Here is a 216,072-nt window from a genome sequence, read left to right on the forward strand (position 1 = left end):
AAAGTCATAAATGATGCAAGCTCTCTTATTTTGGGTTGCATTCTTATACAAGAAGGACATCTAGTAGCCTATGCTTCAAGAAAAGTAAAGATCCACGAAAGAAACTATGCCACTCATAATCTAGAATTACGTGCTGTAATTCATACATTTAAATTATGGATACATTACATAGTTGCTAATAGGTTTTCTTTGAGATCATAGAAGCCTAAAGTGGATTTTTACTCAACCAGATCTCAATATGAGACAACACCGATGGATTGAGACCTTGCAAGAATTTGACTTTGAAATCAAGTATAGACCACGCAAGGAGAATGTGATTGTGGATGCTATGCTAAGACTCCTAATACAGTCACAAGAAGCTTCTATTAGGAAAGACTCAAGTGTGATGTACTCAAGTATGTCACTGAATGCCTAATCTGCCAAAGAATTAAGGCCGAGCGTGTCAAGTCGCTACAAAAGCTCCAGCCACTTCACATCCCTAAAATGAAATGCAAGTATATTAGCATGGACTTCATAATTGGATTACCCCCGGTACAAGGAGGATATAACTCCATAATGATAGTCATTAATATGCTAACAAAAGTTACCCACCTAAATCGATATGGTCAAACAGAGTGGGTCAACCAAGTTATTGAAAACATACTAAGAGATTATTGTAATAGGGAACCCAAACAGTGGATCCAATACCTACCCTTGGTTGAATTCACCTACAATGCACCATACTATCAAAGTATTCAAATGACTCATTTTCAGGCACTATATAGGTAAGATTATCTTACACCATTAAATTTTTTTGATCCTACCCTACTATGGGTAGAAGCATCCAGGCAAATGTTGGAAGAAATGGAAGTGAAATCTATAAGGCAAGATATTTAAGCCACTAAGGATCGACAGAAGAAATATGCCAATCAACGAAGGCAAGAACACATTTTCAAAGAAGGTGACATGGTTTTCCTAGGAGTTCGTCCAAAGATAAGTTTCTTTTCTTTGGGGGAATTCAAGAAGCTAAGTCCCAGGTATTGCAGGCCATATAACGTGCTAAAATATCTAGGACCAAATGCCAACAAACTGCAACTCCTCTCATAACTTGAAAGTACATAATGTATTTTATGTCAGTCTATTGAAAGCTTATGTTCCTAACCTAGACCATATACTTAGCAACCAACAAATTGTAATGCCAAGTCAAGGAGTCCTCGAACTTTAGCCGAAAAAGATACTTGACATGTGGGAAAAGACTCTAAGCAAAACCCTTAGAGAGTGAGGATCTTGATTCCTCTAAGGGAAAGAGGATGTGATATCCCGACTTTATTTTCAATCTTCCCGACTTCTCGCAAATTGGACTTGAAGAATTCTAAACCATCAAATAGAGGAAGTCTCGAGTAAATAGTCCGGGGTTCGCTACCCGACACTTTTCCAAGTTGATAGGGACTATAGCCATCCTCTGTCTCTTACCACGCAAATGCGAGTCATGGGCCATAAGTCAAAATTGATCAAACACATTTAAAACTTAGAAAATAAAGACAAGTCACAAAGGTTTAAGCATAAAATCTTAAAAAGCTTATGGAGAAAAAGAAGAAGAAGAGGAAAATGATGATGACAGGCCCCCCTTCTTTATTTCCAAAAAAAAAAGGCACCTCATACTCCCAAATTCGGAGCTCCTGTTTACTAAAGAAAAAGCCCAAATTTTCCTTCTATATTGCAGTACTTAACTCCAGTAATCTCCGCCTCTTCTCAGCTCCATGAGAGGCTTGGATTGAAGTAAGATCATCCGAGAGCTAGGCAAATCAATCATGCCATCTCTGGCAGCCTCTTTGGACCTCAAAGGTCAAATCGCCAACATCAGATTGCATCTTGAAAGCTTCTAGATTGTTGATTTGCTAAGATACCTTCCATAAAGAGCTCTTCTTCTTGGCCACAACCCTTTGTCTTCAATTTAGCTATAAATACGAGGCATGAGGAGCCGTTGAAGGGCAATTTGAGCAAGAGAGGAGAGGCCATTCTCAGGAGTATAGAGCAAGAGCGAGTGGGGCAAGAGAAGCGCGAGGACAAGAATTCTTGTCATGAAGACAAGGATGATACTCTGCAAGCTCTTGGAATCGAATCCTCGATCCCTTCTACCCTATTTCCTGATGGAATCAAGACTCTTCTCAATTTTCCTAAAATCCTAGTGATTGCCAGCCCCCCATCAATCCAATTGCAATGGCCCCAAGATCTCTTGCCAAAAATCCCCTTTACGATCTTGTGATTAAAGACCATGGCCTCGAAGAAGAAAGTTATTGAAAGATGAGAAGTATGGCGGGAGAGCAAGAGCAAGAAAGAGAGAGACAAGAAATGGAAACTCCAACAGTCACAATGTGTGATCAGGCCTTCCTTTATTCAAGATATCACTAAAAGAATAAAGAATAAAGTGACGGTGATGGCGCTCGCCACCTGCAGTGTGCAGTGTTGGCGATGTGACTGTCAGTGTAGTAATACACGGGCGGCTAGGCAAAGGCGCCTTTACCCCCAACAACCTCCCACTTAAAGGCGAATCTACCCTAGTGAGGAGTGAAAAGAAAAAGAAAAAAAAAGATAGTACAACATGTACACATGTACAACAAGATGAGGAAAGATGTCATATCATCCCATGCCCATCAACCTCCTGAGGAAGGCAAAGCGCTCTGTAGAGAGGATTTTCATGAGCAGATCTGCAGGATTCTGGTCAGTCAAGATTGACAAGATCAACAGACTTGTCCTCAACAATCCCACGTATTAAGTGATACCTCACCTCAATGTGTTTCGTCTTCACATGGAAGACCGGATTCTTGGCTAACTGAATAGCACTCATAGAATCCAAATGTAGTATAGAGGTAGCATCAATACTAAGGTCAACAACCAAATGACCCAACCAAATGGCCTCCTTACAAGCCTCACTGGCTGCAACATATTCGACCTCTGTAATAGAAAGGGCCATGCATTTCTGCACCCTGGACATCCAAGAAACAGCACCTCCAGCGTAAGTGAATATGTAGTCGGAAGTAGACTTCCTACTATCTGCATGTTCTGCATAATCAAAGTCAGTGTACCCCACGACTCATGTATCCTGGTTGCCATAGCATATGCACATATATGCAATGCCCTTCAGGTGCCTCATGATACCCTTCATGGCATCCGAATGCTTCTTGCCAGGTGTAGCCATATAGCGTGCCACAACACCAACTACAAAAGCAATATCTGGACGAGTGGCGATCATGGCATACATAAGACTACTCACTGCAGATGCATAGGGAATCTTGGCCATCTCAGCCCTCTGCTCATCTGTCTGCGAAAAATCAGCATGTGATACCTTCACATAAGAAGGCAATGGACAACCAATAGGCTTTACGTCTTGCATGCGGAAGCGCTCAAAGACTTTATGAATGTACTCCCTCTGTGACAAGTAGAGGAGTCCGTGATGCCTGTCGCGTCTAATGCGCATACCAAGTATGTGAGCGGCCTGTCCCAGATCTTTCATCTCAAAGCTCTTCTTGAGTTGAGCCTTAAGAGCATCTAGCTCATCATGAGCTTTCCCTGTGATCACAATATCATCCACAAAGAGTACCAAAATCAATAAAGAACCATCATGGGCTTTCTTCTTGTAAAGACACAGATCCATAGCACTTCTGATGTAGCCCTGTGATTGCATAAAGGCATCAAAATTATGATACCACTCCCTAGGTGCCTGCTTCAAGCCATAAATATTTTTCTTCAATTTGCACACTAGGTGCTCCTTGCCAGGTTTTGCAAAGCCCTTAGGCTGCTCCATATAAATCTCATCATGCAAGTCCCCATGTAAGAAAGTTGTCTTGACATCCATCTGGTATAAATCCAAGTCAAGCTGAGCAACCAAAGCCAAGACTAAGTGCAGGGTGGTCATCTTAACCACAGGAGAAAAGACCTCATCAAATTCCACACCATGCTCCTGCTTAAAACCCTTTGCTACCAATCTAGCCTTGTATGCCGGCTTGGGGTGTCCAGGGGTACTTTTCAGCTTGTACACCCACTTGCATGGCAAAGCCTTCTTGCCCTCAAGCAAGGAAACCAAATCCCAAGTCTCATTCTTATGCAAGGAGTCTATCTCAGACTGCATAGCCCTCTCCTAGGAGTGACTATCACCCTTGTGCATAGCCTCATCATAGGTGAAAGGCTCTCCTGCATTTGTAACCAAGACGTAATGCATCGAGGGCTGAAATCTATCAGGTGGACATCTGTCTCTAGTAGACCGTCTCACGGCAGGCTCTACTATCTGCCCAGCTACCTGACCAAAACCATGACCATAAGCATCTCCTACAGTAGCTGTAGATTGTCCAACTGGCTGTGCGGGAGCTCTCGGCTCCTCCTGAAATATGACCCTATGGATCTCAACAACTCTCTCAGACTGCCTATGCATCTTGTCTTCATGGAAGACTACATTATGACTGTGGATGACTTTCCGCGCCTGCGGATCCCAAAGACGGTAACCCATCTCGCCTGCATCCCCATAACCAAGGAAAATGCATTTGACACTCTTAAGATCCAGCTTACTTCTCTTGTCCTTGGGCACATGGCAAAATGTGTCACATCCAAAGACACGGAGATGCACATAAGAGGGAGGTTTTCCAGTCCATACCTCCTCTCCAACCTGGAAATCCAAACCACTAGAAGGTGATTTGTTTATGATATGCACAGTTGTACTAACTACCTTAGCCCAAAAGCTCTGTGGTAGGCCTACATGGCTAAGCTTACTGCGTACACGCTCCTAGATGGTTCTATTCATCCGCTCAGCCAAACCATTCTGGGGGGGGTTGTAGGGGGTGGTCAACTGATGCTTAATACCCTTCTCATCACATAATTGCTCAAAAGCACATGAGACATACTCACCCCCATTAACTGTCCTTAGGCATTTGAGCCTATACCCAGACTGGTTCAACCAATGCAAGCCATCTCTGAAACTCAGCCAAGACATCGAATTTCAGCTTAATGGGATAAGCCCAAAATTTTCGTGAAAAATCATCTATGAAAATAACAATATTTTGCACCACCCATAGACTGACAAGGCATGGGCCCACAGACATCCGAATGTACCAATGCCAAGGGCTCACTCATGCGTGGCCTACCAGACTTCTTATGCATAGACCTAGTCTGCCTGCCATAAAGACAATGCTCACATGAATCAAAACATGCATAATCAAGGGGCGGTAAGTACTGCAAACCAGAAAGTATTTTCATTCCCTTCAAAGACATATGGTCCAAACGGGCATGCCAAAGAGATACATGTGGGATAGAACCCACAGACAAAACATGATCAAGGGAAGAAGCGGATACAATCAAGGGATAGTGGCACCTCTCGCAATCACAAGACTGCCACGAGTGATATTCCATGCAAAGTCTCCAAAAGATACATGATAACCTGCATCATCAGGCTATCCAGCTGACATGAGACTGCGTGTCAAAGTAGGTACATGACGTACATCCTGCATAACAAAATTGATGCCAGAAGGAAACTGTAGCCTAACATCACCAATGCCCACAATATCAAGAGAGCTGTCATTACTCAAGCGCAGAACCCGAAATAGTATGATATGAATGAAACCACTCTCGGCAAGGTGTCACATGAAAGGATGCACCTAAGTCCAAGAGCCAACACTGTGCATACATAGAGTGTATCTCTGTCATCTGCGAAGCACTAGAAGAAGCTGCAAGGATATAATCATCATCATCAATATCCTCAGGCCGTATAACATTGATCTCTTCAATTGTAACACTGGACTTTGCAGGCACTATGCTGTGATCAGAAGACTTATCCTGCACTTTGTCTTTCCCCTTATCTTTGCGCCTTTCATTGCGCAGTTCATGGCATTGTGGCCTAATATGGCCCTTTTTCCCACAATGGTGACAAGTAACATCTACATTCCTACTGCTACATATTTGCTACATGACTTCCCACAAGACTTGGACCAAGATTTTTGAGAATCCCGTCCACGGCCACTGCCACTGCCATACTTTTCATACCCATCATTCATGCCTCTAACTGTCATAGCATGCGACACACGAGAGGCATCCAAATTCTTACAATTAACCTCTTCCTGTAGAAGAGCACTCTCAACATCAGATAATTTCAAGGTAGCCGTAGAGGCACATAATGCAATGTGGAATACATCCCATGACTCAGTAAGAGTAGGAGTGACATCCTCTGCAAAAGTGATGTCCTGCGAAGTCAAGTTCTTGAGTATAGCATGGAACTGGCTCAAGTGAGCAGACATAGTCACATTCTCCTTCATGCGCAGATCCATAAGCTGCTTCAACCAATACATCTGACTCGCTGGACTTTTCTTGTCATAGAGATTCTTGATTTTATCCCACAACTGCCATGCACTCTGTTCTTCCTCAAATACATTGTAATGAACCTCTCCTGTGAGAGATAATACAATAGTGGACTTGCATAACTCATCAAGCTCAAGCCATTCCTCATCCGATATAGTTGCAGGCGGATGCCCGCTCAACCTCAAAGGTTTGATCTACGATTTATGCACCAATACCTACCAAATCTGGCTCTTCCACTAAGAGTAATTCATACCATCAAGCTTAGTGATGTTGAAAATAGCATGATTAGTGGACGAACTCACCATAATGCAAGCTAGAAGATTATAGATAGTTCAAAATTGCTTACTGTTTACTGCAGAAAATGACCAAAAATCACCAAAATCGAGAGAAAATGGCAAGAAAAGTGTAACCAAAGCTGTTGCCCACCAAGTACTAGTGAAAGTACATCATTTCAGAATATTTCAGCATAAAAAATCCATGCAAATCCGGAGTTATATGCTTGCTGTAATAAATGACAGCAGGGTATTGTGAGAGGCAATTGCTGACCAAATCACTGCACCAAGTCAATAAATGACAGCCAAGACATGACCATCCATAAATGGGCATAAATCAGCACCGAACAGTCATCAAGACCCTGAGCAAACACCCAAACATGTCACCAAAGCATCCGTCAGTGAGTAGGCATACACCCTAGACAGTAGGGCAAAGTATACATAACACTGGCAAGACTTGACACTAATAGGTGTACGCTCACTAGAGTGCAAAGCCCAAGCTCAGGTCAAAAGCAATTCAAGATATCAGTGCATGAACCATGCAACATGTAAGTGTTAGAGATCCCAAAGTCTTAAGTATCTGCAAAATGCTCAAATAGCATAAACCTCCTACTCAATGTCGGTCAAGCATACAAGATGCTCCCACTGGCTCAAAAGGCGGATAAACGAGCTCAGCAGCTCAAGGAAACCAAGTCAAAGCACCAAAGACATATAACCAAGACAATGCCTCAATAGCATCCAAGGTTGTAATGGAAAAAGCCAAGTCATAACGGAAAAATCCAAGTCAATGTCCAACTGCTCAAGGGAATACTAAAATGAATGTCAAGACGAGCTCAAACAACTGCCATCCACAGACAAAGCATAAAGCATTCACCAAGACATCATAACCCGAACTGGGTAGCCTAGGCATAAACCATGCCATAGATGAAATGCCACCTGCAAAGAAGTGACAGTCAAACCCAAATCGAGCTCTAATATCAGCTCAAATTCATTCCGGAGTATAAAAAAGACATGTGGCATAGTCCAAATACATTATGACATAATACCGAGTAGCCGACAGCACCCCGTGACCAATAGGCATAACCCAACTATAGCATAAATAGCTTCAGCCTTGAAGTTTCCAGCAGCATATAACATCTGTAAACTGAGAAAATCAGTGCTCAATCCAAGCTCAAATCCATAGGCATACATTCCCGTATGTATAGGTACCAACCAGGCATAATCGGGCATCAAATGCCAAGACCTGTAAGCATAAAATTGAAATAACAGGTGGCTGCCCTGTTTTGGACAGATCTAGGATTGTTCAAAACAGTCAATGGCTAAGCTAAATCAGCTCCAAATGCGTCTCACATAAGAGGCGTAACATCCACAAGTGATCCGCTATCAATAGACATCAGTAGAAGCATCACATAAGCCATAGGCATACAAATACATGTTGTCTCAAACCTGAAATTAGTTGCAAAATATTCTGTCATGAGAATTTGGCAAATCCAACATCACCATCGCGTCCAGAGCATACCAAAACCCCAACTTAGACTCTTACCTTGCCTGAATTGGGTTCCGAATGCCTGAGATATGACAAAAAGAGTGATTTTTTTGCCAGATTTTGAAACATGCGCAAAAAAAAAAACGTGAGCTGGCTGGGGGTTCTGCTATCCCACGTATCAACAATGGGGCCCAAAGGGAGCAAAATAGGGGTTAAAGAAGGCCTACACCAAGCCTTAGCAAGCCTTGATAGGCTGGAAGCAAGATCCAGGTGAAGGAAGCTCCAAGAGGTGTGAGCTATGGCTGCCCACAACCTGTGAAAACCCTGTTTATCTAGACCTGTGGACTGAGATAAATCTTTGAAATAATGAAGCAATACCTCAATGTCAATGCCCTGATGGTGCCTCAATAGGCTGGGAAGAAGCTCGGGAAGCCAGGGAGTGACGGGAGCTCAAGAGAATGAGCTATGGCTGCCGGGAAGGAGAGCCAATGCGAGTGGGTAGTCGATGGGAAGCTGTGAATGCCACGAGCCAAGCTCAAGAGTTAGGAAGCCGTGCTCTGATACCAATTGAAAGGTGAGAAGGATCGAAGCTTGCACTCAAGAGCTATGGCGGGAGAGCAAGAGCAAGAAAGAGAGAGACAAGAAATGGGAACTCCAACAGTCACAATGTGTGATCGGGCCTTCATTTATTCAAACTGTCACTAAAAGAATAAAGAATAAAGTAACGATGACGGGTGCCCACCACCTGCAGTGTGCAATGGCAGTGTGACTATCAGTGTAGTAAAACACGGGTGGCTAGGCGGAGGCGCCTTTACCCCCAACAGTTATGAAGATCGCGGAGGCAAGAGCTGCCAATAACACTACGGACACAATTGCTACAAATGGAATGACGAGTACCAAGATTACAAACAAGCTGCGAATACTATCAACCAAGCACTCGTCATGGATTCCCACGTACTATATTTTTATAATAAAGGTAGCTAGCAGGTCAACATACCATGAATTGGAAACAAAAGCTGCATTCGTAAAATATGATTTTATTCATTTCTTGCATATAATCCTCTAAAGAAATTCTTAACTACAAATTCCAAGGGGTAACTTGGGTTTGTACAAGATGAACCTGAGCAAGTACAAAGAAGGTATTGTGTCCATAAGAGATTCAATATTTTTTATTTGTATTGATCTAATGAACCTCCGATGGATTATCACGGACGCTAATTCTCGATATATAAAAGACCTTGAGATGGAATTGTTGAAGAATACTTTTCGTAATTAAACTAACCAAGATTTTATTTTATTGCGACAAGGACCCACAAAACTCCAAGGGAGTTATTCTCAAAAATAGAATTGTTATTTAGTCCAAACTAGATCTCAAGAGGAAGGGAAAATCTGAGAAGACTATTGGAAGGTATTGCCACTTACGCTAAGTTTTGCCTTGATGTTATTATTTTTGAAAAGAAAAGATTTGTCTTGAAAATAATTTTTTTAATGTATAATGCATTCAAATTAAGATGTTCGTGATTGTAAGTTAGGTACTAATATTTCCTAAAATCATCAGGCTAAAAGATGGATGATTGAGTAGAGATCACCGATTGAGGCAGTATTCCGATAAGCACAGAACACCGTTGCGACTGAGGTAGCGTTCTTGATGGCGCTAGACCTCTCCAAGGCGAGCATGAATAAAATCTACCCCAAGGGGTTTTCTCTTTTTGTTTCATGTTAGTGAGAGTATAGACCAATCATGATGCAAAATGTCTTGTCGTAGAAAACTATACGCGGTAGGAGGAGGTGAGGATACCAGGGGGCTCTAGTCGTAAACTCCTTAGGCTCTTATGAACTACCAACTACCCTTCAATTTCTAGATAGTATTCTAGAAGTTCCAATACTAGTTGAGGAACTGAACTTGGAAAGAATAATACCTTTGGATTGACATCACTCTAAACAGAAAACATTGTAAAAGGTTATTTTTCTTAAAGGAACCTATTGAGAAGGGATTGCTTTACTCTATTTTTGTGTCATGAATTAAAGGCGTGTAACAAATTTGTATCAAGAGAGATAATTCAAAGAAGTTGTTTTTATATGTTGGACCTAAAGTGGTGGGTAATTAGGTAATTAAAAATACTCTCTCAAGGAAAGCAAGAGGACAGATCTAGACCTATGATTGGGAGGTCTCGGTAAGCCAAGAACTTTCCTAAGAAGGAATAAAATTTGCATCTTTGATGGACCATTAGAGATTAGAAAGCTTGACTCACATCACTTTAGAACCATGGGCAAAAGGGATTAAAGTGTCATACTTCCAGTTCTTTCCCATTCTCTTTGAACCCGTGCAATGTAAGCCCATTTCAAACAGCAACTTCTATAAGGGATGTAATCTCAAACCACTAACTCTAGTCAATTGTTAGTAGTTGATTTGACCAAAAAGACTCAGATTGATCCTCATGGGAACGGCCAGAACTTCCACTGTGGGGTAGACTCAAGCAAGCCTAGTTAGCAAACTCCGAGGGTTTTCATCGAAATCCTGGATGGCACTTTCTAGGACATCTCTTGATGCTACTAAGAACGTACCACCAAGGAAAGCTCGGATGGGCATGTTACAACTTTCTTGAGCTGCTATAGCAAATACATACCATACATATAAGATGAATCTCACTCAATGGCATAAAAAGAGAGATGGAGGCCAAAACGTTTTCTTGCGGTTTTCTTCTTCTTCTTCCATACATAAGGTATAACATAAAGGAAAGTGGTCTACTAAGTCAAATAGTGCATAATTGACTATACTAATTGATTGGTGCTACAACTATGCTAGCTTTAGATAGGTGCAACAAGCTAAATATAATAAGTGATAAGTCAATAGTAGCCATGTGGGAATCATAATGACCATCAACGTGCTAAGTGTAGACATGCAAATCCATCTAGCCATGCAGTCCATCATCAATGTCTACACGTGTTGATGAGCTTGCCATCTCAACATAGTGGAGAATCCTCGCATTGGTTCTATGATGGACCAAGTAGTCCTTTGGGATCAGCTCAATTCTAGAGTGTGATATTTTATCTTTATGAGTTTAAGGGATTCTATCCTTGTGTATATACACAAGCTTTGGACAGCAACAATAGAGGTGTGGAGGAAGCTCTCCTCTCTCTACCATCAAAATATCTTTGTCCACCATATCACCATAGAGAAGAAACTTTAGATGCTTTTTATTGATGATTCCCTAGATGGAACACATGTAAGATGAGATTTCATCCCTTGGCAAGATGACCTCATCAAAGAACATGGCGATGATTTTCATTAGTATAAGTTGTTATCTCCTAAGTTATGATGTCTTCTACACCACCTTTCTTACCTCTAGGGTTTGGGAGACTTTTCTATGGGAAGAGCTAGCTTTGCTTGTTTTGAAGCACGAAGAGCAACTCAAGGAGATTGGTACTAGTGGATGCATCCTTACTAAGGCTTTTACCGCAAGTTTGTGAGGGGGAAACAACAAGGATAAGAATGTCGAAAACAAGAAAAAGATGTAGATTACACATTCAGAGTCTTCTCAAGCTTTGATATAGATTCAAAGAAGGCCAAATGCCCAAGCTATAAGAAGGGCTTTCACCTTGAGGAGAAGTGTTGGAAAAAAAACCTCACATTTGTTGGGAATGAAGGATGATTCTAAAACATATAAGCTCTCCTCTAGTTCTTCACCAACTATTACACATGATTTTGTGCTCCTTGACATCCATGAGTCAGAGGAGACTTCGTCATCAAATTTAGAGAGCCCTTGGCTCATCAACAATGATGCTTCATGTCACATGACTCCTTGAGGAGATTTGTTGAAGGATATTTGTCCATCAAAGGGTATAGTCACTATTGGTGACATTTGTTCAATGCCTATTAGTGGTATTGTCACTTTGTCACTCTTATCTACTATCCATTGAGCTTCATTAAGGAATTCTTATATGTTTTGGACTTGGGATTCCTTAGGGTACCATACTTCATAGCCAATCTCTCAAGCTCATGAACATTGTGGACCCAAAAATCCAACATGGTATTAGAGTAGGCAATATCCTTGCCTAGATTAAACTCTTCATTACCCACTTTTTACTTGTATGATTACTCTTCTATCTCTTTTTAAATCTATTTTTAAGGATGTCATTAGGCACTTAATCCTCTCCACCTATTGCTAGTTACTCTTATCCTCTCTTCAACTAGTTTCTATGAGAGTGCATAACAAAAGAGAATCATGAACAAAGAGAGAAAAGGGGAGAAGAAGAGAAAGCAAGAAGAGAAAAATGATCTACATTGAACAAAAAAGGAAGTTGAACACAATGAAGACTCATCAATCCTTGCATGTAGCCCAAGGTGTCAATGAGGGCACCAAGCCAAGCTCAATAATCATGGCAGGACCTTTGACAATACAGAGATAGAGAGTGTGCAGCTTACAGTCCAAGATCGAGATGGAGAAGACTACAACCACTTGATAGAGCACCTACCAGCTAGAGAATGAAGTGATTTTCCTGTGGCTGCAAAAGTTATTGGGTGATTTGGATGTGCAAGGAGATGGTCCAATTTTTATTCACTGTGACAATATGAGTAGCATACAGCTACCTACTAGGAACCCACTATTTTATGCTAGGACAAAACACATTGAGGTGCACTACCACTTTGTGAGAGAGAAGGTACTTGTAGGAGAGATTAACTTGGTATATGTTAACACACAAGATTAGATATCCAACATTTTCACAAAGGCATTGGGTACAAAGAAGCTTCAAAAGTTTTGAAGCTTACTTGGAGTTGCAGAGATACACTTGAGCTTGAGGGGGAGTGTTGAGATGGCAAGCTCAACACGTGTAGACATTGATGATGGACCATCTAGCTAGATGGATCTACACATCTATACTTAGTGTGTTGGTGGTCATTATGATCCTCACATGGCCACTAACTTATCACTTATTATATTTAATTTGTTGCACCTACCTAGAGCTAGCATAGTTATAGCACCAATCAACCAGACGAGGGATCAGGAACAAACTCCCACAAGTCGAAGGTGTCAATAAGGATGTGCTCCACTTTGTAGGACCAAAGAGAGTAGTTCATAGAATCAAGTTGATCTTCTTTGGGAAGAGAAGGAAGTGCACCTAAATAGAAGGAGCCATTACGGCTATACAAGGACCTATAGTATGGGCCATGTGATATATTGAGAAGTGGTAGGAAGATGGGGGATCCAAACTTCTCGATGTAACAAAGCAAGAATGAGGCTTTGAATGGAAATCTTCACATTTCTCTTCATGATGGTTAGCAGACTAGTGTGATAGCCTATTAGTAGAAGACTAAATAGTATCCACATTTGAGTCATCAAACCTGTCAAACTGATAGTTTATAATTCATCAAAAGGACTTGAGAGCACAATAGAAAATTTTCACTTTTCTATCAAGATACTTGAACAAAGGGTGAATCAGCTACATTTTGCAAAAGGAAGTTTTAATTTTCTCTACACTTTGTGGAAGGCTTGAACAAGGTAAAAAAGCTACACTCTTTACAACAAATCTACTCCAAATAGCAAGCTTAGTGTAGTATTCTCTTCATAGAACCTCTAAGTCCTCGTTGTGGTAATGATACCATGTGAGAGTGCACAAACAAAAGAGAAAACATGAACACAAGAGAGAAGGGAAGAGAAATACTATAAAGAAAGAAGAGAATGGAAGGAGAAAATATGTAATAAACTTCAAAAGAATGCTAAATAGAAAGAGGATTGCACATAGCCCAAGTTATTATCAATGTGGGCCTCAGACTAGGTTGATAAGACTACAAAAGATGGAGAAGAGTCCCTATATGTTAGAGTATGATGAAATATGCAAAGATTGATATGTGAATGATAACTACTACTACCAAATCACACTATGAGAAATATCATGAAATTTCCAAATCTAGTCAACCTGATCAAAATGGCTTGAAAATTGTTAATCAACCCGAATAAAATAATCAAGAAAACGTTGTCACCTATTGGATCAACTAGTTGCCGCATCCTGGCCAATGTTGTGAATGTAGTCCAAACCCACTGAAAAAGAAATGCACTGAGCTAGAAAACGCCCAGCTAATGTGAGCACTCCTAAATCTAATTGAAAAAGAAATGCATGATCTAGAAAAAGCTAAGTGGCAATGCTCCTGATGTCCCCCTATAATTCAGAATGAGGCTTACATGAGGAGATGGTTGTCCATGACACACATGATTGGCTAACAAGATCTAATGACTAGTCTCAAGCAGTGTCCACCTTTTGTTTGTGTCGTAAGTTTTTTCAATCTTTTTTATCCATTTTTCCATTAAAACATTAAATTAGTTATCAGTTCTTGAAGGCTTAAATACAAATCCCTTGAAATATCAACCACAAAACGAGGTAGTTACTTCCAATTCAAGCCACAAGACATTTTTTGAATGAATGAATTACTCCACTAAATGGTAGTACCGTAGTATGTCTTTAAGCTTTTTCAAACTAATTGAAGGGTCTTTTTTATAATCTTGAGAGTTTTGGGAGTAAAAAATTCAATTATTGTATGCCATCTTGATTTTGACAATATAAGTTGGGTTCGTAGGTCAAAAACTTGAAGAAAAAAAGCAACCAAGGTGATCTAAAATCCTCATCAAGGCAATCAAGAATTGACTCTTATAATTGTAGGGGGCTTGCTTTGGTCATTTGGTGATTTGAGATGATGCTAGATACAATTTAGTCCACTTAAGATTAGACAATACAACTCAAAATGGACAAAATGTTTAAAAACTAGAGACAATTCTATGAGGTGGATCAAATTTTGTCTAGTCACTCCTAGTGATCACAAAGACCAATTGAGGTGAGCTGGAAATTATTTATTGTAGCTAAGCTAGGTTTTGTCTATGGGTTCTTTGTTGTGGACTTATACTACCTTTAGTCTAGTTTGCTCAAGATTAGACAACACTCAAATTAGTCAGTCGTTGTGAAACCTAGAGACAATTTCGTGGATAGGGTCTTGAAACATCTTGCACTTCAAATTGTCATCACCAAAAACACTTGAGGTGATGAGGAAGCTATCTCCCACATTATCTATGGGTCCCAACTAAATGGACAAAGTATGCAAGAAATGCTAGATATAATGTACTTGGTTGTGGGACACATGACACTAGAACAAGACACTTCAATTGAAAATTAGTCTAGAGACATTAATAACAAATTGTCTATTAACCTAAGTATTCTAATCCTTATGACAATTTAGGTTAAGCACACAAGTCTATTAATTATATGCTCACATTTTATACTATCTTGGCTCAATGAATGTGGTATAGCCTTGTAGTAGAGGTGAACTAATTGTCAATACAAAATATTAGGATCACCTTCCAAGTCAATCAAGGTAGTCCAATCCACCTTTTGTGTCAAAAGAAGTGACATGGAATAGCAGTGTATAATGTGTTTAGAGTCTAGAAATTCTCAAATCATCAAAATAGGGTCTCTAGAAGCTAGTGCTTACACATTTGCATATTTGAAGATAGAATACTAGACTATTGGGCAATCTCAAAATATGTTAGTTAAGGTGAAAAAAGGCTCTCTAAGAGTTAATTAAGGTGAACCAACAATGCAAAACTAGAGTGTGTATGATGTGGATTATCAATATTACCTTTCAACAATGCTTGAATTGGTCAAGAATCAAGCAACATGCTATACAATGATTATTATATGATTAGCTACTACAAATCCAACCTTCCAAAAAAAAGCACAACATGAGCTATAACTGTGTGCACAACCAATTGTGGTGATCAATGGTATCCAAGGTGATGCAATATTCAGCTTAGTGATGAGAAATGAAAGATAGATACAAAGGATCAACCATTCATGGTGTTTGAAGAGGAGTTGAGGTGATTTGAATAAGGATTTAGCCACATTGGTAGAAGTTATGGTGATGGTGAACAAGCATAAAATGAAGGCTTTAATCAATCCCACACATACAAATGAAATCAAGCAAGCAATCAAATCATAGTTTTAACAAATTTCTCTTTTAATTTGAATTTCTCAATTCCAGAACAAGATAGGGAGTATACTTGGTGAAAGTGAGGTTATGAAGATGCTATAGTCAGGATGTCCATAGCTTTTGACTTGCAAGGCTATACTCCTCTACCAATGCAAATGGCCTAATCTCCTAAGTCCTAATGTGATTTTCACAAGCCTTCAAGGGTGGCAAAGATAGCCTTGGGTTGAGGGTATTCTCTCCATGTAGAGATCATGTGGTGGTTCTTGCTCAAGGTGTCGTGTTTTTTTTTCACTTTTTTACTGGTCACATTGATGGCCACCTTCTTGATGGTGATGACCACCTTCCATATCAATGGAGGTATGGATCTCTCTTTGAGGTAGTAGAGATGAATTTTTGTCTTGTCTATGCCACTTGTTTTTTCCAAATCTAATGCACTAGAGGTGATGTGTTACACTGTAGATGATGAGTCAAATCACCTTCTTCTATAGTAGAGGTGATGATCACCTTCTACTTGAGTAGAGGTGAAGTGGTAGAGGTGATGGGATGGAGCATAGGTAATGTAATGGAGATTATGTGTACTTTTCAACTAGGTGGATGTGGTCCCAATTAAGTGTTAGATATGCTCAATGCCCCACTCTCGTGGAGATTATGTGTACTTTTCAACTAGGTGGATGTGGTCCCAATCAAGTGTTAGATATGCTCAATGCCCCACTCTCGTAAGGTACCACCAATGATCCATGGTGCTCTAAGTTGTTAGGGCCCCATTATGACGAGAAGCCATGTGTGAGCACGTGGGTCTTAACTTGTATGCCAGATGAGGTTTATATGATTGGATGGAAAAAATGTGACCTTTGTGGATCTAGCCTTTGGATTAGATAGAATAGTTATGATAGTAGCAACTTGAGGCACAATGCATCAAGTTGCAGGGCATGGGAGCTATTAGGGACCCCTATTTTGGCTGAGGGGTTCACTGGCCCCCCTAATGAGGGTCTAAGGGTAGCACCCTTTGCCCAATGGTAAAGAGAATATTCCTTGGAATATTCTCTAGTCGACTAGAGAAGGTTCATAATATGGTCGGACATGCCAACTAGACTATCTTCCCATGCTATAAAAGGAAGACCCCTCCAAAGCCATCGTCAATCTATTTTTCACCTAGTTAGAGTTCTTCTAGCTACCGTTAGGCTCTTTGTCTATAATCTATTTGGATCACCATCTAAGCTTCATACTGGAAGTGTACAAGTGGACAAGGCTATCTTTTTATCAATTCATTTGAAATTAAAGCAGTTTCCATTCTTCTCATATTTGTTGTGTGTTCTCTGCTCCTTGCTTAGATTTTGTCTATTGTGTTGTGTAATTTCTACATGGTATTAGAGCCTAGGGGACTCTGAGGAGTAAAGAGTGTGTGAGAGGCAAGGGCTTCAACAACAAAGAGGAAAAATGATGTCTACTGCATCACGTAGCAATGTTGGTGCATAATGTGGTGGTGCTATTGTACCGACAATTTAAACACAGAGGATTCATCCACCGATCTTTAGCGTGAAGGCAAGTTAAATGGTACAAATTACACTTTGTGAAAGTTTAAAATCATAACTATCCTAGATTTTTATGAGTTTTTTAGATACCGTATTAGGGATAACCCAAAACCACAATCTGCCCTCAATCCATCAAATTCGAGTGTTATGATTTTTCCAAATGTAGATATTATATAACCTCTGAAAACAAAGGAATGCAAATGCATTGAGTGCCTTAGATACAAGATATTCTAACAATATTTTGACCTTGATTCAACATACAATCAAGGCATCAGAGGCTTGGAATGTACTGAGGAGGTTAGTACAAAACACGAAATCAAACAAGGATTCAAAACTTGGAGAATCGACGAGCAACAGATAAGTTTGCTGAAGGAGAGACAACTGAAGCCTTCATCACTCGAATCAAGAATCTGCATGACTAGATGGCTGGCAGCATTGAGATACAAAAGACTAGTGAGGAGCTAGCTTGGAGGTGTCTTTGGATTTTTCAATCAAAGTTTGATGGACTGGTAACTATCCTATGTACTTAGGTGAGACCCCAAGCTTTGATATTTTAGGAATTTTGTATACTACTAATGGAGAAGGAATTGTGGATTAAAGCCAAAGAAGGTAGTAGCAATGGAGATGTTGTATTCTCTACCAATGCAAAAGGAAAGGTGGTTTCTATACCAATGGTGACAAAAAGAAGGGTGGTAAGAAAAAGTTTCAAGAAGAGTACCTCTATTGCAAGAAGAAAGGACATGCAATTCCAGATTGTCATACCAAGAAGGTAGATAAAAAGAATGGTATCATGAAGACTAAAGGGAAGGAGATAGGCAATATGACTAAAGCAAAGTTGGAGTTATTCATGGCAATCATTGAGAAAATGTGTGTTCCTCGGAGCAAAAAATATCTACCACTGACTCATGGTATTTGGATAGTGGTGCCTCCTGTCACATGACCAAGAAGAAAGGTCTGTATAGTTTTATGAAGCCTCTACAAGAATCCATCACTATGATGGTTATGAACAATACAAAATGCCCTACTACTAAGGGCATATGTATTATTTCCTTTGTTGTTACAAATGGTAAACTCAAAAATCTTTCAAATGTGTTGTATGTTCTAAAGATTAAGAGAAATATGCTATCAGTTGCTTCTATAGCTGATCTTGGCCACGAGATGAGGTTCACTAAGACATGTGCAGAAATTATCAACCGTGTTGGAAAATTTGTCAGCAAAAGAGAAAGAAGGAACAACTTGTATGAGTTAAGTGCTCTTACACTCACTACTCATAACTGAAAGGAAGGAGCCACGTGAAGCTTGTATGATGCGAAGCAACAAAGAAATACATTTTTACAAGAAAGTAAGAATAGAGTGAAGGCTCCTCTAGAGTTGGTGCATGTTGACTTATGTAGCAAAATACCTATACAAGCCTTGGGAGGATCTTCTTATTTTATGTTGATCGTCGACGACTATAGTACGAAGATGTGGGTATACTTCCTTTGTGATAAGACTCAAGCTTTTGGTAAGTTTAAAGAATGGCTAAAACTTATTGAGAATGAAACAAAGAAAAGTGTGAAAATTTTAGAACAAATAGTGGTGGTGAGTTCAAATCAAAGGAGTTTGAAGTCTTTTACAAGAGCAAAGGGATTAAGTGTCAATTGATGATGCCTCATACACCTCAGTAGAATGGCATTGTGGAATACTCAAATCGCATCATTGTGGAAATGGCAAGGTGCATACTTAACGATAAAAAATTGCCTAACTAGTTTGGGCGAAGTTGTTAATATTGTAGTTTACATTCTCAATTATAGTTACACAAGGGCTCTTAAGGGCAAAACTCCTCATGAGGTCTATTCTAGTTAAAAAAACCATATGTTTTACATTTTAGAACTTTTGGATGTGAATGTTATGTACATGTTCCAAAGGATAAAAGAAAACAAGTTAAATCCAAAAAGCACATAATATATCTTATTGAGTTATAGTGATGAGCAAAAGGCTTACAAATTGTATGACCAAGAGACAAAGAAGATCATAGCAAGCCGTGATGTGGTGTTCAAGAAGTAGCCACATATAGTGGAGGAGGAGAATATAAGTTCTTCCACTTTATCATCTAGTGAAGTAGTCCACTATGAATCTATCCCAAGAGTTGTCCCTGCCCTCAAGGAGGCTTAAGCATCAAATTCAAACAAAGAGGAAAATTTTCACCAACTTGCAATAATGCCATCAAAAAAGCCATTGTCACGATGGGTTTTCAGCTCTATGATCACAGTAACTCTATACCTACCATAGTTAAGGAAAATGAAGATGGACCAAAGATGTCTCTAAGAATAGAGGAGCAAAGAAAGGCTTTTGCTCACATAGTCAATATAGCATTGATGGCTAAGATTATGAGAGAAGTAAAGGAGTCAACAGACTTAGAAGAAGCACTTGCTGATCTAGCATGAAGAGCAACTATGCAAGGTGAGTATGACTACATAATGAATAATGATACTTGGGAGCTAGTGGATCGGCCAAAAAAAAGGAAGATTATTGGCACCAAGTAGGTTTGGAAGGTAAAGTACAATACTAATGGAAACTTAGAAAAGTACAAAGCGAGATTAGTTGCATAGGGATTTTCATAGAATGAAGGATTTGATTTTCAAGAATCATTTGCATAGGGATTTTCATAGATTGAAGGATTTGATTTTCAAGAATCATTTGCTCCAACTGCTAGAATGATCACTATTGGCACAATACTTGTAGTAGCCACTTATAAGAGGTGGCCAGTTTACCAAATGGATGTTAAATCAACAATTTAGAATGGTAAGCTCAAGGAGGAGATGTACTTGGCTTAGCCACCAAGGTTTGAGGCCCCCCATTCTGACAACAAAGTTTATAAGTTGAAGAAGGCATCGTATGGGCTAAAACAAGCCCCTAGAGCATGGTACCAATGGATAGATAAATTCTTCTTAGGCTTGAATTTCAAAAGATATATCTCAAATACTAACTTGTATGTTTACAAGGATGGTGAAAAGTCTGTATTGATTGTCCTATATATGGGTGATCTTCTTATTACAAATGACTATGAAGATATGATCCATTAGACTCGAAAAGCTTTGAGCTCTGAGTTTGAAATGATAAACTTGGGCTTACTGCACTATTGTTTGGGGATTGAAGTCAACAAAATATTCATCTCTCAAAAGAAGAATGCATGGGAGATCTTCAAAGCATTTGGCATAACCGAGTGTAAGAAGATACCTATATCTATGGAGATCAATGTGAAGTTATCCATCTAAGATATATCATCACTACCAGACATTGGGAGATACATGAGGTTGGTTGGCAACCTCATCTACTTGTATAATACCAATCCAAATATCAGTTTTGATGTTGGTGTTTTAAGTACGTTTTCAAACAAACCATGAGAAAGTCATTGGAAAGCTGGGATGCAGATGCTTAGACATTTGAAGGAAACTTTGGACTATGGTATCACATATAGTTTTGGAAGTGCTCTTATCGAAAACTATGACTCAACTTAGGAAGGTGACAGTAATTCCCGAAAATTAGTTTTTGGATATTTTTTCTCTTTAGGTTCAGGAATATTCTCTTGGATTAGTAAGAAGTAATCAATTGTGGCATCAAAGCAAAGTATAAGGCAGCTTGTTTTGTCACACATGAAGCACTATGGTTAAGGAGGATCCTATGGCATATGGGAGTATAGAATGGAGATCCAGCAATGCTAAGATGTGATAATCAGAGTTGCATTGCCATTGCCAAAAATCGAGTTTTTCATACACACACTAAACACATTAAGATCTAGTATCACTATGTCCATGACTTGATCGAGGATGGGATAGTAGAGTTGACCTATGGAGGAGAATGGAGTAGATATCTTCACCAAAGCTCTCACAAATGATCTCCTTCGAATTCATCCTTGAGGCTCGGCGTTGAGCTGAGGCTATAGTTCACTTGCGGGTGGATATTGAGGGGGTGTTAAATATGCTCAATGCTCCACCCTCATAAGGTACCACCAATGATCCATGGTGATCTAAGTTGTAAGGACCCCATTATGAGGAGAAGCTATATGTGATCATGGACATTGGTTATTTGGGTCTTGACTTGTATGTCAAATGAGGTCTATGTGACAGGATGGCAAAACAGTGATCTTTATGGATCTAGGCTTTGGGTTACATAGAGTAGTTATGTTGGTAGCAACTCCATGCACAATGTATCGAGTTGTGGGATGTGAAAGTTATCAAGGATCCTTATTTTAGGATTCGAGGGCCTCAAAAGAGGCCCCTAGCTAGGGGGTCTTAGATGGGCTAGCGGCCCCCATAACAGAGGTCTAGGGGCAGTGTCCCCTGCTTAACAATAAAGAAAATGTTCCCTGGAAAATCCCTTGGCCTACTAGGGAAGGTTCATAATATGGTTGGACAAGCCAACTAGACTACCTTCCTAGGCTATAAAAGGAAGACCCCTCCAAAGCCATCATCAATCTATCTTTCACCTAGTCATAGTTCTTCCAGCCACCCTTAAGCTCTTTGCCTATCATCTATTTGGAATGCCATCTAAGCTTCACAATGAAAGCGCACGTGGATAGAGCCATCTTTGTATATTTTTGTTTGAAATTAAAGTAATTTCTGTTCTTCTCATATTTGCTGTGTGTTCTTTATTCCTTACTTAGATTATGCCTGATGTGCCATGTGATTTCTACATTAAGGTGATCATCACCTTCCAAATGGTGATGACCACCTTTTAGATGAATAGGGGTGATGTTCACCTTTAGGGTGAGTGGAGATGAAGCAATAGGGGAGGTGATGGAATGTGGTGGAGGTGATGGAATGCAATGGAGGTGATGAGATAGTGACAAAGATCACCTTCCACTTGAGTGGAGCTAGAGTAGAGGTGGTGGAATGTAGTGGAGGTGAAGCAATGGAGGTGATGATAACCTTTCAATTGTGTGGAGATGTGATAGATGTGATATGATGGACTAGTGGCAATGATAATCTTTTGATTGAGTAGAAGTGATTCAATAGAGGTGATATGATGGACTAGTGTGGAGATGTTGTGATAGAGGTGATATGATGGACTAGTGGTAATGATAACATTTTGATTGGGTGGAAGTGATTCAATAGAGGTGATAAAGTGGATTAGAGGTGATCATCGTGTTCCAAGTGAGTGGTGATACAATCAACATGATGCTAGACAATACTCAAGGTGAGAGTATGTTCTACCTAGTGACCCAATATGTAGGCCAAGTAGTGACTTGATGCTACATTATGTATACTCTAAGATTTAGCACTTCAATGCAAAGTGAATGTGACACTTCAAAGCTCTAGCAAACCACTTGAGGTGATGATGAACAACTAAGGTTAGAGGAGCTTGTTTGATGTCTAATATCCCAATTTGACTAGCAATGCACAGTTTATGTTATCTAAGTATGTCATTTCTTGTTTGTAACCACAAATACCAAGTTTGTTGAGAATTTTAAATTCAAAATCAATAAGCAAGGGTGACCTCGAATCCCAATGGGCATGATGGCTTATTTGAGCTCAAATAGTCAAGTAAAGCTTTTGATGAATATGTAATGATTAGTGCTTGCATCTAAGATACTCTCTAGCATGTGCCCACCCCTAAGAGAATGAAAATGTGATTTTTTAGGTGGAAAGTATAATAATCAAGGTGATGGATGGTGTCAATTGAGGTGATGAGTTGAGGTCTCTCATATGAGGATAAAACAATGTTTAATACCTTAGTAAATGCACACTACCTATATCTAGTCTTCAAAATTTCAAGCAATGTGGTTTTATTCCCAAGCAAATCTAAGAACTATGGCTCCAAGATGAGTAGGCAAGGTGATGCCATTATGTAGGTGATACCATTATGTAGTACTCGAGATAAAGACCTAGACTATGTATTTAATTTGAAGCCACCTTTTTGCCACATATAATGTTCAAAAGAAGCATAAACAATAGTATGGAATAAATGCCTTATTATGCTTCTACTTATGCTCTACAAGCAAGATATATCATGGAGTATATCCATTTATACAAGCATGCAAGGCAAGGAAACATTAAGTATATTTAGTTTAACATATTACTTTAGATGAATCTTTTTATGGTATTGAGTTTTTAGATGAAAAAGATGAAAAAAAGAGATCCTAAACTATCCTACCCTCTATTTGCTCATTCATTAAGCTAGTTCCGTTTAAATTTGACTTTCCTACATAAACCATGTGTTTTGGAGTAGAAGAGTCTCCTCTATTCAAAGGGAAAAGGCTCTCTCCTTTCGATGATCTCAACCTCCTATTTCTACACAAGTTGTCCTAAATTAGTTGTGTGAGTTTTAGATAAGTCATGCCTTCCATAATAAAAGAGCTTGATGATTTATAATGTGTTTGAAGCATGACTGATGGCTTTTCAATCATGTCCACTCAATCACTATGACCGAAAGAAAGCAAGAATGATTTGAAGGTTATAGTAGAGTCACCAATCTTACCTATATCGATGTAGTCATACTACCAAAAGGTAGCTTGATGGTCTCTCAATTCAAATGTAGTCTCCTCAAGATCTCAAGCTATCAGTCCCTTTACCTCCAATGCCACCTAGAATCCAAAGAAGCAATAGAAAAGAAGTTGCTTCTTCCCATTCCATCTCTCACTATCTTTCTCTCACGATTGTAATATCACAAACTCACTATGTGATATTGCAAGATGAGAAAAAATAGAAGAAGAAGAAGAAGAAAGAAGTAATGAGAGAGCACTTGATGGTCCCTCACTCTCCACCTACTAAGTTATGCAATATCTAGTTAGCCAACTCACTAGCATGTTAACGTAATAAACCACTTGTATATTATGTATGTTACATTTCTTCCTTATCTTTTGAAGATTCTTATTATAGACAAAGAAGAAGAAAAAGAATAGTGTTTTCAACTTCTTATCTTGCGTGCATTTTTTGTAGTGTGTCTTGCAAAAGCTTAAGTTCTCTCTCTCTCTCTCTCTCTCTCTCTCTCTCTCTCTTTCTGGGCTTTTGCAATCTTTTCATGGTATTAGAGCATCATCCAAGTGAGGAGCTATAAACTGCAAGCACAAAAGTCTACAGATCTCTATCAGACCATCTCCGATTGATGACTAGTCTTCATGAGCTTGGAGCAGCTGAGGAAGCATGAAAGGCTACCTATCTTACAATAGTGATCGGATTCACATTTGGGGCATGTTTCAAGCTCTGTTCAAGAGTTAGAGGCTGATCACATGCGAATCTAGAAGATTTGAAAACTGTACAAAGCTTGTCTATTTCACAGGTTACATGTGTTGGATGTGGCAAAAGTATTTGCAAGCTATCATGTATTACATGTGTTTGCCCAGTGTATGTATATGAACTAAGGCTAACGTAGATTACAGTTTTGTTGAATTAGCAAACTACCAACATTAGAAGACTTATGGATTCTGTTGCACAATGTCTAAGGGGTTCAATCAAATTGTCAACGACAACCTTGATGAGCACAACTTCCATGCTTGGAAATTCTAAATTTTACTAGATAAAATTTGGCAAGGAATCATCATCTCGGGGCATCCTATCATCCTATCAAAGATTGTCTAGACACACAAATAGTAAATCTGGTATCAGCAGGGACGAAGTTTGAAGTAGGAAAAAACAAAACCTCTTGGCATGTAGGCACACCTAATGAGTGCCTTGAACCAACAGGCAGTACGTACTGTACCTTGAATTACCCTTAAAGATTAGGGTATTTACATGGAAGATCTGTCAGAGTGCAACGGTGCGGAAGGTAGGACTGAGAGAGAGAGAACGCAGAGAGAGAAGGGAGAGAAAGAGACAGTGGACGATGAAGATCTACTGTATATAGAATGCTGAATACAAAGATATACACGGGCGCAGTGCGCTGGACTACGTGTCTCCACCTCGACGATGCGACCTGCTATCCACCTCGAAGTCTGCTGCAGTCTGCACTGTCTGCTGTCTGAAATCTGTGAACAGAGACAGAAAACTGCGCGGCACCGGTCTGTAATCTGCGACAGAGAAGAGTGGCCAGACTGCTGGAAACGTCGGGTATTTATAGCCGAAAACTGCCACGAACTGGGGCGCTAGAAATAGGGCGCAGCCTGGAATAAGTCGGCTACATTAAATGCAGCCGACTGGGCTGCAGGCAGTCGGACTGCCACGTGGCAGTCCGACTGCACAGTCCGACTAACTGTGCAGCTGCCCTCCAAGACAGGCTATGAACTCTAACACCCCCTCTCAGAGCCTGGACAGGGCAGAAGCCTGAGGGATCTGGAATGTTGCCGAAGTAGAGCCTGAGGAAGCGCCTTCGTAAACAAATCCGCAAGATTGCCCTCCGTCTTGCAATACTCCACAGTGATGGTCTCATCCAGAAGCTTTTCTCGGATGAAGTGATACTGAATCTCAATGTGCTTCGTCTAGGCATGAAAAACAGGATTCCTCGCCAAGGCAATGCAACTCTCATTGTCACATCGCAGCAATGTAGGACGAGTTTGGGGGCACCCAAGCTCCTCCAACAATCTCCGAAGCCACACAACCTCGCATGTGGTGGAAGACGCGGCCCGATACTCCGCCTCAGTAGACGAAAGGGCTACCGTGGGCTGCTTCTTGCTATTCCATGAAATAACACCTGCACCCAAAGTAAAGCGGTAACCTGTTGTAGACCGCCTGTGGTCCACGTCACCGGCCCAATCCGAGTCGCTCCAACCTGCAAGTACAAGATCTGACCCATCTGTCCATGCGGGGTAATGAATCCCCAAATCAGACGTCCCCCTTAGATACCGAAGTATCCTCTGAGCAGCCTGCCAATGCACCGTCTTAGGTTCACTCATGAACCATGCCAAGAGCCCAACAGCAAAACATAGATCAACCCTGGTGTTGAGAAGCCAAATCAAGGACCCTATCAACTGTCGATAGCGGGACGCATCCGCCAAAGGAGAAGCTGAATGGAAAGTGGCCTTCCAGTTCGGATCCATAGGAGTAGAGAGGGCCCGACAATCTTCCATCTCAAAAGACACCAAGAGCTCCTGTACATATCTCTGTTGGGAGAGAAAAATCCCCCTCTGAGACTGATAAATCTCATGGCCTAAAAAGAAATGGAGTAGCCCCAAAACCGTCATCTCGAACGTCCGATGTAAAGTTGACTTTGTCTCCTGGACCTGCTATGCATCATCACCTGTGACAATCAAATCATCAACATATAATACAAACAGCACACAACCATCCTCGGAAGTGTGAACATACAGCTGCGGATCGGCCTTGGACCGCCGATATCCCAACTGAGACTAGAGGAACGAATCAATCTTCTCGTTCCAAGCTCGCGGGGCCTGCTTGAGGCCATACAGGGCCTTCTTCAACCTATAGACTTTTCCATCTGAAGAACCAAAGCCAGGAGGCTGCTCAACGTAGATCTCCTCCTTCAAATCACCATTCAGGAAGGCCGACTTCACATCCAACTGATAAACAGGCCATCTCCTATGGCCAGCCAAAGCAAGAACAGCTCTAATGGTTGCCATACGAGCTGTGGGGGCAAAGGTGTCATGACAGTCAATCCCTGGGCGCTGGGCAAAACCCTTAGCAACAAGGCGAGCCTTGTGCTTATCCAAAGTACCATCACTGAGATATTTGGTCTTGAAGACCCACTTGACTCCAATCACCTTCTTCTTCGGGGGGTGTGGCATAATTGACCAAGTGCCATTCCTCTCAATAGCCTCCAACTCAGCTTCCATAGCTTTCTTCCATGGGGCGGACTGTAAAGCCTCCTTCACGGAGGTGGGCTCTCGATCCTGCATAACACGGGACATCAAACAATAATTGGAGCAAACAAGCTCCGAAGAATGCGCCTGGTGCCTCCGTGACCGCCGCGGACCATCCTACGGTCCCCACTCCTCAGGAACCCCTTCGATCCCTGAATCACGGAGTGTGTCACGGGCCCAGCGAGGAGGAGGCCGAACCTCCCCTCATCGTTCTCCATCAGCAGAAGACTCTGGAATATCCACCGGTGGTAACTCCTCAGAGATGCCCGGTGGAACAGTAGACTCTGTGTCAGAAACAGAATCATAATCAAAAGGCACGGGCTCCAGTGGAACTGTAGAAGGAGCCCAACTCTCCCCTGGATCTCCAAGAACGGGGTGCTCCTCACCCGTTGAAGTAGCCGAAACCTCTACAAACCGCACATCACGGCTAGTATATACATCCCGCTTGACGGGATCATACAGTCGGTAGCCTTGGGACTGGGAGCTGTAGCCAACAAATACCTGTTTTCGGGAAGCCGCTTCAAATTTATCACGGTGAGCCTTGGGAATGTGAACATAGGCATCACACCCAAAGACTCGAAAGTAAGAAACATCTAGCTTCATCCCAAAATAAGCCTCAAATGGAGTCATCCCTTCCACGGCCGAAGTAGGGGATCGATTAAAAATGTGGACTGCAGTAGCCACAGCCTCGGCCCACAAAACCTGAGGGGTCTGTCGGTGCTCCATCATGGTGCGCGCCATCTCGATCACACTGCGGTTCTTCCGTTCTAGAATACCATTTTCTTGAGGAGTATTGGTATTGGCAAACTCCTGGTGAATTCCTCTATCTGCATAAAACCGAGCAAATTCATTAGACACAAATTCACCTCCCTTGTCGGATCGCAAGGTCTTCAACTTCCGGCCTGATCGGTTCTCCTCAAAGAGAAGCCAATCCTTGAAGTGCGAGAAAGCTTCTGACTTTAGTGCAAAAAAATAGGCCCATGTCATCCTGCTGTAGTCATCCACGATCAACATGAAGTACGAGCTCCCACGCAGGGACTCATTCCTCATAGGGCCACATAGATCCGTAGATACTAGCTCCATCGGTGAAGTAGACCGCCGCGAAGCTGTGTGGGGAATGGCATCCCTATGCTGTTTCCCCCGTATGCAGGAGACACATGGTTGCTGGCTCACCACTATATCCGGCAACCCTCGAATAAGCTGTCCACGTGACGCCCTCCGAAGATAGTCATAGTTCAGGTGACCAAACCGAGCATGCCATAACTCAGACTGTGAATGTGAGGTAAGAAGAGTAGTGAGGGCAGTGGAAGACTTCAGTTTGTAAATGCCGTTCTCCTCATATCCAGATGATAGAACCTTCCTCGATTCACGATCAAGGACTCGCACAGTAGAACTGTCAAACTCCACCAAAAGACCAAGGGAGCAAATCTTATGAACTGAAAGGAGATGGTACCCTAATCCTGGTACATGCAAAACCTCTGAGGTATGGGTGCCACCTCGTCCATCCGGAATAAGCTGTATCTTACCCCGACCTGCAATAGAAACTGAAGAGCTGTCCCCAATGAGAACCAGCCCACGCGAAGGTCGCAGCTGGGCAACACCATTTGATGAAGGAGTCATGTGCCGTGAGGCACCACTATCAACAATCCACTCTCGAGCTTGGGGAGCCGTCATCGCAGCATCAGAAGCATTCGGTGAAGCGTCCTCAATGACAACTAGATGTAGAAATGCAGCTGATGAGGGTGCAGCCACCGCTCCAGAATCCTTGGTATCCTTCTTCTTGGTGTCCTTCGTGTCTTTGTCAGGGCAATCCTTCTTCCAATGGCCAGTCTTTCCACAAATATGACATGTGGAGTCTTTGTCCTTGTCCTTCTTGGACTTGTTATCCCCCTTCTTCTTCTTTTGGTCCTTCCCCTTCTTTTGAGAGCCTTGACCTGTCAACGCCTCCGTCTTGGAAGCATTCTGTCCCTTTAACTGTTCCTCTTGGTCCAAGACCATAGGAACCAACTCTTCCCAGCGAAGAGTAGACTCTCGCCCCGAAGCAATAAGGACAGAGTAAAATGTACCGAATCGTGGCGGCAACTGGGACAATAGTGTGATCGCCATGTCTTCGGAGGAAATCGGCTTCCCCGCATTCTGAACCTGCATTTGTAGCTGCCTTAGCTTGTTAACGTGTTCCCTTAGCGAAGAAGACTTATTTACGGACAAGGTCCGCATCTGTACCTCCAAAGAAACCCTCTTCATCAGGGTCATCCGATTGTACATTTGATCAAGCTCCAGCCATATCTCACGAGCCACCGTCAAGTGCTCGATGTGAGCGATCACGGCTGTAGTGCATGATAGAAAGAGAAAGGATCGAATCCTGGCATTCAGTTTGTCCCAATGAGACTGGGCCCTGGCCAACTCCGTACGAGCATCGAAAGAGAGTTTGGACTCATCTCTTACCGAAGGCCGGTCAATATCCTCCTGTACCAACTCTGCCAGATCATATGACTCCAGGATGGCCAACATCATAACGCGCCAAATGCGGTAGTTGTCGCCGTCGAGCTTCTGATCTGTAGGAAGAGCCGGTAAGACAGGCACCTTCCGGTCCATAATCGCCTGGAACTCCAAGTCCATCTCTGTAGACATCTTCACCTGCAATGCCTTCTCAAACGCAAAAGCAGCCCCCTCTGACTGGGTAAACTCAGCCTGCTAAGGCTCTTCCGCGTCCCAAAGCTTATTCACCCGCCGGAGGCGATGAAAAAGCAAAACCTGCACTTTTAGGTTAAAAAACTCAAACTTCCTCCGCGTCAAACAACAGTAAACAGCAGCAAATCCACCACCTGTACTCCTTTCCTGTGCGCCCACACTCGTTTCAGCCTTGTTCCAAGGCGCAGCCCTCCTGTCTGCCCTTAAACGCAAAAAACGCAAATTTGTGTCGCGATGGAAACTCCACTTCAGGTTGATTCTGCGCTCAGTCAGCCCTCAAACACTGCTCTGATACCATGTCAGAGTGCAGCAGTGCGGAAGCGTAGGACTGAGAGAGAGAGAACGCAGAGAGAGAAGGGAGAGAAAGAGACAATGGACGATGAAGATCTGCTGTATATAGAATGCTGAATACAAAGATATACACGGGCGCAGTGCGCTGGACTACGTGTCTCCACCTCGACGATGCGACCTGCTGTCCACCTCGAAGTCTGCTGCAGTCTGCACTGTCTGCTGTCTGAAATCTGTGAACAGAGTCAGAAAACTGCACGGCACCGGTCTGTAATCTGCGACAGAGAAGAGTGGCTAGACTGCTGGAAACGTCGGATATTTATAGCCGAAAACTGCCACGAACTGGGGCGCCAGAAATAGGGCGCAGCCTGGAATAAGTCGGCTGCATTAAATGCAGCCGACTGGGCTGCAGGCAGTCGGACTGCCACGTGGCAGTCCGACTGCACAGTCCGACTGACTGTGCAGCTGCCCTCCAAGACAGGCTATGAACTCTAACAAGATCATGATGGAGATTTTTTTTCAGAGCTGAGGAGCTTATGAAGCAGGGATTATCTGATAAGAAATACTATTGTGGCAGTGAATATCCCACTGCATATGGGGTTTCAGTGAGTGATGTCTGCTTGGGAGTCTCATTTTTTTGGGCTACTGCCATGGAAAGACAGAATGAGGGTGTTTGAACTGCATAACTTTTGCATCCTTACTCTTCAATCCATCTGGGAGGTCAGGACTACAAGGCTTTTCCTGTGGGAAAGTATAGAAGTCAACTGGAATTATGTAATCACATGTTTGGCAAAATTAAACACGTTTCAAATGCTTTGGCTAGCAGCTATGGTCATCCCATTGCTTAGTTAAGTATGGTAGATATAGGTTGAAAAAATGGTTAGAAACTACATCTAGAGCTTTCAAAGAAAATCCTCTTGCCATCCTATCTCTTTAACACTTGTATTGAGGAATTGCAAATAGCTGTTCACAATTGTGACCGATAGGTGAACATTATGAGGTATTAAATAGCTAATGCTCTTTATAAAAAGTCACTACCTGGATAGACACTAGCAAGGCCTTTAAATTGTAGGATAAAGCAGTTGTAAGTATCTCATGCTCTGGTTTAGACGTGAGAAGAAGTTCTATCAAAGCCTACAAGGAAAGGTCACAACCAAGCTCTACTTAAGGAAACTACAGAGGTATGGACGGCAAGACTATCCTAGAAATCCAATCTTTTGCAAGTCTCTACTTCACTATAAGTTCTCAAAAATAGACAGACATACCAAATGATTGCCCAAAAATCATTCTCTTTGCCTTCTTGTTATCAGCAGTTTAAACAAGTAGCCCACTAGAAGTCAAGAAACCATTCTATGTCCAACAAAGATCTGACACACCCTTTTCATCATCACCAAGAAAATTTTGTACTTGCCTGCTCTCAATTGCAGTGATGCAACACAGTGAAGAGTCTGGGTAAAACTAGTTTGCAATCACTTTGCAAGAAAAAGACCCTAAACTCAAATCCTTCCAAATTGCTATGGGGTTTTAAAATCTGCTTGACATTGGGCATACAAGCACACGTACTTCATACGGACATGCATAATTCCACCAAAACTTTTCAGACTTGTAACTCCATGACTTCCAGCATCCAGAGACAGACTTACCCCGATCACATGTGAACTTCAAAGGATTCATGAGATCAAACCTCGTGTAACTTTTACAACCTCCCTTTTTCTTTCAAAAAACTGCTTCAACCACTTTAACAATACTACTTGGGCTAAGATTTAGTGAGCATAATCTGCCCAAACCAGCCTGTACAAAATCAAAAAGATCTTGATCACAACACTGAAGAGATCAAAGTGTCCTCACCTTCCAGTAACCTTTTGTAGAGTTGTAACAACCAAATTTTCACTGCTTGACCATTAGGAGCTCTATTCATCTGCAGATGTTGACACTAAACCTAGTTGCTTCTCACAATCCATAATGTCACAAAATATTCAAAAATCCAGAGTCGGAGATGAATTGAAGTAACAGAGTTTCTTGACAAACACATGAGTTGTGACCTATGTCAGCCATCCTATTAAGTTCAAATAATTGCCCCAAGGACACCATTATAACCATAAGAATTCACATTTATTTGATTATTCAGAAAGAATCATACAAGTACTGTACAAAAACTCCAGCATAAGTTCGTTATGCATAATACAACACTAGAGCAGCATCCAATGACAAGGAGTTGATCCTCAGTTAGCTTAACCAACTCTGCTGCACGTTTTAGATAATCTAGCTCAGCATAATCTGATTTGCAGTTAGCATGCATACTGCTTGTGCTTTGTAGTTAGCATACATATTTCTAGTACTGCAGCTAGATTCAGTGGCTACGCTTGACCTGCAGACACCAATGCAGGAAAGTTTGAGAAAGGGTTTGAAGGCCCTTCTTCATCTTCCGCTTCTTCATCAGCCTCTAAATTCCACAGGAATGAAGCATAAGCTGCCATAACATAACTGCAAATACGAATACCAACACTTAGGTTCCTCGAAGATCCTGAAACTTTATTAAATTCAGGAACAAAAACATTCACATCAAAGAGCTTAATGGCGACTGCAAAAACAACTTCAAACTTATATACAGAGACATGCATAAGATCTCCATGCTGATGCCACCAGCAACCCACTGCCTCACATGGGATATTTGAGCATTAACAGAGTTGTGATCACACCCATGTTAACCAGAATATTCAGATTAAAACCCAACCCATAAAATACCAACAGAAATAGGAGGCAGCTATGTAAGCTGGAAGGACAAAAGAACTAGATCTGAGTTGCTGTATATGCCTATGCCATCGAAAGTGGGTTTCAAATTCATAACATGCATGCACACATCTTCAGAAATGGGAAACAGAAATTGAAACCTGTCATCTGGAGCAGCTTGAACAGCACGCTCAAAATAGCTAGCTGCCCTATCTTTGTCTTGATGAACATCCCAAAGGATTTTGGCAAACTGAGCTAACAGTTCCCCATCTCCCGGGTTTGCCAAGATGGCTCTTTGATAATATTCCTCAGCTTTGGCATAGTCACGCTTGGACTGCAGCAGCCACAAAAAATTTTACAAATCAAAGAAGAAGATAAAATGCCTGCACAAGGCTGAGATGCAACAGGTGAACATGTGATTGATGAGAAATTGAAATTTAAAAAAAGCTGAGTAATACCTCTGTCAGATACTGAGCATAGTTTCTGAGGAATAATGGGTGGCCTGGATTCTCCTTAAGCATAGTTTGGTAATACACCTCTGTGGAATCTGAGCCAGCACCTCCTCGCCCGCCATTTCCCAGCAAAGCTATGGACCTCCTTCCCCCTCCACCCCCTTGCCCGGCTCCATCTGCACCAATTCCACCTCCATATTCGAGAGCAGGCTTAGCACCTCCAAGCCCTTTGCCATCTTGAGTGGAATACTCCCTTTCCATTACTTGGGACATTATGCTCTCATGATTCATCCTCACATTGCTCAGATAGTGACCAATTTTCTCTTGGCCATAACTGCAGGAAACAGAGTTACCCCCTCCTACAGCTCCACTACCCCTCTCTATCACACCCACCTCACCATCTATCACCCCCAAAACCTTGAGTCCCTTTGAGCCTGAGACCTGCTGATTGCCAAAACTATACTCAGGACTGCCATTGTTCACACTGCCTCTACTTGACATGTCACTCCCTTCAATTTCTTCCGGAATGAAGTCCTGTCTGTCCAAACCACATGCTCCAAAACACATGGAAGAAACGGAGCTTAATGACCTCTGCTTACCACGCTTGGCCAACGGAAGAGCAGGCTTTGCTTTCCTGCCGTTGCACTCTTTCTCATCCTCGCGAGAGACGAGACACGTGGCCACAGATAGGGCAGCAGAGCTCAAACTGGAAAGCTTGTTAAGGTCGGTCTCAGACTGTGCTCGTCGGACCTGGCGAGGGACAGAATCTCCATCAGTGTTCCAAACTAATGCATCTTCCGGCGAGGAGAGCGTGGGCGAAGCGGAGTCGCTGCCAGTGGAGATGCTTGCAGAGAGCCCTGGGGAGGCCAAGTTGCAATGGGAGCTCGATCGGCGGAGGGATAGCGACCTCGTGGGGTCGGGAGTGGATGCGGAAGCGGGGAACGGGAGCTCGACGGGGTCGGAGAGGGTTTCAGGGGTGGCATGGAGGGGGATTGTGTGGGGGGAGGAGGGAGGAAGGAGGGAACCGAGGATGGGGGTGGAAGCGCTACGGAGGAGCATGACGGGCGGGATGCGATGGCGGGAGAGGCGGGAGGCGGGAGGGGGTGTGGTGGGCTGGTGGAGAGGGCTGGGAGATGGTGAACTTGCCTGCACCAATTGCAGGCACAGGCAGGGGTCCAAATAGGGTTTTGGGGGAGGGGGAGGGGGAGACTGGGAGGTCGTCAGAGGAAGGCTTCCTTGTTGACCGGGAGGAGCCTTGGCTGTCTTCGACGCAGAGTACCGTCTGCTCTTTTGTTCTGACCTTCTGGCAGCATGATGGCCGGAGAAGGAGAAGGTGTATGTGTTGAATCCTCTCTCTCTCTCTCTCTCTGCCTACATGCAGCCAAAACCCTACAGGCCCTTTTCAGAAAAGGCAAAAAATATTGAACGGTCCAGAGAACACCATAGCGACACATTTTATTTAATATAATTCCCAACTACGGCGGTATTTTAATATAACATCTTAAAAACTATCTTCATGGACAGCGATTGTTTAACAACATATTCTAAAACCCCCCCCCCCCCTCCCGACTCCCGACTCCCGAGATCCGTCTCATTTTAGCATTAAAATTTAAATAATTTTATTATCATGGCATTACTTACACCCCATTTTCTCTTATTTGATTCTCTCGGGCCTCTCTAGACTCTTTCCCCCCGCGTGTGGTCCCACCCCCCCCCCATGAAGATGATTGCCAAGATCTCGGCCCTCCACCACCCATTGTCCGCCACGTGTCCCAGATCAGGCCTTTTCCCATGACATGCTCGGCCCCGCCCCGAAAACGCAGCCAGTAAAAAATATCGCGCTTTAGAATCTTCTACTTGGCAGCTTCTCATTGGTCGGTTGTTGCTGCCGCCTCCCACGTGTCGCTCCCCTACGCGTTCATAAGATATTCACCCATTTGATACCCACGGTACCGCTTACATGGCCCCTCAATGCTCACACGGTCGGTCACACGAGACCACTCACTCGTGGATGAGAAAAATTTTATAGAAATCAAGGAGCTGTTCCCATGCGGGTGTTCCCCGAAAACTAGTTCTCGGCCTTGGTTTTCAATTTCATCTTAGGATCACATGAGCTGGTTTCCAAATGCATTTCTTTATTGCCAAAAAATCATGCCAGTCCCATCTACCTTTGGTTGACTATCAACAACGTTCATTTTTTAATAACCAAAATAGCCCTAATACACCCCAAGTTTGATGGTTTTGACAATAGCATTAACTCGTTATCACAACCCCCATCAGGTTTTCTTTGTCCCGCCACAAAACAACGGCACATAGGGGGTGTAGGATAGCATCGTTCCCATACATTTTGTGCTACCTTAAGTAACCTGATAAACTTCAACAAGAGTGGAAGCACTGTAAACTATATTGATTAGCATATCCCTATGCACAAATAGAGGCTTGTGCATTGGCCTTGAGCTTATGCTTATGAATATTCCCTTGCATACGCATAAGGTCTCGAGCTCATGCCTATGCACACTCATTCAATTTACTTTAGATCTCAAGCTTATGCATATGCATAGGTGCATAGGGGTCGATGCATAAGAATAAAGCCTTATACCTGTGCACATGCACATCACACTTTATTTATAAATATACACAACTGTAGACATGTGCAATGCATTTGGAATCATGCTTAGCGTATAAGCATATACATGGGTTTCATGTATAAGCTAATCATCAATCCAAGCGATTCACGTAGGTAGACCAAGCATATGCATAATGTGGATATTTACGCTTAGATGCATATATGTGTGTATGTGATATTACTATATGGGAATGTATGTACCCTTGCAACCTCTTCACAAGATGATGTTTCACTCGAACCTTTTAAATGAAAATTCTAATTGCCTTTTGAACTCTAGAATTAGGAACATCTAGTGAAGGTTCAGGAACATATTTATTTGGTAGTTGTCGATCATGTATTTTCTGTGAATCATGTGCAAGCTTTAAGAAAATTTATGAGGAGCATAGTGACTAAGCATTTGTGTGCACTTAAATTGTTTTTTGGTTACCACTATAGCATACTCTTATAAGATTTTGCACACATGCAATAAATCATACAAATACTATAAAGGTGGGAAATAAACAATAGGGATGTCAAATGTGTTGGATCCTCAAATTGTCAACCTCATTCTATTAAAGCCGCTCACCATAGATCAATAATAAATTGCCAAAATGGAGTGAACATGAGAGAGGAGAGAGGACAACACAAGATTCGTTACAATCTCCCCCCATGCATGAGTGAGCACCTCCCTCATGCATGACACATTCACCTGTTGATCTAGGCTAGTATTCTTATCTATTAAAATGAGAAAATATAGAGGTAGTGTTTTAATAACAAACTAGCCGCAATGCACCCGAAGGGTGATGGTTTGACAATGGGGTTAACTCGCTCCTCTCACAACCCCCTTTATGTTAGCTTCATCCCACTATAGGCCAATGGCATGCTGCGGGTGTGGGGTTGGATCAATCCCAAACACCTTGTACTACCTCTTCCAAAAGAAAACCTTCCATTTATGCGACTTTGTGAAGCTAGAAAATTAGATGTGATGCACTACCTTGCATCTCTCACCTTCCGCAATCATTACATATGGAAGAGTGTTTAACAACCCATGAATGTGTCTAGGGTGTTTATTTCATAAAGTCACTTTCTACAAGAGCAATTTTCCTAAGGAGCACCATGCTAACTAGAAACATGCTAACTACATTAATGGTTCTTTGAATAACTTGTAAACTTTTCTTTGATATGTGACCATGCTAGAGTTGAGCTAATTTAGAATGCATTTAGATAGCCCAATAGTAAGTTGAGAATCACCTTTCTTGACTGTATGGCATACCTTATATGCATTCATAACAATTTCTTAGAAGCAAAAAATCCAACTAGCTAGAATATCACATTTATATATATAAATTAATAAATGTCAATGAGAGATGGAACAAGGGTGCACTATCACACACAAGCATTGCACTTTTTTTAACACACACACACACACATAGAGCACCTTTTTTCTTTACTTTTCTCAAAATAAGCTCTTCTTTCTCGAAAAGCAAGATATCATCACATTTCAAGACTAAGTGGACCACTTAACTGAAGTTTAACGTAGGCAATTTTTTTGAGACATGCATCACCTTGTCACCACACCATTTTATAAGCATATATGCCCTGAAGGGCAATGCTAACCAATAAAGATAACTAGATGAGACAAAAACACCACTTACGATGCAATCCTTGGGTAATTGGGTAAATTGTGATTGAGGAAACCATAAACGAAAGAAATCATGATTAGACAAAGCAAGCATGATTAGAAGGAATGTAACTTGCTATTCGTGTTAATTGGTATAGATTTCTTTCAATATTTCACCCCAAAAAAAAAGATAGTGCACCAAGTTTATACATGACATTTATCTAGCTATGCCTTATTGTTAATAAAAGTTGTCCCATTTTTCGAATTCAACAAACTCTTAGCACTCCTTATGCTTTTATCATACAATGTACCTCAAAGTTTCTTTGATAAGTTGTCACCTTCAATTGTTTAGAAAAAGACTTCCTACAATAAGAACAACCTTTGCAACTAGACAGGTTTCATCATAATTTTGATGGTGACTTATTTTTTTTCATTTGAAGGACTTAGTTTCTTTCCTTGATATTACACAGTAGAAACATAATCCTATAAGCAATCTCACTTTTACCCAAAGGGTAGAATGCTTGAAGCATTCATATTTTAATTTTGTACAGTTGTGATGAGAAATCATTCACTTATTCACTTATCATCACGAGTAAGTGCTTGGTTAGTGCTTTGAGATCTATTGGGTGGCTTGGGTGGGAGGGGGGTGCGGTTTCTTTAGCATTGACATTCTAGGCTCCAAAGAAATGAATTAACCATCTAGTAAAGATGAATTCATATTGTCACTATCATTAAGTATATCTAGGACCACTTTGCAATTGTAGCTTTTAAGTTGAAATGTCATTTGAGCACCAAAATGTCATCTACCTGACTTTCAAGCGAATGTACGAAAAGAATGTCACCATCCATATGACACATGATCGCAGATGCCCCATAAAGACTAATATTATGTTGCAAAACATAGGTTTAAGCCTTGATGGATGAATCTTGATGACATCAACCAAGGTCTAATTTAGATTTCAATGCACCCTTTAAACTCATCGAATAAGCATAGGTGACTTTCCAATAAATTTTCAAATCAAAATACATGGACCTTGGCTAAAATAGCACTTCTATTGAACTCTCAAGGTAGGCTTCACAACAAGAAAGATAAACATCCACATCTATGCAACTCTTCTATGTTTGTCGCTCTATGTTTGTCGTAAACTAGAAAATAAATTTGACTTTGAACATTAACTTACAACACACAAACTTTAGGGAAGGCTTTTTCTCATTATTGGAGGGAGTATCCTAATTGTACCCTAAACTCCCCCTTTATTAAGATGGTATGTGCTTCTAAGAAGAGTCTCACTAACAAGTGACTATGTTGGTTGAGTGCGATGTTGCTAACCATGTAATAAACCCTCAAAGTAAACCTAAATAGAAGGTTAATGTGTAGGAGGGAAGCTCATGAGATTACATTTTAGGTCCAATGTAGAGAGGAGAGAGAGAAGAGGGGAGAGAGGAAAAGAGAGAAGGAAGAGGAGAGAGAGAGAGAAGAGAGGAAAAGAGAGAGAAGAGAAGGGAGGGGGAGAGAGGGGGAGAGAGGAGATAGATAGGAAAAGAGGAGAGAGAGAGAGAGAAGGGGGAGAGATTACATTCTAAATAGAGAGGAGAGAGAGAAGAGGGGAGAGAGGAAAAGAGAGAAGGAAGAGGAGAGAGAGAGAGAAGAGAAGAGAGGGGGAGAGAGGGGGAGAGAGGAGATAGATAGGAAAAGAGGAGAGAGAGAAGGGGGAGAGAGGGGAAAGACAAGGAGAGAGGAGAGGGAGGAGGGAGGGAGAAGAGAATGTAGAGAGAGAAAATGGAGAGGGAGAGGGATAATGATCAAAGAGAAAATGGAAAGAGAGAGGGAGGGAGGATGAAGAGAGAGAAGACGGAGGAAAGAGAGAAAAGAAGACTAAAGAGAGAGAAGAGAGAGGAGAGAGAGAGAGAGAGGAGGAGAAAGAAACAAGAGAGGAGAGAGAAGAGATATAAAGAGAGAGGAGAGAGAGGAGGGGGAGAGAGAGAGAGAGAAAGAGGAAAAGAGAGAGACAAAGAGAGAAGAGGAGAAAGAGAGAGAATACAAAGAAGAAGAGAGAGAGAATGTAGAGAGAAAATGAGGAGAGAGAGGGAGAGAAGAAAAGAAAGGAAAGACAATGAGGAGAGAGAGAAGAAGAGAGACAAGAGAGAGAGGAGAGAATGTAGAGAGTGGAGAGAGAGAGGGGGAGAATGAAGATAGATAAAATGGAAAGAGAGAGAGAAAAGAAGAAGACTAAAGAGAGAGAGGAGAGAGAGAGAGAGAGGAGAAAGAGAGGATAAAGATAATGTAGAGAGAAAATGGAGAGAGGAGAGAATGGAGAGAGAGGGGCGGCAGGAGGGAGGAAGAGGTAGGAGGAGAAGAAAAAGAAAGGGGGGAGAGAGAGAGAGAGGAGAAAGAAGAGAAAGGAAAGAAAAATTAGAGAGAGTGTGTGTGATATATATATATATATATATATATATATATATATATATTCTAGACATAGGGAATTGGTAGAGGGGAGAGAGAATAAGTAAATTAGAAATAGAGAGGAAAGAGAAGAGAGAAAGAGGAGAAATGAGTGAAGTTGCACGGCAACTTTGCTTGCCACGAAGGTGGCTCTCGCAAAGTGGCATAGTGTTCCCTGCATGCAAAGTGTGAGGGAAAACTAGTACACATTATAATCCAAGTATCATATCATATAGATGCAAGAAACCTCAATACAGCTCCTCCCACGAAGGATACTATAATTATGATTCTTCATTTATTAATGCATATTGTTTATGCTTTTAGGACACTAAGTCCTTATGCAAAGTAGCTAGCCTATTCAAATGTTTTCTAAAAGTATGATCATAACTAATTGGTTTTGGTCCTAATAACAAAACTTGGAGTAATTGATGTTGAATAAGCCCACACAAATCCTACATCAAAAATGTAACATACTCATTATTCTAAACTTGCATAATTTTAAACTAGATTGCTTCTACTGTGTCATTTCAAAAGCTATCACAATATCATTGATAAATTTGTTCATGTAGTTCCTATCTTGAGCATGTAAATGCCAAATTCCATATATCGTCTACTGTGACTTTGCAACTTTTCAATGTTATAGCAATACTTCCTAGTTACACAATTCGTGCATTTGCACATTTTGTTGGTTGTGATATGCTTTTTTCCATAACATGGAAAGTATTCATGAAGTGTGATTGCCCAAAAGGGAGATGCCCCACATGTTTGTTAAAGTTAATCCATAGAGTTTAAGGAGTACAGCAAACCCTCCACACGAAATAATAGCTTTATACATGTCACTAATCATAAGATTGACAAAGTCCAAGTAATGGAGCTAAAGAGTCTTATCCATGTTACAAAATTTGAGCATACATAGTATTAAAATTGGAAAATGGGATTCCTCATAAATGTTAAGGATCCCACCCTCACTCACCAACTTTTAAAGTCATAAAGTTATTTCAATGTAATGTGTTCCAATTGACTCTTTCCCAAGTAACACAAGAACATTAGGAGCATCAATAGGAGGTACCATTCCCATTTCCAAAAAGGGAATCTCCAAAAACTTTTCCTCTAATTATTGTGAAGACATGGAGTCAATGAGATCACTAGCATATAGTACCTTCTTTGTCCATTCCATGAATACAAATGTCACCAAGAACACTGATTGTCCTTGCTTCTCGTATCATTATAGTGATGGAAGCTAAAGCACATGGAGGCTCAGGAGCCATTACAATCAATCACTTCATTTGTCACATTCAAGTACAAAAGTCTAGTAAGAGATACGAATAGTATATATACTTATTGCTTTTCTATAGAACTTGACATGCTTAATCTTTTATATTCAAGGAGAGTTTCCTTTAAGAGGTATGAATAATATGTCATACTTATTGCATCATCTATAGGACTTGAGATGTCTAATATCTCATGATGTGTTTTAAATGCCTTTAAGTGGTAATTTTTGATGGGTAATACCCACCTTCTAGTTGAAGATCCATAACCATGGAGGCACCCAATTCTGGGTTTTGAACCCCCCCCCCGCACGGTCCCCCTTATATATATATATATATTATATATATATATATATAAGTCAATGAAGAGGTACAAAAAAAATATCTCATACTTATCATGCCTTCTATAGAGTGTTAGAGTCATTTGTGGTGGGATTCTTACATATTGAGATGTCTAATATTTCATGATGTGTTCTAAATGCCTTTTAGCAATAATTATTAATGGGCATCATCCACCCTCCAATCATATGTTCAGCATTGTGGATGCATCCAATTGTGGATTTTGAACCTTTGACCTCCTATAACTCTCACACACTCCCACCAATTGGGCTACTACTTGTTTGTGAGATGTCAAATCTTCAAAACAAAAACAAGCACACATGGAAGTGCACATAAAGGATCTCTCTCTCTCTCTCTCTCTCTCTCTCTCTCTCTCTCTCTCTCTCTCTTTGTACCATCATACACATTATTGTAACTCATGGTCTCATAGGTCATTTTGGCCTTTTGTGGATGTTAATATATCATCTCTCTCTCTCTCTCTCTCTCTCTCTCTCTCTCTCTCTCTCTCTCTCTCTCTCTCTCTCTCTCTCTCTCTCTCTCTCTCTCTCTCTCTCTCTCTCTCTCTCTCTCTCTCTCTCTCTCTCAAAGGCACATTACTTGAATCATAGAATCCTACTACTTACTAAAGTTCTTGGAAATTACTAACTTTACTCATGTGTGTGACAGTTGAAATATTAATGATTTTATAATTAAAGGCTATGATGATTTTTTTGGGGGTAAGGAAGTTTGGGTGTATCTTACACCTCCACTCAATTTTAAATTTCACAATTTTCCTATACATGCTAAAGTGAGATTATCCTTTCATGTGGATGGCATCAGGACCACTGAATGTGAAAGTGATGCCCTAAACATTCATGTATGCATATGATTATGTCTTGAATGGAGATGACCATATGGCTACATTTCATACAAGTAAAAAAAAATGTTGGTGCAAACATTACAGGATTAGTTTTGAAGGTATGCCAATGAATTCCCCCAATATATGGACGTGCTTAGATGGATACACATGAAATAGATCTATATCACAAAAAATTACAACTATTGGAGGTTGAGGGAATTGCTTGAAACAATAATATAACACCAATGATAAGAACTAAGAGGAGAGAAAATGCACTTTCTATCCTCTACGTGAGTAATATAAGTATTTAGTGTAGAGCATGTCCACAAAGATAAATTTCTAAAGACATTGTGATGTTATAAATCTATAGAATCTCAAAAAATCATAATGCCAATTTTAGCTCATGTTGTGCCCATCCACGTAACAAGATATGCACAAAATACCAAGTGAAATGAAGCAGCAGATGTCCATGGATATTGGGTGCTCAGGATTACGCAAAACCCTTATTTATTCAAGAGCTTCTACTCTCTTTGGTGCAAGCTACCTCTCATATAGGCAACTCATACTCAAGCCCCAAACTAACTATTCTTTCTCCAGTCTATCCAGAGAATGAAAGAGAGCAATAGAAATCTCATTGCCACTTATAGTAGACTCACAAAAACTTACCTCCTTACCAAAGTAGCTTGATACATTGAGAGGGGATTGGATGGTCTCACAACTTAGATGTAGCTATTATTTATGCACTGCAACCTTCCTTTCCTCAATTCTTTCACCACTATCATTGCAAGCAAAGAGAAAGAAGGAGAAGTATTACATATGAAAGAAGAGAAGATTCTCCCAAACTCATGCATGCACGCACGCACACACACACACACACACACACACACACACACACACTCTCTCTCTCTCTCTCTCTCTCTCTCTCTCTCTCTCTCTCTCTCTCTCTCTCTCTCTCTCTCTCTCTCTCTCTCTCTCTCTCTCTCTCTCTCTCTCTCTCTCTCTCTCTCTCTCTCTCAAGCAATCGTTATGGCATCAAGCTCCCCATAGATGTAAGGATAGAGAAACAAGGAGGAGATAAAAGAAGAGAATGGAGGGGAGAAGCCTCTTCCAAGGTCTCTCTCAAGGACGCCTACATGCACGCATGCACGCATGCACACACACGCACACGCACACGCGCATGCACATGCACATGCACACGCACACGCACATGCACATGCACACACACACACACACACACTCTCTCTCTCTCTCTCTCTCTCTCTCTAGTTATGGTGGGAGCAAGAATGTGGAGAAGAAGATAGAGAAGCAATGGCTCACAAAGTCTAAATAGACAAGAATGAGAGATTCACACCTTAGCCCTTTTCCTCTCTCTTGTTTGATGCTTTTGCCCATTTATTATGCCCCTAGATCGTCATGAATTGCTTGCAATAGGTTGGTGACTTGTACTTGACTTGATGACTCTATAAGGCTTGACTAGCTTGGTCATAGTTTCAACATTTCTCTACAAACATGGATTAAAATACATTGATTAAAATTCTCATCAACAATTAAAAATAGTGTACACGAGAGTGAGCCCGCCTATAAATTTTACAAAGATATTCTACATGTTGCAAAGAATTGACTAAGATGTCTAGTCTAAAAGACTTTGGAGCTTAAGATAATTAGAAATGAAATTATCACTTTTTTGACACCCCAATCCACTTTTTCGTCTCTAGGACTGTAATTACCATATTTTGGCTGTGATATATGATTGTCGGCATAATTTATATTGGGGAAAGGGGTATTAGATATGCTCAGTGATGCACCCTTGAAATGATCAATGGTGCTCAAAGTTGTAAGGCCCCATTATGAGAAGCTATATGTGAGCCACTTGGTGGGTCTTGACTTGTATGTCAGATGAGGTTAATGCGACTAGATGGCAAAAATGGAACATTTTTAGTTCTAGCCTTTGGGTTAGATAAATTAGTTAATATAGTAGCAACTTGAGACACATGACATTGAGTTGTGAGGTGTGAGAGCTATCACGGAACTATATCTTTGGTCCCAAGGGCCATAGAGATGACCCTTGGCTAAGGGGTCCAAAAGTAGGGAGGGTGAGGGGTAGCCACCCCCTTAGCATGGTTTAGGGGCAATGCCATGGACCTAATGGTAAAGATAATGTTCCTTGGCTGACTAACGAAGGTTAGTAGGTACATTGATTAGGCTGACTTGATTGTCTTCATAGGTTATGAATAGAGACCCCCCACAACAATGATGATCTATCTTTTGCTCTCTCAATGTTTTTCTAGCTAGCGTTACACTCTTCACCTAGAATTTGTCTAGATCGCCATCTAAGCTTCATTGGGCAAGTACATGGTGGACAGAGCCATCTTTGTATCACTATCAAATAAATCTTTCTTCTTCTCTAATTTGTTATGTACTCTCTATTCCTTGCTTAGAGATTATGTTTTGTACCATGTAGTTTTTACAAAGGATAATTATTGATAGGTAAATATATTAAAAAATAAACACAATAAGATAAAGCATAGTACACCTAATCTAATGCGAGTGAAAAACAAAATGGACTACATCTTGATAAGAATTTTATTAGATCGAATATTAATAACCCCTTATATAGGGGTGATAATTCCTTTACTAGGTGTGTGCATGTGCCAACATTACACATGCTATTTGTCACAAGGATTGATACCAAGTGTCTTTTAGCAGTGGTTCACACATGGGATTACAATATTTTATCATGGTTAGTTCTACTTACAAAGAATATTATAATATTGTATAAAGGCTACTCCTACTTACAAACAAGACTACATTAGTTGTTCACATGGAGGACCACTATATTTAGTACCTGATAATTAAACCATTTGTAATACATTCTTACACATAAATTCCCATCAATCCCTTTCTCAATGGAAAGGATGTATGAGTCATATAGTGAAGACTCAACAAATTCAAAAGAAAATGTGGTGTGAAGCCATACATGTATGTCTTCAAATCTAGTCTCGAACGAAGCCCTTCTGTTGCACCTAGTACATTTTATGGTTGAAGTACGATTGAGACCATAGCCCTCCCTTTCCTCAAACTTCCAAGATTAGTGAAGAGGTAATAAATATTTTCAAGATGGAGTGAGCCACTTTGGGAATTCACAAGGAGTAGGTAGAAACAAGCTGTGCATAACTAACCCTTATATGGTGAATATAAAATATATATCTAAGCTTCTCTAAGCTATACCCTCAAAAGATCCAATGAACTAGATGTCAAAAAATATATGTTAACTATCACCAAAAAATATATATCTAAGCTTCTCTAAGCTATACCCTCAAAAGATCCAATGAACTAGATGTCAAAAAATATATGTTAACTATCACCAAGAATCAAGATCAAAAGTAGCTCACAAGAAATTACATATGTGTAATATTTCCAACAACAAGATTAGTAAACAACACAATTGATAAACTAATAGTTGCTTAAAATCTAGATAAAAAGATATTGCAACAAGATTAAAGAGATCGAGTAATCCATTATACCATTAGATGTTAAGGATTGCATTTTTAATAATAGAAATGCAATGTGTAATTATATAGTAAAAACAAGACTTTGAGTGTTTTTCTTGTCATGAAAGATATCCTCCTAATGAAGGATTAATGGCTCACTAATAAAAGTAATGCTACAACTACATAAGAATGGCATTTGGCACACTTGCATTCCACGGAAAAGTCCCATGGAATAGGTGGGGATAAGTGGCCTCAAAGATCACAAGCAATGGGGCCTAGGACATAATGATGGATGGAGCAAGGGGTAATGGAGACAAGGACTGACTAGCAACAAAACTCAAAATTGCAAACTATTATGAACTAGGTAAGATTGAGTTCAGAGCAACAACTAGCACACCTTTTACAAGTGGAAATCGGACATGTGGAAAAGAAAGAGAGTCAAAATAGTTAAGCCCTTGAGAAATTAAAAATCTCTACGTTGTCAAGTCAGGGTCACATGTCATGAGATACTGGACTCTAGAGAGACACCATTATCAACCTGTTGTTATCCATAACCACCATGCAACCCTTCCTTAGTGGACCTGCTATTGGACACTGGCTATCAAAAACCTTTTGGAGGATGATGTAACATGTTAGTACTCTTTGCATAGAATCTCATCTTCCACGCATCCCTACAAGTCAATGCACTTGTAGCTAGGGGAGTCCTAAATATTTAAGATTTGAGCAATGGCAACATCTTAGAGATTATCTCAAAGATTTATGTTGAACACTAGCCTCATTGCCTCCGTGCATCGTAATAATCTTGGAAGTGGATCCATCGTAGCCATAACACCTCTCTCTCTCTCCTTTTTGCTTGTTGCACACATGTGCCATGAACCAACCCTCTCTCTTCATCTTTACTTAGATTCATTAGACCAGAATTGGTCTTTCTTTGTCTCCTACAATATACTTGCATTCATGTTGGCACATGCCAAAACATTGCCAAGCTAAGTAGTGGAAACCTTCAAATTGAATCAAGGAACAACAAACTAAACAAAATGATTGAGTGAGGCAATAGTAGGACCTAAAGTATTAAACTTTAAGACCAATATTTGGTATACTTAGAATTGTAAAAGGGCATAATATTGATAGGAAATGAATTAAAAAATAAAGACAACAAGATTAAGCATAAGACACCTAATATAATGCAAGAAACAAACACAATCGATTACATCTTGTTAATACATATACTATATCAAATATGTGAAAGATAAAGTGCGAGTGATAGTACACAAGTGGAAGCAAGAGCAAAGCAATAGCTATGGTAGATGTGGCAAGAAAGCAATAGAGAGACACTATATGTGAAAACTCCAATAGTCACAATGTGTGACAAGCCTTCCCTTATTTAATAGCTACTAAGAATAAAGTGATAGTGATGGGTGCTTGCCACTTACAATGTACATGTGTGCAATCATGGTGTATGTAGTAAATATAGGGCAACGTAGGCACACAAATGCCTTTACCCCCAATTGTGACTATGACCAGCCTTCCCTTATTCAATATTATTCACAATGAAAGAATAAAGAATAAAGTGAAAGTGATGGGTTCCCAACACCTATAATGTACAAGTGTGTGGTCACGACATGTGTAGTAAATACACGGTGATGTAGGCACACGCTTTATCCCTAACAACCTCCCACTTAAAGGTGAATGTGCCTCAAGCAAGGAGAAAGCAATAAAAATGTGATGAAGTACAAATATATATAAAGTACAATAGGATGAGGAATAGGTATCATCTCATCCCACGCCCATCATCTTCCTAAGAAAGCTAAAATGTTTTGTTGAGAGACTTTTAGTGAGTATATCTATACAATTCTCTTTAGTTGAGATCTTAACACAAGCTCAACAAACTTGTCCTCTACCACCTCTCTGATGAAGTGATAGTATACCTCAATGTGCTTTGTCTTTGCATGGAAGATTGGATTCTTAGCCAATTGAATAGCACTATAGAATCCAAATGCAGTATAGGAGGAATATAAAAGCAAGGTTTTCCACTAGATGGCCTAACCATATGGCCTCCTTGCAAGCCTCAGTGGATGTAGTATACTTATCTTAGTAGTAGGGACAAGGTTGTGCATGTCTACACCTTGGACATCCAAGAAACAACACCTCCAACAAAAGTAAAGGCATACCCAATGGTGGACTTCCTACTATTTGTATCTCTTGCATAGTCAAAGTTAGTATAACCCATGACTATAGTATCCTAGCCACCATAGCAAATACACATATTTGTAGTGCCTTCATGATACCCTTCATGGCATTCCACTATTGCCGACCAAAAATAGTCATGTAGTACTATCATGGCATATAATAAACTACCCGTTGTGTTATGCATAAGGGATCTTGGCCATCTTAGCCTTTTGCTCATCTGATTGGGGACAATCGGCTTGATCGACCTTCACATGGGAAGGTAAAGGGCAACTAATAGGTTTAACATCCTACACATGGAATCACTCAAGCACCTTCTGTATGTACTACTATTGTGATAAGTTAAGGAGCCCCTTAGAGCAATCAATGTGATACGTGTACCAAGAATATGTGAAGCCTACCCCATATTCTTCATCTCAAAGCTCTTATTGAGATGAGCCTTCAAAGCATCCAACTCTTCATGAGCTCTCTTAGCAATCAATAAATTGTCGACATAAAGTACCAATATAATAAGACTACCATCACAAGCCTTCTTAGTATATAAACATGGATCCATAGCACTACAGGTATATCCCTATGAATCCATGACAACTTTGAACTTATGGTACCATTTCCTATGTGCCTATTGAAGGCTATAAATTCTCTTTCTCAACTCACACACTAGGTGTTCACAATGGATCACATATGTTAAGCTTGCCATCTCAATATCTCATCCCTTAATAATTAGCACCCTAGAGTGATTAAATTACTCCCAATCTATAACTATTGTAGAGACTCTATATTTTCAACTATGACTACTTGATACAAAAATCCACATGCCCTGAATGTTTTATGGTAGCATAGGTTTGATGTAGACATTTTAGGAGTGCATCCTAAAACTAGTTCAAATGATGGTAAGGCACTATGAAGCTTATGGTTATAAGCATTTATTCATTGAATGTCCAAAAATGAAAAAGCATAAAAATTTGACACTACTTTAGGATAAATTTTTGTGGAAGTTATTGCTTCATGAAGTTAAACTCTTTTAGAGTAAGTGCTAGGATGCAAGCAAAGAAAGAACTAGTGATATCTAATAAGAAAGAGAGGCAAGAATGAGTGTTAGAAAATGAAGATCATGGAGATATGCTAGGAAATTTAAGAGTTAAGTGATATTGAGGGATAATTCATGATTAAGAGCCCACGTGAGATTTAAGGGTCACTTTGATACAGGCAAAATTTTTAGTGACCCAAGATTAGCAAATAATAAGTTTAACATCAAGATGCTTTTTCTTTGCAAATAATAAGTTTAAAATCAAGAGTTTTTACCTTAACCAAATTTTTGAGCGATAAGTTGTGATGCTACAAATTTGAGAGTAGATCAAAGTCCAAATCAAGATCTAAAATCTAAATGGAAAGCCCAAAAGGATTCTCTCATCAAGAAAAGGATGATTAGCATGCATTCAAGAGTTATCTAAAGAAGTATCCTACTCACTTGAGCATTGGAAAGGTAAAAGATAAGTCTTCACCCTTTGAATCCCTTAAGGAACAACTAGACCTTAGAGCCATCCTCCCCAGTTCTAAATGTTGAAAAGGAGTAGGCTCATGCACTTTGGGATGCAATACGAAGAACAAAGTATAAGGCACTCTTTATTCTACTCATATAGGAAATATAAATAGGGATAAAAAGACTTCAATTCAACCTTATGATGCGTTAAAATCTTCATAGCCAAGTAAAGGTGATATGATGAGAACTAGTAGGAAAATCCCAAACATGAAGAGAAAAATAAAGATATTGCACCATGTATAAGGCTTCAAGATTTTAAATTTGCAAAGAGAGTTTTAAAACTAAACTTCAAAGATAGATCATAGAATTACTTTGATATTTTCCAAAAGTGTGAAGAAGATCCTTCATGTACAATCCCACGACAAGACATAACTCCATCATTATCTCATGGTTTATGGTTGAGAAATATGCAATTTCCCAACCAAAGACTAGGAGAGAAAAATGTCATAACAAATGTAAAGACCAATTATAAAAAGGAAAAATCAAGCATATCGTGCTTTGTAAAAGTTGACTGTTTGAAAGAAGATGAGAGGAAATTACTTCACATCCAAGCAAGTAATGTGGTTGTTGAAATGGCTGGAAAAGAGCTAGAACCTATTAGAGTCAAATTATGTAAAGGACAAGATAAGAGGACATCGATCATCAGTTTTTAAATGTAGGAAAGTCTAGAGAAGAGCTAAAACCTACCTATATCTAAGTCTTGAAGAAGAGGAACCATTGATCATGTCACTAAAATAGTGTACAAATATATTTGCCCATTCTTATAGGAATCTACTAACATACCATTCCTATTTAAAAGTACTAGCATTCCGTGCATACTTCACGCACACAAAATGCTAGGCCGCTTCGCGGTAGCTTCATTGCCCTCAAGTGGCAAGCAAAGTTGCCGTGCACGACAACTTCGCTCAACAATCCATTTACTCATCTTTCTCTCTCCTCTTTTCCCTCTCTGTTTCTAAGTTTTTTCTTCACTCACTCTCTCTCTCTTCTCCCCCTCAATTCCCTATGTCTAACTCTCTCTCTCTCTCTCTCTCTCTTGGTTCTTTCTCTCTTTCTCATTTTTCTCCTCTCGTCTCTTGGTTCTTTCTCTCTTTCTCTCTCTCTCTCTCTTTTTCTCATTTTATTTTTCTCCTCTCTTGACTCGTTTAGCTTCAAGGATGCCAATGTGTACACTCTCTCCTCGGTTAGAATACCCTTAGCTTTAGAGCCCCACTCCATATGTCATGCAATGGTAAAAGTTACTATTACTTCAAATTAACACAGTTTGAATACATACAACTGGTAAGTATTGAGAGGTAGCAACATATTGATACCACTTCTCTTTGATGCTAAGGTCTGCAACTCTTAATAAACATTGATTTTTCTTGATAAAAATATTATTAATACTATAGTACACCTCGCCCCACTTGGTTCTCCACATATTGTATAAGATATGGTTGACAAAATCTCCCCCTTAGCTACGCTTGTTACTTTCATGAGGTGATAATCTATGCCCATATATTACCTGTAACGTGGCTGTCCAAGCACATTTTAGCAGTCCATTCTCTCTTTAATTTTTCCTTTTCTCTTTCTTTAAATTTTATCTTTCCTCTCTATAATTCTCTCTCTCTCTCTCTCTCTGTGTTTGAATTCTCTCTCTTCTTCTTTTTCTTTTCTCTCTCTCTCTCTCTCTCTCCTTTTCTTCTCTCACTGCTTTTCTTCTCTCTATCTCTCTCTTCCTTTTCTTCTCCCCCCTCTTCTCCTTCCCCCCTCTCTCTCTCTCTCCTTACTTTTATTTTCCTCTCTCTTTCTCTTTCAAGTTTTTTCTCTCGCTCTCTTTTCTCTATATTCTCTCTCTCTCTCTCTCTCTCTTTCTTTCTTTCCTCTCGTTCCCTTTCTCTTGCCCTATTTTCTTTTTCTTTTCAAATTATATATTTCCACTCTATCTCTCTCTCTAAGTCAAAAACTATATCAAAAAATGTTTGATTTAAAAAAGATTATTCTCTTTTCTCTTTCCCTCCCTCTCTCCGTCTTTCTCTCTCTCAAATTATGTGAAAGACTATTAATTAAAAGAAAAATTTAAATTAACAAGTTTAATCTAACTGCGAGAGAGAGAGAGAGAGAGAGAGAGAGAGAGAGAGAGAGAGAGAGAGGGAGTGGGGAGGGGCTTTTAATTAAAAAAGGGAGGGGGAAGAGAAAAGGAGAGATTACACGTGAGAGAAAGGGGAGGGGAGGGGGTTTTAATTAAAAAAGGGAGGTTTGGAAAAGGTTGTAGGTTTGGGAAGCCCTTTGGACGTTCGGGGCTTTTCGAACCTACAACCAAATATTATTATTATTATTTCTCTATCTCTATTTATCTCTTTCCTATCTTTTCCTTTCTCTCCCCTATTTTCTCTCTCTTTCAAGTTATATATTTCCTCTCTATCTCTCTCTCTAAGTCAAAAACTATATAAAAAAAGGTTTAATTAAAAAAAAATATTCTCTTTTCTCTTTTCCTCCCCCTCTCTGTCTTTTTCTCTCTCAAAGTGTGTGAAAGACTATCTTCCTCTCAAAGTGTGTGAAAAGCTATGACAAAAAAATGTTTAATTAAAAAAATGTTTAAATTAAAAAGTTTAATCTAAGAGAGAGAGAGAGAGAGAGAGAGAGAGAGAGAGAGAGAACCTATACCCTATACATGAGAGAGAGGGGGGTAGGGGGAAAAGAAAGAGAGAGATTATACGTAAGAGAGGGGAGGGGGTTTTAATTTTAGAGAGAGAGAGAGAAAGAGAGAGAGAGAGAACCTATACCCTATACATGAGAGAGAGGGGGGTAGGGGGAAAAGAAAGAGAGAGATTATACGTAAGAGAGGGGAGGGGGTTTTAATTTTAGAGAGAGAGAGAGAGAGAGAGAGAGAGAGAGAGAGAGAGAGAGAGAGAGAGAGAGAGAGAGAGCCTAGGCCTTACAATGAGAGAGAGAGGGGGGAGTGAGGGGCTTTTGATTAAAAAGAGGAGGGGAAGAGAAAAGGAGAGATTACAAGTGGGAGAAAGGGGAGAGGAGGGGGGTTTAATTAAAAAAATGAGATTTGGAAAAGGTTGTAGGTTCGGGAAGCCGTCTGGAGTTTCGGGACTTTTCGAAAACCTACAACCCAAATAATATATTAATAAGATGCAAATCCAAGTCAATAGCATCTAGACATGTATAATGAGACTGTTTTGCAAAGTGCATGCAAGAGGAGATTGGTTAGCTTATGGATCATACTTCATTTATAAGGTTGAGCATATGTAATTGTTGTCACAATTTATGGCACTATAACTAGCCATTTCCTCAAAAGAGTAGCATGGAAAGGTGCTTATACCTTCGTAGGCTTTATATACATACTCACCCCTATCGTTAGATCATAGGCATTTAGCCTATACCCAGATTGGTTCTCAACAAAAGCAAGCCAGCATTGAAATGCGGCCAATACTTTTGATTTTTGGTTTATAGGGACAATGTTACAATCACCATTCTTTTTCTATACTTTGCCCTTATAAACTCAATACATGAAGTACATAAGCATTCACAATCTAAGATACATCAAGACCATACATTTGGGAGCAATACATGTAGTAAATCCTCAAGCTCATAAGTGTAGAAGTACTATGTCAAGTAGCCACTATATCAATACAAATGTCACCAAGCTCAAAGTCGAAGCTCAAAAGCTTTCAAGAGTATATTCGAATGTATAGAATTGATGGCATACATCAATACATTGAATGAAGTACCAAAATGGCATCAAAGAACAATAGGCATAAACTTCACTATGTAAATGGTAGCTACCGAATGTATTATAGTAGTGAAAACCTCTCTAAAATTGAGCCAAATGAAAGCTCAAATCAAGTTAATAGCATTCAACAACCATCAAGGGTATCAAGGCCAAGCATCAGAGACATCACAAATGCATCATGAAGCTCTATGTATGCTCCCCATATGTATACTACCAATAAAACTTTGTCAAAAATGAGCTATTTGAACTAAATCCAATCCACAAGCATCTCACTACATTTGCCAAACACTCTAGCATCAATGCATATGCACACGAGCATCAATAGAGAGACACACATATACAAGCTCCAAGCATTGAAGCAAACCCTCTCAGACTTGTATTATAACAAGTCTACTATTGTATATAACAAATAGTAGAGAGTAGGAAGCTCAAGTGGTGCCCAAAATCACAACACCAATGCTAAGGAAGTAGCCACAATGATTGCCGAGGTTTCTAAGGTTGTTCAGGAGCTTGGGGAGGAGGCAGATTGGGGGAAGTAGCAACAAGTCCAAATCCCGCTATTGATACTATACCTATTGTTTCTCTAGCTAAAGGGAATGGGGGTGGGTGAGCACTTAGAAGTGCCCAAGCAAGCCTATTCAAGGCATGGAAGAAGCCCACACAATCTGGGAGTAAGCAAGAGGTCAATGCTCACCTCGAAAGAAAGAAACCATGGCTGCCAAAAATCTTGAGTTGTAGGTGTGGAGTCCAGGCTGAAGCAATCATTGATGAAGCTCCTTGATCAAGGGCTTCGATACTAGTTGAAAGGAGAAGCCCAAGTAGGAGCATGAGCAAGCAAAAGCAATAGAGGTGTGAGCTGTGGTGGATGGAGTACGAGAGAAAGAGAGAGATACTCAAGATGTGGGAACTCAAATAGTCACAAGGTGTGACTGGCCTTCCCTTATTCATTACTCACTGAAAGAAGGATGAAGTGACAATGATGGGTGTCCACCACTGGCGGTGTACGTGTGCGGATCCCACTACCTATAGTGTAAAGGTGTGCGGGAGGGAAGTGTAGTATAGTAAGCTTTGAAATCATCAAAGCTTTTCTACTCTTAGGGCCTTGGTGAAAATATCTATAACATACTCCTCTCTCCTCACATATATGAGATCAATGTCACTTGCTAAGACCCACTTCTTGATGAAATGGTAATAGACCTCAATGTAGTTTGTGCATGCATGAAATAGCAGGTTTCTAGCCAACTAATACCACTCATATTGTCACAATAAATGACAACTCTCCTATCTATCTGTATTCCCAAGTCATCAAGTAGCTTTTGCATCCAAGCTACTTCACATGCTGCCATAGCAACACCCTTGCACTTTGCCTTTGTACTTGATAATGCAATAGTAAGCTATTTTTTACTGCCTCAAGTCACAGCCCTACTCCCAAAGGAAAATACATAGCCACCGGTGGACTTCCTGTTAGAAACACTAACTTCCCAATCTATATTAGGTAATCAAATAACTGCGGCCTCCTAAAAGATACCATAACCCAATGTGACCTTAAGGTACTGTAAGGAACATCTCATAATATCGAAATGAGGCTTAGGAGGTACCTACACAAATTGAAGCCAATTGTGTAGTTATAATCTGGCTGGGTGATAGTAGTGAAGATTAAACTTTCCACCATCTACATGTACATTGTGGGGGTCCTCCAATATCTCACCCACATCAACACTTAGCTTCACATTTTGATCCAATGGCACTAAGATTGGCTTACAATTAGCCATACCATAGTTTGTCAACATATCCAAGATGTACTACCTTTGTGAGAGCCATATCTCCATAGATGCTCTTACACCTCAATGCCAAGAAAGTACATCAACTCTCCCAAATCTTTCATGTCAAATTTCTACTTAAGACATGCTTCACCTCTCGCACCTTATCGCCCCCAACAATTAAATCATCCACATACAAGGTAATCATAACAATACCCCTATCACTTTGATTGTCATAAAGCCAGTGATTTGCATTTCCAACATTAAAACCAATAGAGAAAAGATACCATGATATCTTAACATGCCATGCTTTCGATACCTGTTTCAGCCCATATAAGGCTTTGTGTAGCCTACACACATAATCACAATTAACCATGCTCTCATAACCATGTGGCTGCTCCATGTATACTTCTTCTTGCAACTCACCATGCAAGAATGCATTATTTATATCCATTTGATGTAAAACCCAACCTTTTGCTAGAGCCACTATAGTGATAGCTCTTACAGTTGCCATCTCTACCACTGGAGAAAATGTCTCCTCATAATCAATCCCATAAGTCTATGAATAACCTTTAGCAATAAGTCTTGCCTTATACCTTCTCACACTACCATTTGCATCATGGTTTACTTTGTAAACCCACTTGCAACCTATAGCTTTCTTTCCCTCAGGCAATGATAACAAATCCCAAGTCTAATTTACATCAAATATAACCATTTCTTTATCCATGGCTTTCTCCCAATGCACATGACCAATAGCTTTCTCAAAACAAGTTGGCTCAACTAGTTTTATAACCTTTTTCATATACACATAATGGAAACAAACATAACTATCATATGCCAACGTACTTACAAGATACCTTACTCTCGTTGACTTGTGTACCTGTGGAGCAATTTGTGATCCCTTTAACTTAGACTTGGTCTTTCTTACACCATGTGTATAGACAACTGGAATACCAAACTCCTCATCCGTACTCTAATCTGAGCCATCATACTCACCATCTATATGTGAATAGCCTACATAAACATATGGCACACCAAGTGACTCAGCCACCTTTTCTTTTCCCTTGTGTGATACAATTTCTACACTTGTAGGAGTGCTATTCGCATGTAACCTGCCACTCCATGGTCTCTCAATAGACCTACTAGAAAAAGACTCTTCTGGTCCACTCAATCTTTGTAACTATGGACCCATATTTTCTGCAATCACATTTCCTTTTTCATCATCTGCAACAACATGTTTTTTAGCAGCATACCAATTGCTCATCTCATAAAAAACAACATCTTTGTTCACGTAGAGCCCTTTTGCTCACAAGTGAATAGCTAACAAATGTACACTTTTTAGCCAAGTTTGGATCTAACTTCTTTCTTAGCTCATTAGGAACATGTATATATGCAATGCATCAAAATACTTTAACATGTGATAGGTCTGGTGAGGTATAATCTTTTCATCCATCAAGGCTGGTGCAATTTCTATAATGTGCTAATTCTTCATTTCGGGCGACACCATTCTATTATGGAGTATACATGCATGTAAATTTCCTTTGAATTCCATGCTGTTTTAAAAAATTATATTAGAGAGATACTCTCCCTCTTCGTCTGACATTAGGCACTTAATTTGCGCACTTTTTTGTTTCTCGATCAGATTTTTAAATCCTAAAAATGAGAAAACACCTCACTTTTCTCCTTCATGAGATACACACATACCTTCCTTGAATAAACATCAATAAAGGCTACATAATACTTACATCTAGCCATTGATAAAGCATTAGTAGGATTCCACACATTTGAATGTATAACATCAAGTAAATGCTTGCTCACATGTTTATAATGAGAAAATATATGCCTTGTCTATTTTCCAAATTGGCATGCTTCACACACTTTCTACATATCAGTCACTTTGTTATTTTTCAACCGCTGTACATTGACATGGCCAATACGTTTATACCAAATATCAATATCATCCATAACTCTTGCACCTTGTGCAAACATAGCAACCTTAAGCTTTGAAACATTTACATTCAGAGTAAACATCCTTTCCAAACACTTACCTTTTGCAACCACGTTATATCCATTCTGAAATCTTCTACAAAGCAGCCATTTTGATTGAACTTTACTTGTAATCCATGCTCAACCATTTTCCCAATAGAAATCAAGTTCTTTGTGATGTTAGAAACATGCAAGACATCAAACAAATACTTAACTTTTCCTTCCTACATAGATACTAGACACTCCCAACATGAGCAATAGGATGTGTTGTATTGTCATATGTTTCCACAAAATTGAGCATTTCGGGATTTTTCATTTATCTAAAGCATTCTCCATGAGATGTCATATGGTTAGAGGCACCTAAATTTGCATACCATACATCATCAATCATTACTGTTGATGCATCATCCTTTACTACATTCATCATGTGTTACATAATAAACAACTTCTCATTATGAACTTGATTGCTTGTAGATGGATAATTGTTATGCTCTCTTCTCCCATTTATGTTATTTCTACCTCTTCTTTTTTTTTAGCAATCATGTGAAATACGGCATTTCTAACCATACTTATAGTATTCTCTATTATCATAACATACATTTTGTTTGCCACATCCTCTATGGCTCCCCTTGCATTGAGACTAGCCTCTACCACTTGTATGCGGCTACTCATGTGAATCATCATGAGACTACCCCTAATTTTATCCATACCATTTGACCTCTATCACCATGTCCTCTACCTCTACGGGTTAGAGTAGAGCACATATTCCAAATTGTTATTGCTTTGTGATGAACATGCAATAAAACTTAACTTGTTTTCTTCTAATATCAACATAGATGTTAGATTTGCAAAAAGAGGGATTGTGACTCTTGTGTTGATGGAGATTCAAAACTAATTGTACTCCTCGTTCAAGCTATCCAAATATGCAGCCACCATATCATCATCACTAACCTACACTTTAATAGATCCAAGAGCTTCAAGAATGCTGTTAATCTTCAATACATAGTCATAAATAGATAGATTTCCACGCTTTTGATTGTTTAACTCACACTTCAACTACAACTTTTTAGCTTTGGTATTTGTACCAAATAGTTTGACCTAGTTATTCCATGCTTCTACTTACATGATTGTCTACATCTTGTATATGCCTAATCATATTGTCTAAAACACTAATGGAAAGCCAGTACGTAACTTTTTGGGCATCCTCATTCCATTCCTTAAATGCCTTGGTCTCCTTAGGCATAACATTTATCCTTCAGTAACTCTAGAGCCTTAGCATTATCTCCTTCAATGTAGTCCCAATAACCTTTACCATAAGAAAATTGATCAATCTCAACTTCCAAGCATCAAAGTTATGCTTGTCAAGCTTGTCAATGACAATCTAATTGACTTCCTTAGACATTGTGTAGTAGAACCCACAAATATGCTTTTATCAACAACATGCTAATTCACGTAAATTGTCACTCGTATTCAACTTAGTACATAAGCATACCTGAGCGCAACACTTATAATATTATTTGATAGTATCCAAATATTGTCTACCACATCTAATATCTACAATCTACTTGTGAAATGACAAGGTTTGTAGAGTTCGTGCACCTTACCAGATTCACATATGAACGGCCTCTAACTCCTGAATAGAGGTTGAAATGCACCCAGAATGCAAATCTCACCGCATAGACTTAGATTGGAGGTCTGCAATACTCCCTCAAGCACTCCAAACTTGCAAACATGGCTTTCAATAAGAGATTATATAAGAGAGATCTCCATATGTGTACTTCACAATAGGGTTTTCTTGTAGACTCTTGTGCTTACGGCTCATAACTTGTTACACTAACACCACTCTGATACCATGAAAATAAGGGGGGGGGGGGGGGGGGGGGGGAGGGAGGGACCTTGAGCTCTTGCAAGACACAAACACACAAAGATAATGCACATAAAATAGGAAGCTGAAAACCCTAGTCATCTTCTTCTCCTTCTTCTTCACTATATGAGTTTACTACAAAAAATAAGAGAGAGTACAACATAAATAATATACAAGCAATCGATAGTGTAAACACACTAAGTAGAAAGATGACTAGATAGATATCTCGTAACTCAAGTAGGTAGACTAATTGATGTTTAGTTGTAAAGTATTAGTGGAATGATGTGATGATGCAGGTACCAATCACATCAGTGACATGACTGCAAAAATAGTCATCCATGTACATGAATGTCAACTCATGTTGAGCTTGACATCTCAACAACATGCAAGGTGAGCATGGCAAAGGTTGGAAAGAGAGTATATATAGAGTTTGAATCCTTCGTGCTTAATGTAGCAAAGGTACATCGAATTGGTAAATGCAAGTCGTTCTTTTGCTTCCTTGGCCACCCGCCAAAGGATGATTTTGCAAGTTGGTTCAACATCATCTATCAAGTGAAGGAAACTTTGGCCCAATATAAGTTCTTTAGAAAGTAGTTTTGGGCCGATATAACTTCTTTAGGAAGGGGTTCTTTCTAGTTTGGGTGGCTACACACATGGAGCATGACAAGATTCTTGCTTCTTTTGTTCATCATAAGGGAAATCTCATGCATCCCCTTCCATAGAGCTCAAATTCTAAGAAAAATATGTGCTATAACATGAATGCCCTACTTGGATATCCTTTGTGGATCTTCTTGTCTTGCTCAACAATGAATTGGAGAAGGTGGCTCAATCTCTTGAGAGTCTTGTATGTGCCTATTGTGGCCTTCTTTCTGGAAAAACTTAGAGCGGAGTGGCATGCTTGCATTTTTAAGATATCATCACATTGATCCTCCTAATTTGCTCAAGCTTATTGACCCTAATGGATTTGAGGTGGTTGTTCAAGTTCAATTCTCTACATTTTGTGACTCCTATTTATCACTACAAGGAAATGATCAAGAGAGCTATGACTACAAATCAAGAAGACTCTCAAAAGTGGCTAAGTTTTCCCAAGGGAAGGATCTATACAAGATAGACCAAAAGGACAAGGGGGGGGGGGGGGGGGAGAAGACCAAACAATTAATGGAAAATCTCAAGAAGTGGACAAAGCAAAACATCCTAAGTTGGTATCCCCAAGGAAACTAATGATAACCATTTTGGGGGCTCAGAGGAGCTCAACAAAGAAAAAACCAAGGAGTCTTACAACTTGAAGTATCAAAAGGAAAACATTACTTTGACAATGGCTAGAAATGAATGTAAACATCCGAAGCAGAGGGGGGGATCTCCCTCAAAAAGCAAGCAACAACCCTATTGGTCAACTCCAACTTCGTAACTATTGATACTACAGAAGAAATTGATGATGCTATAGTCCAACACTATTGAGAAGAAGAAGTCCACGCCTAGAGTCATGATGGTGACCTAGAATGTCAAAGGCCTAGGAGGAGATAGGTGTAACCAAGTATTACATGGGCTACTCTACATGATCAAATCGTCAATACCTTGTTTGCAGTAGATAAATCTTGGAAAATCAAAGAAGATTCAAAGCCTAAGTTCTTGTGGGAATCTAGTGAAGGTAGTTGTGTAGCAGGACAAGTCACTTTGGGAAATGAACCACTAGTGTTTATATCCCTTTATGTGTGAAATGTTTCTTTCATGAGGCATAAGGAGTGGAAAATGATTGCTGGAGAAGCTCATTAATATTCCTTCCATGATTGAAGGTGACCAGAACATGACCTATAGAGGGGGGGATCATAGCCATGATGCAAGATGCATGATATAGGAGAGAGATGCTTTGGAAGAGTTGACATTCTAGCACGACCTTGGTGATGTGGCTTTGCTCACACAAGTGGATGAGTGTCTTGACTTCCATTGGCACAACCAGTATTCAGGCTCAACTTGGAGAGCAAACCCCTTGGACAAAATCTATGCAAGTCTCAATGCATGGCAACTTTGTGGTAGATTTAAGGTTTTCTTGCTAAACCACATTACAAAGTTTCACCTAATGTTCTCCTCTATAATGGTACCCATTAGGTGGGCGAGCCACACAAACCTCCCCCATTTCATCAAAGCACTCCATTCTTGAGTGATAAGTAGCTCATGGAGTGTATGAAGATAATCTAGAATGAAAGAAGGCATACTATCTTGAGCCCAACTGTCAAATCGTGGAGCTATTTATAAACCATGGAGGCAAGGAAGCATGGCAAGGTTAAAGTTGCAATGATGGAACAAAGTGTTGAGTTATGTTGCATTGGTGCCAAGATCGCTCCTAGGAGATGCCAAATTAAGGCCAAGTGACCATGTGTGGTACATGAGTTGATCAAAGATATAGAAGAATTTCTACAAGTACAATATGAGAAATGAGCTCAAATAGCAAGAGTACAACTAAAGCAAGAATTACTTGGCAATGCCCTACTTCCATCTTCTTTGACTCGCTTAGATTGAAGCATAAGAGGGAGAAAATCCCCTTCATGGAAGATGAGTAGAGTGGAAGGATTACTAATGATTTCAACATTGTCTATGTATTCAAGAAGTATATTTCTTTAGTAGTTGAGGGAACTAGACATCCCAACTAACTATGACAAGAGAGGGGTTAAGTTCTTATAAGGATTCACTACCAAGATACCTCCTAAAGAAACCCTCTTTCTAGAGTGGCCTTTTACTATTGATGAGGTAAATTTACCCTCCAAGTTGTGAAGCATGGCAAGTCTTTGGGGTTGAATGGGCTCCCCTCAAAATTCTCCAAGGCATCTAGGATGTGTGTGCCAACCAATTGGTCAACCTAATGAACTAGGTTAGTAAATCAAGTAGGATACATGGTATGATTAAAATAACCCCCAAGGTGGTCAATAGAAGTCTATCCAACCATTGGAGACCCCTGATCATGCGGCCTTTCACATACAAGGTCATTGCCAAGATTTTGGAATTAAGGATAAATCATATGTTGGCAAGGGTGGTACCCCCAAAGCAGACCTTAGCTGGTATGATAGCGGTTAAAGCCTTGTGTTACCCAAACACAAGGTTTTTGTTTTGTTCCAGACGTTGCATAAAACGGAAATTTATCATCGAAGGGGGGCCAATCAATATGGATTTGTTTTTTGAAGGAAGATTTGGGACCCTATCTTGATTTTAATCTTCTCAATTGACCATGCAATGTCTATGTGGGCCCAATTTGTGCTCGTCAACCTTGATCTCAAAAATGCATATGACCGAGTAAGCTGGAGTTTTATCTTGGCCACCATCATACGAGCATTCAGATTTGGTCCAGTCTTTGTAGAGATGGTGGAAATATTATTTTCCAATGCAACTGCATCGGTCTATGTTAACGGTCATTTCTCGAGCTCCTTTTTTATTAGGAAATCCATTAGGCACAAATGCTCTTTGGATCCCTTTCTTTTCCCCATGGCCGCCTTGAGAAATATTGACACTAAGGTGCAAGAAGGTGCTTTTGAAGGCCACCACTTCTTTGGGGGATATTCCCCTTGCACTTCTTCACATATGATAATGCAAGTTTTCGACTTGCTTAGAAGGGCTCCATTGATTGCTTCATGAGTATTTATGATGACTTTACCTGCCTATTAGCCTCACAAGTAAGCATAGTCAAGACAACTCCTCTTTCTTGTGTGGGGAGACCCTCGCGAATGGCTCCTTAGCTATGGTTTTTGCCTCATTCAGAAAGGTCAAGTTATTCCCTATCTACAAAACCCAATAGGGATAGGTATCATGCTGAAAAAATAATTGAACTACTTTTTTGACAAGGTATAGTCCAAAATTGGTAAATGGAAGGATGCCCCTGTCTCATTCAAGGGTAAAGTTACATTGATTGATGCAATTTTGATGTTGTAGTTTCTCCCTACTCAGTGTTCCTCTTCAATGGCATATCTAGGCCAAAATGGAAAGGGTATTTCATAGCTTCCTTTGGTCTCATGGGGATAGAAAGATTCTCCATAGATCAGTTGGTACACTCTCACCATTAAAAAAAAGGACGGGGGCTTAAGTCTTCAAATGCTACATGATAAAGCATGTGGATTAAGTCTCAACCTCTTCAAGAGGATTGTGCAGCCATAACCTTAGGCTATTCTTTTGAAATTGTGAATAGAATCTACTAGCATTTTAGGTGGGACATGGAGCAATGTTAGGTGACAAGACATAATCTAGACTGGCTTCCCAATTAAGATCAAGAAATCTCACATGTGTAGTCATTACTTAAGGCTTGGACCCACCTTCTCAAGGAATTAAAATGACATGAGGCATGGAGTAAGAAAGGGGATCATGCACTTCTCACCAATATCTTGCTTTCCCCCTTTGCCATAACCCCCAATCTTGCCAAAACCTAGATTCTCTAAAGCTATACATTCTAAAGAGCTTAAACAATGGCTTGATGCTTGGTACAAGGAAACACATGCTTGGAAGGGCATGGAGTGGTTTCCGCAACATTTCAGGCTCAACAACAAAGAAATGCAATGGTTGTACAAGTTGGCCCACTAAATCAAAGCAAATTGATCCACCTCATATACTCCCAACGAGATACAACTTGCTAAGGTAATGGAAGTGAGTGGAGGGAAGAATAGGTGAAAGAAGAGGAGAGAGACATCCATGGCCCCACTCCCTCAAGCATTTATCCAAGTTGGAGTAGCTTAGAAGAAGCATTTTCACATGAACAAGCTTGCCACATGGAAGATGAGCGTCAAATGAATATGGAATTCCACCCGCTCTAAGAAGCTCTACACTCTTTTATGGAAGGTGGTGAGTGATAGGCTACCATTGAGGAGCAAACTATCCAAATATTGTTCAATTTCTCTACTATATGTAGTATGCAAGAAAGCTGAAGAAACAATTTTGACCATCTTTTTTGGGATTGCCCCACTATCATGCCTATTTGGAGAGACTTAAGAAATGGGTCAAGGAGGCTAACTTGAATGATGGCAACAATATAAGGACCACCCTCTTTGGTCATAAAGGTGCCTTAGGTGGCCAATCCATTGGACTCATTAACATGCTTTGATCACGTGCCATAAAGTTTTTAAGGGACGATTTGCAAACAATGATATAGCCTTTGGAAGGAAATCAATATCCATGTCAATGGATCAATGCAAAGAACTAGTGAAGTCAATGATCTCAAGGATAAGAAAGATGAAGCCTAAGCATTTGGTTTTTTGTCTATTTTTTGTAAGAAATTTCTAAAATGACTGCTAATGCTTTGTCTTGTGGCATTACTATGTGTAATTTATGTAATTTTTTCATTTTAAAAAAACCTCCAAAACACTCAAACTCATTATACCACATGTAGGCAACCATGGCTCTTATTACATACGAGCTACATAACATAGATAAAATAACCACATTAGTCATGGCTCATACTAGTAACGAGTTTGGATGACCAAGTGGAGGGTTTGAAGTGAATCAATAAACATAAGCAATCATGTTCATATAATGCCAAAATAAACACACACACACACACACACACACACACACACACACACACACACTCTCTCTCTCTCTCTCTCTCTCTCTCTCTCTCTCTCTCTCTCTCTCCGCCCTACCAAGAAGGCTGTCACTCCATGTTTCTCTTTGCTAGACTATTTGTATTAGGCACAACCCATCCCAAGTTCCTCTCCACCAAACATTCTTTCAGACTGATAGCCTCCCCATGCTTCTCTTTCCATAAAATAGTGTGTCCAAGTTCCCATCAAACAATCTTAAATATCCCCCCCCCCCCCCCCCAAATTTTACAATGTCCCTATTTTCATGATCTCTCAATATCACCACATCTCCTCATAGTAGCAATATATCATGCTTGTATATCTTTCACTATGAATCTCTCATTTACTAATGTGCAAACCCAACATACAGCCCATTGACACCCAAGGTACTTCTTTAGAGAGAGAGAGGATATCAACAAGGTGGACCTTATCACATTATTATAGGATGCAGACACTAGCATTCCACTATAGGAGCTCACCCATTAGTTTAGTGAGGTTGTATAACATGATACATACATTGACATTCCATTACACGATCTCACCCATTAGTTTAGTGAGGCTCTACACACAACAACAACAACATGGATAGCTTTTCCACACTCTAGGCCTACATAGACAGCCTCCTCTAATGTCATATCTCAAAAAAGCTAGTAGTATGTGAGTGCCATGAAAGCAAAGTTGGCCTACTACAAAGAGGTAGCATTGGCATCCAATTTCCACCATAGGCATAGTTAATCATCACACACCTCATCTGACAAAGAAAGAGAGCATTCCGAGACCAATTGGAGAGAGACTTATACCAACTGTTCTTTACTCAAGATTCTAAAGAGGCCTGGTAACTTTTTAGAGAGCATTGTCCATCCACACCCATCACATCCACTGGTACATGGAACAAGTACACATCTAGTACCTACATAGTAAGCAGGTCAGCCTCATCTCTTCGATTCACCAAAGCCTTGCCTAGAGACCCCACCATCTTCTTTACAGAGAGTAGGGTTCGTGAGGGTATATTGCCAGACTCAATAGAGGTAAGAAATAGGATCATGATGGATTAGTAGCCAAGCACTTGATTCATGGAATTTATTTGGTGGAAAAGTTCATAGCATACATGTTTAAGAAAGCTATGTGCAAAGGCCTCCTAGAGTTCTGGAGCGCAAACACCATTGTATCTATCCTTGATTTGTCACAAGATCCCACTCTACCTAGGAACTATCGAACTATTATGGTTGGACACACATTGGATAAGCTATATGTCTCCGTTCTTGAGTAGGAGTTAAGCACATGGATGGAGATGTAAGGGCCTAGAGCACATGGATAGGCTACCTTTAAAAAAGGCTTCTCTACATTAGATCACATCCTTACACCTAGATCGATCATTAAGGGGGACAAGGCTCATGGTTGAGGGATCTGCTTTGCTACTTTGTGGATTTCCACAAATCCTTTGACATAGTGGTGAGAGATAGATCGATACACATAATACATGCTAGAGAGTGCCTAAGGATCTCAATTGGGGGATTCTGCCACTATATGAGAGGGTTTTTGGCAAAGTACCAACACTTGAGGGCCTTCCAACTCTCCTTTTCTCTCCACCATGGGGGTGAAGCAAGGATGCCCCCTCTCTCTAGTACTATTTTGGCTATGCATTGATGAGATTGCTGATTACATATCCCTGGGAGAAGATAGAGGAGATTCATTAGCTAGCACTTGGATACCTCTCCTCTTATATGTAGATGATATTGTATTCATATAGTTGATTCCCCACATGGACTACACAGACATTTGGATGCATTACACTCTTACGCATTAGATAGTGGACTCCCAATGAACCTTGGTAAAACCAAGGTGATGGTCTCAAATACTACACCATAGTGGGTCAAGAGATCAGCACCTAAACTCACATTTGGGTAGGAGGAGTTGGAGTATGTGGATTCATATACATATTGGGGGTGCTATTTACAACTCCCACCTTCTCTATGAGGGAGGTTGTAGATACTTGAATATGTAGCACTAGGTGTCTTAGAGAGAATGTGTTCATAGGTGAATTTTAGGAACCCCACACTAAGATGTGGCTCTTTGATACATTGGTCATGTCCACATTACTTTGTGTACAGGCATGGGGTTCAATTCTTAATCACTACTGCTGTGATCATGCCACCTATATGATGGATGGAGGTCAATGGAGAGCCTCCTCATATATGTGATTTCTAGAATGATCACATATAAGGCCTCCATACCACATGAGATCATCATAGCAAAGCAAATGGCCACATGATTTGTAGTAGAAGTCCTCACCCCAATCAGCCACATATGTACACAATCTATGGGATCTAGCCAAACATAAATATGCATGGTTCGTGCTTAAGTCCTCATGATAACTTGGTAGGGATGATGACACTTTGTGTTGGTATGCACAGACGTGAGCTTGGTTTGAGACATGACTTTAGCATGGACATGCTACTTCCCTTCTAGTACTCCCTTGATGCACCATCACTTTCCTTGAGCCGCACAGAGATTGGTAGATCTCACCAACTAGCTATCAAGGAAACATGGTTGGTACGAATATAGGAGCTACGAATGAAGATGGCTTTCTAAAAAGAGCATATTCTCTTCTCCATACTATAGATGATTGACTTATTGTCTAGTGTCCACCTAAGATACATGACACCCACCTCTCACATGGGATTAGATGTGCTATTAGTCGACTACATACCTCTTAACCTAGTTAGAGATTGAGACTATCACATATAGATCCATACCACTAGAAGAGCGCATAAGCCAAATATGTCAATTGTAGAGCTAGAGACAAAGGAGTGCTATACCTGTTGATGCCTAGCATACTATGAGATATGAGGCCATTTCGGCCATTAACTAGCAAAGCCTTGGTCTCTTCCTCCTAGTGAGTCCACTCTGGACACATCTAGGGAGGATGGAGAAGGTGATAACAACTAGGATTCATGATTACAAAGGCACATCAGAGCCCTAAGAGGGGGCTACCTAAAGTGTAGGCATATATATGAGGGTCCACATATGGAGATTGCATGAGAGTTCACAATACCACACAAGGATTAGGAGTGGCAAAACTAATTAGATAAGTTACACGACCAAGTATGCATGATGGCGCGTGACATTGATGTTTGATACATGTAAATCAGGGTGGAATACTTCTAGATCTCACAAGATTGGATGCTATATGTCACCCTATGTTACTTCCCTCCAAGACAATCAAGATATGCCACTAATACTGGAGGGGATAGCACATGCTATGGTCAGCAATTATTAGAGCTCTAGTTGCGACCATTTTGTGATCTACAATGAGATGAGAAAGTGACCTGGATTCAAAGGTAACAAATAAAGAGCTCTAGCTTATACAATCTCATGGTGATGTAGAGGGCCTGGCTATAGCTTGGAGCAATAATCTCCTATATCTACCTATGCAACTGTCTACCGATGCCTATGTCAAGGTTTGTCACCTTTAGATTGGCCAATTTGAACAACTCAGTCCATCAATAACCCCATGGCTATAGCTTGAAGCAATAATCTCCTATATTTGCCTATGCAATTGTCTACCGATGCCTATGTCAGGGTTTGTCACCTCTAGATTGGCCAATTTGAACAACTCAGTCCATCAATACCCCCATGTGTATATGTAGATGACTGAGGCTATGGGTGTATTGAAACCTCCTAGGTCTCTCTTGCGTAGAAATTAGGCCTAAAAATTTGGGAAAACCTAATGTGCCTTGGGATACTTCTGAGGTGAAAGTCCTAGGATAGACAATGGGAACAACCTCAAATCTTGTAGTATGTTGAACATTGACAAATATAGTGCTCCTTTGTCTCTGGCTTTACCTAACATATCTACCATATGTGCATCTCCAGTGCTATGGGTTTGTATATGCTAGTCTCAATCTCTATTTGGTGTGAAGATGTATGCAACTGGCCAATTGTACATCTAATCCCATGTGAGAGGTGGGTATCCATGTATCTCTCGCAAACAATAAATCCATCATTTGTAGTATGAAGAAGATGCTCTTTGCAAAAAGTCATCTTCGTCCCTATCTGCTATACTAGAGCTAACCATGCCCTTCTAATGTCTAGCTAGGTGAGATCCATCCAAATAACCCTGCTAATCTCTCAATAGCTCAAGTTAAGTGAGTGATGGTGTATAAAGGGAGAACTCGAAGGGGGGTAGACTCTCCATGCTAAATCCATGTAACTCAAACTAAGTTGACATCTATGCATATATAAAAAAGTGTCACCCTCCATGGCAAGGTCTTAAAAAAGGACTCAAGCACAAGCCATGCATATCTATGTATGAGTAGACCCCATAGGTTGTGTATGTATGTGACTAGTTAAGTGAGGGCCTTTGCTACAACTGGTGTGGGTACTAGCTCAACTCTAATTATCTCATGTGGTACCGAGGCCTTACATATGATCCCTACAAATCATGGATACAAGTGGCCTCTCCATTGACCTCCATGCATCATATGTGTGACCTCATCCACTATGGTGATTAAGATTGGGGCCCCATACCTGTACTTAATAACTTAATGTGGACATGATCAGTGTATCAAAAAGCCACATCTTGGTATGAGGTTCCTAAAACTACACCTGTGAACACATCCTCACCAAGCCACCTAGTCCTCCATATCATCGGGCTAGTCTAGTATTTGCTACCTTCCTCATAAAGAAAGTGGAACCTATAAATAGCACCCCAAATACGTGTATGAATCCACATACTACAACTTCTTCTACCCATATGTGAGTCTAGGTGCTCATCTCCTAACCCACTATGGTGGTGTGTTAAACACCATCACTTTGGTTTTACCAAGGTTCAATGAGAGTCCACTCTCTAATGCATAAGAGTGCAATGGTCCAAATATCTCTATAGTCCCTATGAAAAGAGACATGCAAATGCCAACTAGTGGAACTCCTCTATGTCATCATTAGGACATGTAGTCAACAATCCCATCAATGTATAGGCTGAATAGTGTTGGAAAGAGGAGGTATCATTGCTTCACCCCCAATGCTAGAATGAATAGGAGTTGAAAGGCCCTTGGGTGTCCGTACTTTGCCAACAACTCTCTCATATAGTGCCACAATCCCTCGATTGAGATCCTTATAGGCATTCCCTAGCATGTAGTAACTATATTAGTCTCTCTCATGACACTCTGTCAAGCTTTGTGCTAGCAATAGATCCTTCGAACATGAGCCCTACCCTCTATAATGATTGCTCTAAGCATGAGGATGCAATCCAATACAGAGAAGTCTTTCTTAGAGCTAGCATGTCCCTGTGCTCTTAGCCCCAACATGTCCGCCCATTTCCTTACCTCTCCTGTTCAAGAATGGAGGCACATACCCTACCCAATATGTGTCCCACCATAATAGTTCTATAGTTACTAGGAGGTTGACCTGCCACTGTGTAGAGACTAGCTACATACTACTCCCATGTACCGAGGGATGTGATGGGTGTGGTTGGACCATGGTCTCTGAAAAGCCTTCAAGACTTTATAGGATCTTGACTCAAGAATAGTTAGTATAAGTCTCTTTCTAACTTGGCTAGGAATTCTCTCTTCTTTCATCATATGAGGCATCTAATGATTAAGTATGCCTACATGTGGGTAATGGATCCAATACTACCTCTCTCTCTAAGCGAGATCTGGTCTCATGGCACTCATCATCATCCTAGCGTAGACTTGAGTGTGGAAAGGCTGCCCCTACTCTTGCTCTTGTTGTTGCTGTTGCTGCATGTGTAGAGCCTCCCTAAACTCCTAGGCGAGCTTCTATAGTGAAATGTCAGTGTCTACATCCTATAATAGTCTAAAAAGCTCGACCTCATTGAGATAACATCTATCTCTCTAAAGAAGAAATACCTTGGGTGTCAGTGTGTTGTATGCTAGGTCTACACCTCAATAAACTAGAGATCCACAATGAAAGATAGATATGCATGATCTATTACTACTCCAAGAAGACATGGCGAAACTAAGAGATCTCGAATATAAGGACATTTTCATTTATTGTTCTTTTGAGTTAGTTGTAATGTCATATAGTTGATTGCAACTCACAATCTCTTAGGTCATTTCGGTGTTTTTGTAGGCATTAATATAACATTTCATTTCATTTCCTCTCTCTCTCTCTCTCTCTCTCTCTCTCTCTCTCTCTCTCTCTCTCTCTCTCTCTCTCTCTCTCTCTCTCTACCCCATCTAGATAGACAATGACCTCACCCAAATGAAAGTGAAGCATAGGTGTGCTAAGATGCCCATTGACATAGATGGGCATCTCATTAGACCCCATCTACAAAGACAATTACCTTAATGTACGTCTCTTTGTCCTACACCTTTGAAGCATCTAAAAAGGCGTTAGTGCAACTCTCGATGATGATGATGATGATGATGATGATGATGATGACCCCACTGCAATGTAGGTGGAACATAGGTGTTGGAGTATAACAAAAATAATTCAACATATGAGGCAAGAAAGGGGTATACGAGGATGCTCGGGTCAACATTAATAGGAATTGATCGAATAGGGACTCATGGCCTATCCTACAAACACCTTAAAGATACTAACAACAACGTGGAATTGTATTAGTCCACTCTTGACACATCTAGGGAGGATGGAGAAGGTGATGGGAACCAAGATTTATGATTATAGAGACAACAAAATCCTTAGGAGGGGGCTACCCAAAGTGCATAGCTATACATGAGAGTCCACATATAGAGACTACACAAGAGATCAAGGTACCACACAATGACATGAGTGGCAAAAGTGATTAGACAATATACATATGAGGTATGCATCATGGCACGTAACTTTGACACTCAATACATGAGAGTCCACATATAGAGATGGCACAAGAGATCAAGGTACCACACAAGGACAGAGTTAGATAAGACACACAATGAGGTATGCATCATGGCACATGACTTTAACACTCGATACATGTAAACCAGGATGGAGTACTTCCAAATCTCACAAGATTGGATCCTATACATTACCCTATGTTACTTCTCTCTGAGAGAGAATCAAGACATACCATTGATGCTAAAGGAGATAGCATATGCTATGGTCAACACTTATTAGAGGCTTAGTTACGGCATCATCTCATGATCTATAATGAGATGAGGAAGTGCACTGGAATTGGAGCATTGACATGCTTCTAGCCCATTGGTTCCAACACAATAGGCAACGTCATTGAAACAATGGAGCTAATTAGATCCTTTATCCCCCATTGCTTGATTGAAATGGACCATACATACTTATCCCTCACCATATCCACCTCTCCATACCCATAGGTTGTAGCCACTGCCCACACCCAATCCACCATCTTTCACTCCACACAAGCTAGTTGGCATATATGGTCATCTCATCTAAAATGGTGTCACCCAATTTAGGCACACTACTCCACTAGGGGCAATCACATCCTACACTTACGCCCCTCCAAATCTTCCCATGCTCCACATGCACTATGTGACACACCCAACCTCGAGCCATGCCCCAAAATCGATGGTATGATGATTGAGAATAGGGAGCTACACAAACACTTCAACCCCAGAGAGGGCTAGAGCATATAAGAGAGAGGGAGGCCCACAAGTAGATGAGGACCCTCACTCATTGTAAATTGCAAGCATATGAGGAGCAATACGACCGAGATCTATACGACCTAATTATGAGCAGAGATGTGGCCATAGCACACAAATTAGGGAACCCATCGATGGCCTAAAGACATGCCCTCGTATGGAAATAGGCTCTATCATGTACCACATCAATCCTCCATTCCATACCCTCCAAGGCCACACTCTACCACATCCACTTTCTTCACAAATGATATGATGAGGAGGGCAATATAACACCAACATGGACAATCGATGGATCACACAAGTCTACTAGATAAGCACTTCATTTAGGCAATGCACATTTTGGCCCCTCTCCTTGATTTCGTATTTGACAAGGCATGGGAAAAAAAAATTCCCAAATGATTGAGGCACCCATACCATTGTGCATATCCACAAATCTCTAGATCATATACATCCAAGTAAATATACGACCATCATGGTGGGCCACACTTTAGCCACATTATATGGAGCAACAATGTGGATAGGGCTAATTGCCTATGCAAAGAGAGCAAGATTGAGAGCTACAAGACAAGGTGGATTCAAATGAGGCCAAGAAGAGAGTTTACTACTACTTTATGGATTTTCCTCAAGCCTTTGATACAATCCCACAAGGTACAATATTGCTACTACAAGGTTGTGGATACTTGGAACCCCATCAAACATAATTTGGGGCATCTCTGTGTTCTACAAAATGGTAGGCCGAGCTAGAGCATTTGGAGGAATTTTAGTCATGGTCTCCAACACCATCGATGTCAAGAATGAATGCCCTTTCTCCCTTATACTCTGGACTCTACATCCACAAGATAAAGGACCACATCACATCAGGGGATGGGATGACATACCAAGTACATTGACCTCCCTCATCATTTATGTTAACAATATTGCATTGTTCCTATCAACCACATGAGGGTCTATAGTGGCATCCCCATGCCCTACATCAGTTCTACATGCAACGGAATTGAAAATTAATCTTGGGAAAACCAAGATCTCGATCTTCTACACCTCACCCAAGTATGGAAGAGATTAATCTTCACTCTAGAACTTCCACAAGTTTAGCTATGAAGCATGGAGCACCTATTTGAACCCTTCGCTCCAGTTACAAAATGAGAGAGCACACCTCATCATGCTCTCATAGATGATCCATATCAAACCATCGATACCACATGAGATCATTAGAGCAAAGTTTGCTGCATCACAGAGGCCCTCTTCTAGACCATTGACTTTATATGCAAAGCACATGGAATACACCTAGACAAATTGTCTAGAAAAGCCCTCAAGGCCTCAAAGCAAGTAGCATAGGTAGGGCACAAGCTCGTGGTATCCATAGGTCACACAATGGCTCACATGATATGGACTAGACATGGACTACCTTTGCCCCTTCCAAGATTACTTTAACTCCCCCTCCGTACACATTGCTTATATTAAGAGGAACTTAGTTCTGCAATAAGATCTCTACCAATCGCACATACATGATGGATCTCACCCCAACAACACCCATCCACAAAAAATGTCATACTACATGGACCTTTTTATGAGGACTTTGACAAATAACCTCATTGAGAGGCCTGGATACCTAAATATATACACATCACCTGAGATGCAAGTAGCCATTTGCCAACCTAATATCTCGTATATAGATAAATTGTCATACTACATAAACCAGTTTATGACTATGACAAATAACCTCATTGAAAGACATGGAAACCTAAACATATACAAATCATGTGAGTAGCCATTACCCAATTTAATATCTCCTCTCAACATAGAATTGAGGGGAGGAGGGCAACTTGGGTTGCAAGATCTACAAACTACCTTAGGAAGACATGGAATTGAGGGGCACTGTATTTGCAAACGCAAGGCCTATGGAGCTAGATACCCCACATTATTCAAAGAAGATACTGCCCTTACACTAGCCGTGAAGTTTCTAGACTGGCAATTCTTGGGGGCCATTCCTACTTGAGTTTGAGGCTCTACACATCGCTACCCCAAGCAAACACCCTATAGAGAGGTGTTGAAGAGTCAATTTCATCCATCTTTTCTAAAAAATGACCACACAGATTGCATCTACATAGAGGGGGGTAGCAATCCAAAGGGCTAAGGGGATCAAAGCGGGACACTAACCAAGAACACAATGGTATTAGACACAAAGGGTAATCAAAGAGAAGAGGGAGACTTGTTGGCAATGTGAGCAATATGTGACAAAAGTAAGGGGACCAATCTAGCTGCTTCCCACAAAGTCTCAACAAGGATATGCAATATATTATAGCCACTTAACTTGATTGAATCAATGTAGCATTATTTAGTTAGATAACTAGTCATGTATTGCTTGATATAACCACCTTACCTTTTGCATGTATCCCTACAGGGGCATTATATCGTACACCACTTTAAATTCCTTTACTTTGCATTTTATAGCACTAATCATTTTGCACGTCACACTTCGATGTCCAATAATGATTATAATTGTACATGGTACTACCTCATAGGTTAACTTTAGCTTGAGCTCACATTAACATATCATCTCTAAACTCCAAATTGCCCCAAGTGAAATGCTAGTGTGGTTGCTCCTAGTGTGATGCTCACATGATTGCACTCTAGATAATGTGATTTTTGGATGGTGAAACCTACTCTTAATTCTCAAATGTGCTCAATTGACAAATTTCAATCAACAAAACTTTAAAACCATGAGACTAAACAATATTGAATGTATAGTTCAAAAATTGCCTATGTAATTGAGTTAAAGCTACCTTTCAAGATACTCAACCACAACCCAACAACAATTTCTCTTCACATGCTATCCTTTCACATTTTTCTACCCCTTGGAGACTCATTCAGATGACCTTTCATGATACTCCACTAACTATGGCAAAAGCCAAATATGCAATAGCGAACGTCTAAGGAAAATCCACTTACAACCCATATGACAAGCTACGCCAAGTAGGAAGTGAAAAACGATTAGTCTATAAAGAACACTTTCAATCTTGTTTTTTATAGCCTTCTCTTTATCACTTATGCTTGCTTACAATTACTCATTGACTAGAGACTCGTTCAAATAACCTTTCGCGACACTCATTACTCATTGACTAGAGATTGTCTCAAGTACCTCTTGTTCTCATTCATCCACTTATCTAGTATATCATGTGCCCCGCTTGAGGGCTAGACATAAACTAAGATCTAGTTTTATTAAAATTTCATGTGTATGGGGCAAGTTCTACACATAGGTTTGTTTGGTTAAGTCCACTAAAGGTTGGCTAGACAGCTAACTTAGAATGAGGCAAAAACTCCAAAGGCCAATGGTCATGCCTACAACCCCAAATCCTAGCAAACATCCATAGGCCAACCATTATTTACAAACCTGAATGACTGCCATAGATATCTTAGAATTGTCCTTCCTATTGGAGCCTATTAAGATTTGAAGCCTTGCCCAATTCCCTGATGTTTTAATACCTAGGTTGTCTTCATTCCCATCTCATTAGCCTTACAGCCAAGCTTGTGCCACTAGTTTTATTCATCCAAAATCGGCATGGATTGTAGTTGTATCCAATGGTAAATGAAAGCCTCTCAACCTAGGGGAACCTAAGCTTTCTAGTTTTCAATCTAAATAAGCTGAATAATCCTCTTTACTGCAGTGTATTTAGTCCGATGTTTACAAAACAAAACTCAGAAAACCACCTACCCCTTTCAAGTAGTACTGGCACCCATGGCACCTTCCATTGGCATCTTTAATCTCAAAGGAAGATTCTGCATTATCAGTCAACCTTGCACTTCAAGAGTCTTCTTCAATGTGTGATCAATGCATTCTCCAATTATACAACTTGCATTAGGCAAGCATGCAAGAACCTTCCCATATCCAAACTCGCCATGGATTTTAGTTGCACTTATTGGTAAAGGAAAGCCCTCTCGACCTAGGGAAATATCAGCTTTCAAGGTCTCAATCTGAGTAAGCTATAAAATTCTCTTTTTGAATAGTGTTTACTCCAACATTTGCGCAAAAGAAGATTTGCATTATCCATCAATCTTGCACTTAACTAGTGTCCAGCATGCTATTGATGTGTCCTTGCATACATCTCCCTTTGGCAAGCATGCACTGCCTTCAAAGTCATCATGGTTTCAGTTGTGCTCATTGGTAAAGGAAAGACCTCTCCACCTAGGGAAACTTCAGCTTTCTAGGTTTCAATCTGAATAAGCCACATAGTTCCATTTTTGCAGAGTGTTTACTCAGACATTCACACAGAAAATTTAAGAAAAGCACCCACCCCCTTTGAACTGGTACTAGTACCCTGACATTTTTCCAATGGCATCTTTCATCTCAAATGAGGACTTTTCATTGTCCATGAACCTCACTTTAAGAGTCTCCAACCTGCAACCAATGCGTCCTCCAGTACCACAGCTCCATCAGGAAAACATGCAAATATCCTCCGGTATCAAATTGCTTTGAATCTTTACCTTCTTAAGGGTCCAAGACTTGATGAACCTAAGAGGATGACTAAAAGATTTTTGAGGCTGAACAAACCAAATTTTGCAACTTGGACAATTAAGTAGTGATACTTTTTTAGGCATCTAATAACTTTGAACAGTGTTGAAACAAGTTCTATCATTCTGATTTTGCTATCTTTTTGACATACGTCATGAATAACCTGTGCACAAACCAAATATGACATAATGAAAACCGAAGTATCAACATGTTCCACTAGCGTCAACATGGCTCTGTGAAATAATTTTCTTGACTTCTGATTTGAATTCACAGCTGGTTATTTTTATCCAAATTGCTCTTTGCATATTGAAAGAAGATGTAGCAGTCATGTTTCTGGACAAAGGGCAAATGGGGAAAATGCTCCAAAGTAAAGCACATGCCGCAAGCTACAAAAACGCCTTGATGGCTGCTTACAATTAAAATGGTGCCTGCATGTCTTGCTTGAACTAGAACAGACAACAAAAGCACAGAGAAGATGACAACATAAAGCGGGCTGCAGTAAGTCGCACCTGGTACCAATGCATTCTTTCTTTATGTTCACAATATGGCAAAAGTGGGATTCTCTTACTCAATATACGACACTACAACTGTAGCATCATCCAATTTTCCTCCTGTATAAGTGTAACCTGCTGCCATAGCTGCGTCACTAAAAGGACTCCTACCCTGATTGTTGCACCCCACAGAATGGGCATTCTTGACCAACAAGCTTGCTAATTCCTGTGATATCATACCCAGTTGTCAATAACACTACTTTGGACAAAAGATTACTTTCCATGTGTAATGAAATAAGAATGGTAAATGATGCAAGCACAGTTTACTTTAACCATCTTGACAAAAGGACACTATCATTTGAAAATGTGTGAGAGATACAACCCACATAGTGCATCATTTAAATAATTGTGTACTACGAGATGAATACCTCTGGTTTGTCATTTCTTGCATGAGCAGCTTCAACAGCATTTACAATGTGTGATTCATATAAATTGTCAAAAACCCCATCAGTTGCTAGGACTAATGTATCTCCTGAAGTAACGGCAACTTCAAATGTCTGGAGCATGAGAAGAAAACAATCTAAAATCTTCATTATACAACAAAAGTCCCACAATGGGTCTTACTAAAAATTTCTTGCACAAGGCCTGGAATATGATTTTGTCCTTTCAAAAACGAAGTTCAAAGTTTCAATAATTAAGAACGTACCTCTGCCATTGAGGGATCATCTCCTTGACTGCCAATTTGATAAGGAAAATTAAAGCCCCTTTGCATTGGTTTGGATTTGGCCAACAGTTTTCCATCACGTACAACAAGGAATCCCGAATCTCCAATATTGGCAACATACAAAGTCTGCACCAAAAGGCATTACTTTGAATAGAAAACCTAAACAGCCTATCTCAACTACACTATGCTCAAAACATATTTTCTTCATACAAAGTTGCAAGAAAATGCCCGAAGTGCCCAACTATGAAAATCATGAACATCCTTTAGCCTTAAACTGTCAAAGTCAAGATCTTTTGACCTGTTTATGCAAGGCAGCAACCGTCGCTGTACATGTCCCAATAGCTGTTGACTTTTCCACCCCTTTGGTTATGACTCCTTTTGGATCCGGCACTTCATCCTCAAGTTTTGCAAGCTTTGCACAATTGGACATTAATTCTCTTGAATAGAGACCAGAATCAATACCTATTTATGGATCTTTTCATCAGAACAAACATCGAAATCCCAGCCTTGGAGTACAGGTGGCATAAACAAGTTGTTTCCACCAAACAGCAATACTTCAACATATTTGGGGACACACTCCACATCATGCTGCATAATTTAGAGGGTTGCTCTTCAAATGGTTCAAGTGCACATGCCACCTTAGTTATTGTATTCACAACAAACTTCTGAACTGGGAAGAGTCAATGCATGCATCAAATAAGGTTAACTAAGATGCAAGCACTAGACTATCTCCCCAAGCACCTGCAAATCCCCTACCCCAACTCACCAGCAAAGAAGACAGGATGCAACAGATCTAAAAGCTTTGTTATTGCTCTTGTTTGACAAATCTTGCAGTACTTATAAAGCCTTTCTGAGATGTAATTGTGCTACCCTTGCAAACCAGGAAAGAAACCAGAGCCTCTTGGTTGGAGAGATACTTTGATGTAAATTGCATGTGAATGGAATGAACATATGCAAGAAAACTGTTAGGGACTAAAATTTTCCAATTAGATCTGGCTATGCTAATGTGTTCTTAGAAAATGTTGGGGTCGATTACAAAGACCCAAATGAAACCCACCCAGTCTCATCTCATTTTGAGTGATTGTGTTAGTGACATGTCAATATCAAATCTGGATGAGCAACAGACTTTGATTAAGATGTGCACATAACTTACTCAAATCATACTTGGGCAAACCTAACTTCTAGCATGGAATTCCTGAAAGCCAGGTTGGAAACTACAAAATTTGAGTTCATCATTCACTCATGTCACGGGTTTCACACCTACTTTGAGAGACATCAGTGTTCAATCAAGGAGATGGAAATCTTTAAGGCCAATCAAAGAATCATGTGTCTTATGCCATGCAAAAAATAGAGAGATTTAACCATCACCATGTGTAGGAGCATTGTTCTACAAAAGAACAATTGTGATGAATCTCTGTATGATCCAGCTGGCCCAGCATCTTCATCCACTTTGTGTTGGCTGCATAAGTAGTTTGTGGACATTGAGCAGAGTGTTGCAAGTTGATCAAATGCCCACCTCTTAGTCACCCACCATAATGAGGAGAAATTATGTTAGGTGCCATATGTTGGTAGGACGCATAGTCTACAAATTTGAAAGGGGTTGACGCGTTCAATAGCTAAACCAAATGCAGAACTTAGAGAGCTCAAATAACCTTGAACAATATTTACCAAACAACCATAGCTGCTGCTATAATTGCTCAACAAGTATAATCCAGCTGATTGGAAGTCTATCGAATTGTGAAATCACTATCTATTCGTTATAAAAAGGATAGTTCTCAAACCTATTATTATCCAAAAAAAGTCACAAAAAACTAGGATTAAATACATCCATGAAGAATGCATCATAGACACAGCAGCTATCATATAGGATCGCTGCAGTGAGCATCTAAAAAAGGAATACATCAAAAGACTAAGCTCCAAGGAAAGCATGATTCCTTTGTTTCCATATGTTCTAAAGCCCAATATCTAATCCAAATGAAAGAGATTTGTTGGGGTTAAAGGTGCTTGTGCCTATACCACCCTATATTTACTTCACATACCATGACCGAGCCCATCACTGTTACTTTATTCTTTATTCTTTCAGTGACTATTGAATAAGGAAGTGTTGGGTATGGAGCTCACGAAGATGGACCAATAAGCTATGGCAGCTGGAACTCCATAGAGAGAGAGTGTGTGCGCGCGCGGATGTGCAAGAGAGGTCTCTTGCAAGCACACGGAAACTTAAAGATAGATTGAAAGTGATAGTTGTTGATTAAAGTACAAGTGATAGGGCCTGAATATATAGACTAAGGTATCCACCTACACCTTTGACCCTTATTAAATGCTAAGTGGTGTAAAAGGTGTTCACACCTTTACCTGCACTTTTACATGCCATAATGTGTGTTCACACATGGGGATAAATAAATCTAACAAATCCCCCCTTCGGGTCATGGGTGGCTGAACACTTGACACGAAACATACGAGAAAGGAAAAAGGTCTTACCTCAAAGAGACACTCTCTAATCCCGTACAATGATTCTATCAAAAGAAATACAACCCGAGGTAGGTCATGACATGGTCTACCGAGAAGCTCAAGGAGCCGATGCAAGACATGGGTCACAAGTGCATGTGCATGGCTTAGAGGCTAAACAAAAGCCAACGTGGCTCAGAGGCACTGAGCATATGACTAGAGGCTAAATACACTGGTATAGCTTTCAAGATCAACTCAAAGGTCATGCACAAAGTGGCTAAAATCCCCCTAAAACATAACTCCTTGGTGAATTAGATAGAATAGAAGGAAATACAACTCATTTTGGATTAAAATCTAGATACAGGACCCCACATAATTATTTAATAAGTGATGGAAAGGTCTTCACAAATGCATGAGCATGGCCAATATCTAATTCCGATCACACATTTTTTAATTTTTGAACTTTAACGTTTTTTAATATTTAATTTTTAAAAATTTTATTGCGATAAAAAGTTCCCCCTTGATGTTGATATCGAGGACATCGAGATCAATGTCGATCGCTTACAATGGCATCACCAAGAAGTGCACACTTGGTAGGTCATTTTTCGGCCAATGTCACAAGCAAGTGCTCAAGCAGTCTTCAACATGTTGTTTGAGGTCTCAATTCAATGGCAAAGAGCTCCAAGATAAAAAGCCCCAAGTTTTTATGAACAAATTTGGAGAAATTGAGCTTCAATTGCAAAAGCCCCGACTTACATCAATGAAAATTGGAGGAATTGGATGAAAGTGTAAAAGCCCTAATTTCTCTACCTTGAAAATAATAATAATAATAATAATAACTTTAATTATTAAGGTTTAAACACCTTAATAAACTTATATCTTAGTGGGCCATGTCTAGTGTGGCAACAGGGCTGGTCCATGATAGCAGAGAACAAGATGTCAAACGGCAACTATGAGATGGGTGATGGGGCAGATTGGCACTTCTGCTAACCAGGGCACATGGAACGCCGACAAAGTGACTAGTAGACAAGGGCTCGATGACTATTTGCTCATGGCAGATGTCTTGAAGGACGAGTCTAGGACACACACGTAGACAAGAAGCGTAGTATTTCCTCTTCTTCTTCAAACGTTGTGCAACGAACAGCTAGTGGCAAACATGCAAGATGGGCACCTGAAGAGAACCAATAGTATATTGGGCAGTCAGGGGTGAAGCTAGAGGCAAACCCACTCTGATACCATTGTTGGGTATGGGGCTCACGAAGATGGACAAGCAAGCTATGGTAGATGGAACTCTATTGGAGAAGGGGGAAAGAGAGAGAGAGAGAGAGAGAGAGAGAGAGAGAGAGAGAGAGAGTCTTACAAGTATACATTAACTGAAAAATAGATTGATAGTGGTAGCTGTAGATTAAAGTACAAGTGATAGGGCTTGAATATATAGACTAGTATATACACCAACACCTTTGACCCTTATTAAATGCTAGGTGGTATAAAAAGTGTTCACACATAAAGACACACTTCTACTCACAATAATGTGTGTTCACACACGCGAATAAATAAATCTAACATGAAGGCCGTTTGCACATTATGACTGTTGGAGTTCCCACATGCAGTGTCTTTCTCTCTTGCACTCTTGCTCCATCCGCAATAGCTCTTGCTTTCTCTTGTATGCTTCCATTCAAGCTCTACCTTTCAACAGGTCTTAGAGCCAAACATTTGAGGAGCTTCTTCATCCTTTACTTCTGCCTAGATTCAAAGCTTCAGCCGAAGGTTTCATGGCATCCATTGTTTCTTCCTCCTGAGGTATGCATTGAGTCTTCCCTTCTCACGGCTTATTCCAGCTTGCTCCCGGCTTATTGAGGACCTTTTCATAGCTTAGCTAAGCCTTGTTGAGTACTTATTGAGTTGAGAAGCAACTATTCTATCCATTTTGAGTGGATACAAAGCATGTTGTAAAAGTCATGCACAACTATGGCAGCTTCAACAATGTTGTATTTCGGCCATTAACTTTTGCATAAAGTATTTGATTCAGGTATTCTATAGCTAGAAATGAAGAGCGTAATGAGAGCTACAAATCTACATACAATTGATAATGCGTAGTTTTATATTCTCTCTTTTTCACACAGAACAGAACAGTTTTGGTTTGGACAACAAATAGTAAACTCCATAATGCATCTTTGATGACTCAGAGATGCTATTTTCATACCTAGATGGTATGGCTATGCTTTTGGGATGCTATTTGGATCGCTTAGAGCTTGATTAGCTCATTTTTACAAAGGTTTACTCCTGTCATAACATTTTGGATAGCAAACATACAACAGTGAACTTCATGCTTTGAATGTCTATTGTACCTACATGGTATTTTAGGTATGCTACATGTCTATGGTGATGTCTAGCATTGATGTATGAGCCTCGATATGGTTATGACATACTTTGACACTTGAATTTGAGCTCTGCTTTATGTACTTCGGCTTTGATCAATTGCTTTGAGGTTTTATGCTCACTCACTTATGGATATTGAAGCTTCATTTGACACTTATGGGCTTTCCAAATGCTTTGATGTATGTCTTGAGCTTTGCTTGCTCACTTTGCATTCCGGATTTGCTTCCAGTGGGAGACGCTCTTGCCAAAGCTTGGTTCTTTGAGATGCTAGGACTCTTCATTCATGTATATATGCTCTCTTGTATACTATTGAATGTGATTACCTCCGCTTGTGGGCTAATTTAATTTCGTATGCTTTGGACATTGGTACTTACCTCTGTCAGCAGTTTGTCAATGGTGTATATCCTTATGGGATGTATAGCTTACTGACAATTTAAGTCTATGACAGTCTTTGGTAGCAATGGTCTATGCTTAGTCATTGCTAGTTGTATTCTTTGTATCGTAGTTGCTACTTGGATATCCTTGGTAGTGGGAGCTTCCTTTCTTAGCTATTTGCCCATAGTTGGATTAACATATATTGTTGTCTTTAATTCAGCATTGCTGTAATTAAAAATTTCAGCATTATCTTAAAGAGCAAACATTGTACTTTGGCAGTCTATCGCTTGTAGCTGGTGGACAGATCTATACTTAGCATTCCCTCTTGTTTTGCCTTTGTTTTGGCTAAGTTTTAAGGGCTCATTTGCAATCATTTACAGCAGCCCATTCTCTTGGATTTTACATTGGTATACTGTCATTATGGCCAGTTCTTGGAATAATAGTGCTATTTTTAATATTGAAAAACTTAATGCCATAAACTTCACCTATTGGAAAACACAAATATGGCAGGTATTGGTTCAAAAGAAGCAGGTTAGGCCTTTAAAAACGAAGAGTGTAAGGCTTGAAGGCACTGATCAGAATACTTGGGATGAGTTGGATGAGCTATGTAAATCCACTATTATATTATCATTGTCAAACAAGTTTATTTCAATGTTGTGGCACCTAAGGATAATGCTTAGCAGTTATGGGAGAAGATATGTAATCTTTATGACAAGCAAAGTCCTACTTCACAAATGTATTAGTTAAAATAACTCATGGACCTTCACACGAAGCAAAAGACTAGTGTGTCCGCACACTTGAATGAGTTTTACTCAATTTTCAGCCAATTGACTTCGCAAGCCATTGAGTTTAAGGTTAATCTTTCTCCCTTGTTCTTGCTTGTGACACTTCCGGAGTCATGGGACACTTTCCATACTGCCATGTGTGCTAATATACCTTAGGATGGTTTGAAACTCTAGGATGTTGAGGGTGCCTTACTCACAAAGAAGATAAACAGAAAAAATGTGGATGCAGACGTACTTCTCATGCATTGATTGTTAGGGGAAAACGTGATGGCAAGAGCAGTAATGACCGATGGTAGAGACTCACAGAGCTCTTAATCTTGCAAGCAGTCTCGCACTAAGTCTCATCGTTATAAGGCCTCTCTTACATGTCATTATTCTGGGAAAGAGGGTCATATTAGGCCACAATCCATAAGATGCGCGATGATAAGCACAAGGAGAAAGGCAAGGGCAAAGTGCAAGATAAGTCTGATGATCAAAGCATTGTTCCTAGTAAGTCCAACATGAAAATTCAAAAGATAAATGCCTTGGAACCTCAGTTTGATGATGATTACATCTTGACAACGTCTTCTCTTGATGCTAGTCACTTGGGTGATGCCTCATCCACTTTTTCTCAATGTTGGCTACTTGATTCAAGGGCTTCTTTTCATGTTACCCTGCATAAGGATCGGTTTCATTTCTATCGCAAAATAATAGATTTTATGAGACTAGGGAATGACTTGGCATTGAATATTATTGGCGTTGGTGAGGTTAGACGGCAATTTGCTTCAGGCAACATTTGTTTTGCACAATGTACATCATGTTCTGGCTTTGACCAAAAGTCGACTCTCTGCTGGACAATTAGACAATGCAGGATATCATGTATCTTTTGGTGATTCTGCATGGAAGATTACATGTGGGAATCTTATCTTTGCTTGAGGTCCCAAGGCTACTATCCTCTATCCCTTGCTTGTATCTGGATCTATTGACCATGTTTTGGTTGTGGCTAAAATACCACATGTATCTTATTGCATCCTCGCTTCAAGCACATGCCCTTAAAAATGATAAAAATACTTTCTCATTTGCAGTATATTTTGCCCCTTGACTACAAATGTTTTAATTCATGTGATCATTGTCTTTATGGCAAGTGTCACAAGGACATGAAATTTTGAGATGCTTTAATATTACTAATAACATTTGATTAAGTTATTAATCAAATGTGCAAGGTTGTTTAGCGTGATGCACATGGCAGTTATTTCATGGTAACAGACCAAGGACCACGAGGATACAATGGGTATCAAAGGTAAAAGTTGTGATAGTTATGCCAACTTGGCTTTGGGAGTCAATTGATGTTAATTTTGACCCTAGACAGTTATTTGGCCAATCAGTGTCAGTGGTGACACTACAGACTGACATTACTTAATTCTAAGGATTAATAGAGGTTGGAAACCACTCCATGTTGCAAATGACCTAGTCAATTTGATTATAGATAGGCAAATTTAATTTTGGGCAAGGTAAAAAGGATTGAAATTAATCTTAAAGATTTTTCAATTCTGAAAATTAATTAAATGGTTAGGTAATGCTAAAAAATGGGTTTAGAAGGCTGCCACATGGCTTTGATTACGGATGGACACATTTAATTTTGGGCAAGGTTTGAAGGATTTGAATTAATTTTGAGGATTTTTTAATTCTCAAAATTAAGTAAATGGTTAGATAGTGCTAAAAAATGAGTATAGAAGGCTACCACATGGCAAAAATGCCCATGCAAACTTAGAAAACGTTTTTGGAGGTTGGGTCTCAACCATTCAGTTAGTTTATAGCTTGGGAAGGAGAGAGAGAGAGCTACTGATCCATTTTCTGATCAGAGAATAGCAATTTGCTACAGAAAGAAGACATCTAGGGAGCCTCAACATGCAGGGGACAACATGGAGTCACCTTCCAAGGGTTGGCAACAACATTGCTAATTAGGTGACAACATTTTGGAGGTACCTGCACAAAGTACTTTGTAACTTTCATTAATGATTATTCACATAAGGTCTGGGCATATCCCATAAAGTAAAAATCGGATGTATTGGCTACCCTTTAGCGTTGGCTTACTCTTGTTGAGAACCAGTCTAGGTATAGGTTGAAATCATAGTAGCAAGGAAACGGGAACAAGCGAGAACGAGAGGTCTTGGGGAAATGGAAAAGAGGCCCTAGGGGGAACAGAAACATGAGAGCTATGACTTCTATTGTATACATAATACATATGCCTAAATTTATTTATTTGCATATACCTTATAAAAACTCTTCAAAAGAACATGTACAATTTGCATAACATGATGGTTTACTCCATAGATGATACATCAATTATATCTAAATGGAAGACAAGACCACAAATAAATGATAATCTAATATCAAACTAGACGAAATAGTCAAGAAATCAATTATCTTTTCCAATAACTAACAATGAAGTCCCACATTTCCCTTTGGTGGAACGGCAGCTTGGACGTTCCCTTTTGCATTTCACTCGTTCCCCTAGCCGTTCCCCTTGTTGGACGTTTCCCCTTCAAGTTTCCCTGTTTCCTAGTCCTTCTTAGGGGATGGAAAGTGTTCCTCCACTCCTAAGGGGGCGGAACGACATTCTACTATGGCCAAAATGCCTAAGATCGAATAATGGGGGTAAATCTCTCTCTAAAGCATTTGAGTAGTTTTGTGACGAGCGTAAGCGTCAGTTGACCACCCGGATCTAAAGTTTCTGATCAAACTTTGGACCTTTTACACCCCACCCGGAATGGTGTTGTAGAGGGCATGAATAGAACGATTTAAGAGAAAGTTCGTAGTATGCTTAGACAAGCAGACTTACCACAGTATTTTTGAGCTGAGGCAATTACTACTATTGTACATTTGATAAACAGATCCCCATATATTGCTATTGGTTGTCAAGTTAAAGAAGAGATATGGTCTGAAAAACCTCCATCATATGCTCATTTGCATGTCTTTGGATGTGAGGCTTTTTGCCATGTTCCCAAGAACAAACCCAATAAGCTGGATCCTAAACCAATGAATTGCATCTTTCTTGGTTATGGGAATGCACGTGAGATGGGCTATCGCCTATGGGATCTGCAGGCTAGGAAGGTCATCCGTAGCCATGATGTTGTTTTCCATGAGGAGAAGATACATAAGGAGCCTGAGTAGGTAGTTGAGGTATGTAGAGTGATATTTCAAGAGAAGCCTCCTGTTATCATACAGCCAGCTACAGCTTGCAGCCGATGTTCCAGTGGCCCATGATCATGATGTTGGACAAGATGTACATACAAGCCCCACAACCTATTTTGCAACCTATTTTTTCTTGTTCTCTCCTCACTAGAGGCATATTCGCCTTTAAGTCAGAGGTTGTTGGGGGTAAAAGCACTTATGCTTACACCACCCAATATTTACTTCACACAACATGACCCCACACGTATACATTGTAGGTGAGGGACACCCATCACTCTTACTTTATTCTTTATTCTTTCAATAACTATTGAATAAGAGAAGGCCAATCACACATTGTGGCTGTTGGAGTTTCCACATACTCTCTCTCTCTCTCTCTCTCTCTCTCTCTCTCTCTCTCCCCCCCCAAATCCACCATAGCTCTTGCTTCCACTTGTCTACTTCCAGTTAGGCTCTACCTTTCAAAATTGAAAAGCTTGAATAATTTGGAAAACAGCAGCCAAGTCCATCTTCCAAATATCTAAGCAAGAAATCTGATATACACCTGGAGGTAAGTCTATCGAAAAGTCTGACTTGCTACGAGATACTATCAATTTAGTTTCTGAACATCTTAAGACAACAACGCAACAATATTCTCCGGCGGTTAAATTATCTCCTGCCACAAGCACTCCAATTACAAATTTCTGAAGACATAATTATTCAGTAATGATTTGTCTTTTTATTCCCACCAGAAAAAATGTATTTATGTATTGCTAAGAGCATTGGCATTGCCATTGATGAGGGAAAAATACGCTTGTAAATCAGAATTACAAGTACATGTAAGAAAGAGCACAACAGCAAAGAGCAATTCTACACTTGGCTGATTTTTTTTTGACAACTAAAAATACTCCCACTACAGTTCTGCAAAGAGAGAACATTAATTTTAAAGACAATTTGTTATTCTGGACTTTGCTGAAGTTTGTTATCCAGCATTTTATGGATCAATCTTTTTGCACACCAAAGAGCATTGATATTCTAAGCCACCCATGGATGACGCAAAATACGCCTGTAAAACAACATAAAGAACCTTCGTGCAAAAAAAGAACACAGTAGTCAGAAGTCCTACTTCTGGTTTTCAAATGCTAAAGTTAACCAAGTAGATCACATGTACACCCGCCCCCCCAACCCAACACACACACGCACATGAAGGGGAACATGGTATCATCTCTATCATTAACAATCTCATCCATATGGCTTTCCATTTCAAACATGAAACGATTTCAATGAAGCATGGTATATGAAATGGTCTCATAACACGAATGCCCCATTCACTAAAGAATGTTGTATGCTCCTTAATAAACGGGTTATTCAAAACTTTCATCTGTTTTTCTGACACTATAAAGAGGCAAAAAATAGGTATTCCAATGGGTTGTGGTGCAATTTATATCTTGTGTTTTTCGAATACTGCTTCTGTAATTTTTGCTGAAAACAATAGATATGACATCTTAAAACACTTCTCCCATACTTTCAGTTACTACGAACCTAACCCTACAATATTCCTACAAAACAATCCTTGCTCCTTTTTCACCATCTACAAAGAAGGCCCTATTGCATTTGATATCAATGATCCTCTACTTCAATGTGGGGCACTTCATATCCTTTCTACTCACTTTCTCAACATGGAAAACTCATCTTCTGATAAAAAGGAGTTACTTCCCTTTTTAAGGGATAGATACATACACCTTGCTAGCAATCAACCAAATGATTGTGCACATATGGTGATCATATCCCAAATTGTCCCAATCTCTATTCCAATAATCACCTAGACTCTATCATAGCGTATATTCACACACTTGTCAGGAGGTTTGCAAGTAACGGCTTTATCTATTCACAACTCTAGAAAGTACTTAAGGCCTTGAATAAGGACTACCCACTACTTAAAATTGATTTGCAAGATCTTATTTCCATGCTTAGCTAAAAGGCGTGTGCCTAGAGACCCCGTCATGACATGGGTAGTCCCAAGGTATCGCCCACCTTGACGTCATCTCCTAAGCACAAGAAGACTGGAGGGTTTCACATGTTGATGGATCGCGAAGCGTTTTTTTATGTGGTTCAGTGACATGACCTGAGAGGTTTACTAGGGTTCCTCCTTGCCAAAAACACCCTTTGATGATGTATGCATAGAGTCTCGAAGAAAAATTACCCATGGTCACACTATAGACCTTTTCTCTCTACAAAGATGTACATCTTGGCTCACCTAAACTCTCCAAGGATATCACAAAAAAACCCTAAACACACAAATTCTCTTACACCTCATTGTATCATAGGTTCAATGTGCAATACCAATGGTTTCTTAAGCTATCTAACTTTGTTTCTTGCAAAAACAAAAGAATAATCATTGGAAAGCAATTGATGGATATTAATGAATAATTGCTTGTGCTAGCCCCTTATTCACTTGTTGAGTTGTATTGAATCCGAGGCCATGATTTAGATAAGTGTTAGCTTGTTACTATGCTTTTGTACCATGCAAGTTGATACAATGTTGATATTCATAGCCACTCACATGAAAAAGTACTAAACAAAGGCTTCGAAATGGTGAAATGTAGAGGAGGATTCTTGCTTTGTCTTTACCACTTATGCTCAAGTGCTATTTTCTTATGCATTTGAGTTCTCCTTAACTCTATGTAGGTGTGTTTCGACTCCATATGGACGTTGATATCATACATCAGGTGCAATATAACAATCTTTCAGTTTTCTTTTACAGGCCGCACATATGCACGGGCGCACATCCCATTACACCTTATTCCATGAATTGTAGCACCTACTTTATCACCAATATTAGTATTCTTAAATAGGGAAACGTATTTGTAATCTAGTGGGAGTAACCACTCCTTAAAATTGAGCTAAATCCTTGCTATTTGGTTACATGTCAACAATCACAATGCATTGAAATAGAAGAATCTTTGATTCCCCTCACACTTCTCAAAAGTACTATCTGCAGCCAGTCATTGGCTCATCAATATCCTCCTGTTTGAAAAAAGTATGGATATTTTCCTCTCCCCTTGGATTCCCGACTCTCCTGCTTTTAAATACACATTAGAGGATTACTATTCCCCCTTCCTCTTCTTTCTACTATCCACCACCAATGACACAGCCTCCTGCTGAGAGGCATGGTGGTCCAATGAGCTGATGTGCTTAAGCTTGAAATCTACCTAGCTCCACTCTAATTATTGGGTTACCACCTAAGGTCTGATCACAATGGCCTGATGTGCTGTAGCTTTCATAAGCTATGAGGATTTCCCCTCTCCTTGTCTACAGGCAGCTTGTCCCATGTCTACTGGTGCCTGTTGATGCCTCTGTAAATTCGTCATATTGCTGAACTGGCTTCTCTTCTTCCCCTCCTTAAAATCTCAGGGGTATTACAGGTCCATCAACCCTTTCCTGGCACCATCATGGGTTGCTATCCTGCCTGCTGTACGAGGATCCACCTCGTATGGTGGTTATGGCATAATACACTGCTGTGAATTGTGGCCTTCTCCATGGATGTGCATATGATACTGCTTTGGTCAGTTCTACAGGGCCGATGTTATGCATGCACTACTGCACGCTTTAAGCATGCCACATCTTACATCCCAGGTTTCGTTGGGATTCTACTGCCGCCTGTGATCATTAATGCGCAAAGATACATGATCACTATTAACCCAGTATGCATTAGTCACGCATTAGTCACTGTTATTGACATTCCATGGTTGTTGCAACATTGCTATATGCCCTGGATTGTGTCCTGCTCCCATTGGTTTCCCTACTCAACATAGCATGCATCTTATCTCAGTGACATATGTTCTTTGTGTATGATCTTTGTGGGACTGTTCTTCATATAGGTGCAGGCATATCTGCATTCAGTACACAGGCCACAACTACTCTGGCCACATGTATTCATGAAGGTAATAACATACATGGTCAAAAACACTTGCATATGGCCATGAATCCCATGATTCATTGGCAATTACATGCCCTTGTCTGTGGCTTGCTCCCATAGTTTTCCCATGGCATGCATCTTATCTGAGTGACATATGATCTTGAAGGGCTGTTCTTTAGGCATGTCTGCATATTGTACACTAGCCACCTATATTCATGAATGCAATAACATACCTATTCATGAACTCCTGGGCATCCCCATGAATCTCATGATTCATCAGCATTTACATGCTGCCAAAACACTTATCCCTATGATCTGCAACTCTCTTGCATACATACAAATATGTATGCATATGTTTTCCCATGGCCCCATGAGGCACTGGATTCCACAAACTGCCTGAATTTATTGTTGATCCAGTACTAATGCCCATCCTTCCTGAATGCTCTGCATGACATCTTATGCATAAACTATATACCATATACCATGCCTGTCAGATCCTGGAGAAGCCCACTGTATTCTCTCCATGTATTCCCAACGGGATACAAGATACGTTCACCCATAAAATAATTCTATTATCAGTCATGCAGCTCATGGCAACATAATAACTATTGGAACCCACTTAGACAAAGAAAGGTCAACTGAAGATAACTGATAATATATAAGAGTCATTTGGGAATAACACATTACACATCCATTATTGACTTATGTCAAAGTTTGCTATATCATCATTCAAGCCTCAATTATCATGATTCATGCATATCACAGATAGAAAATTGAAATAAACATGGTGCATCGCCCATGTGCAATGTGGAATGAATCAAGCTACAACATCACAATTCTCATTCCAAAACAAAATGACCAAATGAATCCTGATAGATCATGCATACCTCATAAATAAGAGAAGAGTCCAATCATCAACTTTTGAGGCATGAATTGGCACTACAATGATAGAGTCCACTAACTAAACAATATGCCAAAAAAATAACTATCTCATCCAAAATCAACTTTGGCAACCTGAGATGCCACAAAGAGAAAAAGAGAGATGAGAGATGACACCATGTTGAGAGGGGAACTAGCTCCTCCCCCTTTCTAGGATTTTATCGAAACAAACCACGGGTACCAAGTGCCCAAACCATTTAAAATGGGCTGATTTTGTCGGGTATAAAAGGCCATCGTGCCATTTATATGTGCACAGCTATGAACACACCCTTAGCACATTTGTACTTTCATATATATCTATCTAAAACCTAAAACGGTACACACAAGAATTGTACCCAAGAACATTGTGCATCTCTATCTCTGACTCTCACTCGCTACTCTTGCTCACGTTTTGCTCTCTACCTGACATTTTCATCGCCGGACATTGCATCACCACTGCACATTGCTCACTTCAAACTAGTATCAAAACACACAGGTTGTGCACGCTTCCCTAAGCCAATGGCAGGAGTCAGGTGAGCAAGAGGCGCAGGCGAATAGGAGCTTCAAATCCCATATGTAGAACGGCAATTGGCAGGTCGCAGGTTGCAGGAAACATGTTCGAGGAGACCAAGCTCACGCCACACGCTACAAGCAAAGCGCTAGTGACGACACGCTGCAAGTGAATTGCGATTGGACGAACCAGGATCACGCAGCTAGCCAAGCGACACACAACCTGGTTCAAGCTGCCAACGAGACGGGCAGAGGTCAACATCCTTTTCTTTTGGAAATATCTTTTCTTTAACTTTTTCATCAAGTGTTCACATGCAAAGGCACAAAGCCAAATTTTCCCCAAGAAAATTGGGGCTTTTCTTGGATTTGGGGACTTTAATGCAGAAGTGGACAATTTGACTCAAAAATTGCGAAATTAGCACACAATTGCCGGTGAAATTTTTGGGTTTTTTTCACATTTCTATGAAATTTATTCAATTTCAGTGAAATTTGTACACACCGGACCCAAAAATTTGGGGATTTGTCCAAATTTGATGCGAGCAAGACACAATAGTGAAATTTGTCTCAGTACTTCCAAGAATTTGTGACATTTTGCCTCCGACATTGGGGCTTTTCATGTACATGCAAGAATTGGGCTGAAATTTACCCAATTTCTCAACATTGAAGCACATTGGACCCCGTGCAATTTGGGGCTTTTGCTGTTTGGGCAAAATTTGTGTGCCATTTGGTCAGTTTTATGTACATGCGGGTTTAATTCCATGCAATTTGGACATCTAGCACTTGGAAAATTTTGGGGGTTTTGTGCTCAAAGCATCAACCATTTTGGGGGTTTAGTAGCTGAAAAAGCTTATGATTTGCGTATGACAGAGGGTACAACAATGTCTACTCACTTGAGTGAGTTTAACTCCATTTTCAGCCAACTGGTTGCCTTGAAGTTTATGATTAATGAAGAATTTAAGGCTACGTTCTTGCTTTGCACTCTGCCAGAGAGTTGGGATACATTCAAGACTGCTATGAGCAATTCTAATGCAATGCTTTTGTATGCTGATATAGAGAGTGATCTACTCATGGAAGAAATGAGTCGGCAAAACAATGCATCTAGTGTCTTCCAGTGCTTTGCATACTAGGGGTAGATCACAGCAGAAAGACAAATCTGATAGCAAGGGACGCAGTAAATCACATGGTAAGGATGTTGAATGCCATCATTGTGGCAAGAAGGGTCACTTTAAAAGTGACTGCTATAAATGAAAGAAAGAGAAAGGAAAGGGCAAGAAGAAAGATGATAGCAAGGAAGAGAAGAAAGAGAGTCAACCTAAGAAGAGTAGTGTCAAAATTGAAGAGGCGAATGTAGTCACTCATGACAGTGACAGTGGGAATGACGTACTCTTTGTCTCTTCATACTTTAGTACACATGCTTTACTTGCAGATACGGATGATGATATGCACACTTGGATTCTAGATTCAGGTGCTTCCTTTCATGTCACCCCTCATCATGAGTGGTTTTCTGACTATACAGGCGGTCGACATGGTGTTGTTCATCTTGGGGACAACTATGCATGTGACATTGCAAGTATTGGCATTGTGCACTTGCAGTTTCAGCGTGGTCCTGTCTTCACACTTCAGCATGTACAATATGTACCTTAACTCAAGAATAGCTTGATTAGCACAAGGCAGCTATGATGACGATAAATTTCATACCACCTTTGGTGATGGGAAATGAAAGATCTGTAAGGGATCTAGAGTGATTGTCAAAGGTTGTAAAAGTGATACCTTGTATCCTCTCCATGTATCTAGTGTGTGTGACTATGTCGTTGCCGTGACCGAGTAGCCAAGTGTTTCTTTGTGGCATGGCCTGTTGGGACACATGAGTCAAACTAGAATGAAAGTGCTTTCTCATTTGGGTTACTTGCCTTGTCTTCATTATGCTGATTTTGAGCATTGTGATCATTGTGTTTATGGTAAACATGCACAGACATCTCATAAGAAGTCTCTTTCGCTGAAATCTTCTCCTCTAGAATTAGTACATTCCGATGTATGTCAAACGCCAGGGTTATCTTTAGAGGGAAAGAAATACTTTGTCACCTTTATCAATGATACTACATGGAAGGTATGGGTTTACCCTATTCGTAGCAAGGACGAAGTGCTTGACAAGTTTCAAAAATTCTTGGCATTGGTTGAAAATCAGACTGATAAGACACTTAAGTGTCTTTGCTCTAACAATGGTAGGGAAGATGTCTCCGAGGCCTTTTAGGCATTTTGTGACAGCAAGGAAATAAAGAGGGAGCTCACTGCCCCTCATAATCCACCCCAAAATGGAGTTGCAAAGTGTATGAATCGAACCATACAGGATAAGGTCCATACGATACTATCTCGTGCTGCATTATCCCATGGTTTTTGGACAGAGGCTCTTATGACAGCTGTTCACTTGATTAATCGCTCACCGAACAAGTCTTTGGGGGCCAGGGGGAGGAGGGGGGAGGGGGAGGGGAAGGGGGCGGGGGTGGGGTGGAAACCTCAGGAAGCGTGGTCAAGCAAGCCACCTTTATATGCTCACCTGAAAGTGTTTGGCTGCGAGGCTCTTGTGCACATTCATAAAGAAGAACGCAGCAAACTTGAGCCAAAGTCCTGTAAATGCATTTTCCTAGGACATAGTGACGAGAGTGAAATGGAGTATAGATTATGGGGTCCTGAGAAAAGGAAAATAGTACGCAGCAATGATGTTATCTTCCAGGAAGATCATGCATAAACAGTCCAAAAAGACTGAGGAGGTCCATAGTTTGTATTCCGAGAAGAAATACCTTTTGGACAGCAAAATATGCCCGTTGTACAACAGCAAATACCTGCTATAAGTGAACTTACAAATGCAGAAAATAATGCTAGAAATGATCAGCCAGTCATTGCCCATAATAATGAGCCATTGGTTGCGCAGGAACAGCCAGGACAGCAAGCTGTTAATGAGATTTGCAGGCTGAAATGCCAAGCCAGCAAGCTCGAAATGGAAATTTGCAGGCTCAACAGCTAGCAAACAATGATCATTGGGTTAGGACATCGTCTAGGGCTACTAGACAACTTGATAGATTCGTTCCTAGTGCAAACAATGTGGCTAATTATGTCATGTTGACCAAACTCTAGTGAACCGTCTTGCTTCAAGGAAGCAATGGACAGATAGGACAGCAAGAAATGGTATAAAGCCATGTTGTCAGAGATGAAACCTCTTGAGAAAAATGACACTTGGGATTTGGTGCAATTGCCTGAAGGGCAAAAAACCCTTCATGCAAATGGGTTTACAAGTTGAAGGTTACTTCTGGTTCCTCGCCAAAGTACAAAGCAAGATTGGTTAGGAAGGAGTACAAGCAGGAACATGGAGTTGACTTTGATGAGATCTTCACTCCTGTAGTCAAGATGACTACATTGAGAACCATTTTGGGCTTGGTTGCAGCTGAAGATATGGAGCACATACAAATCAATGTAAAGACTACATTCTTACATGGTGATCAGCATGAAGACATATATATGCAGCAACCTAAAGGGTTTGTGGCAAAAGGAAAAGAGAAGATGGTATGTAAACTCAAAAGGAGTTTGTATGGGTTGAAACAAGCACCAAGAGAATGGTATCATAAGTTTGATACATTCATGCAATCTCAAGGTTTTCATAGAAGTCAAGTGGATCACTGCTTGTACACCAAGAAGGCTGCAAATCGCAGCCTGATTATCTTGATTCTGTATGTTGATGGCATGCTAATTGCTGGCAGGGATACTCATGCCCTAGACTCACTGAAGCAAAGTCTTCATAGAAGCTTTGACATGAAATATCTTGGTGATGCAAATCACATTCTTGGCATGCGAATACTCAGAGATAGGTCAAAAGGATTACTCTATCTATCTCAACAAGAGTATATCTCCAAGGTTTTGCACTGTTTCAATATGGAGGGGGAAAAACAATTGGGGTTTAATTGCCTCCATATGTGAAACTCACTGCAGAGGACAACCCTACATCTGATTATGAGAAGGCTGAAATGGCCAAGATACCATATGCTTCAACTGTTGGCAATTTTATGTATGCTATGGTTGCTACACCTCCTAACATTGCCTTTGCAGTGGGAGTGGTTAGCAGATACATAACAAACCCTGGTAAAAAGCATTGGAAAGCAGTGAAAGGTATTATGAGATACCTCAAAGGCACAAAGGATTTGTGTATCTGCTTTGGAAAGTAGAAGGCATCTGTAGTTGGCTTTATGGATGTAGACTATGCTAGTCATGCGGACTGCAGAAAGTCCACTTCTGGGTATGTGTTTACCTTCACAGGAGGAGCAGTCTCTTGGATCTCCAGGCTAGAAATGTGTGTTGCATTGTCTACTACAGAGGCAAAGTATGTGGCTACCACTGAGGCAAGGAGGCTTTATGGCTTTCACGTCTAGTGGGAGAGCTTGACATTACAGAGCTACCTGTTCTCCATTGTGATAGTCAAAGTGCTATCATGCTAGCACGGAATCCCGTCTTTCATGCAAAGACGAAGCACATACAGGTGAAGTGGAGTCATAAATATAGTATAACTCACCTGAAGTGGACAGCTGGCAGAAGAGTTTCGATGTGGTTATCGCCAACAACTTCCTAGGCGTGGCTGGGTGGAAAACAAAAGGAGAGATCTCCCGTGCTTGAAGAAGAGAGTCGGCAGAAGACAATCGCAGTGATTTAATACGGGATTTAATACTGGTATCAGAGCCGCTTCGACCGTGTCCTGTGTTGGCAACTTTAGTCGGGTTACCACGCCAATTTTACCTTGGATGCCACGCTAGTTTCAAGTTGGATCACGTCTCGCTTCTAGTTGTGTCAACCGTGTCCTGCCCCAACACGGGCCACACTAAGCATAATTTCAGCCCACGCCAATCGTCATTCCGACTACGTCCGGCTTCAAGACGGGTTACGCGAAGCACTACTCTAGCTACAACCCGTCCAGTTCTTCTATTATTTTTAGAGCTACATCAAGTGACACGGTAATCCAGAGTCTCTGCCGGCAGGAAAACATGACTGATTTGGTCACACTCCCGACAGACTTTGTTTTGTGTGCCACACAACTTGCACACAACTAGTGCATATTTAAGGAAAGCTGCACCGTTCTTTGCGCCATCTCTACTACTGAGCTATAGAGGCTACCGACATTTGTCCTACCTTTGTATTCAGGGAAGTACCTCATCTTTGTCTGCAAATTTCTTATATTTGCTTTCCAATTCCAGTGTATAGATGTAGGGGAAAGAGAGAGAGGGGGTACGGCTCTAATTCCGGGGACCACCCTATGGTGGATCCCCATGAAACTGAAATGCAAGAACACTAGGAAGAATTTTTTGCTATATGAGAACAATTTGATGATTTAAGTGCTCGTGTGCAAGCACAAGGGGTTCAAAATTCAAATGGAGTTGCTAACTTAAGCACTCACCGAGATAAAATCCCAATTAGCCATATTATTAGAAGGGCATAAAGGTAAGGTAGAGACCTTAGATATTCCATCTTCATCGAAAGATCTAGATGTGACCATGTGAGACCATAGCGAACCCCACCAAAAGCTGAGGGATAACCCAATGTTAAAAGATATGAAACCCCCTCAGTTTCATGAGGAGAAAAAAGATAGAAACAAAGACAGTATCTTTAACTTGCTTCAAAAATGGGAGGATTTGCACAAATTAAAGAATACTCCACCACATCTTCAAGCGTTGGAGGCCAGTTTAACCTTGGGGCCAAAGGCATATAAATGGCGGAGAACTTTAAAGGAAGCAAATAAAATACCTGAAACTTGGGCTCAATTTGAATCGGTCTCTTTGAAAGAATTTTTTCCTGAAAATGAAATAGAAAGAAATTGGAAAGATTGGGATTTTGTTAGACAAAAGGAAAGACCTTTGCTAACATATCTCGAGGAGTATCATGAGATAATCCTCAAAATGTAAGGCATAGATAAATTTCAAAAGACAAGAGGATTTATAAGGGGACTAGATAAGGCCTATAAAAAGGAAGTGAAAAGGAATTCATCTAAGACCTTGAAGAGGCAATTAAATTTGCATTAATCAATGAAGATAATACGCGTCCAGGTGCACTCACTAGTCTCACCGACACAGAGCCCAAGACTAAGGAATTTGAGGCCTCAAAATTTGTAGGCAAATTCAAAAGGAAAATGCCATTCCTTAAGGGTAAGAAACAACCCTTTGAAAAGAAACAATATGTACAGCCGAACCTAAGTCAAGATGACTTTGATAAGGCCAAAAAAAAAGGTTGTGTTTCAATTGTCTATCTCCTAACCATGCTGCTTGGAATTGCCCTCAAAGGAAAAAGAGAGAAGATAAAGGAAAGAATAAGAACAAGGGCAAGGGAAAAGAGAAACAAATCCATGTAGTGCAAACCCTGGAATTAAAGGGGCATGAATAATATAAATCTTTAGAGGTCTTGCGCAAAGATGTACAACACAAGTGTTGTATGTCAACTTCTATGTGGCAACCTACCTTCGGGCCACATGATTTAGTTAGAGTACATGGATTGATAGCTGAAAAGAGGGTTAGAGTCATGATTGATGACTCTACCACCCACAACTTCATAAATTATGGACTTGTCAAAAAGTTGAAACTTCCCCAACAAAAGAGTGAGCATCAATATGTTGTTCGTATAATGCAAGGTCAGGATAATAAAATATGGGATACAATGGTATCCAATTTGGAAATGGAGATCCAAGGATATAAAGATAAGCTTGATTTCCAAATTATGAATATGGAAAGAGACGATATCGCTTTAGAAAGGGAGTGGCTATGGGGATTGGAATCATCCTTAAAGCGTAGTTATCATCATAAGGCATTGGAATTTGAAAGGGATGGTAAGACTTTTGTGATTCAAGGTGAACAGGAAGTATCTGATAACCCTTTGATGTGTGCCCTTGAAGTTCACAAGCTGATAAAGAAGGAAGCTTGTGAGGTATATATGTTATGGTCCCTCCTTGTACAGGATACTTTTACTTCTTGTAATATAAAGCAACAATTTTCTTATGTTTGTGAGTTGAATGTGAATAATGAATTAAGTGGTTTGTTAGATGAATTTAAAGATGCATTTTCTTTTGATTTACCAAGTGGCCTTCCACCAAATAGGGGTAATGTAAATCACCCAATTGATATAGATAGGGATACACATCATGTTTCTAAACCACCTCATAGGCTAAGTGAAACACAGCACCAAGAAGTCAAAAGACAAATTAAGGATTACCTTGATAAAGGATTTATACAACCCAGCAATTCACCTTGGGCTTCACCAATTTTATTGGTGAAGAAAAAAGATGGTTCTATGCGACTTTGTGTTGATTATAGAGCACTCAATAAGATAACGGTGAAGAATAAATTTTCTATGCCCAAAATGAAAGATCTTTTTGATCAATTACAAGGGGTAAAATTCTTCACAAAGATTGACTTAAGATCAAGCTATCACCAAGTAAGAATTAAGGCCCAGGATGTTCCTAAGACGGCATTTCGTACAAGATACGGACATTATGATTTTTTGGTGATGCCTTTTGGTCTCACTAATGCACCAACTACTTTTATGAAGCTTATGAATAGTGTGTTACGGCCCTATCTAGGACACTTTGTAGTAGTCTTCTTGGATGATATCTTGATCTTTAGTAAATCAAGAGAAGAACATTTAGAACACTTACCGTTAGTATTCCAATTGTTAAGAATCCATTTCCTTTATGCGAAGAAAACTAAATATGAAGTCTTCGCACAAGAAGTCAAATATTTGGGGCATATTATCTCGAAAGAGGGAATCAAGATGGATCCAGAAAAAGTAAGGGCAATTATTGAATGGCCATCTCCAAGAAACTTGGAAGAGCTGCAAATCTTCCTAGGTTTATCCGGATTTTATTGTAGATTCATTCGAGATTATGCCAAGATAGCTGTTCCAATGACGGACCAACTTAAAGGAAAAGGGAAGAGCTTTAATTGGGGAACAGACCAAAATGAAAGTTTTCAAAAACTTAAGATAGCTATTGCTACAGCTCTAGTACTATTAATTGTGGATCCCAATAAACCATTTTTTGTTGAAGCTGATACCAATGATAGGGCAGTAGGCGCCGTCTTATTACAAGAAGGTCGACCGGTTGCTTTTGAAAGCAAGAAATTAGACCGTGCAAAACGGAATTATTATGTTTATGAGAGGGAGTTGTATGCAATAGTACATGCAATGAAGAAATGGAGGCACTATCTGTACGGTGCCAAACTTTTGATCTTGTCGGATCATGAAAGCATTAAGTGGCTTAATGACCAACCGGATCTACAAGGGCGTAAAGCCAGATGGGCCGGACTCCTCCAAGAGTTCGACTATGAGATAAGGTATAGAAAAGGAAAGTACATTATAGTGGCTGATGCACTCAATAGAATGCCCATCATAAATGAATTGAGTTTTACTCAGTTCACTTTCCATTTGCTTGAATCCTTAAAAGGAAAATGCCAGGTTGATCCGGCATATTCCAACATATGGGAAGTAATAGAAAATGGGGATCCAAATGGAAGGGCCTCCATTGAGGAAGGAACATCTGAGGATATTCAACAAGGAAATGGAGCATCAAGGGTTGCTCAAATGGGATTCAAGTGGAAAATTTTTACCATTGATAATGGTTATTTACTCTACAAGAGTAGAGTATGTGTCCCGAAAGATGAAGAAATAAGGTGTCAGATACTATTTGAGTGTCATGATACCCCTAGTGCGACACATCCAGGAGTTAATAAGACTTATAGTCTTATTAAAAGACAATTCTATTGGCCTGGAATGAATAAGGACGTCCTCAACTATGTGGTCAAATGTAATAAATGCCAGCTTAATAAAGCTGAAAGATTGAAAATGGGAGGACTTCTCCACCCATTAGAGATTCCTTTGGGAAAATGGGAGAGTATCTCCATGGACTTTATTGTCGCATTACCCAGGACACAGAGGGGGCACGACTCTGTGTGGGTGATTGTGGATAGGTTAACCAAAACGGCTAGGTTTATTCCAACTTCAACTGATGTTAAAACACTAGAATTGGCTAGATTGTTCATAGAGAACATATACCGATTGTATGGCCTTCTGGAAAATATAGTTTCTGATCGGGATAGAAAATTTGATAGTCAATTTTGGCGTGCGGTATTTAGAAAGTTGGATACTAAACTTAGCATGAGCACGACGGAGCACCCGCAAACAAATGGGCAAACTGAAAGGGTTAACCAAATCCTTGAAGATATGCTGAGAGCATATGTTAATAAAAGGCAAACTAATTGGGAAGAGTATTTACCGATAGCAGAGTTTGCATATAATAGTGTCAAACACTCTTCAAATGGGATATAATCCCTTTATGTTAATGTATGGGTTTCAGCCCAGAGCTCCTCATGTAGTAGGACTGCATAAGAAAAAGGTTCAAGCAACAAAGGATTTTTTGGAGGATATGAATAGTATATTAAAATTTGCTCAAGAAAATATTAAGAAAGCTCAAAATCGAGCTAGAGCTTATGCAGATCCTCATCGAAGAGACATCTCCTTTGAGGAAGGAAAATTGGTCTATCTTAAAGTACCTGAACAAACTAAAATCATGAAAACGGGACGATGTCCAAAGCTTTCACCCAGGTATTGTGATTCTTTCGCAATACTTAAGAGGGTGGGGAAACAGGCTTACAAGCTCCAACTACCTGCTGGTTGTAAAACACATCCAGTTTTCCATGTAAGCAAGCTAAGAAAGAAGCTAGGTGATATGGATAATCTAATCTTAAATGATAACATTAAGGAGCTATTAGGTGACCAATTTATTCCACGTGAACCAGAAAGAATTTTAAATGCTCGTAATAGACGAACAAGGAATACTATTTATCAAGAATATCTGGTGAAATGGAAAGATTATTCAGAAGAATGCTCAACATGGGAACCAGTAAGTACTTTACGCCAAGTATCGTTTTCGAGGACGAAACCGATTCTTAAGGGAAAGGAAATGTTACATTAATGAATGTAACTTATGGGGAAACAGCATGAGAGATGACCGTTCGGGAGCCTTGGGCGCCCGAACGGGGTCAAGGGGAGCTTAGGAAGTAAGTGGGTCATAAATATAGTATAACTCACCTGAAATGGACGATTGGCAGAAAGAGTCTTGATGTGGTTCTCACCAGCAACTTCCTAGGCGTGGCCAGGTGGAAAACAAAGGGAGAGATCTCCCATGCTTGAAGAAGAGAGTCGGCAGAAGACAATCGCAGTGATTTAATATGGGATTTAATATTAAATAGCACTAGTATTTGGATAGTGGTTCTAGCAAGCAAATCATCTCATCCAAGTATCTTTTCATTTCTTTGGTTGATGCTACACTGGGGGGAGGCGTGGGGAAAGGAAAGGGGCACTGTCACATGTATCAACAATACTACTACACAATCAAAGGTATTGGAAAAATCCTTATCATTGTAATGAATGATGGGGATATTGTCACCTTAAAGATGTTTTGTATATACTTGGCATTCAAAAAAACATGTTATCAATGTTAGTCATTGCTAAGGATACATATGATGATAATGTGATTATTATCATTAGTACTTTATGCCATGGCTTACATAAACTTGTTATTTTTTATAGACAACCTTGTTCGAATGCTATGATTGTGGATGTTTTCACCTCATATACTTTTGAGTTATGGCATACTCAATTTGAATAATTGATTTTTCAACAATTTGTCTTACTTATAGAAGGACAATATGATGCAAGATTTGCATGAAATATGTGTGCCATGTAAGCACATATGTGAAGTGTGTTTGGTTGGTAGAATGTATAGATTCAACTTTCCCGAGGATAGAAGTGTGGGTGCCATTATGTATAATGATGTATGTACTACTAGGCACTCTTCCTCTCTTAGTAGATATATATTATGTCTACTTTGTTACCTTCATTGACGACTACACACATTGCACTTGAGTAGTTGGCTTGAACACCAAGTCAAAGGTATTCTCATGCTTTCATCATTTTATTGCCATGACTAAAACCTTCACTACTTGCAAATTGGTTACTCTCCGCACTGATAGAGAAGGGTGTAAAGAAAATTGCTAGGGTTTGCACTGAGGACACACAGAGTGTACGACCACGACAAAAACACAAAGAGACAAACACAGACACAGAGGGCAAAACTCAAACCCTAAACACAAAACTCAAAACTCAAACCCTAAACACAAAACTCAAAACTCAATCACAAATAGAAAAAGGGAGAGAGAGAACACAACTCTGAAGTGAATGAATGTTGTAAATGGATGTAAGAGTTTATAATGTGCTCAAGGGCACAGAAATGTCAGAGTGTGACGTCCATCGGAGACGGATCCCCAATCTATGACCACCAGTCGGAGTGTACAAGTGCTGAATAGTGAACGGCGGCTGGCTGGTCACCAAAACGCAGCAGTCTAGAGGCTGAAAACTGGTAAACACAGCAATGTACCGCCGATCGGAGGCTGGAAACTGCGCACAGTTTGCTGTAAACAGCAGGCTGAAACAGTGTCTGATGTGGCTGGCAATGACTGGATGATCAGATCGCAGCAGATGATGATGTCGCCAGCAGCTGGCATCAGCATGGATGAAGGCGCCAGCAACAGGAGCAAACACGGATGGAGTGGCAGCACTCTCGAGGGCTGGACAGCCACATGGGAGGAGGTTAATGGCTGAAATCTGCACGTAGAGTGAGAAACCTGCACAGACGGAATAAGGTTGAATGGGGGCAGCCTGTCTATTTATAGATGTGGAAGGGCCGCCCAAAAAATTAGGGTTTCCACTGAACTCTCTCAAACCACTCCCCGTTTTAGGATTTCCACTGAACTCTCTCGAACTGCTCCCCATTTTAGGGTTTTTACTCTAAAAGAGCATTTTTTAGTGTGTTTTGGCTATTTAAGAGGCTAATCAACAAGTAATGCATATTTTAGCTCAATAGAGGGGAGTACATGTTGAAGGAATTTGCACCATTTCTTTCTTCTAGGGTATTATCCTGTCAGAGTGCAGCGGTGCCTTCTCTATCAGTCACACCCAAAGAACATAGGCATCACACCCAAAGACCCGAAAGTAAGAAACATCTGGCTTCGACCCAAAATACGCCTCAAATGGAGTCATCCCTTCCACGGCCGAAGTAGGAGATCGGTTAAGAATGTGGACTGCAGTAGCCACAACCTCGGCCCACAGAACCTGGGGGGTCTGTCGGTGCTCCATCATGGTGCGCGCCATCTCGATCACACTACGGTTCTTCCGTTCAAGAATACCATTTTCTTGTGGAGTATTCGTATTGGCAAACTCCTGGTGAATTCCTCTATCTGCACAAAACTGAGCAAATTCATTAGAGACAAATTCACCTCCCTTGTCGGATCGCAAGGTCTTCAACTTCCGGCCTGATCGGTTCTCCTCAAAGAGAAGCCAATCCTTGAAGTGCGAGAAAGCTTCTGATTTTAGTGCCAAAAAGTAGGCCCATGTCATCCTGCTATAGTCATCCACGATCAGCATGAAGTACGAGCTCCCACGCAAGGACTCATTCCTCATAGGGCCACATAGATCCATAGATACTAACTCCATCGGTGAAGTAGACCGCTGCGAAGCGGTGTGGGGAATGGCATCCCTATGCTGCTTCCTCTTTATGCAGGAGACACAGGGCTGCTGGCTCACCACTATATCCGGCAACCCTCGAACAAGCTGTCCCCGTGACGCCTTCCGAAGATAGTCATAGTTCAGGTGACCAAACCTAGCATGCCATAATTCAGACTATGACTGTGAGGTAAGAAGAATAGTAGAGAGGGCAGTGAAAGACTTCAGTTTGTAAATGCCGTTCTCCTCATATCCAGATGATAGAACCTTCCTCGATTCACGATCAAGGACTCGCACTGTAGAACTGTCAAACTCCACCAGAAGACCAAGGGAGCAAATCTTATGGACTGAAAGGAGATGGTACCCCAATCCTGGTACATGCAAAACCTCTGAAGTATGGGTGCCACCTCGTCCATCCGGAATAAGCTGCATCTTACCCCGACCTGCAATAGAAACAGAAGAGCTGTCTCCAATGAGAACCTGCCCACGCGAAGGTCGCAGCTGGGCAACACCATCTGATGAAGGAGTCATGTGCCGTGAGCCACCACTATCAATAATCCACTCTCGAGATTGGGAAGCCGCCATCGCAGCATCAGAAGCATTCGTTGAAGCGTCCTCAATGACAACTAAATGTAGAAATGCAGCTGATGAGGGTGCAGCCACCGCTCCAGAATCCTTGGTTTCCTTCTTCTTGGTGTCCTTCGAGTCTTTGTCAGGGCAATCCTTCTTCCAATGGCCAGTCTTTCCACAAATATGGCATGTGGAGTCTTTGTCCTTGTCCTTCTTGGACTTGTTATCCCCCTTCTTCTTCTTTTGGTCCTTCCCCTTCTTCTGAGAGGCTTGACCTGTCAATGCCTCCGTCTTGGAAGCATTCTGTCCCTTTAGCTGTTCCTCTTGGTCCAAGACCATAGGAACCAACTCTTCCCACCGAAGAGTAGACTCTCGCCCCGAAGCAATAAGGGCAGAGTAGAATGTACCGAATCGTGGCGGCAACTAGGACAAGAGTGTAATCGCCATGTCTTCGGAGGAGATCGGCTTCCCCGCATTCTGAACCTGCATCTGTAGCTGCCTTAGCTTGTTAATGTGTTCCCTTAGCGAAGAAGACTTATTGACGGACAAGGTCCGCATCTGTACCTCCAAAGAAACCCTCTTCATTAGGGTCATCCGATTGTACATTTGATCAAGCTCCAGCCATATCTCACGAGCCACCGTCAAGTGCTCGATGTGAGCGATCACGGCTGTAGTGCATGATAGAAAGAGAAAGGATCGAATCCTGGCATTCAGTTTGTCCCAATGAGACTGGGCCCTGGCCAACTCCGCACGAGCATCGGAAGAGAGTTTGGACTCATCTCTTACCGAAGGCCGGTCAATATCTTCCTGTACCAACTCCGCCAAATCATAGGACTCCAGAATGGCCAACATCATAACGCGCCAAATGCGGTAGTTGTCGCCGTCGAGCTTCTGATCTGTAGGAAGAGCCGGTAGGACAGGCACCTTCCGGTCCATAATCGCCTGGAACTCCAGGTCCATCTCTGTAGACATCTTCACCTGCAATGCCTTCTCAAACGCAAAAGCAGCCCCCTCTGACTGAGTAGACTCAGCCTGCTAAGGCTCTTCAGCGTCCCAAAGCTCCTTCACCCGCCGGAGGCGATGAAAAAGCAAAACCTGCACTTTTAGGTTGAAAACTCAAACTTTCTCCGCGACAAACAGCAGTAAACAGCAGCAAATCCACCACCTGTACTCCTTTCCTGTGCGCCCACACTCGTTTCAGCCTTGTTCCAAGGCGTAGCCCTCCTGTCTGCCCTTAAACGCAAAAAACGCAAATTTGTGTCGCGATGGAAACTCCACTTCAGGTTGATTCTGCGCTCAGTCAGCCCTCAAACACTGCTCTGATACCATGTCAGAGTGCAGCGGTGCGGAAGCGTAGGACTGAGAGAGAGAGAACGCAGAGAGAGAAGGGAGAGAAAGAGACAGTGTACACTGAAGATCTGCTATATAAAGAATGCTGAATACAAAGATATACACGGGCGCAGTGCGCTGGACTGCGTGTCTCCACCTCGACGATGCGACCTGCTGTCCACCTCGAAGTCTGCTGCAGTCTGCACTGTCTGCTGTCTGAAATCTGCGAACAGAGACAGAGATCTGCACGGCACCGGTCTGTAATCTGCGACAGAGAATGAATGCCAGACTCCTGAAAACGTCAGCAATAAATAGGCGAAAATCTGCCTAGAATGGGGCGCCAAAATAGGGCGCAGCCAGATAAAAATCGGCTGCAGGCAGTCGGACTGCCACGTGGCAGTCCGACTGCACAGTCCGACTGTGCAGCTGGACTGTGCAGCTGCTGCCTGCCTGAAACCAGGCTATGATCTCTGACATATCCATCAGTACACTATCCTACACATAGCAATAGAATGGTCTTCTTGAGCACAAGAATAGATGTCTTATGTAGATGGCCACCTTACCACAGGTTGCACATATGTGTACTTTTGGATGTCTTGTCTATATTCATGTTCCATCTCAAAAGAGAGACAGAGTTGCAAGACAAGCAATTAAATGCATTTTGATCGGGTACAATATTGAGAGGAAAGGCTATTAGTTGTATCAACCAATTAGATACGGTGCTTGTCAATTGAGACATTGTCTTTGGTAAAAATTTAGAAACACTAGTTGGCCCTGAAGATGCGTTTGATTCACTTATGCCATTATTGAAGTTCAGCCCAATTTTCCCTCCATTGAGGCAACAAATCATGATGATGTAAAGATAGCAAAGAGGACTACTATCCAAGAAGTAAAGGCTATGCCTAGATAGTTGTTGGATACATTACAAGATACCATACAAGCTGCCTCTCTTCCTAGACATACTAAAGCAGTTTCTCGTCAAGCATCACAGAACTTTACAGACAGAGCTCTTGTGGCCAATGCTTGTGGTGAAGAGCCTCTGCACGTTAACGAATACACATTGGTGGAATGCTATGTGATCACACTTGCAAAGCATTGATAAGAACAGTACTTCAAAGACTTGCCTAAATGCAAGTGTACCATCAACACTAAGCTTTAAGCTTAAATATCATGCAACAGTAGCATTGATCGCTACAAAGCTAGACTTGTGGCAAAGGGTTATGCTCAAAGACAAGCATTGATCACGAGACGACCTTTTCAACCACATCATGTATGACAAACATCCGTATAGTCATTGCTTTCACTGCATATCATGGCTAAAATATACATCAACTTGACATTAAGGCTGCTTTCTTGCATGGTAACTTAAATGAGAAAGCCTATGTCAATCAGCCATCAAGCTTTGTACAAGAGGGTATGGAAAAAGAGGTATTCACCCATCAACAATGACTTTGTATCTTTTGGGAGATGGCTTATAGTTCCCACTATTAGGGAAAATATGCCGTTTGTGGAAAGCCTTCTAAGGGTTGAAGCAAACACCATGGGCATAGTACAAAAAGATTCATTCTTACTTGATTGACCTAGGTTTCCAAACAGGCTGACTGAGAGCACTCTTTACATTCAAGGAGAGGGGCATGATCTCATTTTGATCTTGTATGTTGATAATACGCTCTTGACTAGGGGTAATGACCAAAAAAAATTCAATATTTAAGGCTGATCTAAAACAATAATTTGCTATGACAAATCTTGGACACGTGCACTCTTATCTTGGTATCCAATTTCATATTCTTGAGGGCAGTGTTGTTTTGAGGCCTTACAAGTACATTTGATAGTTACTACAATGTTTTCAATATGAAGACTAAAAACCTGTCTCTACTCCTATTGAGTCAAGCTTCCATTTTCTCTTGAGGATGCTAGTGATCATTTTGACACTTTTCTTTATCGGCAAGCAATTGGATGTTTCATCTATTTGTGCAATACATGAACGGACATTCAATATGATGTATTCCAATTGAGCAGATTTATGCATAGCCCAAGCTCATGGGATTGGCAATCAATTAGGTGTGTCTTCCAATACTTGAAAGGCACATAGGCTTTGAGGCTGTTTGCCCTTGCAACACCTCTGCTTCCTTGCATGTTGTTACATATAATAATCGGCCAAGATATTTCAACATGAGCATCCACTAGTCAAAACTGTTTCTTATTTGATGATGCTTGCATATCTTGGCTTAGCAAGAAGCAATCCACAATGGCCACTTCAAGCTATAATGTTGAATAGAGGGAAATTCTTACACTACAATTAAGTGTGTTTGGCTCAGCCACCTTTTATCACACCTACAAGGCTGTTTTGCCCTTGCAATACGTCTACTTCTTTGCATGCTTTTACATATAGTAATAGGATAGGATGTTTCAGCACAAAAGTGTCCACTAATGGAAACAGTTTCTTATTTAGTGATGCTTGCATATCTGGTCTTAGCAAGAAGCAACCTATAGTGGCCACTTCAAGCTGTGGTGAAAAAAATGGCAACTTTTACACCACCATTGGGTGTGTTCGGCTCAGCCACCTTTCATCATACCTCCACATTGCACTTTCATCAGCCACATATATCTACACTCGCAATCAAAGCACATTGGTAGTTGCATGAAATCCAATATTTTAAGCATGAACAAAGCACAATGAGGTGCATTATCACTATGTCAAAGAGAGACTCCATGCACGGCAAGATTGGTTTGGTCTATATGCCTATACATGACAACATGGCACATGTATTCACCAAGGCTCTATCCACATAGAAGCTTAAAGCTTTTCGCAAAGCTTTAGCCTTACTTCCATTTGGCAATTTATCTATCGCATCCCTATTTCGTTCACATCATTCACTCTAGGGGGGTTTGTTAAATACACGTCATACTTTCCTCTAAGTGGTTTCTATTGTGAACGCCCCCTATCCACAAGTATTTTTAACCCTCTTGAATGGGAGGGGTTTTTTCCTTGTGTGAACACACTTTAGTGTGTAGGTCTATATAGCCATAGATTTATACTTTGTACTTCCATTCTTGTGATTCGTTACAATGAGGGTACCCTTGTAAGCTTCCCTATGTGTCTTCTCTCACTCTCACTCTCTAATCCACTTCGTGTCTATTGAGCTACACATTCGATCCAACAATGGTCATGGTTATCCCTTTGTTGTAAGGCCTAAACAAGATCATTGAGAGGCATGAGGAGCTCTATCTTGTTGGGAATAAAGGCTCACTATGCCTTTTACACTGTTCAGATGTGAACACATAATCCTAAAAATCTATTTGCAGATCTGAAATTTCTGCAATTTCTTGATTTTCACTCCTGGTTGGTACTTACAGTGTACAATGGTCACTTGTGTGACATTTGGACTTGATTTTGGTGACTCTTGAGTCAATTTAGTGCTGCAAATTATGGCTGGAAACAATGATAGCAGCAATCTTTTGCACATCAAGAAGCTTGAGGGTGCACATAATTTTGCAATATGGCAAAAACAATGCTACAATGTCTTGGTGCAGAAGAAATAGGTGAAGCCCATCAAAGAGAAGGGAATAAAACCAGCAATCATGGAACAAGAAGAGTGGGATGATGATAGATGACGGAGAGCCAGAACCACCCAAAACGACGAAAAAGCACGAGTGTCCTTCTCCTCCCAACCACGCCTAGATAAGTGCTGGCCCTCCATCCAGATTCCTTTGCCAGCCGTCAACTTCCTGACGTCCTACTATTCCTGGACTCCCTTAGTCTCTAGGCTCCCCTTAACCTCGTTCGGGCGCCCAAGAGCCCGGACGGTCATTCTCGTGCATATTCCCCTAGATTTACCTTAATGTGACATTAAATGTCACTTTTAATGTCACATTCCATATTTATGACCTTATTGTAACATTAAATATCACTTTTAATGTCACATTAATGTCACATTTCCTTCCCCTTAAGAATCAGTTTCGTCCTCGAAAACGATACTTTGAAGGTCTAACTGTAAATCGGGAAACCTTTTCTTTAAAGTACTTACTCGCTCCCATGTTGAGCTTTCTTCTGAACAATCTTTCCACTTAACCAAACATTCTTGATAAATAGTATTCCTCGTTCGTCTATTACGAACATTTAATATTTTTTCTGGTTCATGTGGATTAGATTGGTCATAGAATAACTCCTCAATATCATCATTTAAGATTAGATTATCCAAATCACCCAGCTTCTTCCTTAATTTACTTACATGAAAAACTGGATGTATTTTACTACCAGCAGGTAGTTGGAGCTTGTAAGCCAATTCTCCCACCCTTTTAAGTATTATGAAAGGACCACAATACCTTGGTGAAAGCTTTGGACAATGTCCCTTTTTCATAGTTTTGGTTTGTTCAGGCACCTTAAGATAGACCAATTCTCCTTCTTTAAAGGAGATGTCTCTTCGGTGAGGATCTACATATGCTCTAGCTCGATTTTGAGCTTTCTTAATATTTTCTTGAGCAAATTTTAACATACTATTCATATCCTCCAAAAAATCTTTAGCTGCCTGAACCTTTTCCTTATGCAGTCCTACTGCAAAAGGAGCTCTGGGCTGAAACCCATACATTAACATATATGGACTATATCCAGTGGAAGAGTGCTTGGCACTCTTATATGCAAACTCTGCTAACGGTAAATACTCTTCCCAATTAGTTTGCCTTTTACTTACATATGCCCTAAGCATATCTTCAAGAATTTGCTTAACCCTTTCAGTTTGCCCGTCTGTTTGCGGGTGATCCGCCGTACTCATGCTAAGTTTAGTATCCAATTTCCTAAATACCGCACGCCAAAAATGGCTATCAAATTTTCTATCCCGATCAGAAACTATATTTTCCGGAAGGCCATACAATCGGTATATGTTCTCTACGAACAATCTAGCCAATTCTGGTGTTTGAACATCAGTTGAAGTTGGAATAAACCTAGCCATTTTGGTTAACCTATCCACAATCACCCACACAGAGTCGTGCGCCCTCTGTGTTTTAGGTAGAGCAACAATAAAGTCCATGGAGATACTCTCCCATTTTCCCGAAGGAATTTCTAATGGATGGAGAAGTCCTCCCATTTTTAATTTTTCAGCTTTATTAACCTGGCATTTATTACATTTGACCACATAGTCAAGGACGTCCTTATTCATTCCAGGCCAATAGAACTGCCTTTTAATAAGACTATAAGTCTTATTAACTCCTCGATGTCCCGCACTAGGGGTATCATGACACTCAAAGAGTATCTGGCGCCTTATTTTTGTATCTTTCGGGACACATACCCTACCCTTGTAGAGTAAATAACCATTATCAATGGTAAAATTCTTCCACTTGAATCCAGTTTGAGCAACCCCTGATGCTCCATTTCCTTGTTGAACATCCTCAGATACTCCTCCCTCAGTAGAAGCACTTTCAGTTGGATCCCCATTTTTTATTGCTTCCCATATGTTGGAATATGCCGGATCAACCTGGCATTTCTCTTTTAAAGATTCAAGCAAGTTGGAAGTGAACTGAGTAAAACTCAATTCATTAATGATGGGCATTCTGCTGAGTGCATCAGCTACTATATTATACTTTCCTTTTCTATATCTTATCTCATAGTCGAACTCTTGGAGGAGTTCGGCCCATCTGGCTTTACGCCCGTGTAAATCTAGTTGATCATTAAGCCACTTAATGCTTTCATGATCCGATAAAATCAAAAGTTTGGCACCATACAAATAGTGCCTCCATTTCTTCATTGCATGTACTATTGCATACAGCTCCCTTTCATAAACAGAGTAGTTCTATTTTGCACGATCTAATTTCTTGCTTTCAAAAGCAACTGGTCGACCTTCTTGTAATAAGACCGCGCCTATTGCCTTATCACTGGCATCAGCTTCAACCACAAATGGTTTATTGGAATCCACTATTAATAATACTGGAGCTGTAGCAATAGTTATCTTAAGTTTTTGAAAACTTTCATTTTGATCTGTTCCCCAATTAAAACTTTTCCCTTTCCCTTTAAGTTGGTTTGTCATTGGAACAGCTATTTTGGCATAATCTTGAATGAATCTACGATAAAATCCAGATAAACCTAGGAAGATCTGCAACTCTTCTAGATTCCGTGGAGGTGGCCATTCAATAATTGCCCTTACTTTTTTTGGATCCATGTTGATTCTCTCTTTCGAGATTATATGCCTTAGATATTTGACCTCTTGTGCAAAGAATTCACATTTAGTTTTCTTCGCATAAAGGGAATGTGTTCTTAACAGTTGGAATACTAATTGTAAGTGTTCCAAATGTTCTTCTGTTGATTTACTAAAGATCAAGATATCATCTAAGAAGACTACTATAAAATGTCCTAGATAGGGCCGTAAAACACTATTCATCAGCTTCATAAAGGTAGCTGGTGCATTAGTGAGACCAAAAGGCATCACCAAAAAATCATAATGCCCATATCTAGTACGAAATGCCGTCTTGGAAACATCTTGTGCCTTAATTCTTATTTGGTGATAGCCTGATCTTAAATCTATCTTTGTGAAGAATTTTACCCCTTGCAATTGATCAAAAAGATCTTCCATTCTGGGCATAGGAAATTTATTCTTCACCGTTATTTTATTAAGTGCTCTATAGTCAACACAAAGTCGCATAGAACCATCTTTTTTCTTTACCAATAAAATTGGTGAAGCCCAAGGTGAATTACTAGGTTGAATAAACCCTTTATCCAGATAATCCTTAATTTGTCTTTCAACTTCTTGATGCTGTGTTTCACTTAACCTATACGGTAGTTTTGAAATTGGGTGTGTATCCTTATTTATATCAATTGGGTGATTTATATCACCCCTATCTGGTGGAAGGCTACTTGGTAAATCAGAAGGAAACACATCTTTAAAATCATCTAACAAACTGTTCAATTCATTATTAACATTCAACTCACAAACATAAGAAAATTTTTGCTTAATATTACAGAAAGTAAAAGTATTCTGTACAAGAAGAGACCATAGCATATATACCTCAGAAATTTCCTTCTTTATCAGCTTCTGAACTTCAGTAGAACACAGCAAAGGATTATCAAATACTTCATGTTCACCTTGAATAACAAAAGTCTTACCATCCCTTTCAAATTCCAGTGTATTATGGTGATAGCTACGTTTTAAGGATGGTTCCAATCCCCATAGCCACTCCCTCCCTAGAGCAATATCAGCTCTTTCCATGTTCATTATTTGGAAATCAAGCTTATCTTTATATCCTTGAATCTCGATTTCCAAATTGGATACCATTGTATCCCATATTTTATTGTCTTGGCCTTGCATCATACGAACAACATATTGATGCTCACTGTTTTGTTGGGGAAGTTTCAATTTTTTGACAAGTGCATAATTAATAAAATTATGTGTGGCAGAGTCATCAATCATGACTCTAACCCGTTTTCCAGCTATCAATCCATGTACTCTAAGTAAATCATGTGGCCTAAAAGTAGGCTGCCACATAGAAGTTGACATACAACACTTATGTTGTACATCCATGTGCAAGACCTCTAAAGATTTATACTTTTCATGGCCCTTTAATTCTAAGGTCTGCACTACATGGATTTGTTTTTCTTTTCCCTTGCCCTTGTCCTTATCCTTTCCTTTGTCTTCCCCCTTTTTCTTTTGAGGGCAATTTCAAGCAGCATGGTTAGGGGATAGGCAATTAAAACACAATTTTTCTTTTTTGGCCTTATCAAAGTCATCAGGACTTAACTTTGGCCTCATATATGGTTTCTTTTCAAAAGGTTGTTTTTTACCCTTGAAAAATGGCATTTTTCTTTTAAATTTGTCCACAAATTTTGAGGTTTCCAATTCCTTAGACTTGGGCTCCGTATCAGTGAGACTGGTGAGTGTACCTGGACGCGTACTATCTTCATAGATTAATGCAAATTTAACTCCGTTTTACTTCCTTTTTACAGGCTTTATCCAGTCCCCTAATGAATCCTCTTGTTTTTTGGAATTCATCAATTCCTTCCAGTTTGAGGATTATCTCACGATATTCCTCCAGATATGTCAGTAGGGGTCGTCCCTTTTGTCTGACATAATCCCAATCTTCCCAATTTCTTTCCATTTCATTTTCAGGAAGAAATTCTTTCAAAAAGACGGATTCAAATTGAGCCCAAGTTTCAGGTATTTTATTCGCCTCCTTTAAAGTTCGCCACCACTTATATGCTTTAGGCCCCAAAGTTAAACTAGCCTCCAGTGCTTGGAGATGTGGTGGGGTATTTTTCAATTTATGTAAATCTTCCCATTTTTGGAGGAAATTAAAGATTGTGTCTTTATTCCTATCTTTTTCCTCCCCGTAAAATTGAGGTGGTTTCATATCCTTTAAAACTGGATTATCCCTCAATTTATGGTAAGTTTGGGATTCCTTAGGATCTCGCATAGTCACATCTAAATCTTTCGATGAAGATGGGACATCCGAGGTTTCTATCTTATTTTTTTCTCTTTCCAACAATAAAGTTAATTGAGATTTTATTTCAGTAAGTGTTTGGGTTAAAAATTCCATTTGAACCCCCTGAGTTTGCACACGAGCAGTAAGATCATCGAATTGCTCTCACGTGGCAAAAAATTCTTCCCATTGTTCTTCTTGTATGTCTGGTTCATGGGGATCTACCATAGGTTGATCCCCGGAACTAGAAATTTCCATTACCCTTTCTTTCCCTTTTTCTGCCATTAATACACTGGAATTGGAAAGCAAAAATAAGAAATTTGCATACAAGATAAAGTACTTCCCTGATTTTTAATGGCAAGCTGTGGTTGCTGGTTTGGAAAGAAATCCGAAGAGTAAGAAACAGATTGTATCTTCCCGGATTAGAACAGTGAAGTAATCATGCTGGAAATTCAATTTCCTGACTTCAGTCGTATTTGACATTCTTCTGTCCCTCTCACAGCAGTCGCAGTCATATCCGTCTCAGGAGCAGTCGCATTTACCCGTCAGCAATAATCGTGACAGAATCACGTTTTTTTTTTATGACCCACGTCTAGTACTGGCGACTCCACGCCTGATCTGGTCCTCGCGACCCACGGATTTATTTTTCTTTTCTCTGCCCGTAACGTAACCGGGTCACATTAATGTGACGTGGCGCTGCGCTTCTCCGTTTCGCTTTTCTTCACGGCGCCTGGTAGACGTGATGTGAGGTGGCATTTCTCCCTCTCGTTTTTCTTCACGGCCCGTCCCGTCGCGTTTTCACTGCGCCAGGTACTCACGCGACTTCACAAAAGACTGACGGCCTGACTGGCGACTGACAACCTCACGGATTTCTGATAACAGGCGAACGATTAACGATCTGAGACATAGGCTCTGATACCAATGATAGATGACGGAGAGCCAAAACCACCCAAAACGATGAAAAAGCACGAGTGTCCTTCTCCTCCCAACCACGCCTAGATAAGTGCTGGCCCTCCATCCGGATTCCTTTGCCAGCCGTCAACTTCCTGAAGGACTCCCTTACTCTCCAGGCTCCCCTTAACCCCGTTCGGGCGCCCAAGAGCCCGGACGGTCATTCTCATGCATGTTCCCCTAGATTTACCTTAATGTGACATTAAATGTCACTTTTAATGTCACATTCCATATTTATGACCTTATTGTAACATTAAATATCACTTTTAATGTCACATTAATGTCACAGATGATTTGGATGAGCTTGCACGCTCTACCATTGAGCTCTGTGAGTCACACAACTTGCTCTCTAACATTGAGAAGCTGAATTGAACATATGCAATGTGGCAAAGGCTTGAAGAATTGTAGGCTCAGAAAAGGGCAACCAGCAAGGTTTATTGGCTGAAAAAGTTAATGGACTTTCACACGAAGGAAGGTATAGCCATGTCTATACATTTAAAAGAGTTCAACTCAATTTTCAGTGAGCTGATTGCTTTAGATTTCCATATTGAAGATGAGTTCAAGGCTACTTTCTTGCTATGCAATTTGCCTAAAAGTTGGGATACTTTCAAGACAGCTTTGAGTAACTCAAATGCTCAGCTGTTATATTCTGATGTGGAGAGTTCTTTGGTGATGGAAGAACTCAACATGCAAAATAATTCAGCAAACAAGTCTTCTAATGCATTACACACTAAAGGCAGATTTCAGCAAAAGGGCAATTCTGAAAATAGAGCACGCAACAAGTCTTATGGCAAAAATTTGGAGTGTCGTCATTGTGGCAAAAAAGGGCACTACAAACGGGACTATTTTCAATTGAAGAAAGAGAAAGGCAAAAATAAAAACACTGACAACAACAGGGCTGAGAAAAAGGACAGCGAGCCTGCAAAGAAGAGCACTATGAAAATAGAAGAGGTAAAAGAGGTCACCCATGAGAATGACATTGACCGTGATATACTTCTTGCTGCTTCTTTGATTGCACATGCACTAATTGCAGATTTTGAGGATGACATACACACTTGGGTACTTGATTCAGGTGCATCGTTTCATGTTACTAAAACCAGCCTTCCTTCTCGGATAGGGTGGTTTAACCTGATTAAGCACTTAATTACAACAATTAGCAAATGAACATAAACTGAAATGCTCACTTTACCTTCATAAACTTGGACAGTGGACACCCTGTTGGCCCTAAAAATGGCGCCCCTTTCGGTATTTCTTTGATTTCAATTGCTGATGGATAAATTACAAGCCGAGATTTCATAATCTCCTTGGCTGATTCAAAAGCCCCTTGATGTTCCAATAATCAGCAAAGCATCCGGGCAATTTGCCCCTTGATTTTCACCCAGGACTTGCTCTAATGGAAACCCAACTGGTCAAATGCTGCCCCAAATTCACAATAGATGGGCTCGCATCTGAAATCCTCACAATTCCACGAATTTCCAGTGCTGATTTCAATGTACAATGCCTTTGACTCATGGCACGGGTCCCAAGGTGGCTGCTAAACCCTAATTACTACTGTAATTTAGGATTTACAGTAGTAAACTCTCTGCTATCCACCAAATTTGGCTGTACCCTGCTATCCATGGCTGAGAATTGCTGAGAATACTTGAGCATAGACTGGAGGAGATGAGAGAATGCTGTAGAAAGAGAGAAAATCAGCTGAAATGTATCTCCTGATTCGTAGCTCTGATGACAAATCTGATGGCACCAACAGCTTCAAAAGGGGGGTAAAACACCAGCTCAGTTGGCGAGCCCTCCTCTCCTACCACCGCCTCTCTTGAGGCGGAAGAGAAAACCTGCTGCCCCTTGTCCTGTCCCAGCCCGCGATCAGTTGCCGTCGCCTCTCAAAGCCAAATCTGATCACCTCCTCTCCCTCCACCAAGCTCCAAATTGGCTACCATTCAGCTTCCACCACCCTCCAACAGCCTTCTCCCTAGTTGCATGGGAAAGTTTTGCCAAGTGGCAACCTTCATATGCATTTTCAGTCATTAAATTAATTTTTCAAAATTAATTAATTTCAGCCCTTTTGACCCTGCCCAAAATTAAACATGCCCATCTGGAATGAAATTGATTGGACCATTTGCAACTGGGAGTGGTTCCCAACCTCTGTTGACCCTTAGACTAGCATTAATTAATTAATTAATGCTAGTCCCTAGTGTCACCACTGACACTTAATGGCCAAACAATTGTCCTAGGGTCCAACCTGGCACCAACTGACCACCAAAACCCAGTTGGCATAACTTAACACAACTTTTGCATTTAACACCCACTGCATCCTCGGGGTCCTTGGCCCGTTCCCATGAAATAACTGCCATGTGCATCACGTGCTAAACAACCTTGCACATTTGATTAGTAACTTAATCAAATGTTACTAGCAAGATTAAAGCATCTCAAGATTTCACGTCCCCGTGACAGTTACACCACACCATAAGTGATTTTCTCACTACAATGGTAGTGCACGTGGTATTGTCCACTTGGGGGATAACTATGCATGTAAACTTTCACACATTGGCAGTGTGAAACTGGAATCTCAACATGGCTCCGTGTTTGTTTTGCATAATGTGAGGCATGTATCTCAGCTCAAGAGAGCTTAATAAGCACAAGGCAACTAGATGATAAACACTATCACACTGCCTTTGGGAATAGCAAATTGAAAATTTATAAGGGCTTTCGCATTGTTATCAAGTGCTTCAAACGCGATACTTTGTATCCTTTGCATGTATCTAGCGTGCATGACCATATCAGGCCGATGATGATGGCGGCACCAAGCACTTAGAACCGAAGTGTGCACTTGCAAAGGAAAACTGAAGACTAAAGAGTGTGTGTATTTGCCAAGCAAGGGGGAGAGCAATTGGCTATAAATAGCCAAAGCCCCCAAAAAAACAAGTTGACCTACTCTTGTAGGGACCATAAATGTTGGTCAGTCAGCATTTAATGTTGGTCATTGAAGAAAAAATGCCAAAAAATAAGGGCAACCCTAAAAAAATCCTAGATGATAATGACAATGTTCGGTAAGTGCAGGCAACAACCTAGTGCCAAGTGTTTCTTTGTAGCATAGCCACTTGGGACACATGAGTCAAATTGGAATGAAAGTGCTTTGTCACTTGGGTTATTTGCCATCTTTGAGGTGTGTTAATTTTGAACAGTGTGATCATTGTATTTATGGTAAGCACGCTCAAACGTCTTCACCCTTAGAGTTGGTACATTTTAGATGTATGTCAAATGCCAGGGTTATCTCTAGGGAAAATTAAGTATTTCATTACCTTTGTTGATGATGCCACACGCAAAGTATGGATTTATCCAATCCGTCACAAAGACCAGGCCTTCGATAAATTTAAAAATTCCTAGCACTTGCTGAAAATCAGACCAGCAAGACATTCAAGTGTCTTCGCTCTGACAATGGTGGGAAATATGTGTCCAAAGCCTTTCAGGACTTCTATAATAGCAAAGGGATTAGAAGGGAGCTCACTGCCCCTCATAATCCACCCCAAAATGGTGTTGCAGAGCATATGAACAAGACCATTCAAGACAAGGTCCATACAATGTTGTCACATGCTGCTTTACCTCATGGATTTTGGACAGAGACTATTATGACAACCGTAAACTTAATGTGTGTGTGTGTATTGGGGTGGTGGGGGGGAGAAGGGGGGTCTCTCAAGATGTGTGGTCAGGCAAGCCACCTTCATATGCTTACTTGAGTGTTTGGCTACGAGGCATTTGTACACATAGGCAAGAAAGAACGCAGCAAACTTGAGCCAAAGTCCTGTAAATGTATTTTTTTAGGATATGGTGATGAAGGTGAGATGGGGTATCGATTATGGGATCTCAAGGAAAGAAAAATAGTAGTATGTAGCAATGATGTTATCTTCCGGGAGAGATCCCATGCACAAACAGCCTGAAAAGACAAAAAGAGGTTAGAAGGGTTGTACTCCGAGAGGATGTACCGATAAGACAGCAAAGAATGCCCGTTGGATAGCAACAAATACCTACTGTAACTGTCCCTGAAAATGCTAGGAATAATGCTGAAAATGATTAGCAAGATCTTGCCCATGATGTACCACAAATTCAACAAGAACAGATGCCTTTGAAACAACCAAGACAAACTATACAACATACTGAACCTGCAGAACAGTAAGCTATTATGTAGATTTGCAGGCTGAACAGCCAGCAAATCTTGACCATTGGGTCCGTACGTTGACTAGAGTGCAAAGACAGCTAAATAGGTTCGTTCTTGGTGTCAATTATGTGGCTGATTATGTCATGTTGACAAATTGTGGTAAGCCATCATGCTTCCAAGAAGCAATGGACAGAAAAGACACCAAGAAATGGCATAAGGCAATGTCAAAGATGGAATCTCTCAAAAAAAATGGCACTTCGGATTTGGTGCATTTGCCTAACAAGCAAGTGCTACCATGCAAATGGGTTTACAAAATGAAAGTCGCTTCTAGTTCTTTGCCAAAGTACAAGCCACGATTGGTTGCTAAAGGGTACAAGTAAGAACATGGAATTGATTTTGATGAAATCTTTTCTCCTGTAGTCAAAATGACTACTTTGCAAACGATCTTGGGCTTAGTCGCATTTGAAGATATGGAACTCACACAAATGGATGTAAAAATAGCTTTCTTACATGGTGATTTGCATGAGGAGATCTATATGCACCAGCCTGAGGGTCTTGTTGCAAAGGGGAAAGAGCACATGGTATGTAAACTCAACAAGAGTTTGTATGGGCTGAAACAGGCACCACGCAAATGGTATCATAAATTTGATACATTTATGCAATCTCAAGGATTCCATTGCTCTCAAGTTAATCACTGCTTATACACCAAGAAGGCAAAAGATGGCAGTCTTAATTCTCTTGGTTTTATATGTGAATGACATGCTGGTTGCATGCAAGGATATTCATGCCTTGGACTCCTTAAAGGAGAGTTTACACAACAGCTTTGATATGAAGGATCTTGGTGAGGCCAATCACATTCTTAGCATGTATATACTTAGGGACAAATTGAAGGGTCTTCTTTATTTGTCACAGCACGAGTATGTTACTAAGGTTTTACAGCGTTTCAATATGGAGGGGGAGGGAAGCCATTGGTGTATCATAGCCTCCATATGATACATGACAACCCTACATCTGATGATGGAAAGGCTGAAATGGCCAAGATACCTTACACTTCAATTGTTGGTAGCCTAATGTACACTATGGTTGCTACATGTCTTGACATTGCATTTGCCGTGGGACTGGTTAGCAGATACATGGCATATCCTGGCAAAAAGCATTAGGAAGGAGTAAAGGGTATCATGAGATATCTTAAGGGCACAAAGGATTTGTGTATCCGCATTGGTAAGCGGAAGTCATCTGTTGTTGGCTTCACGAATGCAGACTATGCTAGTCATCCTAAATGCAGGAAGTCTACTTCAAGATATGTATTCACGTTCACAGGGGAAGCAGTCTCTTGGATGTCCAGGCTGCAAAAGTGTGTTGCATTGTCTACTACAAAGGCAGAGTATGTGGCTGCCACTGAGGCATGCAAAGAGGCTTTATGGCTTTCATGTCTGGTGAGAGAGCTTAGTATTATAGAGGTTCCTATCTTCCATTGTGATAGTCAAAGTGTTATCATGCTAGCACGGAATCCTCTCTTTCACGCAAAGACAAAGCACATACAAGTAAAGTATCATTTTATCAGGGATGTACTTGATAGCAAGAGCATTGAACTTGTCAAGGTACATACAGATGATAACCCTGCAAACCTCACAAAGGGTCTTCCAGTAGAGCGGTTTGCTCATTGCCACCAGGTGATGGGGGTTGCATAGCATATGTGTATTCCAGCTTTGTACATACATAGTCTTAGCTGATTATTTTCTCTACCTTAACGCACGTTGCCTTTAGGTGGAAGGTTGTTAGGAATAAAGGCTCATCGTGCCTTTTACAGTGTTCGGGTGTGAACGCACCCCTACACTTGTACTTTATATATAATACCAAAACCTAAAGTGATACATATTGTCATTGTACCAAAAACACTTCATGTGTCATGCTCTCACTCCCCCTGCTCACTCTTCGTACTCTAAACTCTGCACTTAGTCTGACCTGCACTCTGTCTCAACCCTTGCACATCAAACATCATATCTCACATCTTTTTAGACTAGGACGCTACCCGAGAGTATTTTAGGGTTTCTTGTCTATTTATAAGCACACCTGTTAATTCACCATTATCACTTCCTACCTTCTCACTTCTAGTGCCCTCACTACAGCTACACATTGTAGCACATGGAGGGGCTGATCATTGTATTCAACTTTTATCCAATATTCATTTAATTCTCTCTTCATTGCCTTCACAATTTCTCGATGCTCAAGTGTTCTTCTACTGCCATCTCCACGTGCATTGTCTCAATGTGTTTACAGAGAGACATTATACCTTTCTTTTATATTTTTCAACACCTTTTACTTTTTAAGGTATGGACTTGTTGTTTGAGAACCTTCAATTGATTCATCTAAGACACGCAATGCTCTTGCCTATGACATGAGAAACCTCAAAAAATGTGAAAACCAACACATGTAGGCATGCACAAGCATATGGCATGTTTTCATTTCATTTTTAGCCCTCAATTGATTAATCCACAATACACAACACTGCTGGCTATGACATGGGAAACCTCAACAAAGGTGAAAACCAACATGGGTGTAGCAACGTGCAAGCATGTGTCATGACTCATGTTTTCATCCCAACAGGGTTTTCCCGCATAGTAATATAAAGTATGATTTCATCCCATCTGGGGTTTTTCGCATAGTAATATGAAGTATTACTTTGAAAAAGTGTTATTTGGGAAGAGGCATGATGGAGACACTAGCTGAATCACACTTTTTTTTCGGCGAGACGAGTTGAACACATTACATTAAAGTACAATAGTGTTATGCCCTGGTGAGAACCTAATACACATCAAAAGCACAAAGAAAAAAGTGATGTATGCACATGCACATGCAAAAGTACACACAGATGCACACATATGCATGGATGCACTATATGAATTTTTCAGAATTTCAGTAAACAAATTTCAAGATAATGTTTTACTTCTCACCATCTAAAGCCCAGCCTCCAACACCGTCTGCTACTCCTACCCAAGTCGTTCCTTCAATAAAATATGCATCTTCACCACCAGTAGCAGCCTGGAAATATGAAAACATTGAAGAAATATCAAAACAGAGGCAAAGTGCTGCTTTCAGCAATACGAACAGAAGTTTGAAGGTAGAGGAGGAAGGGACTTTAATATCTTTATCACCTAAAAAGCTTCCAAAAAGAAACATCATGTTTCCACAGTAGAATAGCCATACAGCCACAGACAAAATTCTACACGTTCCATGGTGGAATACCCATATAGCAACAGACTTTAACTTCCTCCACTAAGGTAGTGGATAAAACACACCTTGCTTGGATGGGGCTGCATTGCCCCACCTGAATGTAGTCTATATGGTTCTTTGCTTCGTTCTTCATCTTGAGGGATGCTGCAAAAGAGAAAGACTACTTAGAGTAAATAATAAAGTTTTGATTTAACTTGAGAGGATGCATATGATAGCTATTCACAATTCTTTTTTAAGTACAATTGACAATGGAACTGAGCACTTCACATGGATCGCTGTATTTTCCATCACTGGAAAAGGCAAAGATACTACATGCGGATTATGCTTCGCATGCGATTATGTTAAGTTAAAGTCTAGGGTGTGGATCTTACATAAGCCATATGCTCTAGGAATGTGGAATTGGTAAAAGTCAGCACAAAGTTTATTTTAGCCATGCATTAAGAAATGTCAAGCATACATATGCAGCTCAAAATACGAACTTGGTCAATTGCCAATTATGATGAAGATAGAAAACATCCAAATGCAACAGAAAAAATGCTTTTGTCGGCAGCCGCAATCAGCCCAAATGTGAAAAGCCACATTTACCTTTACCTTTACCTAAGCAAATTACATAGCTTGCAAACATACCCCTTTACATACTGATCATAACAAAGATCGTGTAATTAAATAAATCCATATTTGGCAAACCAAAAGTTCACATTTGGAATACAAAAAATCTTCATAGTGGCATGCAAGGATTCTGTCACGAGGACGATTAAATATTATTGCTTTGCTTAGCATTTGATTAATAGTTAACCAAATGTGCAAATGTGACTTGCACAAGTGATGTGCAAGTTAATCATTTCATGATGTGGGACCTAGGACCCTGAGATATCAATTGATGCCAAAGAGAAAAGTTGCAATATTATGTCTGACAGATTTTGGCCTAGACCAATTTATTGGCCACTAATGTCAATGATGACATTAGAGACAAGGCATTAATTCACTAATCAATGCTGCACTAAAGGCTAATAATTGCTCAAGAAGGATACTTGGAAAACAAATTGGCCTCGCCAATTTAATTATTGGTTGGTGGAATTATTCTTTTGGGCAATAGAATAATTATTAAATTAATTTGTTAAAATTAATTTAATAAGTTGTAAAATACTGAAAATTGGAATTAAAAGGCTACCACTTGGCAAAACTTATTCATGCAAGTGGGAAAAACGTTTTTGGGGGCTGATGGAAGTCTATTCCAACCATTGCGAGGGAGAAGGAGGCTATTAGAGAGCAAGGAGATGCTGTTGACATCATTTGCAATCACCAAGGACCGGTTCTGCAATAGGTGGCAATAGTTTGGAGCCCTCCAAGTGCAAGTGACAGCAGCCCAAGGCCCTTCTCATGCAACTGACAACATATGGGAAGGGACAACAACCCTTCTATAAGCTTAAGCTGTAGCTAACAACTTCCATGGTTATTTAAGTAGAACAGCAACAATTCTTGACCATTTCTCCCAATGAAGCTCAAATTTCTCTCTCTATAGCATTCTCTCTCATCCTACAATCATCTCTCAAGTTATCTTAGTAAAATCCAGCCATTAGAGTCATCAAAGGTGAAGATTTTGGTTAATCTCCATTGTAAATTTTAATTTATAGCAAGAATTTAAGTTTGACGACCACCTTCAGATACATACTCAAAGTTAAAAACCTAGAACTTGAATTCGAGCAGCTAAACTTAAAGAATTTCAAGGAGATTCGATCCCGCCGACCTATATCAGATTTGGGACCTAATTTGTGTTTCAAGAAGGGTAAAGGCCAATTCCTAAGCAAACCAAAGGGCAAATTGGTTTGAAGGCTTGTTGATCATTTATTACAACAGTAGACAACTAGAGAGCCAAGGAGATCCAATAAATCTCATTATTCTCTCTCTCTCTCTCTCTCTCTCTCTCTCTCTCTCTCTCTCTCTCTCTCTCTCTCTTCGTGAGATAATTGAATAAAGTGGCAATATTACCATCAAACCATCAAGTCAGCTAAGAAAAACAGACACAAATGAAAGGCTACCAAGACTCTAACACAAAAATATCACATAGATAGGACAAGTGGTGTGGAGCAAACAATATCCAGCCAGGGAGCAGCAATGTCAGGAAGAACTAGATCAACTGACACCATAAAGGAGATCTACCATAGCACTAAACCACAAACACGGGCCACATGACCATGGATGCCTGAGGCTGAAAAAAAAAAAGGCATTCCCAGTACGCCAAATATGCCACAGGGCTATCCATCTAAGGAAATGGAAGATGCATGAATAATTTAAAATGTAAAGTAAACATAGAGGTCATCTTTCCCATAATCCACGAACGAGGTGATATCCACTACTGAGTCACCAAGGACCACATGGGAAACAAAACTCCAAAACTTTCAAGCAACAGAGCAAGAGACAAACAGATGAAGCAATGTCTCATCACATGTAGTGCAAAATACACAGTGACCACCAAAGATCTTGCGAGCACGCAACACGTCCCGAGTTGAAAGACCCCCCCCTCCCCATCAACAACCTCCACATGAACCATCTTAAGATGACTACGCTGCATGAGCAGTCCCAGACTACACTTAAAGTGCATCTAGATTGTATCGAGTCTGTATACCATTTTGTACCTACTCACCTAGTTCACCATAACACTAGATAGTAGCTTTATTGGGACTTGGAAAACTTCCCAGACATTTTTGTATGTACCTTTTTGGTCTCATAGGCCAACTTGGCCTTTTGTAGACATTAATATAACTTTTTTTCTTTCTTTCTTTCTTTCTTTCTTTCTTTCTTTCTTCCTCTCTCATGCTGTCGGAGCTAACGAAATTGAAATATTTATAAAGGGTATAATGACCAACCAAGTAAACTCAAAGACAAGAATTATCACATCCTTGGATATCTAGATGGGCACTAGTAGCATTGGTCACAATGGTCAAGAAATGACTTAATGCACTACGGACACTTAAGGGTTAGGCCAACCAAGTCCTATTTATGGGACTCAAGGCCTTATTGTGCACATGATTGTGTCTAATCACCTGTCACGAGGACATAAAATTTCGAGTTGCTATAATTTTGCTGATAACATTTGATTAAGTTATTAATCAAATGTGCAAGGTTATATAGCACATGTGATGCACATGATAGTTATTTCACGGTAACAGGCCAAGGACCCCGACAGTGCAATGCAAGTCAAAGGCAAAAGTTGTGATAAGTTATACCAGCTCGGCTTTGGGAGTCAGTTGGTGTCAGATTTGACCCTAGGACAGTTGTTTGTCCAATAAGTGCTAGTAATGACACTGGGGACTAACATTAATTATTTAATTAATGCCAATTTAAGGGTCAACAGAGGTTGGGAACCGCTCCATGTTGCAAATGGCCTAGACAATTTAATTATAGATGGGCACATTTAATTTTTGGTAAGGTCAAAAGGGTTGAAATTAATTTCAAGTTTGTTTCATTCAAAAGATAAATTAAATGGTTGAATAATACCCATAAATGAATTTAGGACACTGCCACTTGGCAAAAATGCCCATGCAAACTGAGAAAACATTCTTGGAGTCTGAGTCTCAACCATCCAATCAGTTTGTCCCTTTTTTTTGTTAGAGGAGAGAGAGAGAGAGAGAGAGAGAGGGAGTTGCCAGTCCATTCTCTAATCAAAGAACAGCAATTTGCTACAAAGGAGACACCTTCCAGGGAACATTCCTGATCTACTAGCGGCCTCAATAGATAGGGAACAGCAAGGAGACACCTTCCAAGGAGCATTCTTAATCAGGTGACAACATTTTCACGGTGCCTAGTAGCAGTAGATGAGTGCATTAAATGCAAGCTAGAGCAGGCAGCAAGCATATTTTAGGGTTTTCTGACAAAAAAAAAAATCAAATTTCTCTCTCATCTTGGCTTTCTCTCACCTTCTTCAATCCCTTCTCAAGAGATCTCAACATTTCTCAGCTATTTGGAGTAAATCTCGGTCAAATTTGTGGTGAACAATAGAGGGATCTCTGTTGTAAACCCTAAATTTCTGCAAAGATTAGGGTTTAGTAGCCACCTTAGGACCCGTGCCAACAACAAAAGGCATCATACACTAAAATCAACACCTGAAATTTTTGGAATTCACACGAATTTCAGATGTCAAGCCATCCATTGTGAATTGGGGAAACGTTTTGCCAATTGGTGGTTCCATTTGTGTAAGTCTTGGGTGAAAATCAAGGGGCAATTGATCCAAATTACTTGCTGATTGTTTGTGCAGCAAGAGGCTTTCAAATCAACAAAGGAGATTGTGGAATCTCAACTTATACTCACTCTATTAGCAATTAAAGTTCAAGAAATACCAAACCAAGCGCCAGTTCTAGGGCCAATTGGCTATTGTCCAAGATTAATAAGGTAATGTGTGTGTTTCAATTGATGCTCATTTATTACTTTTTGTAATCAAGTGCTTAATCAAGTTTTACCACCCCCTCCAAGGAGGGCTAGTTTTATAGTTCCATTAACCGAGTACCACTCAATCCCTTAATTTGGTGGGCCCGAGACACCTAATTGCAAGCCAAAGCTTTCTACTAGTGCTGATTTTTGCTCACAGCTAAGCAATTACAGCAATATGTTTTCATACAATGAGATGGAATCAAGCAGTGATGATGCCTCTTACTATAAACACTCACATGGGGAAGAATTTCATGTAGAGCTAGAGATTTTTAAGCCATTCCCGCACGCAAGTCACAATACATGGCTCACAATCCCTACACCTAGGGGTCCTTAAGTTAGGTGCGTCCGGTGACCTCGATCAGCTGGCCCCGTTCCTAACCCCCTAGCCCTTTTTTGCCCCCATTTCACACTTAAGGGCATCCCAAGGGCAGGACACACCTAGGGAGGTAACACTCACCTATGGTTAGACCTGTCACCCTACGCTACACTCACCGCACCTCCCTACCGCACGAACGGGGTCCTCAAGTGTGGGACATCACCTAGGCCCACCTGTGGTTAGACCCAGCTCCCCATTCCACCAGCACGAGCACAAGGCACCCCACAGTAAAGCAGGCACTCCCCTTAGGTAGAGTACCGCACTTTCTCCTTTCGGATACTGCAAGATGTGCCAAACCATGGGCCAACTTGTTTACCACTTGCAACATTGTTCGCACCTCGATCATATGGGTAATCATATGGATAATATGATCAAGTAGGTAAGTTGACATAGGTTATCAGAGCATCCTCCTGGATCATATGGACAAATCAAAGTAGGTAAGTTTTCATAGATCATCATAGTATCTATTGGCTTGGTCTTCTCTCCTGCAAAAATCTTCTCCATAGCATCCAAATCTTCTTTGGCTAGTTGAAATCCCCGACTCTAAGCTCTCTTTCCTCCTTCAATAGAACAAGTCTCGTTTGTGCCTTGACCACATTGACGTTTATATCCATATCCATCTCCATCAATGGCATAAACATTAGCAAATCGTCATCACCCCCTCTAACGTAAGAGGTCTCATCATCCATAAGTAGCACATTTGATATGATAACCTTGTTTGCATAGAAACATGGAACGGCCGTTCCGGCCTGTAGAAACGGCCTAACGCGTTCCAAACCCTCCAAGGAGTTGAAACGGCTAGGGAACGTTCCCTGCCGTTCCCAAGGCCGTTCCCTGTCATTCCCTGTTTGGAACGGTCGTTCCATGCCTATTGACTAAAAATTGACTTTTTTTCCCGCTTTTTTTTTTTGCTTGGGTTACAGTCCTACCACATATTCACCCATCTCCATTTCAGCCGATCCTCAATTCCAAGGTATTCATCCATTTATATTGTCTAATTTCAAGGAAAATTGGGATAATTAAGGCAATTCAAGGCAATTTGGAGCTATAGGGGTAATCGAGTCAATTTTGGGACATTTCAAGCATTGACGGGTATTGGGGCAATTAGAGGGACATTCTTTGGGGCAATTTGGGTCATGCAGGGCATATTTGGGGCACCTAAGACATGTGCCGTTCCCCCCATTCCCGTTCTTGTTCCCGTTCCCCGACCTTGGACGTCCCCCCCCGTTCCAGGGGGTCCCGTTCTCGTTCCCGTTCCCCGTTCCAAGTAACTATGCTTGTTTGGAACAAAAGTTCCATGTCTTCCTTCATTGCCAGAGAATCCTGTAAATCACCTCTATGATGACCAAAAGAAAGCTCATCACATATATCATACATAGGGGTATTATGACTTGTAAAAAACTCCTCCTCCTTGTTACCCTCCATAAGATATTTGTGAATTAAATGTGATGCCTAATCTTGGACAAGGCTCAAACCATGGACAACAAACTAAAAATGTTGCTGTTGGGCAAGATATAGAGCCTTTAAGGCATAATGAGGTTGATGATCAACAAAGTGAAGAGGAATTTGATGACTAGTTCAAGAATCAAATGGGGACAGCAACAAATCTCTTTGCTGAATTGGCAAAGGATCCTCAATTTACCTGATTTTTTAATCCTCCAAAGAAGGACAACAAGGACACAAAGAGGAAGTCATCTTCTACACTTTCAAGACAGCAAGGTGCACTGAAGGTAGTGTCAAGCCTTCACTTGAAGCTCCCAAAGATGCTAATCAAACAAAACAGTTGGTACCTACAAGGCAAGGAATGCAAATGCAAGGCCATCATAAAAGTGCCCATGCAATGGATTTTGCACAATGGGGCATGTATGCTACGATGGGGCAACCACAATACTTTGGTGGAAGGACGATTTTTCCCGCTATGGTTGGACAAAGACCACATACGGGAATGTATGACACAAACCCCTATGGTACGCAACAACCTATGCATGGTGTGCAAGGCCCAATGTATTCGGGTATGGCTCGAAATGTACAAAACCCTATATATAGCAGTATTGGCTTGATGCTTGGGGAACAACATAGCATGTTTGGTAATGCATCTACACCCCCGAATGTTTATGGGAATCAAGGAATGACTGATGGTCATGCAAATGCTCCGTTTGGTGTTGGTTTTGATATAATTCAGCAAATTTTACAACAACCAGTGTATGACAACTTGACACAAAAAGGGGCAGTAAAAGACTATGATCAAGGTGGAAAAGCAATGAAGTTTGAGTCCTTCAGTGGTGCACAAGATAGGCTGAAAGCTTTAACTTTCATTCAGCAGTTTGATGCCGGAGGAAAACTTCACGGAGTTCTCGAATATTCAAAAGGCAACCACTTTCTTTAAGGGAAATACATTGCAATGGTGCTCCACTCTTTTGATGCAAGGTAGAGCTCCATCAATGTGGATACAATTCAAGCAAATATTTGCTTAAAATTGGCTGACAAGTACCTTTGAGGCGGACATCATAACAGCTTGGAATAAGATGGATGCTAAAGAATGTAAGAATTTGAAGCAATCCAATAAAAAGTTTTGGAATGCATTGCTTCCCGTCACTTCTTATCACCTCATACCCCTTCATGAGCAAGTGAAAAAACATGTTTGTGGACTACCTAAAGAAATTAGGGATTTTTGTATTAAATCCACTATCTCTAGCATGTCTGAGCTCATAGAGACTACTGCTACAGCAAATGCTTTGTTGGATGGAAAGAATTCAGGCTTCCTAGAGAGTGGGGAGAAGCCGAATAAAAAGTTGCTAAAGGCTGAGAAAAAGAGCAGATCTGAAGATCAATCTGGAAAGAGGCCAAAATGACAAAGAAAGGGCTCAAAAACATTGGCACAACATAGGGAATTGATGGCTGAAAATAAATGTTTTATTTAAGAGCAGGAGGATCATATTGCAAGGGACTATCCCAATAGGCAGCAAGCTAAAAATCAGAAAATTAGGGACATCCTAAGGGATAGAAGCCCAAAACATTGGTGGAATTGATACCGATGTTGTTAGTGATCAACCCAATTATGATGCTACTGAGTTGTACAGAGCATGGGGCAAAATTAGGAATCAGCATGCATTGAATTTATTTGATGATGGTGCATGAGCCAACTTCATCTCTATTGACATGCCAACCCACGAAGAGGATGTGATGGGACCCATAGGAAGAGTTGGAATGACATGTAAAGGCCATGCACAACCTATCAAACCACTCATTGGAAAGCTTCAATTGCATAAACAAGGATATGTGAACAGCAAGGAGTTTTTCATTGCTCTACTTAAGGGTTGTACTATATTGCTTGGAATGCCATGGTGTCATCACATGCATGCAATGGTTGATTCTCGTGTAGAAGAGATCACTATTCAACATAAGGGATAGACACTCACACTTAATGTAAAGTTAAAAGACGAATCTATCCATGTTGTATCCGCAAGTGCCATTTCTAAAGTAATGAAAAAATTATATTTCACCATACTTGGTTTTTACTAAGGATAAAGATGATAGTGAGAATGTTGAAAATACGTCTAAGTTAGAGGAGGATCACATGTCATTTCGAAACTGTATATTGATTGCTTCTCTCAAACACTTATGAGGCAACTACCGCCTGAATGGCTTAAAGATCACGGTATAGATCTTACCCCTAGAAGTATCCCACCTAATAAGCCACCCTACACAGTCAGTGCAACCCACTAGGAGGAGATTATGAGTCAAGCGCATGACCTATAAGAAAAATGACTAATTCAGCCCAACTCATCTCCCTTTTATTCTCCAATGCTTTTGGTGTAGAAAAAGGATGGGTCATGGTGTACATGCATTAATTATCATGCTCTTAACAAGATCACAATAAAGAATCAATTTCGGATCCCTCAAATTCATGATGTTATGTATACATTGTAGAGGGCAGCCATATAGATTTAAAAAGTAAGTATCATCAGATACGCATTCGATCGGAGCATGAGCATAAGATAGCTTTCAGGACATCTTTTGGGTTATATGAGTTTCTTGTTATAGCTTTTGAGCTTATGAATGCTCCTGCCACTTTCAATCAAATGATGGATCACATTTTCATGCCACATAGAGGATATGTGGACACTTTCCTTGATGACATAAAAGTCTATTCAATGAATGAGGTAGAGCATAGAAGAGACTTGGCATTGTGTTCAATGAACTGTGTAAGCATAGGCTAGTTATCAATGATAAGAAAAGTGAATTCTTTTTGCATGAAATCCACTTTTTGTGGCATATTATATCAGGTAATGGTATTCACATGGACCTTGCAAAGGTTGAGGCAATACAATCATGGCTACCTTTAGGAAGTGTACATGAGATCCATAACTTCTTGGGTTTATGTTCATACTACAGGAAGTATATATGCCGGTTTGCTGAAATTGCATCTTCATTGCATACTTTACAAAAGACAAATGTACCATTTAGATAAACATCAATTGAAACTTCAGCATTTGAAAAATCAAAGAAAAAGATGACTTTAGATCCTGTGCTTGTGTTGCGCGATCTAAGGAAGTCATTCATCGTTCAATATATTGCATGTGGTAACAACATTAGGGCTATCCTTATGCAGGATGGCCATGTTGTAGCTTATGAGAGCTGAATTCTCCACAGTGTAGAGAAGAATTTGCAAGTCTATAAGAAAGAGCTCTTGGTTGTAATTTAACCATTGTCTACTTGAAAACATTATTTGTTAGGGGCTGATTTTACAATGCAGACACATCATCAAACTTTAAGGGACTTTCTAACACAAGCAAAGTTGTCAAAGAAGCATATGAGATGGGCGAATTTTCTCTCTATGTTTCATTTTCAGATTGTACATATTAATGGTAAAAAGATTATGGTGGTTGATGCATTGTCACGTAAACCACAAATTTCAGCCATCAACATGGTTTATCACATTGAGTTGGATGCCATGAAATAGCAATATGCTATTGATTCGGACTTTGCTAATGTTTATACTCAGCTTTGCAATGGCCGGAGGCATAAGTGCTTTGAGCTTAGAGATGGAGTTCTAATGACACATGGACCACTCTATGTCACAAAGCAGTTGAGGCCTAGAGTTATCACTGAAAGTCATGCTCCTCCATATGCAAGACACAAAGACATTGATATCACAATCAAGGCACTGAAGCATTTCTTCTATTAGCTAACTTTGAGGCATGATGTAGAGCAATTTATCAAAACATGCATCATATGTTAGAAGGTAAAGCATGATAGGCAAAGTATGCCGAGCTTATTGCAACCCTTCCCTATTCGAGACACGCCTTGGTAGAGCATTGCAATGGATTTTATCTTCCTAGGACACCTACAAGGAATGATGGGATATGGACTATTATTTGCAGGTTTAGCAAACAAGCCCATTTCATTCTAGTGATTCAGAAAATAAAGGTTGGGTCATATGGCACGATTGTTTTTGCAGCATATCTTTAAGTATCATGGTATGCCAAAGTCGATCATCACTGATCGAGACCCTCATATAACTAGTTTATTTTGAAAGGGGTTGTTTGAGAATATGGGTACCACACTTAAATTCTCATAATCCTTCCATCCACAAACAAATTGTCAATCTGAGGAAACCAATTCCACAGTGTTGGATCTTATGAGGTGCTATGTCTCAGACCACAAGACAATGTGGGAGCACTATTTGCCATTAGTTCAGTTTGCATATAACAATAAAGTGCATAGTTCCACTCGCAAAGCTCCATTTGAGGTGGTTGACAATAGCAAGAAGGCACCACCCATCATGCAAACTAAGGATAAGATCTTTGAGACCGATCCTTATGTGAAAACTTGGATGCAACTTATGCAAAGATAAAGTATTCACTTCAGGGATCACATGAAAAGCAAAAGAAAGCAGTTGATCGCCATAGACATGCTTTGCACTTTGTAGAGAGCGATTAAGTATCGTTGCGTTTTGAAAAGGCAAGGCTCAAAAAGATGAAAGAAAGACAAAGATTGTATCCAAAGTTGAGTATGAGATACTATGGGCCCTTCTGAGTGTTGAAGAAGATCAAAGATATGGCATATCAGCTGAAATTACCTCCAATTGGTAGATACACAATGCCTTTCTTGTCAATTTGTTAAGGCCTTTTCATGGTGATGTGCCAGAGGATATGTCTGCTGAAATTGAGCCTGAGGTTGAGGCATTGGATAAGATTTTGGTACCTAACCAAATCTTGGTACATAAGGTGAGAGGTAAAGTTTCCCGAAGATATTTAGTGACATTTCAAAATTAATCACCAATGGATGCAAAATGGATGAAAGAGAATGACTTGACAAAACATCCTTAGTTGTTGCACATTTACTATGATGCTTTTCAATTAGAGCCAACTTCAGTTTAGGTTCAGTTAGGTTCAACAGAGAAGGGGTCCAAAGTATTGCATGATGCTCAAGAGGGAGGTGGCACTTCCACTCCTCCCATTGTGGACAGCTCTCATATGCAATGGATCTTGGATGTTTTTAGCATGCATCCAAGGTATTGTGCTGATAATATGTCTGCCATGAGATCACTATTAGAGTGCAGTGATGCGGAAGCGTAGGACAAAGACTGAGAGAGAGTGAACACAGAGAGAAGAGAGAGAGAGAGAGAAGGAGACAGTGTAAACGCAGAAAATCTGCGGTGTAGTATGCTGTATAAGAGTGCAGAAATACACAAGGGGGCAGAGGAAATATCTGCGTATGTCTCCGACTTGATGACCTCGATCTCCATCAGCCCGAGCACAGTCTGTCTCAGCCAACAGATCTTTAAGATCAGAATCTGAAATCACTGAAGAATGAATAATAAAGTGTGCCACAGGTACCGGCTATAGATAGCCAAGAAATAATAAAAAAACAGCATCAGGTCGGCTGCATTAAATGCAGCCGACAGCAGAAAACTGGCCGACTGTGCAGTCCGACTGCACTACTGACATGGCAATGATGACGTGGCACCTCCTCTGCCGTACCATGCTGACGTGGCACTGACTGTCCAGGAAATGATTGGCTAATACCCCCCTCAGATCCTGGACAGGTGAAAAGACTGAGGGATCTGGAATGCTGCCAAAGAAGAGCCTGGGGAAGCACCTTCGTAAACAAATCTGCAAGATTGTCCTCCGTCTTGCAGTACTCCACATCAATGGTCCCATCCAGAAGCTTCTCCCAAATGAAGTGATACTGGATCTCAATGTGCTTCGTCCGGGCATGGAATACTGGATTCCGTACCACGGCAATGCAACTCTCATTGTCGCACCGCAAAAGAGTAGGACGAGTCTGGGGGCAGCCAAGTTCCTCTAACAATCTCCGAAGCCATACAACCTCACGTGTGGTGGAAGACACAGCTCGATACTCCGCCTCAGTAGAAGAAAGGGCTACCGTGGGCTGCTTCTTGCTACTCCAAGAGATAACACCTGTACCCAAGATAAAACAGTAGCCTGTAGTAGACCGACGGTGGTCCACATCGCCAGCCCAATCCGAGTCACTCCAACCTACACGAACCAGATCCATAGCATCTGTACCTGTGGGATAAGAAATCCCTAAGGCAGAGGTCCCTCTCAAATACCGAAGAATCCTCAGGGGAGCCTGTCAATGCACCTGTTTGGGTTCAGTCATGAACCCTACCAAAAGACCCACAGCAAAACAAAGATCAACATGAGTGTTGAGAAGCCAAATCAAGGATCCAATCAACTAACGGCAGTGTGAAGCATCCATCACGGGAGAATCTGAGTGTGAAGTGGCCTTTCAATTCGGATCCATAGGAGTAGTAATGGGCTAACAAGTCTCCATCTCGAAAGTCACCAAGAGCTCCTGAATGTACCTCTACTGAGAGATGAAAATCCCCCTCTGAGACTGATAAATCTCGTGACCCAAGAAGATATGAAGAAGCCCCAAATCCGTCATCTCGAATGCCTAATGTAAAGCTATCTTGGTCTCTCGGACCTTCTGTGCATGATCCCCTGTCAAAAACAAATCATCAACATATAACACGAACAACACACGACCAACCTCGAAAGTGTGCACATAAAGCTACGGATCGGCCTTGGAGTGCCGATATCCCAACTTCGACTGAAGAAACGAGTCAATCTTCTCGTTCCATGCACGCGGAGCCTGTTTGAGACCATACAAGGCCTTCTTCAACCTGTAAACTTTCCCATCCGAGGATCCAAAGCCAGGAGGCTGCTCAACATAGATCTCCTCCTGCAAGTCACCATTTAGAAAGACCGACTTCACATCCAACTGATAGACGGGCCATCTCCTATGGCGAGCCAAGGCAAGAACAGTTCGAATAGCCGCCATACGAGTAGTGGGGGCAAAAGTATCATGGAAATCAATGCCTAGGCGTTGAGCAAAACCTTTAGCAACAAGGCAAGCCTTGTGCTTATCCAAAGAACCATCAGTAAGGTACTTGATCTTGAAGACCCACTTGACACCAATTACTTTCTTGTGAGAGGGATGAGGCACAAGAGACCAACTGCCATTTCTCTCAATAGCCTCCAACTCGGCTTCCATGGCCTTCCGCTAATGATCAGAGAGCAAAGCCTCCTTCACTGAAATGGGCTCTCGATCATGCATAACACGGGTCAGCAAACAATAGTTGGAGCAAACAAGCCCCGAAGAATGTGCCTGGTTCCTCCATGACCTCCGCGGTCCATCCTTCGATTCCCACTCCTCAGGGAACCCCTCGATCCCTAAATCTCGGAGGCTGTCACGGGCCCAACGAGGAGGAGGACGAACCTCTCCCCGTCGCTCTCCATCTACTGAAGACTCAAAAACATCCACCGACGAAACCTCCTCGGGGGTGGCGGGTGGAAGAGAAGACTCTCAATCCGAAGAAGAATCTCCATCAAGAGACTCTGGCTCCAAAGAAACTGTCTCGGGAGCCCAACTCTCCCCTGGATCTCCAAGGACGGGATGCTCCTCACCCCCCTCTATGGCCGGTACTTCCACGAACCGCACATCTCGGCTCGTGTAGACATCCCGCTTAACGGGATCAAACAAACGATAACCTTGGGATTAGGAGCTATAGCCAACCAAAACCTGTCGTCTGGAAGCCGCCTCGAACTTATCACGCTGCGTCTTCGAAATGTGCACATAAGCGTCACACCCAAATATTCTGAAATAAGAGACATTAGGCTTAGTCCCGAAGTAAGCCTCAAAAGGTGTCATCCTGTCAGCGGCCGAAGTGGGAGATCGATTAAGGATGTGAACTGCGGTAGCCACTGCCTCGGCCCACAGAAACTGAGGTGTCTGTCGATGCTCCATCGCGGTGCATGCCATCTCGATCACACTTCGGTTCTTCCACTCCAAAATGTCATTCTCTTAGGGAGTGTTGGTGTTAGTAAACTCCTGGTGAATGCCCCTATCTACACAAAAACGAGCAAACTCATTAGACATAAATTCACCTCCCTTGTCTGAACGCAAGGTCTTCAATCGCCGGCCAATCCTTGAAATGAAAGAAAGCCTCCGCCTTCAAAGTCAAGAAATAGACCCAAGTCATCCTGTTGTAGTCATCTACAATCAACATGAAGTACAAGCTCCCCTTCAGGGACTCGGTCCTCATCGGGCCGTAAAGATATGTAGATACAAGCTCCATGAGTGTAGTAGACCGCCTAGAAGCTTTGTTGGGAATCACATCCCGATGCAGTTTCCCATGAATGCAGGACATTGTTGATGGCTCACCACTATGTCCAGCAAGACAACACCAACGGAAGGAGTCATGTGCCAAGAGGCACCACTGTCCACAATCCACTCTCGAGCCTGGGGAGCTGTCATCGCAACATCAAAAGTTATCGGTGTAGAGTCCTGAATGACTGCTAAGTGAAGAAACGCAGCTGATGAGGGTACAGCCACCGCTCCAGAGTCCTTCATGTGCTTCTTCTTGGTATCCTTCTTATCTTTGTCGGGGCAATCCTTCTTCCAATGACTGGTCTTTCCACAAATATAGCAAGTTGATTCCTTCTCCTTGTCCTTCTTGGATTTGTTGTCCTCCTTCTTTTTCTTTTGGTCCGTCCCCTTCTTTTGATACGCTTGACCAACCAATGCCTCCAATTTGGAAGCATTCTGTCCCTTCAATTGTTCCTCCTGGTCTAAGACCATAGGAACCAACTCTTCCCAACGAAGAGTCGACTCCCGCCCTGAAGCAATAAGAGCGAAATAAAAAGTACCTAATCATCGCGGCAACTGGGATAGTAGGGTGATCGCCATGCCTTCGAAAGAAATAGGCTTCCCTGCATTTTGAACCTGCATCTGAAGCTGTCAAAGCTTATTGATGTGTTCCCGAAGCAAAGAAGACTTATTCACGGACAAAGTCTGCATCTGCACCTCCAAAGAAACCCTCTTCATCAAGGTCATCCGGTTATACATCTGGTCGAGCTCCAGTCATATCTCACGAGCCACGGTCAAGTGCTCGATGTGAGCTATCACGCATGTGGTGCAAGACAGAAACAGAAAAGATCGAATCCTGGCATTCAGTTCGTCTCAATGAGACTGGGCCTTGGTCAACTCCGCACGAGCATTGGAAGAGAGTTTGGACGCATCCCTCACCGAGGGCTTGTTCATCTCCTCCATCACCAGTTCCGCCAAATCATAAGACTCTAAAATGGCCAACATCATCACCCGACAGATACGGTAGTTGTCGCCATCAAGCTTTTGATCTGTTGGAAGAGCCGGTAGGACAGGCACCTTCCTGTCCATGATCGCCTGGAACTCCAAATCAGTCTCTGAAGACATGTTAACCTGCAATACCTGCATAAATGCAAAAGCAGCCCCTCTAACTGTGAAAACGCAGCCTTCTAGGACTGATTCCTCCGCTGCCCAAACCTTCTTCACCTGCTGGAGGTGATGAAAAAGTAAAATCTGCAATGAAAGGCCTCAAACGCAGCCTTCCTCCCCTTCGAACAGCAATAACCTGCAGCAAATTCACCAATTAGACTCCTTTCCCGGACGCCCACGTTCGCTTCAGCCCTGATCCGATGCGCAGCCCTCCCGCTCGCCCTCAAAACCTGGAAACACAGCCTTGTGTTGCGCTGAAATCTCCTCTTCATATAGGTTCAGCCCTCAGTCAGTCCATCTTCACCGCTCTAATACCATGTCAGAGTGCAGCAATGCGGAAGCGTAGGACAAAGATTGAGAGAGAGTGAACACAAAGAGGAGAGAGCGAGAGAGAGAGAGAAAAGGAGACTGTAAATGCAGAAAATCTGCGATGTCGTATGCTGTATAAGAGAGAGAGAGAAAAGGAGACTGTAAATGCAGAAAATCTGTGATGTCGTATGCTGTATAAGAGTGCAGAAATAGACAAGGGGACAGAGGAAATATCTGCGTATGTCTCCGACTTGATGACTTCGATCTCCATCAACCCAAGCACAATCTGTCTCAACCAACAGATCTTCAAGATCAGAATTTGAAATCACTAAAGAGTGAATAATAAAGTGTGCCACAGGAACCGGCTATAAATAGCCAAGAGATAATAAAAAACAGCATCAGGTGCAGCCGCAGAAAACTGACCGACTGTGTAGTTCGACTGCACTGCTGATGTGGCAATGATGACATGGCACCTCCTCTGCCGTACCGTGCTAACGTACTGTCCAAGAAATGACTGGCTAACAGTCACTACTCAATGTACTAGTCATTGTGAGATGTAAGTAGATTATTATGCCTAGCCAATTTAATTATGAAAAATGCTAGAAAAACCAATTGGGAAGGCTGCCACTTGTCAAAAATGCCCATGCCATACTGAAAAACGTCTTTAGAGGTTGGAGAGTGGCATTTTTATAAATTCGGCTTGCAAGAGAGAGGGAGGGAAGGCTGCCGGTCTGATTTGCAGCCATTGGAGGACCTTCTGAGGCAGCCAAGGTTAAGGGCAAGAGAAGACCAATCAACAGCAAGTGACAGCATCTACAGGCTTTTGAGATGGGGCAGCAGCAGTAAATGACTGATTTTCTTTAGTTATTTGCATCTACAAGATGTTGTGGCAGGGCAACAGCTGCATTCGACTAATTTTCAGTCATTCTTCGCGACAAAACTTTGAATTTTCTCTCTCTACAGCTTTCTCTCTCATCTCCCAACCATTTCGCAACCTTTCTCCAAAGATCTGACCATTTGGACCCTTGGAGTCTGAGAAATTGCAAATTTCTCTACTATAAATCCTAATTTACAGCAAAAATTAAGGTTTAGCAGCAGCCTCGAGAAGCGTGCCAAAAATTGGAAGCTCCAAGGCTTGGATTCAACACGACTGAAGGTGAATTTCAGCTAAAATCAAGTGGAGGACTAGCCAGCCATTGAATTTGGAGCATTTCCATCGTCCATGAGGTGGGTGAAGGCCAATTATGTCTCCGAATCAAGGGGCAAAATAAATTGAAGACTTGCGATTGGAAGAATCCCATCGTAAATCAACTTACTCTTCAATAAAGCTAAAGAAATACCGAAAGGAGCGCCAATTTTGGGGCCAATCGGATGTGCATTGTCCAAGATCATTAGGTAAATTTATATTTTCAGATTTGCAAAAATTATTTGATGTTGTAATTAAGTTGTAATCAAGGATTTACCACCCATCCACAGAAGGAAGGTTGGTTTCAATAGTTTTGGACTAATTCTCTGTATTATTTGATGTTTATGTAGGCTGGAAATTTCTAGTAATCTTTGGGGCATATAGCATGATTGGACAACAATTCCCAATGTTGTGACTATGATGCCATATGGAAATTCTAGCATAGTGTGCTTTTCCTTTGCTACAATGCAATGCAATCGAGGACGATTGCAAAGATTTCAAGGGGAAGGTTTGTCACGAGGATGTGAAATTTTGAGATGCTTTAATATTATTAAGTTATTAATCAAAGGTGCAAGGTTGTTTAGCACATGTGATGCACATGGCAATTATTTCATGGTAGCAGGCCAAAGACCCTGACGATGCAATGGGAGTCGAAGGAAAAGCTTATGATAAGTTATGCCAACTAGGCTGTGGGGATCGGTTGGTGTCACTTTTAACCCTAGGATAGTTGTTTGGCCAATAAGTGTCGGTGGTGACACTAGAGACTAGCATTATCTAATTAATTAATGTCAGTCTTAGCATCAATAGAGGTTGCGGCCCACTCCACATTGCAAATGGCCTAGCCAATCTAATTATGGATGGGCACATTTAATTTTAGGCAATGTGAAAATGGCTAAAATTAATTAATTTTTAGGATTATTTAATTTTAAAATTTAATTAAATGACTGGACAATGTTGAAAATTAGGTTTAGAAGGCTACACCTTGCAAAAATGCCCATGAAAACTAAGAAAACGTTTTTTGGGGATTGGGTCTCATCCATTCAATCAGTTTACAACTTGGGGCAAAGAGAGAGGGAGTTGCTAGGATCCATTTTCTAATCAAAAAATAACAATTTGCTGCAAAAGACAACCATCTCAAAACCTAATTAGACGAGGGACAACATAAAGGCACGTCAAGGGGCTAGCAATAACATTTCTCATCAGGTGACAACATTTTGGAAGTGCCTAGTAGTAGATGATCGCATTAAAAGTAGGCTACAGCAGGTAGCAAGTATATTTTAGGGTTTTCTTGCAAAAAAAATTCAAATTTCTCTCTCATCTTTGCTTTCTCTCACCTTCTCCAACCCCTTCTCAGGAAATCTCGACATTTCTCAACTATTCTGAGCAAATCTCGATCAAATTTGGTGAACAATAGAGGAATCCCTACTGTAAACCCTAAATTTCTACAAAAATAATAGTTTAGTAGCCACCTTGGGTTCCATGCCAACAACCAAAGGCATTGTACACTAAAACCAACACCTGAAATTTGTGAAATTGACACAGATTTTAGATGCCAAGGCATCCATTGTGAATTGGAGTAACATTTAGCCAATTGGTGGTTCTATTTGTACATGTTTTGGGTGAAAATCAAGGGGCAATCGACCCAAATGGCTTGTTGATTGTACAGCAAGGGTGAAATTCTAATACTTTGCTTAGCAATTGATTAAGTTGTCAATCAAATGTACAAATGCGGTGCACATGTGATACGCAAGTTAGTTATTTCACAATGATGAGCAAATAACCCTAAGAAGTCAATTGGATGCCAAAGGCAAAAGTTGTAACGAGTTGCACACATCGAGTACTAGGTGGTGTGCCTAGTGACAAATCTTGGCCTAAAATATTTTACAGCTATTAAAATCAATGGTGACATTAGAAACTAGATATTAATTAATTAATCAATGCAAGTAAAAGGGCTACTAAATGCTCAAGATTTCTTGGACGATATATTAGCCTAGTCAATTCAATTGTTGGCTAGTGCAGGTGATTTTATTAGCAAATAATAATAATTAAATTCATTTGCAAAATTGAAATTCCGAAAACTAATTTAATTTGGCTAAAAATTGCTTTCAAGTATAATTAGAAGGCAGCCACAAGGCTAGACCCACCCATGCAAGTAAGAGCATACACTAGTTGGAGGCTTGGAGAGGAGAAAGAGTAAGCAATTGTGTTCTAGCTGCATTCATAGTTGCCAAGAGTTTCCGAAACGGCGAAACGGAAACGGGCGGGAAACGGCAAAAACGGAGTTTCAGTCCCGACAAGAAACAAGAAACTGTGAAAACAATTTAATGGGAAAAGGCATTCCCCTTGCCACCCTAGGATCCATTTCTCCCTTGGCCTTACGCCACATCCAAGATCTGAGAGGGGGCGTTAGCAATCATGTTTATCATACCTTGTCATCTCCTGCATGTGAATCTTAGTCTAAGTCAGACAAGGACTTTAGGAGCTCTGACCTATCTATCACTTGTTTTGACAAAGGAGATAGCTCATTCTAGAGCACTCAGTTTATTGCATTTCAATGCATTTTAACTATAGTCCACAACAATCAATTATTAGAGAACACTAATCAAATTAAAGTTCAAGAGAGATTACACAGTACACATGCACTTGCCACCATCCATGTGTGTCTATATCATTTCAAAAAGAAGAGTACAAGATACTGTGAACATATGCAAGCAAAATACCAAAAAGATAAAGAGTTAAGGCTCAAGCCTCAATACAATCATAAAGAGCTGAAATGTCTGAAACGTATCTGGAATCTAGACTTTGGAGTGACTATTCATCATCCTGATCCTCGGTCTCTGCATCACTAGCAGATGCACTACAAGAAGTAGAATCTAACTCAGAATGAGAGCTAGTAGAAGAGGGTGAGGCTGCAACTGCTGAAGTGCTAGCGCCATCCCGTCACAAAGTGGCCCTCCATGAAGCTCGTGTGCGATGGGCAGGAGCTAACATCTCCTCATACAACATGGTGTAGATGTCCAACCCCTCACTAGGAATATTTGGTATGTCTTTCACCTTCTCTATGTCTACCTTGTCGACATTCACCTGGCGAGGTTCAGGAGAGGTAGAGGTGTACTCAAGAAGGTGAAGGTTGCAGTGACAAAAGACCAACCTCTCCAACTGAGCTGTGCTCAAACGATTCCTCTTCTTTATATGGAAGAGGGCCCAAGTGCTCCAATTTGTTTCACATGGGCCTGAGCTGCAATCCTGTGAAAGAACTCGAATAGCAAGGCGTTTCTGTCATGATCCACAAGAAAAGAAATTTCAGATTGCACAACATTTCTAATGCGCAATGTATGAATACTAAGTACTTAAAAGCTAGAGCCTCAGCCTAGAACTTACTAGGGTAGGTGCAGATGCCCCATATTTCTCCCACCAAGACACAGGCCACAACTCTCTCTCTCGAAGCTGGGCTGTCAAGCAACCAAAGGAGAGGCTATGGTTACGAAACAGGAGAAGCTCATCCTCAAGCCTCGTGACCATCTGCAAATCTCCGTCTACCCACTTCTCAAAGTTCTCCTGAATACAGTTCTCTAGCTCATCATCAACAGACTGATTCTCACTACACCGTAGGGGATGCAATACATGTGCAACTGCATGGATTGGTCTATGAAACCAATTCCATCGTGTCTACCATACACATCGAAGCTCCTCGATCGTGGATTCAAGATGGGCAATTGAAGCTATGGTGGATAAACATAAATTTGCAAACCATAAATGATAATACATATTTGCATAAACCATAAAAATCACTTACTTTCTACGAGGAAGACAGGTATTGATGTCCAAGGCCTCTCTAATATTATCCATATACTCATAGAGTAGCCCCATGGTGCTCCCCTCCATATTAGTAATGCGCAATACAGAATAGATGGGCTGGATTGATTTCACTAAGGCTTCAGGCTCCTCCCACCATCCTTGATCCATTACCATCCGTGAGAAAGATATGTGTTTTGCATCTTGGCTATCCTCCAAAGCACACCACTCTCGGGATACCACCGTGCGTATCAAGTCCTTGTGCACTCGCACAAGCCTCTCCACAACAATAAACATATATGCAAACCTTGTGCTTGAGGGCTTGAGTAGCTCTAACTCACTGTGTGAACGGTAGATACTTTGCACCTTAGGCCGCTTTGTGACAAAATGCACCATGGACTTGGCTGTTGAAAAATCCTGTCACTAATTTACCTTGCTGAAATGTCAATTTCAGCTGTAAAATCAGAAATTTGAGAGATTTTAAAGCCAATACTAAAGGGGAAAATAGTGTTTCTCAAGAATTTCAGAGTTTAGTGGCTGTTAATGCCAAAATTTTCAGAAAATTTCAGACTTCAGTCCAAGAAATTTGCAACAATAATCAGCTCCTCAAACTTGAGAGTCAAGACATGATAGAGAGAGAGAGAGAGAGAGAGAGAGAGAGAGATGCAGTCTGAAATTTCAGACAAACAAAAACAGCACATATAAGAGGGGAGAGAGGGGAAAACGATAAGAAAAATTTTACACTTCAACTTTGGGGCAGTCGATATCGAGCTGAAGGCTGAATCGACCTGTTACATATTCCACAAACAGGTTTTCCATGTTTTGGGGCAGGGAGAAGGCAACTGACAGCAAGCGACACCTTCCTAGGTGAAACGTAAAGTGTTTTCCAGGTTTTTTGCCAAGCAACAACCTTTTTGGCGAAATTGTCATGTTAACTACTTTTTCCAGCCATTTTAATTTTCCCAAAAGTATGTCAAGTATGAAACAAGATTTTATACTCTTTTTTTCACACATTTTTCAAATGTCTAGTTGGCCAATCCGACACATCTGATAAAAACTAAGCTATAGCATTCTCTCTCATCCTCCAGCCATTTCTCAAGTTATCTCAGTAAAATCTAGCCATTTGAGCCATCAGAGGTGGAGAATTCGGTGCTGAAAACCCTAATTTAAAGAGAAATGTAGGATTTGACAATTGCCTCAAGAAGCATGCTGAAAGTTGACGGCCTAAGCCTTGAATTCCAATAGCTGAAACTAAAGGATTTCAAGAAGATTCAAGAGACCAACGAACCAATATAAAATTTGGGGCTAAATTTCTCTCTCAAGTAGTAGAGGCAATAACAAACCCCAAGCAAACCAAGGGGCAAATTGGTTTGAAAGTTTGCCGGTCGTTTATGATAGCAAGAGGCACTTGGATTAGGGGAGGAGATTAGAGAATCTTAATTGTACCCCATCCTGCAATCAAAGATAAAGAGAGACCACAAGGGGCACCAGTTTTGAGACCAATAGGCTATCCATTGTCCAAGATTTAAGTGGTAAGGTGTGCATTTCAATTTATGTGATGCAATTACTTGCTAAAATTATTGATTAATCAGGTTATTATCACCATCTCTATGGGAAGGCTGGTCTCAACTTTGATGAGAGTAACAAATGGCAAAGTCTAAGGGGCAAAGTTGGACTAATTGTGAAGGACACAAGCATTCATACTATTTTTAGGGCTTACAAGATAATTTATACAACGTGCTAGATGTGATTGCCAAAAATGATACGTGAGTCAATAGTCACTAATAAATAATGCCTATAACCAATATTAGCTAAGCATCAGCATTATGTAACTTGAATTGGAAAGTTCTTCAGTAAAGTAAAGAAATACAAATACCCAAGCGACACCAGCATTTGGGGTCAACATGTGTGGCCTTTGTAGTATACAAGCATTCTAGCTCCACTATAGTGAGTAATTTATTTGTTGATCTCAATTCAATTCATTGTGCTTTGCAACGTTATGTTTCTACTAACTTTTAGTCTCACTAACGGCCATTTTCCCTACAAGGATGCATTTGTGGAGTATGCCGTTTGTTGGGATGTCTTGGAACTATACTACTCATTAAAAGCGCATTCTTGACACCCTTGGGTTCAATGCTTGTTGTGAAAAAAACTCTTTCATAATTAATGAGAAACTATAACATGGATGACCAATCAAAAGCAACAAGACCGCATCCTTCTTATGGCCAATGAGATTTTGGATAGGCATTTACATCAAGGTCAATCTTGATTTGTATCCATTAGAAAATTTATTGAAAAAATATTTAATGTGTATTTTAGAGTGAAATATTCAAAATATTCTGAGCGCAATATCTTGTTACTAGAGATAGATAAAGGGTATTCCCTAATTAAGATAAGATGATATAGTTGAAGATACAACACCAACTACTTTGTAATTATATGCAACAATCTGCACTTAATTGTAACTCGAATGAGTCAATGAGCGACACATTTCTTCTTAAACAATCGACACTTCATTCAAATGAACAATATTAAACATATAGATGGCAAAAAACAAATAACAATAGATCAATATTAAAGCTTGTGCATAAAATGTCACACCTATTGCTCGAGATTGTTGATTTGTGTTTGTCTACAACATGATCATCATCTCTCTGTAATCAAGACCACAAGAGTTAACATTACAGTTTTCATACAATCTATTGTTGCACAAATCTCAAACAACCTGCACTTCTCTTTACAAAAACACCAAAAACAAGTGAAGAAATTGCCAAGGTACTCATGTTGCTCACATATAGAAATGTTTTTACCAACCAATTTTTCTTCAAGTTACCACTAGTGCATGTGAACCAGAGAAGGTATTGAGTTGGCCGAATCCATGTATAAGTCAATCAACAATAATCACATTACTTATAACAAATCAGCCTTGGGCAATGCTCAACATGCAACTCTATAATACAAACCTATATGTGTTTCATTGTGTCATGACTACATATAAAAGGTTAACCTCCTGGAAAACCTCTTTTGGGCTATATCAAATTGACTATACAAGCATATTCAAAAGTAGACAAGCAACATTCTTCCTTGCTGATCTTGTATATAACTTCCGAGCATTAGTAACTTGAAGAAATAAACCAAATAAAGCATGTTCACACCGAATTTGTCAAAATGGTGTGGAGCAATGAAACTAAAAAGACAGAGCTCATAGAACTAATGTAGGCACAGAGAATTAAACAAAAGAACAAGAATGCAAGAACCCAAAGAGAATGCACTCAAGAAATGAAATCTATATACCAACACTCGAGTGTGCGCAAAGGCACGAGCTATGGGCAACTAGCAAAGTGCTCCAATCTCCCTCTCTCTAGTAGGAAGCAACGTGCTCACATGAATGAATAAATGTTATGTAGTGGAGGAGAGAGAACCAATAAATAGGTTATAGAGATACATCATAAATATCACATCAGCCAACATCAAATGTGGCTATAAATTTAGGTCAGCCTATATTCCATGCACCTTCTTTGAATTGAAATGGACTTTGCACGAACCTTGACACTCAAGATATATACTACACTTAACACACACTCTTAGATCATGGATGATTAATACAATGAAATATACCATGATGAAAGACATGCCATAGTACATACAAACAATTACAATCAAATAGGATCATGGATACCCAAGCAAAAGGTGATCAAGCCACCACCAAGGTGCCTCCTAAAGACACTGATGTTGATGTCAATCGTACCAATCCCTAACCACAATGATTAGAAATAGTCCAATCTTGATGCCTGTCACCAACCAACTCAATAGAAAGCACTACCATGACTATCGATTCTCCGCCTTCGGCCAAACCACCAAAGTGTCCCCTCATGTGAGAACTTACTAGGAGCAAAGACTGCTCACTATGGAACATCCCATCATGAATCTGAATGGCAAACCACCTCCTAGATTTGATTCTACCAAACTTAGTCAGCATATGTAGAAAACCATGCTCCCTCCATTGCACCTATGTTGAGAAACCACTTTTTTACTTTACATACTTTAGTTAGGGTTTTGCACTGGCAATCCCAAATGGGCTATTTACAAAGGATTGTAAGGAGTTAGTAGCTTAAAGTCAAATGAAGAAGAAGAAGCCAAATACGCACTCTTCCCATGCATCATTCTCATCCCTCCAACCAAGGCACTCTTCCGAACTTGGATCCTCCAACCAAGGCATAGGGAAAGGTTGCGGAAAGGGTCATCTTCTTCAAAGAAGAGAAAGGGGCTGTCTGCTCCTCCTATTGCTTTCTAGAGCAAAGTGATGTGGTTATCCCTCACTAATCTCCAGTGCTAGAGAGGGAGCATGAGAGCGGCAAGGTAGGGCAAGTGAGCCTCATCTATACAAGTATATAGGTGCAAAAAATCTAAAAAAGGACTTCCCTTTCACATTGATTGAACTCTAGCACATTTTGAAATCCTAGAGCTAGGATTGATATCAAGATTCGTGATAAGTTGTTTCTTGACAGAAAGCCGGATTGGCTCCTAGTCTGAGCTCACATGAAGGGACACTTTAGCAGTCTAGTCAAAGGTGGAGAATCCATGGTCATGTATGCCACAGCAAGGCATTAATGAAAGACATAGAGAGCTGCTATGATTCTTCTCTACTCTATTTTTAGGAACAAGTATGATCCACAACAACATCAAATTCACTCGAAGGCAATTTGGTGGTAGCTAGATCACCCACTACTTAAGAATCCATAGTCCTATTTTGGTGGTCTTGATTATATGGACTATGATAAGCCATTATCATTATATCATTGTGATGTATTAGATTAACCATGATCTAAGAAAGAGTGTTAACAAATTAGTCACCGTCCGACTGAGTCTATGTGTATATATTCATGGAATGGGCACAATAGACTACTTTGGGCCCTTTTTTTGTGCTAATTATTTTTGTCTCTAGCATTATTGGCTGGCCAACTGGATTTCTAGGCCATTATTATGCAAGACGACCTAATGCATTTGGCCATAAGTTTCAATTGGTGATACTAGAGAAGTGGCGTTTAATGGTATCTAACGCCAATCTGATGGTCAAAATCGCGCAAAGACACTCAAGAATAGAAGTTGCCAAGCCAATTCAATTATTGGCTAGTTAGACTCTTTTTCTAGGCACCAAAATATTATTATATTAATTTTCAGTATTTAAAGACTGAAAATTAATATTTAATTATGGATAATGCTTTAAAAACCATTTCGAAAGGTTGCCACTTGTCAAAAATGCCCATTAAAAACGTCTTCAGAAGTTGCAAAGAGGCATTTTTAGTGGTTCAGCCTGCAAGAGAGGAAGGAGATGCTACTGGTCTAATTTGCAGCCATTGGAAGACCTTTTGAGGCAACCAAGGGCAGGAGAAGACCAATCAATAGCAAATGATAGCATCTGTAGGCTGTTGAGACAAAGCAGCAACAGTAAATGACTGATTTTCTTCAATTCTTCGCAAAGAAAGTCCAAATTTTCTCTCTTCTAAGCATTCTCTCTGATCTTCCAGCCTTTCTACAGCCTTGGTCTCAAGATCACACCATTGATCACCAAAGGTTGAGAAATTTCAGATTTCTCTCCTGTAAACCCTAATCTACCAACAGAAATAAGGTTTTAGCAACAGCTTCGAGAAGCATCCCAAAAATTGGAAGCTCCAAGACTTAGATTCAATAGGACTAAAGCACTTTTCAGTCAAATTCAAGTGGAGGGACCAGCAAATCAATGAATTTGAGGCATTTTCCATCTCCATCAAAGCGGGTGAAGACAATTGACTGCTCGAATCAAGGAGCAATTTAAATTGAAGACTTGTTGGTCATTTCAGACAGTAAGGGGAGTTGGAATACCAAAAGGGATTGGGAAAATCCCATTGAACATCAACTTCTTCTTCAATTAAGTTAAAGAAATACCGAAAAGGGGGCTAATTTTGGGGCCAACAAGGTATCCAATGTCCAAGATTGTAAGTTAATTTGCATTTCTTAGTTTTGTAATAAATGTTGCTGCTGTAATTAGGTTGTAATCAAGGAATTACCACCCATCCATGAAAGGAAAGCTGGTTTCATAGTTCCATTGCAGAGAGACCACTCAATCCCTTGATTTGTTGGGCCCTAGGCCCCTGATTGCAAGCCAAAACTTTGTGCTAGTGCTGAATTTTACTCTCAGCTGAGAAATTACAGCAATATGTCCTCATACAATGAGATGGACTCGGACAGTGATCATGCCTCTTAATATGAACATTCACATGGGAATGAAGAAAATGCAATGCCTGACCTCGGATAAGGCTCAAACTACATATAGCAAGCTGAAAATGTTGTTGGGCAAGATGCATCACCTTCAAGGTATAAGGAGGCTAGTGAGAAGCAAAGTGAAAAGGAATTTGATTACAAATTCAAGAATCAGATGAGAACAGCAGCAAATCTCTTTGCTGAATCGGCAAAGGGTCCTCAATTTACTCGCTTTTTGAATACTCCAAAGGACAGCAAAGGCAAGAAGAAGAAGATGTCTTCTACACCTATGTGAAAGGCCCGATGTATTCCGGTATGGCTGGAAATGTGCAAAACCCTAAGTATGGCAGCATTGGCTTGAAGCCTAGGGCACAAAGTAGCATGTTTGGTAAAGCATCTGCATCCCCAAATGCTTACGAGGCTCAAGGAATGAATGTTGGTCATGCAGATGCTTCGTTTGGCGTTGGTTTTAATGTAAATTCAGCAAATGCACTCTTTTTGCAGCAGCCAGTATATGACAACTTAACACCCAAAGGGGCAACAAAAGACTATGATGAGGGTGGAAAAGCAGTGAAGTTTGAGTCCTTTAATGGTGCACAAGATAGGTTGAAAGCTTTGACTTTCATTCAGCAATTTGATGCAGTTTTAAGAGGAAACTTCACGGAGTCCTTGAAGATTCATAAGGCAACCACTTTCTTGAAAGGAAATGCATTACAGTAGTGGTCCACTCTTTTGATACAAGGTAGAGCACTGTCAACATGGGTACAATTCAAACAAATGTTTGCATTGAATCGGTTGACAAGTACCTTTGAGGTGGACATCATGACAGCTTGGAATAAGCTGTATGCTAAGGAATGTAAGAATTTGGAGTAATATAATAAGAAGGTGTGGGATGCATTGCTGCCTATTACTTCTTATTGCCCAGTACCCCTTCATGAGCAAGTGGAAAAATATGTTTGTGGGCTCCCCAAAGGGTTCAAGGATTTTTGTATTGAATCCACCATCTCTAGCATGTCTCAGCTCATAGAGACTACTACTACAGCCGATGCTTTGCTGCATGGAAAGGATTCAAGCTTCCTAGAGAGTGGGAAGAAGCTGAATAAAAAGTTGTTTAAAGCTGAGAAAAGGGGCAGATCTGAAAATTAGCCTAAAAAGAGGCCAAAATAGCAAAGAAAGGGCTCCAAAACATTGGCACAACGTAGGAAATTAATGGCTGCGAATAAATGTTTTACTTGTGAATAGGAGGGTCACATTACAAGGGATTGTCCCAATAGGCAGCAAGCTGGAAAATCAAAAAATCAAGGAGATTCTAAAGGAAAGAAGCCCAAAACATCAGTGGAATTGATGCACAATGTTGTTAGTGATTAGCCCAATGATGATGTTACTAAGTTGTGCAAAGCATGGGGTAAAATTATAAATCAGCATACATTGATTTTCTTTGATAATAGTGTACGAGCCACCTTCATCTCTGTTGACATGACAGTCAGTCTGGCCATCAAAGAGGATGAGATTGAACCCATGGGGAAAGTTGGAATGGCATGTAAAGGCCTTGCAGAGCCGGTCAAACCGCTCATTGGAAAGCTTCGATTGCATATACAGGGATATGTGCACAACGAAGACTTATTCATTACTCCGCTTAAGGGTTGTGATGTATTGCTTCGTATGCCATGGTGTTACCATATGCATGCAGTGATTGATTCTCGTGCAAAAAAGATCACTCTTCAGCATAAAGAAAATGTGCTAATACTTGATATAAAGTTGAAAGGTAAATCTATCCCTGTTGTATTTGCAGCTATCACTTCTGAAGTAATGAAAAATCATATTTCAACGTACTTGGTTTTTACTAAGGATAAAGACGATAGTGAGAATGTTGGAAACATGTCTAATTAGAGAAGGATCCCATGTCATTTCTAAGAATGTATGTTGATTGCTTCTCTCAATCACTTCCAAGGCAGCTACCGCGTGAAAGATCATGGCATAGAACTTATCCCTGGAAGTAGCCCATCTAATAAGCTACCATATAGAGTCGATGCAACCCAATAGAATGAGATTATTAGTCAGGCAAATGAGCTCTTAGAAAAAGGGCTCATTCAGCCTAGCTCATCTCCTAATTATAATTAAAGTTGACTCGGGACTGTTGAGTGTAAAGGCGCCTCTACCTAGCCACCCATGTATTACTACATTGACAGTATCCGCGCCTGCACACTGCAGGCCGCAAGCGCCAATCACTGTCCCCTCATTCTTTATTCTTTCATTGACATTTCTGAATAAAGGGAAGGCCAGTCACACATTGTGATTGTTGGAGTTAGCACATTGTGTATGTCTCTCTCTCTTGCTCTTGCTCCTTCCGTTCTCCAATGCTTTTGGTGCAGAAAAAGGATGTTTCATGGTGTATGTACATCGATTATCATACTCTAAGAAAGATCACGATAAAGAATCGTTGTCTGATTCCTCATATCGATGATGTTATGGATAGATTGCAAGGGACAGTCATATTCAACCGTATAAATTTGAAAAGTGGGTATCATCAACTACGCATTAGACTAGAAGATGTACCTAAGACAGCTTTCAAGACATCTTTTGGATTGTATGAGTTTCTTGTTATGCCTTTTGGACTTACGAATACTCTTGCTACTTTTAATCGGATGATGGATTGCATCTTTAGGCCACATAGAGGATTTGTGGGCACTTTCCTTAATGACATGATGTCCATTCAAAGAACGAGGCAGAGCATAGAAGACACTTGGACATTGTGTTCAATGAATTACATGAGCATAGACTGGTTATTAATGACAAGAAAAGTGAATTCTTGCATGCATGAAATTGACTTTTGGAGGCATATCGTATTGGCCGATGGTATTTGCATGGACCCTGCAAAGATTGAGGCAATACAATCATGGCCACCTTTGAAAAATGTGCATGAGATCCGCAACTTCTTGGGTTTACGTTCTTACTGTAAGAAGTATGTACGCGGGTTTGCTAAAATTGCATCCCTATTTAATGCTTTGCAGAAGAAGAATATGCCATTTAGATGGACAATAGTGGATATTTCAGCATTTGATAAGTTGAAGGAAAAGATAACTTCAGATCCTATGCTTGTGTTGCCCGATCTAAGAACATCATTCATAGTTCAATGCATGTGGACACAACATTGGGGCAATTCTTATGCAAGACGGCCGAGTTGTGGCTTATGAGAGCCAAATTCTCCACGGTGCAGAAAAGAATTGCAGGTCTATGAGAAAGAGCTGTTAGCTGTAATTCATGCACTATCTACATGGAGACATTATTTGTTGGGGGCTGATTTTACAGCGCAAACAGACCATCAAACTTTGAGGTACTTTCTGACGCACACAAAGTCGTCAAAGAAGCATATGAGATGGGCAAATTTTCTCTCTATGTTTTAATTTCAAATCGTACATATTAATGTCAAAAAGAATCTTGTGACTAATGCACTGTCACGTAAGCCACAAATTTCAGCTATTAGCATGGTTTACCACACTGAGTTGGATGCCATGAAAGAGCAATATGTTGCTAATTCAGACTTTGCTAATGTTTATGATTGGCTTTGCAATGGCCAAAGGCATGAATACTTTGTGCTAAGAGATGGATTTCTAATGATGCATGGACAACTGGACAACTATGTGTCACAAAGTAGTTAAGGCCTAGAGTTATCACTGAAAGTCATGCTCCTCTGTATGCAGAACATAGGGATATCGGTGCCACGTTCAAGGCAATGGAGCTTTTTTTTTATTGGCTAACTTTGAGGCATGCTGTAGAACAGTTTGTTAAGACATGCACCGTATGCCAAAAGGTAAAGCATGATAGGCAAAACATGCCAGTTTGTTGTAGCCCTTGCCTATTCCAAATAGGCCCTAGCAGAGCATTGCAATGGACTTTATTTTTAAGCTTCCTAAGACACCTACAAGGAGTGATGGGATATGGGCTATCATTTGTAGGTTTAGCAAACAAGTCCATTTTATTCCAGTGAGGAAAAAAAATAAAGGCTGATCATATGGCACGATTATTTTTGCAACACATCTTTATCATGGTATGCCAAAGTCAATCATGAGTGATCGAGACTCCCGGATGACCAGTTTATTTTGGAAGGGGTTGTTTGAGAATATGGGTACCATGCTGAAATTCTCATCATCCTTCCATCCGTAGACAGGTAGTCAATTTGAGGAAGCAAATTCCACAATGTTAGATCTTTTAAGGTGCTATGTTTCAAACCACAAGACACAATGGGAGCACTATTTGCCCTTGGTTGAGTTTGCTTACAACAACACATTGCATAGTTCTACGGGCAAAGCTCCATTTGAGGTGGTTGAGGGTGGCAAGAAGGTACCACCTATTCTGCAAACTAAGGATAAGATCTTTGAGACTGATTGTTATGTGGAAAACTTGGATGCAGTCTATGCAAAGATAAAATATGCACTTCAGAGATCGCAAGAAAAGCAAAAGAGGGCAGCTGATCGCCACAAACGTGCTTTCCAGTTTGCAAAGGGAGATTATGTATTGATGGTAAAAAGAATGTTGTGACTCATGCATTGTCACGTAAGCCACAAATTTCAGCCGTCAGCATGGTTTATCACACTGAGTTGGATGCCATGAAAGAGCAATATGTTGCTAATTCGGACTTTGCTAATGTTTATGATCAGCTTTGCAATGGCTGAAGGCATAATCACTTTGTGCTAAGAGATGGATTTCTGATGATGCATGGACAGTTGTGTGTCACAAAGCAATTAAGGCCTAGACTCTAGAGTTATCATTGAAAGTCATGCTCCTCTGTATGCAAGACATAGAGATATTGATGCCACAGTCAAGGCAATGCAACATTTCTTTTATTGGCCAGCTTTGAGGCATGATGTAGAACAGTTTGTCAGAACATGTATCGTATGTCAAAAGGTAAAGCATGATACGCAAAACATGAGGGTTTTGTTGCAGCCCTTGCCTATTTCAGATAGGCCTTGGCAAAGCATTGCAATGGACTTTATGTTTGAGCTTCCTAGGATATGGACTATCATTTGCAAGTTTAGCAAACAAGCCTATTTTATTCTAGTGAGGAAGAAAATAAATGATGATCATATGGCACGATTCTTTTTGCAGTACATCTTTAAGTATCATGGTATGCCAAAGTCGATCATCAGTGATCCAAATCTTCGTATGACTAGTTTATTTTAGAGGGGTTCTTTGAGAATATAGGTACCACACTAAAATTCTCATAATCCTTTCATCCACAAACAAATTGTCAATCTGACAAAGCCAATTCCACAGTGTTGGATCTTTTAAGGTGCTATGTTTCAGACTACAAGACATAGTGGAAGCACTATTTGCCATTAGTTGAGTTTGCATATAACAATAAAGTGGATAGTTCCACACACAAAGCTCCATTTGAGATGGTTGAGGGTGGCAAGAAGGCATCATCAATCTTGCAGACTAAGGATAAGATCTTTGAGACCGATCATTAAGTGAAAAACTTGAATGCAACCTATACAAAGCTAAAGTATGCACTTCAGATATCATTAAAAAAGCAAAAGAAGGCAGTCAATTGCCACAAACGTGCTTTGCAGTTCACAAAGGGCAATTATGTATTGCTACATTTTGAAAAGACAAGGCTAAAAAAGACAAAAGGAAGAGAAATATAACATCCGAAATTGAGTATGAGATACTACGGGCCCTTCCAGGTGTTAGAGAAGATTAGCAATGTGACATATCAACTGAAATTACCTCCACATTGGTGGATGCACAATGCCTTTCATGTCAATTTTCTAAGGCCTTTTCATGTTGATGTGCTAAAGAGATATCTGCTGAAATTCAACCTGAGGTTGAGAAGCTGGATGAGATTTTGGTGCCTAAGCAGATTTTGGTACATAAGAAAAAGTCAAAGGTAAAGTTTCCAGGAGATACATGGTGAAATTTCAGAATTATTCACCAATGAATGCCAAATGGATGGAAGAGAATTGGCAGACCATCCTTAGTTGTTGCAGCTTTACCTAGATGCCTTTTAGTTAGAGCTAACTTTAATTCAAGCTCCGTAAACAAAGCAAGGGTCCAGAGTATTGCCTGATGCTCAAGGGAAAGATAGCACTTCCACTCCTCCAGTTGTGAACAGCTCTTATATGTAGTGGATCTCGAATGTGCTAGCATGCATCCAAGGTATTGTGCTGACAATATGTTTGCTATGAGGTCACTACTTAGTATACTAGTCACTATGAAATGTATGCAGATGAGTATAAGTTTTACTTGAACACTGAAACTATACTTTTCCATCAACTTATGATCAATTTGGCATGAATTTTACATCAATTTTGAGACAAGAATAATGACCAATTTCAGCTCTACTTTTGATCAGCTTGAGAACTATTTATGATCATTTCGGCATCAGTTTTTGGCATTGATTGCTGGTCAATTTTTGCAATGAGTTTGTGATGAGTTTTTGGCATTGATTGCTGGTCAGTTTTTGCAATGAGTTTGTGATCAGTTTATGATCAGATTTTGCTCAGTTCTCAATGGTTTACATCTAGTTCCATAGACAACAATATATGTTATGATGCCATTGATGTTTTAGCCATGGTTTATGCTTGGTTATGCTATGCTATGGTTTGGTTTTGCCAAATGAGTTGAGCTCATGAGAAATAGACATGTCACATGACAATCTCGCACTGTTTCTAAGATTCTTTGTGAGTCTTATGTTATGTCATGATTGGCTGGTAATTTTCAGCATATGTTTGACATTTGCATAAGCATTGGTTGAGCAGTAATGCGCAATGTTGTGCTAACTACAATGCCTTGTGGAAATTCCAGTCCACTATTTTGCTTTACATGCATCTAGCAATGCAATCGAGGACGATTGCAAGGATTTTAAAGGGGAGGGTTATCATGAGGACGTGTACTTTTGAAAGCTCACTTAACATATGGATTAATTTTTAATCACATGGTGCACATGTGAGGTATAATTGGGGTTAGAGTAAATTTACAAGCCCGAGACCCGAGAAAATCACTAGATGTCAAAGACAAAAGTTGCTATAAGTTATGCCGCATATGTACTTGGTGGTATCTCATACCAATTGTTGGCCTAAAGTCATTCATTTGGCCATAAGTATCAGTTGGTGACACTAGAGAAGTTGTATTTAATGGTACCTAACAACAATCTGATGGTCAAAGATCACGCAAAGACACTCGAGAATAAAAGTTGCCAATTTAATTATTGGCTAGTTAGATTATTTTTCTGGGCACCAAAATAACTATTAGATTAATTTTCGGTGTTTAAAGACTGAAAATTAATATTTAATTATGGATAATGTTTAAAAAACCATTTGAAAAGGCTGCCGCTTGTCAAAAATGCCCATGCAAGATTGAAAAACGTCTTCAAAGGTTAGAGAGGGGCATTTTTAGTGCATTCAGCTTGCAAGAGAGAGGGAGGAGATGCTACTGGTCTAATCTACAGCCATTGGAGGATCTTCTAAGGTAGCCAAGGGCAGGAGAAGACCAATCAACAACAAGTGACAACATCCGTAGGCTGTTGAGACAGGGCAACAACAATAAATGACTGATTTTCTTCGGTTTCCCACAAAGAAAGTCTGAATTTTCTCTCTCCTAAGCATTCTCTCTCATCTCCCTACCTTTCTACAACCTTGCTTTGAAGATTACAGCATTGAGATTACCAAAGGTTAAGAAATTTCAGATTTCTCTGCTGTAAACCCTAATCGGCCACCAAAAATTAGGTTTTAATAGGAGCTTCGGGAAGCGTCCCAAAAATTGGAAGCTTCAAGACTTAGATTCAACAGGGCTAAAGCACTTTTCAGTCAAATTCAAGTGGAGGGATTAGCAAACCAATGAATTTGAGGCATTTTTCATCTCTATCAAAGCGGGTGAAGGCAATCGACTTCCCAAATCAAGGGGCAATTGAAATTGAAGGCTTGCTGGTCATTTTGGACAGTAAAGGGAGTTGGAATACAAAAAGGGATTGGAAAAATCCCATTGTACAACAACTTTTTCTTCAATTAAGTTTTAAAAATACCAAAAGGGAAGCCAATTTTGGGGCCAACATAGTGTCCATTGTCCAAGATTGTAAGTTAATTTGCATTTCTTAGTTTTGTAATAAACGTTGCTGCTGTAACTAGGTTGTAATCAAGGAATTACCACCCATCCATGGAAGGAAGGCTAGTTTCATTTGAAATGGATTGTTGCCGTTACTTAAGTGTTTTGGGCTGCATTGTTGCCCGTTACTTCTTATATTGTTGTTCCCTTCTTGAGCAAGTGAAGCATTGTCGTGGGCTGCCTAATGGAATCAAGGATTTTTGCATAAAAACTACCCTGACTAGCATATCACAACTCATGGAGGCAGCAAGTACAACCAATGCTCTGTTGCGTGTGGTAAGGATTTTGGCTTCCAAAATGATAATAAGAACTCATCTAAAAAGTCTTCCAAGGCTGAAAATAGGGCCAAATCTAAAAATAGGGCTAAGAAGAGGTAAAAACAGCAAGGAAACACTTGGAAATCACTTGCACAACACAAGGAGTTAATGATTGAAAATAAATGCTTTGTATGTGAACAGGAAGGGCACATGGCAAGGGATTGTCCCAATAGGTAGCAAGTTGAAGATGATGAAGATTAGAGGTGAAGTTTCCAAGCAGTACTTGGTGAAATTTCAGAATTATTCACCAATGGATGCCAAATGAAAGGAACAGGGTGACTTGGCAAGCACATGTTGCCAACATCATCATCAAAGAAGCTGCGAACTGAGGTCAAAGATTTTTGGTAATTTCCCTCTTCCTTTGTTATTTTTGAGTATGAAATAATGCTCAAGAAAGAGAAGGGTTACTAATGGCGCTATTGAGCAAGGATCATGTGAAGGTGCATGTGCTTGCTATCATTGGAACGGCAAGTAGAGTTGGGCCAATTACAACCCAAGTTGGGGTATGTCGATTAAAGCACGTCTCATGTGTGCTCAAGGATGAGCATGTGGAGTGGAACTAGAAAGGGCTTCCTACAGGTCCACGCAAATTAACTCATTTACAAGTCCAGTGGGATAGTTCACTTTGTATAAACTATGCTCTTATGACCCAAATTCTCCATGACAGTGAGCCTCCTTTAGTTGATGCGATTCTTGCACAGGATGTTTGGAGACGAGCTATGCAAGATGAGCTCGATTCTATTGAGCAAAATCAAACTTGAGAGTTGGTTTTGCGTCCCGATAGCGGAAGGTGATTGGTGTAAAGTGGGTCTACAAGACCAAGTATATTGCAGATGGTTCCTTGGACAAGCATAAGGCTAGGCTGGTTGCCAAGGGTTTTGCACAAAGGGCTAGTTTGGACTATTTTGAGACTTTTGCACCTATGTCTAGGATGTCTACTATTCAGGCCAAAATAGCTATTTTGGCTCTTGCAGCCCACCACCACTAGCCTCTTTATCATATGGACGTCAAGTCTACCTTCTTGAATGGCGTCTGTGATAAGGAGATTTATGTATCCCAGCCTCTAGGTTTTCTTGTCCCAGGGAAGGAGGACCATGTCTACTGATTGCAAAAGACCCTCTATGGCCTGAAGCAAGCTCCTAGAGCTTGGTACCAACAGATTAATCGCTTCTTTCATGACAATGGCTTCCAAAGTTCAACTCATGACCCTAACCTTTACTATAAGGTTCAGGGTGACGTGTGTTTTGATTATCTTCTATGTGGATGATGACGAGTTTGAGATGATGGATCTTGGGATCCTACACTTCTTCCTTGGTCTGGAGATTTATTAGATGGCACAAGGCATCTTTATCTCATAGTGCAGGTATATCTCCGAGTTACTTTCACAATTTGGCATAGCGGAGTGTCAATCTATTTCTTGCCTCATGGACCCTGAGTCCAAGCTTATGGCAGCAAGAGATCCCTTTTCAAACGCTACCCGCTATAGGTGCATTGTTGGCTCCCTTATCTAGCTCATCCACACTCGATTGGACACACAATCACTAGAGAGCAACCTTGCGTATTCTTTGGTATTTATAGGGGACTTGATCCTATGGGATCATGTATGGAGAGGGGTTTACTCTTTCTAGATGGAGTGACTCTAACTGGGTAGGTGATGTGGATTCGAGATGGTCCACTACATGTTATGCCTCCTCCCTTGGATCGGGAGCTATCTCTTGGAGCAACAAGCAACAACCTACTATGGCCGTTTTGGGACCAATTAGATATTGACTTGTCTCAATTTTTGGAGGGCATTGTGACCCAAGAGCATTCCACCATCCTTTCTGTAAAAAGGTTGGTTGCAACGAACCTCTTGGATACCAAGTAGCAACAAGTGGTTGGTGTTGAAAGAAAAAATAGTATGTTTTGATTCCATGTCGATAGACAGTAAGGTTTGCGAGGAGAAATGCAAAGTGTATGGCAAACACTGAGACAAAGAAAGCTCGAAACACAAAAGAAGAATGAAGAATAATAAACATTGAATCATGTTGATACAAAGGAGCGAAGCTTAGAGATGATTCCATTGTCTTGGTTGATCAAGCAACTCACATCTAGAAGGAATTTGCACTCAAGAAGGAGTGAAACATAGTCCTTCAAGCAAAGGTGTCAATGACGAGAAAAAGAGTTGCTCTATGAAGGAAGAGAAATGCAATCTTCTAGCAGTGGAATGTCGGGTAGATGCTAGAAGATGAAGTACGATAGTGGGGGAATCGAAGCACAATCCTCGTGTGATCGGAGATGAAGGATATGCTGAAATCTCTATGGCAGGCCACCAAGCTGAAAACGCACGTTGGGCAGCTCCTCCAACAGGGCGGCAATGTGGGCAGCAGCCAGCTCAATCCAAGGTGGTAGCAAATCAGCTCCAAAAGGCAGCACACAAGCAACTCCTACACAAAGCACCCACCACACACTGGAGAGGAGAAGGTGATCAGCAAATGATGAAGAGGGAGACTCATTGAAGAATGAGAAAGTGTGGGGTGAAGATGGATGAACACCCGTCTCCACTTTTATAGGCACATGAGTCACTAAATTGTCTAGGGTGGCACCCCAACACTATCAACTCACCCCCAAACCCTACTAACCGATACAAATAAAGCCTTTTTGGGACTGTAAATGGAAACCAAAATAGGAATTGATGGAATACAATGCACTTAATGACTTGGGTATCTCAACACCCTCTTAGAGGCCAAAAAGGGTGCCTAGGAGGAGTGAAACAGATATTCTCCACACGGTAACCCAAGTATTCCATCTAAAAGGAAGTATGTAAGGATGCTAGGGTTTGTGCAAAGAAACACAGAATGTGCGAACTCAAAACCAAAATGCAGTAGTCTCTAGAGCCAAGACTGGTGAATGCAGCAGTGTGACCACCTGAAAGTGATGGTGCCTAATCACCGGAAGCTATAGCAGGCTCAGTGCAGCAAGCAAAAGGTGAAGACAATGCAAATTGGGACTGCATTACAAAAAATGCCGGCTGGAAGATGCTCTTGAGGAGGCTGAACAGTGGCAGCCTGCTCTGACTACAAACACTATCAGGAGGGTCTGGAGGTGGTCGTCAACAACTAGAGAAAGTAAACAGTAGCAGTGGATAAGGAGCCAAGGGCTATAGATGACATGGCAGCAGTTGCTGATGTCTGAACAACCAGTGGAAGAGTGCTGATGGCTGAAAACCTGCAAAAGGGTGATGAAATCTGCAAAAGAGGGATAAACTGACTGGCATGGGCAGCCTTGTATTACGCTAAAAAAGATACATTACACATTTAAGTCTTCATTAGCTCATTAAAACGGCCCCAAAACTCAAACATTACCAAAGTTTCTATGTCCCAAGCCAAGGACCCCGAGGATGTAGTGGGTGCCAAAGGTAAAAGTTGTAATAAGTTATGTCTAACAGGTATTAAGTGGTACCCGGTGTCAGATTCGATCCTAGACCAATTTTAGGAGGATTCACATCTACAAATAGGAGGCTGCCCAGCCACTTGCTCTATCCCTTGTTTTGCAAGTTACCCCAGTTCTTCCCAGCCTCCATCCATTAGGCACCTCATTCAACCTACTGCCATGGTTATCTCTAGCTATCATCCTTCAGCCTAGCGACTCCTACAAGCTACGCTCTGCCCTAGCTTGTTGACACCATCCTCATCAATGGCAGGTCCTTTTTGAAATTTCAGCACTATTCTTCATCAACCTCTACTCCAACTAGTGGTTCGAGCACTCCAGGACTGTCCCCAATGAACTACACACATCAGCACCTCCCTCATTCTGCTCCCATGAGAACCACTAACTCTTGGATAGCTCTCCTTTTGAGCAACTACTACACTCTTACATTCATTAATAGCATTCATTTGTTCATTTCAGAATTCTCTTTCTTCTCTGATTGTGTTTTTGCGTTTTGCATTTTTGCATGTGTTTGAGTTCTCTATGTTTCAATTGAGATCATACATTCAATGTTTTCTTTGCAAACCCTAGCATATCTCTACATGGTATTAGAGCCTGTGCACTTCTAAAGAGTCACCTAGGGCTAACATGGATTGCTTGGTTTGTTCTTGATTACACTATATGTCATGTGTTGAATCCTAATGGCTCAAACCACTCCATCTCGAGATTCTTTGATGTTCTCTCGAGTTGGTCCTTCAATGGAGACCTTATTAGGTATTATGGTCTTGATTTGAAGGACAATGCTCCATCTACTAACCTTTCTTTTAGGGATCATTCACCAATGCCTAGCTCTTCTTCATCTCGTATTCCTTCACAAGGTGCATCTTAGTCAAAGCACTCTACTAACAAGACTGATTATCTCTCAATTGAGTTTAAGAAAGACTATCCACTCAAAAAACACCCAAAAGTTCAAATTCTTCACAATCAAGTTCAATGGTAGGTTTATGCAATCCATTTTTGTGTGAGTCTGATTTTATCTATACTACTCCTTCAATTATGCAGGAACCGACTAGAAGTCACCGTGGAGAGTCAAGACCCATATCAGTACTAGTATGTGTTGAGAAACCACTTCTTCAGTTTACACACTTCATTCAGGGTTTCACACAAACAGCCCCAAAAAGGGTTGGTATCCACATTTTGGTCACTTTTTCAGTGGACGCCCACACAGTGATGCACCACCCTAGTTAGTTTATACCTATAAATAGGCCATCACTTCATTCATTCTTCACCTTCTTCAATCATTCTCCACCACTCTTCCTTCTTCATCAAACACCCTTCCCTTTTCTCTCCAACCCTTCCACTACCCTCACACTTCTTCCGACGAAGGACATTGTGTTGGAGCTTCTCGCTATCTAGCGTCAACATTCACACTAGGTATAAGCATTTTTCTCCCTTTAGGTGACGAGTCATTATTGCATTTGGTTGTCCGGAGGCATAATAAACCTTGCCTAGCCATAAGATCCCCTTTTAATTAAATGAAAGTAATAGATCTAGAACTAAAGCATTGCTATGTTGGATGAAATTTTTGATAGAACATTACTAAGTAGCATGGAAATGCAAACAATGAAGATGCAAGAATAAGTTGCAAAATAACTTCAGAGTAAAAACTTGCATTGCTTGAAGTAAGTTTGAACTCAAGCTTATGGGATTTTCACAGTCCATATTGCACCATACGCACGTGCACACATGCAGATGCACACACACACACAGATACAACTTGTAAAATGCACTATAACAACACATGGACCAACTATATTGTTATATAGGTTCTTACCGAGTTTAAACTCGTGGTTTGGTATTCTCACACTCCCATATCACATGCACCCATATGTTGCAATAAGTACTATAGCATGACCCCCTACATGGTGTGCCATTGAAATCTAGACAAACTAAGGCACCTAGAGACATAGCTTTCTCCCCCACCCCACACCCCTTGTTTAATATTTGCATGGCATTTAATCAACTAGCCACTAGTGTGTAGGTGATTTCTTTTAATATGATATGGTGGTCCTTCACTTAGCATTTATATGATCAATTTATAATTAATTACATGACTCCAACATCAACTTTTTATTAGCCAAATCCTTCACATTGCTTAAATTTAGGCTTTGGATTATTGTAACATGTTTTATCATCATGACTAGTTCTATCACGAATAGAGCCTACCCTGTCTTGTTATTGGCTCTATTTGGAGGCTATTTACTATACATATTGAATACTCTAACTATAATTTAAGAATTTGATGTCAATGAGACATGTCATCCTCTACACAAAATCTTTGTAAATAAATTATTAGAGAATTATTTTTCCTTTGTAGATCATTGTAAGTTATGTCTTAATGTTTAAATAATTTGGAGGAGAGATTTACATGGTTTTCAACATAGTTCAACTCATTGGAGCACTTTATTGTTTTGAAGCAAGCATAAAGAATCTAAAGTTTCTAACACTCATATATCTTGTCTTAAATATACACATGAAATTAGTTAGCAAACTATGACTTAGCTAAACTTGTATATTATTTAGGGCTCAAAGTTATAAAGTTAAATTCAAGCATCAATAACTTATGTAGATCTAGATCTATGCTTGCATTTGGTTGTCTAGAGGGACGATGCATATGAAAATTGTGGATCATAGGCTACTCTCGTTGCATTTGACAACTCTGACAAACTCACATTTGCATTTTGTAGCCAAGCCATCTCCCTAGTATGTGAGGACTCTGGTTCACTCCCTCGACAACTATCCTTCACCTTCCTAAGATTACTTCTATAGCCCATTGCCCAGAGGACCACACTTTGCTCCTTTCACTGTGCAAATTCCCCACAAGTAAGTGTGGTCATCTTCCGAGCTTCCTATGATTACTTCTATAGCCCACTGCCCAAAGGACTGCGCTTCGCTCCCTTCACTATGCAGATTCCCCACAAGTAAGTGCAATCATCTTTTGAGCTTCTTGTGATTACTTCTATAGCCCACTACACGAAGGATAGCACTTCGCTCCCTTCACTGTGTAGATTCCTCACAAGTGCATGTTAGAGAGTCATATCTTGGACAAGCAGGACACATGGTAGGCTGTCACAGGTGCCACGTGGCAGGCAATTGACTACATTAATTACAGCATACCTACATTATTTTGGGCATTATTTTCAGCCTATTTACAGGCTTTGTTTCCAACAGCCTCTGTCAATTGTGTCCCACTAATTTCAAGCTGCAAACCATGGAGACTGCCCTCATGGCTGACGAAGACCAAGATCTTCAAGGTGGAGACATACACAGATATTCTTTTTGCACCTATGTATAATTATGTATCCTTATACAGCATTCTTCAATGCAGATTTTCTGCATCTCTCTCTCTCTCTCTCTCTCTCTCTCTCTCTCTCTCTCTCAATTTGTTCACTCTTTGTCTTGGACATTCGCTTCCGCATCGCTTCACTTTGACATGGTATCAACCATCTGAAGAGGAAATTTCAGAGCGACGAAAGGCTACATTTTCAGCGTTCAAGTGCGAGCAAGTGGGCTGCGCATCAGAACAAGGCTGAGGCGAGCATGGGCGTGGGCGTGCAAGAAAGGAGAAGATTTGCTGCAGCTGCTCTTGGTTTTTGCTGTTAGAGACGGAAAAAGTTTGCATTTTGGGCCTTCAAGTGCAGATTTTTACCTTTTCATCGCCTTCGGCAAGTGAAGAAGGAGTGGGACGAGCGAACCATAGCCCTAGCAAGCTGTACAGAAGGCTACATTTTCAGCGTTCAAGTGCGAGCAGGTGGGCTACGCATCAGAACAAGGCTGAGGCGAGCATGGGCGTGGGTGTGCAAGAAAGGAGAAGATTTGCTACAGCTGCTGCTGGTTTTTGCTGTTAGAGAAGGAAAAAGTTTGCATTTTGGGCCTTCAAGTGCAGATTTTTACCTTTTCAACGCTCCGGCAGGTGAAGAAGAAGTGGGACAAGCGAACCATAGCCCTAGCAAGCTGTATTTTCACAATCAGGGGGGCTGTTCTTTGTGTTTTGTGCAGGCATTGTAGGTGAAGATGACTTCTGAGGCCGAGACAGGCGATCATGGACTAGAAGGTACCCATCTTACCGGTTCTTCCATTAGATCAAAAGCTCAATGGCAAGAATTACCGCATTTGGCGGGTCATGATGCTTGCATTCTGGAGTCCTACGATTTGGCAAAACTTGTTACGGAGGCTATTCATCGTCCTTCACGAGACGAGTCCAAACTCTCTTCTAGTGAAAAGTTGGAGTTGGCATAGTCTCCAACACGTTGGGATAAACTCAATGCTCGCATTCGCTCGTTTTTATTTCTCTCATGTACTACAGTCATGAAGCGAGTTTCTTTGGAAGTGCAGATGCGGACCATGAGTGTCAACAAGTCATCTTCTATGTGGGAGGATATCAATAAGCTGAGGCAACTTTAGATGCAAGTTCAAAACACAGGGAAGGTGATCACTTCTGAAGACATCGTGATAACTCTTCTTTCACAGTTACCGCCCCACTTCAATGGTTTTTATTCCGCCTTGATTGCTTTATGGCAGTCTGAGAATCTTCAGCGGGAAGAGTTGGTTCTTATGGTCTTGGACCACAGGGAGCAACTGAAAGGCACCAATGCTACAAAAACTGAGGCCCTGGTTGGTTAGTCCTCTCAGAAGAAGGGGAAGGACCAAAAAAAGGAGGACAAATCTAAGGAGGAGGCTCATCTCCTAGTATCTGAGGACTGGATTCACTCCCTCCACAACTTTCCTTCACCTTCCAATGATTACTTCAATACCCCACTGCCCAAAGGACTACGTTTTGCTCCCTTCATTATGCAAATTCCCACAGGTGTTGCTGCATAGTTTAGATAAGACAGTACAGAACTTCGACTCCATTGTGTCAGCTTTCCTTCTCATAGCATGATTCAGTGCATCATTACCATCTTCTTCTTATGTTTTTGAGTTTCTCTTCTCTCAGTGTTTGCCATACACACTATGTTTCTCCCCACAAACCATGATGTCCCTCTGGTATCTTAGTCTTTTTTTGACATGGTATCACAGCCTTCTTCTGTTAGTCTTTTTTGTTGACATGGCATCAAAGCCAAAGGTGCTAAATGAGCCATGAAGACCCTCTGCATTAAAAAAGGCAAAGACAAGTTGCAAATTCGGCATCATCTACTGATTTCCCCCCTTCCACTACATCACCAAGAGACAAAGATACCCTTCTCTTCCTCTCCCACCCACCCTTTTTTTTACAAATCGGCACTCCGGTGCTATGACTTCTCCACAGGCAAATGGGCAAACCATTGGATGCTCCTCTTCCAACATCACCAACCCTCCCACTGATGCTTGTCGACGTGGATCTTTGCTCCCTACACCAACGGAGTATATGCATCTTCCCTCCACTTCTTGTTGTGCCACCTCTTCCTTCTGGGCCACAAAGTTTACTCTACACCGGCTTTCAAATTTTTATGCTCAAGGCAATAAGGCGCATTCAATGCGCCCTAAGTCCTTTTGAGTACAAGAAAGATTGTAAAGTGCTACAACCTCCTCACGACCACCACAATGTACTACGGAGGTTGCATCTACTACTTCTACAGTTTCAAGAATGCCATCTCGGCAACCCATGGTTCTGCAATCCACTCCCCTGAGAAATAGTGATTATTGGACATCATTTCTGAGTCCGCTCCTTCGAGAGACAGTGGCTCTTCTGTTGAAAAACCCTTCACCCGCAATTTGCATTTTTGCGTTTTGCGTTTAGGGTTTGCAGCCCCAAAAAGGGGCGCCATCCTAGACTGACTCTACCTATTTATAGGCCCCTCTCTCATTCATTCCTTACAGCCGATTCATTCAGTCCATCACCTCTTCTCTCCAGCCTCTCCACTACCCTCACAACCCTTCAGCAAGACATTGCGGTCCGTGGTTCATGGCTGTCTTCACCATCTTCCTTGTGCTACAACACCCTTGTTCCCTTGTATCACATTCACTCCACGATTCAGAACTTCATCACTCCATTCATCACAATTTCTTCTCTCTTCTCTTCTCTTCTCCATGTTTACCGAGTTCACTCCGTGTTCCTCCCCACAAACCCTACTGTCTTGCTGGTACATCATCTTTTGACATGGTATCAGAGTTGGATCTGCTCACCTAGAAGCAAAGATCCTCCACTCCAGTGAAGGCAAAGACCGGTGGCGGGTTCGGCATCCACTTCTCTTCTACTTCCACTACATTAACACTTTTTTTGGCAACTGTTCTAAGCTGTGTTTGCAGCTTGCAACTCAGCCAAACCAGCCCGAGGCTCAACCTAGCTTGCATTTGCAGCTAGCTGACCACCGCCTGCTCCACCCAACTCCTAGCGGCTGTTTTTCTGCCACTGGAGTGCTCCACCCATCTCCTAGTGGCTGTCTTCTGCCGCTGGCATGCTGCGCCCTGCATCCTAGTGGTTGTTTCTTGTAAGCCAGTGGCTCAGCTCTTGCTGCCGACGGCTACACCCAAACTACCTGCGTTTTTCAAGCGGCTGCTGTTGGCGACGCTCACTGCAGACTGGTGGTTCTGCCCAGCCAGCTAGCGGTTCTTCCTTCTGTTGGTCTGTGTTTACAACAGGTAGTTCCTACCTATCTCCTTGCATTTGCACAGGCTGCTGCTGGCAACTCAACTAGTCAGTTGGCGACACAACCGGCACTGTTTTCTCTCAGCTGGTGGCTTTTCCCACAACCGGCGTGACAGATGACTCTAAGAAGACCATAAAGCCAGAGAAAGTAGTCGGAATGAATGAGCACGAGTGTTTTTTCTCACCTCCCAGCCTTGCCTAGTATATTGCTGGCTAGACCATCGTGATCCGATTGCCAGCCGTCAAACCTTGGTGAGTCCTACTATTCTTGGACTCTCTTCAGTTCTAGGCTCCCCTTAACCCCGTTCGGGCGCCCAAGAGCCCGGACGGTCATCCTTGTGCGTGTTCCCCTTGATTTACCTTAATGTCACATTAAATGTCACATTCAATGTTTGTGACCTTAATGTCACATTAAATATCACTTTAATGTCACATTAATGTCACATTTCCTTCCCCTTCAGAATCGGTTTCGTCCTCGAAAACGATACTTGGAAGGTCTAACTGTAAATCGGGAAACCTTTTCTTTAAAGTACTTACTCGCTCCCATGTTGAGCTTTCTTCTGAACAATCTTTCCACTTAACCAAACATTCTTGATAAATAGTATTCCTTGTTCGTCTATTACGAACATTTAATATTCTTTCTGATTCATGTGGATTAGATTGGTCATTGAACAGCTCCTCAATGTCATCATTTAAGATTAGATTATCCAAATCACCCAGCTTCTTCCTTAATTTACTTACATGAAAAACTGGATGTATTTTACTACCAGCAGGTAGTTGGAGCTTCTAAGCCAATTCTCCCACCTTTTTAAGTATTATGAAAGGACCACAATACCTTGGTGAAAGCTTTGGACATTGTCCCTTTTTTATAGTTTTAGTTTGTTCAAGCACCTTAAGATAGACCAATTCTCCTTCTTCAAAGGAGATGTCTCTTCGGTGAGGATCTACATATGCTCTAGCTCGAATTTGAGCTTTTTTAATATTTTCTTGAGCAAATTTTAACATACTATTCATATCCTCCAAAAAGTCTTTAGCTGCCTGAACCTTTTCCTTATGCAGCCCTATTGCAAAAGAAGCTCTGGGCTGAAACCCATACATTAACATAAATGGACTATATCCAGTGGAAGAGTGCTTGGCACTGTTATATGCAAACTCTGAAATCGGTAAATACTCTTCCCAATTAGTTTGCCTTTTACTTACATATGCCCTAAGCATATCTTCAAGAATTTGGTTAACCCTTTTAGTTTGCCCATCTGTTTGCGGATGATCCGCCGTACTCATGCTAAGTTTAGTATCCAATTTCCTAAATACCGCACGCCAAAATTGGCTATCAAATTTTCTATCCCGATCAGAAACTATATTTGCCGGAAGGCCATACAATCGATATATGTTCTCTACGAACAATCTAGCCAATTCTGGTGTTTTAATATCAGTTGAAGTTGGAATGAACCTAGCCATTTTGGTTAACCTATCCACAATCACCCACACAAAGTCGTTCCCCCTCTGTGTTCTAGGTAAAGCAACAATAAAGTCCATGGAGATACTCTCCCATTTTCCCGAAGGAATCTCTGGTGGATGGAGAAGTCCTCCCATTTTTAATCTTTCAGCTTTATTAACCTGGCATTTATTACATTTGACCACATAGTCAAGGACGTCCTTATTCATTCCAGGCCAATAGAACTGCTTTTTAATAAGACTATAAGTCTTATTAACTCCTGGATGTCCCGCGCTAGGGGTATCATGACACTCAAAGAGTATCTGGCGCCTTATTTCTGTATCTTTTGGGACACATACCCTACCCTTGTAGAGTAAATAACCATTATCAATGGTAAAATTCTTCCACTTGAATCCAGTTTGAGCAACCCCTGATGCTCCATTTCCTTGTTGAACATCCTCAGATATTCCTTCCTCAGTAGAAGCACTTTCATTTGGATCCCCATTTTTTATTGCTTCCCATATGTTGGAATATGTCGGATCAACCTAGCATTTCCCTTTTAAAGATTCAAGCAAATTGGAAGTGAACTGAGTAAAACTCAATTCATTAATGATGGGCATTCTGCTGAGTGCATCAGCTACTATATTATACTTTCCTTTTCTATATCTTATCTCATAGTCGAACTCTTGAAGGAGTTCGGCCTATCTAGCTTTACGCCCGTGTAAATCCGGTTGATCATTAAGCCACTTAATGCTTTCATGATCCGATAAAATCAAAAGTTTCGCACCGTACAGATAGTGCCTCCATTTCTTCATTGCATGTACTATTGCATATAGCTCCCTCTCATAAACAGAATAATTCTGTTTTGCACGGTTTAATTTCTTGCTTTCAAAAGCAGCTGGTCAACCTTCTTGTAATAAGACCGCGTCTATCGCCTTATCACTGGCATCAGCTTCAACCACAAATGGTTTATTGGGATCCACTATTAATAATACTGGAGCTGTAGCAATAGCTACCTTAAGTTTTTGAAAACTTTCATTTTGGTCTGTTCCCCAATAAAAACTTTTTCCTTTCCCTTTAAGTTGGTCTGTCATTGGAACAGCTATTTTGGCATAATCTCGAATGAATCTACGATAAAATCCAGATAAACCTAGGAAGATCTGCAGCTCTTCCAGGTTCCTTGGAGATGGCCATTCAATAATTGCCCTTACTTTTTCTGGATCCATGTTGATTCCCTCTTTCGAGATTATATGGCCCAAATATTTGACCTCTTGTGCAAAGAATTCACATTTAGTTTTCTTCACATAAAGGAAATGTATTCTTAATAGTTGGAATACTAATTGTAGGTGTTCCAAATATTCTTCTCTTGATTTACTAAAGATCAAGATATCATCTAAGAAGACTACTACAAAATGCCCTAGATAGGGCCATAAAACACTATTCATCAGATTCATAAAGGTAGCCGGTGCATTAGTGAGGCTAAAAGGCATCATCAAAAAATCATAATGCCCGTATCTAGTACGAAATGCTGACTTGGAAACATCTTGTGCCTTAATTCTTACTTGGTGATAACCTGATCTTAAATCTATCTTTGTGAAGAATTTTGCCCCTTGCAATTGATCAAAAAGATCTTCCATTCTGGGCATAGGAAATTTATTCTTCACCGTTATTTTATTAAATGCTCTATAGTCAACACAAAGTCGCATAGAACCATCTTTTTTCTTTACCAATAAAATTGGTGAAGCCCAAGGTGAATTACTGGGTTGTATAAACCCTTTATCAAGGTAATCCTTAATTTGTCTTTCAACTTCTTGAAGCTGTGTTTCACTTAACCTATACGGCGGTTTAGAAATAGGGTGTGTATCCTTATTTATGTCAATTGGGTGATTTATATCACCCCTATCTGGTGGAAGGCCACTTGGTAAATCAGAAGGAAACATATCTTTAAAATCATCTAACAAACTACTTAATTCATTATTAATATTCAACTCACAAACATAAGAAAATTGTTGCTTTATATTACAGAAAGTAAAACTGTTCTGTACAGGAAGAGACTATAACATATATACCTCACAAACTTCCTTCTTTATCAGCTTCTGAACTTCAGTAGAACACAGCAAAGGATTATCAGATACTTCATGTTCACCTTGAATAACAAAAGTCTTACCATCCCTTTCAAATTCCAGTGTATTATGGTGATAACTACGTTTTAAGGATGGTTCCAATCCCCATAGCCACTCCCTCCCTAGAGCAAGATCAGCTCTTTCCATGTTCATAATTTGGAAATCAAGTTTATTTTTATATCCTTGAATCTCAATTTCCAAATTGGATACCATTGTATCCCATATTTTATTGTCTTGGCCTTGCATCATACGAACAACATATTGATGCCCACTCTTTTGTTGGGAAAGTTTCAATTTTTTTACAAGTGCATAATTTATAAAATTATGTGTAGCAGAGTCATCAATCATGACTCTAACCCTCTTTCAGGCTATCAATCCATGTACTCTAAGTAAATCATGTGGCCCAAAAGTAGACTGCTACATAGAAGTTGACATACAACACTTATGTTGTACATCCATGTGCAAGACCTCTAAAGATTTGTACTTTTCATGCCCCTTTAATTCTAAGGTCTGCACTACATGGATTTGTTTTTCTTTTCCCTTGCCCTTGTCCTTATCCTTTCCTTTGTCTTCCCCCTTTTTCTTTTGAGGGCAATTCCAAGCATCATGGTTAGGGGATAGGCAATTGAAACACAACTTTTCCTTTTTGGCCTTATCAAAGTCATCAGGACTTAACTTTGGCCTTACATATGGTTTCTTTTCAAAAGGTTGTTTTTTACCCTTAAAGAATGGCATTTTCCTTTTAAATTTGCCCACAAATTTTGAGGTTTCCAATTCCTTAGACTTGGGCTCCGTATTAGTGAGACTAGTGAGTGTACCTGGACGCACATTATCTTCATTGATTAATGCAAATTTAATTGCCTCTTCCAGCATCTTAGGTGAACTCCTTTTTACTTCCTTTTTACAAGCTTTATCTAGTCCCCTAATGAATCCTCTTGTTTTTTGAAATTCATCTATCCCTTCCTATTTGAGGATTATCTCACGATATTCCTCCAGATATGTCAGCAAGGGTCTTCCCTTTTGTCTGACATAATCCCAATCTTCCCAATTTCTTTCCATTTCATTTTCAGGAAGGAATTCTTTCAAAAAGACGGATTCAATTTGAGCCCAAGTTTCAGGTATTTTATTTGCCTCCTTTAAAGTTCGCCACCACTTATATGCTTTGGGCCCCAAAGTTAAACTAGCCTCCAGTGCTTGGAGATGTGGTGAGGTATTTTTAAGTTTATGTAAATCTTCCCATTTTTTGAGGAAATTAAAGATTGTATCTTTATTTCTATCTTTTTCCTCCCCGTGAAACTGAAGGGGTTTCATATCCTTTAGAACTGGAATATCCCTCAATTTATGGTGGGGTTCTTTAGGATCTCGCTTAGTCACATCTAAATCTTTCGATGAAGATGGGACATCCGAGGTTTCTATCTTATTTTTATCTCTTTCTAACAATAAAGTTAATTGAGATTTTATTTCAGTAAGTGTTTGGGTTAAAAATTCCATTTGAACCCCCTAAGCTTGCACATGAGCAGTAAGATCATCAAATTGCTCTCGTGTAGCAAAAAATTCTTCCCACTGTTCTTTTTGCATCTCTGGTTCATGGGGATCTACCATAGGGTGGTCCCCAGAACTAGAACCTTACATTACTCTCTCTTTCCCTTTTTCTGCCATTAATACACTGGAATTGGAAAGCAAAGATAAGAAATTTGCATACAAAGTAAAGTACTTCCCTCATTTTAATGGCAGGCAATTGTTGCTGGTTTGTAAATAAATCCGAAGAGTAAGTAACAAATTTTATCGCCTGAACCGAACAAAGTCGGTCACGCAGGAAATGGAGCTTCTTTACAGAAACGACTAGTATTCAGCCCCCTTCTTTAATAATCACGCAGGCCATCAATGCCCCTTTCCTGAACTTGCTCTCTGCTGAGCTTGTACTTGTGATGTAAGTGCAGTCGAGGCTGGTAAGAAAAATTCCAAACGTGCAGTCGACCCATCAGACATACATCAGGAAATAGCTTCACTTTCAGCCTGCGAAAAGGGGAAAAAAACGTGTGGTCCGTTGGTGCGTTTTCAGACAGGCTCACGCCAGGATTCGACGGCGCACTCCAGCATACGGCGTTTCATGTAAAAGATATCCTCCCCGTCATAAAATTTCATGACGTAGATAATCGTCACGTCACATTTTATGTGACGTGTCACCAGGCGCCTTTGACCAGCGGCTTCACTGCGAGACCCGTCGACTGACTTTTGACTAGCGACTTCACGGTGAGACCCGTCGACTGAAACTCGTCACCCGTCGACTGAGACGAATAGCAGGACCCGTAAGACCCGTCGACCATCGACTGAAACGAACCGCCAGACCCGTCGACTTTGCCTTTTCGTTGAAGAACTTCACAGAACCACACGACTAGTCCCGTCGGCTCTGATACCAATGACAGATGACTCTGAGAAGACCACAAAGCCAGAGAAAGTAGTCGGAATGAATGAGCACAAGTGTTTTTTCTCACCTTCCAGCCTTGCCTAGTATATTGCTGGCCAGACCATCGTGATCCGATTGCCAGCCGTCAAACCTTGGTGAGTCCTACTATTCTTGGACTCTCTTCAGTTCTAGGCTCCCCTTAACCCCGTTCAGGCACCCAAGAGCCCGGACGGTCATCCTCATGCGTGTTCTCCTTGATTTACCTTAATGTCACATTAAATGTCACATTAAATGTCACATTCAATGTTTGTGACCTTAATGTCACATTAAATATCACTTTAATGTCACATTAATGTCACACGGCGGCTGCACCTTAATTGCTGGTGGTTCTTCTTGACCACTAGCTATTCAGCCCACTTCTAACCCTTCCCCTGCCCTCCCATCCCTTGAGAGGCAGACATTGTGGCTTGTGGCTTGCGGTTTGTGGCTGACCTCTTTCACCTCTTCCTTCTTCAACAAGGCTCACTGGTACCCATGGCTTCTTTACCAACAGATAACCAACTCTTGGGTGCTCCTACTATGGCATCACCAGATACACCACCAATGCTTGCCGACTTCAACCTTTGCTCCCCCCCCCCCCCCCCCCGGGAAGTATATGTGTCTCCCACCTGGCACTCCTTGTGCCACCTCTCCTTTCTGGGCCACAGAGATCGTTCTACATCGGCTATCAAAGTGTTATGCTCGCGGCAATAAGACGCATCTGACGCGCACTAAGTCCTTTCAAGCACACGGAGGCTCTAAGACCTTCCAAGGAAAGCCCTCCTGGAGATCACCCCACTACGTGGAGGTTACCCCCACCCACTTCTGGGTATAGTGGCTTCCACGGCCCACATCTCCTCCACAGTCCACTCTCCTAAGAGCCCGCAACTATTCCCCACCCTTGGCTCCTCCTAAGCCTCCTTCCCCACCCTCTTCCATTCAGGTTCGAGAGGCCACTTCTAGGTCCTTTCCGACTTCTTCTTACGAGCCCCAGATCCCTTCTTCAGCACCTCTAGCGGCACTTCCTTCATTATCAGATGCTTCACAATCCGTGAGCAATGAGTGGTTGGATTCCCTTTCTCTCTTAGACTGGGATTCATAGGAGGATTTTCTTACTTCGCCCTCAAAAGGGGGCTTCCAGTTATTCTTCAGCTTCAGAGGGGGCTCCTACTTCTACTCCTTCCAATTCAGAGAGAGACCCTATGAGCCATGAAGTTCTTCACACACCACCACCTTTCACTTTCGAGAAGTGGCTCTCCTTTAAGCAATCATTTCCTTTACTCATACCTAGGATCTAGAGGATCTCCCTTGATCGGGACCCTTGGGTCTTCAACAGTGACTTGGTGGCTAGGCCTTCGTATTTCTTCCAACATGGAGTCACAGAGCTAGTGGCTTCTCTCTCGAGGTTGAGTTTCGGGATCTACAGCTCATCCAATCTCCTAGCTATCTTCAAAGGTCTCCTTTCAAGTGGTATTCTCAGATTACAAGGTGGATCTTCTTCGTCCCTTGGTCAACATGGAGCCACCTCCCGAGATCGAGTACGGGCATATCCTTATGGTTCTCAGCACCACACAAAGTCCGACATTCCTCCTATGCATTGCATGTTTACATCATCTTAGAGCGCTTGGGCAAGTGAACAATTTCCCCACAAGGAACAATGTCCAAGTGGCACCTGCTGCATGAGCATTCTTCAACATGTAGCATTCCATCTCCACCTTACTCTTCTCTTGTTCCCCTTTTTGCACCTGAGAGGGGGTGTTGAGAAACCCTTCACCCGCAATTTGCATTTTTGTGTTTCTATGTTTTGCGTTTACGGTTTGCGTTTAGGGTTTGCAGCCCCAAAAAGGGGCGCCATCCTAGACTGACTTTGCCTATTTATAGGCCACTCTCTCATTCATTCCTTACGGCTAATTCATACAGCCCGTCACCTCTTCTCTCCAACCTCTCCACTACCATCACACCCCTTCAGAAGGACATTGCAGATCGTGGTTCATGGCTGTCTTCATCATCTTCCTTGTGCTACAGCACCCCTGTTCCCTTGTATCACATTCACTCCATGATTCAGAACTTCATCACTCCATTCATCACAGTTTCTTCTCTCTTCTCTTCTCTTCTCCATGTTTGCCGAGTTTACTCCGTATTTCTCCCCGCAAACCATACTGTCTCATTGATACGTCATCTTTTGATATCTTCGACTCTTTCCATTACTTCGGCTCCGCAATCCACCACTCCCTTAGAGACAACTGTGGCCCACCTTTGGCTAAGCATGAGCCTTAAATTTTCCAGGCCTATTTATTTAATGGCTCCTTCTCTCATTCAATCATCATCATTTTTCAAGTGGTCTTCCTATTGGAGAGAGGAGCCAGTGTTGATGCCTACACAGCTGGTGACTCACTGTTGTACGCATCATTCTCATGTTTGATATATGGATTCCATTTCGTAAGCACATCTCTAAGTTCTCTTCCTTTGACGTGTTCTTTTGTTCTTTTGTTTTTTTGTTCTTCTGTCTTGTGTTCAACAATTTATTTCAGCACTTGTCTACGCTTCCTTTGCTGCACCACTTTTGACACTTCAACACAACCGGCAACACTTTCGTCGTTGTCAAATGATTCGTAGTCCATGATCCATGAGTTTTTAGATTCCCTCTATCTCATAGAGGGAGTTTCAAAGGGAGATGTACTCACTTTGCCCTCAAAGAGGGCTCCTATTACTACATCTTTAGAGGGGGTCCTTGAATCTCCACCCTTAGAAGGGCCACCTACTCATCATGACATTCTTCACCCACCATTTACTCTTTGGGGATGGTTGTCTTCCAACAACCATTTCTCCTATTGATACCCAAGATCTTTATGTACCACCTAGATCCTAGCCTTGGAGGTTTAACTGTGACTTCGTGATGAGGCCTTCGAACTCCTTTTAACATGGAGTTATGGAGCTAGTGGCTTCTCTCCCAAGGTGGAGTCAGGTTCTACAACTCATCCCGCCTAATGTTCCTTACTACAAGTTATCTTTCAAGTGGAAATCTTGGAACATCCAAGGTTTTACAATTCATCCTGTCTATTGTACCTTACTATAGGTTCCCTTTTAGGTGAAAGTCTTGGATCTTTGGGATCCTCTACATCTTCTTTATATCTCTCTTCGCTTGTTTTTCTTCATCCCTTTTTTGACCTGAGAGGGGTTGTTAAGAAACCACTTCTTCAATTTACACACTTCATTTAGGGTTTTTGCACCCTTCCCTTCTCTCTCCAACCCTTCCACTACCCTCACACTCCTTCCAACAGACATTGTGGTTCGTGGCTGTCTACTCTATCTTTTTTCTCTACTTCAAGCGCCCTATTCCACAGCATCAAACTTTGCATTTTAAAACTTCTTCCTATCTGGCATCAAAGTTCATAGTAGGCGTCAATTTTTTTCTCCCTTCAACAGTCATTCTTGTGTTTCACTATCCAGAGGCCTTTCCTTGCCTGGCCACATTCTCTCCTGCCTGGCATTAGCTTCTTCATCCCTAGCGTCAACTCATCTAGCCCTAGGTATTTGCGTTTTGCAGCCTGGGAGATCCTACACATTTGGCATCATCATCTAGTACCTAGCGCCAACATCTAGGCTGCTCTCCTTGCGTTTCTCCCCAACATCTGAGAACTGCAGTTTGCTCCTTGAATAGCTGGTGAGCATCTTCTTCATCTCTGACGGCATCAAAGGACCGTGGTTAGCTCCCTCGACAGCTAACCACGACAACTACCCTTCACCTTCCTGTGATTACTTTGATAGCCCACTACCCGAAGGATTGCATTTTGCTCCCTTCACCATGCACATTCCCCACAGGTGCTACCACCTAATTCAAACATGGCCCCAGGTATCTGCATTTTGCAGCCTAGGAGATCCTACACATGTGGCGTCATCATCTAGTATCTAGCATCAATATCTGGGCTACTCTCGCGTTTCTCCCCGACATCTGAGAACTACGGTTTGCTCCCTCAATAGCTGGTGAACATGTTCTTCACCTCTAATGGCATCAAAGGACTACAGTTCGCTCCCTCAACAACTATCCTTCAACTTTCTATGATTACTTCGATAGCCCACTACCCAAAAGATTGCATTTTGCTCCCTTCACTATGCAAATTCCCCACAGGTGCTACTGCCTAATTCAAACAGGACAATGCAACCATCTTTTGAGCTTTGGCTCCACTGTATTAGCTTTTCTTCTCATAGCATGATTCAGTGCATCATCATCGTGTTCTTATGTTTCTGAGTTTCTCTTCTCTCAATGTTTGCCATACACACTCTGTGTTTCTTCCCGCAAACCCTACTGCCTCTCATCTCTTAGTCATTTTTTCTTGACATGGTATTCGAGCATAGATGTTATCTTGATAATATGGAGTAGAAGAAAACTCTATAATCAGAGATGTTCCACAAGGTAACCCTTTATCTTATATTTCATTTTGAGTATTAAGTTTAGTGCTTCACATTGACCTCCACATTTCCCACCCTTCCCTCCCACACTCACTTCCCACTTCAGTTCTTCTCTATTGCATCTACAACTCTACTTTAGTCCTACCATAGGTTATCCTATCTTAACTCGCGTAGTCTTCAATGTACATTAAGCATTTTAGGCCATCACTAGACATTTAGAGATGCACCGCTTTGCACCCTAGTGCGTTGTTGTTGGGAATGCCACTCGCGTACCATGCACTTCCCCATATCCACAAGTGTGTCACTCTCAGTCCTCTAGTCCCATTGTGTGGAGAATCCCCCTCCTACACACTATACCATTGTCTCCGATTGCTCAAATGCACAAACCCTCCTCTTATGTTGATCAGCCATATCTTTCATCAAAGTATTCAAGGAGTGGAAAGGAATCAACTACACATTTAAATCCTATCTTACCCTCCCAAATTGCTCCTAAACCAATTCAAATTGTCACTCAAAGGCCACAAATATTAGACCCCTACCCAAAATCACACCATCCACAACTAAGGGTTTTCTAACCCACACCAAAGTTGAATTCATTACCAATTCCCAAACCTACCTCAACTCCTTCCCTTATAAGAAGAAGATTGTCCAGCCACTTCCTCTATCCCTTGCTTTGTAAGTTACCCCAATCCTTTCTAATCTCCATCAAGTGCCTCATTCAACCTACTACCATGGTTAGCTCCAGCTACCACCCTTCAGCTTGGCAACTCCTATAAGCTACATTTTGCCCTAGCTTGTCAACACTATCATCATCTACAACAAGTAGTTTTTGCATTTTCAACACTTTTCTTCATCAACCTCTCCTCTGACTAATGCTTAGAGCACTCGAGATCCATCTTCGGTGGACGGAACACATCCCCTCCTCCTTAGCCCACTCCCATGAGAGCCACCACCTATTGGATAGCTCTCCTTCTAATCATCTTGTACATACTTTTAATCATTTACAACATTCATTCATTTACTTTAGAGTTCTCTTTTTTGATTGTTTGTACTTTTGCATTTGTGTTTGAGTTCTCTGTGTTTCAATCATGGTTTTGCACTCCGTGTTTCCTTTTCCAAACCCTAGCATATCTCCACAACTCCTGTTTATAGATGTGGATCCTTCCAAAGTTTGGGTGTTGTGCTTATGAAGACAAAAACCTTGGTAATCTTTGAGTTTTGGGGCTCTTTGAATGAGCCAATGATTATTTAATGTGTGATGCACCTTTTCTAGCTTAATAGCTAGAAAGCTACATTTTGCAATCCCAGTTGTTACCTACTTCTTCAGCAATCTTAGCTTGCCACCCATTGTCTAAAAGCTACCACTACCTCTTTCAATCTCGTCCAAATGCACAAATCTGTGTTTGCAAATGTTAATCATTCACAAGGGCTTAGTATGGTGCTCTTTAGCTCGACTCTCTACCTAGGAGCTTCAAAGAGACAAGTGTTCAAGGTTTTGTATTCACTCTATATTGTGTATTTAGTACATTGAGCATCATAAACTCGTTCTTCAATGTTCATTGTCTTTGAGTTACTATTCACCTCTGTTTTTCTACTAGACTTAGTTTTTATCATGCAGGTGTGTCTCTCTTTGGTGTTCAAGTATTTCCTTACACTCTCGGTCACCAAACCTATGATTCACCTCTAGTTTGTAAGGTACATCTATTGTATTGTGTTATCATTTGATTGCCTGTTCATTCATTGTTTGAGTTCTTGTGTTCTCTCTTTCACTGTTCGTTCTTCTTAGCATTCAGCAATTGTGATTCCTTTACTTCTGTTGCTCATTCTCCCAATAAGATGATGCGATACAACTACTAAGAGTGGAATGGAGCATATGCAAAAGCCTTGGACAAGACAGAAGATAAAAGGAGATTCTAAAAGCCTTAAATCAAGACATGAGACAACCAAAGAAACCCTAAAATGGACTACCCAGTTGCCTCTATTCGATGCCCAAAGAAGGCTAACACAATGCCTGAAACGTATGATTCATACGAAACTAATGCACACCCGTGCACACACACACACACACACACAGAACAACCTTTGCTCCTAAACTATTCCCAGTCAACCATACTAAAGCCGGGAAATACATGGTCACGATGTGCTTTCTATGGAGTTGTTTTGTGACAAACATCAAGATTCAGCCATTTCTATTCTCTGTGGTCAATTATTTTGGTACGATTGACATTGATATTAGTGTCTTTCCAAGGCACCTTGGCAGTGGCTTGATCAACCACTACTTGGATATTCATGGACCTCTCCAATTGTCATTGTGTATATGCTATGGTGGATCTTTCATGATTCTATATTCATTGTACTTGTAACCCATGATCTCAAACTTGAGAAGGGGTATTACATAGCGTATATCATAGGTGTGTACAAGCTTTGGACAACTTCGTGGGTTTAATCAGGCACCTTTCTCACTAATCTTCTTCTATTATCATTTACCAAATGGATTTGCTACAAAAGTAGGGCTGAATGTACCAGCTCCGACTGAACCTATCTATTTGTGAGGTGCATCTTGCTCTAGAGTTATGAAGACTAAGTCCTCCCATGTGGTGATATCTCACATGCATGAGATGACAAGACTAGTGTAGAAGACATCGTATTTCAATGATGGAAGATGAGACAAGAGTGTCACAAGAATGTTCTCTCAATAGATAACCTTACCCAAGAGTTGCTAACTCATCCCAAATCTCCTCCATCATATTGATGTGGACCTTTAGGATGGGGAGCTTTGTACAAACAATTGTCGTAGCTTCATCTCAAGGGTCATCGAATGCACAAACATCTTAACCTAGTATAAGGATGATACACGAGCAGTGTGAATGTGCCTGACATGCACAAAAATAGTCATTGTGCTTCATAAAAAAGAAAGAAATGGATACAATAATTGAGAGGAGAGAAAAGAGAGAAGATGAAGGTAGTTGGAAATGATGACTACAATAGTGAGAGAAGGAGATGGGCTAAAAAGCAATGAATGGGAAGATGGCCTGCCCTTTAAATAGAAAGTGAGGTTGAAAACTAACCAATTGGTCCAATGTGTTGATCACCTACTCCCAAATTAGTTGCTTGTCTATTGGACATGCACTTGCCTATCCAGACTCAACCTACTAACAAAGTGGCCACCCAAGCATAAAGTGTCCAAAGCTAGTCTATCTCCGCAAAGGTGTCATACCCAGCCAAGAACGAGGCATCCAACCAAAAAATGTGCAATCCAAACTACCTAGACATGAAATGCTGAAGAAGAAGAGTTGACTACTGAAGAAGGGCCACATGGGACTGCTGGTCGTGAGGTAGGCAAGTCCAAAAAGACCATGGACAAGGCAAAGAAACCCCGATCCCCAACTAATGTGCCTATGATGAAGGCTATTGTCTCAAGAAAGGGATTGACCAACAAAGTGTGTCAGAGCTCCATATGTCCTCACCAAACTCTGGTTGAGGCTCACTACATAAGACTTTGCTACTCAATACTCTTGCCTTTAAATGCTTGGGCTGTCAACCTTCCCTTGCCTACCCACAATTTCAATTGCTACTGAGCCAACAACCATTTGGAAGTGAGCCTCGTTCGATCTATACTTGAGTGATTCGAAACAGCACAGTCTCAGCGTGTGACATGGCAGCAAGTTAGTCCTCACAAATGACCAAAAGGCGGTCACTCAATGGGATTGGCCTAGGCACTTAGTGAAACTTTAGTTGAAAGAGTGATAGGACGTCCATTGCTTTACATCGATCTGGCATACTCTAAAGCTGACATCAAGCTTCAAAGCTCAAAATCAGTTCACCATTATATAAAATAACTCAATTTACATACAAAATAATTTAGTGCACAAGAATTGGAGATCCTATATGAGAGAAGAACAAAACCTTTTCAAGTTCTTGTCCTGATGTCATTAAGCTGCTGTTCGCTTCAATGGCAGCCTCGTTGTCCTTTTCACGTGTAGTGATTTTTGCCTCCTCTGAAAGAACTTCCAAATCAGCAACAGAATCAATTATCACCAAAATTAAACCATAATTAAGCTGCCCAAATAACTAAGCTCGCAATTGCTAATGATGATAGTGTGAACCATACCATCACCATGAGATTCACTTTCAGTAGCTTTTTCCAGCTGCGCCTGGGTTCCTGTCTGAACAATTGGCACGTCTCTAGATTCCTGGCTCTCAAAAGTTGTGATTGACCCATTTTCCGCAACCTTGGTGATGTCTGGAGGTTGATCATCCGGGCTACCAAATTTAAACAGGATGCTACCATCAGGAAACTCTACAAAGAGCAGAACATTTTTACTAGTCAAAAGTTTTGTTGTAGTAATCTTGAATTGCTTATCAAAAGGTGATCATCCATCCTGTTAGCTACTGTGCAGCTTGTCAAGAAGCTTTTTATATGTCTTAAGTGCCCGAACTAACCAATTGAAGATATCTTGTCCCCAAAAAAAAAAAAAAACGGAATATGGTATGAATGCTAGCACTTCAAACTATCAGCATTTCAGCACAAAACGATGCAAACTACAGCTGTGAGAAAGCAGTACAGTGTATCAAGAATCCACAAAGTTACCTTGTGAAGACAAAAGCATATCATCACCCGATGCAGAGGCAAAGCAGGCATAGCCGACGGAGGGGTTGGCAACCACGATGGACCGCAGGCACGGAAACTTCTTTGAGGCCCGGACATGTACGGCTCCTACGCAATCATGATTGAGGGAGACCTGCCAACGGCGATGGAGGTGGACGGGGGATGGGAAGCCCCTCGTGCTCAGGTTTGCAGCAATTAGCCTCTGGTCCATGGCGGCGGGGCGAAATGAGTCAGAGATTGATGGTGAGATTGTGAGCACGCAGGAAGGCTCTGCCAGCCATGGCCTGCGTGCTACAGCTCTGTACTCGGTTGCATTAGATGAAACCCTAAAAAGGAGCAGTCCAGGCTCAGACTTCTCTGGTGATAACGCTCTGATGGCATGCAGACAAAGGACACTCATCCAAATGGATATGTACGCAATGCTTCTGCAGGACATGACTGTGACCACTGCAAGGCAAGAGCCGTGACACGTGTAAGTCAAAATAATACATGCACTCCGGTAAAAGGGCGCAAAGGTTTGTTTGGGTGACTTTCAAAATTATGGAGAAAACCTAAAGATTATGTAACATAAGGAGGAGAGCTTTGGTATTCAAGAAATAAAGTGGAGTTTTTGTGAAATGTTATTATATTTATCTTTTAAAGGGAATGAAATGAGGGTAAAACTCAAAGCATCATAATCATGTTGAGCCTACATGGTTCATAGAAAAAAAAATTTAAAAGTCACATTTGAAAAATAGGGAGAGAGAGGATTTTGCAAGTACTTAGTGATGGGTCATTTATAACCCCTCTCTCTCTCCCCCCCATGTGGAGGTATCTACCTACCAAGCAATCATCACCTTCCAAAGGGGGCCTAAAGAATACCTGCAGCCTTTAGGCGCCTCAGTAGATGGGCTCCCCATGACTGCCTTTGTGGCTCCTCTCTTGGAGCCCTACAGGCCTATGATCACACTCTATATCTAGATCCTCTCAAACAAGCTTGGAATCGTGAAGGTCAAAGGAGAATCAACCAAACTCTGGCCTAAATTGGTCCCCATCAAGATGCATTATGCCAATCATTTCCATCTATTCAAGGTAACCCTCTTTACCTCAATAACAATATCCCTCCTCAAAGTCTTTCAAGCATTCTTACTTTTGGTTCCTGGCAAGTCAGTGTTCCCTTTCCCTCACTAGTAATAGCTCTGGCCATTGCCTGCATTATGCTAGCATGCATGGAGGCAATAATCTCCTCCCCAAAAACCTCAAGGAACCCCAAGCCAATCAACAAGAGCATGAAAACCAAACACCAACCAAAAAGACACCGGCCAAGTGCCGCAAGGAAGCTAATTGAAAGGAGTAGACAAGCAATCAAAAACAACCCCCCAAAAGAAGGCTCTATAACCCTCTCTAATGAATTAATCGATAGAGTGTTCCCAGAATACCATTCCCAATTTTTTATAGGTTTATGCCATGGGGCCAAACCCCCTAAAACGGTCCTAAGATCATAGATCAAGGATAACTTATGGCCCCTAGGTATTTGAGTGAAATCACCCAAATTTCTTCCCAACAATTATTTTATATTCTTATTCAAATCTAAGAAAATGACAATGAATGTCCTCTCATAAAGACCATGGATGCTTCGTAATTCTCCATTGACATTGTTTTAAGTGGCATCTCGAATTCAACCCCCATGGCCCCAAGCCCACTAATGTCCCAAAGTGGAGGCTGGAGTTTTTAAATCTCTTTGAACCCTTCTACCGTGTATTAGGCTCTATAGAAGCTTCATTAGGAAAGGTTTTGGGTTAGCGTTGAACATCCGAAATCAATCCTAGATGGCACCCCCTAATTCAGATAGAAGTTGATATTACCAGCAAGCTCAAGGAAACCATTATAATTAGGAATTCAAAGGGTTAGGCAATTAGAGCCCAAGCATTGGTCTATAAGAACCTCCCTAATGCATGTTTCAAGTGTATGAAACAAGGGCACTTTTTAGAGATTGCCCAATGTTAACCGCAGTGCAAAGAAAGTAAAAAGAAAATTAAAAAGGCGTAGGGCAAAGTGGAAAAAGTCTGCCCTCGACTCAAGAAATAGAAGGAAGAACGCAATGACAACCTTGAAAGTTTGAGGCTTGAAATGCTTGAAACAATAAGCAATCTGTGGGTCTTGGCGGTTGAGCAAGAAGCTCCCACATTTTGCATCTGTTTGTCGGGACCAATGAATTCAAGCTTTGAGTGCATGCGCGCTCCGAATCGAGCATTGATGTAGGGTTTGCTCCGAACCGGTGCTTGAGATAGGTAGGAAGCAAGGGAGTTGAAGAGGTATTCGATCTCCTTTGCAAGTAAGTTTTTCTTGTTTTTTGCATTTAGGTATGTAGGTTGGATTAGTGTAAGTAGTTGCTTGTGATTTGGATGCATTTAGGTTTTTTTAAAAACAGAAAAAACAAAGAAACAAACAGTAGGGTTATTGTTGTAAACAGGGCAAAACAAGAAGAAAAAGAGAACCCATATTCTAGCAAACTAGACCCACCCATGACCCCACGACATGCAAAGGCTAAACCCAATCTAGATGACACCCTCGTAGGCATCCAAATGTGTAGAACGGTTCATAGGGACACTAGACTCGTGAATCGCGATCTAATGGCCCAAAAAACGACCGCAACACTAACCCTCGGCCCCATGTCTCAATAGAGACCCGGACTCATTGACCAAATATGATGCCCCACAAACCACATGTCTAGGACATTGTAGAGACCAAAACAAACCTACTAGACTAGTTGTTAAATGCACAAAAGAATCAGGAAATGTGTATGTTGCACTGTGTTGTTTTCATTGAATTTGCACACTGCATCAATTAAACACTTGACCTGCACAAAAAGCTAATAGCTTGATTTCGCACAGCGCACTTTAAGAAGCACACCACTAGCATTTGAGTGCATATAACATTGAGAATTGTTTTAAATAACAAGGAACTCACCCAAAATGAGATAAGCTGAACAAATCCACTAGTCAACATCTCAACTGCCAAAGGATAGGACCCCGCCATTATAGTACCACTTTGCATGATGACCAAGAACTCTAGCAGACAGCCAACACATGTCCCTTTGCTCGTTCCATCTAACAAACTCAAACTCCAAGGGACCCTTGAATACTTGACAAGAGGGCTGGCAAGTAACGTGTCAAGAATCACGTGATGGGGGGATTTGCTTGAGGCTTCTACTGCACCAAACACACACTGTATACACAAGAGAAAGCTCACTCAAGAACACAATAAGAGAAATGGAGGCCAAACATTTTCTTGCTGATTTTTTCTTCTTCTTTCACACACTATACAATGTATACAAAGTATAGATAAGATACAACATAAAGGAAAGTGGCCTTCTAAGTCAAACAGTGCATAACCGACTACACTAATCGATTGGCACTATATCTTTGCCAACTGTAGGTAGGTGTAACAAACTAAATTTAATAAGTGATAAGTCAATGGCCATGTGAGTGTCATAATGACCACCAACGTGCTAAGTGTAAATGTGCGGATCCATCTAGCCAGGCGGTCCATCGTCAATGTTCGCACGTGTTGAGCTTGCCATCTCAACACTCCCCCTCAAGCTCAACTCTATCTCTGCAACTCCAAGTAAGCTTCGAAACTTTCGAAGCTTCTCTGCACCCAATGCCTTTGTGAAAATGTTAGCTATCTGATCCTGTGTGTTGACATATACTAAGTAAATCTCTCCTGTAAGTACATTCTCTCTCACAAAGTGGTAGTGTACCTCAATTTGTTTTGTCCTAGCATGGAACACTAGATTCCTAGCTAGAGGTATGCTACTCATGTTATCACAATGAATGACAACTGGACCATCTCCCTGCACGTCCAAATCACCTAATAACTTTTGAAGCCATACCACCTCACATGCTGCCATAGCAGCACCTCTATACTCAGCCTCTGTACTCGATAAAGCAATTGTAGGTTGCTTTTTGCTGCTCCATGTAACTACTGCACTACCAAGGGAAAATATGAATCCACTAGTAGATCTTCTATCTGACATACTACCAGCCCAATCTGCATCTGTGCATCCAAATACCTATACGTCCTTACCTACCTCATAAAAAAGTCCATCATGTAAAGTGGACTTCACGTACCTCAATATATGTCTAGCAGCATCCAAATGAGGCTTTCTAGGCATCTGCATAAACTAATTCACAAGGCCAACAATATAGCTCAAGTCTGGCCTTGTGATAGTCATGTAAATCAAACTCCCTACTATCCTCCTGAACATAGTAGGGTCTTCTATCTCATCCCCAACATCGGCACTAAACTTCACATTTTGCTCCAATGGTACTGAAAGAGGCTTACATGCTGTCATACCATACTTGCATAACATATCCAAGCCATACTACCTTTGGGATAGCAATATACCATCATCACATCTGATCACCTCAATACCAAGAAAGTATCTCAGCTCACCCAAATCTTTCATCTCAAACTTCTTCTTCAAGAAGTCCTTAACTTCAGCAATCCCATTGTCACCGTCACTTGTAATAATCAAGTCATCCACATAGATGACTATGATGACCAAATCTACATCTCCCTTTCTCACATAAAGTGAGTGATCAGCATCAAAAATACAAAATCTGATATTGACAAGATACTCTCCAATCTTGTCAGACCATGCTCTAAGTGCTTACTTCAGCCCATAGAGCGCATTCTTTAACCTGCACACATACGTGGGATGCTCTAAATCCTCATAACCTGCTAGCTGCTCCATATACACTTCTTCTTGCAATTCACCATGCAAGAAGGCATTCTTAACATCCATTTGCTGCAAACTCCAACCTTTGGTTGCTGCCAAGACAACCACACATCTAACAGTTGCCATCCTAGCAACTGGATTGAATATCTCTTCATAATCTATGCCATATGTTTGAGCATAGCCTTTTGCAACCAACCTAGCTTTATACCTGTTAATTGAACCATCAGCATTATGCTTGACTTTGTAAATCCACTTATAGTCAATAGCTTTCTTACCCTTAGGTAAGGGTACCAAATCCCAAGTCTTATTGGCTTCTAATGCAGCCATCTTCTCATCCATTGCTACATCTCAATGAGCATGACCAACGACATTCGCAAAACAAGTGGGCTCAACATCCTCAACTAGTTTCATCATATAAGCATAATGGTGAGCTGCATAACCTTCAAAACAAAATCTTTTAACAAGGTATCTGGTCCTGCTAGATCTGCGTACCATCAGACCACTCAATGGAGCCTTTACATTACTATGAGATCTCTATACACCTGGTGTCCTAACTAAAGAAATACTAAGCTCAGATTAGTAGATGCATCATTACCATCCAACACTTTATTCTTTCCTTTGTCCTTCATTGCAACACTTATAGATCCACTTGAAGATGTGGGGCTACTTCTTAGTCTCCCAGACCAAGGGTTCACTGTAGGTATAGTACCAAATGATGTTTCTAGTCCACTAAGACTTCGTGATTATTTTTTTTCTTTTTGCACATAGTTGTCATGATCATTATCATCATCTAATACATCACCAGCAGTGCATACCAGCTGCCCATCTCATCAAAGATAACATCCTTGCTCACTCTAAACTCACATATGACAGGGTTATAACAATGATACCCTTTTTGCTCTAAAGAGTATCCAATAAAAATACATTTTTCTGCCTTTGGATCAAGCTTCTTCCATAGCTCATCTGGCACATGAACATATGCAACACATCCAAATACCTTCAAGTGCGATACATCAAGCTTCTTGCCAATAAAGCATTCTTCAGGAGTCATCCCATGAACTGCAGCTGTGGGAGTTATATTCATAATGTAGACAATAGTATGGACAACCTCAGACAAAAAATGTTTGGGCATATTCTTTTCAGCCATTAATGCCCGTGCGACTTCTGCAATATGCCTATTTTTCTTTCTGCAACCCCATTTTGCTGTGTGATATACTTGCAAGTAAATTACCTCATTGTCCCATGAGTCCTCAAGAAGCCAGTGAACTCATTAGAGAGGTACTCTCCCCCTCCATCTAATCTCAAGCACTTCACTTTTAAGCCTGTTTCTGTTTCAATAGCTGCCTTAAAAGATTTGAAGTGCTCAAACACATCATTCTTTTTCTTCATGAAGTATACCCATAACTTCCTTAAATAGTCATCAATAAATATGACAAAGTATTTGCTCGCACCAAGAGATACATTTTGTGTAGGCCCCCAAACTTCATGTCCTGCGCCTTTGCACATTTGCATGTCCAATACGTTTATGCTATATATTCAATATCTGTAACTACTCCTTTTCCTTTAGCATACATAGCAGCATCCATTGCTGGAATTCCAGCATCTAAAGTGAACATGCTACCAACTCTACTTCCTTTTGCAACCAACCTGCACTTATCATTAGAGTCTTCTACAAAACAACCATTTGCATTGAATCGGACCTACAACCCCTGCTCTACTATTTGGCCAACAGACACTAGATTATTTGTGATTGATGGCACATGTAATACATCTATCAGACTCTTTGGCTGGCCATCATACAAGGACAAGGGAACATTTCCAATGTGTGAAATTGGGTGGCACGAATCATCACCCGTCTGTACATAACCTAGATTTTGTAAGTCATGCATCTCTCCAAACCATTCAATATGACTAGTTATATGATTAGATGCACCTGAATCGACATACCATACATCATCATGTGTCCCCTTTCCTGTACTTGCATTCATTGTATGCTACATAACAAACAAACACTCATTTTTGTCTTCGTTCTGTTGTGAAGACGATGCATAGTTTCGTTGCTGCAATTTACCACAGCGAATATCATCCTTCTTAGCATAACAATTGACTACAATATGACATGTTTTGCCACAATAATGGCAAACAATAGTAGAATTTTCAGAACCTCTATTCTGCCATCCACCTCTTCCTCTAGAGCTCCCCCTGCCTCTAAAGTTTCCTTGGCCTCCTGAAACCTACATTTCACCAAATTATTGATTGAACCTGTTTTGCTAGTTATCGCCAGTACATCCCATACCACGGCCTCTCGAAGAGGATCTACCACGTCCCCTTCCTAAACGTGAGTAAAATGCTTGGACTTCTTCACCATTTCTTTCAGACGAATCACCTTGCATATTGATCTCTTCGATAATCATGAGAGAGATTAGCTCATCAAAATCTGGAAATGGCTTCTGTACATATATTGAAGTAACAAATGATTTGCATGCCTTCTCATTGTTAAGGCCACTCAAAGTGGATGAAACCAAATCATCATCATCAGGCATTGCATCAATCGCCGCTAAGCATCTGCAATGCTCCTCACCTTCAACACATACTCCTTGACAAACATTTTTCCTTTCTTCAAGGCATTCAACTCTTGCATGAGTTGAATTTTTCGTACCTTTGTATTTACTAAAAACATGTTCTCAAAAATTGTCCAAGCTGCATATGAAGTTTCTGCATTTCTGATATGTCCCAACATCATATTATTAATGACTATAGATAGCCAGTATATTGCCTTTTTTTCTTTCTCATTCTATTCTTTCCATGCTTTGTCGAAAGGATACCCAGCTCTGGCTCATTTTCTTCACCTGAAACAAACTCATAAAGGCCATTTCCAATGAGGAAGTTCGTCACACGGAACTTCCATAAAAGGGTAGTTATTCTTGTCGAGCTTCTTAATAATGGGATTTCCACTATTCTCTGCCATTATCACAAACAAGGATACAACACAACAAGCTAGTGTTCTGCAATCTTTCACAACACGTGCACAACAAATACACCAAGCAACCTTTTTCACTGATTGCTCAATAGTACATGTAATCTACAACCTATTTGCAGATAAACCTTATGTTTGCTTCCTACAAAGACATCAAAAATTACAGATTCAAAATCTATAACATATGCACCCACTTTTGGTCTATATAGCCGAAATCACAGTGTACCCTGAAATTGCAGTCCGCTACCTTGCAGCTCTAAAACGGGGCCTGAAACGGCCTCAGATGCCCAAAATAACTGCGAAAAAGCAGTGCTCTGCTCGCACACCAAATCTCACAACAATCTGAGATTTTTGCTCTACCCTGCTTCTGGTGCCTTCACAAGCACTATCCAAGAGAGAGAGTGGAAGAATGGGAGAGCTTCTTACCCATTGCTTGCTTGCTCAAACCTTGCTTCTTCTCCTTCACTTCAACCTTCAAAATCAGCCTCTCTCAATGGTGCGACTCTGATATCAGGTCAAGAATCGCCTGATGGGGGGATTTGCTTGAGCTGCCATACCAAACACACACTGTATGCACAAGAGAAAGCTCATTCAAGAACACAAGAAGAGAGATGGAGGCCAAAACGTTTTCTTGCTGATTTTTTCTTCTTCTTTCATACACTATACAATGTACACAAAGTATAGATAAGATACAACATAAAGAAAAGTGGCCTTCTAAGTCAAACAGTGCATAACCAACTACACTAATTGACTGGTGCTATATCTTTTCTAGGTGTAGGTAGGTGTAACAAACTAAATATAATAAGTGATAAGTCAATGACCATGTGAGTATGATAATGACCACCAACGTGCTAAGTATAGACATGCGGACCTATCTAGCCAGGCGGTCCATCATCAATGTTTGCACGTGTTGAGCTTGCCATCTCGACATAACCGAGCTGCCAATCTCAAATACCTTAAGGATCTCATGGATGAGCCAAAGTGGAAGTGGACCAAAGTACACAACTTGAACCTGATGTACAATTGGACACTAATCACGGATGAGAAGAGGGTTAAGGCTAGAAGCATGGGGACGATGAGCAGCCATCGCAAGAGATAACAATTTGGATGACAAGTATGAAGATTGATACTCTACAAATGAGAAAAGTGAGGAAGAAACCGACACAGACGGCCAAGTGATTGAACAGATATGAGTAGACTCCAAGCCACAAAAAGTCAATGTTTTTAGGATCGAAAGAGGAATCTTCAGAATAGAATGCGATCGTACTTGGTTGGACCACCTAGGGGTGATAGATTACAAGCAAGTTGGATTAATTCAACCAAGTGCCGCACCACTCCTTAGAATAGAATTGGCCTCTGAGTTGCAACCACTAGGGGAAACTCCTTCTTCTAGCGAAGGTTGTGAGTTTGACTTTGAGTTGGAAGTAAGCTCTAAGAATGACTTGAAAATGCCTCGACCACCTAAATCAAATGCACCAAAGGGGACCTCCCAATCCACCTAAGGCATGAGTGGTTGAAGGAGGATTAAAAAAAAAATCAAGAGGATTGGAAATAAAAGAACAACAAAAGCCCTGAGACCTACCTAAGCACTTCATGAAGTTCAAAAAAGGTGATAGGGTAGTAATCTTATCAAGCGCTAAGAGGCAAGGACAAGTAAATGAACCTATCGAAGGGCCTACTAAGGTCAAGGAAGCCAACTTGGAAGGGGAAGGGCAAAAGCCTTGACCCGTATTCATGACCGACAACTTGACTGAGCAAGAGGAGGCTGATCTCATTGCTCTCCTGCGAGAGTTCATAAATGTATTTTCTCGGTCCTTAGATGAACTCAAAGGAGTTGATGTGAGGGTCATGACCCATAACATTCCGATGACTCTACATGCAACATCAGTTAAATAGTGGCCATACCGGATGAACTCAAAGCATGCACACATCGTCAAGGAGGAGATAAATAAGCTTTTAAAAGCCAGATTCATCTACGAAATCGACCACATCATGGACTAGGTATCACCCATAGTGATTGTCGTGAAGAAGAATGAAAAGATTCAAATGTGTGTAAACTATAAAAAGGTCAATGCTGCAATGAAGAGAGATAACTATCCACCATTGGCCTACATGGAGCATATGCTCAAAAGAGTAGCAGGAAAAGAGGCTATAGTTTCATGGACAACTTCTCAGGTTATAACTAGGTATAAGCACACCCCAACGATAGGCATAAGATAGCGTTTGCAACATAATGGGGTGTGTTTGCCTACATAGTCATGCCATTTGGGCTAATGAATACACTAACCACCTTTCAATGCCTCATGTGTACCATCTTTAAAGACATGCTTAGACAAGAACTGGAGGTGTTTGTTGATGACCTACGAGTTCACTCCAATCGGAGGAAACGCCTAGATAAACTTCGTGCAATCCTTGTGCAGTGTAGGCTATATAGCCTCTTCTTGAATCCCTCAAGGTACTATCAACGATTCATTTTGAACTATGCAGTGATCGCTAGATCCCTTTACAAATTGTTAATCGTATTCTAGTGGACCGAGGATGCCAATGCGACTATGAGGAACTAAAAAAGGCTCTCACAACCACACCGATTCTACGAGCCCCATATTGGAACATAATATTCCACGTGCACATTGATACATTGAAGTGCCGTTGGGGACAGGGCATCTTGATGTGTACTTGTTTAGCATGTCTAGTGGAAGAGACATTTTCAAGGCTGATCTAATGCCATATTGGGCATATGACATAGTCCAAGTCCTAGAGCATGGGTTGCCTGAGAGACTTATAGAGAAGGCTAGGCTAAAGCACCTTATCCTTAAGATTTAGCCCTATCAGTCAGTCAACTCTATAGTCTAGGACATGACGAGTTATTATGAAGATTTAGCCCTATCAGTCGATCAACTCTATAGTCTAGGACATGACGGGTTATTATGAAGATGTGTGTGAGAGCACGAAATGTATGAGATGCTTGCTAAAACACATAGTGGAATTGCTGAAGGACACTTCAACGGAGACACTACAACATGCAAAGTGCTCCAGTCTCAACTATGGTGGCCCACTCTATTCTGTGATCCTGCTAAGTTCATGCGCTAGGAACACGACTAAGTTCCTTTGGGAGCAAGTGATCTCGTGATTCCAATTGCCCAATCGAGCTAGTTAGTGATCAAGGCATGCACTTGGTTAATGAAATCATTGTCCATTTGCTATCCACATTCTTGATCATCCATAGAAAATCATCACCATACTACCCTCAAGCTAACGATCAGGTGGAATCTATGAACAAGATCCTAGCAAAAGTTCTAACTAAGGTAGTCTCTTACTCACGCAATGATTGGGATAATAAACTCATGGCAATGTTATGGGCCTATAGGCAGCCTACAAGACGGCCATAGGGCAAACACAATTCAAGATTACCTATGGGACTGAAGCAATCTTGCTAGTGGAGTTTTTCATTCCAAGCTTGAGAATAGCAGTGCAAGAGAGATGGGATGGCAAGGAGGCATGGACGAAATGCCTACCAGAGCTAGAAAGCCTTTTTGAAACCCAACTCCTAGCTACCCATGCACTAACCTATGAAAAGGCAAGACACAAGAGTTGGTTTGACAGTGTAAAGGGCCATAAGCAGAAGATGAAGTTCAGAGGATTGGGGCCTTTCAAGGTCTGCAACATCAGTGAACTAGCAACACAGAGCTTAAGACCCTAGAAGGAGAGGGCGTAGGCTTCTTTGATGGCAGTCGCCTCAAGAAGTACTATCCCCCAACACATTCATTACACGAGCCTCCAATGCTAGAACCCCCTGTAAACGTAAGAGTAGCCACCACCACCAGTGAGATAGAGGATGAGGATGAGGAAATGGTAGAACCTGCCTACCTATGTATATCAATGACTGCCCAGAAAACACATATCTTGGATGCACTCATTGATGAGGGAGATGATTGTAATATTCTTACACACGATCATTGGACCCTCGTTGGTCAGCCCCAACTGTAGACTACCACAATGCTAAACTCAACCCATTTGGGAGATAGTCCTACTCACTAATGGGAAGGTGCAAAATAGCAATCTCTATTGAGATTGAAAGGCTACCTATGATCTTCTATGTCATGCCTAACACTAAGACCGTTGGTAAGGAATTGATGGTAGGATGCCCATTTAAGAAAAAAGCACACTACAATGTCGATTATGACTCACGACACATTCACCTCACCATTAGCAATGTTCGGATAGTTATGGCTTTCAACAAGGGCAGGACAGCTCCATTGTAGTCTATAGTGCCATTAGTAGAGGAACCAAGTGCAAGGTCTAAGGAGGGGGGTCGTAACTTGTCCCACCTTGCCAAGACAAACCAGCTACCACCTAAAGGAGACACATCCAAGACCACTAAAAGCAGTACCTCAAAATGGGTGCCCAAAAATGGCAACCGCAATTGCCTAGAAATGACCAAACAATGCAAGGTTTATGGTCAACTTGCAACTTGATGTACATCTCCTACATCTCCATAAAGCTATCCATTGCCCAAGACTACAAGCGACACGCATGCCCCTCAATCTAGGCCCTCCAGCCCATCTCCACAAAACAGTAAGTCAGCCATAAATGAGAAACCAATTGGCTCAACAAGCACCAAATACATAGATCCCCAATAGGATTATTGACCAAAACTGTAGCCCCTTGCATCCAAACCAACTCAACCTGACAATTCTATCATTCCAACTACTCCACAAGCAAATAGTAGCACACAAATTGAGCCACAAGTTGAATCCATCTCACACAAGTGGCCGATAAACACCCCATTGAACCACCCATGAGGTAGGCATCAATAGTTGAGCTATCTAGCTCAACCAACCTCCCACCGACCTTAAACCCTCCTATAAGCAGAGATCCATCCTTACATTGGCCTCAAATGACCTAGCCACCGCGAATATGAGGGACAACCTTGTCACCTGTATGAGATGCTTGGATGCCACATTCACCACGCTAGCCAAGAGCTATGAACGGTTGGACTTAGGCCTCCTTGATGAGACATTAGCAATGGAAGTGTGCTCCTTGCCATGCACTTGGGAGGAATATGAGTTTGTGTTTGTCAAGATTCTTGAAATGGATGTTGCCTTGATTGATAGTGAGATCTCTCAAGAGTAAGCTTGCACACAATGACTAATCACATCCTATCACATGAGCAAAGTCTTTGCAACAACAAACCAGGAGCTAGAAGAGCTGACAAAGCTAGCCAACTCTGACTCTTCCTTTATGTGAAAATGGTATGCTCTGCATCTTCAATGGAACAAGAGGGCTACCAAATCATGACTAATGCCGAGCAGAGACACGCAATCAAAATTGCTAAGTATGACCCTACCTATGTGGCTCCTAATCTCGTTCAAAGTCTTGTCCATCATGCGCAAATGACCTTTAGAGAAATATGTCATGGCCCACCCCTATTTCAATTGAATGCCGATCAAGGAAGAACTACATATTGCTAGTAGGATGAACTTTGGTGACTTCCTCTCACTGATGACTTGACCTACATTGCATATGTAAGCATTAGACCTAATGACATGGACTGTCACGCCCACTTAAATTATAACCCAAACTTCTATGATTTGCTCATGACGAAGTAAAGCATAGCAAGCATGCGCTTCATGCCCTGCGCCCTTCGTCCCCCAATCCTAGGAAGGATTTTCATCATTCCCAAGGGGAGGGGGTAAGGCAAAAAAGAAGACACGACTTGAACCTTAAACCAAACTTTAAAAAAACAAAAAGGACTGTTAAAAGTCAAATTGTATTTTAAGGACAATTTTCATGAAATGTTGGGCAGAACTACGTGGACTGATTGAAGCAAAAAGAATTATTCTATACTTGAGCACTTCATATTTTCATAGTATATATTCATTACCCCCTCATCTTTTCGTAAAAAGTCATGTTAAGTAAACTAATAGTGAGTTGTTGCATCATGATAGGAACCTGAGATGGCTGGGCAAGACAAAGATAGCAAGCTCCCATTCTCGGAAGAAGATCAAGACAAATACAACCTAACAACGGAAATAAGGGCCTTTAATAAGTTAAGTTTCAGAAGCATTCAAAACTTAGAAAGTGTGACGATAAAAAAGCAAGTGGTGAAATAGATGGTTGACTAGGGTAACCTCGGTAAATATATGGTGAACTTTTGATGCGAATAGGAACCGTGCAAATGTGAGATAGGGAGAAGAGATTTGCAGAGTAGAAGTGGAGTTGAGCCTGAAATGGTATAAAGAGCTTTAGGACTGGTCAACAAGTCGGAGAGGCAGCCCAAAAGAGATGTTTATAGTATGCTAGGGATGGACAAGGCCCAAGTAGACACAAATGATGGATTTAGCTTAACTAACATCCTCGACCCTGACATCAAGCTATAAGCAAAGACAATCCATGCTCTATTCTCTAATTAGAGAGGTACAATGCCTTGACGAGTAGGATTGGAGTGACATTGCTCAAGAGTCTCACGATCAAGTCTCTAAATGAGATCAATTGGAATGGTTGCATGCATAAGACTATTGAATCCTTAGTGAAAGCACTAGCCACAGGAGCCAAAGCAACATGTGGGAGTCTCTGGCTTCCATAATAGAGACCACAAGGAAATAGCCAGCAACTAGGGCCTCCATCATAGGCTTTGGAGGTGTACTCATCGCCATCATCTAGGAGGTTTTTGGGGACTTGGAAATATAGGAAGTGGTAGAAGAAACCCCCGAGTACTCACCAGCCCACAAATCGCCAGTGCTATCACCCGGAAAGAAAGAAGCTCCACCCTAAGCCCACCAACAACAGAAGGCCTTAAGCAAGAGAATCATTAGGTGAGGAAGGGAAGGAGGGCTCAATCCCATTGAGCTGAGGTGCAAAAAGAAAAATCAAGCTAAGCATCCTAGGGAAGAGGAAGAAAATCGTAGCAGAAGAAGACCAGGAAGTATAAGCTGCACAAAAGGAATCGAGGGAATTAGAAGATGAATAGAGAAAGAAGTAGGAAGAGGAAGAGGAATGAGTAAGAAAGGTGGAAGAGGAGTCAAGAAGGGAGGAAGAGGAATGAAGAAGAAAGCAAGTAGAAAATGAGGAAAGGCTAAGGAGAGAAGAGGATGAGAAAATGGCTCTCGCCATTAGGCCGTTGGTCACGCAACCCTCCCATGCTGAAGAGCTAGACAGAAGGAGCCTAGTTGATGCACCTGGAATCAGCTCCAGTAGTAGTAGAAGTGGCTAGAGGACCTGTGGTGGAAGGCAAAGGGAAGGCCCCATTGGACCCGCCTTTGCCCGTCACAGGCACTACCGCTATTACCACCCAAGAAATCAGAGATGCTATAGTGGACCAAAGCAAGGTATGGCATGGGTGCAATACTAAGTCAACACAGCGCAGCATCTTGGACCAACACTGAGTGGAGGAGCCTCCATACCATGGACAAAGAGGCCTTCCACTGTGGATGCTAAGTCCAGAAGAAACCAAAGAAGGCTAGGGTGGAAGCCTTGAACATTTCCATACCTGCAGCCATGCCAAGGTCGGCGCAATAGGATGAGTACGTCAAGGAATTGCTAGCCCAGTTGAAAAAAATAAAAGACGAGAGGAAGGTAGCACTCGTGCAGAGCTGGAAATTGAAAAGGAAACATTCTCAGCCTACCAACTTGAAAATACACGCCAAATAGCCATCCAAGAAAGATAAATAAGTGAGTCAAGGAAGAGTTAGAAGCCAAACATTCAATGATAGAAGGGAAAATGGAGGAGAAAGTCACAAAAGAGCCCCATGGTGAGAGGGAAGCGGAGAACAGGTGATAATGGAGAAAGACTTTTTGGTTCTCTAGCAGCAGCGAAACGAGTAGATGGGAGAGTACCTTGAACAACTAAAGAGAATTGGAGACAAGCTCACTGATAAGTAGCTAGAAAGGGTCAAGACCCAAGCCTAGACAGAGTGCAAAAAGGAGAAACAACAAAAAGAAGGATCAAGGAACTGCATGAGACCAAGGCATAAAGAGACAAAGTGGCAACCAAAAAACTAATAGAGATGGAAAACCAATTTCATATGGCCCTCTTAGAATGATAATGATTGGTAAAGGAGTTGAACCATCTCAAATAGCAGAAAGAGGAAATGCTCGAAATATGGAAGAATTAAGAACATATGGTCATGATGATGTCTCAGTACCAAAATCAGGGCCTAGAGAGGATGAGCGAAAAGACTAGGGTGTGGGAGGAATAGACCACTAGAAGACTTAGAGATATTGTTGAACACTTCGCCTTGTTAGAAAGCAAACGAATCATGACACTAGCTAGGGTGGAAGCAACGGAGGTAGGTCTTGAGGTTCAACAACATGCCTTTTTGAACATAGTCCTGCATGTGACTCAAGCTAGGGGTGAAGACACCATAGAAGGACTGCAGAGGAAGCTAGAACTTATAAGACGATCCTTGAGATATGGGCTCCATGAAAGAGTATTGAGATAGAGCACTAGCCTAAGCACAAGGCAACAACGACAATACCTGAGGCAAGTTGGGCTCTCGACGAAGGAGTTAGAGGAGTTAGGGTTTAGAGAGCCATAACAACTAGCTCAACTACCCACTGCAACTCCAATGGAACCACTAAGAGAAGAAGGGCCAAACTTCGAAGAACAAGGCCAAGACGAAGAAGAACAACCACAAGTGTCGAGCCCAGCATAGTAGGTGCAAGCACACATGGAAGAGCAGGGTAAGGAAGCCATCCTTGAGGGGGTTGTGGAAAGGAAGCACAAGCAAAGAGAGCAAGTAGAGTTGGCACGTAGGAGACTCTAAGCAAGGCCATAGCAAGTTCTTGAGGTCAAGGTCCCATAAAGAGAGGAATGCCACCCTATAAATTGGGCCCAGGAATTGGCTATTTGGGAGCAATGGAAAAATCAAAGCCGGCCCTTTGAGTTCTCTTTCCACTATCCTTGTTCTTTAAGTTTAAGGGTGGTGGAGCAGGTGATCAGGCTTGCGCAATGACTATTGAGGAACAGGTGGACAGAGGAAAGAAGAAGACACCCCACAAGGTGGCAAAGAGAGCCCGCAGATTATCGTGGCAAGAAAGGGTTTGGGAGATTCCAAAGACCATCAACAGATAGGAAGCCCAACCACAATGGCAGTGATGCGTCTAGGACACCAACCTTGATGCTTGGATGGCCTTCTGTAGCACCATACCAAATGAGTGCAATGACCCTACCTACATGCTATTTCTGCAGAGAATAGGTAGATTACAGCCCAAAAATGTAGGGCATATATGACTTTTGAATGATCTACAATGTGAATGCAGAAAGCCTAGAGGAGTGCCTAATCTTCACACTGAATGGGACATCCGCTTATCCATCATGCACTTCCTCGACTAGTTCTCTTCATGCTCTGATCTTGCCTTTATTACCACATGCAATTATCTTAGGGTACTTTGGATTTTGCTCCAAAAAAAGCCCACGGCGGAAGAGGCTCGACTCCCGCCACTCTTTTTTGTTCTAAACATAGGTATTGATGGTTGTGTGATGGCCCATCTAATGATAAGGGCCACGCTCTTGCCTTCTTTTTGCATGGCCATCCTAGAAGATATGAATGATAGCTGGTTTACCACGTGCAGCCACCCCTTCCTAACAATGATATCTCTAAATGTACGCATTAACATAAAAGGCTACTTGCAGAGTAGATCCTTCCTTACCAAGTCCCTTAGGTCCCCTCGTAGTAGTGTAGCCTTTGAAGAGCATATGGATGAGGCCTAGCGTACTTTCTCACCATGTATTAAGTGTCAAGAAAGACAGAAAGAAAGAAAGAAAGGGAGCAAAAATAAAAGAAAGGAGAAAAGGACAAGAAAAGACAAAGAAAAAGCATAAGAAAAGGACAAAATGGAATTTTCATGTAATATCAGAGTAACACAAACACCGCACCTAGGGGTTCTCAAGTTAGATGCGTTTGGTGGCCTTGGTTAGCTAGGCTTCGTGCCTAACCCCTAGCCTTTCTTATCCCCACACTTCACACTTAGGGCATATCAAGGGCAGGACACACCTAGGGAGTTTGTGCTTACCTATGGTAGACCTGTCTCCCTAAGTCACACCCTTCACACCTTCCTTGTACACAAACTGGGTCCTCAAGTGTGGGACAATACCATAGGGTAAAGCTAGCTCTTTACCGGATGGGGATCATGTGGTTGCAGTCATGGGAACTGACTTGGTCTTACATCAGCTTGTTGCTTTCCATGAGAGGGCAACCATCTTTTACATTACAGGAAGGACTCCCTTGATCACTAGGATTCGTGCTTGGCTGTAGTCCATGCTTGTTAATGTTGAATAGTGCCAAGATGATGCTTCGGGGCATGTGGAGGTCCCTCTTGTTGAAGAGATTTATGATGGTCCAAGGGGGTTTTTTGAAGTTCTTTTTTGTTCCTTGAAAGTGCGGGCTCACATTATGCAATGCATTCCTTTGTTCGTGGATGGGCAGCTAGTACATATGGTCCCTTGGAGGCCTATGGCCGAGTTTCAGGAGGTGTTGAGGCGGGCCTGCCCAATTTGGGTGGAGATGGTTGATTTTCCTGCACATCTTTGGCGACTCCTTCCTTTGGTTTTGAGAACCCTGGGTGAGGTATTGGTGGAGCCTCAACTGGCTTCCCGCAATAGGAACAAGGCATGTATGCTTTGGGATACCCAACTCCCAATTTCACTCGCACGGACACCCTACACTGCACGATGAGGTAGACACACTCCCAAGTAGTGCAATTTCTTTTTATTTTTCAGGTACACTCAATAATTGCGATCAACCATTGACATTGGAGACCTTGTTACCCAATCAAATCTATCCTCGACCTCCACAATCTCTCATTCAATTTTGTGATGCTTCTTCTCCCCATCCAATCTCCACAAAGCCCCATCACCAACCCACATGGCAACCCTTCAACCACTTAAGCCCTCATCAACAAGTGCCAGCAAGTGCCATGGGAATGGGAAAAAAGGCAGCTCGGTTAAAGAAATAGGAGGAAAAAAGGCCAAAAGCACAAGGACAACCTTAAAATTTTGGGGCAAGCACAAAAGAGGAAAGGCACATTTTAAATATAAAAGCATACTCTAAATCCTTGTAAAAGAGCGTCGGACTCCATCTTATGCAATTTGTAAATGTAGATGGGCATGGGTGAAGGCACAGTGCAAATAGGAAGGGAGTAGGAAAAGAGAACCTAGGCTAAAATGACCCGCATGTAAAAAAGGGATGGGTGTTTAAAGGGGATTAGGGTTTTATATAAAAGGCAAAAAGTGAATGAAGAAGCTCATTCTTGTGTGTGGCAAAAACTAGCTCTCCTCCTCCTCCTCCTCTTCTTCTGCTTCTTCTTCTTCTGAGCTTGTGCTTAAGAGAGGGAGTGAGTGTGTGAGGGTGAGGGACTGTGGTGGAGAAGCTCTCCATCTTCTCCTCTCTTATTCTCTTATTCTCTTATTCTCTTCTCTTCTCTTATCTCATGCACGGCAATGGAGCTTGGGGCTTGAGGATCGAGCTTGCACCTTGGATCGTGGAGCTATTGGAGTGCTTGATTGAGGAGGCAATCAATCGAGGATGGAGGTAATCTCACTATACTCGTAAGTGTGAGAGGATGTACAGCTATGTGAGAGGTAGCCATTGCACTTAGCTTGAAACGCTTGAAACAATAAGCAGTTCGTGGGTCTTGGTGATCAAGTGAAAAGCTCCCACACCCAAAGTGGGGCAACTCAAATAAAAAGGAGAATAATAAAACCTCCTCATTTGAGGTAGATGGTCAAGGCTTTGAGAAAATGCAGAACAAAAAAAATCAGCCAAGAAGGGGGTAGTGAAACTAAGAAAATCTCCTATAAAGGCAATAGCAGCAATATGTATGCAACTCTCCTAATAAATCTTGATAAGGATGCAATCGATAGCAAGGATAACCCTAGACGCCCTATTGATAAAATGGAATTGAAAAACTCTAATGAAGTGTTTGTGGATAGCACATATATTTTTCAAGGCATACCAATGCTAGAAGACTCGTTTCAGGAGATAAATTATTTTAACATGAATAAGATGCATGAAGAAGAGCTGGAGGGGAAAGGTGATAAAATTTTGTTAGATGATAAGTAACGCTACCTACATGCTCTATTCAACAATTGAAAACAAACAATGCTAATAAAAGTTTGTCCCACCTCAACATGTAGCCAAAAATAATGATTAACAAGTTAAGAATACTCTCCTATAACTCTAAGAAATTGACAAATTTCACCAAAGTTATGGTCATCGACAATTGGCTCTACCATAAGAGCCTTAATCTAGATTTTATCAGTCTTTAGGAGATTAAATCCTCACACAAAATCTTAGGTCCAAAAAATATGATTAGGTTTCCTCTCTGACCATGAAGGAGGCAGTGATGGTACAAGTTATAGGTATTTATAGGAAAATATATTCATTAGTGAAGAGGATTGTGAAGGATTCGGTTCACAATTGGATCATGATCATCCTCGAACAAAGAAATAGCTTTAGTTTCAATTTATACTTTGGGCAACTACAATAGTAGGGCTAGAATCTAGAACTCACTTGAGAGCTTACTCTCCTTCAGGGGACTTCAATATGGTAGAATCTATTTCCAATAGGCTAGAGGGGCTAGGCAACTAGGTACGTGGGATGGAAACAGAGGCTTAGGATAGCATCAAAGGTTTTCATAAGCTAGTTGATGTCAATCCAAACATAGGTTTCACCTTGTCCAAATACTAAAAGCTACTAATCTTAGAAATGTGATATTTGATAGATGTTATGTTGAGAGGATACCCCTCCTATGGAGGATAAATTTACTTCAAATCATGGTGGGATGCCAAGGGGGATAGATGGACAAAGGAGAATTTCAAAATGCTTGAACAAAAGAAATTCAGGGAAAGGATATCCCTTCTATGAAGGAAGGATGGAACTCTAGCCCAAGACCAAGTGGAGAACCTATCCACATCGTATGAACATTTTTGTGACATTTTTAGTAAGCATAGAGTCAATTTTGAAATTCAAACAATTGCCAAAGCACGAGTATCCAAATGCAAGAAAAAGGTAGTATTGCCAGAAATAGTCCCTCTACTAGACTCCAACTTTACTCGTCTAGAATTAGGGGACACCATTGATTCTCAAGTCAAAGGTAGATCCCTAGGCCTGGATGGCATGCTGTTAACCCTCAAATGAACAAGGTGGAAAATCCAAAAAATCTAAAGCAGAAGACAAGGTCCAGGCAAAAGTGGAATGGAGGACGAAGGCACACCAAGAAATATCGGAAAACACAAGAAGTGTGAAAAAGCCCTAAATCAAGGAGAGACTCACAAGGAAAAGCACAAGTCAAAACTTTTGTAAAAGAGCGCAATGCGCACCATGATTTATTTTAAAAGTACTAGGCTCTAATCCATGCGAATTGTAAAGGTAGATGGGTAGTAGGAAGGAAGCTAGGAAGACAAGAGAACAATGGGAAAAAGGTCCCAGGCCACAGCCACGTAAAAAAGGGGATAAGGGGATGACCGCCCAAAAGAGATTTAGGGTTTTGTATATAAAGTTCAAAAAGTGAATGAGAACTCATTCTCTTGGTGTGTAGCAACAATAGACTCACCTTCTTCTCTTCTTCTCTTCTCTTGCTTGCTTGTGTGTGCTTGAGGGAGGGAGTGTGAGAGTGTGAGGTAGTGAGTGTGTGAGAGTGAGGGATCAAGGAGGTGAAGCTCTCCATAATCTCCTCTCTTCTTCTTCTCTTTTCTTCTCTTGTCTCACATGCAGCTATGGAGGATGGAGCTTGGAAGTGGAGGCTTGAGGATACTTGAGCTTGCATAAAGAATCGTGGAGCTATCAGAGTGCTTGAGAGAGGAAGCAACTTGATTGGGCATCAAGGTAAGCTCACTACACTAGTAGAGAAGAATAGTGCATCGGCTATGTGAGAGGTAGCCATTAGTGCTTGCTTGAAATGCTTGAACAATAAGCAGTGTGTGGGTCTTGGTGATTGAGCTTGTGCTCACCTCTACATTTTGGTTCCATTGCCGGGACCAATGGATTCAAGCTTGAGCACTTGCGTGCTTCAAATCGAGCATCGAAGTAAGGGTTTCATCCCCAAATCGGAGCTTGAGGTAGATAGGAGGTTTTGAGTTTTAATTCGTGCTACAAGTAAGTATTTCTGGTTTTTGATGTGATTGGTCGAGTAGAAGAAATCAATTTAGTACCTTGCTTTTGATTTTTGTCGCAATTAGAGTAGGATAGGAAGGAGATATCAGAGTGGGAAGCTTACATTTCATTGCTATAAAATAGTCCTGCACAGGTCAATAACATGGCAAAATGGAGGAAAGAGAGGGATCAGAGGTCTCAGAGTTGTAGGGAGGTGATTCAGAAGGCTAAGGTGCTGGTGGCCACCCAGCAAAGGTTTAAGGTCCTGAGTGATCATGGAAAACCTCATTTACAATTCTGGCTTTGAGAGAGAGAGAGAGAGAGAGAGAGAGAGAGAGAGAGAGCGAGAGAACGAGAGAGAGAGAGAGAGAGAGAGAGAGAGAGAGAGAGAGAGAGAGAGCTTGTAGGTCCAGGTATACGTTAGATCGATTGAAGTATATCGAGGCTTTCTGCAAGATTCAGGTATGATCCCCTTGGTTCATACCTTTTCTTGATTCCTGATTGTTGTTATGGGTAGAAGCAACATCTATGCTTAGATTTTTGGCAAATAAGTGATCGACACACATTTTGATCGGCGGAACCAGACGCCCCCCACAGTGTCCAATTCCCAAAATCAAACCCATAGACCTGTTCGATTCCCAAAATTGGATCGAGTGACCTATTTGATTTCCTGAATTAGATCGAGCAACCTATCCAATTCCCAGAATCGGACTTGGATAAACCCACCAGGTTTGATCGGCCACACCTGTCCAATTCTAAAAATCAAACCAACTCCAATTGAATACACAACCTGTCCAATTGGACGCTCGACCCATCCGATCATGACGATCGGACCACAGAATTGGACCAACAACCTTGTTTGATCAAGCATACCTTTGAATCGGACTAAGAACCCCATCCGATTTCAAGAATCAGACACACCTAATCATACCCACTCGAGCCATCCGATCGGACATTCCTATACGATTATGACGACCAGACCCGTCCCTGTCCAATTCTTAGAATTCAGACACTGGTAAGTCAGACGTCCGATTCCCAAAATTGCACACTAGTAAATTGGACATAGACTGAGAAGAAAAATATGGGGATTTGAAGAACCTTGGCTAACAAGAAGCGTGACCTGCACCGAAAGAACCCATCGAACGTCTAACAAGTAGTTACAAACCTAGAAATTGTGGTCGGACAGCCTGGAAGGGTGTCTGGTGCTGTGGGCTGGTTGCAAGACTCCAACTCGACTTGGACCAAGCCAAATGAGATAGCCTAACAAAAAACCCTAAAAGCTGGCGAGAACAGTTAGAAACCGAACACATGACTCTGTCAAGCCAACCCGTAGACAAGAGCACCGAAGCTACATGCACTTTGTTTTTTCACTCACTCCGATTCCCATCACTCGAAGCATAATTAAGAAAAGCTAAAAGCCTGATTTCGTACAGTGCACAGAAAAGAGCGCACACACGCACACACGCACACACGCACAAAGTGAGGGTAAGTTGAGGACTTATTGTAAGTAACAAGGAACACACTTGGACTTAAGAACTTGAAGGAACCCACCAGTAAAAAGAGAAGACCCAAAGACATAGAAGGGAGATCGAATCCCCAAAAGAAGAACCTAGCGGAGAATACGCCAAAAATTTGAACACAATAAGGACAGACAATATCGTGGAAGTGGATCTGCCCAGCCTCATCAACTTGATTGACAACTTGGTAGAATAGGAAGGCCTCGACATGGAAGAAGGCAACTCAGGTCGTAGAAATGATGAGAAGCTTAACCTAAGAGACTTTCTTGAGGTTGTCAAATAGTTAGTGTACAAATACAATGCTCAAACCCAGCTAGAATATTACGGTAGACCAGTCGAGGTTGTCATCAAACCTAGAGGAGGAAAGAAGACTGGCCTATAGAGCTCTGAAAGGTCTAGTTGTATACAACAAGGATCAGCAAACTAGGAACTTACACCAAAGTTTAGAAATGCGAGAAATCTGAAGAGTGGTACCCCTAGTAGGCCGAAATCGATCAGAAAATGAGAGAGCACTAGAAGGAGACCTCACATTGAGCAAGCTCATAACAAAGCAGCTGCTAGATAACACAGGTGTAGAACAAAGTACCCTAGCTCGGGCAACATCACTACTAATAGGGTTGGGAGTCAACCAAGGCTCTAGGAGCTAATCGAAAATCCCTATGGTAGCAAAGCATCTAGATAAATACCAAGCAACTAACGACCCATACAGCTTTGTGGAGCAGTTTAAGTAGGTTTGCGAGGCCAACGGCCTCACTGATCCTACTCAATGCTCCAAAGCCTTTGGACTGTGCTTAGGCGATAAGAGTCACCTGCTACACGAGTCTAGATGCTGTGGAGAGTATCTATTTCAATGGCTTGAAAAATCTCCTCATTAAGAGATTTTCCGAACCTGAATACTCTGATAACCTGTTGGTGCGACTTATGAACGTTACGTAGAAAGAGAGAGAGGATATTCGAGACTATGTGACCCACGTGAGGAGCCTCTTCAAGAGAATTCCCATGGGTGAGAGACCAATTGAAAGGGTGGTATCTAGGATATTCATTAACAGAATGCAAAGCAAAGTGCTCTACAAAGCCTTGGCCGGCAACTCAAGCTTGCATCAAGATGCATTGGCAAGGGTTTTTGAAAAAGCTATTAGAGTGGATGACTAGCGCAAGGAAAGAGGCTCCAGAGGCTCGAATCAAGAAGAGTCCAGTGCCAGGAGTTCCAAGAGAGCCTCAATGTCGAGTGAGAGAGCAGACTCAAGCACTCAAGACAAAGGAAAGGGCACTAAGTTAGGACAAGAGCCAGTAGAGATTAGGATAAACCTGGCCAAACTATAGGAGATGATGAGACGGCAAACATACCCACACGTCCAATGTGTGCATTGTGGCGGAAACCACTTGCCAGCTGAGTGTTAGGACCCTAGGTCACGACCTTGTGCCAATTGTGGTTGGTTCAGCCATGGCACCATGCATTGTCAATTACCTTAGAGGCTCCCATACCGGCAGCCTTACTGTCAAACCCACCTTGCGAATAGGCCATTGAACTTCTTTGGAAGGGGAGCCCCATTGGCTCTCTCGGCATCGAATGATGCTAAACCAACCATCCCTAGGATGGAAATGAATCCCACATGTATCCTTAGACCGTTTGGACCCTACGTGGCTTATCCACCGAGTGAAACTCCAGTCCATATGTGGATGAGCCTAGCAATGATGAGCCTTATGTAAACCCGTACGTGTCATATGATGAGAAAGGCAACAGTGTCCTTATAGATTATCGACTAGTATCGATGATGGCATTGGGTAGAGGGGAGAGGCAGAGGTCTAGGAGGGCAAACCCAAGAACCAATTGTGTGTTGGAGTTGCGGTCACCCAGGACACACATTTCTTTGTGTTGCCCTAAGAGGGAGCAAGTAAATAGAGATAAGGCTGACTTGAGATGCACTACGTGTGGAATCACCTGTCTCTTTGTCGATTGCCCTAGGCGGAGGCCATCCTCTAGTTCGACAATTGAGCCATCGGTTCCATTGGGGTTGTTCGGTGTCAAGACACTCACCAGGGAGGCCACATCTATCTCGTTGAATGTCATGACCCATGCACAAACGAAGCATGCCATCATATCATTGCCAAGTCCTAGCAACCTTGACACAACCTCAGTTAGAAAGAAGAGTTGGAGATGAAGGAGGAAGAGACCAAACACCAAGGTCACTCTCAAAATCAAAAGTGCCACGACACTGCTGGTTGGAGGGAAAGTCATTAACGCAGAAGAAGGGAAGTCGGTGCCTTAGATGACTAAAAAGGGTGACTAAAAAGGGAAGTGCTAAGGTCAGGAAGTACCCCAACTCAAAGCGCCAACTCGAAGCCATCGAGAAGGTGAAAGAATTGGTGAGGGAGACCTAGGAGCATCTAAAGGACACTGAGCCCATACTGGAGAACGAGATTGACGATCTCTCAAACATAGGCACCCCAATCTCTCTCCCACAACCAAAATCAAGGGAGGCGATGGAACCACAAGATGGGCCACCTGGACAAAGTCTAAATGCTTCAGGCTAGCAAAATAATCAAGGCCATTGGCCAAGAACCATAGACCTACAGGCGAGTGACTAGCAATCTCCTCAATACACTAGCGACCACCTCGATAACTCTGAGCTTAGGAAACCTGCTTGGACAGCACCCAATGATATGGCAAGAGCTTAAGCAACGAGTTGAAGAACCAAAGGAGCCAATTGCCACAGACTTGCCTGAGCATGATGCAAAAACTCAAATACTAAGCCTAACACTACACTCTATACCTAAATCCCTTCACGTCAATGCCTTTTGGGAAGGCAGGGAAATGCATGCAGTCCTACCAGTCCTAGCATTGGGAGACGTCACCAGAAAGGGGATCGTGGACACACAGGCATGAGTGAGTGTACTAAGCCATGCGGTACTCCAAACTTGGGATAACCCACCGGTCGAGACTGCTAGGTTTAACATCACACTAGCAAATGGAATGAAGGTGAAGCTGCTCGGAGTGTTGAAAAATTGGCTAGTAAAGATCGCAGGGATCCAATTCTCTATTGACTTCATAGTCATGAAGGGAGTGGACTATGACATCCTGCTAGGCCGACCCTAAATGTGTGATAAAAAAGTTGTAGAAGATTGAGGCAACAGTCTTATCTTCTTAGGCAATTGAACAGAAGCTATGAGAGTAGAGATGGACACATGGAGGATTATGCCAATCGACCTCGACGCCATCTTCACCATGCTGAAGGGCGACGGATAGATTAGGGGACCCTATGGGACTCTTACTAAGTATATTCCGTGCCCTGAGGACAAGCAAGACTGGATGCATGTTCTTGCTACCATTGACCTACTGTTCTCAGATACTGAGAAGTAAGAACAAGCCATCAAGGCAACTAATAAGTTCAAGGATACACCTTTAGTACCAATCTACATGATTGCCGAGAGTCTATGTGGAAGACCTACTCATGTTGCATTCCGAATCCCAAACAATATGCGTGAGCTTTAAGGGATACTAGGGTACTTAACCAACAAGTTCGCTGGCAAGAACCTTAAGCCACTCCAAGATCTCTTAGATGAGCCTGAATGGCGATGGTCTAAGGTACACGATTTGAACTTGAAGTACAATTGGACCTTACTCCTCAACCAACAAGAATGGAATTTTTAGACCCAGGAGAATCGAGAGCAACCGGACAAAGATAGCTCCGATGATGAATATGAGGACTGTTGTTCTTTTAGTGATGAGAGCGAAAGGGAAATTGATACCCTAGAGTACGACACTGGGGGGCACATAATCGAACAAATACAAGTAGACCCTAGACCGCACAAGTGGAGCACACTTAGAGTGGAGAAGGCAGTTAGACATAAGGATTACGATTGAAACTTGGTTGGAGTATATGGGTGCAATCGACTATGAGCAGGTAGGCCTAGCCTAACCAAGTGACACACCACTGCTGCAAATGGACTCACCTTCTGAGCTACAACCACTAGGAGAGAGCCCCTCTAAAGTCACAGAGTTCAATTTTGAATCAGAAGTCAGCTCAGATAGTGACCCAGAAATACCTCGGCCTCCCAAGACCAGACACACTAAGGGGGACCTACCCATCCACCTACGACACAGACGGTTAAAGGAGGAACTACAAACACGGAGCAAAGAAACATGGACATACGAACCACAAAAATTGCAAGACCTACCAAAACAATTTTCAAGGTTCAAAAAGGGAGATAGGGTGGTGATCTTACTGGGAGCCAAACGACAGGGGCAAGCAAGCGAACCAATTGAGGGACTTGCCAAGGTTAAAGAGGTCAATTTAGCTAAGGAAGGGTAGACCCCACGACCTGTCTTTATAGCAAAGGACTTAGCTAAGCAAGATGATGCAAGTCTTGTTACTCTCTTGCGAGAGTATATAGACATCTTTGCTTGGTCCCTAGAAGAACTTAAAGGGGTAGACCTGAGTGTGATGACTCACAACATATCCATGACACCTGATGTAATGCTTGCCAAGCAACTATCGTATCCCATGAATCCAAAGCACACTCACACTGTTAAGGAAGAAATTGACAAAGTGATGAGAGCAAGATTTATCTATGAAATTGAACACATTGATTGGGTCTCGCCCATAGTCATTGTCCTAAAGAAAAATGGAAAGATTCGAGTGTGTGTCAATTACAAGAAGGTAAACGCAGCTACGAAGAGAGATAATTACCCACTGCCATACGCAGAGCACATATTTGAGAGAGTAGTTGGCAAGGAGACCTACAATTTTCTGAATGGGTTCTCTTGATACAATCAGGTGCAAGTGCATCCTAACAATATGCATAAGGCGGCATTCACCACTGAATGGAGGAGTCTTTGCCTACATAGTCATGCCTTTTGGATTAACTGATGCACCAGCTACTTTCCAACAATTGATGTATACAATATTCAAAGACATTCTCAAGAAGGAGTTAGACGTCTTCGTGGACGGCTTGCGTGTTCACTTTGCTTGGCGAGAACACTTAGGTAGGCTTCTAGTGGTCTTTGAACAATGTCGGCTATACCGCCTCTCATTAAACTCCTTGAAATGCTATTTCTGGGTGAAGCATGGTTGTATCCTAGGACACGGGGTGTCAAAGAATGGCATTGCCATAGATTCATCCAAGATCAAGGAGCTGTTGATTGTATTCAAATGGACTGTGGAATGCCAACGCACGTATGACGAGCTAAAAAAGGCTCTAACCACCACACCGATACTACAGGCCCCAGACTGGACACTCACATTTCACGTGCACATCGATGTTTCGAAATTCGCAATAAGAGCTATGTTGTGCCAACTTGGTGAACACAATCTAGACTACCCTATGAGCTTTGCTAGCAAACAACTCATTGAGACCGAAATGAGTTAGTCTACAACAGAGAGAGAGGGCTTGGCCATGGTGTTTGCCGTAAAGAAATTTTGACATTATCTTTTGGCTACGCCTTTTACTTTCTTTGTTGACCAGAGATATATGCCCCAAATGAGCATGCCAAAGGATACACGGGGGATAGAACCCACAGAGTGATCCAATGTAACTCCAGATACAAGTAAGGGATAGAGGCTGTTAGACTTGGCACCACTTGCAAGCACAAGCCTGCCACGAGTAATCTTCCATGCAGAGTCTCCAAAAGACACAAAATACCCTGCATCATCAAGTTGTCCAACTGACATAAGGCTACTAGTCAACGCAGGTACATGGCATACATCATGCAAACCAAAAGAACTGCCAGAAGGAAAATGTAGCAGCCTAACATCCCCAATGCCCACAATGTCAAGGGACCTGCCATCACTAAGTCACACAAAACTAGAGATGGTATGATAGGTATGAAACCAATCTCTACAGGGTGTCACATGAAATGACGCACCCGAATCCAAGAGCCAGCACTGCACATACATAGGATGTATCTCAGAAGCCTGTAATGCATTGCATGAAGAAGCTGCAAGTATGCAATAATCAATTGAATCAATGGCCCGCATGACATTAACCTCTTTTATCTTCACACTGGACTTTGCAGGTATAATGCTGTGCTCAGAAGACTTTTCCTGCACTTTCTCTTTTCCCTTTTCCTTGCGCTTATCATTGCGCATCTTATGGCACTGCGGCCTAATATGTCCTACTTTCCTATAATAATGACAGGTAAGATCAGACTTCTGTCCATGGGACTTACTGTGACCACGTGACTTGGACCTAGACTTCTGAGTCACTGTCCTTATGATCATTATCATGCCTGCCATGTCTGCCACCTCTAACGGTCAATGCATGTGAAGAGTGAGAAACATCATTGTTTCTCCTATTGATTTCCTCATTCAATAAAGCACTCTAAACATCTTTGATTTTCAGCCCATCAAGCTTGTTCGTGCATATGGCAGTACGGAAGACATTCCATGATTTAGGCAAGGTGCCAAGCAGAAACAACGGGTGCAAGTTGTCTTTGAACTCAATACCCTGTGACAACAGACTCTTCATAATAGCATGAAACTGAATGAAATGAGATGATAGGGAGGTCTCCTCCTTCATGCAAAGGTCCATTAACTACTTCAGCCAATACATTTGTGACGCAAGACTCTGCTGCACATAGAGCTCCTGAATCTTCTCCCATAAATCCCATGCACTCCAATTCTCATCTTCAACAACATTACAATGGACCTCTTCTAAGAGTGACAAGAGAATGGTAGACTTACATAGCTCATCAACTTCCATCCAAACATCATCATCCATATCCTCGGGTTTAACACCCTTGAAACACAAGGGTTTAATCTGCAATTTCTGCACCAAAACCTACCATATCTAGGACTTCCAATACCTATAGTTGGTACCATCCAACTTGGCAATGTTAAAGAGAGTCGTATCTTTTAGATGACCAGCCATACTGTCCCAAATCAAAGCAAAAAAACAAAATTGCAGGTTGTTGTAATTAGAAGAAAATACACTAAAACCACTGCTAAAGCTGGCTGAAAGGGTGGATATCACCAAGAGAAGCACCTGTCCACCAAATATAACCAAGATAACATCAAATAGTAAGCATTACTCTCATAGAAGTGCTCGAAATCTGTAGATTCCATCTTGCTATAATAAATCACAGCAATATGTAAAACTATCCCAATGTGAAGCAATCACTGATACATATGTCACTGCCACTGCCAGGTAGCAAGATACATCCAATTGTGAGTGTCAAGGGGCAAGAAGGTACCAAGAACTGTCAAACCAATAACTTGTCAGGCAAGAGACATCTCATAGGTCTAGAAGTCATACATGTAATGGGTCTCGGGGTAAGAGAAGAGACCAAGCACAAGCAAAACTGATAGAGCAAGAAGCTCAATACATAACCATCCAAGATGCATACAAAACTGACAAACCTATGACAGAGATAGGTGCATGCCCCAATAGGCATATCAAATCAGCCCACTACAGACTAACTGCAGACATAAAGCTCTCAAGAGAGCAAATGCATATAGCTGTCCCACAAGCTCAAGCTCAAGTGCAAATAAGACTCTGTGTACATCCGAATATACCAAGAGGCTCCCACTGTAAGTAAAGTTAGATGCAAAGAGAGCAAGCAACGCTCTAATACATCGAATACATAGCATTAGACATGTGAAAGCCCAGTAGGGTACATATGAAGCATAAATCCCAAGCTATCTCAGACCCGTGAAGCATAAGCCTGAAAGTATTCAAAGAGCATGTAACTATCAACCAAATGTAATGCCCAGTAGGTCCAAAATGCTCAAATACATCTGAAGACGAGGCTCCAAGTAACTATCAAGCATGGGCAAACCAAGTGGCATCCATATTTAACCAAAGCATAAATGCAAGAAGCGTAAATGTCAGTGAAGGATGACCAAATGCCAATGAAGGATGACCAAGCCGGAGCCTAATCCAAGCTCAAAAGCATTCCGGAACCAAGAAGAAGCATTTGACAATCTCCAAGTACATCAGTATGATCATTTAAACCTCCAGTAAGCACCCCGTATCCAAGAACCAATGCATACACCAAGTAAATGAGCTTCAGCCCACTATATTACAACATCATATTTACTGCTAAATGAAGCTCAAATAGTGCCCAAATCTGCTCCAAATCAGTCCCAAAGCATAGACATAGCATCCCATAACATCCGGGCATCACGGGGCATCAATGGGCATCAAACGAGCAATGCCAAGAAGCATCAAATAGTAAATTTCAAGTGCTGCCCTGTTTTGACAGTCATGGGATTGTGTACACAGCAATGGTTGAAGGGGGAGCACTCGAATCAATCACCAAGAGCAATGAAATAGTGCTCAGGAGTCCAACAATGATCGGAAAGATTGCCAAGAGTGCCGGAAAACCGAGGAAGAGCAGGGAAATGCCAGGAGTAGGTCAGCCCAGCCCCCTAAAAATGCACCGCAATTTGCGCTAGTTGTTCCTAGGGACTGGGGGGTCTTCAACAGTGCTCGGAGGCACTTGGCAATGTCA

General features: G+C 41.1%; 2 protein-coding genes and 1 pseudogene across 3 annotated transcripts; all 3 read right to left on the reverse strand.

Moving 5' to 3' along the window:
• Positions 1-32,391: 32,391 nt before the first annotated feature.
• On the reverse strand, positions 32,392-34,859 carry LOC148017663 (uncharacterized). Its single transcript, XM_087662478.1, has 3 exons — positions 33,490-34,859; positions 33,193-33,365; positions 32,392-32,785 (listed from the first exon to the last, which is right to left on the reverse strand). Exons 1-3 carry the CDS (start codon positions 34,540-34,542, stop codon positions 32,659-32,661), a joined length of 1,353 nt encoding a protein of 450 aa, XP_087518604.1. The 5' UTR covers positions 34,543-34,859; the 3' UTR covers positions 32,392-32,658.
• A 42,094-nt stretch (positions 34,860-76,953) lies between these two features.
• LOC148017664 (putative protein phosphatase 2C 71) lies at positions 76,954-184,766 on the reverse strand. Of its 2 annotated transcripts, none has more exons than XM_087662438.1 (10): positions 184,293-184,766; positions 183,813-184,001; positions 183,608-183,708; positions 147,196-147,248; positions 123,778-123,856; positions 123,433-123,520; positions 78,308-78,471; positions 77,992-78,135; positions 77,714-77,842; positions 76,954-77,511 (listed from the first exon to the last, which is right to left on the reverse strand). In XM_087662438.1, exons 1-10 carry the CDS (start codon positions 184,744-184,746, stop codon positions 77,359-77,361), a joined length of 1,554 nt encoding a protein of 517 aa, XP_087518564.1. In that variant the 5' UTR covers positions 184,747-184,766; the 3' UTR covers positions 76,954-77,358. The 2 variants fall into 2 exon arrangements, with proteins under 2 accessions (XP_087518564.1, XP_087518565.1); XM_087662439.1 differs by having other exon boundaries at positions 76,958-77,511; positions 183,608-183,699; positions 184,293-184,764.
• LOC148017665 (uncharacterized) lies at positions 143,611-144,430 on the reverse strand (annotated as a pseudogene).
• Positions 184,767-216,072: the final 31,306 nt, after the last annotated feature.

The sequence above is a fragment of the Lygodium microphyllum genome, chromosome 22, assembly GCF_053477565.2.
Source record: "Lygodium microphyllum isolate KBCC chromosome 22, Lygodium_microphyllum_v1.1.10, whole genome shotgun sequence".
Taxonomy (NCBI): Eukaryota; Viridiplantae; Streptophyta; class Polypodiopsida; order Schizaeales; family Lygodiaceae; genus Lygodium; species Lygodium microphyllum.

What these genes read in the sequence shown, in the direction of transcription:
- LOC148017664 (XM_087662438.1), bottom strand. Translation starts at nt 184,746, where the DNA reads ATGTCCTGCAGAAGCATTGCGTACATATCCATTTGGATGAGTGTCCTT. An exon ending in CAGGACAAGAACTTGAAAAG is followed by an intron (nt 147,249 to 183,607) that starts GTTTTGTTCTTC and finishes TCTTGATTACAG; the next exon opens with AGAGATGATGATCATGTTGT. An exon ending in TTGCTGCCTTGCATAAACAG is followed by an intron (nt 78,136 to 78,307) that starts GTCAAAAGATCT and finishes CTTTTGGTGCAG; the next exon opens with ACTTTGTATGTTGCCAATAT.
- LOC148017663 (XM_087662478.1), bottom strand. Translation starts at nt 34,542, where the DNA reads ATGCTCCTCCGTAGCGCTTCCACCCCCATCCTCGGTTCCCTCCTTCCT. An exon ending in ATGCTCAGTATCTGACAGAG is followed by an intron (nt 33,366 to 33,489) that starts GTATTACTCAGC and finishes TGGCTGCTGCAG; the next exon opens with TCCAAGCGTGACTATGCCAA. An exon ending in CAAGCTGCTCCAGATGACAG is followed by an intron (nt 32,786 to 33,192) that starts GTTTCAATTTCT and finishes TCGTATTTGCAG; the next exon opens with TTATGTTATGGCAGCTTATG.